Source organism: Pholcus phalangioides, unplaced genomic scaffold, assembly GCF_987345545.1.
Source record: "Pholcus phalangioides strain wild (caught in Gottingen) unplaced genomic scaffold, Ppha-v1.0 ptg000007l_1, whole genome shotgun sequence".
In the NCBI taxonomy this organism is placed as follows: Eukaryota; Metazoa; Arthropoda; class Arachnida; order Araneae; family Pholcidae; genus Pholcus; species Pholcus phalangioides.
The window spans coordinates 52,088,391-52,369,867 of record NW_028301600.1 but is presented as its reverse complement, the minus strand read 5'-3'; the positions used below and the strand labels follow the sequence as shown (position 1 = coordinate 52,369,867).

Genomic DNA, 281,477 nt, shown 5'->3' with positions numbered 1-281,477 from the left:
TTTGCATGCTGAAGTATTGGTAATCAATAATTGCTATATATAGTCAACACTTGTAACGACCCCCTTCGCTCCACGGAAAATGGACGTTACATTGGGAGGTTGTTATATCAAACTTTTAAAAAAATCAGAGTTTATATATATCTTCTGGAAAATTTTATATTGTATTGACGGAATTTTAAAAAAAAATTCAATCTGTTACAATAGTGCAATAAAAATATGCAAAAAAAACCACAATTTAAATGCATAATACAGTAAAAACATTTCCACTTATGAAAATACTATGTTATGGCTGAAACCAGGCCCGTCATTTAGGGAAGCAGGGTCTGTTCGTCCGTTCTTAAGCCCACGTCTTTTGAAAATACACTGAAAATGATGTGTATATGTATACATACATTGAGTACATGTGCTTTGCCCCCTCCCCCCGGAAAAAGTTGAAATGACGGCCCTGGGGCTGAAACCTGTATTTATTTTTTACTACAGACAGCAAAATAAGTTCACTTACACCTATATTCTCCCATGGGGAAAGTGAAGTTTATAGAATAAGAAAAAAAAGAAATGAATCGCATTTGAATTGGGAGTGGGCCATCATATGAGAAAATAAAACAGAATGCTAAGAGTTTCCAATGATAGTACTAGTTAACTATGTCTATGTTCCATACCCTTTCTTCTCCGAGCATCAGATGCCACGGTCACACTTACTCAATGACAGATTTTGTCCATTTCCGTGGAAAAAAACGAAGGGCTTGAGTTTGGTCGTTGTTATGGATTGAATGATATTTACCGTCGTTATATTGGATTAAAAATAGCATGGTGGAAATATTTGGGACCTGTCATTTTAATGGAATGGTAGTTATAACGAGCGTTGACTGTAGTATGAATTTTGTTTATTGTCAAATTACATGGGCCTATGATGGAAAAGTTGTTTGAGAGAGAAAGAGGCATATGGGCCCTCTACAAGGGTAGGGCTGATGGGGCTCCAGTCTGGGGACCTGTGACGATTCTTATATATTTATGTCGGATAGTTGCGGATCCAGGACGATGTGCAGGGAAGGGCTGATTGTTTAAGTTTGGTGGATCATTCCGTATTTTATGGGGCATACTAATTTTCCTGTATTATTTGGCTCTTGGGAGGGACGCTCACTGGATCCGTGCCTTAGCGAAGGCAGACATCTTCAACTGTGAATGGAGCAGAGACAGGTATCTTCGGCTGTGAATGAAGTGGAGGCAGACATCTTCAGCTTTGAATGGAGCAGTGGCAGACATCTTCAGCTGTGAATGAAGTGGAGGCAGACATCTTCAGCTTTGAATGGAGCAGTGGCAGACATCTTCAGCTGTGAATGAAGTGGAGGCAGACATCTTCAGCTTTGAATGGAGCAGTGGCAGACATCTTCAGCTTTGAATGGAGCAGTGGCAGACATCTTCAGCTTTGAATGGAGTAGTGGCAGACATCTTCAGCTTTGAATTGAAAAAGTGACTTATTGTGTATCATCAGATCATCCCATATATATGTTATGGGACAGAAAAATTTATCTAACTATATTATTTGGCTCTTGGGAGAGGCAATCGCTCCGGGATCCGCGCTTCATGTCGGAGGTAAAGGACACCCTGTCCATTTTCATTAATATTGTGATAATGCTATTAATTTGCAGTACTCTTGTTACACCACACATACGTATGATACATCTATAAGTCCTATTTTAATAAATAACACATTCACTTTATAAAACAAACGAGCTCCATAGAAAGACATACTATAAGAAATTTCCCTTTTGTTACTTGGTGCTCTTTACCTCTGGTGTACAGTGGCGTATTTACTGGAGGGCTTGGCCCAAAGCGGCAAGTTCGGGGAGGCGGAAAATTTGAAAAACATTGAGTTGCCAAGGCAATTATTATAATGGGAGAAGGGCCGCAAATTTTTGAAAGAACCAAAAATCCGCCTCTGCAAAGGCAGCGAGTGACCTAGAAAATTTGCAAGCATTGTGAGTGAACAAAAGAGTGCAAGCACGCGAGTGACCAAGAGACTACTTAATTATGTAAACGACCAAGAGAGTACACAAGCATGCAAGTGGCCAAAAAGAAACTGACGTATTTACAGGGGTGGGGGCCGAAGCGGGTTAAAATTCAAGGAATAAGTGGTCAAAAAATTGACAAGAGCGCAAAATCTGTGTTGCCCACAAGCAGCAAAACCCTAAATACGCCTCTGCGGATATTTAGTGAAACTTGGTTAATTCAAATTTCGGATAATCCGAACTTTTGCGAGCTTTTCTTGAGTTTTATATTTAATGTTAAATTTTTTTTTCTTGTTTAATTCAAATTTTTTTCTAATATCTTGGATAATTCGAAGTTAGAGAGGAAAAACTCATGGTTTTTGTACGAGCAAATTTAGTTTGGAAAAATTCTAATAGCAGTCAGAGTATTTGTTACTTTCGACCAAATTGTTCAACAAATCTGAAAATAATAGTACATAGTTTGAAAATTCGGACTCAGTTTCAGATACTAGGGATGCCGTTTTTTCGATCTTGACTTCTTGTTTGAACTGCCATGCTAACATTCTGTCTACTGAACAACGTGCAAAGAAATGTGAGCCAGTCTTGAAGATAAACCCAGGTTTTATGATGGACTTTTGAAATCGAGAAGCTATCCATACTTAGAATAAGACAACCATAAGTATTCTTTATGGGCATTGTATGATATTTAACACGTGTATATATTGTTTATAATTTTTGTTAATTGCATTTTTAATTGGGTTGCTGTATTTTTGAAATATATGACATCCATATTTTTATGGGCATCTTTTTCTCAGCCACCTCGTTGGGAATTTTGCTTGTTGTGGCATTGTATTTGTATAAAAAAAAAGAACTTCCTTTATTTTTCTTAGCAACTCGGTTTGACAAAAAAATTACCATTGTTGATCGGAAAAAAACTGGCAAAACTCCATGAACTGATTTCATAAAAAGCCTGTCCGTGCTGAATGCATAGCCCCCACAAGGGATGGGCTGACAAGGCTCCAGCTCTGGGGCCCGGGACAATTTTCACAATTTTTCTGCTTTTTCACGCTATAAATTCATCATAAAGGGGCCCTGCTCCAGGATGTGGGGGCCATGGCTGAATGAATCAAAAAAAAAAATACTTGAATGACGAGTGAGCTTTCAAATATGAATTGTTAGTATAGGAAAATACCAAAATGCTAATTTATAAGTGCTTTTCTTTGATAATTTAACGCCCGTTTTAACATTTTTCAGCTGAAGTGCATCGCGAATGTTCCCCACTTGATGCCAATTACGTTATTTTTTATCGTCATTTTAAGAGTAAAGAAAGTATCGGAAAATGTATGCGCACACACACAAATTACAGTTATCAATTACTAAAACTTGGGAAACAGTTCATAACCGATATGATCACTTTAATAATTGATATTTATTATCCTATGTTGGACATATTGATGCTTAAGTTGCAATTTGTAGTCACTTTACAGATTCATGGATTGATTGGATAATTTGAATTTTGGATAATCCAAACTTTTTTTCCAGTGATTTCGGGCTTTGAATTAACCAAGTTCAACTGTATATACAGTGAAAATTCGCAGCAACGATATTCAATACGATAAATTCCTCTACAAACGATATTTTTTCAAGTCTTGTTTGGAAATGTCTATACTCTAATGCTAAACTGTTGCTTCTGAATATAATGATAATCCCTCTATAGCGATATTTTCATTTGGTCCGCAGAGTACTGTTATGTACAGCAGTGGTCAGCTGGGGCAAGCAAGCATTTTGGCTCCCCCCTTGTAAGGAGAGGTGAAAGGATGAAATTTGTGCCCCCTCTGGTCCATGGCACCAAATCCACCTGCTCCCGCCCTAGTTGCTGCCCTGGCAGCGGTTCTTACCCTTTGGAAGTACGCGGCCAGTTAAATCTTTTTTTCTTTTTGAGTGGAAGGCCCAGTCATAAACACGACTAATGGAAAAATGAAACGATGAATTACTCACGGCCCGGTTTGAGTGATGCCAGAACTCGACCCAGTGGTTGGGAAACACCGATATAGAGGTTTCACTGTACATTTTCTTTTGGATTTTTCCACTCTATAAATTCACTATGAAGAATTTGATCTGGGGCTCGGCAAAAAGGCCGGAACCTGGGGCTGAAGCCATTTGAGATCCTACGCCCCCAATGAATTTTGCAACGGGGCTGAGCCCCCACCCCTTGATAATTTCTGAAAAATTTCAATGCATCCGCCCTCTTCTACGTACACGCTTGAGTCCCGTATATACGGGACGACCGGCAACTTTCAGCCCCCCCCCCCCCCCAATGTTTTCTGAATGTCTCTGCCCTAGTGGGCCCTGCCACAGGATGTGGGGATTATGGAAAGATGTAACGGTTGATTCTCATAAGTTTTCGGGTGTCAAATTCAGAAAAAAACATGGAATAAATACTATCTCAAACCAGTTTTTTTCTTTAGTCTTTTATTTTAATTTTTTGTAGTATTATTTTAACTAAAAATGTGCATTTTAGTGCAGTGGAACCCTGTTTACCCATCTCTCATTTATACAACATTAGCTTCGATCCAGATTTATTGCCCAACCATCATAATGTTAAAATATTTAATTTATTCGATATAAAACTTCAATTATTTAGTCTTTTTACGTTGACTCAAAACGCAAATCTTTGAAAAATATGATAAAATTTTCATCTATCGAGTCCCCGCAAAAACGCATAGCTGAAAGATTACCTTTTATGCATATTTTCACCACAAAAGCCATAAGTTCTAGGGTGATTGTTGACCGATACTAAAATAAGTATCAAGCCGGTTCTGATTACCATTTTTTCTTAATGTGATTAAAAAAAACAAATGCTGAGGTGTGTAATGTGATAGGCCTCCTCGGTACACCCTGGGTAAAACCCCTATATGCTATATGAAGGCGTCTTAACCTTGGGTAACGCTAAATCTATCACACGTCTCATTGTCTTCGCATATTTGTGCTCATATCCTTCACTTTCAATAGCCCGGATTACGTGTTTATTTCCACACATCGTACACAGTTATCTACTCTCTCATTTTTCTTTTTCACTCACCCGATACCGAGAAACAACTTGCCAAAGTATCACCATTCTTAATATATAAAGTTCTTTATGGCGCAGTGGGTACTTTGAAGCAGGTAGCCGCTGTGGTGGTCGAGTGGTTATAGTGCCGGACTCGTGATGCGAGGATCCGGGTTCGAACCGCACAGTGGTGGTCGGCTGAAGTTGGTTTTCTGTGGTTCCCAACTTCAAGGCGCAAATGCGAGCCGATCTCCCCGTTAAAAAGTCTCGCCACAGTAGAGCAACAGTCCTACAACGGTAAATCATTCAATCATAACACTTCACTCATAGTTAGAAAAACTGGGGGCAGATGACAGCACTACACATAACAAGCATTACACAGAAACAAACTTTACGTCAGGTTGCACTACACGTACACGCACATTCCCGCATGTACCGATTCGTTGGGGGGTTCATGTGTGGTGTAGCAGCAGTAGTAGGTAGGGGCTCGGGGATCCATGATGTTCTTAAGTCAGCCACCTCGTTGGGCATTTTGCCTGTTGTGGCGTTGTATTTGTAAATCAGTGAAGGCTCTTCGCTCAGGAAGCCTTCTCATTGAAACTAGCACACCCAAACAAGCCGAACTCATTCAAAAGTTTACATCTCTCGGGGACATTCCCATAACCGTGAAAATTGATCCCACGTTGAATTACTCACGTGGTGTCATTTCAGATCCTAACTTAATTAATATGGATGAAGAAGAACTAACACCAGAGCTGGCGTCTCAGGGCGTAACATATGCCAAGCATATCATGAGCCGCAAAAAGATCGCAATCCAGCTCCATCGCGTAACATAATCTTGACATTATTATCATCAACATTGCCGAAAGATATCAAGATCGGTTATTATAACCTCAAAATCCGACCATACATACCTATAGAGAGAAACGATGTCACTCTCAGCTGTTCTTCGTATGAACAGCGGAGAGTGACATCGTTTCTTTCTATATGTCGCCATCTGGGGGCTAACGTCGTAAGAGCTATTAGCTGAGCTAGGAGGCTGTTCATGCGCAGTCCCGTTCAGCAATCATACATATGCTCTAAGGAATGAAAATGTCTATCCTCTGTAGTTCAATGGTTAGAACACTCGCCCGGACAGTGAGAGATTGGTGGCTCGATTCTCCACAGAGGAATGCGAATTTCCTTCCCGAACTACATCTCGATCTCCGCTTGGTTATCCAGGCTTTCATACATACCTAACACTATTCGATGCTTCAACTGCCAGAAATTCGGTCACTCACGAATGGCGTGTCAAAGTCAACCTACCTGAGCTGAGAAGGACCACATTTCGGACAACTGCACTTCAACAACATTAAAGTGCATCAATTGCGTTGGCGATCACCCCGCATTTGATAGAAAATGTTCGAAATGGAACGAAGAAAAAGAGATCCAGAAAATCAAGGTCCTCAATTACATCGAAGTACGCCGTCGTATAACCTCTGACCAAGTTACAATACTTGGTAGATCATACGTTAATATGGCAACAACTCCATCATTAGCTAATAAGACCCACAATGTCACCAAAGTATCCATAACAACTCAGACCGAACCCACAGCTGACACATCAACTCAAACATCATCTAACCAACCATGCAATAGCTGTGGTTGCTGTTGCTCTGCTGGATTACGGAGGGAGTCCACTACCTCCGAAGAAGAGGCAGGAAAAGCAACAGCGTGAACACATTCAAAATATCTACAGGTACTAAACCAAAAATCAATTCTGTAAATAAATCAAAAAAGAAACAGTTCAAGACCGCATATTCTAAAAAAGCCATTCAAAGAGCATTGAAATATCCCACAATATTACAAATATGTCACGACTTGATGACAAATCAATTGGGGACGTGGATCTCGACAATGCTGCTGAATCTGGTGGTACTCGCCGAAAACTAGACCGGAATTAAATTCAGACCTTGAACCGTCCACTTCGATTTGAATTTTAAATTTATGGCCAACATAATTCAATAAAATATTCGTGATCTTAGATCCAATTACGAAGATTTCAAAGGTTTGATCAATCGCTATCATCCTGTTTGCGTGGCACTCCAGGAAAGTTTCACGAAGCCCTCGGAGACATGGAACATCAGGCGACACTCCCTGTTTCGTATTGATTACGACGACGGGAGTACAGCTTGCCGCGGTGTTGCTCTGCTGGTTCCACATCGAGTGTCGTCGCGCGTTTTAACGCTGCGCACAAACCTGCAAGCCATCACAGTAGAAATCTACACAGGCCTAAGAATTACCTCTGTTCTATTTATTTGCCACCAAATGACACCATATTACAGAGAGATCTAGATCTGATTGATCACACAGTTACCTCCACCATTTTTTCTTCTTGAATACTTCAATGCTCATAATATGATTTGGGGTTCTAACAGCAACACAGCCCTCGTGGGGAAATGGTAGAACGGCTGTTAGACAACATGGATCTCGCCATCATGAATGGAGTTTCACCCATTTCCATGCCCCAAACAATAGTTTCACTGCAATAGATCTATCGTTATGTTCACCTTCACTCTTACCCAACTGGTCCTGGTCGGTTGATCCGGACCTCCACGACAGCAATCATTTTCCTCTAGTCGTTAAGTGCCTTGATCGCCGCCATAGCATTCCTGAGGGGCCTCCTCGATGGAAGCTTGTTGCAGCCCGATGGGCTGACTTTACGGCCAAGGCAGAAATCACGGAGGATATGGTTTCGTTGACCATTCGTCGATCTCGTGACCAGTTGCATGATTTCGGCAGCTAATGAAACAATTCCTGAAGTCTCCTCGAAACTTCCTAAATTTCCTTAACCTTGGTGGAACCACGAATGTAATTTGACTATTAAAGCACAAAAGAAAGCATGGAGAAGGTTCCAGCGATACCCTACCCATGATAACAAGTTGGCATTTTTAAAAGCAAAGGCGATAGCAAGGAGAACCAGGCGCCGGGCTCAACGCGAGTCTTGGTAAAAGTTTACCACGGGAATCAATTCATCAACTTCATCAAAAATCATTTGGGACCGGATCCGAAAAATCAATGGTCATTATCAGTCTCATCCCATCACCATTTTAAATACCAATGGCGTATTAATACATATAAATATAAAAATAACATACGTATAAATACATCAGCGATGTGAGGGATAATACAATTGTATATTGTATCGTGAGGGATATTGCGGACACCATATCGCCGCTGTCTGAAGTGATGTGAACTATCCCCCATCTTTTCATTCCATTAAATCAACAGCCGAACGCACATCGTACACTTTCCGGCCTTTTACACCGGATGGGTACAATTCATGAACTGACGACGACCATACGGCGAAGTCCTGACTCCACTGAAGGGCCCGATGCCATTCATTATTCCATGATTCTGCATCTCTCATCAGAAAAATCACTCTCACATTTACTCATCGGATCTGGGTCAGTCATTCATTTACTGACAACTGGCGAGCAGTCATAGTTCTTGGATTTCCCGAAGCCTGGCAAAAATCCTGAGCAACCTAATAGTTATAGACCTATTGCTTCGACCAGTTGTCTATGTATGGTGCTACTTATGGAACGCATGGTCAACTATCGCCTTATGCACTACCTTGAGGTTAACAATATTTTATCTAAACATCAAAGCGGCTTTAGACGGTTCAGATCCACAACATGTAATTTGTTACGCCTTGAGACATCAATAAGACAAGCATTCGTGAAGAAGGAGCATATGATAGTGATATTTTTCGATATAGAAAAGGCCCACGACCTTTTGTAGGCACGGAATTCTTTCTGACCTCTATAATTGCAGCTTGCGGGGCAACTTGCCCATTTTTATTAAGAATTATCTAGCTCGTCGTATCTTCCAGGTACGGATCGGAAGCACATTATCAGCTCCCTAAATTCAGGAACAAGGTGTACCTCAAGGTAGAATTTTAAGCGTTACGCTTTTCATTTTGAGACTCAATGGGGTGTTGAACGAACTCCCGTTGTCCGTCACTGGAGCACCTACGCGGATGATCTGTTAATATCTTATCAATCAGTGAATATGAGGTCAGCCGAGAGACAATAACAAACCTCACTCAACAAGATCAGTAAGTAGGCTCATGATAACGGCTTCTCTTTCTCCGCTGACAAGACTGTCGCTGTGCACTTTTGTCGGCAATATAGAGACCTTCATGATGATCCGCAGATATTTCTCAATAACAATCTAATACCTATAGTAGAAAACACAAAATTCCTCGGCATCTCATTTGACAAGAAACTCACTTTCAAACCACATATTGCACAGTTAAGAGCTCGTTGCATGAAGACGATGAACCTCTTGAAGGTCATCACCTCTACATCATGGGGATCAAACAGTAAATTACTACTTCACTTATATAAAGCTCTAATAAGATCGAAGCTTGACTGCGGCTCCATTGTATACGGGTCAGCACCTCGGAGCTATCTGAGTGTGCTCGACCCAGTCCACCATCTCGCCCTCCGGATTTGCTCTGGAGTCTTCCGGACGTCTCCAATGGAAAGATTGTATGTCGAATGCAACGAGCCATCACTGATATCACGGCGCCAGCAACTTTCCTTAAAATAGTACATAAAAATTAAGCCTTTACCAGATCATACACTTCCTCGTGTCATTTTCAATCCCTCATTTCATAGAATTTTTCTTGCTCGTCCTTCATGTGTTCCATCTTACGGTCTTCGTATGAGGGCACTCGCAGAAGAACCACAAATAGTCATCAGTCGTCTGGCTCCAATTGCTCAACAACTATCACCATGGGAACAGTCTCCGCCAGATGTCTCTTTCATTATCATCGTACCCTAGAGCCACTACAGTAGATGTCATATATCGACAGATATTCTTCAGGCACGGGGGTAGGTACAACAGGTACTTCCCTATATATACCGACGGATCTAGGAGCCTTGGGCATGTCGGTTGTGCCTACATCTGCTGTGAGGAGACATCTTTCCAACTACCAGACACATTATCTATTTATTCGGTGGAACTGTACTCTATCCTTCAGTCTCTCTGTTATGTACGACGCAAACGCCACCGACGTTGTATCATTTATAGTAACTCTCTCAGCGCATTGCAAGCACTGTGTTCCTTCACTTATCACATTCATCCATTTATTCATGCCATTTGTCATGAACTTCATCACCTCATCCATCACGGTACCACAGTAAAGTTTTACTGGATACCAGGTCATGTCGGAATACCGGGCAATGAAAGAGCAGACGCCGCAGCTCGAACAGCATCTAACATTGACAATAGCCTTTTGTTCCCTGCCAGTGACCACTTCTCAATCCTCCGAGAAGTGATGCATCACCGCTGGCAGGATCATTGGAATAACAACTACATATGCCGTTAAGCCCACACTTGGCTATTGGCGTTCGAGCTGCAGGACTAACCGAAAGGAGGAAGTTCTGCTTGCCAAGTTACACATAGGACACAGTCGCCTCACGCAATCATACTTATTGTTACGAGAGAGCCAACCAGAGTACCCACATTGTCAAAGTCCATTGACCATTGCTCATGCTTTTACTTGTTCACATCATCCTCATCATTTTACGACCACTTTTGGTCAGAATCATTTTTCACTTAGTGACATTTTATCTGACCATTGCGATGCATCTCGCAATTTTAAATATGTCAAAGCCATTGGTTTATATGACAAATTATAGTTTTTACAATTTGTCATTGTTTTACGTTTCGTGCATACTTTTACCTTTTGACATGACAAGAACAAGTCTTCTACTCTTTTTATATGGACATTTGTTTTGGCGCAGTTTGACCTAGATGGTCCTTGCGCCAATAAAATCAAAATCCAATCCAATCTAAAAAAAAAAATTGGTGAATGCCTTAAAAAAAAGAATGAAATGAAGCCACAGCTGACATCATCACTCCTCAAGGCCTCGTTATACCTAATTCGATACCTAAGCTGCCCCTAGGGGTATGCGACAGGTACGGTCGCACTGGGTCCCTCACTTACGGTTATAATAATTTCTTTCATAAATTCAAAATTTTCATAAATTTTGGAATTATTTCTTTCATAAATTTTGGAATTATTTCTTTCATAAATTTTGGAATTATTTCTTTCATAAATTCTGAATATTCATCCATTCCAGAATTCTGAATTTTCAATTCTGGTTTTTTTCAGAAATTCTGAATTTTCAATTCTGGCTTTTTTTCAGAAATTCTGAATTTTCAAATCTTGTTTTTTTTCAGAAATTCTAAATTTTCATCTCTCTCAATTCTAGAAGTCTATATTTTTACCTAGAAAGAAATAATTCTGGAATTCTGCATTTTCATCTAGAAAGATATACTGTAATTCTGGAATTATTTTTTTCATAAACTCTGAATTTCTACCATTTCTAGGATTGTTTTTTTAATAAATTCTGAATTTTCATCAATTCTAGAAGTATTTCTTCATAGTAAGTATTTCTTTCATTTATTCATTTCGAATTTTCATGGATGCCAGAATTATCTCTGTCGCACACAATTATTTTTTTCATTTTCAATTCATGGAGGCTGAATTTTCATTAGTTCTCTCAGACAATTTTTTCATCAGGTCCAAATTTTAATTGATTTTGGAACTATTTCTTTCATCAATTCAAAATTTTCATGTAATTTTTTTTGTTAATTTACACTTACTTAATCGTGTCTATTTTTTTTGTATGGTTATTTTTCAACATTCCTGTATATTTTGTATAATGATTTGCTAATTTGTAATGCCCCTCTTCCACAGAATATGCAAAATTGGGGCTACGGGGTCCCGAAATTATTTAGACGACTCTGGACCTACTATTACAGTAGAACTTGGTTAATTCGAATTTTGGATAATTCGAACGAACTCTCCCCTTGAGTTTTCTCTATCTAATTTAATGTTAACATTTCTTGTTCTTAATTCAAAGTTTTTTGAATTTGTTTGGGTATTTCGAAGTTGGAGGGGAAAAAAATCATGATTTTTATGTAAGCAAATTTAGTTTGGAAAATTCTACAAGAAGCCAGACTTTTCTTTCCTCTAGTTGTTAAACTAAGTTGTTAAACAACAAATTTGTTGACTAATAAAAGTTAGAAAATTCTGTTTTCCTCTACTCTTTTTCTTTTCTTTGATAATTTAATGCCATTATAATATTGTTTAGTTGTAGTGTGCATCAAGACTGTGTATAGGATCAAGGTGTAACATTCAATATCTGAATCTTTTGTCGCCATTAGAAGTTCAGATGGTAATAGGTTAAACGTATACAATAACGTAATAAAAGTATATTTCGTTGATAGCATAAGAATGATAAGCAAAATTTGGGAATCAGTTTCATAAAGGATGATCATGAACTGTTTCTGTAAATCAGGCTTTGAACATGGTGAAGAAATTCTAGTCTTGTTGATTCCAGAACAGTGGAATAATTTATAGCATCTGAGATCAATTATTATATAATTATAAATTTAAATTTGGAAAACAGTTTCGCAACCGATAAAATTTTAATAATTTATAATTATTATCCTATGTGGATGTTGATGATTAATTTGCAGTTTGTAATCATTTTACAGGATAGATTAATTAAATAATTCGAACTGTTTTTAGTGACTTTGGACTTCGAATTGACCAAGTTCGACCGTGATTTCGCATCGGTGCCCCGCGTCTGGTAAGGGCGGCCCTGTTCGAGACCAGTAGCTTACGCTGGATTTTTCTCAAGGAGGGAAGGGGGGGGGTCTATCTTATATTGTTTCTTCCCAAGAAGTTTTTTTTGTTTGTTTTTTACTGAAGAAAAAACATTTTATAATTTTGGCTCGGGGGGATTCGAAACCCTCTTTTCCCCATTGCGTACGCCAGACTCGCGACAGCACAGTTTTCACAAATTTTAGTCACCAATTTTTCTCTCACACTCATAGACATATAAAATGGATATGGTATTATTTGAGCCCGGATTATATGCACTAAAAAAGTGGCGAAATATGCTCTAAAAATATGCAATGGTTAGAACCAAAATTATGGATTTGAAATGGTTCATGACTCTGATTATTTGCTCACTCTAGAAAAGTTTGAAATGTGTCTGTTTTACGAAAAAAAAGAAGAATAATTCAGACTTAATTAAAATCACGATGTCTTCCTCAACAGAGAAAAAGGTCACTCGGCTAGTGGGTCGGGCTTTAAAAAAATAAAGCATTTCTCTGTAAGAAAAATATTTCGGTGAGTAAAATCTTTTTAGTAGCTTTTTCTCCACCTCATTTTGCATATTTAGTCAGCTGATTACATCATATGTTTTTTTTACTCGTTTTAATAATATTGCTCCCTATTTATTTTGCCCTACTTTTGTTCCGCAAAATGTAATAGCAAAGTCTTGAAATATTTATCAAATATATTCATTTCAATGGTTGTCATTGATTTTAATATTGTAAATTAAATCTTTTTTAAACATTTGATAGACAATTTATATGATTGATAATATCAGTGAAATCTGTCCAAGAGGGCCGTCCTCCGTTACTTAGGAAAAACTGCCTTTTTGGAGAGATAGCCCTGATAGATGTGGATTATTAATTAATATAAAAAAAGATGAGAAATTTCACCCTGAAAAAAAATTGACTTAGTGAGAAAGCGGCCCTTCAAAGAAGTTTTATTCTATGCAGTGGAACTCCGATTTAATGATTTCATTGAGTTTACTAATAAAAGTGTCGTTCTCGTCAGCATCCGTTATTGAACATACAAGGTGGTTATAATTAAACTGACCCTACTTAGACCTGTGCAGAGCACGCATCGCGTAGAATTGCTGGACCCACAGCTTGAGTCTATTTTACCGGCCGGACCTGTTGTTACCCTGTGAGCAGCATTTTAAAATCTGCGTGAAATGACACACCCAAACATGCTTCTGCATGCAATACAGTGAATTTCTTCTGCGCGGAAGCAATTTGAGTCGTGCGAGGCACTGCACGTTCTGTTCTTAGAGGGAAAGTTGGACAGGAATGTGTTGGAGATACGTATTTAAAAAATTCTGCTCTCATTTCAAAAGTAAATAAACATAGAAATGTATTAAATATGTGATTTAATAAATGAAATATCTCTTGGAACTAAAAAAAGTTTTCAACAAAAGAAACTCTGTTTATTTGATGTGTTGTGGGTAGAGAAAAAGCATCTATTTCTACAACCAATTAACACGATATTTAGATGACAACTTAAGCACCTAGTTACTAAAAAACAGATTTTTTTGCATCTCGAATACGTACATGAAAACTACTTTCTATTAATGAAAATGTAGAGAGCTTAACCCCAACAGATTTACGAGAGGCAACTGCGAGATTCTAAAACAGGGGTCTTTAATCAAAGGCACCGGAACCTAGCGGCTGAGACTATTTGAGTTGTCGCTCCCCCCCCTCCCCCAATAAATTTTGTGATGGAGCTGAGCTTCCTAATAATTAATGAATACACAAAAAAAAAAAAAAAATGCAAGGCACTCTTCTCTCCTGCGTACGGGCTTGAGTCCTGTATGAAAGTCACCCCGGCGATTGACAACTTTCAGAACCCCAAAGATTTCTCCATGTCAGTGCCTCTGTCTTCAACCTTTTTCGACTAGATATGCTACATTATTTTATAACATCAGAAGAAGAGCACCCTTATGTCATTGACTATCCCGCTTGTTGCCTAGCTCAGGTTTTTCGGTGCCTGACACGGTTTGTCATTTTTGGACCTATACAAACATTTTCCTGTCGAAATGCCTATCTAGATTGCGGCAGAAACATCAATGGGGGCGCTCAGTTTTTGTTGAGTTAGATCTGATACTTATTTTTTACTAACTTTTCGGTTGTGAATCCAAATATACCCTCATTTTTTTTCTATCAAATCAACTTTTTTACCCATCGAAAAACATACAAATTTTACGTATAGAACGGGGAATAAAAAAGGAAGTATTTTATTTATAGCTATTTTGTTCATATAAAGAATATGTTGCTGCTGTTCCGTCAAATTGTGCGCAGGTCGTAGCAGTTAATATAAAAATTTGTGCTCATAACTTTTTCTGGGATGTTCCCAGTTTCAATCTGTAGCCAATCTTGCCGAATGCTCTAGCAATAGTCAGCCAGCATATGTTCATCTCATCTACCCTTCTGATATCACCCTCCCACGACCTTCAAGTCTTGGTGGAATCGTTCACCTTGTTCCTCACTGATGCCACCAAGATTTCCCGGCGACGTATGAAGATGTCTATGCAGAAAATGTCCCTTGATTATCAGGTTGCAACCAAGCATTTTGTAGGAGTCACAATTTCGATGCAATTCTTTCCTCGTATATTTCCAAGAAAGTCCTTGACAATGACCTTGAATGATAACCAAACATTCGTTTCCAGTTCTATTATTGTTCCGATGAAATATTGATCTTTGATGAGCTGTCGAATCTGTGGACCATCAAACACACCGTTTTTTATTTTTTCAAAAGAGGCTACGAAATGCAGTAAGGAGGTACTTGAAAGTCTCCTTCATTTGGCAGAGCTCTAACAAACTGCTTCATGAGACCCAGTTTCGTGTGCAGAGATGGGAATATTATGTTTTTTCTATACAAACAAGTGACTCTTGTACAATATTTGGATCACGAGGTTTGAGGACTGAGCTCGGAAGCCCATAGCTGATGGTGGACTCGGATACTTTATGTTGTATTTATTTTTCTTGTTATGTCCTATATACTGTTTTCACTATACAAAAATAACAGGAACTTTCGTGATTTGTTGGCTTGCGCCAATTCATAGGTATTCCAAATGACATCTTATCGCGTGTTCTCTTTGCCCGCATCTCTCCATACACTGCTTGCACATATACATAGAAGGGCCAATGATTTATCCTGACCACCAAACCTGTATACATTCGGGTGGGTCAGGGGTGCATCATTGAGATTATCCTGATCACCAAGATGAGCATTGAAATAGACAAAATAGGCTTGCTTTAGGCAGGGATTGCACTATACAAGTTTGATAAAATATCTTCTGCTAAACTTGAAAGAACAGCAATCAATAAACCTATTAGTTACTATTAGTTACATTCGATTCTATTAGTTACATTCGCTTCTATTAGTTACATTCGCTAGAATGTAACCGATACGCTTATATTGGTTGCATTTTTCAAGATTTGTAAAATAACTTTTTTAAAACTTTCATAGTGTAATCCGGGCTTCGCAAATTCGCTGATATTCGCCCTTCGATTGGGAATCATAAACTTCCACAGATGTAACAAAATGAATCAGGGAATATACCATTTGATAATAATCAGTATCTACGAAGATTCCTTGTTTATACGCGGTTAACATTTTGTTTTTTACCACATCAGTGACCAAAAATGAATACGTTTTTGGTGAAATGAAAAAAATGGACAAGAGAAAACAAGAAATAACCTGAAGAAAGGTGGTACCGACACTATCCAACTTTTTCTTGGATTTGGGCTTTTCCCAAACAGACCCGATTTCTATTCTTTTCCGTTTCGTGAATTTTGACAGGGGCTGTTTCTATTTTGTTCCGAACAGAATTTCAAATTGTTTCATTCGTAATCCTTTGTCAATGTTTCGGAGAAAATTTTATAAAACCCGATGTCCTTCAAAGCGGATTGAAACAAAATAGAACCTGTTTGTTGTCGTAGATAAAATTGCCTTTGCTTCGAGCGAAATTCAACGCTGCAATTTCTCTTCGATCAAAAATTTAATTTACCCTTTATCTTATAGTTATTGTTTTTTTTTCTCCATGGCCTGGCTTCTTTAAAGATCAATATCCCGGAAAGTCTCTCTCTCTCTTTTCTAGTCTAGCTTTTTTTTTTGTGACTCGAAAAAGCTTTTCCAGGAAACACTCTTTTCTATCCAGTTTTATAAAAGGAAAAAAAAACATTTTAGAAGCTTTTGACAGGGTTATACTCTCACATTTCTTTATAAAGTTATGGAAATTTAACATTTTTTAAAAAAAAGATAAAATTACTCTTTGTTGAATTAACAGATTTTCTGTCCCTTAGTGAATAAGTTACACAAACTTATAAATACAAGAAGTCTTTAATGTAGCAGGAGTAACGACGCCCGCTAACAAAAAATTTGAAGAAAACTTACCGTTGTCTAGTCAGAATATTTTTTCATGTATCAGCTACATTAATTCATAATGCCTGGAAAAGCCAATGCAAAGACGTCGTTTCTAAAACTGTAAAGTGTAAAGAAAACCCAGTTATGTGTTAAAAATACAGTAGACGTACATGAAAAAAGGTCCGAAGTCTCTAATCAAGGGATGCACAATCTTTTCAGTCCGAGGGTAAGATATGCGGTATTTCTGCCGCTCCCGGGCCAGTAAGGAGTTGGCTATATGAACTGTATCTTATTCATTCCCGTATAATTTTGGCCTTCCCAACTTTTTTTGTAAAAAAATATCCCACTTTTTACCCTTATTTTCAACAAGGCTTACTTGAATTTTTGAAATCAGGAATGAAGATTATTTTTATGACTTATCATTTCACATATTTGTCCATATGCGTTTTTTTTTTTTTGGTGAATTACATTTTTACCCACACACATTGCGACTTATGGTAGAACTCTATTTCCCGTCTTTGAAGATTTTCCAGCAATTTTAACGATAGATGACAATTTTACTTGCCTTTGACAATTTTTTTCTTGTTGTGACTGGCAGCCTTACTTGTCTTTAATAATTTTTCTGGAGGCAATTGGCAACTTTATTTGCATTTCACCATTTTCTGCGATAATTAGCGATATCTCGCTTAAATCCTGATTTCTCCCCGTATTTTAATGAAGGAAATGTGGTCAGCCTGGGCATTTACCATATTGAGTATATTGATACTGTACTGGGTACTTTTCTACCGGAACAACTTTCGCGGGCCGGATGAAACCCCTTGAGGGGCCGCATTTGGTCCGCGATCCGGAGGTTGTGCACCCCTGCTCTAATCTACCCAATCCATTCTAATGCACGGGTATCCAACACCATGACTCTCACCATGTTCACCGCGAAGTTGAAAATAATATGATTTAAACAATCGGAATTTAAGCTAAGGATGACTAACTTAAAAACTGATAAACCTATACAGTTTTCACATGCTTAAATCATCCATTGTCGATTACATGATTTTGATTAGACTTTCATTTTTTCGGTCTTTTGGGAAACTTATGTAGGCAAATAAGTGAAGGCGAGTATCATTGTTCAACAATATCACAACACTCGAAAACATGACTTCAATCAGGTTGCCTTATGAATAATTTTTTATTGGGCCAACCTATTAAGACCTTCTTGATACGGATTGTATCCGCCTTCTTCTCAAAAAGTTCAATGCATGTCACAATGCACGGGGAATTTTTCCTACCGAACACAAAAGCACACACACACACACACACTCTGGCTTTCTCACAGATTTCTGTGCTCACAATTTTGGTACCCTGTCAAGTATATCATATTTCGGTTTTATAAACTCAATCTAACTAATGTATTTTATTTATCGGCTTTAATCATTTCTCATGTGGATGTTAACGGGCCTCTGGTAAGATCTGCATCAAAACCCAACGAAGATTGTTAACGGTGATCTTAATTGTTTCTTAAGATCTTTAGTATGCGATTCGCAATTAAAAAATTCTCAATTTTAATAATGAACTATTTTTTTCATTGTGACACGCGACAGGTTAAATTGCTTGAATGGGACGCGCTCACAAAACAAAAAGTTTTAATGTAAAATATCTAATAGAAGTATATTTTAGGTGCACAGTCGGCCTTCGGTTTACGAACTCAATTCGTTCCTGAAGTCAGTTTGTAAACCGAAACACACACACATTTTTTTTCCAATAATAAATATAAAATTAATTAATTTGTTCTGGGACAAGGAAAATTTCTAGAGTTAATTTTTACAAAAGCACTTTAAGCTCATGTGCATATAACGTAAAACCACTGAAAATCATTAAACGAACACTGAAAAAATAACCGTAATACGAAAGAGACGAAATGAAAATGACACCACGAACATATCTGGTTTAGCTAATATCATTTATAACCTCAAATTCAAAGCCCTCTGCCTGTGAGCCACAATATCCCTCAAGCCAAGTTCTTGGCTCTGTAAATCCCTTGCTACCTTCAACAAGAACTTTGTCAACTTCACTGTAGGATATTAAAATTATGTTTCCAGAATTTACTAACTGAAACGTTCGGCGAACAACGGTCTATGTCGTTTTTTTTTCTTCAAACTTTAGAGGAGACCCAATAAAAGTTATCACTGAATTAGGAAACATCTTTTTTTCTATCAATTGCAGCTGTGTAAAGGTGCATAGCAACTATATCTGCTGGAACTTACTTTAGGAATGCGTAACGTAAGCTATATATGGAACGTTATTCACTCAAAACACCAATTTCGCAAAAAGGTAACATAGACCCCGTTATTCGGCCAAATACTCTTCAACTATTAGTTCTAAGTCCAAAACATTTTTGAAACATTCTTTGATTTGGAGCTCTTTCAAGTTTAAAATGAATTGCTGATCTATAGGCTGGATAAAAAGAACCGTATTTTGATATGGGAAATTTACTCTGACCTTCGGTGAAATCTAATTCTTCAACCAACATTAAAGCCGCAGGCTTCTAAAATATGCTGCCCTCGGGAGTTCGGTTCGTTTTGAGTGTTCAAGGTGCTTTTCGCGTGTTCGTAAAGCAAATAATTTTTTGTTATTCTTAAACCGAGGGTTGACTGTATTTGAAGAATCAAAGTTAGTTGGCCGAGTGGTTAGCTCGTCAATCAACGTAAATGAATCGGAAGAGAACTCCAGAGCAAATGTCTTTATCTAATCATTTGCAATCGGTGCTAGTCTGTAACAGGTCGGATCCGATTGCTCTAGCAGCGAAAGATGGCCGACTGGTGTGCCAATTATAGAAAAAAGACGTCGGTCAGATTTTTAACTAGATTTATCATACTCTAAATTTTTTTTTTTCCAGTTCTGTGGGACTTCTATCTGCGAAGAAAAAAAAAGTAGCAACAAAAGGAATCGCGGGGTAAATGTTACCGATTGCTTTTTTACACTCAATTTCTTGAAATTTATGAACGGCATATCGAATATTCGTCATAAAAATGTTAATATGACTTTTTTTCAAATAACTAAAAAAATAAAAATAGAAATCAATTTTAAAAAACCAGTATCAGCAGATTCTCATTGGATTCATTACAATCTAATTATTCTTTTAGAAATTTGACGTGTGTATCCATTTATTTATTCACTCGATTATCTGAAACCTTTCAAACTTGATTATAATGTTATTTCAATGGTATTTTTGTCAATTTTTTTTTTTTTTTGCTTACAAATACTGTTGCCCTAGTTATTTCTCATTACTCAAATTCATTTCCGAAAACAACAATAAATGGACTAAAGAAACACCTGTGAGAATCAGTAGCGAGGTTTTTTTTTTCTTATAGAATTATAAAATAGTGAAAGAATTAAGTGCTTTGAAGACCATATATGCTGTTAGGGAAAACTCTACGCAGTAGTTATATTAAAAGTAAAACTGAAGCAAGTGGACTGAAAAGCTCTTTAGAAGCAAACTAGGTTACACAGAAAACAATACATTGGATTCGTAATCGAGGTAAGCATCGCTGTGTTCTGCCTAGACGGACACTTCAGAATTCGCGCTCCCATCAGATATATCTAAACTCGATCGCAATTAATCAAAACAGCGATCTGAATCGACGTCGAGTGAATGAAGGGACCAACCGTGCTTCTATGAAAAGGCTGATTCTCGTAGATATTGTGCTCGTGTTTGGAGATAAAGAATCTTGCATTTAACCATTCGCGAACCTACCTATTGTCCGCGTTGCCGGTCTGAACTTGCAGCTGGGAAACGCGGACGAGTAAAACCTTTAGGAGAACACCTCCTGTTAATAATTTTACTGAGAATAAAAGAGTAGAGAGGTTGTTGGAGGTGAGTTTTCGATACGGTAAAGCACACATTATAGGTAGGTTTTCAATCTAGGCCAAACATGTCTCGAGAATCTTGCGTTCGATGAGATAAAACTATTGTTAAGGAACTGAAATCATCAGCATTGAGAGAATTTGCTTGGATGTGAGAATTTTTTTTTTTTTTAAGAAAATGCTCACGAATACGCTCTGATAGCGAATAGAGAGTATTGAAATTATTTCTGGTTTTTGTCTGCCTATGCATTTTCAAATTGAAACGTGTCGTATATGAGACATAAGATGTCGAATAATGAATAAAGAAGAATATCGCAGATGAATTTTCAGAGATATTCTAAACCCAAAGTATCATGCAGTGGAACCTCGATATAACGATATTCTGCGGACCAAGAAAAATATCGTTGTAGAGAGTTATCGTTATATCGAAAGGTAACATTATCATCAGACGTCACCAAATCTATGCTGTTGTTGGCTTCTTTTCTGAATTGGCGTTGTTAGTACCATCATGAAATGCATTAAAAAGAATTTATTCGCGACAAAAAATTTACTTAATTAGTTTATTAATGAAATTCAGATATTCAGTCCCTGTAAAGTAGTTTATGGTCCAACACTTGTGTGTACTCCACAAAAATCAGTTTCACCGCAACTTTATTAATAATTTCGGAGAGTTTTAGATAGTGAAAAATACTGATGCGCTGTTAGACGACTTCGAAAGAATAAAAACTGGTGAGGAATTTAAAAATATATTGAAAGGGATTTTGAGAACGAAATCTCTCAAAAATATTGTTGTAGCAGTTTCGAAATCTCAAAAATATCGTTGTAGAGGTATTTATTGTGGTAAAGAATATCGTAGTATCGAGAGAAGTTTAACATTAGACTATATTCAATTCCAAACAATTTTTCGAAAATATATCGTTGTAGAGGGATTCATCGTTATATCGAGTATCGCTGTAGCGAGGTTTCAGTGTAATTCGAAAGATTGTAGAAAGTGTTCGGCACACAATCAACCATCGCACAAAGTATTTCGACAGAATATAACGTATATTAATTCAGACGTGAGACTGATTTTTATTGATTTATCATTCAGAAAAGGATGTCTTTGGCAAACTGTTTTTTGAACCCAACAGACATTAATTATTGGGTTAAGCTAATAGTAAAACTAAATAAAGGAATAAATTGAATGGGGATGTTTTAAGTCATCTTTAACACGTCCAGTAACGTTTTTTGATGCATCTGTTACGGTAAATGGGATAAATCCGGTTATTATGCATAATCGTCATCTCGTATTGATAAATATCGCCGTGATTGATGAATCTTCATTGCCGTGATAAAATTTATCATGTAGATGAGCGCCCAACGAATTTTTCCGAACATCCCCGAAATTACTCCTATAATTTACTCCTATTTAAATAATTCTGTAACAGTATCTCGATATAACGAATTTCTTTTTTTACAAATTCTACGATCGTACGCCGATATAACGAACTATCATTTAGCAAATTCTAACACCCCCCCCCCCCTAATTCTACAATTTAACAAATTTGAAGAGTATTTTATTAAATTTACCAGATACACTTGGTTATTATGTATAACCACCGGCAAAAAAGTGCCAATTTATTTTAACATTTATCAAACTTACCACCGACACTTGGGTATTGTGCATAATCGCCGGTAAAAGTGATAATTTTTTAGTATTTATCAAATTTACCAATGACGCTTGTGTGGGTATTATTCATAATTGCTGGCAAAAGTGATAAATTTATTAAACTTACCGAAACGATTGGCGATTACACATAATAGCTGGTTATTATGCATTATAACTGATTTATCATTTACCGTAACGTAGGGGGCCTTCAGCGTTTTGTATCCGGGGGCACAGGAATAGTTCCATGAAGTTACGTGGGTCACATCAGGGTATGAATCATAGGGATTGGGCAGACCTCGCCCCTCCTTGTGAGTATACGATGAGTTATTATGGTAAAATTTGAATTTATTTTCCAAAAAATAAAAAAGATATAAATAAATTATTATTATATATATATGCTAGTGCCAAAGCCCAAAATCGGCCAACTCGCGACGGGACCGGCCTCTTCGCGAATTGACCAATTTCGTTAAATATTGACCTGGTCAATGTCCGAAATTCGGACATTAACCGGCCAGTTCGAGAAGTGGCCTGCTAAAGTCCGATAACAAGAGACATGATTCGTGATCATCGCCAAGTTAGCTTATTTTTTTCGTGATAATTATGTCCATGTTAGTAATGGCAACCCATCAAACCACAGCACGTGTGGTAATCAATTTTTTTTCTCTAAAATAAGGCAGAGAAAAACTATATTTTATATATAATTATTTTTATAGTTTTTCTTTCAGATTTGGCTTTTTTCTCTCTCGTCACATAGAGCTAATCCAATCCAGATACTACAGGGTGTTCAAAAAGTCCGTACAAACTTTAAAAATTCATAAAAACCGGAAAAATAACCGAAATAAAAAACGGTCTCCAGGGTTAGCATCGTTAGGTACGGGAATTTTTTTAAGACAGGAAAAAAACGCTGATAGGTAGCACTAGTACGAGCGACTTTGGTGGAAATATTCAAATGAGACAGTTATAAGAACTTGCGCTCCTAATCCACAATCAGTTCACCGTTGTAAACCGTGTATGTGGGCCCGCTGCACTCTGCCGTTGCTGGATTTGTGACTCGCCTGCAATGTGTTATCCTGTGTGATGGTGGTCATGTGGAACACATACTGCTGTAATAAACGATTTGGAAGCATTCTGTTCGTTATTTGCGTATCTTTTCTTTGACTTGTGTACGTCAACGCCACCTATCGGCCTTCTTTGAGTTTTTCCGTCTTGAAAAAATTCCCGTGACCTAGCGATACTAACCCTGGAAACCGTTTTTTATTTCGGTTATTTTTCCGGTTTTTATGAATTTTTAAAATTTCTACGGCTTTTTTGTCCACCCTGTAGACATAGCTATGTATCACACGTTGGCGATTAAAAAAATGGATTTTTTTTGGCTCCTACAGGGCTGTCTTACATCAGCATATCGAGCTTTGTCCAGGGATCTCTGACCACTTCACGAAATGGCCGGCCAAAGTCCGATTCATTTCTGCAATTCAGATAATTTGGTCAAAACTCTTGGCCAATGCGCGAAGTGGCCGGCCCCGTCGTGAATTCGCCGCACTTCGGGCTTTGGCAGTAACAAATACAAATACAAGGCCACAACAGGCAAAACGGCTAACGAGGTGGCTGAGAAAAAGATGCTCATAACAAATATGGATGTCATATATTTCTAAAATACAGCAACCCAATTAAAAATGCGAATATAATATCAATAATTAATTAGTAAACAATCAGTAGTTATTAAGTCATTTTTAATTAATTTGAAAAAATTAGTGCTCTCTCACTAATTAGTGTAAGAATTTGGTCAATAATTTGACATTACTGAATATGCATAACAACCCAAGCGTCATTGGTAAATTTGATAAATACTAAAAAAGTTATCACTTTTACCGGAAATTATGCATAATGACCAAGTGTGCATGGTAAATTTGATAATTGCTTGAAATTTATCGCCTTTATCTATGATTATGCATAGTACCCTATTGTAATTGATGAATTTAATAAGTATGAAAAAATTTCAAGTGAGTCTGGTATATACCATGAATATAGTCGACACCGATATAGTGGTAACAAATTTTACGATCGTACCCTGGTTATAATGACACAATACATGTATGAATAATTTATCATGGTTACCAACGACGCGACGCTTTGGGTGTTATGCATCATCGCCGGTAAAAGTGATAGTTTTTCAGTACTTATTAATTTTACCAACGACGGTTTTGTACTCTTTTTGTACATAATCGCCGGTAAATGTGATAAATTTAGGGAAATTTATCAAACTTCTCAAGATGCTTGGTAAGTATGCATAATAACCGCATTTTTCACCAAAGCCCGAAGTTGGCCACTTCGCGAAGTAGCCAGCCCAGTTGACCCGGCCAATGGGCAAAATTCGGACTTGAGCCGGGTCCCTATATATCGATCCCTATATCGGTCCCTATGATTCGGGGTCATTGCCGAGTTGGAGTATTTCTTGTGATAATTATGGCCATTTATAATTAGCCATACATAACCGTAATTATTATGGTTAGCTATGGCAACCCTAACTATCAAAGAAATTTGAATATCGATATCTTAGTAATACATATCATCAATCATCATCATCAATAACAACCATTTTCAATCCACTGCTGGATGAAGGTCTCTAAATGTTTCCATTCTGCTCTGTCTGATGCTTTAGCCATCCAGTTGACTCCAGCCACTTTCCTGATCTCATCAATCCATCTTGTGTGGGGACGCCTTCTCGGACGTTTAACACCACGGAGGTACCAATCCAGAATACTTGTGGTCCATCTGTTGTCCTGTCTTCTTGCGATATGTCCAACCCATTTCCATTTTAAACGTTTAATTCTTTCCATGATATCATATACCTTTGTGTGGTTCCTTATCCAGGTGATTGGTTTTCTATCTCTCCTTGTGATACATCTTTCCACGCTCCTTTGTGCATATTTCTTTTTAGAGGGTTTTTGGCCGTAATCCTCGACGCTGGCCAGTGCGGGTTGGAGGAAGCCCATCCGCGTCCGTTCACCACGTGTTAATCATGGCTACTTACAGGCTGCGCCACGAGAAGGTGCAGATTGGACTTTAAGCCTCTACTCCTAGTCGATTCCTTCAAGTGTTCGTAATGAAGCAATTAAAGGGTCTTCTCTCCTAGTTAACAAGTAAAGACTATTCTACAGCCCTAATACATATATAGGGATGTATATGTATCGACATGTAGGGGCCGGCCAAAGCCCGGCAGAGGTCAGAATTTCGAACATTTTCAGGGTCAACCAGGCTGGCCACTTTGCGAAGTGGCCAACTTCGTACTTTGACAGTATGGTTCGCATGATTAGAAAGATCGTCCAAAATGAGGATTGCGATCATAGTTTCGTGTAGTAAAATTCTGATTTCATTTCTCACTAATCAGTGGCACGAGGGCCTCGGGTTAAAGATCCCTACCGTAACACATCTACCGATTTACAGAAATCCAAGTATAGTATTTAAAAATGAGTTTTATCTAGCTCTTATGCGTTCGCATAACAATATGCAAAATAAAAATAATTTCGGGGGACGGGGGAAGGAAAATGAACGAACACAAAAAAGTAAAATGGATCGTATATTCGCTGCATGGGGCTTCGGCTAAACGAGAAGAAGCTAGGAATAAGATGCGGCTCGGTAGAGCGCATCACCGCTTTTCACACTCCCTTGAAAGTCTTCAGCTAAAAAGAATAATTTTTTCGATTGCATTCATCTTTGAAAAGCAATTGCGAGGTGTTGCGTTTTGCACAAAAGCACTTTCAATCAAAGACGTATCCTTAAAACAAAACAAAAGATGCGAAAATTATTCGTATTTTTCTTCAAAATGGCTTCTCACTATGGATTTTTTTTTTCTCTTTGTCTCTTTTCATTTTTTCTCGAAATTTGTAATTGAATTTTTCATTTTCACCTAAATTGGAGTACTCGAATTTAATATACTCTAATTACTTTTGACGGGGATCTCGTCGTCAGGCTGTTTGTGAATTGTGAAATAATCAAATTGTTTTCTTAGAGTCATTAAGAAAATTTCCGAACTAATTAACGAGTTGGAAGAATAAAATTAAAAAAAAAAGTGATTTTCCCCTCCCACCTCCGTGAAAATTAAGAGAATTAATAATAGCATAATATTGATGTAATGTAGTAGATAGTACTTTGCTCGAGAAAAAATACTGAAAGGAGGAGACTGGAGAGATGATACATACATATATAAATGTATTTATACATTGCATCCCAATTCAACGAATCGGAAGAAGCCAACAATTTTGTTAGTTAAATCGGGGTTCAAACTGATCAAGAGAATAAACACACTCGAAACGACAAATTTTGAAAGCGACTCACTTTATCGCTGCTGTTACAACGTATTTCTGGCACAATTGAAAAAAATTGTTTAGTTTTTCATAATATCGTGAGAATAAAATCAGGATGCGTGACAAAAAATCGCTCGACAGAAATTTGTTTGGTACGGTCGAAATTTTTATCGACTAGAAAAAAAAATTTAAGGATAGTTCGAAAAAATAAACCGTTCCATCGAGGATTTTTATTCGTTAAATAGAGGTTTGACCTATATTTTCGTATGAATTTCATAAAAAATGGTTAAATCGAGGAATTTGATAAGTCGGAGTTCGTTATATCGAGGCCCGACTGTATGCAGACGTGAATACTTTTACGCATGGTATGTCTCATAAATCTTCAACTGAACCACCTCTTGATATGATAATTAGGTTTTTATTTTCACCTCCATGCGTATTGATTGGTTTTTTTTTTTTATGTTTAAATTTCTTCTCTCGTACAGTATTTATTCTGTTTTACTCAGAAGTTTAAGAAACCCTCAAGGGTAAACGTCAATGGCCTGGGAATGAGCCGCCGGTAACTTCAGTGGCCTGGGAATGTGACGCGGTTAATTTAAGTGGTCCGTAAATGTGTTGCGTGTCACTTAAGTGATCTGGAAATGTGCCGCGAACCACTAATGTGATCTGGAACGTCGGTCCAGGTCACTTGAGTGATCGAGAACAGCGTCCCAGGGCACTTAAATGCTCTGTAAATGTACTGCGGGGCGGGTCACTTAATTGGTCTGGGAATGTTCCTGCAACAAGTAATCTAGAACAGTATCTCAGGTCACTTTAGCGATCTGGAAATGTGCCGCGGTCTGCTCAAGTGAAGTAAGAATGTGCCGCGAACCACTCAAGTGATCTATAACAGCGTCCTAGGAGGAAAACTGTGAAAAACTGCTTTATAAATGCTGATAAACCATTTCACCCACATTTATAAAGCTGTTTTTTTTTCCACCTTTCCTCCGTTTTTCGAATTCGAATATCTCAGTAAATATTGCACTTAAAAACGTGGAATTTTGTTTGTTGACATAACGAGAGACAGGGTAACAACTTTCTAGTAAGGTTTTGTTGCACAGGGTGCCCGTATACACAGTTAACATTTTTATTTTAATAACCATACAACCCCTTTCAACATGAATGAAATACCCGAGTAGGCTACTACACGTTATTTGAATACTTTTTCTAATTGGAAGTATGACCCTAGGATCAGTAAAATACCATATGCCCTGTTACCTATGAACCATGTATAAGAAAAATAAGTGAAAATTCAGTAAAAGTTGCTTTCATTGCAGAGATATCTTTTCATTCATCATCATCATCAACAACCATTTTCAATCCACTGCTGGATGAAGGTCTCCTCTAAATTTTTCCATTCTGCTCTGTCTGACGCTTTAGCCATCCAGTTGACTCCTGCCACTTTCCTGATCTCGTCAATCCATCTTGCGTGGGGACGCCTTCTCGGACGTTTAACACCACGGAGTTTCAAACCCAGAAGACTTGTGGTCCATCTGTTGTCCTCTCTTCTTGCAATATGTCCAACCCATTTCCATTTTAGACGTTTAATGATATCATATACCTTTGTGTGGTTCCTTATCCAGGTGATTCGTTTTCTGTCCCTTCTTGTGATGTCTAGCACACATCTCTCCATGCTTCTTTGTGTTGTCTGTAGCCTTTGTATTGTCTTGCTTGTGAGTGTCCATGTTTCAGCTCCATAAGCCAGTGCTGGGAGCACACCCTGGTTGAACACTTTTCTTTTCAGGCATAATGGCATGTGACTCTTCAGAATATCTGATTCTATATTTTCATTATGTGGTTATAAGTCTTCAGTTGTCTTTTGTAACAATGAAAACAATCCAACCTCATATTACGAATTAAAAAGATTCGCTCAAATCTCATGCTTGTCGATCTTAAATAACTCCTATGTTCTCTTTTTGGTTTTTTTTTTCATTCACAAGAGTGTTTTTAAGTAACGATGCGTAACCGAATTCACTTCAGAATGTGGTCGGTCATTGGAGAGTTTCCGTGATAGAAGATATCTTTTCTTAGTCACGGACCAAAGACGGCCACTGGTCGCGCAAAGACCGAAATGCGTATGCTATAAATTTGCTTCATTCATTATTTCCCAAATAAAAAAAATTCTGTTTTTTTTTCTATCCGTATATTCATTTTATGACCTAATAAGAGAAAAAAGGAATATATTTCTCAAAGAGTACGACGTGTGCTCAATACACAAATCAAAAAATATATGCCATACTAAAATGCGTAAATTTCCTTGACAAATTCAATGAATTGAAATCAGTTTATGCATGTACGGTATTTAATACACATTGGATGCCAAAAGAAATAGCCTTTATATTTTAACCGTAAGAATTCTAAGATAAATTTAAAATCGGGAGCGGATCTAGGGCGATGTGTTAGGATGGGCGATTTATTGTTCAGGTTTGTTGAATCGTCCCGTATTTTAAGGGACAGATAACTTTTCCCTTCATTTTTGGCCCTTCGGGGGGGGGGGGAGAGTGGTTGTTCTATCGCCCTCCCCCTCTGGATCCGCGTATGAGCCGAGGCAGGCATCTTTAGCTGCGAATAATGCCGATACAGATATCTCTAGCTGCGAATGGAACGGAGGCAGACATATTCAGCCGTGAATGAAGCCGAGGTAGACACTATCAGCTGCGAATATAGTGGAGGAAGACACCGTTAGGTTCGTTAAATCGTCCCGTATTTTACGGGACAAAGTTTTTTCCCTCATTTTTTTGGCTGTTTGGAGGGGTGATCGCCCTATCCCCCTCTATGGATCCACGCATGTGTCCAATGTGATCAATGAAGACTGCACGGGTGTTCGACATTTAGTCCACTGAAAGCGACAACATGCTGCAAGCTATGCGAACGGCAATAGTCGACATTGAGTCCGACGACAAAGGACGTCTGACGTCGTCCACTGAAAGCGATGTCACGTACTCAGTTCACGACTGCAGTCCGTGCAGATGAGTGTGTTCGTTAAAAAAAACTTGAGGAAATATTGAAAAACTAAAATTTTTTTTGAGAAAATTGATTGAGTCCATATTTAACGAGACATCTTACACAAACTCGGGGAAGGCGTTCTTGTTGCAAATAAATAAATAATAATATTTAATCGATTACTACTTAGCATCACAACCCATAAACGACAATTATCAAAGTTTTTGCTTCCATGTTCACGCGGGAAAGGAAGGGAGAGAGAAAGAGAGAACGCGTACTGTGCGCTTGCGCAGTACGATTGAAGTTCAAGATCCCATTCGATTCAGAAATCTTGGTCGTCTGCTGTTGAGCCGGAAATCACTAGCTCAAAGCTCAAAGTCGCTCCTACTCGACGAAGCTCTCACTCGCTTTCTGTGCAATGGGATCAGTCCTGCGAATACTGAGAACTGCGCGCGACATATTTATCGCTTCAAGTCACTGCCAGTGGACGACCAACCGTAATAGAGTGTGGGTCACTTTATTGATTTGAAAACCTCTTTCGGGCCACTTAATTAAATGATCTGCCGGTTACTAAAATATGAAGCTATAAATATGAAATTTGGTCAGCAATTTTATTTTATGATGTAAGTACTCTGAGAAGGTTTTTTTTTTTTCAAAATTTGACGTGGGTTCAAAGATTATATAGAGAAATTATACAGCCGAAACCACCGAAACTATGAATATAAATTTAGTCAATACCTTCATTTTATGAATATCATGTAAAAACTCAGTAAGAAGTGTTTTTTCGGAATTCGAACCCTAAGGGGGGGGGGGGGTTATAAGGGAGTCCAAATGCTATGCAGGCTGTTCGAAATTTTTTGCACAGCGGATATCTCAGTAACCGTTGACTTTCGAAATACACACTTTCAATTACAAAAAGTTTTCAAATGGCTTTACAAACTTTTGTCACTCACTGCTCCCTTACCCCATTCAGGGTCGGATTAATTCATATGAAGGCCCTAAGCACTCGAGTAATTTTGGTGCCCCTACCCTTTATCGCTAGCCCTGGGCCTCATGCATATTAGATCTGTTTACAATTTTCGAGACTAAGTATGTAAAGTGGTAAGCAGGTATTTTTAGGAAAGGTGGGAGTGTTCAGAAAAATAATTCAGCCCGGGGCTTACTGCTCGGTAGTCTCAAGGGCCAGCAGGAGGGTATCATGACAATTTGATCTGGTTATAATTTTGGAGAGAAAGAGTGAGTGCACATATTGGTAGGCAGATATTTATAGCTAGGTTAGGGGAATGGGGACTCAGAAAGATCTGTTTTGCTCGTGGAGCCTATGATGCTGTTGAGACGACTCTGGGCTCACTTTATGGGGGAAAAAAAATTGATTGAAATCTTAATCCAAAATTAAAACTGAGCATTAACATTAGTTCTTGTTCGCAATTAACTTAGATTCTCTGCTTTTGTGGCACTCTCAGTGCCGCAACTAAAAAGGAAAATTTACTTTGTCGCTTGGGGGGGGTGGCATCTATTTTTCCACCCCTTCCCCGTAATTTTTAATGAAAAAAGTGTAAAATCAGCACCCTCAGCGGGTTCAGCGCCAAGAATACCTCCCCTTCCCTACTCTCTTAGTTGTGGGTCCCCCGTCAACATTTTAGTATAAAGATCTTCAACTATACAATTAAGTGCTTTTAAAATTTTGGTATTTTCCACGAGATGGTGATGCTGGGAAAAAATATGCAATTAAAAAATATACAATTTGGTCATTTTTTGCGGTGCCCCTTGTCTCTTGCTAAGCACGTGCTTATTGTGTTTAATGATTAATCCGGCCCTAACCCCATTTGTGGTTTATCTGCGGCTCCCAGAATATAGTTTAGTAGATTTATGCATTCATAAAAGAATCACTTCAACGAATAAATATAATATTGCCAGCTCGTCGCGATGACCCTGACAAAATTTGGCGACGCACACTTTGAGAAACACTGCTGTACAGGCTGTCCCAAATTGTTTACACAGCGAATATCTCTGCAACCGTTGAATTTAGAAACATACTTTCAATTATAAAAATTTTTCAAATGACGCGTATTTACTCAAAATATTTCGAACTTCCCAAGGGGTTGTATAGGTTGAAAAATGAAGGTAAAATAACTTTTTATGTAGACTTTGTGTGCTAAAACTTCTCAGTCTTCTCAGTCTGAGAAGTCATTTTCAAAAAGTTGCACATTTTTAAATGTAATATTAACGGCGGTATTTGACCTTGAAATTTTCAGTGATTTGATTTTCAGTGCCAGTGATTGAGGGTGTGATTCAGAAATTGCAAAACGTAAATTAAATTCAAAGTTGTTAGTTGTCAGAATAATTGCCAAAAAATTTTATTGTAAATAAAAAAATAAAATGGTTGGGATTCTCTCTATTTGTGTACAGTTTCTACAAATAATAACTTTCGCGTCAATGAAAAATAGCCAACAGAGTGATAACTTGACAAAATATGCTGATTTTATACATTTAATTGTCTCGATAAATATTTTGTTAAAATAGATGAAATTGTTTTGCTAATGACTTTTCAGAGCGTGATCTACATTTCAATAATTTTAAGACTTAGCGCACGAGGACTGTACAAAAACTTGAATTTATTTATTTTTTATGTGCACGACCCCTCAAACAAATTTTTAAATTTTATGTAACTGCGCGTCATTTGAAAAATTTTGGTAATTGAAAGTATGTTTCTAAAGTCAACGAATTTTATAGAGATATCTGCTGCGCACACAATTTGGAAGAGCCTGTATATTGCCACAGGAGCTAACAGTTTCTGACGTTTCACTGACATTTCTGACTCTTATCATAAATCTCTCTTATTATAATGGGAAAATCTTCACCTTTTACCTAAATCTTATGCATATTCAATAGCGTAACAGCTTAAAGTCAATAGTAATTGATACAACGGAACCTCTTTTGTAAACAATAAACACTACTCGCGATTGAACCAATTCGGTAAAGTATTGCTGACTCGAAATTGATAAAACTAAAGTGATATTCTAGTGTTCTTTCCCCGTGAGTATTTCGGTTCCTCATTTACACTCAGAAATCGCGAAAGAATCACGCGCACACGTTTCCACTGTCGGTATTTCCGTTGATTTCTCCGAATTAATCACATTCGAGTAGTAACGGACATGAACTAAATTAAGCTCGAGATTGTTCTTGTATTCACTTGAAAATAATTATGAAATCGGAAGTTTCGCGAACGTTATTTAGTCACGTACAATGTACAATGTTATATTTTATAGAGACAGTCATGCAAATATGATATTTGCATAAAATTTAAATGGAACGTTAAACCAGAGAACATTATAACTACCGTATTTTAAGTAGTTCTAGGATTTTTAGGCCATGGCAAGTCCCTCCAAACCTACAGTGGAACTCGGCCATAACGTCAATAATTAGCGGTTGTAATTACTATCGCGAATTTTTACGAGCTTTGCTTATAACGTCAATAAAAGCGCAATGGCCACGTCACATTTTTTGTCGTTATTCGGTATTATGTTATACAGCCTGTTTCATAAGTTTAGGCACAGTTATGAAACTGCAACAAACAAAAAACTAAGTGACGCAGCAAAAAAAATCTGATTTTTCGATGACTTCGACATCTTGAGATTTATTTAACACTCATAAAAGGCTGCATATTCACAGTACCAAATTTCGAAAATACGTCTGACACGTAATCTCGATCGTAACCTTGTGTGGGTGTGTGTAAATGAAAAACTCAAGAAATTTTTTTGCTACGTCTCGTCTAGTTTTCTAGTTGTTGCAATTTAATTATTGTGACTAAACTTTCTAAACTACTGTAATATGGCATGTATACGGAACAATTTTCTTCCCTCTTTTGGAAATAAAATAATATTATTATATTGCCCTCTCTCAGAGCGCGTTAAAAAACAAGTTTTATTGATGGATAGCCAGTCCGTGGGCTACGTTCACGGAAGAACGGTATTGGGCATTAAACAGATGTGTCATATACAGTCTATTCACTTCTAATGGAACCCACCTCCTTCTACCAGAAGTACTTTCTTATTCACAGGGAACGTGAAGTTAGAATTTCGGATAAATCTTGAATGACATATATGCTTGAAATCACGTTTTATAGAACTGAATGGATTTATAAATAATACTGTTTCCATAAATTTTAAAGCTTATTTCTCTCTTTCTCTCTCTACGTGTCATACTCGATCTCAATCTATCTTTGGAAGCATGGAGAGAGTTACTGGAGAGAAAACTGAAGAAAACTGAATCCTATATTGAATCTACATGTACATGTATAGTGCACATGCAGTAAATGTTACTATTGTCCGTTATCTAAAAGTCTATCTAGTCTTCCTATCTCACAATTTTTGTTTCATATTACCAACAAAGTATGAAATCCGACATTCTACAGAATGCCCGATAGCTTTCACAGGCAAAGTATTAAATACGAGCGTTTGCACTTAGACTAAATAAAATATATGATATACATAATTAAAAATAAAAATTTAACACATATTAACATGTGAAATAATGTTTGTGTTTGCATAGTAGATTATATATTGTGCGTCAGCCTAGATTATGCCATAATAGATTATCGGGATAATCGATTCCGAGCTGCGCAAAAACCGGTTTTCGGGTACTGGCTACGAAAAACTGATCATTAAAATCGCCTGCACTGTGACAGCCACACCTCCGAAACAATTATTAAACACTCGCGTTAGTTTTTACGCAAGTCGGAGTGGCGTAGCACGGCGGTTGTGGAACCAGCTTAAGAGGAAGATGAGTATGAAAAAATCAACTGTCCCCTACAGAATGTTCAATATATTTGTTCACTCAAAACTACGGGAAGGGAAAGGATTGGTACTTAAATATATGTTTCCCCCTGAAAATAAAGTACAATTGTGAAGACATGAAAATCCAAGGGGTCTATGCAAAGCTGGTTAAAGAGTAGGTAGTTAGTAGGTAGGGCTCTCAAGCCGAGATTAGAATGTTATTTTGCATGAAAAACATATATTTTATGTAAAAGTGATTACCGCATCGTGACTGCGATAAGATGGGTTGCCATAGCTAACGTGGACATACTGGAAGTTGCAGTAACTGGGATACTACAGCTTCCATTCAAATACAGTCAAACTCGGTTATAACAACACCTCGGCATCTCGGTTATAACGTCAATAATTGGTGATCCCAGCTGATTCTCATAGAGAATAATGTTCATAAACTTTGTTTATAAAGTCGATGAAAACGCAATGACCTGTGATATAACGACACATTTTTGTCGCTCTCGCTTCTGTCTTTAGGGCGCTTTCCTAATTCCTTTAATTATATAGCTCATTACATAGAGTGAATGTTCGTCTAAATAATTTCGGTGCCCTTTAGCACCGATTTTATATATTCTGAGGGGAGGAGCATCAACAATTCAGAAAATGAAAGAATAAATGAAAAAAATAATTTCAGCACCCATGAAAATGCAGAATAAATGAAATAAATAATTTCAGAATTGATGAAAATTTTCAGAGTAATTTGTACAATTTAAATAATTCAGAATTCCAGAATTTGTGGAAATTAAGAATTTATGCAGAAATAATTCTGCATTCCACAGGTGGAAATGCAGAACTCTAGAATTTTTGAAAATTCAGAATTTATGAAGGAAATTAATATTACCGTAATTGCGCCCCCCCCCTCCACAAAACGCGGTGCACGGTGCGACCGCACCTGTCGCACACTCCTAAGGGCGGCTCTGCTCTGAAGTAGTTATTTTATAAATGAAAAGATCTCTACCAAACTATTTTAGAGAGCCACAGATGAACAATGAATTGGGCGGGCAAGAGAGCCGCGGGTGACAAACGTTTGAGAACCACTGCTCCTGTAACATATATGACTATAAAAATTCAACAGACATTTTTGTCGTGTTCAACTTTTCTTTGTCGTGAAATACATTTTAGTTCACCGCAGATTTGCTGTAGAAATTTATTTCCCGCCTAAGGAGATCTTTATACGTAATTTATACGCAATAATTGGCAGTTTCATCGAAAATTAGTAACGCTTTTTTTTGAAAATTTGCACTGTCCCGTATTTATGATCCCAATTTCCTCGTTTTTTCCCCACAGCTAAATAAGGTCACTTCCAAATCATAATGAAATAACTTCATGCATATTATTTGATTGCATGATTATATTTTTAATACTTAAGAAGTCTTAAAAACATCACCCATGAATGTAATGACACCTTGGTTGTAACGACAAAAATCGTAGAATCTTCGATGTCGTTATAACCAAGTTTTGACTGCGCTGATTCTGGTATGCGATAAATATCTCGATAAGAAAGAGCTCTAATTTATTTTATTCGTCTCTGATACCATTCTAAAGTCCCCGAGAAATGAATTTTATTACTCGCTGTCTCTTAACATTTGTATTCGAAAAATTTCATGTCCTCCATAACGTAATGATTGTGGTTTTTATCACCTTATCAAGGAAAAACCGTCTTCCTCACGTGGCGATGTTATGCTTTAAAAGACCTTATAACGCTCAACAATAAATCATGCTCCGATCTTCGTTAATGGACCACAGTGGCGCATCGTACACATCTCATTTTATACGCCACCAAGTCTGTTCTATATATACGGATTTAAGGTACCATAAAAACGCCGTTAAATGAGGCTTTTGTTGGTTTCCATTGTGGCAAGGAAACCACGAGGAAAAAATATTCAGAATTTTTCTGTTCCGATTAATGTCTCTGTTTACTGGACATCACAACGAGTGAATTAATTTGTTTAGGTCAGAACATCGGTGATGTCTACAGTGAATGACCTCCTTGAATGAAAGAGATTCGATAATGGACATCTGTGTGATAACATTAATGAGATAGGAATGTCTTTGTATCTCACGATAATGAACGCGAGCATTCGCGAATGCCGAATATTTCAAATAAAATGAAGTTATCCGTCTAGAAAAGAGCGCGAACGGAAATATTCGCGAATTCTTCTTCAAACTAACACCAAACACTTTATTGTATATACAGGGTGATTCAGAACTTATGAGCAAAGCTTTAAGAAGTGAAAAACATATACAAGCAATTTTCATCGTACAATGCATGCATGGGTGGTGATACGTGAGGGGGGGGGGGGCATTGTCCCCCCAGCGTCAAAGGTAGAGTCGACTGATCTAATTTATATATGTATACATGAATTGACATCATCATCATCATCATCGTGCCCCCCCCCCCCAGACTTCCAAGTCTGTCTCCACCTATGAATGCATGGTCCTAACGTAAGCTGTGAACAACTGGACGGCACTGCCATTGAACGCATAAAGTGCTGGTTTCCCACTTATCGTCATTTCTATTGTGGATTGAAGATTAGGTGGCTGATTTCACAAATCGGGGAAAGGCGGATATTCATTTTATGTAAGGTGCTACGGACGGGGATGCTCTGGAAGTTCAAAGACGGTACCAATAGTGTTTTCCGACAAGACACGCGTTTCAGATGAAAAAAACAAACTTTGAGGAATTGCACTGGTGCCAGTGCGAAACGTGCTCTCTTGTCAGCAGTATGCAGGAACAAGGCATCGAGTGTAAGAGTGCCACAATAAGCTCATTTTGCACAGACATCAGTGCCATTTCGCTCAAAGGTTTTTGATCTGGCAAGTGCTTCTTGTCGGGAAACATTCCCCGCGCAGTCTTTGGGCATCCAGAGCATTCCCTTCCGCAGCATCATACATAAAATCAATGTCCGCCTTTCTCTGATCACAGAAACCAACCATACCTTCTGCAATCCACGATAGAAATAAGTGGCAAAACTAGCGCTTTATGCGTTCAATGACAGTGTCGTCTAGTGGTTCATCGCTTGCATTGCATTGTACGACGAAAATTACTTGTTTAGGTCTGTTCCGAAATTGCCGTTTGAGACAAGGAAGACTTTGCTTTTATTAACGAAAGAGATGTACGCCTCATACCACAAAATTATGACAAATCTCAGCTGCACTGGTATCAAATGTACATCGGAAGCTAGTTAATGGTGTCCCGAATATGGCAAGAGACCTAAATACTGCACTTCGTCTTCTTTTCGCTTTTTCTCATCGCATGACTACCTCATTCAAACATTTGCAGACAAACTTAATAGAATAATAATAACCTGGTAGTGATGAAGATGAACCGAAATTCAGATTTCAACGAGCCAACTCATTGCGATAGAATTAGGATTCCACCGAATTTAATGTCTCGTCGCTGAAATGCCCTATATATTTCTAATCTTTGAATGAATTCTTTCAATAAATGAAATCCCAATTAGTCTTTATAATCAGAAGGTTTCCGGCTCTACTTCATTTTCATATAACTCAATAATCTCCATATTTTCTGTTTTATTTCGATAAATTTCGTAAATTTTTACTAAAAATGTTGTTTACTTGGATAATAAACATGTTTCATTGCATTCCCTTTCAGCTCTGTGCAACCACTACCCAGATGGTTACTTTTCGCAAAAATTTACTGTAATCGATTTATTCAATTTTGATGGATAAAATGCTTATGAATATATAAAAAAAATTTAATTATGTATTTATATCTCTCTGCTCTGCTAAGTGGTACTTGCACAAAAGTTGGATAGTCGCACTAGTGGATAATCGAACATGAGCTAGGAAGCTATAAAATATTTTTTTACACCTATCGAAAAAAACATGATTTTTAAATAAATGTGTACTTCTGAGAATACCTTTTTTAGAGAAACAAGTGAAAAATTAAACCGCATAATATCGAACTAAATAAAAGAAATTTGTTTTCAGTTCCAGTTACCATACGTAGCCAAGTATGTATGAATAGAAAATAAGTTCTTAATTTATTTTCGTGAGAAGTCAGATTAAAACTCATTAAAGAGTGAAAGAGAATTCTCAAAGGTCCTCGAACAATTTATCCAACAATATAATTTTTTTATCTGACATTAAAATATATTATTTGTCTAGTTTTTTTTTATTTGTTTTGTTTTCCGTCATAAATTTTTCAACAGTTGCTTACTTTCGAAATTGTAATCCGATTAGTTTCGTTCACTAAATAATCTTCGTTTTCACTGTCTAAAAGATTTATATTTGGAGTATCTTCACTATATATCAGTTGATTTAAATACGATTGTATTTCTATTTGAATTGTACAGTTTTTGCTCTACTTTATTTTTTACGACGAAACTCAAAAAGATTCTAACAACTTTTGGGAAATAAAACTTTTTCTCACGAGACAATATTTTGATATTGAAAAATTGCAAAAAAAATAATATTTCTAGAATTTGAAGAAGTTCGATTGCTTTCATTTCATCTAGTTTAACCTTAGTCTTATTGATAAAAATAAATGCTGAAATATTCGATAATACAATTAAGATCTTGGAAGAATTATTCCACTTTTGTTTTTTTTTTCGTGTTTTTCATTAATTTAATTCAAAAATCTCCGGTAATTGACTTTTCATGCCGTAAGTAATCGAAAAAAATAGCAATTGGAGTTTTAAAATAGTAATTCACAAAAACTGTTGTATATCTTACGAATATTTAATAGCGAGAAAAATGTTAGAACTATTTTCTTCGTACAGTATTATAAAAATTGATCAGAATCAATAAACTTGAATGAAAAAATGGAAGTAGTAGAATTTGTTTTCTTAATTTAGTTTTTTAATAATTTGAGTTTTTTTGGAAGTAAAAAATATAAAGATTTTTTCTGCAAAAGTTGTATAGCATACTGCAAATATTCTCAGTAAAAATTTATTTTTGAAAATCAATTAGTAATATATGATTAGTTTCGTTTAGTAAAAATAAGAGCAATTGATATTTTAGAGTCAATTAAAAGTTAAATTAATATTAGATATACGAGGATCGTTTGTATAAGTAAGGTAAAAAACAGTGGTAAAAAGGTAAAAACGGGGTTTTCTTTGGAAAAATTTTATTTTATTTTCTAACGTAGTCTTCCCCCCCCCCCCCTATCAAGCTACACACACTCTTTTTTTCTCTCAATGATATTCAAATTCCTTTATCCCGGCAGAAAATTATATTTTCGCTAACTCTTCAAAAAAGTAATTCACAATTCCTTCATTTGATGAACAATTTTTTGGCCAATTGCATTGGTGTACGTATCTGTTGGATGAGGCATTGGCTCGGTGAGATACGGGTTTTCTTGAGCGTCAGTCTTAGCTGTTTCATCTGCAGCTGTTCTTTCAAATTTTCTAGAAGTATGCCATAATTTTCTACAATTACTTTCTGACCCGTTTAGAAGCAGTTTATTTCAACAATGCCTTGAGGATTCCAGAAAATGTGACCATCACTTTTCCAGTTGATAAAACAGACTTTGCCTTTTTTGGTGCTGTTTCACCACGATCCGTCCACTGCTTTGACTTTTTTTTTTTTTTTTCGTCTGTAGTATACAGTGGTGAATCCGTGTTTCATCTACGGTCAAAATCGACGCCATAAGTCTTGAGTGTTATTAACCAGTGTCGACAAATTTTCTTTTGAAATGTCTTTTGCATTCACTTTTGATCAATCGTCAGCAATCGTGGCACCCATCTCACACAAAATTTTTTTTTTTTTTGCTATTTCTCATAAAGAACATTGTGAACCCGTTCAATTGAAATGCACATAATATCAGCTATCTCAAGCACCTTCAATCCATGACGATACCATGGCCATTTTCAATGATTTCCAGGGTGGTGGCCTAAACCTGCCCAGGGCACTCTTCTTTTTCGGTGGATGAGTGGCCCGTTTAAATTCGTTGATCCAAAAACAAATGGCCATTAATGATGGTACAGAGTTCCTATGAACTTATCCCAATTCAGCTTTTACCTGGGCAGCTATCAACGTTTTTTAGATAAAGATGGTTTTTTTTTTTACTGCAAGGCACTTATAATCATTCATTTCCAAAGTAACTGCTACAATTCGAACTTAAAACAGCACCAAAAAATAAGCCAGAAAGGTATTTGTGCTCAAACTTGTTGCGACTTGTTTTGAAGAGTGATACTTATAATTGTAATGATCTGAAAACAATCGAGCTGCTATCTCTAATAGAGATTTACCTTACTTATCAAAAAATACCCTCTCTCTTAGGGTTTTTCCTTTATTAAGAACCCCAATTTACTTAGATTTCATTAATTCAAAGACCTTCTAGTGAAGGATACGATAATATATTTATTTTAATTACATAAATGAGTTGCTATTCTAAGTTTGCACGAATTTAGTAGATTTCTTGGAAAATGTGGTTGTCATATTTTTTCTTTTTTACTCAAATTCGAAAATTATTCAGCTCATTAGTTTGAGCGCAATTAAATTCGTTAGCATTTGCAACCAGAGAAAGAAAACAATATTTACCCCATGGTCGATTAATTATTTCGCAAAATATCGGTCTACTGTAACAGCTGACAAAGAAACGCAACTAATCACAAAAGAGTCGTTATCGTGAATTTTAAAAAAAGCATGATAATTATACCCGATTTTGTTTATGTGATAATGGGAGGCAAGAAAATTGAAAACAATAACTTGAATCAGTTTAAAAATTAAAAAAGGAGCAATTCATATACTGATGTTCACTTATACGCTGCTCAAAACAGTTAGTGGAAATGTGATTTTTATTTAATTGTGGTTTTTAAACATTTTGATTGATGAAAGATTGACAAGGAACATTGTTAGATATTCACCAGGGCTGCGCAACCTTTTCGATCCACGAGTCGGATTTGTGGTATACTTGTATACTATATGTGTTGACCATATGACCGGTATTTTACGGGACATTCCCATAATTGTGGCAATCCTGACATTTTTTCTTAAAATACAAATACAAGGCTACGGCAGGCAAAATGCCCAACGAGGTGGCTGAGAAAAAGATGCCCATTAAAACAATTAGGGGATAATACATATCCCCTAATTGTTTTAAAAAGTATATAGCTTAGATTATTGAGTTGTCTAATAGAGGCAAAGGATAAAGGAATTTTTGATGAATAAAGCTATCAATGGAGAATAAGTAGTTAAAAGATTAACGTGTTCACTATTGCTATCAATTCTCGTTGTACCCTAAATCCTCGACATCTTAGTTTATGTTCAACATATAACCATTTGCTCGTAAATCAATCAGAAGTTCATAAGTCGAGTGCAGCTTAACAAATTTCTAGCTTAATAATAATAAGATAAAATTCAATAAACGGTTTTACCCGTATATTATTTTCTTAATATTCTTAAAGTGTTTGCTTGAGATCTTCTCTCCTCTGTAAAAATAAAATATGAATATGGAAACAGTAAGTTTTCTCTTGTTAAATTTTGATGTACTGATCTCACTATTTCCGCCTCAGATAAGATTAACGAGAGCCAGGGCCGGATTAAGCATTTAACAAAATAAGCACGCGCTTAGGGCATCAAGAGAAAAGGGGCACCATAAAAAATGATCAAAATGTATGTATTTAATTGCGTATTTTTCCCCATCATCACCATCCCGTAGAAAATACCAAAATTTTAAAAGCACTTCATTGTATAGTTGAAGATCTTTACCAAAATGTTGACGGGGACCCACAACTAAGGGAGTAGGGAAGGGGGTATAATGCACTGAACCCGCTGAGGGCGCTGATTTTACTCTTTTTTCATTAAAAATTACGGGGAAGGGGTGGAAAAATAGATGCAGAATTTTCCTTTTTAGGACAGTGCCATAAAAGCAGAGAAACTACGTTAATTGCGAACAAGAACTAACGTTAATGCTCAGTATATCACTCAATTTCCATAAAGTGAGCCCAGAGTCGTCTCAACAGCATCATAGGCTCCACGGGCAAAACAGATTTTTCTGAGCCCCCATTCCCCTAACCTAGCTCTTTAAATATCTGCCTACCAATTTGTGCACTCACTCTTACTCTCCAAAATTATAACCAGATCAAATTGTCATGATACCTTCCTGCTGGACCTTCAGACTACCGAGCCGTAGGCCCCGGGCTAAATTATTTTTCTGAACACTCCCCCCCGCTTTCCTATAAAAATACCTGCTTACCACTTCACATACTTACTCTCGAAAATTGTAAACGGATCTAATTGGCATGAGACCCAGAGCTAAGCGGTAAAGGGTAGGGGACCAAAGTTACTTGAGTGCTTAGGGCCTTCACATGAATTAATCCGACCCTGACGAGAGCAATACTATAATAATCAACTGAAATATCATAGTAATCCACGATGTTGCATTTTAACAACTTCAAGTTATATACTGAAAAACTGGCTAATTATGTAGAGATACTGATTTTCGGAAAATTTTCATCTCTGCCGCTACCGGACCCTCGATTGCCGGTCTAGTGCTCTACCAACTCAGCTATAGTGACAAACAGAATACTTCACCTTTGGAGCGGATATATTTGCTGAATGGTACCGTGCGATGGCCGGTGACAGCAATCAGCTAATAAAAAAATGTTATATCTTCTTCAATTAACGTCTCCTGTGCTCAAAAACCCAATTAGAAAGTTGTTGCCCTGTCTCTTCTGATGCTAACAAAAGAAATTGTATAATAGTAGCGCAATATTCGCCGAGATATTTGAATTCAGAAAAGGAAGAAAAGTTGAGGAAAAAACAGCATGAATGATGGTAAAAAGTATTTTCCGTTAGTTTATGCTGTTTTTTATCCTCAGCTTTTCTCCATTTTTTGATTTAAGCTATGTCAACGAATATTGCACTTGGAAATGTAGAATTTCTTTTGTTGGCCTCAAGACAGACAGGGAAACAACTTTGTAATGGGGTTTTTTGGACACCGTTGGGTTTGTGAGGTGTCCGTATCAAAAGGTATTTTTTTTAATTTTAATAACTATACAACCCCTTGCGATACGAAGGACGTATGACCCGTCATTAAGATCACTGAGGTCCACACGTTATTTGGATACTTTTTCCAATTGAAAGTATGCCTCTAAGATGAACGGTTCGCCAGTAAATGGCGGTGCCGGACGTTAGCTATGCACCCTGTATATTAAATCATTTCTCTCTTGAACCTACAGTATCACGCGTGTTAATTGAAAAATCATGAGGTAGTGCATCATAAATTTTAGATGCCAAATAGAAGAAATGTTTGTGGAATATTTTCTTCCGAAACCATATGAGATTCGTTGATGTAGTTTGTACCATAAAATATAAATTTCCCTTATTTATCAAGATTATTCTGTTACAGTGGGATTCGTGAAAGAGCAAATCAAATCACACTCCATGCTGTCAACATTTCTACTTTGATACTACTCATATTAGACTTCCACTCTCGGTTTAATGCAAATATTTAATTTACAAGCCTCAAGTGGCATTGGAAAATGAGGTAAGGTAAATAACATGCTCTGACATATTTAACTTGAGACTTTACTCCGAAAGATATTTCCTTAGTATTTAATTGACATAATCCCCGAAACTCGTTTGATACCAGACAATACTGTTTCTGAGAGATCAGATATCTTCGCCAACAAGAATCAAATGACTTGGTTTCTAAGCAACCACTGGACCCGGAATCCGAAAACTAACCATTTGATAGCAGGACATGTGACTAATGAACGTTACCAAAATACTTCTACATATCGATCTGCAACATCTTTGAAAATGTATTCCCTTTCTTACGAATAAATATATTCATAGTTCCACCCAATAACACTATAGGAAATGCAACAAAATAAATAAATACAAAAACAATGCAGGATGGATCTCAGTTTTGTTTTCTCTACTAATCATTTTAGGGTGTGGAGATATCGTCCGCATGCGGCTTTTGTTAGGATACGTGAGTCAAAATAAATCCTTTTTGGAATCACATCCGAAGATAAAACTCTCGGTATAGATACAATTTCGTAAGGAAAGTCCCTAGGCTACATTTTACTGGCAAACCGTTGATCCTAGAGGCATACTTCCTATTAGAAAAAGGATCTAAATAACGTGTACACCTTAGATATGTTATTCATATTGCAAGGGATTGTGTAGTTATTACAATAACGAAAATTAACTTTTTATACGGACACCTGTACGTGAAAGCCCAATTATAAAACTACTGCCCTGTCTCTTCTGAGGCCAACGAAAAAGAGTTATACGTTTCTAAGAAAAATATTCATGGAGATATTCCAATTCAAAAATTGGAGAGAAAGAACAGCTTAAATAAGGAACACTCGAGTGGCGTGGTGGTAAGACGGTTTTCTACCACAGTGAAGGTAACCGTCAGGTTCGAGCCGGAGAAAAATACAGATAACAAAATATTTTCCCTAATGAGCTTGAGGCGACCACAGGTAGATGGCGCCTTCACTTCAAACCCAACTCGTTAACGGTAGTAAATTGCGTATAGTGATATGACCGGAGTTTGTGTGGAGTGAAGTAGTAGCATAAATAAGAAAACAAGCGTTGTCGTCATTGTTGTTCTTAAGCAAAATTATTGAGATTATTATAGATATTTTTAAATTCAAATATTTCAACGCGAATTGCACTTACAAACGTGGAATTTTTTTTTCTTCAGTAGAGACGGGGCAACCACTTTTTAATCAGGTTTTTAAGCACAGAGTGTCCGCATGAGAAAAGTTAGTTTTTTATTCTACAATACCTTGCAATATGAATGACGTATCTAAGGTGTACATGTTATTCGGATACGTTTTCTAATTGGAAGTATGCCTCTAGGATCAACGGTTCGCCAGTAAAATGTGGTTCAGAAACTTTTTCCTTTTTACCCTGTATACCAGCGGTTCTCAACCGGTGCTCCGTGTGCACTCTCCAGGGGCTGCGCAACCACTCAAGGAAAATAAAAAAAATAGTAAATTAAAAAAATATTTTTATTATTGTATTTTCCTTCGTATAATCCGCGGATTATCTGTTAAAAAAGTGGTTAAACATAAAAAATTTGGATTATCTACCGCTGCGGATAATCTGTCGAAAATGATGTTATCAGCCGCTAAAATATGACTCTTCTAGATATGAATTCGATGAAAGCTCATGTTTAAGAAAACATAAAAGACTCCCCCCCCCCCCCTGTAAAAATTGTGGTGCTTGTCTTAGTTATACCTGGTGGTTTGACTACAGAAAAGGCGGAAATGTACGCCCAGCTTCATATGCTGAAGCTTCATATACCACTGGCAGCCCATGCTGAAGTATGCCAGTGGGTTAGTGATGCCTGGAAAGAGGTGATTCTAAAGAGTTCATTCACAAAATTTGGACTTGGAACTTCGGACTCCAGTGATTCTGACTCTCTGAAAATGAAAATTCTCTTGATGATTACCGACTCTTTCGAATTAGATGAAGAACTGTTGCACTTATTTAATTCCGAATTATATGAGTCTGAATTTGAAGATTTTTGATTGAACTGTAAATTTTGTTTTGTGTGTAAATAATTCTGTTGCTTCGTAAATAAGTTTAATTAGCATACCATTGTGGATTTTGATTATTAAAACACAAGGTATGTTTTTTTTTAATTCTGAGGATAATACGCCGCCGCGGATTATAATATACTGTATATGTTGTGTGTGTGTGATTTTTATTTTCTTTCTTCAAATTTCGCACGCGGATTATGCACCACTGCGGATTATACGCAGGAAAATACGGTATAAATATTTTTTAAATAATAAAAGCAAATCAGTAAATTTGATAAATAATTAAAAAATAGGCATACGGGGCTCCACGAGTCAAAAAAGGTTGAGAACCGCTGCTGTATACAACTGTGACATAGAAAGGATGAGATGTGAAGATTCGCCATACCAAAACATATTTCATAAGTTTCAGCTCGTAACAAAAAATTACGAAAGAATGCAGATAACAATGGATTATAGGTATCTTGCACGTATAAAAATAACCTATATTAATAGCTTTCCAAAAAAATATTTGAAATTGGGTGTAAGATTAATTAAAAAATCTGCGTTAGAATCTCGTGCGACAGAAGTGAAACTTATAGGTTTGATATGACTAGATTCACCTCAATTGAATTTAATTTTAATTATTAAAATTGAGTTTAGACATTTTCAATTTAATTAAATGCCGTAATAAAGCCATAGTAAATCTCACGTGTGGCAGATTTGTTAACTAAACATTTCTGGCGAGATAATCGTGGTTGGCTCTAAATCAGGAGGGGGAGGGCTTGTTATCGGGACTGAAGTCTAGTATAAGAGTGAAAAGTGAGGAAAAAGAAAAAATTAAAGATGAAAAAAAAACTTACAGTTGTGTGACGAGCCGGAATCGAACCCGTAACCTCTGGATACGCTCTATGGGGCCATTCAAGTATTACATGAGCAGATTTGTAGCCATTTTTGACCCCCCTCCCCTACTTGTCAACAAAACTCTGACCCCCCTCCCCACCAGTCAGCAAAATTTCGTCAGCTCTGCCCCCTACCTCCTAACGTACATTGAGATCAGAACGTACACGGGCCTTTCTCATGCATCCCCCCCCCCTGCCCAGACGATCAAAAATTTCTTTTTTTTATGCAAAAAATATTAAAAAATATGTTGATATGTTATTCTAATAAATTTCTGTTAATTTCAATGCTATTTGAAGGCGAAGAACTCAAAATTTCTCTTTAAGAAATTCATTGCGGCCGTTGAGCTCAACCCATGGCCCCCGGGGTTATCTGATGTGGCCAGCCACCTCAAACCTAATCTTTTAAAAATGAACTCAACGGCACATTTACAGATCGATCGCTTTAGTAGGCCCGCGATCGCTTGAGTGACAAGACAGATCACTTGAGTGACGCGCAGCACAGTTCCAGAACATTTAAGCGGCCCGTGGTACATTTAAAGATCCCTTAAGTGACAGGCACATTTAATTATCACAGTGAAGTTCTACATCACTCAAGTTACCCGCGGCACATTCTCAGATTACTTAAGTGATCCGCGACATATTTACGGATCATTTGAGTGACGCGCAGCACAGTTCCAAAGCACTTAATCGGCCCAAACACGAAAAAGCTCCCTGCGGAACATTTAGAGATCGTTAAAGTGGCTCTATAGAGGACTTATCAATAGGGGGAATATTAGTTCAGGTGCCCACAATCTAGGGAAAGGTTTTTCTTGTTTATGGGACACTCAGCAAAGATGTCATTAAGAATTATTTTTATGAAGGGTGGTTGATGACGTAAGCATCATTCAAAGTCCCCCGTCAGCAAAAGTCAATAAAATCCAAAAACCTCCTCCGACCCTATCGATGCTGGCATAATACTTGAATGACCCCTATATTGACTGCACCAGAACCGGTTGTCAATTTGCGTTCTTATTAGATATATTAATAGTGCGAGAGAGAATAAGTCGCAAGAGAGAGCAGCTTGTTCCACGCTTGCGCTTTAGGATATTCATTGCTCCTTGTCCCAATCCATAGCCAATACTACTCCCCTCACCTAACTTTATTTTCTTACATGGTCGAATGTCTGACGTCCTCCCACCACCATTACAACTTATCTGCTTCTCGGACTTCATCGCACAATCAGTTATTCTACGAAACGGGTTTTGAAGGGGAAAAGAAAACGTTTCACTTTTTCGTGCTGAATTTTCTCTCTCTCACCAATTTTAACTCGTATGTCCCTTTCACTGTTACGTTGCTATAGAAGTTTCACTTCAAAAAGGAAAGATACGGTGAAACCCCTCGCTACAACGATACCCGATTTTACGAGCAATTCTTCAACAAAGATATTTTTTCGAATCTTGTTTGGAATTGCGGTCCAAGGACTCCTGGGTGTTCGTGAGTACTCTGTAAGGGGCCCGTGGGATCATTTTCGTTCACTAACAATGCATGAATGACACATTTTGTGCTGTGAAATTGTAATTTATTACTTCAATTTTTATGATACGCAAATCATAAAAAACAATACATTTTTGGATTTTATGGGAGAGAAAGGCGACGAAATTAACCTTCTGACGCTACAGGGGGTTCGCGGAACATTGATCTTCGCTACAGGGGTCCGCGGTGCATTACTTTCCCTACACGGGGGTCCAAGACATCAAAACGGTTGGGAAACACTGCTATAGTATAATGCTAACCTCTTCCCGATATCCTCTACCCTCTGTAACAATATTTTTTTAGGATATTCCGAAACCACTACAAAAATACTTTTTATATATGACTCTCAAAATCACCTTCAATATGTTTTTAAATTCCTAAAAGTCCTAATAGAAAAATTCCTCGAAAGAATAAAAACAAGTTTTTGTTCTTTCGAGGGTTTTGAGAGATAACATCAATATTTTGCACTATCTACCCTCCGAAAGCGGTAACGAAGTTGCCATGAAGCTACTTCTGTTGTAGTGCACAAAAGTTTTATACTAGAAACTACTTTACACAGCGAAACAACCGACTGAATTTCATTCCTCCACTAATCAGTTACAATCTTTTGCTGCGAATAAATATTTATAAATGTGTATTTAATGTAAAATATAGGAATAAATATTTATAAATGTGTATTATCGTAGTACCAACAACGCCAATTCAGAAGAGGCCCCAACGATAGCATAAATTTGGTGGCACTTGATGATAATGCGTCCTCTCGATATAACGATAACCCCCCAGTACAACGATATTTTTTCTTGGTTCTCTGAGAGTCGTTATATCGAGGTTGTGTATATTATAACATCATAATGTATTAATGCATATTATAGTACTCAATTAAGGGTCGTTTTACAGATACTCGTTCGTTTTTATAGCATAGTCCTAATTAAAAAAACAGGATATTGAGCTATACAGTGATACCTCGGCTAACAAACGCCTCGACTTACGAATTTTTCGGCCAATGGAGATTTTTTTCGTGATTTTTTTGCCTCTGCTAACGAATACGGATTTGGATTGGGAACATTTTCTTTAATATGGATTACACGCGATCTCTTTCATCTCTTTCATCATTTCAAATACAAACACAAATACAAATACAAATTACAACACCACAACAGGCAAAATGCCCAACGAGGTGGCTGAGAAAAAGATGCCCATAACGAATATGGATGTCATATATTTCAAAAATAAAGCAACCCAATTAAAAATGTAATAGAAAACAATATATACACATGATAAAATACTATAGAATGCCCATAAAGAATACTTATGGTTGTCTTATACTAAGTATGGATAGCTTCTCGATTTACCCCAACATGTTTATCATACTTCTTTTTAAACAAAAAGTGTTATTTTCTTGAGGTGGGTGGGTTTGAACTAACGTACGCTGAACTCTTCCCATCTGTAATTCCCTGTCTTACCAACCCACCACAACAGCTCATCGAAAAGATCCAGCTAATATAAATTGCATTGAAAAAAAGGATGCGTTCTTTCAGTGCAATACTCTTAGCATCAAACTGAACAGACTGGACATTCTAGGAGCTTATCTTTTCCATCTGCATGTATCAGACACAGAAATGAGTTGATCAAATCACAAACGGATGGGAACGCTGGGTTGGGTCAACACCAGCTTTAGTCTACTGAAGCTAGGGGGAGTTGTTGGTTGTGTACATTAGTGTAAATATAAAAAAATCTTCCGGCAAATTCTCCTTCAACCAATTGAGAAGTTGTTCATCTCAGCCTTTGATCAGTATTTGTCTTTTTTACAGTGCTTCTTAGTGTTTTATAAAACTAATATTCACATTTTAGGCCGTTTCTAAAACGGTTTAAACTAACGTTCGTTAATCTCGTTTCGGCTAACGAAAGCGATTCCGGAACGAATAATCTTCCTCTTTGCCGAGATTTCACTGTATTTTATTTTACGAACTTGTATAAGCTCAATTGAATTCATTGTTTGAACTTATGAAAGATCTATAATATATTCGAGAAGCTGTCTTTCCTAACCATTACATTTCCTAGCAGCCTTTGTGTGTTTTGACTTGGAATGATCCAGTTCTAAAACGCAGCTATTAAAAGTGCTTCCTGATCGCGAACCCCCCTTTGCCCCGATTTTATATATTTTATAGGAGAGGGAAGTCGGCATCCATTATTTTAAAAATCAGGAATGCTGAGAAATATCCATATAAAAACATTTAAGACAATTGAATGCAGATTAACACGAAAAAATGATGAAAATTTAGCACTGAAGGTAATTTTAAACTAAAGGGAGAAACAATTCCAGAAATTAATGAAAATTTTAAAATTGATGAATTAAAATAATTGAAAAAAAATAATTCCAACATCAATGAAAATTTAGAATTAATAAGAAAAAATTCCAGAGTTGATAAAAATTAAGAATTAATGAAAGTAATAATTCCGCGATTGATGAAAATTCATAATTAACGGAAGGAAAAATTCCACAATCGATGAAAATTCAGAGAATTAATGCAAAAAATAATTTAAGAACTGATAAAAGCTTCCAACAATTTACCGTGAGTGCGGGGGGGGGGCACCTGACGCGCACCCCTAATGCCGGCTCTGCTATGAAAAAACTTTCAGCTAAAAGACAGTTCTACGCTTACGATAAAATGTGTAAAGCCGGACTAAATTTTTTTTGAAAAGATGGTTATCAAGTTTAGTCACTAAAATGGTCGGAAGTTTAGTCACTAAAAATGGTCGAAAAAAGCAGTCAAAAAGGCACTAAAAGTACATAAAATAAGCACTTAAAAAAGGTATTTATAATTTATGAAAAGAAGGATGAATGACAAAAAGCTAAGGTATTAAGGGTCCGAAAACTAGCTAAAAAATTGGATGCACTTACTCTATCTACTATTTACATATTAGATTATAATACTTGTAATATTCACAACTATATATCATTTTTAGCTGAAATTTACGCATAAACTTGAAAACAATGATGAAGCAGGCATTCATGGCAGGAAAAATTTAAAAAAAAAAAAAAAAAGTTTGAAAATTGGCAAAAAAAAGCATTTATGACATTTTTGCCTGAACTTCCGGGCTCTAGTAATCAAAGATCAGTTTCATGAAAAACTTGTCTATCACGAAACCACACGTCTGTCATGTACAACATGGATTTATTTATTCTATTTTTCTTACTAGTATGAATAATCTGCTTCTAGCGTCAATCGTGAAGATCGAGATGACCTTCGAAATCATATTTTTCTTTCGCTGACAGTCATTACACAGAACATCCACGTCAATAGATGATCATTAAGAGAAACGTTTTCGTTTTAGATGATATTGTAAGGCTTTGATTTTTTATTTTCTCTTTCTCTCCATCATCAAGTAGGAGGATCTGTTTCCTTCATTTAAACATACATTAATAAATGGTACTCTTTCATTTAGGAGTTGTTATGTTTAATGTTCAGATATTATATTCTAATACAGTTTAATGAAGTTTGAAAGCTATCGTAAGAGAGTATAGTGGTGTTCATCTATATTTTTCATTACGTCCATACCATATTAATTACCAGACATGATTTCAAAAAAGCAAAAGTAATTGTAAACAACGTTTTTCCTTCACCTTGAATTACTATTCCCATCATTTGAAAATGCACATATGAAACTGGAAAAATGAAAGAAAAACAAAGGCTTCAATCGAATTCGTCCTAATGATAGGATTATTTTGTTTTAGAAACACAAATATCGCCAAGTGTCGAACAATCATCGATTGCATATGTTGATCGCTATCTCCTTTTATCTATCGTTTACTCATGTCTAGACAATTAATAGACATATCATAGCATTCACATGTAAGGCTTATATGGTGTGTGTTCCTTTTGATATATCCATCAAGATAATCTATAAACAGACTTTCAGAGAATAGAACTATGGTTGTTTTCTTTGCCAAACTTTTTCCTCTTCCATTCACATTCGAAGCTTTTAGTTGAAATTCGATTTTCTACTTCACGATCGAAGAAAGATTCACGGAAAACATGATTTTATTTGTTTTTTCTGAACCCGATTTCTGAACTAAGCTTTTCTTTGTTTTTCTAGCCTTTTTCCCCTAAGGATTCGATATTATCGAATTTTATACCATCAGTAGTTTAGCGGTTTGCAGCTGCGAAATTCTAACAAAAAAATTTTTTAAAGCATTTATATACGTGTTACCTATAGAAGAGACATTTTTTTCACTAGAATAATAAAGAGTATAACATAAATTCCATACACATCCAAACACTTTTGAGAATAAGTTTTAGTGAAAAATATATTAATATGACGTGAGACAAGAATATAAGGCCATCAACTATTTTTGGTGTTAAAAACGTTGAGGCTGAAATATAATTTTTCCAATGCTTGGTAGATTCAACTAAGTTTGGCATGAATGCGAATATGTTGTTTGACACTGATGACATTTATAAAAAAAGTTTTACTTTATATTTTCTGTCATTCGGTTGCTGTTTTTATGTGATCAATGGTAAGGATTTGGCAAACACAAACTTCAATAGTCCCAGTGAATATCCTCCACAAATTTCCAGTTCGTTTCTACTTGGAGGAAGAGAACGTTTACATATACGAACTTTATGATCACCAGTTTTTCGCCGTTTAAACCAATTCTTAGGATAGCTCAATGAATGAAAAGAAAAATTATTTTGTTGAAAATGTTGAAACTTGTGTGATTTTTTGGCCTCTTATTTTCTCATCTTAAGTTTCTGCTGTTAAGTATAGCGTTATTATTACAATGGGCCTATAATTTATTTTTAAAGTATCTGACTGTGTGTGTGTGTGCAGTCGGGGGTGCCAGGACATATCCTTCGGGAAACCCTGCTCTATCGTTTTATTATACAGGGTGCATAGCTACCAGCATGAACCGCAAATTACTGACGAACCATTGATCTTAGAGGCATACTTCCAATTAGAAATAGTATCCAAATAACGTGTGGACCTCAGATACGTCATTAATATTGCAAAGGGTAGTATAGTTATTAAAATAAAAAAATTAACTTTTTATATAGACACCCTGTGCTCAAAAACCCGGTTAGAAAGTTGTTGCTCTGTCTCTCCTGATGCCAGCAAAAGAAATTCTACATTAATAGTTCAATATTCGCCGAGATATTTGAATTCAAAAAACGGAGAAAAGTTGATGTGTATAATAAAAAAAAAAAAACACAAAAAAAAAACCCGAGCATAAATGTGTTTTACTCCCATTACTAGTTCCCTAGTAATGTACGGTGCATGCCGTTAGCTATGCACCCTGTATATGCGAGAATAACAAAAGAAGCCGGTATTGCCCGGGAAAAGTGGTTTAAATTCACAAAGTGTGACAGAGAGTATATTGGCATGCATATTTCAGCATCTTCGTGCCCTCACTGTTTAGACCAGTAAAATAAAATAATAGGCACCCACTCCACAGTGAATTATGAGAAAGTGGGACTTTTACTGTTGATAGAAAAATGTTTTCCCGCATTCACTTCCTAGCATGGAACAAATATTTGAGATTAATTGATTATTTAAATAATGCGAATAATTTAAATGGTGGGCAAATATATTTATTTTTTAATTAATTAAATTCATGAATTAATCATTCTTGAAATTAGTGAATTAAAGTAGACTAATGATTCCTGAAATTAATAAATTCATAGTATATTACAAAAAGTATATAAATTATGAATAGACCTATATTCTATTTAATGTCATGTTTCTTAAGGCCTAGGATAATCTATATGGAGGTATGCATCTCTTAGATTCACGTCCCTGGGATCCCGTTTCCACATAGTCCCTGTTTTATTTTATTGAGGTTCTGTCCTCAAATTAAGTTATCAAGTTTTGTTCCCTGCACTCCAAGATAAAGCGGCTTTTCTTATCTTCCGTCACGAATAGGGATTCAATGGCTTGACGATTTTCGATGAATTTTGTAAAATTTTTAAAGTTTTAAAAAATATTCAAAGTGGGCGTGTCTCGTTTAGTATGAATACAAAATTTCATGAAGATCAGTGGAAACTTGTAGATTTGTGGTGAGAACATACACACACACAGAGCGATAATCCGAAATGTATCTATAAATCATGAAGCATAGCAGCGTAATTTGTTTCTATTCCAGTGGCAATTCTGTAATCAAATAAATTCGGAAACATACGACTAAGAGCGACGTACTTACGACCAAAAGCAACAGCTAAAAAAAAAAGAATCCTAAGCCGATGAGTAATCAGTAGCTATTTTTGCCCTTCAGGGGATTCTCGAGTCGTCGACCTTAACCACGTTTTTTACGTAACATCTCGAGCAAAGCGTAAAGTATAAGTAAAGATCCCTTCTATCGCTTCTGGAACCCCTCCATACCTTCCCCAATGGCAAAATGTCACGCAATTCAATGATACTTCCTTTTCTTTGCCACCTTTCTTCTCTTGCTGTATTCATTCATTTAATGATGGTACCTTCCTTTGCGTCCTTGCAGCACTTATTGAATATGTATTCCGTACGAAATGGAGACATACGTGCAATATTAATGAATTATGAAACTGTCTTTTCCACGATGAGACGGAACACGTACGCTCATTGCCTCGTGTATCGATGGCTTCCTATTCGTTTTGACACTTTCGATGGTCTAGGTTCTGTTGAATTCGAAATAGATGTTCGTTGGTCATCCAAGACTTATTAGTTGATACATTTAAAATAGTTGCAAAAAACGATCCACAATCAACGCTTCTAGCTATCCATCAGCGAAATCCTTTGAAGACGGAAATGATCATAAATTGTTTGTGGCAAAAATTGGAGGAGAATATCATTTTTATACGAAAAGATTCAAAATATTTTCTAAGAAATACACAGCCTTTCTAGAAAGTCCTTACCTAGGCCTTTTTCTACTCAATCATTTGTCTTAGGCCGGTATTACACTATAAAAGTTTGGTAAAAGTCCTTTTATAAAACTTGAAAAATGCAGCCAATAGGGACACCGGTTGCATTTTCTAGAATGTAACCAATAACCTTATTGGTTAGATTTTTCAAGTTTTATAAAAGGAATTTTATCAAAATTTTATAGTGTAATACCAGCCTTAGACAAAACTTTCAATTGCAAAAACTTCTTGGATAAGATATTCGTATTATGGTGCTTTCACATAAAATCTTTTTTTTCAAAGGTAATTTTTTTTACCTTTTTATATGTTCCTCCACTCTCCATGATTACAGTTAAGCCAGGGAAACACTCGTGTCCAGGCTGGCCCAATACGTTCTAAGGTTAGTCATGGACAAGTAGTGCGGCACCACCATTGGCAATGATCGCCAATGGTGGCTGGAAGGTATTGAAAGGCTGGTCGAGCAGAACGACCAGCCTCCTTACGAAGCTGAACCTTCTAGCCTCCAACCTAAGTCAAACAAGTTGCCTTCCTTTAACGATCTTCCAATTCGTCTGACCACACATTCATCGAAGAACGCCATCAGTCAAGCCAAGGAACATTGAGCTAAGCTGGGCCAGTATGTAGCCAGCCTATGCCTGCCTCTGCTGCTTCTTTCTTTCAGGGAAAGGCAAATATTTGTGAATGACTATTGGGCCAGGCTTGACACGAGTGTGGCCCTGGCTTTAGAAGAACTTTTCCCGTCTAGTAATATGGCAAACCAAACAAGTTTCATCACCGTACGACAAAAATTGAGCGAGATAAACTTCAAAGTTTGCAATTTTCCGATTTTTTTTTTTTTTCTTTTTTTGATGCTTGGAAGCCACCTTTTTCAGCTATCATTGAGGGATCGGTCGGTGCAAGAAATAAAAACATGAATAATATTGAACTCTGTTTTTTCTCCTTTAATGCCGCCGAGTGTTATTCGTTTGTGATTTACTTAGCACGTGAAACTCCCTAATAATTTTGCTACATATTTCGTATGCTGAAATTAACGAATAAATTTAATTAAAAACGTATTTGCAGCAAAAGTAATTCAAATTTTGTTGATAAAAATTTTCTAAAACAGTGGAATATCGATGACAGTCACTCCATATATAAACATTAGAGACCTTTTTGAAAAGATACCTCATTCTCATTATTTGGTGATGCATAAATTTAACTATTTTGCTGTTTGTGAACGACCCCTGAATCCCACTCTCAAAATTAAAAATTCAGTATCTCGATCAATATTTGCCGTATGGCAATGAAACTTGTCTTGTTTCACATGTCCCTGAAAGCATAAACTTTTTCTAATTTTTTTGCCTTTATATATGAAACGCTTGTGAGGCTACACATACGATTTGTGATCATGCTATCAATATATTATATATATATATATATACACGACATCAGATAAGTAAATAACTTCAAGAGAGAGTGAAAGTCTTGAACCTGATCGAACTTATTCTTAAAGATATTTTTTATTAACATTTTTGATATTTTGAAACCCACTATGAGAACAGTCGATGCTGTAGGTAAGAATCTCACGCCCTATCACGATATCTTTCACCCAAATGCATGAATAAATTTATGATGATTTTCGATTTTACATGTTATCAATTGGTTTTCTCTTTGCAGCTTTCGACTATTTTCATGTCACAGTTCCTTAGGTTGGTTTGTCATATTTTGCTCCATTTCGAAGATAAAAGTTTTTTATTGAGGCAAAACATTTTCTACCTGTTCCAAGTGTTGAGTTTTAGCTTCACTGAAAAATTAGGAATTGTGACACATTCCTCTGTTTCTCAATGCTTTTCCCATAAAAGTTAAAAACAAGGAATTTCGTACCGTGAGAAGTTACATGCGTGAAAAAATCGAGATTATGATTGATTTTTTTTTTTTCGAGAGTCATCAATCATGTACCGATATCGTGAGAGAATTATTTTTGTTCGAATTCACATGGTATTGGTGTTAAATAGCGGAATCTCATTACTATGATATACAATTAGCCGTCCCTGACGAAAAAAAAATCTGTGAAAAATGCCGAGTAATTGTAAATTATTGAATATATTATTTCTGACAACGATTTTTAACCCACTTTTGCATTTGTTTCTCTAAAAATTTTAAACAACAAAACTCTTGTACTTCTTATATTGACTGAAAAAATTTATTTTAAAACTTTTCATTTTAATATGAATCATGTTTCTCTTTTAAAATTTAAGATAAAACAGATGAAAGTGTGAAAATATTCAAGAAAAAAACAACATGATTCTGTCAGAATGTAGTTTTTTTTAACTTTTTTGTAAGATAAAAGAAATTTGAACCAAAATTGCTGAAGTTTTGTAGAAGTATTCATGTGACGAGTCAATAAAACGAATGCGATATGCTTGACTATTTATTAAAGTTATATGAATTTTAAAAGTTGAAAAAATTACTGAATTTCAAAAATTCCACTGCAACATTTAAACAGAAAATACTTCTCATCAGCAAATTTGCTACACTGTGAGTTATTTTTATTGAAACAATTACCTTAAGTCCTTTCGTGTCATAAAATTAGTTTTATTTGATTAATTTCTCCAGTAATTTACCAAATGGTGAGAAATCTCAAAGTTAAATTTCAGAAATATCTGATTTAATTTTTTTTTAGTCACAAGAAAAGAAAACAATTAACTACTTATGGAAAGTCACATTGTTATCGACAGTATTTGAAATATTTCAATTAATTGGAGTAGATTTACTAATGTGAGAGAAATATTCAAAATGAAGCTCTATTTTATTCGGTTTTTTTCAACATTTAAGGACGTGAAATCTTTAACACGATGCGCGTATCTTTTAATCACAAACTTGGAAGCAATCTCGTATAAAATTCGTTAATTGAAAAAGAGGTACACCGTGTTTTTTTTGCATTAATGTATCCTTGTTTCTCCTGCAGTAATAAAATGATTAAATTACGTACTTAAACTTCGCAAAAGAATTTTTCTTTTAATTTTAATTATTTTACAGTAATCTTTCAGAATTCTTTCTTTTAGCAATAGAAATAAGTGAAAGTTGCAAGTTTCATAACAAAATAATTCTCTCTTTTTGAATGCATACATATAAACTAGCATTTCGGCTGAAAAAAATATAGTAAATGCTATTATAAAAATTTTTTAAGGTTTGTATTCAAAAAACTGGATTTCATAACAGCATTATGAAGTGATTTCAATGATGAAAGATGAAATATGAAATCTTTTTAATGCTCGTTAAAACAGCTAAAAGCCAATTACAAAAACACAAAAAAATATACATACACATAAATAAAAATGAATAAAACACACACAAATTGGTTTAAAAAAAGATTAAAACATAAAAGCACGCACAGCATTAAAAAAAAATTAAAAACAAGACAGAATGCATTTTTTAATAAGTTCATATCATAAGAAAATATCCAATTAATGTCATCGCACTTTTCGAAAGATTCAAGAATCGACTGTTTCTTCAAATTATTTGGGGAATTTAAAATAGATGTTGATTTTAGGTGTTATAATTAGATACATGAAAGGTGATTTCACTAAATAATTTATTGCAATTGATATCGTTATACAAAATTTTGCAAAAAAATTTAAAAATTGGAAAATTATTTCTGAATTCTAACGAGGTAACAATACGAGTTAGACGAAAAATGGATAAAGAAATATTATTGAAATGAATATTTTTGATTTTAAAATTATAAATCCTATATATACATATGTATATATATATAGGGTGCTCTGTTAATGCACCGACAAACTCAGAGGATTGTTAGTAGACATCAAAAGGAACAAAATATGCAATGGAACATGGTGTCGCAAACCAAGTTGAGAGGGTGAAAATCGCGAAAAACGCATGCAGGTTTCGACGTCACGCTGGAACGACAAAAAATAGTAATAACTACAAAAATATTTATTTGATTAATTATTACAAGAGTTGTTGGAAGTGGAGGCCGCCGACATCATTGCACAGTCTACAACAACGTAAAAACGATTCCCGGACGCACTCGAAGATGTCAGGTATGCTTTTGATGTCTGCCACAGCGTAATCCGTGCTGTGAGATCCTCCGGTGTGTCCACAGGCGCCGCATAAACGAGTGATTTAAGGTGACCCCCCATAGGAAAAAGTCACGCGGATTGAGATCCGGCGAACGTGAAGGCCAAGCAACGGGTCCCGCTCGTTCAATCCACCTCCTTAACATCGGGGTGATTACGCATCTCGCGGGAAAAATGTGCAGGGCACCATCATGCATGAACCACGTGCCTCGCTGTACTGCGGCCGGCACGCTTTGCAGCAATTCCGGGAGGACATGTTGCAGGAAAACAAGGTACGTTGCCCTATTCAGGTGTTCGGGCAGCGAGTACGGCCCCAAGAAATAATAAACAAATAACCTCTGTTGAAATTTCCAGATATTTCGTCAGATATGATGAGCGAACCCACGAACGCATTCAGCGATCAACTGACATCCACCTTTCGTCTCCTCTGGACTCAGAGCATGCGACAACATGTTCCATTGCATGGAACCTGTTCCTTTTGATGCCTACTAATAGCCCTTTGAGTTTGTCGCTCCATTAACAGACCACCCTATATGGTTCACCTCCATAAAAACGTACTAAAAATTTTTTTTTACAAAAATTGTAAATTGGGGCTGCTAGCAAATTTTTGATTGAAACAACAAATTAACACAGCAATTTAATTAATTTGAGTGTTTTTTATTTATATCCCTAATGGTTAATTAAGGGTAAAATATACAATTTGCCTTGGTTTTAATGTTATTGATAAACAAATCAAATCTTGCTTAACAAAGCTTAACAGTTGTTTCCTGAAATTTTATTTCTGATTCCCTCAGTTGGGTGCGATTTTAAAAATGTCTGAACACGTAAATGTGCTGCAGGTTGCTCAAATTATCTATAAATATGTCGCGGTTCACTCAAGGGATTTGGGAATGTGCCGCTGGCAATTTAAGTGATTTGGAACTGCACCGCGGGTCACTTGAGTGCTTTGGGAATGCGCCATGGGCCGTTTGACTTATCTGTGAATGCGCCGAGGGCCACTCAAGTGATCTGGAAAATGTCACGGGCCACTCAAGCATAAGTGAATACAGACTCCCCGAACGGGGGGGGGGGGGTGAATCACCGAGTTTGTGTATTGTGAATGGGGGGGGGCGAATGTCCACCTCCGCTTTCACACCTATGAATATAATAAAAGTTCTTTATTGGAAGGGTGAAGATCATCCCCTTCGTCGTCGTCGTCCCCCGTATCCGCTTATGCACTCAAGTGATGTGAAACTGCAGCGATGGTCAATTGGTCTGGAAACATACCGATTAGTTCATTTTAACAAAATTATGCTTGAAGTCGCGAGCCTCGATGGCTATATTTGGGCCTCGAGTCATCGGTTGAGCATGCATGCCACTAAAAGATATACGTTCTAAAATACTAAAAAATTAAGAATAGATATTAGTATAATGGAGTTTTGGACCATGTATGTTCAAATATACACAGGATCATAGCCCTTTCAGACCCTGGTGCCATAAATGTGTATGTTGCTTTTTCTCACCGTAGAATTTTTTTCTTTTTACCTCAGGGAGTTAAGCCCTGACCTAACCCTTTCCCGCTCAGTGTGCCCAGTCTGGTCACACCTAAAAAATCCTTTTTGAAACATTGAAAATAAACGATAAATAAAATGAAAATTAGTTCAGGGATTACTTTGAACCTTCTTTATCAACACTAGATAACAGCACTACACAAGCCGATCCATACTTTTGACCTGTGTTTATTATTTTTTGAAAACCCTTATCTCGTTTTTTGCAAAGAAATAAATTTAAATTTCAAAGCTTATTTTTTTTTTTGGATATAAAAAAGATTTTTCGAAAAAAAATGTCTATGTTATTTTGATGGCTGTTCGCTAATCTCTTTATTCTGTATAAGTTTTAACTTTTTGCATCGAAAGCTTGCCTAAAATCGAGTACCGAATTCAAGTTGTGCCCTGTTTGGGCACACCCACAAAATTAAAACGGTAAGTGCAATCTTTAAAAAATTATACCTGCGTACCATTCTATAGGCCTGAATAGACTGCCTACAATTTTTTTTTTTTTTTTTGAAATTCCAACTTTAAATGATAGCGTGCCTTAAAGGGTTAAAAAAATTTCGTAAGTTTTGAATTAGAAATTTTGTGAATATGAACTTTCATCAGAGGACAGCATTTAAAGTTGAAATTTCAGTGGTTTTTTAAGATTGCTTCCAGCAGAAAGTGCTACCAGAAAAAAAAAGTGATTTATTACATAAAATTTAGCAATAAAATTCTGGGGAAAATTGTATGTGAAGATTGCATCTATTTGGCTGAAAAAAATTGAACGAAGTGAATTATTTCCTTACAATAAAAAATTCGAAAAAATAAAGATTTGCTGACATTTATGCTTTTAACTCTTTATTTGGCAATGTTGCTTTCAAAAGCAACACATGAGTTTCTTATATTTTCCAAGTAAAGGCATTTTGTATTTTGAGCACGTTTTGGCATGCTTCTAAGCAACTCCTAAACATTCGATTTTTTCTTGTGAGCTGTTCATGAAGTTTCTATAATTACCAGCAGAATGGCTTGAAGGTACACGTCTCTTATTTCTTGACAAGCCAAGCAAGAACGATTTTTGGCTTTTGCATTTCGGAGTGAAATACCATGCATGGAGATGAGATATTGCTCTTAATATTGCTTTAATAACGATAAAAAAAAGTAAGTTGGCAAGCAAGCAGCAAATGACATTTCTGTATTATTGTATTCTGTATTAGTGTTGCTTAAAATGTAACATCAAATATTTTTTTAAATACTGACACTAATTTTCTTTTGTCCTAAAATGACGTTCGGGTTATCTCATTCGCTTAATATAACCCCCTGAAAATTTTCTGTCCTGGATAATTTCTATGCTTGCCAATTAAAGAAAGGTTAATGCATTTTTTGTAGTATCAAAGATGCAAAAAAATTTTGAAAAATGGAAAAAAAATAAACGTTCGGGATAGAGGGTCAAGATATAATTATGACATCATTTTACATGTTTTACGTGATTTGCCTTTTATGTCTATTCACATATTCACAAAAGCACGAGCAAGTTATGACCTTCAAATCGTAACGCAATCATTTGGAAGTGTCAAACCAGTAGTAGACGAAACATCCGATTTCTTAAGAAGTATTCAGCAGTAGCATTTTGGTGAAAGCCATTTTTCATTTCAATCTTTCTTTTTCTATTATTATTTTTGCTCTCAGAGTTTTCTTTTCTAGAGGCCGTAAGGTCATCTAGAGTTTCTCTGGTGCATGCTTAAGAAATGAGTTACTGACCGACCCACTGCCGTATAAACGAACGATACTTTCCAGCAACAGAACTCTCTCTTCTCCTTATATGCATTTAGCTGATTAGCAAGGGGAAAAAATCGCAAAAGCACTTTTCTTTTCTAATCTTTCACTTTCTACTGTGACCTTTATTACTTATTCATTTTGCTTTTTACTTACTTTTCCTTCGAGTAATTCAAATCACAACCGACCATTCATTTCTATGCTGCAGAGGTTCCTAACTGTGCTCGGAAAGAGGTTTTTTTTTTGGTGCTCCGGGAAAATATTGGAAGAATAAATAAATAAAAGATCGCGGTTTTGTGAAATTGATAATTTTGTGCTATCAATGAATGATTTGTTGGTAATTGTAGAAGCAGTATGTACATTTTGTGGTAAAGGGTCCACAAGGACGTTACACGGGGGTGTTTATAATTGAAGTTCCCGTACTCTCTATACTCATCCGAATCTGCCAAATTTTCAGGATATCTCAATGAAACCATGAGAGAGAGAGAGAGAGAGAGAGAGAGAGATTTATGCAATAAAAATAATTAAATTTTTCATCACCAGGTGAAAAAGTAGTGCTATTTTATTGTATTTCCCTTCCCCCCCCCCCTTCCCATGGTCCATATAGCGTATATACCAAGTTTAAATGGAATACCTCCACCAGAATGGGAGCTATATAGGTCTGAGTAGTGTCAGTATACTGACAGGCGCTGCATAGGTCTGAATACGAAGTACAGATGACTGGATACCAAGCGAAAATAATTGGAAAGAAAAGTCATATTCCTCTGTGGGGAATCGAACCACCAACCTCGCACTTTCAATTCTGTGGTTCGATTTCCCACAGAGGAATGTGACTTTTCTTTCCAATAATTTTCGCTTGGTATCCAATCATTTGTATTCGTATAATTAGCGGAAAGGTTCATCGTTTCGTTCTAAGTCTCAATTTTCTGAGGCCCCTGGGCCGTGCCCGGGTGGGCCATGCGTTAAGATGGCACTGCAGGTCACTACTAGAGAAAAACGCGATATCACTCTCCGCTGTTCATACAAAGTACGGAAGACAGGATACCACGCGGAGATGAAGTTCGGAAGGAAAATTCACATTCTTCTGCGGAGAAACGAACCACCAACCCCTCGCAGTTCGGGTGAGTCAAGTCCTCTATACCTTAATTATAGAGAACATTTCCCTCCCCTCAGAGAAAAGGAAATTTTCTTTCGGAACTTCATCTCCGCTTTTGGTATAAATTTCATACTTCGTACAGTAGATCACTATTAGTCACACACACACATCACGCGTACAACTTTAAACGTTAGCATCTCAACGATAGGCTGCCGTTTACGTTACCCTTCATAGCACATCGAAGTCATTTTCTAACATGATAATGCCCTGCCTCATATATGGCTCGCTTAGTTCTAGACAACATCAGTGCTGTTGGTACTCTTCCTTGGCCAGCAAGGTCACCAGACCTTTTACCAGTTGAAAATGTATGGGACATGGTAAGCCACCATATTCTGGCACCCGCAAATGTCGCAGATTTGCAGAGAGTAGAAACCTTCATAATATGCATCGTCGCCAGGGGAGGTTTCACCAATTACTGATTTGAAAAATCCGTGTGCCTTGATAGGTCTTCTCAGCGGCCTTAAATTTAATTATTTCACTACCTGTGCATGAGCTTTACGCATATTTATAATTTCGATAAAAACAGTCACTTTCTTCATTTGTGTGTATTTGTGTGTGGTGTTTCGTTTTTTATTTATTTTTATTTATTTATTATTATTTATTTTTTTTGCAAAATACTATTCTTTATATGGAAAGCGTATAGGAAATTTCCGGTAAGTGACCATACTCTATATGAGTGATTTCACGAAAAAAGCATTCAAATGATTGGGTGACCTTATTTCATTGAGAAATATACAAAAAACTGGGATCTTAAATACAGTAAAATACGGGACATCGCCCTAAAAACGTTGCCATATATCGGCAAAATCATTAATTGTTCTTAATATTGCTGAAAATGTACCGATGGAGAGTATGGAGCTATGAATTAACGTAAATTTTCATCTTTTTTCCATGAATGGAAGGGAAATGAAGAGCTACTGAAATCGCAGTGAATTGAAATTTTGTTATGGGAAGAAACTTTGAACCTGACAAGTATGTGAAATGAAACATATAAATTTATATTTATAATTTATAAGTTATGAAAAAAGTCTCTTTATTCCCGATTTTAGTAAATATTACAAATTCGAATAAACATCGGTGAAAAAATGGGATAAATGCGTAAAAAAAAAAATCCGAACAACCAAAAATACAATAATGTCCCGTAATATGGTACATAAGGGGTCCGTTCAAGTTGTTTCCGACATTTTACTGGTCCTTGGGTCGGAAAGGTTGAGAAACGCTCTCTGATCTAGATAATCATGCTCCAACTTGAAGCTGACTGTCTTTTTACTCTGTGTTTACTTCACGTTTTATTAGTTAGTGTAGTTTGTTGGAGTTTTATTACATTGAATTTTCAAACCAGAACCTGGTTCAAAGTGGCGTCGAACCAAGACGGCATAAATAATAATATCCGATTTATCGAGAAATTTAGTCGTAAAAACAATGTCTTTTGCAAACAACTTTATACACGCTAGGAGTGAGAATTTCAGAACAGCAGAACTTACGTGAATTTTACGGAACACTGTATGTGTTGGAGGAAGTATTGAAAATTTGTTTCGGTTTCAGAACTGCCTCTCAAACTTTGAGTGTTGCACGAGAGCTTTCACGTTAGAATAGACAGCCGTTTTGAAAGATAATTCAATTTACACGATCATTCTTGCGAAGAGGTTCTGACTATCGGCGAAATTCTTAATTAAATTTTTTGTTGTAAAATAAAGTCCTAATTCATGGCGTGAGTTTTGCTGCAGCCCAAAAATGTGATAGTTTTTTATGAATTTTTAGAAAATCTTGTGACTTTTTGTTCGTCCTGCATGTACAGGGTGTCACATAAATTCATATATACACCCAGTGGACAAAAAATCAAGAACACCCTGCTACTCACCACTAATATCTTGTGGGAACTCCTTTGGCTTTGATGACAGCAGATATCCTTCTAGGCATGGACTCTACAAGTTGCTGAAACCGTTTACGAGGAATATTAGCCCATGCTAACGAAATAGCAGCTCTTAATTCTTAGATTAGAAGGTGGTGTTTCGGAGCTTTCAATAGACCTTTCAACCTCGTTCCACAAATGCTTGATTGGGTTGAGATCGGGTGACTGAAAGGGCCATTGAAGCAATTGAAACTCTGAATCATGTTCCTCAAACCAATATGAGAAAATTCCAGCGAGTGGGTGCATTGCATCTGCTGGAAATAGCCGTCATCATTATCAAGAAACATTATGGCCATAAACGGGTGCACGTAGTCAGCAACGATGTGGAGGTAGGCGATGGCATTGATGGATGTTTTCAATGGAAATCAAGGCACCAAGAGTATACCAGGAATATGCTCTCCTGACCGTAATTCTGCCGCCACCCGCTTGAACAGATGTCATGTGACATGACGGGTCCATGGCTTCGTGCTGCTTGCGCCACGCACGGATCCTGCTATCAACGTCATGGAGACGAAATCTTGACTCGTAAGACCAGACAACCTTCTTCCATTCATCAAGTGTTCAATTTCGGCGTTCTCTAGCCCACAAAATCCGTCTTCTGTTTTGCAGCGAAATCGAAGGGACTCTTGTTCGTCGCCGGCTATCAAAACCAATTCGTTTTAAGTTACGTCTAGTAGAGCGTATGTATATGCTTTGCGATGATCCTGAGTTGTATTGCGCTGCAATTTGTAGCGTTGTATCTCTTATGTTGCTGCACACAATGCGCGTCGGTCGCCTGGCACCTCTTTTGTTCAAAAGCGATTTCCGCCCACTATGCAGCTTTCTGCTCGAAGATTTTTGGCTTAGCTACCATTCCTTGAATACTTGAGAAAAGTACTCCTTGAATACTACGAGAAAAGCCAAGAAGGTAGCGGCTTCGGAGATACCGAAACCACCCCTTCTGGCGCCCACAATCATGCCACGTTCAAAGTCCCTCAAATCTCTTGTTTTCCCCATGAGCAGACAAATTCAACGTTAACTGGCGCTTCTGACCAGGAGAAAGCTTTTTTATCAGCAAATCTGGTTTATTACGTCAGCGCACGTGCTGCACGGACGAGTCGAAGTTTGAGTGACTCCCAATATTTTGGCCACTGAGTGTAGTTCAGAAGTTCATAAGAATTGAATAGGTATATTTGGATGTAGATTGCGAAAAAGTTATTCTCACGAAGAGTGATTTTTTTACAGAAAACAGTTAGTTCAAATTTTCATCGATAGAGGGTGCTTCACGAAAGCCAATCACTGGAAATATGCAAGCCAGAGTCATTTAAAATGCAAGGTGCATGAGTTCATTTCTAAATTTTTCCTGTTGCTGGCGAGTACATAAGGTTTTCATTGCGATGTTGACATTGGCGGCTAAATCACTGTTGATGAAGTTGTTTTACCTCACCCACGATCGTTCGCTGAAACTTTACGAATGTTCCGAACATTGAAGAGATGGAAGAACGTTTTTGTGCAGAAATTCTGTGATTTGCTTTCGTGCAGTTCCCTATATCGAAAAAAAAATTGAACGACATTTTGGTATAATTTAGAGCTAAAATTATGCAAAAAAATTTTTAAACACCAGAAAAAATATCCCTTTCGTGAAAATAACTTTTTGGCAAACAGGCATTCAAATATACCGATTTCTTCAATTTTTATTAATTTTTAAACTATTTACGAATTTATAGGAAACTGCATGTGTGTGTGTGTGTATTTCTTGAAATTTCTAGTTTATAACTTTCTCTTTCTCGTGAGTAGTTTCTATTTTTTCATTTTTTTCATTGCGGCAGTAGCCGTATCAACACTGCCGATTTTTCAGAAAATGAAAGATTGGAGCCAGGTTCAGACATTATACATTAAAAAATATATATATATAAACCAACAAAGAAAGAACGAGATCTTCGTTGAACTACTTTTCTTGGCCATCAGTTAAAACACTTCGTTGTTCCGTTTCAACAAGAAGCTGATTCATCTCAACGAACAAGAAAAACAAACGAAAGACCATGTTTTGCTTCCGATCGCAATAGATAAGTCAAAGTTTGACATGATGTGTGCATGATTATTCATCGAGAGAGAGAGAGAGAGAGAAAAAAAATAGTTCAAATCACAGCGTATACGAACAAAATTGATTAAATCTATTATATAACCACATACATGCATAGATTCTGTTACCTTCTACAACCCAAGATGGTGAATAATGCCTTTCCGAAAATAAACTTTTAGATAAGACATTAGTAAACCAGTGGCAGTATTTCGAAGAACTTCAAGAAATCGTCATATTTTTTATATTAAAAAAGAATAAAAAATATTTTCATGACTATTTGGAGAGTGATTTTTTTTCTTTTTTGTAAATGAAATATTCATGAGTTTAAATTAAGAAAAAAAAATGTCTTAAGCATACAATAAAGTCTTGAGAGTAGTAATTAGAGTCTGCGGAAGATTTGATTCCAACTTTTTGTGTGAAACTTCTCAGCAAACTCCACGGAAAAGATTTTTCCCGTTCTTTATAAGCGGTTTATACTTCTTTTTTTGTGTTTTTATTCAATTTTTCTTTGATTTCTGCGAGTGGAGTATTTTCTCACTTCCTTTAATTAACCTTAGCTACTGGTGGGAGCTCTATGAATAACTTAGAACAGGTTTTTTTATGCTTCAAGCATTTTATTGCGTTAGATTCTGTCTTTTAACACATGTCAGGCGATAAACCTCTCATCATAAAACTTTTCAAATTTCTAGCACTTTCCATGCATATCCGTCCTGTGTTTGGATGTCTTTTTACAACTTGCGACTTCAGTTATTAGCTGATAAAGAATAAGATAAGAATTGAGATAAGAATTTCGATATTCCTTTTAAAAAATCCAAAATACTTTCACTTGGTAGATATGTATTGCTTCTGATCGCAATAGATAAGTCAAGGTTTGACATGATGTGCGCTTGAGTATTCATCGAGAGAGAGAGAGAGAAAATTAGTTCAAATCACAGAGTGTGCGTGCAAAATTGATTAAATCTATTACACAACCACACACACGTGGAGTTCGTTATCTTTTCCAACCCAAGACGGTGAATAAAGCCTTTCCCAGAACAAACTTTTAGATAAGAGACATCAGTATAGGCTACCAGTGGCAATATTTCTGAGAATTTCAAGAAATCATCGTGTCTTTTTTTTTTAATATTGGAAGAATAAAATAAATATTTTAATGATTATTTAGAGAGTGATTTTTTTTTTCTTTGTAAATGAAATATGCATACGTTTTCAAAAGAAAAACATGTCTTAGGCCGGTATTACACTATAAAAGTTTGGTAAAAGTCCTTCTATAAAACTTGAAAAATACAGCCAATAAGGCCACCGGTTGCGTTTTCTAGAATGTAACCAATAACCTTATTGGTTAGATTTTTCAAGTTTTATAAAAGGGATTTTATCAAAGTTTTATAGTGTAATACCGGCCTTAAGCACACATAATCTTGAGAGTTGTAATAAGTGTCTGCGGAAAATTTGATTCCAACTTTTTGCGTGAAAACTTCTCAACAAACTCCACGGAAGAAAAAGATTTTTCTCGTTTTTTTATAAGCATTTTACACTTCTTTTTTGGGTTTTTATTTAATTTTTTTTTTATTTCAGTAAGTGGAGTATTTTCTCACTTCCTTTGATTAACCTTAGCTGCTGGTGGGAGCTTTATGCATAACTTAGAACAGGTTTCAACGCTTAAAGCATTTTATTGCTTTAGATTCTATCTTTTAACACTTATCAAACGATAAACCTCTCGTCGTAAAACTTTTCAAAGTTCTATTACTTTCTACGAGTATCCGTCCCGTGTATCGATATCTTTTTACAACTCTTTAGTTACAGCGACTTTAGTTATTAGCTGATAAAGAATCATTAAGATAAGAATTTCGATATTCCTTTAAAAAACCCAAAATACCTTCACTTGGTAGATTTAGTAATAAAGTCGACAATTGTTATAACGACCCCCCATCGTTCCAAGGAAATATTATATTGGAAGTTTTCGAAATAATAAAATTTAGCTTCTTGAGAGAATCCCATATTTGGACGGAATAAAGGATTGTACAGTATTATTTATTTCCAGGGGCGGATTAAGCGAGGTTGCAAGGGGTGAGGTGCACCCGGACGGTAGGTTGTTGACTTTAGTTAAGACTCCAAAAATTTTAAAAATCTCACACAGTGAAAATTCACATATGACATCACACTTTTGAGGCATACCTCGACAATGGAGATGTTGAGGAAACTTGAAGGAATAAATAGACAGAGCCTACGACCGTAATACCAGAAACAAGAATGTAAACTATCAGGGGCGGCTCGAGACTAAATCTCTATTTGGGATCTCGGATTTTTTCGGCTCCTGTCTATTCCCCCATAGCCCCTACATCCTGCGTCAGGGCTCCTAGGCTGGAATTTTTCACGGGCCCCAAGCCAGATTTTAAATGGGGGACACTTCTACAGTTAATTTATAGCGTGGAAGAAAATGGTAAGGATAGAGTCCCGGGCCCCCGGGCTGGAGCCCTGTCAGCCCTACCCTTGTGGATCATGCCCCTCCCTCATAACTTATCCCACCAATTCCTAACAAAAAACTTTTTAAAAAAAAAAAAATTTTTTTTTGCCCTTTCATCTCGGATTTAGCACTGCTCCAGAAAGGCAGAAATAATTTCCTTTGGCCAATAAAACTTTTTTCACCCATTCACCATGGACTTGTCACTCTCTTGAGTGGTGCCCCTTGCGGTGGCAATGAGTCGCGTGGCCCAAGAGCCTCCCCTGTACTCTATGAAAAAGATCAAGTATGCATTTTGGTTCCCTCACCCAGTATTTTTTCCAGAATGGTTCGGAAACAAAAGAAAAATTTGGCTTCTCTCTCTTGCCCGGTCCCTGGAGTACGAGAAACACTTTTGAAAAAAATTTCTTAATAAAAATAACCTCATTATGCATCATATTTACAGGATAAGTGGTGATGGCTTCCCAAATTAAATGCTGCTTCAAGGATTAAATTACCTGTTATTTGGCATTATTAAGAATGGTAGAATAATTCTGGATCAAATACAGAAAAATCTGCTTCAAAAGCGGAACGTATGGCCACGACCATTTTCCTCTGAAAAAATCAGGTTTAATCTAGAGGTCCCATCGTTCTGTATCCGCGCCTGGTTGTAATGAATGGAATGATATTTTCAGGTCATTATACTGGGTTGAAAATAACATAACAGGAATAGAATAAAATCTATGACTTATTTTATCTGTCGTTATAATAGTGCTGTCGCTATAGCGAGCGTCGAATGTATATGCATAACATAACATAGCATAATTTATGTATCCCGACAATACTATATAAATTAGAATACGAAAATTATCTGTTCAGATGTCGAGTTTTTCAGCATGACATTTTCAAAATGACCATTGAAACCATTTCAACTACGAGATCACGTAGTGAAACGCGCGAATCACGTGTCGATTCGTACCTTCTTATTGGATTATGATAACATGTTTTTTCTGTCATTTATGGGAAGGTTAAGTTTCATTATCGGATATTTTGTTCGTGTTGTGGGTTTATATGAGGAGAAAAAAAATATATTACCGATCATATGTATAATGGAATAGCCAATGAGAAAATTTTCAAATGACCTTTAACAGTTTTATATCTATCACTTTCCCGCGGGGGAAATTTGAACATCAAGAAATCATATTCTGAGCACAAATTGTTATTTAGTGTTTTATGCGTTGTAGCACAAAGTTGTCTTTTTGACTAATTAGACTACGTAATTAGGGAGCTAATTTAGAAGGACGTAATAGCTTCTCGGAGTGGGCATTCGCTGTTGTTCTGAGAAAAGCACTACATCTTGATAGCTTTAACGACTTCGCCAAAGAAAATCATTTCTCGATAAGTACACGCGATTCTTTTTTTATAACCATCATTCTTTCCCATTAACATCTCCCGCTATCACTATCTTTGGATACGATAGTTTTATACGGAAGCAAAACGCGATAAATGGACTTTACCATCATATTATTAGGCTCTTAGACTAAGTCTAGTAGCAACATGCCAAGAATAAATTTTCATCAACTTGCGTTCTGTTCGGCCGTTGCAAACCACTTTGTTTTTAGGTACCAATAAACTCCCCGTATACTTTTTTTCATTATTATAAGTATTACACTCTTTACAAAAGCAATAGCTCAGAACTCGATACAATCAAGAAAGTTTAGAGATAGACTGACCGTAATCAGCGTTGACGGAGCGTAAATCTACAGCAGTGTTAAAAATCGAATTTGTTCGTGTAAAGTGTTCCCTCTTTCTGTTCAAAACAAATTTTAGAGTTTGATCAAACTAAAAACAACTTGTAGGATAAGAGTTAAAGTTTGAAATTTGCATTTAAATAAGAAACTAATCACTATGTGGAATTATCGTTCTCACAAGTATAATTAACACTCGCGTTACTCGATAATGTTAGTTAATCCCTGCAAGTTCGTACATCAAATCAAATTTAAATCGACATCTTAAGTAATTTTTTTTCACGCGTCAAAATAACCCGTCACGTTGAAAAGAGTCTAAATCTATACGCATCAATTATTTTAAGTTTAACCTTCTATGTACCGTGTATATTTGAGTATACAGTGAAACGTAGATATACAACGATACTCTGCGAAACAAGAAAAAATATCGTTGTAAAGAGGTTGCCGTTACATCGAGTAGCAGCATTATGATCAGTTGTCAAGCTGTTGCAATCTCTTCCGAATTGACGTTGTTAGTACCTACTTAAGATGTATTTATAAGTATTCATTCCCAACAAGAAGTTATAAACGATTAATAAAATTCAGCTAGTTTTCCAGACAGTAAAGTGATGTACACACACTTTTGTGCACTGCACAGCACTCTTTGTGAATTACACAGAAAGTAGCTTCACGGCAACTTCATCTATACATTCGGTCGGTAGATAGTGTAAAATACCGATGCTATTAAACACTCTCGGTAGAACAAACTGATAAGGAATTTTGAAGTATATCGAAGATGATTTTCAGTGAATTATAAATAGCATCGTTGTAGTGGTTTCGGGTATCATCAAAATATATCGTTATAGAGCGATTTATCGTGGTAAAGGATATCGTTGTATCGAGAGTATGTCTATAGGCAATTCCAAACAAGAATTGAAAAAATATCGTTGTAGAGGGATTTATCATTATATCGCGTATCGCTGAAGTGAGGTTTCACTGTACATGAAAAATACATGGTAAAAAAACCCCACATTATACCAATTTCTTTTATCGGTTTTTGGTATTTTATAAAGCATATTTTTTTTAATGCCATTTTCAATACAAAATCCGGCTATTTAAATACAATACTTATATATTTAGAAAGAGTTGATTCCTTGTCAGTGTCATGGTTTTGAGAGCTGCTGAAATTTTACGTATTCGGAGATTTATAAAATCACACCAAATTGAGGACATGGGTAATAAAATTCAAGAAAACAATTACATTTTCCTAAGTAAGATTTTCATCTATTCATAGATAACAGTAAAATAAAGGAAAATTGTCTATTTCATTCTTAGTTAACCATCTTTAGCTAATAAGAAAAATAAAACTAATTAATTAAACTGCTGTGTTATGGTGTATTTTTCAATTAAAATCAAAAATTTGCTAACTGCTCTAATTTACATCCGTTTTTGTAAAAAAAAAGTTCAATACGTTTTTATGGAGGTGAACCATTGAAGGTTAAAGACTCATTCATAAAAATTTATTAAAACCTGCAATTACATTTTTAGTTTCTGATCCCACATAAATGCATCGCAATTATTTCACCTGATAGAGTCCCATTATAAAAAATAATACACCATGTTATTCGAGATAAACTATTGCTATAAATTGAAAATTTCAATTTAATGGAAACTGGAAAAGGATTATGTCAAAAAAATAATAATGCATATAACTCGAATAAAAGTTTTAAATGAAATCCCATCCATTTAAAATTTATTCCAAATAACATGAGAGAGAGAGAAAGAGAGATTAAAAAATATGATTCCATTTTCGATTAAATCCTGTCATAAAATTGGGTCTTATAATTTGTTTTCAGGTTAAAATCAAAAAAACGAAACATCCTTTTCGTTATTTTTCATTTCAAAATTTGCGTTTCGTCGCCAAATCCTAAGGATGCCATCAAATTTACAGTATCATCAAGAAAGTGATGATATCGAAAAAGAGAGAGAAAGAGAGAGAGGAATAAATTTTTGGCGAAATTTTGGCGAGATTGATGTTTTCTGTTGCAATAGCCCAAACAGCTAGGAGGTGTCTGTTTTCTTTCCACATCTAGTTTGACTTTAGTAAGGATCGGCTGTAGAGAGACGCAATGATTTTATACTGTTAGCCGCTGTGCTGTTTTTTAGCATCAAAATTCAACAATACTGACTGCCGTTTTCCCGCGAATTTTATCGATACTATATTTTTGATCGTGTCATCACGCGTCCGATTCAAAATAATTCCGTATTATGCATCAAAATTTGGCGGCTATGACCTAACTCTGCAATCTCGGTATTATTGTTTCTTTTAAAGGGACAAAACGGACCCTCCTGAATGGACATAAATATCATTCGAATAATTATAACAGTGATGGTTTTTAATAATGCTCTTGTGGACTAATCGGTGATGTTCAGGTATGTCTCGATAATTTTCGTAATAATTATTTTTCGCTTCGTATCTGAATATTGTGTTTCTCGTTGTGCAACGATTCCGAATGAATGCATTACAATACTGCGAATTAAATTTTTAAAAATGATTACATCAAAAAAAATCTCGATTTCGGTAAGCAGCATTTCAACGTGTTTATGCGAGTGTAGGTTCGAAAGAATTGTGTTTTCACGATGAAACATTTGCACCATATGCTGTTTTACTTGAAGTCTCTTGCACCAGCTGGGCCGGTGAAATGCGCGGGAAATTTGTTGTGCCGTCAGCGTGGAATTCGAAAATGAGCTTTCAAAATTATATCGAATTGCGAAACTATTTCACCGTAGGATTTTTTTTTCAAAGATGGAAACTTTTAGGATGGTTAATTTTTTTTAGTTTCATAATCTAGAACTCAATTGTTTTTTTAAGACGAGTGTTATGAATGAATATTTTAGGGAATATTCAAGTATGTTTTAAATGCAGATAAATTACAAATGCGTTTTTTATAACATAGCACCGGGCAGGTAAAATGATTTAAAAATATTTAGAAATTTTTTTATCTGAGTAAAGTATGAATAAATATTTTTGTTTTATTAATGGAATATCAATAGGTATTTCAAGGATTTTCAATGAATTCTTGTGTTTGATATAACAATACTAATTTTCCTCGGCCTATTTTGCGTTGGAAATAGAATTCGTAGAGTCTAAATATCCCGCCCACGACAAATTTTATTGAAACTAAAAATTCATTTTGTGTCAAAAACTACGAGGTATTTTACAGCTGAGTGTCTCGTAATACTTATGGTTAAAACCTCGTAATTTATTTTACTATAATCGTAAATTTATGGTTAAAACCTCGTAATTTATTTTACTATCTCGTAAATTTATGGTTAAAAACCTGAATTTAACCAATCCGTATCGATCTCTTATCAAAAAATTGTGACTGCAGTTTAAACCATGTCGGTGAATACGGCCCTAAGTGAAAATTTATGGATTTTGACTAGCTGTTACCCGCGGCTTCAGGACTTGAATTTTGAAAAATCCCTTCTTAGTTAATCTGACATTATAAAATATAACTGGCCAAATTTGATATTCACGACTTCAGAGTTTCTCCATATAAGCTTTTAACCCCTTATGACGCCTTTGGGGGGGGGGGTTGAGTTTTGGAAAATCTCTTCTGAGTCCCTACATTATTAAAGAGAAGTACTGATCCAAAATTCGTAACCGTTTATATTTATATTGGGTATTTTGATTATATTTCACATCCATATTTCTCATGGGTATAGTTTTTTCAGCCACCTCGTTGGGCAATTTGCCTGTTGTGGCGAAATAAATTTATAACATATTTGTGCACATTTTTTTAACTTTCTGACAGAAACACGATTAATGGCTGCATGCATTACGTATGTTTAATAGCTCGTCAAATCGAACGTTTCATACGTCGACAAGGTGCATGGGCAATTGTTGCAACTGATGTACCACTTGTTGATTGCGTCAGTTACGTGACTGACAGACCCGACAGTTCGAATAACGTTTCCAGGGAGTGGACGAATCATTTCCGGACACTTGATACTAACTGCTCACCAGACGGCCAAGATCTCGCCTATCCAATGTCATAGTAATAATGGCATCTATTCATCGACTAGGCAGCTGTCACTTTGGTTCCAAATTCCGTTATTTTGTGGCGGATTTCCTTTCCGTGAGTTGTTCGATGCCAAACAATATCTCCCTATATTCGGATTCTGTGTCCCCACTATTAAAAAAAATAATAAGACCACAAAGCTACAAAACAATGAAACTAACCGGAAAAGGGTCTTTAACCCGAAAAAAAATTTCATCACCATTATTGTCATTTTTTTTTAGTAGAACGTAAATTTTTAAACTGACATATGTGAAGCTAAAAAAATATAGGAATTTGCGTGATCTCTTCCAGGTTCAAATGAGGTTAAGGGCAAGCATCAGATTATAAAAAAAAGTAACACGCACCCTCACTTGTGTTGATAATGAAAGTTCTGTTTACTCACGCAATTTCATGAGCAGTGGTCACGAAAAGCATAACGCTAAATGATTAATTTCATGACGTAATTCTCATCAGATCTGCTCGACAAGTTGATTCTCACAGCTTTTGTTATTCACGTAATGCACGAAGTGTCTTGATGAAGCGGTAGTGTATGTGTCCAAGACAAATGGAGCTTATCTAAGGAGATATGATCGCTATAAAAAAATATATATATTTGATATTGGAATAGAAATGAGGAAAAATAACTCATATCGGCAGTTTCTTCTGGTTCGCATTTGGTAGTATAAAAAAAGGGCTTGGCTATGGAATAGCTTAAAGCTGGTCACTGACCTCCAGCAAGTCCATTATATAAGAAAAGGATCTACATAAATCTATTTCTCGAGAAAATAGCTGAAAAAGACATACTGTACGCACTACATATACTTTTTAATGATCCGATGTGCTTAGGCAATATTTTGCTCGGCGTCTGGTCATTTTTCCTCTTTCCTCGAATCAAACTCTCCGCTTGTCAGGTTGGATTTCTTAGAAAGTATCGGCGAAGAATATATGAATCTAATCATTGACCCTCGGTTGACGGCTTTCAGCTGGGATACTTATCTCATAAAGTACCCCATAGCACAAATATGTAACGAGAAGTCAGCTCGTTTCAAATGTCGGTGTTATTTCGTGTCACACATAAAAAGAATAAATAACGATAGTGAAGATTATGGCCTCGATCATAAACGAAGGTGCTGAGATATCTATAAAATTTTCATATAATTTGTTTTTTTGAACTTGTATTCATTTAGTCGAAGCTTTATAATGATAAACTACAGATAGTAAAATTTCTGACTTCAAGTATACAAATACAGTAATACTCCGAGTTGCATGATTTCACAGTTACGCGATTTTCTGCGGAAAATGCACATTTCTGATATTCAATCATTATTACAGGATTATTACTGAAATAGTAGATTATCCAGCGATAATTAAGTAAAGAATTGTTTTATTGGATTAGAACGTGATTTGTGATGAAATTACACCGATTTTTGAAAGACTGCAGTATATAAAGATGGAAACTTAGCCGGGATTTAGAAATGGAATCTGAAGGCTTGTTCGGCATCTGTCATTTTTATAGAGGTGGTCACTTTCATACCCTAATGTGTTTAATGTGATGCTCTTTAATGGCCATGCACACTTGGTCTGCAACTTTCAATGAATTTCAACTCGTTGCTGAAAGTTGTTTTCTTGCCTTCAAACACAAGCAGCTCATTTCTTTCGATGAGTCAAGATGTTATCAAACATTTAAAGCGTTTACTATATGACTTTCATTTGCACAGATTTTAAGGGAATATAATCTTAGGGGCAATACTAACTTTTTACTGGACCGGATTGCAGTCACAGCGAAAGTTAGGCCTAGATTTTATGAAGCCATATAAGAAAGAGTACCATCGCATTAGTCATAGTAAGAAACAAAAGATGGGTATTCTTCCAAAAATTTGGTTCTAATCAATTAATATGTATTTCTATGGAAAACTACCCCGTCTTGCGTGATTATCGTATCTGCCACTTATCACGTGGATTCGGGGTTCTCATATTCAATCTCTAGATTGAAGTACCTTTTGTTAGTAAAATCTCGTCCATGATTACTTCTGTGACAAAGTTCTTAGATTCACTGAACCTTTTCATTCGGTTTCTTTAACTACGTATACTTTCAATAATAGAGATCTTGCTTTATACTATATTTTATGTGTGCACACGTACATTTATTTCTCTCTACCTTCTTTGTGCATTACTTGAATTTGATGTTTATCATAGCGTAAAGGCCAAGAGAAGAATGAAGAGTTGGGTCAATGTGTATGAAAGAGACTGGCTCTCGAGACGGCCGGACGTATCTGTTCATATTTCATCGAACCGTAACAATGGCTTCCTTATAGTACTACAGTAAATACAGGGGCGTTAATCCTTATCTAGGGCACGATAATATCCGGACTTTATCGTTGTTGCCTGTTCAAGATAAGGTGACGTAAAACTACGACTCACAATTCAGATACCCTTTTCTTTTCATTATATTGCGAAAAGTATTGAACAAATCATTATTCTTCAAGAAAATCCGGGATCGAATGCAAACGTGAGTTAAATGCTACTTTAAAAACTTGAATAGTAAACCATAAAAATAAATAATATAATGACGGATATTTTTGTGTATTTCTTGACTCAAACGTTTTGTGAGCAAAAACCTCCATAAAATTAACCTTTATCCTATCGGAATGATAGACCAAAACAATATCAGTTTGATTAAATTGATTATTCAACCTCAAAAGGAAAACATAAACGAGCCCCGTGTAATTACATGAAATTCGTTAATTTTAATTTTCTGGAAAAATTTAAGTCACGGTCATTATTTTATGCCTAACGTATATAGAAATGTCAAAGAAAGTTAAGATTTCTGATCTTTTTTTTATGTTAAATTAACCTTCTATGGTTTCGTGCATATTTTGAATATACATGGCAAATATATGGTCAAAAAACCCATTATGCCTATTTCTTTTCTCAATTTTTTTTTGTTATTTCAGAAGGTACATGTTTTATAGTGGTCATGTAAATACGATATTATTTTTTTATCTCGAAAGAGTTTATTCCATGTTGGTGTTATTCTTACAGCTGCTAAAATTTTACGTGTTCAGAGATTTACAAAATTGCACAAAATTAAGGGTTGAAAATAAAATTCAAGTTCGAACTTTTCAACTTTGCTAAGCAAAATTTGATCTGTTCATAAATAACGTTAAAATCAAAGCAAACTATTTTAACCACAATTAACCATTTTAGCTAATCAAAGCATTCACTCTAATTAAACTGCCGTATTGTTTCAATTACAAATATGCCAACACCACCCATTTACACCCGTATTTTCTAAAAAACTTCAACACGTTTTCATAAAAGTGAACTATAGATGGTTAAAATAAGATTTATGAATTGCTAGGAAAATATTTATAAAAATTGTAAATAAATTTTTTTCTGTGTTTCCACCTTTTTTTTTCGAATATTTTCAAGGAAATATTCCCTTCTCAACAAAATCTTTCATCGTGCGAGTGATTCACTGACATGGTAAACATGGAGTAATGCTCATTAATAGTGGAATAGCATAGGAAATGGGCTTTTATAAGGCGCTTAGGTCTGTCCTAGCTTGGTCTGTTCATTAGTGAGCTGCTGTTTCTCAGAATGCAATTCGGGCGTAGGAGTGTTTTTTAGAGAATGACGTTATTTGCCATTTCTCGATAACCGTGGCCTGTTTCGTGACACGATTCTTTTTAGAAATATATATATTTTATCATTTTTGCGTATCTGTTTCAAAAGCCGGAAACATTTTGTGAAGCGTGTTTTCCTCCTATTTTTTTTTTTTAATATCTGACGAAAAAAAGATCATTGTACGAAACTAAAGACAAAGCGGCGATTTCGTGGATCGTCGTAAGAAAGAAAAACAAAATGCTGCTTTAATTTTCTTCCAAACCTTGGTTGGTAACATGATATTCTCGTGTTAGATGAGGGAGAAATTCTGCGATGGAAAAATGATTGTTTTTTTTTCCCCCCAGTATTTTTTGAACCAGCAACTAAATTGAAAGTTCAAAACTTGCAAGTGATTGAAAACGGAAATCTCTGATTTTAGATGGACCTGCCGGATCTAATTAACTAACGCTTTTCTTCACAATGTATTGTTGTGTCGTGTATTTTAATTTGTTCGAATGCGAAACATTCGCGAGTCTCGCTTTCTGTCTAGAAAAGGGCTTAAGTGACACGAAATTTCTGTAAATCTTGAAAAATTTTATTCGTTAATATCCTTAGTGCGCTGACCACTCGATCAGCGCACAAAATACTCGTTTATAAAGAAATTATATAGCATTATATAAATATTATTACGTGGACATGCAAATTTTTAATGGTGTTTTAAATGAATATAAATGTTTTTTTTAACTCGGATATCATAGTGCTATTCCCTAAATCTTTTTTCTTCTATGAGGTATGAATTATATTTGAAATACACATTTTAATATTTCTCTGTGGTTTAAAAATATTTTTATGCTAACAACAATAGCTGCTTATATTTTATCTTGAAAGCTAAAATTATATGCTTATATATTAACTCAAAATATGAGTTGTTTTTAGGAATTATTTTAAGAGGTATATCGGATGTTTTCACGTACCGGTACATTTTTTCCTCTAAGTCGTGCATCATTTATAAAGCAACGAACCTTCAAAGAAGAAAAACTTTTTTAAAGAAGAAACGTATGTTCAACATCAAATTACACACTTGAAAGTATTCCTTAAAAGCAGGTGACTTATGTTCATATAATTAACGTAGCGAGTTCTTTTTGAAATGAAAATGAACATAAAGCAAACGCGCGATATCAAATTGCATTTGTTATGCGCATATAATTTGCGTTATTATTCGCTGTGCATTAGAAAATTATACGAAAATAATTTTTTTTTTTCTGAAATGGCTGTTTCCATAAAATGTGAAAATGCCAAATTGAGATTTTCATTGCCATAGTAATTTACATTTATATATTAATTACAATTATTTCTCACTAAAACTTGGGGGGGAAACTATGTATTCGTGACCGGAGATCTTACTATCTGAGAGTATTGGATTCAATCGTTCATTTTGTCGCTCTATGGACATTCATGCTTGTTGATGGGCTGATGTGACCTGGTCTGAGGGCTATCAGTTTACAGCTGACTCCAAACGATGAGACAAAGACGCCCATATCCGAATCAAGGCCTCGTGAACTATAGGTCGAGCATTAACTACTCGACTGCCATCTGCTTTAAGCTAAATCCTTTCATGTTTGTATTCAAAATTACTTTTAAGTAACTGCGTGATATTTTCATAAAATAAACATTTCAGCAAGGAAGAATCACTCGCGATCTTCGCGTTTCTTAACCGGAAAGTAATCCATCTTGTGGTCTGTTATGTCTATCCGAAGTCTTTCAGAAGTGTAACGTTTACACAAAAGTGTAGATTACGTAAAAGCGAGTAACAAGAATAAAAATCCTTCGTGTATGTATCTATCCATCGCATCGTTTGGATGATGAACGAGAGTTTCATATTTTATGAACATCATATAGCAAGGTTATCAAGAAACTCGAATTTCCGGCCATCTAGGCTTGGAGCAGAACCCTTTTATCCCTAACGAACATCAGTCTTGTATATTTTGTTTATCTCTAAGCAAATCTGTCATTCGACAAGATGAGAGCCGTGTGATATCCGAGAAGTCAGGGAATTCTGTATCGCTGTGGAAACACGTTACGGAGGACGTTCCATAAGATACGCACACATATACCAGTAAGCATTTTATGCATGCACACATATTATTTGAGTTACTTGGAAGATATGTTATGGAAAAAAAATATCTTCAGAGCCTCTTTTGTGTTTCCTGCCTCGTATGGTGTCTGGTTAAAGTCGGGAAATGACGTTGTATCTACAGTAGTAACAAGTTGAGATGATGGTCTTGCGGGCTGCTTGATAAATCGGGAGCTGGTATTCGGAAAGCGAGGAAGAGAGAGTATAGTTTCTACGCCAGACACATACTAATGAGAAGAAATAATATAGAATCATGGCCTACGCGATTCGAATGTCCAACGAGGAAGTTCCCGAGTCTCTTCGCTGTCAATGATTGGAATATGTTCTTGGCAATTATCCCTGTGATGAATTGTCCGGCCACAAGTATCTAGACGCCAAAATAGTCGGAAATTCGCTCTGCTTCCATCTCTACGTGAAATTAGATGGGAAAGAATAAAAAAAAAAAGTAAGAGAGGGGACAAGTAATTAGTCTGAGTTCGTGTGTGATAAACACACAGTATACTACAACGGAACGGTTATAACGTACGATGTGTGCGAATTGTCTGTCAAAATACTCGCCGTGAGAGTAATGAACGAACCGAACAATACTCTTTTTAGCGAGAGAATACTTAAATTCCCACATCAACCTGTTGCTTAACACATCTTTTCAACGTAATTAAGAGTCTATGCAATTACGCAAGTTAGTTTTTAAATTTTTGTCCCCCCTCCCCCTCCCCCCATGAAAAATAAGGAATCTTATACCTTTTAACATGGTGCAAAACTATGCTCTAGTACAGTTTTTCAGGTATTTTACCCTTTCTGAACCCAGTGACGAATAAAATGTCTAAAACAATCAACGATTTTACCGATGACGATTGAATAATTTTTCAGTCAGTGAGAATAAAATTATGGAGTCTGCCTGCGGACCACAAGTTGAGAAACGCTGCTCTAGTAGAAATATGATTGAAAATATTGTTTAACCATTGATTTGTTTCAAATTTTAGTACATATAAGTTATATTTGATTGTGTATGCTATCATATTTGCTAGTACAAAATTTTACTAACCTCCAATACTCAAGTTTTTGAAAATATTCAAACAATGCATTATTAACACCTTTGCGCGCCTGATAAAATAGTATGACATTAATCTAATTGAATAAAAATTGATTCAAAATAAATAAAATTATTCAGTTCATAAAAAGATGAAAAATATTTGAGATTTCACTGATTCAATGTTATTTAAAATTAAATTTTAAAACTAAAAAAATTAAATATATTTTTATGACCCAAGTACTTATCAATGGATCTCAAATCTTTTTCGTCATTTTATGAACTGAACAGTTTCCTTTATTTTTAATCAATTTCTATTCAGTTACATTGATGTCATGTTGTTTTATCGTGCACACGATCTGTTTTTAATGCACGTTTTTTTTGTAATTTGAAAAAAAATAAGTACAATATTAGAGATATGTAAAACATTCCATTGTGTAACATAGATAGCATATACGATCAAAAATATGTGTACTAAACTTTTTAAGTAAATCAATGGTTAATATTTTTATTGATATTTCTACTAGAGGCTAGTTTCCCCCCCCCCCCATGTTAAAAGGTAGGAAACCCCTTAATTACCAATTTCTTTCAATCTTAATTCCCATGAAAGTTCAATGCTTTTCATAAATAATCAAATACAATTGAAGGTTTGTTGACTACATTATGAAAATATAACTTGTATTTAAATGTGTGTATACTAAAATATCATGCAGGAACATTGACATTTAATAATCATTAACAAAATTCAATTCATCGCGCAAAAATAGTCTTATTTTTACCGTTTTAAATATTTTTAATGAGCGATAAAATAATCCTGTCATAAAACATTCACGTTTTTTTACAGAATTCTTGAACACAAATGAAGTTATATATTGTAAGGATAAAAATTTTTAGTTTTAGAAGACGAAAGACATCTATGACCTCATAGTTGGTTTGATTTGATAATTTCAAGGGTTGAAATTTTTACCATTGTTTCATTTGTGTCTGTCTTGGATTATTTTGTGTTTATTTGCACTCGTTAACGTTTGTATTATACCTTACGAAATTCTTGCTGGAAAAACGATAGCACTTGGAGAAAAAAAAAGAATATTCATCCTTTTATCTCTAGTTTTCTTTAACTTAAATTTCCGTAAATATGATTTAACCGCACGATTCACTATCTCTTTGGTAACATTAGCAACGTAATCTTAAGACATATTCCTTGTTTTATTGTCTTCTATATAGCCAGTTTTTTTTTTTTTTTTTGTGTGTAATAATCTCAGGACTCTTACGTTAACTGGCTTTTTTGTTTTCCATTTATCTGTTTACATTTAAACTAATTTTTTTTCGTCATATTTATTTCTATGAAAGGCTTAATACTAAAGGGTATAGTAAGAAAGGCTTAAATAAATTTCGTCCGATGTGACGCGATTCAAGTTTTGCATGTCGCTTCGAAATAATCCCATTTTTGCTTTTCTTAAGAAACCAGTGTAATAACGAGATTTTACTCTACGTATTTAGGAATTACTTTTACTTAAATAAGATTTAGCCTTTGCTCCCGTTTGTTTTGTTTTCGTGTATCCGTTTGAACATAACTTTTGGGAAATGTTTTTTGATTATTTTTATTTCTGTCTATATGTGCAGGTAACATATATAATTTAAATCAATCTTAAAATTTTATTTCAAAAAAAGTGTTTCTCTCACATTTAATATTTAATACAGAGAAATACACGATTTCTCTCAATTAGTTTCCGTATGACTAAAAATTATTGATTATTTGCAGAATTGAACAAACTCGAAAATATTTCTCTAAAATAAAACAAAAAAAGCAATGTCCGAGAGAATTTTCAAAAACTATTTTTATGATTATTGAAGCATATTTACTAATGGTTTCACCACGGAAATAGCTCTATAATAGATTATGAACGAAACTTCAAAATTTGTTTCTTTTCCCTTTTGTAGAAATGTTAAATCGTTGGTTTTTTCCCCTTAAGGAATACTTAATATCTCTATTTTGCGTTACAATATTTCAATAGATACTTATAATAAAACTCATGGTCTTATTTCAGCCTGAAGGGGTATTAGGAACTTCGTATCGAGATATTTTAATTGATATTTTCTCATGATTGCTATGTACACCTCATTACTGCTCTTTCGGGTAAAAATCTGTAGAGCTTTATGATAACCTTGTGTATATCAATTTTTGGTTCTTTAAATATTTAAATAGTCTAAAAATATCAGGTTCACATCTTCTCTTTAAATTAAGTTTTTAATTGTTATAGTGGGAATCGTACTGTTTCACAGATTTTTCGGCAGTACGATAGCGTGAACTTCGACTCTAAGCATTCGATTTGTAAAGTGACTTTCATATTATTTCCAGATTAAAAAAAAAATGGGTAAAACCATCAAGATAAGCCATGCTCGTGTACGGACACTTATATAGTTTTTTTTTCTTCATAATACATTACTATATTTCATCGGGAAAAATTATAAGGATCGACGGAAGCTTCTTTAACTGTCATGATTATCCATTTGGGATCATGAATTCATAAAATCTTGTTTTTTCTCATGCATTTGTTTGTGAACAAGTAAAACCAATCAGTTAAATTTCTAAAAAGGTATTGTTAAAAGATTAACGGGTTAATTAACTATTGTTAAAAGATTAACGGGTTAATTAACTATTGTTAAAAGATTAAAGGTTAACCTCCAATCCTAAGTGGTCTCGTCACCCTTAAAGTCGATTTTTCGTAAATGTCTTTAAAAATATTTCATTCAATTGCAAATAAAATACTAAAAATTTCGTGTTAACCGGTTGATTTGTTCTTTCATAATAAAAGAAATGAACAATAAATTATAGTGTAAACGTATACAAGAAAAAACACTTTGAACGCGATTTTCTCAGATTGCAGTTTTTAGGCTCATCCGTAAGATTTAAAAAACTACTGCCCCAAAAATTCTTAAATTTTCAGAAATGTTTATTCGACACATGTTAGTAAAATAGACCTCGAACTTAGATATCTAGCCATTTTTTTCGTTAGAATTTTATGAATTTTTAAAGTTTGAAAAATCTAAATTCAACATTTTTTAATAATACTTTCCATTTGTCAATTACTAAATCCAAGGTCTATTGTACTAACACATGTTGAATAAACATTTTTGCAAAATTTCATAATTTTTGGGGCAGTATATAGTTTTTTTTTTATCTTAAACATATAAGCCCAAAAACTGCAATCTAAGAAAATCGCGTTCAAAGTGTTTTTTCTTGTATACGTTGACAATATAATTCATTGTCTTTCATTATGAAAGAACAAATTAACCAATTGACACGAAATTTTTAATATTTTATTTGCTATTGAATGAAGTATTTTTAAAGACATTTTCGAAAAATCGAGGGTGGCGAAACCCCTTAAACTCATTGAGAAACAATTGTAAAGGGAATTTTCACTCGAATTCATTAGCTTCAAGTATTTCACAGAAACAAATACTTCCTGAATTATTTAATATAAGATGTCATAAAACTAAAACGAATCAAAGAAAATAATATTCACTCAAAATGAAAGAACGCCATAATATTTAGGACTGAAAAAAATTCAAGTATGCTTTGTTAGTGGTAAGTCATTAGTCTGGTTTGGGTGACCGACCACATGAGAACTCACGATTCGGTTCAGAAAAATTTCCACTTTTATTCATTTAGATCATGAAAAATTGCTGGAATATATGGCTTTTCTACTTCCATATCAGTCTGGTATATATTTTCATTGCAATAAGAAATGCTTTGAAGCTCTAGGAATATTCCCATAACCATATTACTTTGATTCATCGAAAAACTTTTGCCTCGAGCATCAATAATAAATCGCAAAATTTGTATGTTTTCTTATCTTATAATGTAAGGGTTGATCATACAATACGGTTATGGTTCAGAAATTCGTATACAAAAAATCTCATCTCGGAGTATGGATCACCATATTTCAACGATGTTCCTACGATTTGTTACAACATGAAACAGTGAAGTTAATGATACGATTATTATATATAAATTCCGGTAACGTTTTTCTTTTCTAGAATATTTTTCGAGAAAAAGAAAGTTAATGTTCATCTCCACTTTTGGTAGTCATATTCAATTTCCGCATCTTCGTCCAATTTTCCCAAATGCTATTCAATATTCATTTTGGGAATACGCGATCTCAGAGCGGATATTATTTCCGGATAACGCTATGACTTTTTTCCCCCTAGAAATGATGATTTTATTTCGAAATTGATCGTCATTTTTCCAAATTTATATCAAGGATGTTTTTCTGTGGTTCTTATGAATAGAGGTATTCTGTATTAAAAAATATATTCCATACAAAATTCATAACGACGCGCTTGTTTACTTATCAAGCTTATCTAGAATAATATTTTTAGATTTTTCTGATCATATGTATCTGCTTGAGGTGTTATTTCAATGTCTTAGATTTTTGGAATATGGTTACCGTTTTTAAGATATTTTTGGAATATATCCGATGAAACATTGATGTCATTCTATCGATTGTATGCTATCAGGTATATAAAATTTGTGCAAATGAAAAAAAAAGCCCTTATAAACGTATTAGAAAAAATTATTTTAGCTTTCTTAGTCTAAAAATACGTGAATTTTCTCTTTAGAAATATGTGGTTTTTCATGTTTATTGCGTATCTCATTAATAGTTGACGGATAATTAAATTAAGATCATAATTAATATTACATATTCTTACTTTTCTCGGGTAGTTTCGAGAATTTCTCAGAAGCCATTTTCAACCTGTTCAGTTGTTAACTCCTCGCCCATTAATATTCAATTCATTTACATGAAAAAGAACGCGTGAATTTTAATTCTGAATTAAATTGGCACTTGCTCATATCTTAAACTTTCTCTTACGGCGTAATTAAAAGTGATTAAAATCATATAAATCCTTTTGTATCCAGCTTAGTTGGAAACTAAAAATAGATTTACAAAACTCGTACTAATTAGATTATTAATATGCTAATGAATAATACCGGAGAATTTGTATCTACTTAGAAAATGTGCAAAATGAAATTACACGTAAAAAGGTGGTTTAATCACTATGTACATGCAAAATGCTGAATGCAATAGAAAATTCCCAAATTGAAATTTTGATAAATTTTAATATTTATTTTGAAGAGAGCAAAACGTGCGATGCTTTAATAATCACAGAAAATATAAGCATTTTTCAGCGTATTTTTTTTTACCAGTGTGAACAAATCTAGATTAAATTACCCTTTTTTTACAAGTCATCTTAAAACCAAAATACATTAAAGGATTTAAATCTTTCAGACTTTTTTAACACCTTTCGAACAGATAATTGAAAGCCTGGAGGGGATTTGTTTTTTGATTTTCACGTTTGAGTTTCTTATGCAATAGCGAATATTACGGAAGAACTCTGCTTGTTAAAAATTACCTTCTTTCGAAAAAAACTGTTGATTGCTGTCGGATTCACTGTATCTCATTATTGTAAGAATTACCAACTTTGCATATCGGAAGAGAAAATTGAAGCAGCTATGCGTCCAACCTAAAGTACTTCTGGTGGAAGTCGTTTAAAATATTCTGCTGATTATGTGACTCGTACGAAACTGGTAAATAGTGGGTTTTCTCTCTTCTCGCAGTCCCCTTTCCGATTTCCTTCCGGGACTTCCCTTACGGCAGCTCAAAGAAATTACCCAAGTAAAATCTCTTTCGCTATCGCAGCAGTTTTAAATTGAACAACCAACTTGAGCTGCTTTCCATGAAGTAGTCTTGTCGAGTAGAAGATCTGCGCCTCTTAGTATCATCCCCTTACCCGGCATGTCTTTCTCAGTGGTTAGTGATCCGCATCACTTTTGCAGGTAAGTAACGTTAAAGAAAAGCTCTTAACCTGCCGCCACTTCCTCTATAAGCTCCATACCTGTCGAGTATCCAATTTCGCTTCGGCAAGCTGTCGAAGAGATCTAAGGGGCGGATAAATAACAAAAAATGTATAAGAGGATCGTCTTGATATGGATTTTTTTTTTTTTTTTTGCGTTCACAAGCATGCTGATTTGTTCGAAAGGGATACATTCAAATCTGATCTTGAAGGTTTTAATTGGTTATCTACTTCTATCAAGTAGCGGATATGCCACATAACTCAGTTTTTCCTTAAATACGTAAGGTTAAAAATGCTCATTCTTTTTGCGATTTGATAATTCTTTTAATAGTTAATGACATGTATTGAAAGCCGGAAAAATCATTTAAAAAAAAATCTATTTCGAATTGTACTTATACAGGGCCTTATATTGAAGACATGCTAATCCTCTAAAATCGCACACAAAATAAATGTATTGAAGTAATATATATTACTTTCGAAGTATTTATAACTACGTTTTCTGTGATTCAAACTATAGCAAGAAAAAAATTCGGATTGCAAATTTCGAGGTAAAAAAAATTCAAACAAAACATTTTAACAAATTATGGAAGAGCCACACATGCTCTGCAACAAAGAGTTATTAATTGGGACATATACCAGCAAATTAAAAATATAAAATGGAAAGAATATAGCCTCAAATTATGTGCAAAGGCGATTCTGAATTTTTATCTTCAAACTGGCTACAGTTTTAAACATTTCAAAGACCCCTTTGCACATATGAATTTAAGGGTTAAAAGAAATTGTACGTAGTTCCTAGGAACTTTTGTATTTGTCTGCAAATAAATAGGGCTGGGTATCGATTAAAATTTTTAACTAGTTTTTTTTATCGATTTATCTACTGATTGAATTTTAATCGAATATTTTCATTGCTTACCATTAGTAACAAACATAACATTGGCAGCTATATAATATTAATTGATGGTATAAAAAAAATATTTTATTTCACGCACCTATTCGCTAGATATAAGTAAATAAAGAGATAGAATAAGAAATTAAGGAACAATTTAAGATGCCAAACATTTTTCGAATCTTATACTGGGATCTATACTGGAACTTAAGAAAGTCAGTTATTTTAGGTTAGTCACTCATTTCCAAATGTTTTTTGATTTTCACACTAGGAAATATCTAAAAGCATGTTTGACTCCTAAGTGGTACACTCAGGGGAGATAAAAAAAAAAAATAGCTATCAAGGGAAATACAAAAATTAACATTTTCATGCAAACCCCAGTAAAAAAATTGTGATTTGTAAAATTTTGTTCTTTACCATACCGAAAGAAATTTAACTTCGAATAAAAATACGGCGAAATATTCGCGATTTACTTTGTTTTTTCTTTATTTTCAACACTTTTTGCATCTTTTTTAAGCCATAAAAATTATGATACTTGGTCATTTTAGCACGAGAAAGTGTCAAAAATAAATTTCAGTCGTCTATACACCAGTAAGTTTTTTCAATTGTTGCGGAATGATTTTTTAATGAAATAGAGAAGTGTCAATTTTTTCTCATTAAATGAATTTTTCTTTTGATTGAAAGCCGTGAAAATTTTTTTATATTTTCCCAATAAGCATTTTTGGGGGTTCAATTATCAGACCAATTTTACTCTTTTCACCGATCATTTTTCATATTTTACTTGAATTTTAAAATAAACCCTTGAATTCATATTACTTTTGGGCACTTCTAGTGAAACACCCCGTTTGGACATGATGTAAAATGTTGTTGAGCTACATTGATATTCCAAAAAAAATGAACGATGTTGCGAGAAAGGCACGAATGTCTAAAACATTTTCACCGAACAAGTGACTGGAATTATGGCACTCCAGCTTTTAACAATTCCTTTTGTAGAGAACTTGATTACCGTACGCACTTTCATATTTTGCAGGTGCTAATGAAAGGCATCCAAAATCTGGTAAAACTTCAGCATCACGACAGCAAGACAAAAACCAGTGTGTATAAAATGTAGAATAGGTAATAAATCATAAGCAGTGTTAATTATCACTTCTTGCTGGGAGCGGCAGCAAAAATACATTTTATATTTAGATTTTGTTGATTGTAATTTTTTTGTAATATTGACTACATGTTATATTCTGGAAAATATCAGTAAACCGCGGAATAAAGGAAAGGATGACTGAAAGTCAAGAGAATTTGGTGGGAATTCTGAGAAATGACATTTTTTCACTAGACGTATCTGAATCAAACTACGAATTATATCCAAGACATTAAGGGGGAAGTTCGAATTAAACAGGTAATTTCAATATTAAATTAAATGGAAAACTCGAGGGAATTACGAAAATTCGAATTATTCAAATTCCACTGTATATGTAGATTTTTATGGAATTTTTTCAGAGAGAGAAAACAAAAACTAATTTAAAACAAATTAAGTTTTTTAAACTATACTTTTTACTCAAGAAATGTTGTAACTTCATTCGCAGAATAAGAAAATATCTTTCCAAGGCACGCGTTCTCATTAAAATATCAAAGCTTGTGAGCTTCACGCATATAAAACGTGACCCACAACGCGTGTTGAATTATTCACTATCTTTCGAGGCATATGAATGAATAAAACTGAGTAAACATAACACTTGATTGAAGGCTTGTGTATGAATCCAAAGGGTTAAGTAAAATCATTTGTATCAGTAATTTGAACGATGAAACAAAGCATGAACAAGCTAAGCTGAGAACCAGGTGATGTGTGTGTCTTATCTCGTTTGGATATCACGATGTAAACGCACCCACAAATCTGTTGTAACGCATTTTCAATTTCTTTTTCATACGGAACGTACATTCTCAAGACAGTGCCAGACTTGTCCCAGTCCATAGGTTCAGATAATGATACACTCGGTATCATGAACTTATTTACTCACCCTTATCCAAATAAATAAGCAGCTCTTTTCGTTTGGGAATTTTATCATTATTATTATTGTTTTGTTACGTTGTACCATCGTCTCCGGACAAATTTCTAACAAAACTGAATACATAACAAGAATAACGAGTTATTTAAATATTTTTCTAGGTCAGAGATGAAATGGGTTAATGAGAAGTACATTGAAACCTCGATATAACGGTACTGTGTTGACCGAGAAAAAATATCGTTGTAGAGGAGTTATCGTTATATCGAAAGGTAGCATTATTAGTCGCATAAATAATGCTTATAATTTATGCTGTTGCTGGCATGTCTTCTGAATTGGCGTAGTACCATCATAAATTGCTTTTATAAGCATTTATTCGCAGAAAAAAATTCTAATTTATAGTTAATAAAATTCAGTTTCGAACTGTGAAGTAGTTTACCGCACAAATATTTTTGTGTACTACACAGAAAGTAGTTTCACAGGAAGTACCCTCGAAAGAACAGAAACTGGCGAGGAATTTAAAACTGTATTGAAATTCATTTTGAGTGAAACATAAATATCGTAGTAACGATTTCAAAATCGTCCAAAAAAATATCGGTATAGAGAGATTTTTCATAGTAAAGGATATCGTTGTATTGAGAGGAGTTAAACTTGGTTATTTTAGCACGGAAGGAATTTAGACCACGTGTGCTTAACCTTTGAGAGAGAGTGCCCACTTCATTCGTTTGGAAACGTGTCCTGGGCCACTTATGTGTATCTCTAAGGGCCGTATTCACTGACATGGTTTAAACTGTAGTCACATTTTTTGGATAAGAGATCAACATAGATTGGTTAAAAACTTGAATTTAACCAATCCGTGTGGATCTCTTATCAAAAAAATTGTGACTAATTTAAACCATGTCGGTGAATACCGCCCTAAATGTGCCGCAGGCCACCCAAGTGATCTGAAACACTACCACAAGTCACTCAAGTGATCTGTGAATGTGCCGCGGGCCACTTAGTGATGTGGAACTGCATCGCGGGTCACTTGAGTGATCTGAAAATGTGTCGCGGGCCGCTGAAGTGCTCTGGAACTGCGCCGCGAATAACTCAAGTGATCTGGTAAATATACTGTGCGTGTACTTATTAATAAACAAATAAATGTGGAACTGCATCGCGGGTGAGAGATTTGTAAATGAGTGGTTTAGTTACCATTTTTACAAAATTGGGTTTAAGGTTGTGGGCAACATCAGATGACTTCGAGGGCCATGGGTTGAGCACGTATGCATTAGGCTATAGGTATGCATAATGCCAAACAAGATTTGAAAAGCATATCGTTGTAGACTAACTTATTGTTACATTGAGTATCGTTGTAGCGAGAAGTTTCGCTGTAATTTCGTTTAATTCATGCAAGAAGTATACAATAGCCGAAACAGACTAAGTTTGAAACATTTTTTTTTTCAATTGAACTATATAAGCGCCGACATAGAATGACGCCTTAGTGACAGCGAATGTTTCGCATTCTTAACATTCACGCGTTTTTTGTTCTTTAATGCCTGAAATGATTTATTATTGTATTGTTATGAGGGAGTTATAGTTAAAAGCTATATAAAAAGGGCGGAAACCTCCAGGTTATATAAAATGAAGAATCAACAGTAGTCGAGAAGACAAAAACTCGTACTTTTGATAAAAGAAAGAGAAGGAAGCGTATATTGATGCCTAGGGCTATAACTAGTTTTCTTTATCATAACCATTGGCACTGATCGCCACACCCGGGGAACGAACATAGGACAAACATTACATGTATGTTTCACTGTGCTAACTGTGCCGCGCCCTCGTGCGTTCGCTCGTGTATTCCGAGTTGGAGGCATAAGGGAGGGCCATCGTATCAAAATAAAGTTGAAGGCGTTTTTTTTTTTCCTTTTCATTACGATTCTTGACAGTTGTGGCCAAAGCAGAAAATTTTTTATGTCCCCTGGGGGTCTCTGTTGTTTGATTAGATATCATATTTTCTGATCATGTTACGTGAATTAATATGGAAATGAGGTTGGCTTTAAAAAATAAATTCTCATGTCTTCTGGTCTGGAAATAAAACGTGTAAACATACAAAATTTTGAAGCTATCGGCCAACTACCCCGTATATCCTTCTATATTGAAAGCTGAGGTGAGAGGTATTTATTAGGGATTTACGTTCCCCAGGTTTTTTTCGATCCCGGGAATTTTCCGGGATTCGGTTATCGTAAACATATAAGTAAATTTAAAGGCTTTTATTAAATTTACATTTTTGGCAAAGTATTAAAAATAAAAATTTATTAAAACAAATATAATAATTATGTGTTAATTAATTTGCCATTAATTTTTTTTTTTGATTTACTAATACATTGATTTGTAGAAATAATTCTCTTCTCACCGAAGATTCGACTACAGTACAGGTCAATGTGTCTGAGAGGGGGTGAATGTATCTCGTGGATTTGCAACAGCGCTTTAAGCGTAAAATACTATTAGTAATAGGGTGCGGTTAATAAATAATAATTAAACTATTACACTATAATTTCATTAATTACAAGATTTATCGCAGCATAAACTATATTACTACGCTATTGTTGGAAATGATGTAATTATAAAATGAGTAATTTCAATATTTGTAGAACAATCCTTCAAACAATTTGAGCTAGGTAATTTTTTATTTTTACAAAAAAATAATTCCATTTAATTAGTTTTGAAATAAAAAGGTTTCACGTTCTTCAGCAATGTTTTAGTGGTGGGCTTGTTAACCCTTTAGCAGCACAGCAGAAATCACTAAACCTCATTCAAAATCCTATATCTTTTTTAATGAAGTAGGTTTTTTTTTTATTTTCAGCGGGTGCAAACTAAGGGGTGTAGGGAAAACTGTTTTATATTGAAAAATCAAATTTACAAAATATCTTTGCTTGTCAATACTAAAATGAGAAGCTTTCAAACTGGCGAGATATCTCGTCAATTCCACTTACAGGATGAATAAATGAATTCAAATGAATGAAAAAGAAAAATCCGCATTCAAGTGACTTATTTATTCCATAACCCCACTGCCCAAAAAATTACTAGGAATTTAATTGGCATTTCAAAATGTGCGAGTTTGTCAATGCTAAAATAAGAGGCGAGAGATAATGCCACCTAGGTTAAATATACTGTGTAATTCTTTAAGTTTATCTATTAATATATGATTGATTTTATTCTAAATTTATAGGAGTATCGAAATTAACTACAGTGGCAGGTGAGTGAATACACATTAAATATCATCATTTTGGACAAACTTTTTCAAGACCGACTATAACGTTTGACTGAATATAAAATTAATTACTCAAATTAATTTCCAAAATCTTAGGCAAAGTTAACATCTTCAACTGTTTCCCCGCTTTCTACGTTTAACGTCTTAAAAATCAGCTCAGCTTGGCTACATCTGGTGTTCCGATTGAATTGACAACATATTATTACCTGATTATAACACATCACAATTTAAATATTTTTTTCTATCGCAGCTATAACCCCATAACGCTTACGCGTTGTGCTGAATTCAAGAACCAGGCATTTTCCGCACAAAATCGCTCTGAAATCGTTTAAATCAGGATTGCGTAAGTCGGGGATATGACTGGATTTTTTCAATTATTTAATTAACGTAAAATAAACCTAACGTATGGAAATTTCAAATTTTTTCAAGTGAAGAATTTTCTATGATATGGCATAAAAAACTGAAGGGGTTTTCCTGAATTTGAAATTTTTATCTTTCCGGTGGTTGGGCGCGCTGTTGAATAAATGAGATAAATTCGTTTTTATGCTAATAATTAAAAAAATATATTTTTTATTAAAAACACTATCTCGATTTTAAAGCGTCCCCCTTTCTTCCTTTTTACCACTTGAATATTGTGGAGGTAGAGAAAAATTTTTTTTTTTGATTCGTATTCCATTCGCATAGCTTCATATTTTCATTTATATGTATATTTTCTCTTTTGATGACTCGAATGAGTTAATTGCAGGCAGTGGCCAAAATAGGCGTAGGTAGAAAAACCTGAGATTTTTCGTAGATAAGCAAACAGGTCGATCAACGGAAGATAGTTATCTCTTTCCTTTCGAAACGCCTCAAATCGATGCTTGAAACGACAAGGCTGTAACCGCATGATGGTGTCAACACATATATGGAATTGATAACTAAAATCATCTATACCTTGGCCTCATTATGTTATTGAAGAGTGATCATCTAAACCGCAAATGATGAGCTTGATTATAAGGATGGTTAATTTTCGATAACTTCTGTTATAAACAGTTGAATGTAACGATACATTTACACATAGTTGATTATGCTTTGATATCAATAATCTCGTGATATTATTAACGTGTGTTATACGTATATTATCGCTTTTCACCGCTTATAGTGTGAGTCACGATTATATAAATGCTCGATTTTCACCGGATGTTGCCGTATACCATTTGAAGTAAAAGGTTTTTGACTATACTCGCGTTAACCTATAGAATCTATAGTCTGTGTATGCGCGTCTATAGAATTAAATTGATTGCAGCTTTTCCTGGGCTGAAAAAATAAACATCTTAAAAGCCTAAAATTTCAATTTCTCCGAAAAAAAGTTCTTCAAAAATTGGAGAAAAAATTGTGTGACGTGTTTTTTGAGCATTAATGTTCTTTAAAGGAAACTTCGAGTTTGCTGGATTTGCATTCTCATCGCATATTTAAAAAAATTACGATTACAATGCTTCTTCATTCTGATTAAAAGACATTTCACAAGCTATTTTATTGAAAAATTGTAGCTATATATATCACTCAGTTTTCGAGAGAATTTTTTTATTCTTTATTTGAATTCACCAACAGTGCTAAATACTTCGATTCAGTTAATACGTTATACAATACTGTATAACAGATAAATGTATGATTACACAGGAGGGTTCCAATCTCTACTTAAGAACTTTGACGGCAAATATAACCACGTTCACATAGGAAAGCAAACCTCTTTTCAAGAATCGCCATCGCTGCTGATGGAGCATTTTTAAGAGGTTGCGGACATTAGCTTTGGCTTTTCACTATGGCTTTAGAGATCAATAATATGTAAGATTATATTATAGTAAATTTGTGTAATATGGAATACCCCGAGTTTTCTCTTCAGGTATCGCCTCCAAGTGGAACAGTGATAACTTCTAAATGCCCCGTGGTAGAGACCGGATCTACTAGAATACTGCAAACTACGCGGTTGCAGAAGGCATCAACTGAAGGGATTTTTTAGTGTGCCAGCAGAAGGGGGCGGTTATTTATTACGTCAACTTTAAGGGGAGGGGCGATTTTTTTTTTTATCACCAAAATATTTGCTTACACTTGAAAAATGTCGAGAACCGACACTTCCCATGATGCTATAGAGCAGTCTTTCCCAAAGTCAGCAATATCGTCCCCTGGGAGGAATGGAATGGTCCGGGGGGTGATAGAAGCTACGGGTCTAACATAGGATCCTATAATGAGTTGTGGGGCGAAGAGAGAAATTCTGAAGAAGGGGGTGATGGAGAACAAATAGTTTGTTAAACTATGCTATAGAGTCAGAGAGTGTCACTTGGTTGCCTCCATCATCACAGGGTCTATAGGAGAATATTTGTTCTTCCAGAAATTTATTCAGACAAGTATTTCAAAAGTGTTTATTAATTATTGGAAATGTGCCCAATAATTTGAAACTAAGCACAATGTACATTTCAAGTTCTGTATTTTATATTGTGCTGTGTTCAATTTTAGCTTGCCATTCGCTCCGATTAGATAGACAGCTATTTTTTAACCGATGGTGTCGGGTAATATGGAATACAATAAGTATTATCTAAGTTGGGCTAGAATATCTCTTCAAGATGAAAAACTTTAGTAAGATAGAAGAGGAAAAGTGTCTCTCCCCTACAAATATAATGTGTCCTATATTGTGTGTGGGCTCACTTTGACTGTTTTGGGGCAGAATATGACGATTGCACTTGTGACGCTTGTAAATAGACTGACACCACCACATCATCAACTACACAAACGATTAAATTTTCATTTTTCACTGTCATGCACTCATTAAATCTTGTTTTTGACCAATTCGAATTAGTTTTCTTTATTTGAACCCCATATTACTCCTCGAAAATAATTTTTTTCAATGCTTTCACAGTTATATTTATTTTCAAATACGATACTTTCTAATACAAAGACAAGGAAACAAATTTTATATAAATATAGGTTTCAGTTTTATACCATGTTTCGAACTGTAATAATCGAAAAAATATAAGTGGTATTCCATATTACCTGAATGCACTATGCAATGAGTAGTTTAATAAAATTTTGAAAAAAACCTATACAAATATATGACACCAGTTCTTTTTAAACTTAAGTTGAAGGTTAAGGGAGTTGGTGCACGATCTTGGCTTCCCATGCTTTCCTATGGGAAAAATCTTCTTCCTTTAAAGAACATTTACAAATTTTGTATTTACTTTTAGGTACTCAATTATTATCCTCAAATACTATGGATATTTTTATACAATTTAACGTATTTGAGATTTTAATTGTTGGTTAGTTTTTCTCGAATTTTAACTTCAACAATATGCAACTTTTTCAAAACACACTCTCACCAAAATTTACCCATACTTAGTACAATAAAAAAAAATGTTAATTTTAATTAAAAAAATCCTCGTGTTAAAGTATGTAACACCATAGTGTTAAGAGAGACGCAAAGTTTCAAGACATTTGAATGATTGGCGTTCGAAAAAAATGTTCCTTATCTAACAAAAACTTAGCTTTGAGGAAAAGAGCATTTTAGTGGAAAGCAGCATATATCCTGCCAGCAATTTATATTAAAATATTTAAAAAAATTTTTTTTTAGTACAAGTAGAAAAAAAAACGAACACAAATGCAGAAAATTTCATAGCATTTGAAATCTGAAAAGTTCAAAAATGTGTTTTTTAGAAAATTTGTGTGAATCAATCCCCCTAAACTTCTCTATAAAATAGAGATTGCATGCGTAATTTATGCTCGAAATACAGTACATCATCATTATACGTATATAATTTTGCAATTTAGTGCCTATTATAATACAAAGTATTTTATCCTATTTAATATGAAACAATTATGTGCCTCGAAATACTATCTGAATTAATCGTAAATATCTGACAATTCTATAATTGATCGGTTGCGAAAATAATCTCGAAAAAGCGCAGTCGTCATCCTCCGTATATTCTTTTTTTAGTGTCCTATTGGTACATTTATTGCTGTTTTCAACGTTCCACGGCTATGATTTCATGGAATTCATAACCGTAGGGCGTGCAAAAGCGAATCACAATACGCAACTGTTTTGAAGCCACTTTTCCATCGTTGTCGATAAAAGAAATAGCGACTTTGAAACTCAGTATTTTCATACATGAATGTAAAATAAAACATGCAGAGTGAATACGGTATTCAAAGTACAAAATTGAGACCCATTTTCGCATGTTGCAACTAGTTATTCACCGATGCGTTAGAAAGGAAAATAATCGAGTTTCAGATGTCATTTTGCATATCATTCGGCTGTATGATCAAACGCTTCGTCTCTCTCTTACTTCGCAACATCACCTCGTTTCAATTCCATATGCACTGCTGATGCTGAAAAGATGACACTCAAGCAAGGTCATTTAAATAAACAGTGTAGGTTTATACTGATGAGAATCAGCTGCGATGTAACGGAATGACTTATGGCTGGCTGCGAATACTTTTCCCCTAGACCTTCTTCAGGGTTATATTACTCGCTTTATAAGCATTAAGAAAGAAAAGAAACCCCATGGAATGATAAGAAAATATTCGATTCTGCAAAGTCAATGTTTTGATAAGAGGTTCCTGTAGGACAAATAAAAATATCACTTTTATTAGTATTGGGGTTAATGAAAGAACTCTGACGCGTAACTATACGTTTTCTCTAATAATTCTTCTCGCCCCCGAATATGGTAAAATCCAACGGGTGATCCAAAAATGAGTTACTCGTTGAGATGATGTTGGGAGCTTGTTACACGAAAGATTTCTTCAAATATAGCCTCCCATTATTTAGAGAGTTCTTGATTCTCGATAGAGATCCATCAAATTTTTTGAATATGTTTACATTGGATGAACGCAGGTGTCGAGGAGATATGATCGAAGTGTTCAAAATTTTCAGTGGGATGGATAGGATGGACCATGAACTTTTAGTACACCGCCAATCGACTGCTTTTACAAGGGGACACCAGTATCGATTGGTGAGGGACAATGCAAGGTTATGGTGTCGCAGGGAATTTTTCTCCAATAGGGTTGTTAATAAATGGAATAGCTTACCCCCGGAGGTAGTAAATTGTAACACAATTGACACGTTTAAAAAGAAATACGATAAACATGTTGGGGTAAATCGAGAAGCTATCCATTCTTAGAATAAGACAACCATAAGTATTCTTTATGGGCATTGTATAATATTTTATCATGTGTATATATTGTTTGTAATTTGTGTTAATTGCATTTTTAATTGGGTTGCTGTATTTTTGAAACGTATGACAACCATATTTTTATGGGCATCTTTTTATCAGCCACCTCGTTGGGCATTTTGCCTGTTGTGGCGTTGTATTTGTATTTGTATAAATCTCATTAGGCAATTTGTCTGGTGGCCTTTGTATTTGTAAATAAATGCTTTATATCTTATGTTCTTTTCTAGAAAATTTTACGCGAAGCTACTTGCAGATATATCTCTTCACATAGGTGAAATATAACTTGTTAGCTATTATGTACTTTGACATAAAACCAAAATAATATTTTAATAAAAATCATACAAATTCATCGGAAAAGTTTCTTTTCTCACAAATACAAATTTATTATATATGGATTCATATAGAAACTATGAACACATGTATCTAAGTGTGGTAATAAAAAAAAATCCGATTGGTAACTTATGAATCCGTATTTTAATGTCATGTCCATCACAAATAAAAGTTTTGATTAACCGTTGAATGTGTAGCTTTGCATATGTACAAAGTGTTCCTAAAACGTTCATTACTGCAGCCAGTTTGAAGACACATTCAAAATTGCTTTTGCACATAAGCTGAGGTCATATTCTTCCCATTTTATTTTTTAATTGGCTGGTAGAGGTTCCAATTAACGACAAAAACTCTGTTGCAGAGCATGTGTGGCTGTGATTTCGCTAATTTGTTAAAATGTTTTGTTTGCATTTTTTTTATCTTGAAGTTTGCAATCCGGATTTTTTCTTACTATAGTTTCGAATCACAAAGAAGATAGTTATATATTTGAAAAGTAATATTACTTTAATGCATTTTCATTTTATAAGAAATTTTTTGAGGCTTTGCACGTCTCTAATAAGACCTTGTATAAAAGCAGTAGAATTTAAAATATATTTCTTAAAATTATTTTTCCGGCTTTCAATACGTGTCTTTAAATGTGAAAAAAATTACGAGCTCAAAAAAATGAACACTTAAGGGTTAAATTAAAACGATGGAAATCAAGAAACAATTTTCATTAAAAAAAATTCTTCAGGTAACCAAACTGCTCAAGTTGAGACGCATACTCTCTTTCAAGGTTTAGTATCGTTTCGTAGCATAATATCCTGTAAGAATGTTGCTTTAATGCTTACTCATCGCCGCAGGTCAGTCTGAAATACAACAAAATGTGTGAGGGGAAGACATGCAACGTGCAAGTCATGGGCTCATTGGAGCACAAACCTATTTGTTCCGTTCCGCTAAGCACGTGGTCCAGAAAAGATGCATTTAGTGTTGCAGCTTAAAATGCGAACAGAAAGAGAAAAAAACATATCTGCCAAAGACCTTTAATTTCAGAAGATGGTCTTCAAGGACATACTGGTTGTTCCAGGCCACTAGAGTTGAACCACTGCCACAGTGTTAGAGAACCATTTCCATTCCTGTTGGACGTTAAGCTGATTGTGTTCACATCATTCATAACTTTCTCTTGTAAGCCAATATTAATCGCCAACGTCATGGCAAGTGTTTTGAACTATCAGAGATATCATTATCGGGGGTGATATCAACTTCGAAGTGTTGTACCCCGGTGGTAGTTAGATTTATTTTATCTCTTCATCTACCATGTTATGAAAAGTAGAGCGAGAAGAAAAATGGTAATAAAAATATATAAATCATAATAATAAATAATTACACTTCTCAACGCTGATTATTTTCTCAGATATTTTGGTTATATTAGGGAGCTGATTATGAATCTGGCATTGGTTTTGTGAAATTGGTTCTAATTTTGGAGATAAAGTGAAAATATTAAGTTTCAATAGTAATACACACATAAGCAGCGTACAAATCTCATTGAAACTGAGCGAAATGTAAATCAATAAGTATACTAAATACATATAAGACCACTGATTGTCTAATGATACAAATGTAATAATATAGTGAATAAATTAGGAAAATTAGTAAAAAATTAAAAGTGAAAATTCAACGCAAAAAAATTAGTTGTCGCTGACTATATCGAAATGTTGAGAGTATGCGCATTGTCTCGAACACTAAAGCCGATTCGGCAAAACTAACACCAGTTTTGAAATCGGCAGCCATAATATGCCCTTAAAACGGTTGGCTTTCTTCGGAATTCGATTTTTTTTCTCTTTAACAGTATTATCATGCAAATTATTTGGCAAGTCAGTTTAGTTGTAATTATAGAGAAAAAAAAATTGTTTTAAAAACAATTAGTAATAATATAACATTATCTAAAAGCTGGTACTTTAATCGTTTCAGACCTTGTACGCACAAATGTGGGGAATTACTTTTTCTCATGGACTCACAGTTCGATACCCGTTCGTCCTTGTCACCGTTTGTGTTGCCGGGAAAGTTTCTGACATGACCACAGAAAATGATTGCTACCCCAATCGTCGATGTGGACCCCTCGATTGAGGAGTTACCGCACCAACCTCTCTGTGAGAATAAAAAAGGCAAAATTTTGAACTCTGCCGTTCGGAATCGGCAATAAATTGCAGGTCCCAGTCTAACTAGTCAGCAGAAAACGACCGTGGTGCGACAAAAATCATCAATGATCAACTTTTTCTCACTGTAGATAATTTTTTTTTACCTTGGCGAGTTAAGCCCTGACTGTGGATTGTGAGTGTTTTGAGTTTGAAACATGGTGAATATGAACTTCGGATCACATTCATCAGAGGGAAGCCCTTGAATTGAACTTGCTGTTTTTTTCAAGATGGCTTCCAGGAGTAGGTGTTTCCACGTTAAGTGTGATTTATAACATAAATATCAGGAATAAAATTCTGGAAAAAATTGTATGTAAATGAAAATATGCCTTGCATCGTTTTAGCTGAAAATTTGAACGAGATGAATTATTTTAAAACTTATGAAGCTCAAAGCTTCCACATGCGCAATTTTGCTTGTCAAGTCCGTTTTTTATGACAAACGTGTTTGAACTATTTTTGAACTTTCTGATAACTTTTAAGCAGTTTTTGATGCTGATACAATTTTTTTTCTTAATCAAGGAACAGTTTTTGCATCCTAAGATCGGAAACAGTTTATTTTCTTTGTAGTTTTTCAGATGGATAGCATTTGATTCGAAAAAATGTGTGCTTGAACAATGGAAACTGCATGAAATATAAATAATTTCTTTAAAAAAACTGTTTGGAATCCACAAATCCACATAGTGATGAGCTGTATGAAATATCCCAGAATAACAATGTATCGGCAGAAAAAGGTCAATCAATTTGCTAGGTGTTGTAGACAGATAAACTGTAATAGAAGGATGAAGACGGTATGCCAAAAAATGCGACATATATTAGGAGGGCCCAGAAACCAGAGTAGGTCAACTTTCTAAACATGACACTCATATTACCTCCCTCTGCAGTTTTAAAACTTTCAGTTGCCAAAGCATTCCAGTCGCTATCTTTATACTGTAATAGCAAATAGCGCCAGTTATTCCGACACGGAATAAAAAGATCCTTTTATCTCATTTTTAATGTTTATTGACTTGCACCGATTGGCTTCTCTGAGCCCTTCACTCGTGTCTGAGCAAAGAATCAAACTGCTTTTATAAATATCATTATGCCAAATTTCACGAGCTGAAACCCCAAACCATACATTTGTGTGGGTTCAGTATTTTCGATAAAATTTGAAAAAAGAAAGTTAAAATTTGCTGAAATTTATGTTTGTATTGTATTTTTGAACATCAGTAATGCAAAAACATCTTAAGAATTTCAAAAAATGAATGCTTGCTTACGTCTGAAAAGGCCGAAGTATCGTCAGTAGATAAAGCGTCGAAGTCGAATTTTGAAACTTAGTTACTATTTTTTTTAATTCTTTTCTATACTCTCTGTGAATTCCGATATTTCTATAAAATCTTAAATCTTTTCAACGTTGTATTTTTCCTGCGATAGCCTTGGGCAGTAGAAATTGTTCATGGAGCAAGCAATTCTGAACGTGGCCATATTATATCAAGCCTTTTCCGTTTTCTCTCTTAAACCAAAAAAAAGAAGATTTATTTTCCATTTCAATGTGAGAGACATTTCTCTCTTGGATATATTATTCTGAATCCCTTGCGAAGTATTTCGAGATGTTATACGGAATTTATATTTGAAATAAAACTGCTGAGATTCAGAAAAACAAAACTTTTGAAAAAATCTTTATAATTTCTTCGCTAAATTTAAGAATAAATTTCGAGTATCCATATGCGCTAAGTAAAACTGCATAACTGAAAAAAGTCAATTGTGGATTTTATTTAATACGATGAGTGAAATTGTTCGTAATAATTGCTGACAATTTACTAATTGTACTACAATCTACCGTATTTTCCTGCGTATAATCCGTATACATAAATTTAGCTGCTTTGAGAAAAAATATCGTATAATCATGTGTGAAAACTTCATCCATCAATAATGAATATTATAAGTTATGGAAGAGGTTTTTTTGTCATGTTTTTGTAAAAACAAGTCTTTCTACTCGCATCATACACCATCTATTAAATCTTTGAGAAATTATTTTTAAAATTTAAATTCAATTTCAAAAAAATATTTATTTCTATTAAAACCTGTTAGAAAACAAAGCTGCAAACAAGACGTAGTGGTGTACAATCCGCGCTAGCAAATTCCGATGTTTTCTCGACGTATAATCCTTCTGGATAATACGGTAATAAATTTTTAAAAAGTAAGCTTGCTTATTCATGGGTCGGATCAATTCACTAATTTTAAGTTAAATCTCTTCGTTATACATTATAGAAAAAAAACGTTTCTATGTTTTTATATAAACTTTATTTCGTACTATAAATAGAAATAACCACCAGTTGCGAAATTTGCTTCGAATTTACGTATTACGATAGTAATTTAGGTTTTAAAATGGTTTTTGATATATCGTTATTATTATATGTTATAAGGCCAAAGCCTGAAATTGGCCAATTCCCGACGGGGCCGGTCACTTCACGAATCGGCTAATTTCGTTAAATATTGACCCGGCCAATGTTCGAATTTCGGACATTGTCCAGCCAGTTCGCGAAGTCCGATAACTAAAGACATGATTCGGGATCATCGTCAAGTTGGCGTATGTTTTCGTGATGATTATGTCCACGTTAGTTATGGCAACCCATCATACCGCAGCCACGATGCGTTAATTATTTTTTCTCAAATTTGGCAGAAAAGAAAACTGCCTATATAATTATTTTTATAGTTTTTCTCTCAAATTTTGCTTTTTTTTCTCTCCTCACATGGAGCTAATCCAATACAGCTGCTATATATAGACATGTATCACACGTTGGCGATTAAAAAATTATATTTGGCTCCTACCGGGCAATCAGCACATCGCGCTTTGGCCGGGGATCTCTGGCCACTTCAGCAAATGGCCGGCCCCGTCGCGAATTGACCGCACTTCGGGCTTTGGCAGTAACATATATATATATATTTGCGATCTTGAAAATAGCTGTCATGTGGTTTCGAAATAACCGGGCATTTCAATTAAATTTCTTTTTCTGACTCGTTACCAAAGAACACGTAGCAACATTACGTAATCTCGATCTTAAATGTGATCTCGTGAGTTCTTTTTTGCCGCGTGACTGGATTATATCATCCCTGATATCTCAGAGTTTGTGATTGAACCGACTCTTCTCTCGAATTTGATATTTTTGTGTTCCTTGATCTGATTCTTAAATTGAAACGGAATAAAGTTTGATAAAGATGCAAATATTTTGTATAAAATGTCAGTAGTTTCAACTTTCCATTTTAAGATTTTATTTGACTGTAGTATGCATATTTTTAATGCGATGTAAAATTTGTATTAAAATTTACTACCATCTTTCGCCGAATATGAGACTTAACCAGAAAATAAGCCCTAGCTTGGTTTTCAGGATAACGCGGTATATTAGTTATGTTTTGATCAATAAATTAAGAAAAATATTTACCTTTTTTTAATAATTTTCATACATTGTAAGTAATTTGCATATACAGAATGCATATGTAACGGGCGCATGGCGAACCGTTGGTCCTAAAGGCATATTTCCAATTAGAAAATCTAAATAACGTGTAGTATACCAAAGCCTCCTAGATACTACTAGAAGGCTTTGGTAGTACTCAAATAATTATCATTCATGTTGCAAGAGTTTGTAAAGTTATTAAAATTTAAAAAAAATAACTTTTTATACGGACATCCTCTGCTTAAAAACTCAATTGGGAAGTTGTTGCCCTCTCTCTCTCTTGCGGCCAACAAAAGAAATTCGACATTTCTCTGAAATATTTAAATTCAAAAAATAGATAAAAATTTGTGAAAATAGCTAAAACTAACAAATTCGTTTTCCCCTCATTTATGCTGTTTTTCCAATTTTTTAATTCAAATATCTCAGTGAATATTGCACTTGGAAATGTTGAATTTCTTTTGTTGATCTCATGAGAGAGACAGGGCAACAACTTTCTTGTTGGGTTTTCAGTACAGGGTGTCCATATAAGAAGTTTCTTATTTTATTTTGATAACTACACAACCAACCTTGCAACATGAATGACGTATCTGAGGTCCACACGTTATTTGAATAATTGGAAGTATGTCTCTCTACAATCAACGGTTCGCCAATAAAATGCCTTGCGCTCTTTTACCTATGCACCCTGTATGTTTTTAGTGTTATTATCTTGTCCAAGTTATAAAAAATTGAGATAAATATCCATATATTTGATTGTTTTATAAACGAACTGGCTATACTACCCAGCGCTGCCCGGGTTTTTCAATTACTGGGAGGATTGAAAAAGTGACAAATCATTGTAAAAGCATATGCATTGCTAGGGAACCACGGTAACCAAAGTAAACGTCCGAAAGTGATTGTTGACGCCCAGGAACCATTGTTGCCAGACAGTTTTTTGCCCATTTCGGGCATTTTCCCAGCTCTGAAAAACTTTTGAAGTATCCTATCGTTCAAGTCGGGCCTCGTTTGGTATATAAGCAAGATTTGGCGACGATCAGTCTAAAATCGTAGATTTGTATAGAGAGAATACACACACAGACAGAAAATTTATTTTATACAAGCTATAATACCGCGCGCTGCACGGGTTTTCTTCAATTACTGACAAACCATTATGAAGGAATGAATACATAATACCAGCCTATCGTTCAATCCGGGCCCTGTTTGGTATATATGCAAAATTTGGCGACGCTCCGTCTGAAATTGTAGATTTGTATAGAGGAACACCCACACACAGAAAATCAATTTTATATATGGATTTCTAACTTCAGTGGTTTATTGAAAATTAATTTCCAATAAAACGAGGAGTCTGCGGCTGCGAGTCTCATCATATATATATATATATATATATATGAATATACACACACACGCCTTAATTTTTTTTTGTTTCACTTTATTTTTGATATCGTTTTTTCTGTTCGTTTTATTGCATTGGTACTTGAATACTCGTATATTTCTTATCACCATCACATCGTGTAGTTCCATTTTTGTTTTTTTCGTATCATTTTGCGCATTCACTTTTATATATTAGAATATCTCGCAAGCAATTTTGCTTCAAACTTCCGTAAATTGGTAAAACTAACCGTTGAAATATTTTTCTTTTCGTATAAAAATCGGTGTGAACGGTGGTAAAATTATTTGAATTAGTATTCATGGAAATTTTTTATTTTGGAAAAGTTCGCGGTTTGTGGAATGGATGAGCCGTAATGTATACTACTAATGGAAACTTTAAGAAAGAAAATTCTCATTAGATTTAGAGGCACTTTTGTCGAAGAAAACATTATACTGTTCTTTAGAAAATTAAAACGAATTATAATCAAAGGTTTAATCTCTGGAATAGCCTTTTCTAACCCAGAGAGAGAAATTGAAAATATAGTTTTTTCCCCCGTTGAATGCTAAATAATTTTGTAGGTTTGACTGAATGTTTCTTTACTCTTCTCTGCAGAAACTTGCCAGAAGTGTAATCTTTGGAGTCTACTATTAAAATCTTTACTCCAGGAAAAAAAAAAAAATTCCTTTCATACTTAATGCAGCATCGGGACGAGTACAACCACCTAACAATGAATACAAATAACTACTGCTATATAACTTGCTAGTTTATTGTTGAGTATCGTAAAGTGGTTCTCATTCAGTTGATCTATTTTATAACTTTATTTTTGATAAAACATTAAATTGCAGAGTAAATTTTTGTCATTTAAGCGGCATTAAGGAGATATCTCGCCTTTTTAAAGGCCTCTGATTTTAGCATTGGCAAGCCTAGATATTTTGTAAAGTTTGATTTCTCAATGGAATACTTTTCCCTATAGTCCTCACTTTGCGCCTGCTAAAAATCGGAAAAAAGCCTACTTTATGAAAAAGGATATGACATTTTATTTATAGGGTTAGTGATTTATTTGAAGGTTTAGTGATTTCTGCTGCACCGCTCAAAAGGTTAACTAATGACTTTATTAGAAAAAATCTAATTGTTTCTATTTAATAACGCTGAGAATCGATTAAAAATTGGTTAATCAAAATTTTTGTTGATTAATCCAAGAGGAAATCGATTAACCGACTGATCAATCGAATTTATTCGGATAACTAACCATTTATAACAAACGTAAAATTGGTAGCTATATAATATTAAACTGATGCCTAAAAATATATTTTATTCATTTCACGTGCCTATTCGCTAGATGTAAGCAAATATAGGAATAGATTAAGAAATTAAGGAAATTTAACCCTTACAGCGGCAATTCCGAGATATCTCGTCAAACTCTATCTGCTTTATTTCAGTCACCCGAAATAACTCGTGCTCTCAATGCGCTTTTATTTTCCAAGTGGAAATTATAATGGGAATCAGGAAAATTTTAAAAACCACGTATAAAGGGTTAATGTTTAACACACACATCCTTGAATCTTTTCATTTTTCGAAAAATTAGTTATTTGAGGGTATGACATAGTGCATGCTTTTTTCCGATTCTCGGAATCGGCACCGTTGCTGATTGGTTAAAAACCTGAATTTCAAGTTTGTTAACCAATGCTTAACGGCGGTGACTCCCAGAATCAGAAACCAGCGTGCACTATGTTCGTACCCTTAGGGTTGGTCACTGATTTTGAAACGGCTTGCGAAATTGAAAGGTACGTAAAAACGCTAGATTTGACTACGAACTATCCTGGCTGATAATAAAATGAAAAATGCACAAAAACTGAAAATACGCATCTTTTTATGCGCTATATTTTCTAAGAAATCCCCTTCTTATCCTGTTCACATCATTATTTTGTTACGCTTGCGGGTAGTGTAGAATGCATGTAGAAACTTGCAATTACGTACGTTCTATGATTATGACGGTACGTACGTGGATCGATCGTTATGAATATATTATCACTTACCTAACACTTTATTCATAGTGAATAACTTTATTTTAACACGTTAATCACATGAAACCGATCAGATGCCTTAAATTGTCATATAAATCAAGTTAGGTTACAAATTTTAATCAGATTATAATATTATAATTCATTAATTCAACCAAAATTTTTAACGGTGAGTAAAAATCGATCGATAATTACATACCAGCCATTCATACATTTTGTAATCAGTTGATACAGTAGAAACTCGACTATCCGGATAACGAAAGTCACAGATATATCCGAAATTTTTGAGCGAGAGATGGTTGAATAAGCTAAAAATTAGTTTTTTTAGAATGCGAAATTTTCATGCATAAAAAAATGAATGTTTTCCTAACTTTCGGCAATCGCACTGCTCATTCGCAAATAAATATTTCGATACACTTATGCCTTTTTCCACCACAATTCGATATTCTTCGGAAAATTTTTAGTAGAAAATTACAAATAATTATTTTTGTTAATTTATAGATGATGGAATGCAATTGTTCAACTACGTATAAGTACATGTATATGACGTAAATTATGTTTAAAAATTGGTTCAAAAATTTGCAGAAGTTATACGAAAGAGTTCAAGTAGATAATTTGCGATGACACTGCCACATTTACTTTTCCTCGTCAAAAACAAATCTTTCTAAATCTTGAAGTATTTGACGAAATTTCTTGTCAAATTCAGCTCTTGTCATCCATGATGCAGGCAGTAATTAAGATCTCAAGATTAGAGAGTCATCACATTCTTTACTTATTCGAGTCGTGTAACGTTGCAAATAAACCTACTAGAAATTGTTCTCATTCCTCATTATACAGTGGACGATGATGCTGACCTGCTTGATGTAAGTGGGCAGCACACATCTTTCAAGAGCTTTTCTCGTCGATATTAATTCAAAGTTTAGTATATCTACTCACGGGGGTGTGCGAACTGAACCTTCTGGCGCCTTTCAACCTCCTCGATTTTTACGTTCTGACGTTGCCAATTTTCTGTTACACGTGTATTCATTACTGTTCCGGCCGCTGGCTGTTTGTGTGACGTCTGGTAAACAAAATGATTAATGAACATCGAACACTAATTCAAGATGATTTTCCTCTGAATATAGTTATTTTGATGACATTTGGACACGTGTTTCTCTATAAAAAGTTTCAACGCACTAGGTCAATGTATATTACACATCAAAATCTTTGAATGATTTTTAAATTTATTTTATTGTAGGATGTATGTGTATCATCCAAAAGATGTACATGTTACAGTTATTGTATGTGATACCTCGGTGATTATCCATAATCGCCAATCGTCTTAGTAAGTTTGATAAATTTTCCCATATTTATCACTTTTACCGGTGATTGTACATAATTTCCGATCGAAGTTGGCAAGTATGATAAATATGGAAGAAATATATATATATATCACTTAAATTCAACCACTTATCAGTTCCTTCCTACGTGATGGGTGCACTACACATATTTTGCAATAAAAATTAAATTGAATGAAAATAACTTTTGTAAGGTCCGGATGGATCTGATCTAAAATATCCTGAAAAATGACCATGAGAATGGCCCAAAAACTCGTAAAAAATGCCCTGAAAATTAAAAAAAATGCTTTAAAACTTAAAGAAAAATTTCCCAAAAATGCTATTAAAATAACAAAACAAATTTTTTTACAAATTAAACCAGTCATTATTGACTGAAGGTAAGAAAAAAAAATTCGTAGTGTCTATCAAAATACTCATTCGCTACATTAGATTTAATCAAAAATTGCCAATGGAATTTTTCAAATAAACGATTCATAATTTATGAATGGGATAATAAATCTAAAGACAAAATAGTGAAATTTCTCAAAAGAAAGATTCCCTTCAACAACTACTATCAATATCAACAGATGTTATTGGAGATATTTTGAGAAGGGGAATCTGACCTGCTCAGTGTTAATTTCTCTTCAATTTCAAAACTTTTAGACGTTCCCTGAAGACATCAAAATTTTTTCTACGGGTAAAAAGTGCGCTTTTTATATTTTTTTTCCAATTTCACGATAGCAAATTTTCCTACCCCTTTTTTAGCACACTGAATTTATCGATAGCATCAATAAGTTCCATACTTTTCGGGAAGGACTGAATAGGGTAAACCAGAATGCTGAAGATTGATCTTATATATGACACCACCACTTCAATATTCCCATGGCAAAACAAAACTTACGAAATCTTACTGTATGCAGCTTTCTTACTGCTCAAAATCATTTATCATGAATTTGTAGATTTCAAAATTCCCCTGTAAACTCATGAAAGTACTATACCATGTTCACACACTCTTTTATATAACGAAAACTCTTAACATCACATGAAATCAGAAAAAAAATTTTGAATTCATTTTCATTTTATGTTTGGTTAAGCGGGGGCCAATTACTGGAATTCTTACTAAATACTATATTTACCTGATATTGATTCTAAACTTTGCTTGTCGTCTATAATGGCAAATACAGGGTGGACAAAAAGTCCGTAGAAATTTTAAAAATTCATAAAAAACCGGAAAAACAACCGAAATAAAAGACGGTTTGCAGGGTTAGCATCGCTATGTCACGAGAATTTTTTTAAGACAGGAAAAAAATAACTCAAAACAGCCGATGGGTGGTGCTGACGCACATAAGTCAAAGAAAAGATAGGCAAATAACGAACAGAATGCCTCCAAATCGTTTTTAACAGCAGTATGTATTCCACATGACCACCACCAGAAGGGGGACAACACATTGCATGCGAGTCACAAATCCAGCAACGGCAGAGTGCACCAGGTCCGGATATATACATGACACATCTCGGTGGATAGCATCTTTGATGTAAGATGGAGCAACTAGTCACACTGCTACTCCGGTCAAGGCATTCCTGATACAGACGTTCGGAAAAGACAAAATCATTAGCAGGCGTTACAGGTTCCCATGGCTTCCTCGGTCTCCAGATTTGACACTGGCAGACTTCTGGTTATGGGAATATTTGAAATCTCGGATGTATCGATCCAGTCTGTCGCAACTGAAAGATGCGATCCGCCGAGAGGTGTCATGTATACATCCGGACTTGCTATACTCTGTCGTTGCTAGATTTGTGACTCGCCTCCAATGTGTTATCCCTTGTGATGGTGGTCATGTGGGACACACACTGCGGTAATAAACGATTTGGAGGCATTCTGTTCGTTTTTTGTGTAACTTTTCTTTGACTTGTGTACGTCAGCGCCACGTATCGGCTGTTGTTTTTTTCCTGCCTTAAAATATTCCCGTGACCTTTTAGCGATGCTAACCCTGCGCAAACCGTTTTTTATTTCGATTATTTTTCTGGTTTTTATGAATTTTCAAAGTTTCTACGGACTTTTTGCCCACCCTGTACAAATGAAGTGATGAAAGTAATGCACATTTGTTTTTGTGTTTAAAAAATTCTTATCCTGCTTTTTGTTTTGAAAAAAATTTCACGAGACAAAAAAATATCCTAAAAATGCCAAAAAATTCCCTAAAACATGAAAAAATGCCTTAAATGGGAAAAAGTATTGAAAAATGTGTGTGTGTCTCATCAACATCCGAGCCCACAGGTTATAAGGATAAAAATGTCAGTCTCTTTTTTTTTTGTACTGTTAGCTTTCTTCACACACATTTATCAACAAATCAACATCAATCGAATCCATCGATCCTAGACAGAATTTTGAGTAAAATGTCCAGCAAGTTTGTTATTCATTGACGATTTATCATATTTACCAATACGAGCTGTGGATTATACATAATCACCAGTAAATTTGATAAATTCGCAAAATTTATCTAACTTACCAAAATTTATTTTACATCGACCTTTTTTTTTTGTCACAACGTAACACATACACATTCTCCATTCATTTTTTACTTCAATCATTGAAAATAATTTGAATTCTTGTTGAACTTCCATATATACTGTATATATAATTATACTTTTCAAAAATATTTTCTAGCTATTGTTAAATAACATTATAATGTTTATGTATTTAAAGAAGTATTTATCTTATAAAAAATTTTAGTATATAGAAATAAAGTAGTATTCACACAGAGAGAGGGCGCGCTTTCATTTAAAATAATCTATGCTATCTCGTGTTCTAGAAATAAACTATACACGCTGCTTAATTGCTTACTAGAACGCTGCCTAATTGCTTACTAGAACGCTGCCTAATCCAAAAGACACAAAAAATGCCTGAGACCACGGACCCAAATGACCCATTCTATGCGCGTGACCATCTCAAACATTATGGGGTATCGGGGCCCCTACAAGCTTGCCAGAAATTGTATAAACTGAAATTAACATTAAATGTGTTATGTGGTTTCCCTATAAACCAACAGCACCTAATGCCGTGTTACTGTGTCGAATGGCGATCGCCCTGCTATACTTGTTTAGCTCGCCTACTAGCTAATCAGTACACGTAATCATTTCTTAAAAGAAAGATCGTCTGGGCTCTATAGAATCTATTAAATGCAATAGTATCTAAAACAGAAGCCCCAAAATAATCGATTTTATTCATTATAAATTTTTATTTCGAATTTCATTTCATTATTAGCAATTTTATTCCGTGTTTAACCCTCAAATGCATGGTTAATTAGCAAAATTACAATTTCAGCTTCAAAAATTTTTCCAAAATGTTACAACCCAAACTTGTTATAATAAATTTAAAACAAGTCACTATTATACGCATTTTAATAAAAGGATAAACGTTCTAGACCCAATAGTTCACACACACCTGTAGTATCTGTTTTTGTTGACATTGGCAAAAAACCAATATGGCTGGCTGACTTTTTCAAAATAACGGAAAACCCGCAACAGGATTTTGTGGGATTTTTATGTGAGACCGCCGTAAACAAATCCCATTCGGTCCGGTCCCGGCTTGTTACTTTGAACGGCTACCTCAAATCATAATTTGACTGTACTATACCGATTAAACGGAATTATTAGGTCTGTAATGCAACTCTTGCCTAATACATTAAGATTACGCACTGTTATTAGAAGTTTTAAAGTCAAGTTTAACAGATGAGCACCGGTGATCCGAATTTTTATCTAATTCGTACGGGTTCCAATCAGATTAGCGTGTTATACCATACTTTGACATATTTTTCTTTTCAATGGTTTCTAGTATTAATTTATCAAGTTCAGACATTTTTTCGAGAAAATATGTTGCAATTAAATTAATTCGTAAGTTCTTTACGATATTTCACAATATGACAAGACTAACTTGTTCCTAACTAAATCCAACATTTGGAATTATTACGTTTTTGACTTTCCAAGAACAAGTTGGGTATGATCTCATTTGTTGACTACGTACATACGCACCGTCCATTATTTTTAATTTGATAGCATAATTATTAAATGAAAAATGTCCTCAACGGTTAAAATTGGGCTTGGAAAATCATCGAGGTTCCATTCATTTCTCAAATGCTGAGCCATCCGTCTTAATGTATTCCTGATCAGATATAAGTACACAAACACACAAAGACGGTGAAATCTTCGTTTCTTAATCTCAAAGTACTTAGTGGATGTGATGTGAACAGTTCAAAGCAACTTCGTGATTAAGCTTTACACACTCATCACCATACGCTTTTATCATAAAACTTTAATTTTGCGCGCTTCTATTTCCGTAGCACAACAAACATGGGGTAGGTGGGATTAACTATAGTTTGCCAAACACTACAAAGCCAAATATTACGTCCAGTCTATTGTGATGCGAAGTTTTCCCGGTTCCTTTAAGTAATCAAATAGCTCATTGTGTTATATTTTCCTCAGGTAGGTATTTATGGGATATTTGATAAATTTTTTTCAGCTTCTTTATTTGAAGAAATCTATTCTTCAAGGAAAGCTTTTTTTATGTATTTATTTTTTCCCCCTATGGAAAATGACATTAAAATACGAACAATTATTCACAGAAATACTTTTGTTTCAAACTTTACGGGAAAAAAATTCTTGATAATTGGATAATAACACTGTCACGGACATTGAAAGGGGTACAATTTATAATATATGAAACCGTATTTGTTTCTTCTGGATGGACGATATATCGTTTCCTGATTTCTATACTAAACTGTAAAAACTTTAATACCGAAACTTCAATTTTATTGCCCTCTAGTTATGTCTGTAAACTGGGCATAATAAATGAGGGGTTGTTCTATTTTCTCTTCCTTTTTTTTTGATATTTTCATAACGAGGTCAAACAGTAAATTAATCTTGTTTTTCATATTGATATGCTAATTTGGTTGCTGCACGTCCTTATTTTCGTATTTCATGATTTAAATTCTGACATCAAAACTCAACGGGAACGTAACATATTTTTTTGACTATAGGTACAATAATATATTGTGGGTATTTAAGAACATTTTTGATAATCTCTCTTGAAATAATTTTCCTCGAACAGCAAAAAATAAAAACAAAACTTCAGTGTTCCAAATGGTATTTTACATCATTTTTGTTGCCTCAAGCTATTTCTTTCCGTATCTCGTTATAGATTAGATAACATTTGTCTTCTAAGTAAGTCATGTGGGAAAAGTCTCACGTTAATAACATGATATAACTTTTCAAAATTCTAAGTGATGTATTTTTTTTTTAAATTATGATCCTGAAAGAGAAGCTTTAAAGCATTTCTATAGAAAAATTGTCGATTTTTTTCCCCTATTGAAAGTAATCTCAAATGTTCCTCTTAAAAAAAATGAATGTGAGGTGGATTCTATTGAAAATATGACATATGCTTCAAATCGGAAACTAATTATGGCAGCGTCTCACGTTTTTTTTTTACACGTATTGTCGTATCAACAAGGATTCGGAAGCTTGAGTTATTGTGTTTTGAAGGGAAAAACTGCATTATGCTGTTGATCGGCGATGTTAATATTTCACCAGACAAGTTTCCTATCTATTGTGTTCGTCTGAATGAACATGCCATGTGTGTGTCCTTTTTATTATTTTTTTACATTATATTATATAAAAGAAACCTCACAGCTGCTTCTGTCACATTGATCCGACACTCATTTTCAAGCCTTACTTTACGGCTCGTAAATCAGAATGTACTGAGTTCCAGATACGTCGCTTTGATATCGAAACAAAGACTTTGTTCATTTTGCAGTGCGTACTAAATTTTATACGCGATGGATCGGGAATTTTCGTACCTCAACTGAGTTTTAAATCGCTCAAAACTATATACTGCACTGGTTTTTTTTTCATTTATTTCAATAAAATTAAAAACAGAACAACTAAATATATAAGTAACGAGTTTATTATCAAACTAAATATATAGAAAAACACATTTTTTTATATACACAGTGATTCATAATTTCCCCTTCCCGCATTGTACTGGGGAACTGTTAATTCTAGAGGCATACTTCTAAAAAAAATATCCAAATAAGCTCCTAATAAGTATTCTAATAAAATTGCAAGGGGTTGTACAGTTATTAAAATATAAAATTAACTTTATACGAACACCCTGTTTTCAAAAATTCAATTAGAAAGTTGTTGCCCTTTCTTACCTAAGGTCAACAAAAAAGTAAAACGTTCCAAGTGCAATATTAGCTGAAATATTTTAATTCAAAAATCAGAAAAGTTGGGAAATGACAGCATAAACGAGGGGAAAAGCGTTGTCTTTTATGCTGTTCTTTCCCAACTTATTTATATATTCGCCTACCTATTTGAATTCTTTCTCAGATATTTGAATTCAAAAATATGAGAAAGAATTCGAATATATAGGCGAATATTGCGTTGAGAATCGTGAATTTTTTTTTGTTGGCTTCAACCAAGAGATACAAGGCAACACACGCGCAAACTTTCCAATTGGATTTTTTAGGACAGGGTGTCATTATAAAAAGCTAATTTTTTATATTTCAATAACTATACAACATTTTGCAACATGAATGGTGTATCTCAGTTTTACATGTTATTTGGAAACCTTTCCTAATTGGAAGTGTGCCTCTAGGACCAACGGTTCACCAGTAAAATGCAGGCAGGGGAATTATGGAATCTTCTGTATAATTTCAACGAATTAAGTACCGCTGTCTTGTAATAACCCGTACGTGAATGTAAATAGTATACAAAGGCAGCTTAAGATAAACTTTTGCTAAATTAAGATCACAGCTAGAAATTGGATTTTTATTTCACCAAACAACTCTGGCCATATCGCTATATTGCAATTTACTGCCAATAATGAGATGTGTTGGAAAGGAAGGAGCTATCTATCGGTGGTCGCCTCATGCTCGTTAGGGAAAATATCTTCTCTATATCCTCTCTCGGGTTTGAATCTGGGGCCGTGACAGCAACCTTCACGGTGGTAGACGAACATCTTGCCACTCGGGAACCAAATTGGATTTCTGATGTATTTCATTTTTTTTTTTTGCAACTGACTCGCAGAGTGACCTCTGATCGTGTGTATATTATTTATTCGGCCAATGCACACAAATATTCGGCGAGTAGATACGTTCTTGGATATGCTTTTGGTCTTCCGATGCTGTTCTGCCCGGATCGAGCTAGAATTTCAGTTGATTGAAGTATCAAAAATTCATGACTTTATTTTTTTCTTCATACGATGTGATGTTTTTTCTTTCTTTTCAAATATTTTCTACATGCATGATGATGATGCTTTCCTAAAACGCATGTCCGTCACGCGGCATAAAACCAACTCCTGCTTTCGAGATACTCTTTTTAAAATCTCGCGGGCCATGAAAATATAGTATCACTAGATCATTTATGACTTTTTTATGGTATTTGGGGAGGAGGGGCTGGTGTGATATTTTCTCTGTAAAAAATTCACTATTCAAAATTCCTAGAAATGTTCCGAATGTCGTATGTATTCATTTATACCGCTTCCGCCGCTAGAAGTGAAACTATTCAGAGACACAATCCTTTGTGACAAAGCTCATTACTTCTTCATCCAAAGAATATTAATTTTTTTTAATGCAAAAAACACACACACACTGGACAAACACACACACAAAAAGGAATACAGAAAAAAAGACATTCATATAACGAATATACACTATGTGGCCCCAAGGGACCCTAACTCCTTCCAGGACGACAAAAGGATTCGTATTGCATTGTTTCACCGCCATTGAGCCGCCAAGTACGCAGTATAATTATAAAAAGAAAATTCATAACATATTGTATAATAAAGTAAAATGACATCGGGTTTAGTGAAATTTAAACAATATGATGCGAGTATATATTCTGGGATTGCTTACAATATTATTACACATAATATATAATTTTAGGTAGTAATGTTATTTTTATACTTATCTAGCTTTTCGATGAACAGTTTCAGAACGTGATTTTATAGTTCTGCACTTCGCATATTTGTAAATTTCATATTTGTGGTTAGTATTATTAGTAGTTGTTGGTTTTTTTTGACTGAAATGAATTCATTAAATTAGTAGCAGTGAATGGGAAACTTTTGAGATATGTTTCCTATTTTTCGCACTTTAAAATCATGTTTGAATCGCGTTGCGGTTCAGTTTTTCTCTGAGAAGCCAATCTTTATTTTCTTCGCAAAGTTTATCGTTTTGTAAATATAGAGTGAATATAATTAAAGTTCCCGTACTCTGAGTAGTTTTCTCAAAAACTGCTTATCCGAATGCATTCAAATTTTTAGGATATCTTAATGAGACCATAGGAGAGATTTATGAATTAAATAAAAGTTCAGTTTTCAAGCAACAGGTGAAAAAATTTCACTTTTTTATTGCATGCTATATTTTCCCATGGTCCATATAGCTTTTATACAAAGTTTTAATGGAATACGTCTACCAGAACGGGCGCTACATAGGTCCGAGTAGTTTCAGTATACTGACACTATATACGCTATATGGTTCACGAGAAAAAGAAAAATTCAATTAAAAAAGTGCCACTTTTTCACCTGGTGTTCGAAAATTTAACTTTGGTTTTTTAATTTCATAAATCTCTTCCCCCATGGTCTCACTAAGATATCCTAAACATTTGGCTGTATTCGGATAAGCAGTTTTTAAGAAAAAAATAGAGTACGGGAACTTTGATTATAATCACCCTGCATATAATTATAATACAAATACAACGCCACAACAGGCAAAATGCCCAACGAGGTGGCTGAGAAAAAGATGCCCATAAAAATATGGACGTCATATATTTCAAAAATACAGCAACCCAATTAAAAATGCAATTAATAAAAATTATAAACAATATATACACGTGATAAAATATTATACAATGCCTAGTATGATGTCTAGCATGTGACGGTTTATTTTTCTATTGTTTTCAGTATAGGTTTGTGTTGACATAGTTCTTGCCTTGTTATATGTATTAGTTATAGTTTCACGATATTACAATGGTATGCTCCAACCCAGTCAACAATCGTTTTCAAAAATATACTCCAGAAAAGAAACGGGATATGATCAGTGAAAAGATGGCATTTTGTATATTTGGATGTGGCACCAACAGCTGGAGATGTGAGCACACAACTGCATAAGTTCCTTCATACCACTCTGGCATATGATGATAATGATGCGATATTGACAGCTAAATTGGTTCAAATGAATCAGTACATGAGTGTGCATGTGATGATGAATATTTTAACATTTAATTCCGTAGTGAAGAAAATTTTACCGAAGCTAGGAAAACCGATCGAGATAATCATTAAAACTTTTTTGTAAGATTGAGAGAGTAATTTTTTACCCAAAAAAATTCAACTAGAAATAATCAGATATTTAAACCTATTTTGTGCTTTTATGGAAATATCTCATTTAAATTGAATAATAACTATTTTTTCATCTGTATTAAATACGATGACAAATATATAAACTCAAAAGAAATATTTCGAAACCTAACTCGAAACATGTTGGGAATACAAGGCATCCATGATTAAAAGACCCCATTTTGTCCAGTGCATTTTTTCCCCAGTGTATATATTGTTTGTAATTTGTGTTAATTGCATTTTTAATTGGGTTGCTGTATTTTTGAAACATATGACATCCATATTTTTATGGGCATCTTTTTATCAGCCACCTCGTTGGGCATTTTGCCTGTTGTGGCGTTGTATTTGTATTTGTGTATTTAAAGCAGCCTACAGGCGAAACCAGTCATCAGAAAATTCTGAAATTTTGTGCCCTTCATGAAGTGGATTAGTTGCACATGTCGCCGCCAGAGGACGTTTTATTAAGAAATGATACATTTAGGCAAACGTTTACAATTTTAACAATTGTTAAACACTTTTACAATTGTTACTGCAACAAAACATGTTCCACATGATGGCCATTATTTTTATATACCATCTGAAATCTCAAGATGGCATGTTCCCGAACTGACCGAAATGTGTGTGGGGAAATGTTCAGTACGTGGCGTGAAATGCTGCCTTTAAGGTCAGGTAAAGTTCTTGGATTGTCACAACTTAACAACTTACCAGACGTTTCAAATGTCCCCAAAGCCAAAAATCGCATGTATTAAAGTCCGGGATCGAGGAGGCCATAGATTAGTGAAGTGCCGGCTCATGCCACGTTCTTCTGTAAAATGTGTTTTAAGAACATTCTTAAAACACACTGCAATGTGTGGAAGACCTCCGTCTTGGATTAAGATTGTGTCTGCAAGGCAGTGACGTGCTTGCAGAGCCGGAACAATTCTGTTCTGTAACAGCAATGCATATTGTTTCCCGTTGATCGAACATGTCACTGGACCTGTAGAACGTAACTCCTCGTAGAAGTAGGGACCGAGAATAAATGATGCAGTAAATCCATACCGTCACTTTTGGTGAATACAACGGAACCTCTAAGATAGCGTGCGGATTTTCTGGTTCCCAAATTTGGCAGTTGTGAGTATTGACTGCACCATCAAAGTGAAAATGCGCTTCGTCTGTCCAGAGGATATTCCAAGTCCATTCTGAATCGACCTCAACGCGAGCTAGAAACTGCAGTGAGAACCGGAGTCGAGCGTCATAATCATGTGGAAGCAACCGCAGCACAAGTGAAAGTTTGTAAGGAAAATATCGGAGGATATTCCGCATGATCTTATGGACAGTTGAACGTGGCCTATCCAACGCCTGTGCTACACGCCTGACACCACGAGAATTTGAAGCTGTCCTCTTCCACCTGAAGCGAAACTCTTGTACTGCGTCTATAGAAACAGGTTTTTTCCTCTTCCAGGACGAACAGCCAACGATCCTATGGTTTCAAATGTCGTTAGCATACTCTTAAGGTTTTTAACATTCATTGGACCTTTTCGAATCCTCTTCCAAGTCCGATATTTCCGTAGAGCAGTTACTGCGGAATTGCTGTTTTTATAAAACAATTTGACCAAGAAAGCGCGATCTCGTAAACTTATCGTTATTGTGAGCAGCAAACATATTGAGAAACAAGATCTCCAACCAGACCAGAATTGAATGTCTGCGCTGGTTCCTTGCCCCGTCGGGGCAAACCGCCAGCTTAAGGGCTACCCTTCTGGGCATATGAAGAAAGAAACAGACAAGGCTGTGCATGTATGTGTATCTGTGTGAGTGCATGGAAGTGACCAGAAGGAAAAATTTTGACTATTTTGGCACCAGGACGAATTCAACAAGTCTGAGACGAACTCAATCATGGGAGGTTTTTTCAGTTTCTATGAGCCTCTTTGCTCGAGCAAGACAAGCACGTGCCATCGTCACTAGGCAGTCCCGCCTGCACACACCATCCGCACCATAGCATCACAATGAGCATTTATCATTACTTAAAATTAACAGGGCCAAAGCCACCATAACTTAAAATTAAAATTTAAAAATTTCTTACAGATTAAAACCGATCCATACCATGACTCCCTCCTCAAAAAGGCCCTCACCAGAACCAACAATAAAACCAAAATAACATTAAAAATTAAAATTAAAATAAACCCAAGCTATCCAGCTCCAAGAGAGTTTAGAAAAATCCTTTGAGCTGTCGTTAAAAATTTATCGATAAAAATTTTAAACTTCTCCGCATTTGTATTAACTTTCTGGATCTCAAATAACGTATCCACCATTAGCTTAAATATTTCCCTAATTGGTATAGCTATTTCATCATTATTTAATTCATCTATTTTTAGTTCTTCTCTATTTATCTAGTAACTTCTAGTTTAGTAACTACTTTGTTTAGTAACTACTTTGTTTAGTAACTTCTCTATTTATCTGTCCTATCCTATTTGTACCCCCGGCCCACCCCAAACAAGATCTCTGCGAATTTTTCTAGCTTTTATAACAGCTGCTGCGTGACATCACATAAATTTGCGTTTGTACCACAGTTATTCAAAGTGAAACGCCCTCTGGTGGTGACATATGCAACAAATTTTTCCCCCAAAACACACGAATTCCCATCACTTCATGAAGTCCTCCACAAAATTTCACACTTTTCTGATGATTGGTTTTGCCTGTATAGGCTACTTTAAAATAAGTTCTTTTAATTATGGACGCCCTGTATATTGTAAATTTAATTAAATTTTCAAAGTACACTGTTGTAAAATTTCGCATGCATAGTTTATGAATCCAAATAAAGTAAAAAAAATTGTTTTCATATGTTTCATATGTATTTTCGAAGAATATTTGAATAATGCAAATTTTCATAAATGTTTGCAAAGTATTGCACAAAAAAAACTTTCTTTGAATCATTTTTCCGAAATAAAAAATGCAGATAAATTATAAAAATGGAAATCTCAAGAGACAAAAAAAGAAAAAAAGATTCGAATTTTTTTTTTCAAAATAAACTCGTTTTCTTGGAATCTAAAGCATATCACACAGAGATTCTGAATCCTTTTTTTCCCCTCTTTTTTTTCAATTTAGATGGTTTGTAACGGTGATGAATGTTTTCTGGAGGCGTAGCCTCGGTTCTAGGATTTCTAAGTGTTGTCTGGAGCAACAACAAAGCGAAAAGAAAATCCATGGAATATTCTTGTCAACGGAGAAAATTCTTTTGTCGAACAAAAAAAGTGACGGTGACGTGAAGATGTCGTTGTGAAATGGCGAGAAACGTGAGAGAAAAATCCTACAGCCATGGAAACACGTACTCTAAACTATTCTTTTACGACACATATTATATAAAGAGAAATAATGAAAAAAATTACTGTGGAATTTTTCGCCTTTTACAATGGATAAATTTTGAAAAACTAACCAGTTTCTTTTGATTTGATTATTTTTTCCCCCGTTTCGATACCCACAAAGTAAAGTTCTCTAAACATTCTTAAATATTTTAATTAAAAACACTAGCTCAAGTCTGGAAAATCCCCATGATTTATTTAATGAATGTATACAGCGTGAATAGTAAAGTCCTTGTACACACTCTTTAAACTTTTTTTGAACCAATGATTTCAGAAACAAAAATGTAACAAAAAGAGATAGATAAAGCAAAGTATGATTGCTGGTTACAAAAGAATAATCAACACTACTATCTCCATCTCTAAACTCTTTTTGTTTTTTTTTTCCTTATTTCCAAAACTTAAAATTTTAACCCTCTATTGTATGGAGTTTATTTGAATAGGCCTATAGTATCATTTCAGCTCAAAAAGCAGTTACGTAAATATACAAATACAACGCCACAACTGGCAAAATGCCCAACGAGGTGGCTGAGAAAATGATGCCAATAAAAATATGGATGTCATATATTTCAAAAATATAGCAACCCAATTAAAAATGCAATTAACTAAAATTGTAAACAATATATACACATGATAAAATAAAATATTATACAATGCCCGTAATGTATTTATGGTTGTCTTATTCTAAGTATGGATAGCTTCTCGATTTACCCCAACATGTTTATCGTATTTCTTTTTAAACGTGTCAGTTGTGTTACAATTTACTACCTCCGGGGGTAGTAAATTGTATATTCTATTGCTATTCCATTTATTAACAACCCTATTAGAGAAAAATTCCCTGCGACACCATAGCCTTGCATTGTCCCTCACCAATCAATACTGGTGTCCCCTTGTAAAAGCAGTCGATTGGCGGTGTACTAAAAGTTCATGGTCCATCCTATCCATCCCATTGAAAATTTTGAACACTTCGATCATTGTAAGATCATCGTAATATCGATCATCGTAAATAGAATACTATTTTATCTACAAAGTTTTGATTCCTTGTTGATGTCATTTTTTGAGTTTCTGAAATTTTGTGTGTTCAGAGATTTTTATAAAATTTCACAAAATTGGGAGGCTTCAAAATAAAATTGAAAACAACTATTCATTTTATCTGCACACATAAATAACATTAAAATCAAGGCAAACTGTATATTTTACCCTTAATTAACTATTTTAGCTGATTAAAAAAAACCACTCTAAATTTCTGTGCCGATGTATTGTTTCAATTGAATTGAAAATATGTTAACGACACTCAGAATCTAACGCATCTTAGATTTAAGAAAGGTTTTGTCTCGAAACAGAGAAGGGAACAACGCTTTTTAAATGGTTAAACATTGATGATAGAAACACTTTTTTTCAATTCGAAAAAGTAACCAAAAAACATGCCTATTTTAGATATACGGCCCCTAGTAGAAATGAATGTGCACCGAAATGCAAAATTTAGTTTTTACACGATCTTGCGTGTCCTCTAACTCAGTGTTTCTTAACCTTTTTCAGCTCATGGCCCCCTATGGATCACATTTTTTTTTCGTGGCCCCCTGTCCTATCCAGGGCCCCCCCCCCCATCCAAGAGCGAGTTCCAGGAGTCAAATTATATGGTAAAAAATGGTGTGTGTAAAATACGGGACGATCCAACGAACTTGCCCTACAACTCGACCCACCCAACACATCAACCGTTGCTCTGGTGGCCCTCCATACTGCGGCCCTCGTTGCTGGAAATAACAGCTTACATATGAAAATCATAGTACCAGATCCCATATCCCCTCCCTCCATTATAGACATGAAGACCCGGGTCATGCCCACATAGACCCAAGGGTTAAGATGCCCCTGGTTCTATGGACGGATTTGATGGATTCTGAATGTAGTAATATTTTTCAGCCATGTTTCACTTTTAAAGCTTTTCTCTTCGCAGCTCTCTACGACTCCCTTCACCACCTGTCGTGGATCACCTTACTTCTGATTTTCTCCCGTGGCCCCCTTAGAACAGCCCAAGACCACAAGGGGGCCATATGGCCCCAGGTTGAGAACCACTGGTCTAACTGACAATTGAAAAGTTGTTGCCCTGTCTCTTCTGAGCTCAACAGAAAAAATCCCATGTTTCTAAGTGCAACATTGGCTTAGATATTTTTTTGAGTTCAAAAATCTGAAAATGAGGGAAAGAATAGCATATATTAAGGGACAAACGCGACAAAACATTCTTTTGCGGTTGCACTTTCTATTAGAATTTCTCTAAATTCTGAAATGCTCTCTTAACTTTCAAACAGCAATAACTCGGCGAATATTGCACTTGAAAACATGGAATCCTTTTTCGTTTGGCTCAGGAAACACAAGGCAAAAACTTTTTAACTAAAGGAAGACAAGAAAACTATGTAAAGAATTAAATTTTTTATCTCAATACAAATATGGCCCCTAGTAAAATGACATATCTAAAAAAAGCACGTTATTTTGATAGTTTTTTTAAATTGAAAGCCGTCTCTCTCTAAAATCATTGATTCAAAATTTATAGGGGTGTGCATAAGGACTTTAATATGAACCCTGTATACATTGCTTAATAAATCGTGGGGAATTTTCCAGACTCGAGCTATTAACTGGGTGAGAGTGCCATGGAAATTTCCCGTATTTCTTCCGGTTTCCTGCGTAACATACACCATCCTGTTACGAGATTTTTTTTTTGTCTATACGGTAATGAGAGAGAGATTCTTCCACCCATTCAATCACTCAATGAGCTCTTTTAGAGTAGGATGATTTTGGAAATCATCGATTAAGGGTGGCTCCGCCACTTGTGGTCAGTAGGTTAACGTTCAGGTTCAGAAAGCGGAAATTAATAAATACTAATAACTTCATTTCCTCTCACGTTCTGATGTGTGTTCACTGGCGTGAACAACGATTGTTCAAGAACGTGCCCGAAATTACATAGTGATTCTTGACTAATGTGATTCGTGAGTGATTGATGATTTGTTTCTTTTCTGCTTCTTTTTCCTCTGGTAAACCAAAAAAAAATTTTTTTTTCTTTTTTGGAATAGAAGAATATGGTTCTTTCCTACGCACTGACAATAATTAAACTAACATTTCGCAGTTTGGAATGAAAAGTATTTTTTTTTTAATTTGTTTGTTTAAATAATCGAGGGCAAAACTTCCTCTGAAAAATAGCGTTAGAAGATAGAGATGATTTTATTATTCAATAATGGCAATTGAAAGATGTATATGACACTCACAGGAAAATATTTTCCTGAAGTCGTTCTGCCCTGTATAGGAATATGATAAATAGCTTATGGTGAGACTGGTTTTATGCTTTTCCTTCAATGTAATAAAATCATGATGACCTAATGTTTAAAATTATATTTTGTTTTGCAAAATACCTTTCAAAAAATTGACTGGTTGAATATTTTAACTTATTCTTCAAAGAAACATTACAGTTTTTCAAGTTGTTCTTCCCAGATAGATTCACCTTTAAGCAGTCCCATATTTAGATCTCTATACAATTGACCCTCAAATGCTCAAATTTTTTTTCGAGCTGATAATTTTTTCACAGTTAATGACACGTATTGAAAGCCGGAAAAATCATTTAAATAATTTTACTTCGAGTTTTGTACTGCTTATACAGGGCCTTATTTAAGACATGCAAAGCCTCACGAATCGCGCATGAAATGTATTTTAGTAAATACTTTATAAATATATTACCACATTCTTTTTGATTCGAAATATAGTAAGAAAAAAATTCGGATTTCAAACTTAAAAATAAAAAAAAATGCAAACAAAACATTTTAACAAATTAGCGAAATCGCAACCCCGCATGCTCTGCAACAAACAAAGACTTGTTGCCGTTAATTGAGACATCTGCCAACAAGTTTAAAACATAAAACGGAAAGACCTCAAAATATGACCTCGCCTTATTTGCAGAGATAATTCGGAATTTTTATCTTCAAACTGGCTGCAGAAAGAACTTTTAAAGAACCCTTTCCATATATGCAAAACTACGCATTTAAGGGTTACATATTTTACGCTATCGGAATTTCTTCAGTAATGTCATTCTTCAATTTTCAAACTTTCGTTGTCCGATTAACCTCAAAATGCATAACCACTATAAATTTACTCCAGTCGTAGTATCTTGAGACCCCCATACACGACGTCACTAGATGTAAGCAATTCATAAAGAGAATGTTGCAGATCGAAGTTTATGGTATATACAAGGTGCGGTTGAATTCATGGGCCAAACTTTAAAAGAAGGTGAAATACTCATAAAGAGCATTTTCTGTATAGCAATGTGGGATCGGAAATGAAAAGTTTCGGCGGAAAAACTCATTGCAAAACTTTCAGTCGCTGCTGCAACTGTTCGTGAAACACCTGGCGTCTTTGAAAGGGTACGCCAATCACTTGCTAGAGGCTGCCAGGCCTGCATCGATGTTGGTGGTGGCACATTTGAGCATTCGCTGTAATTATTAATGTAAATAAAATGCTTTATTTAATTTCCTCAGCATTTTTCGGGTTTTTCTGCCAACACACACTTTTCATTTCCGACCCCACAAATTGCTATGGGGTCATTCAAGTATTACGTCATCATCGATGTTGGGGGGGGGGGGGTTCCGATTTGCTGACTTTTCATGACAATGGGGGAGGGGAGTTTGGATAATGCTTATATGACATTTTATGTCATATCTTTTTTAATGAAGCAAGCTTCCTTCCAATTTTCAGCAGGTGCAAACTAAGGGGTAAAAGTTTTCCATTGAGGAATCAACTTTACAAAATATCTGGACTTGTCAGTGCTAAAATAAGAGGCTTTTACGAAGACGAGATATATCTCTAATGCCGCTTAAAAAGTTAACAGTATTGGTATTTTTCTCTGTCTACCTCCAAAAGTGTTGAAAAAATTTCCGTGAACATGTTTTTTTGTGTAAGCACACAAAGGTGTTGTGCGGTAAACCACTTTAGTCTAGAACAACTTACTGAACTTTATTAATCAATTTTTCACTTATAATTTTTTGTTGCGAATAAATACTTATAAATGAATTTTTTTATGGTAGTACTTACAATGTCATTTCATTGGCGACGTCCGCTGATAATGCTACCTCTCGATATAACGATAACTCTTTTAAAAACAACGATATTTTTTCTTGGTCCATAGGGTATCGTTATATCGAGGTTTCACTGTATTCTCAAAATTGAACTGTCCACGATGCTTTCACAGCATAAACCTGTAATTCTAAAGGCAGTATAATATTTTTCTTTTACGTAAAAGCACTGACGAATTTGCCAAGAACTCAAACGGAAGCTAAAGAAAAAAAATTTCCTACTTCTCTTGGAGGGCGGGGGGGTTCTTTTTCACGCTTCCCTCGGTGATTTATCAGTGTTCTTTGAATCGGAGCGCATCAACGAACTTCAATGCATTTCAGACGCATATACATCTTAGAAATGATGAATGATGCGAAGCTGTCGAAACGATCGCGAACCATCGCGTTTCAAGTCAAAATTTATTCGAACGTCTTTAGTTCACGTGCTTTCCTCAAATATCTCGTTTTTCCAACTGCTTTTTTTTTTTTTTTCCAAGTATTGAATTAGTCGATCAAATAAAATCACTAGGAATAAAATATCGGTAATAGAAATATTTGAAAAGGCAAAAGAAAACTTGTAAATCGTCAAGGAAAAAAATGCATATGGGACTTCGATTTGACTATTACACGCCTGTTTGATATCATATCGTTTATAATTTCTGCCTGAGTAAAAACTATTCAGTGTAATTTATCTTTGTTTCTCAGAAATGTTCTAAGCTGTTTTTATGTGTTGTGTGGTTTGTTCGAACATAATTTTTTTTTTTTTGAGTATTTAATGAACTTACGTAAACTTTTTTTCTTTTTTTAATTCAGAATTTCTATTTTCAGGCGTCGATCTATGGATAAGAGCTGGCAGGGTAATGGTCATGAGAGCATTCCCTCTGCTGAAGACGAACTCAGCAAGGTGAGACTTAATATACAGGGTGATTATACATAATTCCCCTTGCCGCATTTTACTGATGAGCCGTTGATCCTCGAGGCATACTTCCAATTAGAAAATAATCCAAATGACGTGTAAAACTCAGATACGTCATTCATGTTGGAAGCAGTTATCAGAATAAAAAAAAATCAATTTTTTATATAGAACATCCTGTCATAAACCCCATTAGAAAGTTGTTGCCCCCTCTCTCCTGAGGACAACAAAAATTCCACGTTTCTAAGTGCAATATTCACTTAGATATTAGAATTAGAATATTAGAATTCCAAAATCGGAGAAAATTTGCGAAAGAACAGCGTAAACTAACGGACAACACTTCTTTCCCTGATTTATGATGTTCTTTCCCCACTTTCCTCGGTTTTTGAATTCAAATATCGCAGTGAATAATTGGACTTGGAAACGGGGATTTTTTTTGGTCTTCAGGAGAAACGGGGCAACAACTTCCTAATTTTGTTTTTGACCACAAGGTGTCCGTATAAAAAGTTAGTTTTTGTATTTTAATAACTATATAACCCTCTTGCAATATGAATGACTTATCTGAGGTCTACACGATATTTGGATACTTTTTCTGATTGGAAGTATGCCTCTAGGATCAACGGTTCGCCAGAAAAATGCGGCAAGGAGAATTATTTAATTACTCTGCATATGCATCTAATATTATACTCAAAATTCCTAGAAGATCCATTTCCTCTATCACAGTGGCTCCGAAACTTTGCGACGGAAGTGTATGTTTAATTTTTGGTGAGTGGTGAGCGTAGATGTCCAAATTTTATTGCCAAAAACTGAAATCTACTTGCTACACACCATAGTGGCATAGCAACTTGTTAGCTGTTCCCGTGCACTTTGGAAAAGCCTGGTGGTGACAGGTTGGAACTACTATTCTGACCTATTAACCACGCGTAGAAAAATAATAAAATGTTACATTTAATTTCAATAACAATTAGCTGAAACTACAACAATCCTAAAAATTTATTAACCAAAATATCTACCTCTTTTTAAGTTTTCTTTTAGAATGTGTGTTAAACTCATTGCTAAGACTTTAATTGGAAAATTTTTGTTTTTATACAGGGTAAGGAAAGTGCGTAGGCCACATTTTACTGGCGACCCGTTGATCCTGCAGGTATACTTTCAATTAGAAAAAGTACCCAAACAACGTATAGACTTCAGATAAGTAATTTATATTGCAAGGGGTTCTATAGTTATTAAAATGAAAAAAAACGTACTTTTTATACGGATACCCTGTCCTTAAAAACCCAATTAGAAAGTTGTTGCCCTGTCTTTTCTGAAGCCAACAAACAAAGAATTCCACGTTTCTAAGTGGCTATTGGGCTATCCGCTGAGATCATTTTGATCATTTTTGTCGCACCACGGTCATTTTCTGCACACGAGGGCTAATTAGACCGGGACCTACAATTTATTGCCGATTCCGAACGGCAGGCTTGTTTTTATACTCATCGAGAGGTTGGCGCGCTAACCCCTCGATGGGGGACTCCCTGCGGTAGCAATTTTTTGCTGCGGTCAAGTCGCCGTTTTTTGTTGTACCCCTGTGTCAGGAAAGTTTTCTGACAAGGACGAACTGGGTATCGAACTCGCGACACCTCTAAACATCCTTTGGTACTTTAGGCGAGCATCTTATCGACCGGGCTACCACGCCCCTTATCCACTGAGATATTTGAATTAAAAAAAACTGAAAAAATTGGGAAAGAACGGCATGAATCAGGGGAAGAAACGTTCGTTCTTCAGAAATTTAAAACAGAAAATTATGCTGTACTTTCCAAAATTTGCTCCAATTTTTGAATTCGAATATCTCGGTGAATATTGCACTTAGAAACATGGATTTTTTTTTAACTTATTTTTTTGCTTCAAAAAAAGAGGGCAACAACTTTGTCCGTATTAAAAGTTAGTTTTTGTACTTTAATAAATAATACAACCTCTTGCGATATGAATGACTTATCTGAGGGGTCTATAAGTTATTTGAATATTTTTTTTCTAATTGGAAGTATGGCTCTAGGGTCAACGGAACACCAGTAAACTGTGACTTAGAGACTTTCCGTACTACCCTGTATAATGATTAGATTAAAATAGAAATTGGTTTGTTTACGGGGTCTCTTAAGTGCAAGTGAGTCAATAACAAGATATAATGCATGAAACTCGAACTATCCAGGAAGATCGTCTATATTTCACGTTGTACTACTAGACTGCCTTAAACTATCCGTCCAAGAAGAAAAAAGGTGTTCGTTCAAGCTCTTTCGCTCTCTGTGGCTTCTCCACACTTCAATATTCATTATAGATGTAATCCGAGATTAGGTGACATGTTGCTTTCCATTAGGTACTCTAATAATAACTTCTTTCGGTGAAAGGAGCTATATGAGAAGGGCTCTTTGTGATACTATTCAGTTACAGATAATGTTGTCGACAATGACAATTTCTCATGTACGCAAGTATGTGCCGATTTGTACTCGGCAAATAAAAGAATTCTCATATACGCTGCATTCGGGATCACTTTTAATGGGAAAATCTACCGGGGGGGGGGGAATTATTGCATAGTCCACACACACACACGTGTTTATGAGAAGCAGAAATCGAACACAACTTCTTAAGGGTCTCGTACCCTTTAACGTGGTGGAAAAACTATGCTCCAATAGAAATACGCATCATTAAAAATACTATATACAGGGTGATTCAGAAAAGGTGGGGAAAACTTTAAGAGGTGATAGTACACACTAATACAAACAATTGTCAAAGAATGCATGGCCTAACATGAAACGCAAACATTAAAACGACATTCCTGTTGAAATTTATCGGGAGTGAAAGAACACCATGCATGCAAATGTAACTTGGGAAAGAATAAAACTTATGCAAATCTGCATCACAGTTAATAAGTCTTTTTTGGTGAAAATCTTTTTTTTTTATGAGTTTTTGTGTGTACTACCACCCCTTAAAGTTTTCCCATCTTTTCTGAATCACCCTGTATATATTTAACCATCGATTTACTTCAAATTTTTTTCACATTTTTGATTGTATATGCTATTCAGTACTACAGTATAAAATTGTATATATCTCTAATACAGGACTGGATGAAAACCAGGCACCAGGTCGACTAAAGCATTAATATTGGCGTCCAAAAAAACTTTCTCTTTGTGTAGTTGCTAAATTGCTTGCTGAGAGCAGCACAAAATGTTTGAAATTTATCTGCCAACATGAAAGAGGGTCACTATGCCCTGAAAAAGTCGAAAGAAGCATTATGTGGACCCTTTTCTTCGGTTAAAAATTGTTTGGCTCCTAAATATTTTTTTGGAGTCTAGATTTTTTGCGATAATGTCCAGCCCTGCTCTAATATTTACGTTTTTACACATTTTCAAAAGAATACATTAAAAACATCAAAATATACAGAGTGCCCTGTGAGTGCTGATGCGGTCTTTATCTCGCCCACCGTCCGTCATGGAAGTATGATTCCAATTTGAAATATGCTCAAAAGGCGTTTAAAAATTACCCTGTGCTGGTTTTGAGAATGAAAATACAATCTCCCAAAATAAAACAAATCTAAATTTTTATACGGTTCACAGTCCTTTAACTTCCGATTCGAAAGTTGTGGCCCTGTATCTTCTGAGGCCAACAGAAAAAAAAAAACCCACTTTTCTAAATGCTGATGAGAGTGCTGATCGAATTAAAAAATCGGAGAAAAATTATGAAGGAACAGCAAGAACTCAACGGCAACGCTCCTTTTCCTCATTTATGCTATCCTTTCCCAATTTTTCTCCGATTTTCGAATTCGAATATATCAGCTAATATTTCGCTTAGAAACTTGGATTTTTTTTTTGTTGGCCTCAGGCGGGACAGGGCAACAACTTTGTAACTGGAAGTTAGAGGATAGGGGGAACCGTATAAAAATTTGAACTGTCTTTTTTGTTTTGTAACACTATATTTTTAATACTCTCAAAACTGGTACAGCGTTATTTTTAAACAATTTTGTAGCATTTTTTAGACTGAAATTATGCCTTAACTCTACACAATGGACGGTTGATGAGATAAAGGCCACATTAACACTTACAGGACACCGTGTATAATGGAAACTATTCAGTTCATGAAATGAAACAAAAGATTGAGATTTCACTGACTCCCAATCTTTTTTAAAATAAAATCTCAAATTTCAAAGAATTTAAAATTTAATTATATCTACTCCTTTATAATACAGTACTTTAAATCCCGATCAAAGACCCTCTCAGTGATTGAACTGCAGAACGAACTCGCTCAATGTTGAAGTTGCTTTCATTAGAAATATAGCAGAACTACACTCATGTCCATAAATTAAGGATAATTCAGAATCACGGAAATCGAAATCTAAAGTAAAAATTTCACCTGTAGAATTATCACATACATCTGCAAGAATGATATGCAAATTTCAGGAAGCCACCAGATGATGCCGATAGTACGTCACAATGACGAGAGTGTAAGAGGGGGGTATATAAGGAATGGTGGCAAAGAAGTGAAATTGTTCACAAGAGTTCTGTAAGGCGCTCAGTACCATAAGCGAATAGTTATGAGACAGAGGACGCATGTGGATGATTTTTTACGTGGTAGAATTATCGGCCGCCTAGAATGTGGACGTACTCAGATGGAAGTATCCGAGGAACTTGGAATTGCCCAAAGTGTCATCTCTAGGCTTTGGCAACGATTCCATGATAACGGAAATGTCAGTAGACGTTACAGTACAGGTCGCCCCCGAGTTACAACGCCGAATGAAGACCGGTATTTGGCAGTAACTGCCAAAAGAAGCAGACGGAGCACAGCATCCGACCTGTCTCGTCAGCTTTCTGCAGCCACGGGTACCACAGTTTCAAGGCAAACCGTGTACAGACGTTTGGGAGATATTGGTCTATATGCTCGCAGGCCTGTCAGATGTGTTCCGCTCACGGCAACTCACTGTCGGCAACGATTAGCCTGGGGGAGAGAACATGCAACGTGGACATCGTCACAGTGGGCTTGTGTGATGTTTTCCGACGAGTCCAGGTTTAGCTTGCAGTCTGATTCACGTTGAACTTTCATATGGAGAACGCCAGGTACCCGTTACCACCAAGGCAACATCATTGAACGACACCGTTACGGTGGTGCAGCATTGCTCGTTTGGGGTGGAATTATACTGGGTTCCAGAACAGATCTGCCTGTTCAAACCGGAACCATGAAAGCCCAAATTTATCGTAACATCATTCTGGAACAACATGTACGTTTGTTTAGGGGGTGCCATGAGCGCAGAATTTGTGTTTATGGATGACAACGCCCGTCCTCACCGAGCAAACATCGTAAACGAATGCCTTGAATCTGAGGATATAACCCGTATGGAATGGCCAGCATTCTCACCTGACTCGAATCCGATAGAGCATGTGTGGGACATGCTTGGCCGACGAGTTGCAGCCCGTCAACCACCTCCTACATGTGTACCGGAACTTCGGAGAGCATTGCTTGCTGAATGGAGTGATCTTCCCCAAGATCAGATCGATAATTTGATACTCAGCATGCCTAGGCGTTGCACGGACTGTATTTCATCGCATGGGAGACATGCAATGTATTAACCATCATACCAACCATGTAATAGAAAGTTTTTGTAAAGGAGATATTTTTTGCAATTGCTCCAGGGAGCAAAAATCGTAGTTTTTCTGAATGGTATCATACATACACCATCGTTTTTGTTCTTTGTCTTTTGTTTAATAAATGGGCTTTATGAATAAGTAACGTTTGTTTTGTTTCTGAACCTTTATTTTCCGGAGCTGGCATTATCCTCAATTTATGGACATGAGTGTAATTCAGGCCCTGAATATGATATAAAAAATAAATTCCTGCCACTTCTGAATATATATTTTTATCTCCCAGTGCCGTCTTAACGCATGGGCCCACCCGGGCCTCAAGAGAACAGGGGCCTCACAAAAATGAGAACCTGTTCAAATTTTCGAGAATTTGCCAGGTAGGGCCTCAGAAAAATCACTTGGCCCGGGGGCCCATGATGCTCTTAAGACGGCCCTGTTATCTCCCTCTTAGTTTTAAGCTGACCTAGAACAACGATTTTCCGTGACGTATGGCTTTATACGCTTTCCGTCTTCTGGAAGAATAAAATCGTAGGAGAGGAGAAAGGAATAATCGTGATAAGTTTTTATTCTTTGAATAACAGATAAGTAAACACTTATTTGAATTCTGGTGCAGATTAATGTCTTTCCCTCAGTCATTTCGTGTTGTATTTCATCTGATTTTGTTTCCTTCGTTACAGGGGGCTCAGGATTTGTTTGAACTGCTGGAGAAACTGCAAAATAGCAGGCTTGATGACCAACGTTGCCTACTTCCGTCGTCATTACAGGTAATTGTATTTTGCTTACCTGACCTGCACGCATGGTTCCACGATGGCATAATTTTGTACCCGATTGAAAGATCTCGTCGCAATAGCCCGCTTAACAATCGTCATCTGCTTAAAGTTACATCTGTTGAATCTGCTTTCTGTAAAAATTTGCACTGTTCGAATTGGTTATATAGTAGACTCTCGATTATCCAGCCTTGCGCTAATAAAGCCCGTCCAGTAATCCGATGTTTTTCTTTTCAATGTCCCATAGAGGAGGAAAACATGTCACTGCATGTCTGTGCCCAGAAGTTTATACAGTGCACGCCGCTTAATGTGATCACATCGAGACTCGGTGATAACAATAACCAATTGATAACTACTGTATATCCGGCAGAAATCCAAAAGCAAATGCGATGACCATACCTGCAGTTTAATTGAACGGGTGCTGCTGTGGTCCATTTCGGTGATATAACTTCAAGTACAAGAATCACTTTTTCATACTATAAAAGCTAAAAAGTGTCTTTATTTCTCCAATGTTGGTATTTTTCCTCTCTGTCAAGGGAATTCTCCACGCTATACGCAGTCGTTTCTGGTTTTGTTTCTACATATACTCGATGTAGCTTACATGTAATCCATGCATTTGCTTGAAGAAAAATACTATCTAATAAGTAACTTCACCGTGTTTTCCCATTAAATTATGGTCGTTCTCCTTTGTCCAAATCAAATAAAAAACGAAATTGAAGTTTGTTTGCGCAGTATAACTGAGAATAAGAGAACATCTTATCTCCAAAAAAATAATTTAAGTAAATCTCGGTATCAGAGAGAAAGAAAAACGTAGTAGAAAAAGGGATATTTTCCAGTCATAATTAATGTTAGTAATACTCGAACAATGTGACATTTTAATTGCGAAATAAACATCTTATAGGGCAATTTTTCCATTCCATTTCTTTTTTTCCATGTGGTCAGTGTTTAGGAAATTTAATGAATGTTGTACAGACTACGTGATTTGCTCGCATTGCATCGAGTTTGTTTTGGAAAACCAGCTCGAATTTGGTTTACTATTTCCAGATTTTCATGATATGGATACAGAGGCAGATTTATGGGTTTTTTTTTAAACCTTTTCCGCCCTTTTACCCATTCTAGACTACGGATAACTCAAATTTGCCACCCTAAACTATAGCCCCCACTCCGAAGATTTCGGCAGCTGGCTGATACGAAGAGAAATCCAGGAAAGAAAATTCAACTGCCTTTGCGGGGAATCGAACCCACTTCCTCTCGTTAGGTCTGGCTGTTCATGTAAAGTCCCGTTCAGTGCACACGAGTTCTAAGGAGAGAGGATTCGTTGCCTCTGAAGCGTAGTGCGCTCACCTAGTAAGTGAGAGGACGTGGGTTCGATTCCCCGCAAACGCGGTTGAATTTTCTTTCCTGGATTTACCTTCGCATCAGGCAGCTGTTGAAACCTTAGTATTGGATCTTCGAGTGACATCTTCGGATATAGCCCCCCTCCTCGTAAATATGCCTCTGTCTCCATGTTTGTTGATCGTTCACATGCTTTCAAATCCTCTAGATCAATCTTTTCGTCACTCGCTCACTGGATCACTCTTTTTGGTCATTCCCATGCAATTCCATTCTCTCTCTACGTTACTCTTGTGGTCGCTCACCTGCTTGCGCACTCTTTAGGTCATTTACTGACCTGGCTCCTCACTCTACAGGCAGAAGCGTATTTGATTTCGCCGCCCTTTCTCGCATTCTTTATTTATCATTCCAACGACAGAAAAATCCAGTTACAGTTGGAGAGGGGGAAAAAATGAACACATTTGCGTCAGACAATAAATAGTAACAAATAAAGCTGAAAATGCATGAATTACGTGAATAAAAAATAAACAGGAGTCTACGCCCCGGTAGTCTTAAAAATGTAATATCTAAAATTCATTAAAGGGGAATCAAAAATATCTAGATTCCCTGTTCGACAATTATATAGCTGGCTGAATCTATAAATAGGATCAAAATTACATAAATTTATTCTGTATCTCTTAATTGCGAATAAATTATAAGATCTCGTTCGGTACATTGGAACATTAATATTAACTTCCTGTAATATTTGCATACAAATCAATCTTATTATGGAAAAATTATATCCAAAAAAAAAAATCTCTACGATCACTTAGACCAACAGCATGAAATAACGAGCGTAAAAATGTACCAGTAAGAATATCATGATTAACACCGAACTTTTTGAAAAACAAATGTTTAAAAAATCTATTGTACTGACTCCATAATTTTATTTGGTAATCATGAACTGGGTTCCAAATAATGCAAGCATATTCAAGTTTAGATCGAATAAAAGAGTTAAAGAGCACAGTTAAAACTTTAGTATCTTTAAAATCTTTGGTAATTCTCATAATGTAGCTCATTTTTTGTATAAGATCCAAACACAATATCATTAATGTGTTTTGAGAAAGTAAAATCCGAAGAATATAGGACACCAAGATCAGTCGTCGAGTCAGTTCTTGACAAAAGAATATTATTTACACACACACGGTATAAATTGGGGTAAATCGAGAAGCTATTCATACTTAGAATAAGACAACCATAAGTATTCTTTATGGGCATTGTATAATATTTTATCTTATAACAATTTTATCTTATTATAAACAATGTTTCTAATTACATTTTTAATTGGGGTGCTTTATTTTTGAAATATATGACATCCATATTTGTTATGGGCATCTTTTTCTCAGCCACCTCACTGGGCATTTTGCCTGTTGTGGTGTTGTATTTGTATTTGAATGAATTATAGGTGAAACTTTGCGACCATAAGTGATTACAAAACACATCAATATTCAGATACAAATTATTTCGATCACACCATTGGGATAGAAGACTTAAATCTTGTTGTAGTCTATTGCACGATTCTACACTGGTGAAATAAATTAAGAGAATTTGCATATTTTATCGAATTTCATGAAAAGAACTGAACTGAATGTAAAACCACTGCTTCTAGACAAAAATGCAAATCTTGTACGTCAAATACGTAAGCGTACACGTGTGTGTAGGCGGAGCCAGTAGAGAAACAGGCTTTATAAGCGCGCGTAAGTTAAGACTCATTTCGTTCACTATCACACCTCGGCGAATTTCTTGGTGTTATTTTGCAGCAATCGGTTAATTTCAAATTGTAACAGTAAAAATGAGTAACCACCAACGTTTAGATGATGGAATGAGGTGGCGAATTGTGGGGAGGCTAGAAGCAGGCCAATCTCAAGTCCAGATTTGTAGAGAGTTCAATTTAATGCCCAGCGTCGTGTGTAACTTATGGAAACAGTTCCAGGATACCGGATCCATCGAGAGAAAGCCTGGGCAAGGTCGTCCAAGAGCCACGACGGCAAGAGAAGATCACCATGTGTCGATTATAGCGAGGCGTAACAGGAGTGCTACAGCTTCTCAGCTCTCTCGTGACTTGTATGCAGTCACAGGAACCCGTGTATCAAGGGTGACTGTTTCCAAAAGACTTCATGAGAGGGTTGTTTGCAAGAAGACCTGCTGTTTGCGTCCCGCTCACTTCTACGGACAGGAGAATCCGTTTATCATGGTGCAGAGAGCATAGAGATTGGAGTATGGATCAATGGGCGACCGTTCTCTTCACTGATGAGTCCCGGTTCAGCCTAAGCACCGATTCTCGCCGTACGTTCATATGGAGAGAACCAGGGACCCGCTACCTACCCTCCAATGTCCGCGAAATCGACCATTATGGCGGAGGAGGTTTAATGGTCTGGGCAGGCATCATGTTGGATGACCGCACACCTCTCCATGTCTTTGAAAGAGGCACTGTGACTGGTGTGAGGTATAGGGATGAGGTCTTGGAGCCCTATGTTCGCCTTTTCAGGGGTGCAGTTGGCCCTGAGTTCATTTTAATGGACGATAACGCGAGGCCACATAGAGCTCTTCTGCTCGACGATTTTCTAGAGAGTGAGGATATTCGCCGGATGGATTGGCCAGCCAGATCTCCAGACCTTAACCCTATAGAGCCTGTCTGGGACGCTCTGGGGAGGGCAATTGCAACTCGCAACCCCCCTCCGGGAACCATCCAGGGAATGAAAACAGCGTTGCTGAACGTGTGGGACCAATTGCCGCAGGAAATGATAAACTGCCTTATTTCAAGTATGAAATTACGCTGCGAGACCTGTATATCTGTAAGAGGGGACCATACCCCCTATTAACCCATCTATTAACCCATTTTTTTTTGTTTATTCTGCAACCGCTATTTCATACCTTCCGACTCCAACGAGCGTTACGCAGGATCATGGGTGTGTATTACAAGTATTGAATATTTATTTGTTTTGTATTGTATCAATGTATGTACATATCAAGTTTCATTAAAATCGGTACAGTAGTTCTAGAGATAATCGGTCAAGTCTGCAAATTCTCAATTTCTTACACCAGTGTACATTGTCAATAATTCTGAAAATTTTTAAATCATCAGCCAACATTACACACTTTTCAAAGATTTCAGCAAGGTCATTGATGAAAATTAAAAAACATAATGATCCAAGAAGCGATCCCTGAGGGACCCCAGATGTTACATTAACACTTTTGCTTACTGCAGAACAATACAATACATTGCAAATTCTGCCTTGGAAATAGCTACTGAACCAAACCACAAGATAACAATTAAAACCAAATGTTCTTAATTTTTCTAATAAAGTAGTATGCTGAATTTTATCGAATGCCTTACCCAATGGCATGTCATCTATACTGATTTTGCTATCTCTATTAATTGCTTCAATTATGCTGACTTTAAGATTCATCAAATTGGTCACAGTAGATATTTTGGACATGAACCCATGTTGATTGACTATGAGCTTATTAATTTGCGGATATATTCTTGCATGCATAACGGATTCAAAAATTTTTGAAAAACAAGAAATAATTGCCACCGGTCTATAGTTCGTTAGACAGGCCTTATCCCCTTTCTTATAGATTGGAATTATTTTGAGGATTTTTTCCCATTCAAGAAGTGGACTTTATAGACAGGTTAAAAATTATCAATAATGGATACACAAAAAGATCAACACAAGCTTTAACAATGTAAACAGGAATCCCATCAAGACCTAAAGAATTTGTATTCTTGAGTTCCTTGATACATTTCTTAATTTTATCAGCCGTAATGTTATTCACGCTCACTGTAATTATCATTTGAACATCAAATTGATGATCTGAGATTGACGTTATCAAGATTATTGGTGGAAAAAATCGATCCAAAATATTCTGCGAATGAATCAGCAATATCAGAATCAGTGGATAAAATATTGTTTTGATACTTCATACATTGGGTTTTTTTCTTATTTTTAATGTTACAAAATGACCAAAAAACGTTCTGGATTTTTTTTTGAGTGACGCTTCGATGTTTCTGATATATTGATTGTAGTCATTCTTTACTTCACATTTAATTCTATTTCTATAAGACTGGTATTGCATAAGATTAACGCTTTTCTTATATTTCAAATATCTACGGCAAAATTTCACTTTGTTTGATTTTGAAAATCGTGGATTTACTAAACCGTGGTGGAAATTTCCTTACAATAGAGATTCGCTTAGGTACACATCAAAAATCATAAAAATATATCGATAAAAAATACTGACAACTTCATCGACATTGTCATACATATTTAAAATATTCCAATTAAAATCATAAAAATGCTGGTAAAGAGAATAAAAATCAGCTTTTGAAAAATCATAACTAGCAACATCATTATTACTAAACCTATGCTTATACACAACAAATTTATTTATAGTAATTAAAAGACATGGATGATCATCTTCAATGATCAGCGGGAAATAATCTCTTGAGATTTCGATAAAAAAAAACGTTGAGATTAACAAGAATCAAATCGAGTATGCTATCCAAACTGTTTGTAACATTATTGCACTAAACAAGGTCATTAAACTGGATGAACTTTAGTAGTTCAATATTAAATTATGATTTGTACATACATTTTAGAAATTCTGAATCGAGCCAATTTATATCTGCTAAATTGAAATCGCCACAAATCAAATTTCCTTGACCAATCATTCCTTGAATTTGCCGCCACTCTGATACATAGCCCGCTTATAGCTCTCTGTAAATAAGACTCTGTATAGACATGATACAATCAAAAAAGTCGGATATTGCTTAGGTCCATTGGTGTAGATATTCCTAAAGAGCTTTTGGATATGAATACTTTGACAACATTCTGCAGTACAGAATGTTTTCCTTAAATAAGTGTAACATGCACTGCGTTCATTTGAGAATCGGTGATTCTCGCTAAGCAAACACCTATTTCCTGACCACACGGTATCTGTAGATATTTTTTTTAGGTTGAGACTATATGAATCAATATGTTTTCAGTTGATGTATGTGTCTCTGAAATGATCTGAAGGATGCGCTGCCTACGCATCCGTTGCGGCACTCTTACATCCGTTGTGTAAATATACCGCTTTCGTTTCCCTTATATTTTATATTACCTTTTTTTTTTCACCGCAATCATTTTTTTCTCCTCGGTTTGCTTTCGAAACGTACTTTGAGTGGTCAGAGATATGCTATCTTTCCATTTCAATATGAAGCCCGTGTCTTTCCCACCTCACTCCTAAGCAACATAAACACGTGTTACTGCAAGGCTATAGATACCAATCTTTTTTCCTGTGCCATTTCCCTAAGTCTTATCAACAAATTTTGCTGATTTGGATGCACTGTTAGAACCCATCATGCTTCTGTCATGGGCCCGAAGATATCTAAATTACGCCCTCATGTTAGGGCTACCGGGTTCTTCAGCTGGTTGAATTGCTGTTACCGTTTTGGAAGACGACGGAAAAATGAAAGAACACACCGGAATGCGGTGAGCTAAATTTCTAATGCAATGATTCTCAAACTGTGCTTAGAGATCCGTCAGAGATATTTTGACAAAAAAATTGTTGAAAGTAATTACAAGACTGATTCCCAGCCACTACGGCGGCACTTGAGGATGCCACCAAGGAATTTTTAAATTCTAATCTCACTCCCAAAGGCAAGGTGCCACAAACATAAAACATTATATGTGCTTTCTAATTATCTTCGGCGTCGTTTCGGTTTCTGTCATGCATACGATTGATGTTTTTTGTTGCTTTTTGCTCGATTCATACTACTTTATTCATAATGTACCAGGGTTGGTGAGTTTTTCCGTTCGCCGGAAGAAACTAGTTTTCTTTGAATAATTTATCAAGTTGGAATTTATGCTTTAGATGTAGCAAATGTATATTTTTTGACATTAAGTAAATTTAATTTCACTAATTTCATTTATGTATGCAAATTAATAACTGCGTCACTTGGTCAGTTTCTTCCACTTGGAAAAACTGCCGACCCTGCTTCTTCCAAGCGGAACAAACCAGTCTGCCTTCCGTATTCATAATTTGCACCACAATGTAAGATATGGTGAATATATTTTAACACCTCTAATAAATTTGAATTAAGCCTATAACAATTTAATTAACTTAGCTATGCACTTGTAAAATGAATTATAAAAATTGTGCCGTCATTTGACCAAGGTCACATATCTAGCTGAGGGTTTTCATTACACCTGGAAAAATTTCATTATAGAACTTTAAAATCCATTCAACCAATTTCCATCTAATTGACAAAATTATTTTTAATTTTTTTAAGTAACAAAACAACTAAGCATTATTCATTTATTAAATGACACCGATCTCTTTCGTACTATTGGGAAATGAAAAATTTCATCTTATTTTTAAAGATCATTATCAAACGGATTATAATAAATAATAATTACAATATCAGAAATTATCAAAATCCTTATTTTCCTCACTGTAGTGCAACATTGAAAAACAGAACAAAAAAAAAAGTTTTTTTTTAGCAGTTGTATGCTATAATCAATTTCTCAGCTTAGAATGAATGAATATAAAAGACAAGAAAATTCTTTCGAGTCCTGCAGAACTTGGACTGCTTGAAAACATTTCGATTGACGTATCTAAAGTTCTTCAGGTATATTATTGCCAGGGTTAGGAAGCTTCTTCCAAATTGGAAAAACTGCAAAAAACCATGGGGGAAAAAAGCAAGAAGAAATAGATTTCTTCTGAGTGCGCAAGAAATGAAACTAATCTTTATGTAAAAAATTGCTTTATTCCATACTCATGCAATCATAAGCTTGATTTACTGCTGTTACAAGATAATTTTATCAACTGCAATGTTAATATAGTATCTCTATTTTGAAAGGTTTTATTAGTTGTGTATTTAAGTAAAAAGTCCTTTATTTATGGATTTATATTTTTTAGTCTTATTAAACTTCCAATTATATTTATTGACAAGAGATGCTACAATTTTAAAATTCACTTTTATCAGTTCAGTGCAACATAGTGTAACAAAACCTTTTTTGTTAAGCCAGTCATTAGGTTGTTCTAAAGCTGAGTGGGTATAAGTCCAAAAATATACATATAAAATACTTTTTAAACCTGCTGAATTTATAGAAAAAAGAAGCATTTCAACACAATCACAGCTTTTTGAAAATTTCAGATATTTAAACATTCTTCCTCATATTACTATACTAAGGGTACTTTGAACGGTATGACTGAAATAAGTTTTGCACTTGCAGTTAAAAAAAATTACAAGTTACTATACTTTGCCACAGTTCTTGATGAGAATCTATTCTTTCACCCTAATATTCAGAATCGATAAGACATGCGAACAAATGATGGGGAGAGAAGAATGGTCTCTTCATATCTTAACTTTGACTTAGAAATAAGGCATCAAGTCAGCATTTTGTAAAAAGCCCCATTCATTTCCGACAAGAATCAGCACTGTTTGCACAATCTCTCTGTAGCTGATATATCGAGTGCTATAGAAATGGGTTATAGTTTCTACATCAAATCTTTGAACTGTTTATGCAATTTATAAAATTTCTAGTTATGTCCTATCCATTTCATGGAGGTAGTCACTCGCAATGATGAAAAACATTACGATTAAAAATGTTTCTAAGCATTTCAATTGGCTGTTATATCTGACGTCTCCCAGCAGCTTTGGTCTTATTGCATAGGGAACGTCTGTCTACCATACACCAGTCCTATGTAATTCCTAAAATACTTTTACACTTTTGTTACATGTGACATAATACTCCTTATAGTTAAATATTGCCATGTAATTAGAAAAATGTGCTGAACATATATGAAACTAACTCGTGGAGAAAGAAAAGGATTAGCTTTTTCAAGTTCTTAACGCGTTTTTACCATAAAATATTTATGAAATACAATTATTTTCTACACAACCATGTATTAATTATACTTTAAATTGTAAAATATTTTCCATACTCAGATTAACATTTTGTGCGACAATCGAAATAATGTTTTAATATGTGTGCCTTATTGGAAAATTAAATATTGCACATCTTGTAGATATATTTATAATCAAATATTGAAAAAATATTGTTTTTAAAACATATTTGATATTATTTCACAACCAATGAGGGGAAATAACAAGCATTGATTATGTGTACTTTAACTATAATTAACAATAATTAGTGCGCATTCTTTCAGTTTCTGCCACTGTCTCGGAAGAAATGGTTTCTTCCGTAAGAAATCCAACCCCGTAATGTACTCTATGTAACATACAGTAGAATCCGGACTATCTGGTGGAAGGGCGGGCGGGATAACACAAGAGCCGATAGGTGGCCAGGGTTCTATAAATGCTAACTTTCTACCCCCACCATACCATCAAAAACACCATTTTAATACCAAAAACCACTCCTATTCACATTTTGTGACTTGGTGGTACAGGTCAGGACTTTATATATAAATGTACATGTTTATTCTGTACTGTACGATTTTAAAATTAATTATAGAAAAAGCAAGTCCAAGAGTATAAATATTATGAAAATTATGTAAACAGTTCTTATCATTTATTGTTATTTTTCGCCTGTAAGTAGTCATTATCTTATCTAAAAATGAAAACTCATTCCTCTGTAAATATCGTCAAATTGACAACAAACTTAGCGAAGTTTAGCTAAAGCTCCGATGATTTGGTGGCGTCATGGCACCCAGAGACTAGGGAGGATAGTCAAGATTTTACTGTACCTATATCAATAAATTCTATTCAATACACAATGTATCGAATAAAAATAAGGATTTGGAAGTATATTACCAACTAATGAGGCAAAATGATAGGACCCTGACTTCCTTATGAAGTAAAAGTGTCTCCAGTGGTGTATATGGTAGCGCACTTGCCGGTTTGCAAGAGGACCTGCGCTCGGTTTGCGGTGGAGACCAGATGACTTTTCTTCCCTAGTTCATTTTGGACTAATATCCAGAAAAAGTCTATTTCCTTGATGTGTTGATCTGAGAAAAACCCGCCTCACTTTCTCTACTGTCCCACCTGGGGGGAAACATTTTCTGAAGTTGAGGGAGGCTACTAATCACTCTCTTTAGCTCTTCATGCCACAGTGCTTGAAATAAGGAGGCAGGTTCGTGTCTCCAGTCGTGTATATCAACGTCGGAGTGGTGTGGTGGTAAGATGCTCGTCTACCACCGTGAAGGCTACAGTCACGGTCCTGTGCTCGAACCCGAGAGGATATAGATAAGATATTTTTCCTAACGAACTTGTGTGTGAGGCGATCACCAATAAACAGCGCCTTCATTTCCAACCCATCTCATTAATGGCAGTAAATTGCAATATAACGATATGTCCGGAGTTGGTGCTTGGTGAAGTAGTAGTCGTGTACATCGTAGTGCACTTACCCTTGTTTGCAAGAGGATCTGGGTTCGATTCGCGGTGAAGGCCAGATGACTTCTGTTTTTAAGTTCACTTCAGCATAATATCCAGAAAAGGTCTCTTTTCTTCAATGATACATTTCGTTATTTATAGAAATTTGCTATATTCTGGTTTAGTAACCGGTTCCATTTCAGTATTCGACCAAACATTTTATTCTCGTATTTTTATTTGATAGATTCAAGTTGTTATGATATCTTATTTTTCTTTATATGGTTGGGGGAGAGGGGAAACAGTTTGCTTGGAAGCATCAATTTTTAACCAGTCGTAAAACATTCAAACGTCAAATTTATATGAAAAACCAAATTTAAATTTTGTTTACCGTTTCAGTAGCGCACCGTTAGCTCGGGGGCAGAATAACAACCGAGTCTCGTATGTCAATCTTTCTACGTATAATTAACTAAAACTCGGGAAGGGCCCACTTAAGCCCTAGATATGGTCTAGCTTGATTTCAATCACAGACTGATCATGCAATTGTATCATTAGTTTATCTAGTTTAGATCTATTGATGCATCAGAATAAGCAGGACTGAATCCCAAAAATTTAATATTTCATCCTTTTTTCAGTAAGCGTTGGATGTACCTGTATCATTACATTTTTGGCATGACTATATACAGTAGGACCCCTTTTATACGATTTTTAGACCACGGTGACACGTCGAGCAAATCAAATAATCGAAGTTAATTTAAATCAAAATCATATCAGCATGGAGGTGTGTTACTATCACAAAAAATCAACTTTTTTTCCAATTTAATTTTATATTCGGTCTAAAAATTCCCTGAATATACGAAAATGTGAAACTAGATTTCATTAAATTCACTTTAAGACATCGTTATTGAAATAGCATTAACCAGGGTTCGTGGATATACAGCAGTGGTTTTTAACCTCTTTTTGCCCATAACCCCCTTTCAACCATTTCTCATTCCTATGACTCCCCCTTGCGACCATGATTAATTTCCAACATCTCCCTTACCCCCGTTTTCCCGTTGTAAATTCGAATATTGTTCGGAGTATAAATATGTTGGAATTTAATTTTTAATTTATGAAAATAATGAAAAAAAATCAATATAATACAATACAGTAAAAATGCATAATAAATTTAAAATTTGAGATTTACATCGTGAAAAATCTGATGTCTCGTGTTGGATGACAAGCTACCTCGAAGTGGCTTTTTGTTTCATAATGTCGCCTCTCTCTCGCAGGCGAACTAAGCAACGTAAGAGTTGGCTCAAACACAACATAATATTTCACATAACCGTCTATACACGTAATAATATATTAATATATACACGTAATAAAAAGTGAGATGAAATGTTTAGAGAAAAATTTACGTTTTTGCCAAGTTGAACTTTAATAATTTGATGTGAAAATAGTTCTTTTTATAACTTTAGGAAGGAAATGAAAGAAAGAAATGGTAGGGAAAAAATAATGACCAGGAGGGGGGTCCGGTTGTGCGTAAATGCCTCCAAATTCCATTTGTTCGCAAGGGAATTTGCGACTCAGTGAGACCCTATTTACAAGTCTCTTAGTTACATGACACACATTTATGAGACGTTTGACTTCGGTCACGATTCATCCCTCTACCTTTCAACGTCAACATATTTCATTTATGCGATGCACAATTTTAATTATTTGACATTTTCACTTCCACTCTAACTCCAAATCTTTGGAATCTATGGACATAATTTCCAAATATCAAATCCGCGCAATTTTCGCGGATTGTGAAAACGCGTCGCTGAACTAGTTTTTCGCACATATGTAATGATATACATGTTTTGCGTAGCAGAGCATTTCGCATATAAGTATAGAGATGAATAGAGTTCTCGGAATATTGTCAAGCTCTACATTCCATACCGTTTTACCCGCATTTAATGCTGTTTTTTCCCCAAATTTTCTCCGTTGTTCCAATTCAAATATTTTAATAAATATTGCACTTTAGAAACACGGAATTTTATTTTTATTTTATTTATTTTTTTGGCATCGGGAAACACAGGATAACAACTCTCCAATTGGGTTTTGGGACACACGGGGGAGTGTATAAAATGTTTTTATTTTTATTTTGATAACTATACAACCCCCTCGAATTATGAATATCTTGAGTACTACGTTATTTGGAAACTTTTCCTAACTGGAAGTATACCTCTAGGATCAACGGTTCACCAATAAAATGTCATACCCCCTGTTTGCTATGTACTCTGTATATATCATTCGTCTCGACACCTTATAAGGGGGTGCGGTCGTCCAGGTCGATAAGATACTCGCCTAAAGTACCAAAGGATGTTTAGAGGTGTCGCGAGTTCGATACCCGGTTCGTCCTTTTCAGAAAAATTTTCTGGCACGGGTACAACAGAAACGACGACGTGACCACAGAAAAGATTGCTACCGCAGGGAGTCCCACATCGAGGGGTTAGCGCACCAACCTCTCGTTGAGTGTAAAAAAACAAGCCTGTGTGTGCCGTTCGGAATCGGCAATAAATTGTAGGTCCCTGTCTAATTACCCCTCGTGTGAAGAAAATGACCGTGGTGTGACAAAAATGATCAAACGAAACCTTATGATGTAACGCGAGCTTATATGATAAATTGAATGAGAACACAAAAAAATAATTATACGCTTGTTTTCGTGAAACACAATTTCTGATACTTAAAGTGCTAAATTTCATCTTTTAACTATTCAGGCCCTATGATAGGCATCGAAATATCCAGCCAGCCAATCAAAGGTTCAAATTATTATTTTTTCATTTATTTGTATTTAAGACCCAGTCTTAAGGACCATATTGGCTAGACTCAGCATGATGTGGCAGTGGGAGAGGTTAACAAACATCCTTAAAAATGGTGTCATTCTCCCTTTTATTTTTCTAGCAGTACAACAAAAAATATTCTATGCATTTTGTTTGAAAATAAATATTTTGGTCACTCTTTTTACAAATTTTTTCATGGTCCCCCCTTATCAGCACCTGTGGCTCCCCTTTTGCAAGATTTTTATCCGTGCACCCCCCCCCCCCCCGATTGAAAGCCACTGATATACAGGGCGTTGCTTTGACGTAGCGACAAACTCAGAGGGATGATATTAGGCATCGAGAGGAACAAAAATTGCCATAGAACATGGTACCGCACACAACGTTTAGTCGGTGAACAAAAAGGCCAATAATAGAAGAAGAAAAAAATTATTTGACAGCATGACTACAACAGTCTGTGGTGTACAATAATAAGTACAAAAAAAAGTAAAATGAGTACACAAAAACCATTAACTTGACTGCATGATTACAATACAGCCTGAGCAGCACAGTTCAGTGTCAGAAAGTAGACGAAAAGAAATGATTGTAGGAGTTGTTCGAAGTTGCGGCCGCGAGAAGGTCATTGCACAGCCGACGGCGACGGAGTAACTAATGATTATCGGACGCGTCAAAGATATCGGGTGTACTGACGATGTCTTTCCCTGTCCTCTCGACGTCTACATATTTTTACTATTTTCACCTACTGAACGTGGTTTGCGATACCATGTTCAATGGAAATGTTTGCTTCTCTTGATGCCTAATATCCACCCCTCTGAGTTTGTCGCCACTTCAAAGCAACACCCTGTATAGCAATCGATATATATCGGCATTTCTGAACCCATGGTCCGCGGACCACGCGATGGCGTAGGTTGTCCGCGGGTAGACTTGATAATTCAATTCTAACTGGGTGGAAAATTATTTTAATTAATATTATAGTAATATCCATTATTGATTCACAAATAAAAATTGTGCCTTCATACTTAGTTTCATGATGCCTTGTCAAGGAAAAAGCAGGAAATTTTGATCCTAAAGATGGGATATCACTAGTTTGCAGCCAAAAAATACAATTTACGACAAATTTGCTAATTACTGAAAAAAGGGATGAAGGGTGGGGAAATGAACGGTTGCTACAAATCGCAGTAAACAAAACTTTGACGGAAAAAAACATTCAAATGACCTGATTACTGTAAAATACTGGACGTCGCCAATTGTCTTTAAAAACCGTTTCGATAAGTCAGTAAAATCCCCAGTTCTAGTTAAAATTGCTGAAAAATTGAGGGAAAAAAAAAAGTTTAACTTGACAATGTGAGATGAATATTTTTATTTATACCCAAAATTATAAGTTATAAAAACGCTGTTTATCAATGATTTTAGTGAACATTGTAATTTAAATAAACATCATTGACAAAATGGGACAAATGTACAAAAGAAATTCAGAACCACTAAAAATACAGAAATGTTCCGTAATACGGGACATAAGTGGTCCGTCGACTTGTTTCAGACATTTTACTGGTCCTTGGGTTCAGAAATGTTGAGGAACACTGATATATATATCATGATACAGTCGTTTCTCGTTTTAACGAATACCGCTATAGTGAATCTCGTTTTAACGAAAACTTTTCTCATCCCCAAGATAAGTTTACATAGGAATAACGTGAAGATCTGGAATTCATTTATAACGAAATTTCATTATTACGAAGTGATTTCTCTGGTCTCTTCGAGTTCGTTATAACGGGATTAGACTATATATCCGAAATTTTGGTTCAGACCAAAGTGGTTCCTTTATAAAACCGCGGCCCGGTTAATTAAAATTAAGACATAGATTGCTATATTAATTACAAACTATTTATGATATAATTAAATAACATTAGCCTGCATTAATTAACTAATTAAAAATAGCTAATTATTACAGACACCTTGGTGAACAAGATTTGTTATCGTATGGACCATTATCATGCGGTATGGTTGATGTCACGGCCCGATGGTTGAGAAACACAGTATCTACACCACAGAGACCTGTGAAAAAAACCATGGCCCTCCTATTAAGAGCATCCTAGGCCCCCCTAGCAAAGTGATTTTTCTGAGGCTAACCTGACGAGATATGTTCACTTTCGAAAATTTTAACCAAATCTAATTTTCACGTGGTACTTTCTACACTTGAGCCGCCCCCCCCCCCCTCCCGGCCTTGACCAGGTGGGTCCATGCATTGGATCCAGCCCAGGGACAAATTTTTTTTTTTGTGTTTTCTTGCACTCTTAATTCCCTTTACCGGAGCCCACCAAAGATCCCAGACGGGGCCCTGCTGCAGGATCTGCGGGAAACAAGCATTTGAGCTAAAAAAAATGTGGGAAATCGTGAGTGTGCTCTTTAGAATGTAAATTGTAAATGGGGCCCTCGTCAACATTACTTTACCCCTACCTCAGAACAGAAGCTTATGGAAACTCCACGGGGGGGGGGGGGGGGGGGGGAGGAAAGCGACGAGAATATTCCCCCTTCCACCTATGCCTATAATACAAATTTTTCACTGAACGGGGTGATCGCCTCCTTTGCTCTCCCCTTGTGTCCACCTATGCCTTGCCTAGCCTGAAGATGCTTGCCTACCAATTCATATTATTAATCTTTAAAAAAATCATTGTATAAAATTTCATTATCACGACGAGGTTCCCCTGTGCATAGAGCGCTTGAGGCCTTGCCGGGTGGGTCCTTATGGTAACGGCCCACGAGAGAATATCAAATTTTCTAACCGAACTTCCACAACTTTTCCCAAAAATAAATTTATTTAATGTCTTTTTTCCTGTGTAGTGTGCGCGAGGTTCTGACTAAGCTGACCATATTGACTCGAGGATTGACGGGATATTGGGCTTCGAAATGGGGAAAATACGGGACATTGTCAATTATCGCCAAAAGTGATGCCAAAAATAAGCAAAGTTGCCAACTCATGCTAAAATCACAGAAAAGTCGCTAAACGTGGGAAATGAAGTGCTGCAAATTGCAGTGAATCAAAAAAAAAACATATTTGAGATAAATACAGTAAAACCCCTCTTAAAGGACACCCCTCGGATGCGATTACCTTTTTCACGGCCAAATAATAATTTACCCTTGTATAATAAAATTATGCATTTGACCTGATTGACGGTCACTTCTTGTACGGACGAATTTTTTGTCCTGCCAGTGTCCGCAAAAGATGTTTTTCTGTATTCTCATTTGTAGTCGTGATTATCGTAATGTAATTTCAGAGTTGGGAAAATAATTTTAACCGTTCATATGAAGAATAAAATGAAGAAAAAATCAAGTTGGCTTCGTTGAAAATACGTGAAAAACCAGGATGTATGGTCACCTTAATATTGAACAAGCTTTTCTTATATGGGGGGTCATTCAAGTATTACATCAACGATGGGGGGGGTGTCCCGATTTGCTGACTTTTGATGACAAGGGGGGGGGTTGTTTTGGATAATGCTTACGTCATCGACCACCCTTTATGAAAATATGAGTTAGGATTCGGAGGGGCATAGCTGATGACGAAATTTTGCTGACAAGGAGGGGAGGGCGTCAAAAATGGCTACAAATTTGCTTACGTGATACTTGAACGGCCCCTATGTCGTTTAAATTTTTCACAAAATTCATCTTGATTCATTGTGATTTGCAATGTTGCTTTATTTCTTGTCATTTGCGGTTTTTGGCAATTTAATACATTTTTTTTTCGCAAATTCGCTTACCTTTCACATCTTTTTTAGTGAAAATAATCAATATTTAGGCTGACCATATTTCTTCGAGAGAAATGCGGGGAAATTAGGATTCTAAATACGGGACATCGCCAAAACACAAAGTTCCCGAATATTGCTGAAATTACGGAAAAATCACAATGGTGAGAAGTGAAGCAGTTCTGCAAATTGCAGTGGATTAAAATGAATTCCACGAAAAAAAAACGTTCACTAAGACAAATGTGTGATTTATATTTGTAATTACCATAGTATGATGGGTTGAAAAGCAATTTCGATCTTTGATTTCAATGAGAAATAAAAATTCAAGTAGGCTTTTTGTAAAAAACGGGAAAAACCGGGATGGCCAGAGAAACAAAAAATACCGGGACTGTTCCGGAAAATACGGGACGTATGGTCACATACGAAATTCCATATTCGTTATCCCTACTTTCTCAAGATCACCATAATTTGAAGTGACCATACATCCCGTATTTCTCTGGATAGTTCTGGTTTTTCTCCGTTTTTTGCACGAAGCCTACTTGGATTTTTATTCTTTCTTGAAAAATCCTTGAAGTTATTTTTCAACTAGTAAATTATATTACGATGATCACAACTATAAGAATATTGTGTGATTTCATATATTTGTCTTGATGGTTTTAATTCGTGGAGTGTCATTCGAATCCACTGCAACTTGCAGTAATGCTTCCTTTCTCGCCATTGTGATTTTTCCGTGATTTTCAACAATACAGTCGGATCCCGTTATAACGAATACCGTTATAGCGAAAATCTCGTTGCAACTAAATCTTTTCCAATCAATTTCATAGTAACAATGTATTGCGCAATTCCGGAATAACGAACTCGGAAACAAGTGTCCGAAAAACAACAGAATCAATCCCCATCTAGTCTTTCAATGTTTTTGAAAAAATCGGACGAAATTACAAATTCAAACAGTAGTTATAGGATCTCCTAGGAAAAAGATCTAACTTTGGAATTTACAAGATGTGGATGCAGCTGTCTTTACCTGGTTTCAGGACATTCGTTCCCGAAATGTGTGCCAGTTACCGCTCCACTCATAGGAGAAAAGGTTTTGGAATTCACGCCAGCTCGCTCTCTGTTGGATGCGATAACTTTCAAGCAAGTGTCGGCTGATTGAATCGTTTCAAAAAAACTATGGTGTGGTAGCAAAACAAATTTGCGGGGAAGAAAATTCAGTTGATATGAAAAATGTGAATGAATGGAAAGCTGGTGAAATAGCGAAAGTGATAAATCAAAAATATACCTACAGGGCTCTACCACAGAAATTATATACCAGAAACGGCTCCGCGAGTCAAAAAAAGGGCTGAGAACCGCTGCGCTAGAGTATGCTTTGCTACCTACTGCATCTGAAGCCTTAGCTAGTTTGGAACTCTATACGATATCAGATCAAGAGAACTTTCCAGACCATTTGTTTGAGCATCCGTATACTTTAAAAGGATTAGTTGTTTCCTTGGCTTCCACAATACGTGTACAAAAAGTAATAATTACGGATTATTTGCCTCTAAAATGTTAATTAAGTAAAACTTATGCAAAAAACCCCAATGCTTAATTTATTTGAGTTGCTTTGTGTTATTTTTAAAATTAAATTTCATTCATTTTATTATCAGAACGTAAATAAGTATTTTTTCTCCTTGAATCAAATTCGGCTACGATTTTTTTGCACATGTTAAAAATTGGAAATTCCTTTATAACGAAGTGATTTCTTCGGTCTCTTGGAGTTCGTTATAACGGGATTCGACTGTATTTGTTTGATTTTGGCATTTTCAGCAATGTCCCGTATTTGGAATCCCAATTTCCCGTATTTTTTCTAGGAAATATGGTAAATTTAAGCATAATATAACAAGCATGCGAGATGAAAAAATGACATGTCCCGGTTTTCCCGCATTTTCAACGAAGTTTGCTTTAATTTTTGTTTTTGACAACTTTGGTCATCTTCAGCAACTTTTTTCGTGCAATTGGCTGTGTCCCGTATTTTCTCGAATTTGGAATCGTGATTTTCCCGTATTTTTCTCGAAGAAATACGGTCAGTCTCGAGCGAGACGCCTCTTTTAACCTTTGATAAAGGCTATAGATAGGGGGAAGGACCCGTTAGTCTGATTTCCACTCTCCACGAAATGTTGGAAAATGCCCAAGGCTGGGATTACATTGTAGAAGTTTAATAAAAGATCTTTTACAAAACGTGAAAAAAACAAACCAATAAGCCAAGGGTTACTAGATTCGAAAACTCAGAAAGGAGGACACTTTGCGCGCGTATGCTTGCTAATGTCACTTTTCCCAAATTCCACAATAGACAGCGATTTACTTCACCGACAAAAACAACCACCAACACAATTTTTCCTAATTAAAAGAGACGCTAAAGAAAAGCAAATAGCAATCCTTCTCCCTTAGCTATTTATGAATTGATCCCACCGTCTGGTCAGTTTTATCGCTTTGCCTGGGTCAAAGCGAAAGGTTTTCTTTGGCACAGAACCTTGTTTTATTACGTTCATTGGTATTTCTGAAAGTTTCCGCAGCCTTAGGCTGACCATATTTCCTCAAGAGAAATACGGGAAAATACGTGACATCGCCAATTATTGTAAAAAATGTCACCAAAACTGAACAAAGCTGCCAAATATTGCTGAAATTACGGGAAAAACAATTTGGCTGGAAATGAAGCATTACTACAAATTGCAGTGGATTAAAATGATTTCCCCGAGAAAAAAAGTTCAAGACAAATGTGGGAGATTAATATTCTTATTTATAGTTGTAATTATCATAATTTATGAGTTTAAAAATAATTTCAATCTTTGACTTCAATAAAGAATAAAAATTCAAGTAGGCTTTGCGTAAAAAACGGGAAAAACCGGGACTGTCCCGAGACGTATTCTGCCCTGCTTGGAGGCAACTTGGTTCTTGTATTCTGGGAATTTCGACGGCGATTGGTCAAAGCGTATAAACATGTGTGGTAAACAACACACACTCATATCAATGAAGAAACGTGTTTCAGAGTAAAAAAGAAAATCCCCCAAAGAAAAATAATGCCGGAAACCTGAAAAGAAGGGCAAATTTTCTAAAATTCAGCAGGACTCATGTAACATCAAAAACGACGCAATCTGGTTACATTTGCTTCGGCTGACCACATTTGATCGAGAAAAATATGTGAAATTGAGCTTCAAAATACGAGAAAATACGGGCCATTGTCAATAATAAAACTTGAGTTAACGAATTTTCTTACAGTTGGTGCGATTATTCGCAATGTCCCGTATTTTCGATTTCACGTATTTTTCTCGAGCAAATATGGTCAGCCCATGGATCTGCTTATTGGTTGCGTATTTTCAATTTTTATATAAAAGAACTTACATAATGTTATCCCACCTTATAGAAACATACTTCTAATTACAATAGTTTTTTTTTAAGAGATGCCCTAACTCCAGGTACCATAAATTTTTTAAGGAAGTTTCTTCTGTGTTTTTAAGTATACAATTTTTCTTCCAGACCCTATATGTTAAAATTTCCAATTAGTGAAATGAAGAACCTGCTTTAAAAAATTGCGAAATTTGCAAAATTCCATGTTTTTAAATGCAAAATTAAATGTTCATAGAGATAAAAATGGAAAAATTACTGTTTTGGTGAGTTATCGCTGTGTTGGCAAGTTTTCATTGGCTTGAAAAATCTCTTAGAGACTGTCCACAATAGAATGACTTGCTTCATTAGTAACCTGTTGATTATTTTATTGTATATTGGAAATAAAAATGATTTTCATTGCTCAACTGTGTCAGATATTACTCATTTCTCTTGGACAAAATTATTTTGAATTTAAAAAAGTCGTATTCAATTCTTTTCAGGACCAAGAAGTAAAATGAAATAGAAAAAAAAAAAAAGCCAATAAGTCTTTTCAGAAAATACTAAATGTAGGAAACATTTTGGGGTTTCAATTTCTATGCTTTGTCTCATAAAAGCTAATTGAAGGGATGAATCAGTATTTTCCAAAGTGGACAATATCCCTCCCTGGGGACAGTAAATAGAATCACATGGTTGAGTCTATTGTTATGCCAGTTTGTTCCCACTCCAAAAGAAAATTCACATCAATTGTTTCTGGGGAGTTTTTTATAAACAACACAGGGAGGGGCACAATGCTGCCTCTCTTGCTACTTGATATCAATATCAGCAAATCAAATGAAAATTATTCAAAACAGCATAAATATAAAAAAAAAAAAACCAAGATTAATTGCACTATAAAAGTTTGATAAAACTTGAAAACTGCAACCAATTACGTTCGAGCGAATGTAACCAATAGGCTTATTGGTGGTTTTTAAAGTTTTATAAAAGATCTTGTATCTAACTTTTAAAGTGTAATCCTGGCCAAACAGTATTTTTGCTTAAAAATAGATTTAGAAATGCTGTAAGTAATTTTGAAAAAGAATGCTTCATTACTGACTTCTATACTTTACTTTTATACAGTAGAACCTCTCAATAATGGGCACCCACATGGGACCAAAAGTTTTGTCCACTATTGAGTAGGTATGATATACAGTTGAACCTCGTTTATATACGAATTCTGTATTTATAAGGCGTTTGAGTTCGGTTAAAATTGGTTCCTATGTGTTACTGCATGTAAAAATGGTACACCAGTGATTATGCATAGTCATCAATCATCTCGATCAAGAAAGTTTCATTAAATTTCGCTGCAGTTATCACTTTTACTACGATTATGCATAATTTCCAAATAAAGTTGGAAAGTTTGGTAAATATAGAAAAATTTATACCCTTTCTTCTCTTCATTAAACCAATTATTTTTCCTGTATATGATACGCGCACTACACATATTTTGCAATAAAAATTAAATTAAAATAAGTGGAAGAGAAATAAACATACATTCATAACAGCATTATCAGACACGTATCAACATGTGCAAACAAAACAGACATTACCATCCTGGACCATATTATATTCAGTTAATCAAGGAATTAATTGGCGGAATATTATATTTACCAATATGAGCTTGGGATTATTCATATAATCACCATTGAATATCATAAATTCCCGATTTATGAACAAAACATTCACAAAATAAGGGTTGGAAAAAATTCGATTTCTCCTGATTTTGCTGTCCGCTAACGGGGAGTGAAATACATTAAAGCCCTATTCCACAGGACCCGGGATCAGAAAAGTATCCGCTAACAGGGAGTGTCTGTTAAGGGAGGTTCCACTGTTCCTACTTTTTTACTTTACCTGCTATACATACTTTTGATATAATTTAAGATTAATTTTGTACTTCAGTGGCAACTTTATGTACAATCACGTTTTAGTACTGAAAACACTGGCATTGTTGCTTGGCCACCATACCCATGAATATTACCTTCACTCAAGATGCTCAGTATAATCTATTTTCGACTCATCAGTTCCTTTTTAAATTTTTCATGATTTCTCTTTATAACTCAGATATTTCAATTTTCTTTTTTTAAAAACTATGTGTGATGAATACAAATGTATGCAGCAAAGCATACATACCATATTAAAGTAAAATGATTTATTTTAGCAAGCTTTCTGATAGTTTCTTGTACTATTTGAAGTTCAGGTTTTAAAAGTCACTAAAATGCAGGGCTGCAACTAGATACTTTGCCACCTGGGGCAAGCCGAAATTTCAGCACCCCTTGCATGCATGTGGAAGGAGTTGAAGGATGAATTTGGTCCAGCGTCTGGGACACCAAAAGCGCCTACTCCCCTCTAGTTGACTAAATGTGAAGAATATTCTTACTGAGAGAAACAGTTTGAGTCTAAGTGAATCCATTTTTTTTATTGCAAATTTTTTTTTCTCAGATAATATTAACAGTAATACATTTCTTTTCAGCAACCATCTCCAGAGTTTAGAAAATCAAAAACAGATCATGATCGATTAGAAGAGGTAAATTTTTTCGAAATACATCTCAAATCAGTTCAAGTCGTGCAAAAGTTGCACACTTAATTGTATTTTTTCAATAACTTTGTGGTATCAATTGTTTTTTTTTGCTGTTACTGAAGTTTTATAATGAAAAATAGTGGTTTATGGTAAAATATGTAGGCCTATATAGAGAGAGGGCTCAAAGAAGCCATGTAAGTCAATAAACAGTAAAAATTACAAAAATACCTTTTAAGGGATTTTTTTTATTATGTGGTCAGTATAAGTGGCACTATCTGTTGTTGCAATATAAAAATAGTGACTTGAATGCTTTGGCAACTGAAAGTTTTAATAATAAAGGTGTTGTGTTTGCTTTAACACTTTGTTAGCCGAGTGGATAACACATGGGTATTTATTTTGATGAGTATTTATTATTACGTTTGACTTAGATTACATATATATAGATAGGAAGAATTTATAAAGCGGAAAGAGCAGAACATTTAGACATTTTGTCTACTTGATGTCCGAGGTGGAACTCACTAGTTCCCCTTACACAACACTAGGTGGCGTTGTATGTTCTTATCACTTTAGTTCTTTTAGTCATTTCTTATAAGGACACCACAAAAGGCACTTGTAACATGAAAGTTGTTTTCAAAAAATTGACGCACTGATTGGTTTCTGAGCCCTCAATATATATATATATATATATATATATATATATATATATTTATGTAGGTTTATATTCTGAGTAGTATAATGATCTGAATAAAAACGTTTCTGGTACTAAGGACGGCATTGCACAATAAAAGTTTGATAAAATTTCTTTTATAAAACTTGAAAAATGTGACCAATAAGTGGTTACATTCGCTTATTGGTTGTTTTTGCACGTTTTATTGAAGAGCTTTATAAAACTTTTATAGTGTAATGCTGGCCTAAGTCATTTGTCTCCAAATTGATGTGGTAAAAATGGTCATTATGCTCACTTTGAAAACATAACATTAAACATAACCACTTTAAAAATAAACTGGACACTAAAAAATTACCATTTACCATATGCTAATACTCTAACTATTGGAAAGTAGACGGCATCATTCGAGGAGAAATAAAAAAAATATGACTACGTAACGGCAGTTAGGATTTGAACCCTGACTCTGAGTGACACCCATGGCCCCTAGGCCAGCTTTTTCACAGGTCCCTTTACAGTTAATTTACAGTGTGAAAAACAAATATTTTTCAAGAAGCCCCACCCTTGTGGGCAGGGCCATCATTTCAACTTTTTCCAGGGGGGCCTGCTTGTGGGGCCCATGCTAACACCTTTGCCACACAAGCTACCACAGTATTACCCATATAGTGCTATGAGTGCATGCTATCTATTATGATAAGAGTTCACAAGTAATGGTGTATTACTTCATTTAATTCATTGTTGAATAATGCCAATTGTGATTAATTTTAGTCTCTTTATGGTTGGAGGAATATACCTTTTGTGAGATTTATTTAACACTAAAATGGCGGAAGGGTCATTTTGATGGCAAAAAGCTATTTTAACATGCAATTATGACTGAAGAGTTTTTATTCAGGTGGTTAAAATTTCACGACTTTTCCTCATCATTTTAAGGCTTTTGAAATTCTAAAATAAAAATGTTCTAGGTTTCTTATAGCAAATTATTATTAATTTATTTTCATTCTAGGTTTTCACCTAGAATGAAAAAATCAAAATTACCGCTACCCTCATTCTAGGTAGAAATTTGTTTTCACATAGAGTTATTGCACTAATATGATTGTAAAAGATGTTAAAATAGACTTTTCCTGCCAACATTAATATTGAGAAAACAGATGTTTTATCATGTTTGCATTTTTCTGAGAGCTGCTTAAGCGAGGGTGCAAGAGGTGCAGTGCACCCAGGTGGCAGGTTGTGAGGGGAAGCAGCCTAAGCCTTTGTTTAGATACACAAATTTTTGAAAATTTGGAATAATGAAAATTGTGTGTGAAAGACATCACACGCAGTCACTTTTTTGAGCCATACCTTGACAACAGAAATGTTGAGAAAACTTGGGGGAACACACAGAACCCAGGACCATAATACCAGAAACAAGAATGGACTCTATGCACTTCTCTCGAACATGGAGCAGGAAAGTCTGCATTTTGGTTCGCCATGGCCCCCCACATCCTGCAGCAGGGCCCCCTATGCCCGGATCTTTTGCGGGTCGCAGATAGGATTTTTCATGGGGCTCTTTATAGTATGGAAAAAAGGATGAAAATTGTCCCGGGCTGGAGCTCTGTCAGCCTCATAGGCGTGCGCAGAATTTTCTCAAGGGGGTTTTCAATTTTTTTTCTTCTCAAGGGGGAGTTTTACGTTTTATCCTGTAAAATAACACTATAATCTTGGCTTGGGGGGGGGGGGTAGAACTCCAAAACCCTCGTTTGTGTACGCCAATGGTCAGCCCCACCCATTAATTTTCCAGGAGCAGTCAAAGGCAAAGAAAAAATTAAGGTTCTCACTTGTCTGGGGTCTAGCATCAGAATCCCCCCACATTTCCTTAATTTCCACCTTGGAAAGCTTGGAGTAAGTATTTTGGAGTTAATAAGGTTCAACTGTATTAAAAAAAATTTAGAATAATTAAAAAATTCAATTCTAAAAGGAAGGGAAAATATAAGGGTTCATCAATAAGAGCTTAATGTGGAAAAATTTATCTGGCATAATTAAGAACAGTAAAATAACTTTGGACGAAAAAAAACAAGACAGTTTCTTCAAAAGTGGGACGTATGGTCAAGCATATTTTGGTTAAACGTTGGTGTGCATCTTGATGAGTAAAAAATCAGGTTTATCTCAGAGTTCCTTTGACTAAAGCCCTTTCAGCCTTCTACAACAGATGTCCTCAGGGGCAGCACATGAGGTTGTGTACCCGGGTGGCAGGTGAGCTAGAGCCTCCCGGCATTTTCCAGTACGTATTTTGTATCATTCAAAGGTACACTTTTGAAGAGAAGCTCACTGTCATACATTATTTTATCTAATTATTGTTTCTATGGAACTTTATACTTTTACTGCATTGCATTTACTGAAACAATTTCACACAATGAAAAGCATCTTTATTTTTCAAGATTTTACCCAAGGCCCCACAAGGATGGGGGCTGACATTGCCTCAGCCTGGGGCCCTCGAGACAATTCTTATTTTTTTTTCTTCACATAATAAATTCACTATAGAGGGGTTTCAGGGCCCACCACAGATCCCAGCTTACGGGATCCCTGTTGTGACTTTACCACATTTCACACCTTTGACTGCACAAAAAAATAATATATTTACCCTCACTTCCCAAGCTACTACCCTCTTTTTTTGAAAATTGTCTGTTTATTCTTCAACTGATGATTGATTGATTCTTCATCAAAAATGATTGACTTTTTTACCATGTTGGAAAAAAATTTTCTCATTCAGTATTATAGTGGAAAATTTAGGGGGAAACACTGAAATTCTTCTTCCAAAGAAATAGTGAATGGAAAAGGGTTTATCTCAACAATATGACAAACTGAATACAGTGAAACCTGAATATAACAATACCAAGAGAAAATATTGTTGTAGAAAGGTTATTGTTATATCGAGAGGTAGCATCATCAGGTACTGCCCAAATTTATGCTGTTTTTGGCATTTTTCTTGAATTGGTGTTAGTAGCCATTATGAAATGCATTTTAAGTTTTATTCACAGCAAAAAAATTCCACTTGATTAGTTGATGAATAAAATTCAATTAGTTGTTGCACCCTGCAAATTAATTTACAGCATAACACTTGTGTGTAATACACAGAAAGTAGCCTCACTGCAATTTAATTACCAATTTCGGAGAGTAGATAATGCAAAATACCAATGTTATTAAACACCCGCAAAAGAACAAAATCTTGAGGAATTTAAAAGTATATCAAACATGATTTTGAGTGAAATATAAAAAGATATTGTTATATAGAGCGTGCGCCGCGCGCTGTTTAGAAATATCTTTGAAAAATAGATATATCTCTGAAAAATATAAATATAATATTCTAGGGGTTTATCATAGTAAAGGGTATTATCACACATTAACATTATACTAAAGACAGTTCCAAACAATATTTAACAAAATATCGTTATGGGGGGTTTATCATTATATTGAGTATTGCTGTAGTGAGGTAATCACTGTATAGGGCTATGCAAAAATATTGAATTTTTTCCTATTGTGGTCAAAATGACCACTATCCATCATTCTTGGTAGTTTAAAATTCAAAAGAATTTTTTAGAAACTTTACTATAAACATAAAACTAAAATTAATAAAATAACTTCAGTTTGTGCATCTTTGAGATACATTTTGTGTGCGCCAATATGCTCTAATCTTTCTATTTCATCCTGGCTGAAAATTTTCACGACATCCTAATTTTAGAACTTTAGTAGTCTGGTAATTTTTTATAAAGTGAATGGTATGCCAAAAAAATTACCTTCACATTGGATCAGGCTCAGAGAGTAAGGTGTATTAACTGGTATTTTTTTAAATGAATATATCTTTTGAACTGTTTTTTTTTTTGTGTTCATTGATTAATTTTAGGTTCTGAACAGTGAGGGTCCATATCCAAACATTGTTTTACCTGCATCAGGCGGCTATTGGATTGAAGGCAGCTATACATCACACAATGATGTGGGAAACCTTGCCGATCTCCATGAAGCAACAAAATTTGAAATTGATCAATGTGCCATCTTATACAGGTCATATTTCTATCAACAGGTATAAAAATGTTTGTTATATGCATATTTTCTGGTAACGTTTTATCTATGGTTTATTGCAAATGTATATAATAGGTAAAGAAATTAAATAAATATGATTTTTATGCTTTCTCTGAATATGAAATTGAAAAATATCTTAAACTCAACTACAGTAGAGCAGGCCTCTCTCGGCAACCTGACCTGTTCATTATTTCAAGTAACCTACTCGAGTTCCAAAAATAAAGTATAATTATATCACACCTTGATTCAATAAACTTTTTTCTCAAATCAGCATGGCTTTCGACCATCTTCATCAGTAACTACCCAATTAGCTCTTTTCGTAGATGATTTATCAAGCAGTATTGACAAAAACATCCAAATGGATGTAATTTTCTTGGATTTCTCTAAACTCCAAAACCTTGCCCTATGTGTTCAATTGCTTAAATGGATTGAAGCCTTCCTTATCAACAGCAGTCAGTTTGTCTCCTTCAAGGGCCAGAACTCCTCATTTCTCCAAGTTGAGTCTGGCACCCCCATGGTTCGGTCCTCTCGCCTTTATTGTTCTTGATTTATATTAACGATCTTCCAATTTTCATCAATTGTCATATTAGACTCTTTGCGGATGATTGCGTCATCTACCACACAGTACACAAAGAATCTGACCAAGCATTTCTCCAAAATAACCTCAGCATTGTCTCTGACTGGTGCTTGTCCTGGCAACAACCCCTTAACTCTTCAAAAACAGTTTTTATGAGAATTACTTGCTAAATACTTCCCCTTGTTTCTTCTTACACTATCAATAACTCCTTGACCACCGAAGTTTCTAATTATAAATATCTGGGTATAATTATTTCTGCCGACCTACGTTGGAATCTCCATGTTGATTACCTCTTTCATAAGTGTCTCCAAAAACTTTTTTCTTCGTCGGAACCTAAAAACTCCACCTGTCATTTCAGACATCCCTGCTTCCAAACCTACATCCTTCCTGTACTCTCATACGCCTGTGAAATCTGGGACACTCATACTCCCTCCAATATAGGCAAATTAGAATCTATTAAAATAAATCCGCCCATTTCATTCTTAACTGCTGGTCATCCTCTGCCTTCGTCACGAAACTTAAGGGCCAACTCAATATGCAACCGCTTTTTACCCGTAGATATATCTCTCGACTATCTTTCCTTTTTAAAATTCTCCACGGCCACTTTCATATTGACACCTCGAATTTTCTAATTCCAGCTTCATACCAGAGTATATAATAACATACCATATATAGTAATAATTAACAATTAAATTTAAAAAACCATTTCAAAAAGAATTAACCATTCACAAAAATTGAAACCCATCTTTACATCCACAGATTGTTTCAAATTAAGTATCTTTCCTCGTACAATAACCGACTGGAACAACCTCCCGCCAAACGTTATTGATTGTACAACAGTATCCAATTTTCTTTGCAACATCAATCGTCTCTAATTTCACCTCCGCATTCCCTTGTATAGGCCTCTGCCAACCAATATTGTATAAATAAATAAATATAATTGTTATTTGGGTATATAAAGTGTATATACCCAAAACGTCGTCTTAATACAAAACACATTTTGGTTGATTTTGACCAGCAGCCATAAAAAGGTGGCCGACCCTTGCATTGATTATCCAAATACCGATCAAATGAAACAGCAGTTAACTGAAAGCATTCCAGTCAACAAATTAAAATTTGTGTGCCATGTAGAAGTTCTGCTAGCGGCTGATAGAGCATTTCCCCCAAATGATATAAAGGATACATTCTCCGAAGTGATACAAAATATATACAGTTTTTTGTTTAATATCCCAGTTTCTTTGTTTCACATTGCTCCTATGATACTGGCACAATTTTTTTCCATGAATGATCACAGTTATCCGAACACCCCAGTCCCCAACTGCTTTGGATAATCAATGCTCTACTATACTATGGGGGAAAAAAATGCATTGTCTTTTCTCTGTCAAAAACTGGTCTGGTTTGATTTGTTTTATTCTTTTGCAGGAACATTTTAATTTCATCACAGCAGAGGAAGCTAATGGGCATATAGTGGGATCTATAAAATTAGAGAAAGATGATTCTCAGGAGTATTTTCGAGTAATAATCAGGTAAATTGAATGTTTGACTAGACATGATCTTGATAACCATCATTTTCAAAGTATTTTATTTAAAGTGGACCAGCACATTTCTATTTATAGTTTTAATCTGTTTCATATAGTACATAAATGCTCTTTATTTTTCTTTTAAGATTTTAAACCCTTCTCTTGATCACTCTGAAAAAATTATAAATTTTCTGGAATTCTCAGTTGGAAAAAAATTAGAATAAAAATAACTTTTCTCTAACAAATATTTATTAATATAATTCATTTCAAACAACAATTATACAATGACTTAATTCTGACTGTACTTGCCTCTTTGACTGATGTGGTTGACTGCTTTGCTCACAAGCGACTGGCGAGAAATTCGGATGATTTCTGCTTGATGCATCGACGATAAATATAATATAAGTTTTGATAACCTTGTTTTAACGTAATGGCATGTAAGGGGAAAAAGTAAGAAAAAAAAAACAGGTGAAAGGGAACAGTATATTACTATACTCTTATCTATAATACTTACAGATAAGATATAGAAGGAATGAAGTATATATTTCTTTTTCCACCCTCACCTACCTGTTTTCTTTTCCTCTTAGGTTTACTATATATATATATATATATATGTACATATTTCACATTAGAATAGAAGTTTTTTTCCCCCTCATCACGGAGATGAAAAGAACTACATTTTTTATAGGGTTGCAACAAAGTTTTGTGGTGATGAGGAGAGAGGAAAGAAAACAGATTTGTTTGAATTTATTCTATTGGTGTTTGGACGCAATATTACATCCTTGATTGTAAATGTTAATGTTTAGATGCAGCTGTTTTTTAAGGCAATATATTTAACTACCACATTTTCTTAGTTAATTTTATAATTTTTATTAAACTGATACTTTTCAAAGCACTTACCTGGTTGGATTTGGAATAACCATTGGCTCATCAGAATTACTTCCAGAGGAAATGTAATTTTTAAACATTTTAGCCCATTTTGTTCTGCTACAATATGTTCAATGTATATCAATGGCATGAATTGATAATAATTCATTCCTTCAACTATTTAATTTATTTTCAAGGACTAGCACTGGACTCTATCATGATCTGATCCCTGCAAACCTAGAAAATGAGTCGGCAAATTTAATTCAGATTGTAAAGGTATGTTATGATGTTAAAGGTTATTGTTATGATGCCTGCTTCTGAAAGTTTATTATTGATTCATTTTAGTAATATTGAACTATGCAGATGATCATAGCAAAAGGGGGAAACTATTAGTGCTACCCTTCTTTTGTAACTGTTTTGCATCAGTTTTCAATAGAGAAGGCAATATCCAAAGTGTGGGTCCGTTGTGGGGTGATAACGTTCTCAATGATATTCAAGTGAAAGATGTGGAAGTTCTGAAACTTAAAAATGTATGTAAGAAAGCACAGATGATATTTATCCTAGGGTCCTTAGGGAATGCGGTAATGAATTATTGGTGCTAGTGGCACAGATTTACAGGAGTAGTGTTGCTAAGGGCAGGGCTATAACTAGATACTTGATCAGCTGGGACAAGCACACATTTTGGCGCCCCTTTGTAATGTTGAAGGAGGTGTTAAAGGGTGAAATTTGTGCCGCCTCTTGTCCGGCACCCAGAGCACCAGAACCACCTGCTCCCCACCCAGTTGTAGTCCTGACTGAGGATGTCATCCCTGGAGATTTCATTCATTAGGAACAACATTAGCAAGCTTGCATAGAATCAACTGTGTTCATCAGGATAAACTAGCAAGCAATTCTCTCATATCAAGGATCTCATATCTTGGGCCCCCGGGTGGGACGGTTTAGAGAGCTCTCTAAACCGTCCCACCCGGGGGCCATTTCCTGAAGTTAAGAGAGGCTACTAATGCCTCTACTTCAGCGCCTCACGACACAGTGCGTGAAATTAGGAAGGCAGATTCATGTGTCTCCAGTGGTGTAGATGGTAGCATGCTTGCCCGGTATGCAAGAGGGCCTGGGTTCGAGTCCCGGCGGAGACGTGATGACTTTTCTTTCCGAGCTCACCTCAGCATAATATCCGGAAAATAACTGTTTCCTTGATATCTCTGGCTGAGAGAAAAGCCATCTATATCTCTGTAAACCGTCCCACCCGGGGGCCATTTCCTGAAGTTAAGAGAGGCTACTAATGCCTCTACTTCAGCGCCTCATGACACAGTGCGTGAAATTAGGAAGGCAGATTCATGTGTCTCCAGTGGTGTAGATGGTAGCATGCTTGCCCGGTATGCAAGAGGGCCTGGGTTCGAGTCCCGGCGGAGACGTGATGACTTTTCTTTCCGAGCTCACCTCAGCATAATATCCGGAAAATAACTGTTTCCTTGATATCTCTGGCTGAGAGAAAAGCCATCTATATCTCTCTAATTCTCTCATAACTTCAGAATACTGGATATTCCAGTATAATGTTGCTCTTCATAATGCAAAATCAGCTAAATTTTACTTGAAAGTCAATAACAATCCATTGAAAGGCCATCTTACAGCATCCATCTTAAGAAATCCATGGAGAATTCAGCCTGAAAAATGTATAATAAAAAAAAGAAATATATAGCAGAAATTGTGAAAAAAGGTCATGATTGTCTTTGTGCAATGCAACAAGTTCTAGATCAGTTTCCCAAACCTTTCATTCCATCGTGCCCTTCAGAAATTTTTTCTTATCGCCTCCCCACAACTCAAGTGAACCCATAGGATCCTTTGTTAAATCAATAGCTTCTGTCGGCCCCTTGGACCATTCCATCGCCCACCAGGAGGCGATATTGCCCACTTTGGGAAACACTGTTCTAGATTGATCTGGATTATTAAAATTGGCTTGTAGATTAGTCTGCATATTTTTATGTTAATGATTAATCAATTATTTCCTACTTTTCAAACTGTACAATCATACGAGGTGACATTTACAGTGAAACCTTCATATAAGAATACTCTGCAGACCAAGGAAAAATTTTGTTGTAGAGGGACTATCATTATATCATGAGGCAGCAGTATAACATTAGCATATAGACATTTCCAAACAAGACTTCAAAAAATAACTTTGTAGACAGATTTATCATTATATCGAGTATCATTGTAGCAAGGTTTCACTGTATATGATTACATACTGTATCAGCTTATTAAATACCTTAGTTTTTGATTCATACAGGGTATTTCAAGAAGGACTCCTAACTTTGAAAATAAATAACTCGGAAACAGTGATAGATAGAAGCATGAAACCAGTGGTATATTTATTAAAAAAACCGTAAGAATCTGATACAGAAACCTCAAGATTTTAGTTACAAATTGTGTCGATAGATGGCGCCACATGCGACATTAAGACTCCTGTAAAGAGAGCTCGGACGCTGATAGCGATCAGTCGTCGAAGATTTCGCCGTTGAAACATGACCGCTATTAACGTATAGTGAAAGAAATTTCAGAAGTGATGTATTCCATGGAAGAACATGTGTTTATCGTGTTCAAGTACCACCAATTAAATCACAGCCCTACTGCCACAAGGAGAAGTTTTCAAACGCGATTTCAAGTTGCAAAAGGCCCAGATGGGAAAACAGTTCGTGAGCTATTCAAGAAATTTCAACAGACAGGCAACGTCGCCGATGCATTAGTCGGAAATGTGGGTCCCACCCACTCTGTTATTACGCCTGAAAATGCAACGGTACTTGCTGCAGTTATTGAGCGTCATCCGAATAAATCTGTCCGCAGACTTGCAGCTGAATCTGGAATCACGCCATCCAGCACGTACAGAATCGTGCAGAAAACATTACACGTTTCAGTACAAGATTCAATACCAGCACGCCATACCAGTTCGAACTGAATGACAATGAGAGGATTTCGCTAACAAGATACTCAACATGATTGATGGTTCTGGTTTCGATGTCGCCCACATATGGTGATACGCTTTTGATGTGAATGCAACGAGGTCTGCTTGCATTATCCACTATGTACAGCCTACTTATGGTAATGCCGCCTGTGGCGCCATCTATCGGCGCAATTTGTAACCAAATTTTTGAGGTTTCTGTATCAGATTCTTAGTTTTTTTTAATAAACATACCACTGGTTTCATGCTTCTATCTATCACCGTTTCAGATTTATTTATTTTCAAAGTCAGGAGTCCTTCGTGAAACACCCTGTATTTGTTCCCATTATGTACCTAAAAAATTCATATTCATGAAAGTGTCCTTTCTTAGATAATTTTTTGTAATGATCTTTTAATTGTTTCTAAAATTTACAAAATATTTTAACCACTAAATCTACCATAACTGAGAATATAAATTTAATTAGTAGGCTTCATATTTTGTGTAAATAAAAGAAAAAAGTGCATGTTTTTTGATTAAGGAATAAAAAAATAAAAGTTATCTTGAATTTATATTCTAGTATCATTTGCTAGAGTAGTCTATAAATATAAACATTTTCGATCTTTTTTTGTTCAAAGCTTGTTTGTGAAGACATACCAATATGCCGTTTGATACCAATTATATTTCCCAAGGTATGATTTTATATTTAAATATCAAGAAAATGTGCAAAAGAATATTCAATAAATTTTTAATGAAAAAAAGTAACCTTTCACATCAATAATAACATTGCCTGCACATATAGTTTATTTATTAAATATTGACAATTTTCTGCAAATATTACACTGTAAATGTTTCTCTGTTCACACACTTTGCACTGTGATATTACATTTAGATAAAATTGAAGCATTGCTTAAACTTTACCAATCCCTTGTGGGGAAAAACATAGTTGAGTGCTTTCTGTTATATTGAAACTTTGCCGTACACAACTTGGTCTACAGCCATAGGGGCAATTTACTAGCATTTTTATTACTATTAAAGGGTGTCAAATGTGTCAGAAACATACATTACCATAATTCTTAGCCTGTCCACCATGGTGCTTACATTTTTACAAACAAAATTTTGGAGATTTGTTGTATTGATGCGGCACCTACCATATTCTTGCAAATTTTCTGGCATGCTGCTCAACTTTGTCATTTTGCGGCATGCCAGAAAAACTGAATAATTTCTTCAGAACTTGATCCTCTTTGGTTCGGATTGTTTTCACTTTTTAGAAAGATCTGTTTAATAACCATTTTTAATTCATAATGTAAAATCTGGCACTTATTTACATAGCCAATCTTCTCAATAAAAATTAACCTTGACCGGTTTTCATAGAATAACATTCAAAAGAAAAATACTTGGGTTCATGGTGAGAATATCCAGTGTCCTTTAAAACCATGTGTCAACCTTCAGCAATTTCAAAACATCTTTTAAGGTGATCTGTATAGCTTCATAAATAGTATTCAATTTGTGTATCTCACATACATTCAATTTCTAGCTACAACTACAACGCCACAACAGGCAAACTGCCCAACGAGGTGGCTGACTTAAGAACATCATGGATCCCCCGAGCCATTTTTTGGAGGCCCTACCTACTACTGCTACACCACACATGCACACCCGCCCACACCCCCCCCCCCCGCGGAACCCCCAACGAATCGGTACATGCGGGAATGTGCGTGTACGTGTAGTGAAACCTGACGAAAGTTTTTTGTTTCTCTGTAATGCTTGTTATGTGTAGTGCTGCCATCCGCCACCAGTTTTTCTAACTATGAGTGAAGTGTTATGATTGAATGATTTATCGTTAAAGGACTGTTGCTCTCTGTGGCGAGACTTTTTAACGGGGAGATTAGCTCGCATTTGTGCCTTGAAGTTGGGAACCACAGAAAACCAACTTCAGCCGACCACCACTGTGGGGTTCGAACCTGGATCCTCGGGTTCGAACCCCTAGGCTTATAGCTGAAAATTATTCATGTAAACTGGGATGTGGATATACGATTCAGTTTGGATTGAATGTTCATTCAAAATTTCATGATGTTAATGGAAGTATTCATGGCACATCTAAGTACCTGAGTATACTATGGATAAGTGCTCAAGATTTGTCGAAACAGAACAATTTGAAAAATGCTTGGAGGATAGAAAAAAGACAGACCTCAGATGGCCAGAAAGAGACATTCCACTCAGTCTTCAACAGTTAATCAAAAGAGAAGACCAAAATTGTCTGAACTGGAAAAATAATTATCTGAATTTATCTTCTTTTTTTTTTAAATTAAAAAAAATGTTTTTCAACTGGAGTAAATGTTGAAATTTATTTAATGCGACTGATTAAAATTCACATGATTTAAATTTTTCTCAAATGGATAGTTTCTTTATAAAAGAAATTTAACTGTTGCAAGCATTGGCATACGCAAGGGGGTTTTGGGGTTCTAACTCCCCCCCAAAGCAGAGATTATAGTGTTATTTTACAGGAAAAACGTAAACCACCCTCCCCCCCTTGAGAGGGAAAAAAAATTAACCCCCTTGAGAAAATTCTGTGTATGCCTATGGTTGCCAGTACTTGACAAAAAATGAAACAATTTTTGCTGAACATTTCCAATGTTATTAAAAATTATTTCCAGTAAAGGAATCAAAATACATCTTTACTTTCTTTGAAAGTTGTCCGTAATGGGAAGCTGATAAATTAAAAAAAATGAGTTAAGTAATATTGAAACTTTTCTTATCCAACATACTGGCAATTGACTATTTCAAATTGGAGAAACTGATGTTGCTCAATTTTTTCTGAATGCTGGATTATACATGGGAATACCGTAAGTTAATTTTCGTTACAAAAAAAATATATCTCTAAGAAACTGACTATGGACATTATCATATAACATTCAAATATCAATTCACTGAATTGCATTTCAACTATTCAGAACTTGTTCTAAACATTTTCTAACAAATATTACTTTTTAGAATACGAAGGAACACTATTTGCATGGAAGTTTTTACTCTGAAAAGTGGCAGATATAAAGACGTGAAGCTTATGTTAAGATCATGAATATTTTTTTCACACTATGTTGCATATGGCGATGTGCTTTGATCTGAGAAATACTGTAATTATTGAGGAACCTTATTTCTGCATTTATGGAAGTGTGTAGCACACATTATGCATTGAATTGCTGTCATTTACCTTCTGAATTGGAAGTGAGAAACTAGTATGAATGATTATTTTTCTGAATGAAATTTAAATGTTGGAAGGGCTGTTACTCACTGTGACCAGAGTTTTTCGAAGGGAAGACTGCCTCATATTTGTGTAATGAAGTTTGGAATCCATAGAAAACCAACTTCAGCTGCCACTGTAACTAGAACAGATAAATTCAATGTTTCCAATAGGGCTAATAACTGTTGAAATCACCTGTGATAAGATTTTGAACGAATTGGGAAAAAATATTTAAAAGGAAAAAATATTTGAATTACAGGGGAAACTTGATATAATGGTACTCTGCAGATAAAAAAAAATTGTCGTAGGGGTATTATCATTATATCAAGAAGCAGCAGTTTAGCATAAGAGTATAGGCATTTCCAAACAAGACTTGAGTATACTAATCTAAAAACATAGTGTTGGAAAGAGATTTATAGTTATATCAAATATTGTTGTAACAAGGTTTTACTGTCTCACATGCAAGTAATGTTGCTTTTGAAGATGCCAAAGGAAAGTGATTAAGAACATATTAACAGCATCCCAACTATCCAAATTTACACATCAAGCTATAAAGTGTGAAATGTTTTTGAGTATAATATGTTGTATGTTGCTAGTTCATAAACTGTTTAGACAATGATAAACAGAAAGTTTGTCTCAAGATCTGTGTTCCTATAGAATTTGAATTTGTCACCTGGCAGTTTAGTGGTTAGTGTGCAGGTCTAGGTTCAAATTTTAATTTAGGCATAGATGTGTTCAAACTATAAATATATGTACATATTTCTCTGGAAAAATCACACATCTCTTGAAAAAAGAAAAAAAAATATGAGATTACGTTATTTCATCTGCAGCAGACATCATTAGTGGATATTTTTACATCAACAAACTATCTACTGATGTCTGCTACAGGTGAAATATCTGGGAATTCAAATTCCATTTGTTCACAGCTCCTTGGACTACAAGTATCCTGCCTTCATGTGAAATAATAGTCTGAAAAATTTCAGTCATTCCAGAAAAAAAACCCATTGATTTTTACAAAGCATTCACTTGTTTCAGGGCTCTGATCTTATTTTGGCATTTGATGAACATAGTCTAGTCAGCACTTTCAAATTTGGTGTCATTTATCAAAAATTTGGTCAGGTAAATTTATATACTTATTTTTATATACTTTTGGGGGAACTTTGTTCTTCAAATTTGTGCAAATCAGTACAAAAATTAATTGATTAAAATATAATTTTTATTCAGAATAACCAAGAATGATTGGAAGCTTTGATATAAGCTCAGTTTTTAATAAGTTTTTTAAGTTATTGAAATTGTTGCAAGAGAACAGAACTTAACATTTTAACAGCGAAATGTTCCCAATTGGGAACATCGCTTTTATTAATTAGAAAAAAAAAATTTCATTCATAAAATAATATTTTTTTCTGAATGTATGAGATTTTCTAAACTTAATTTACGAAATTTCATTTATTTAAGCACATTTTTTACAAGTTTGTTTTTTAAATTACCTAATTTTAAGGAAGAATAAAATTTCATCTTTTTTTGTTTTTAATTTTAATGTTTCTATGGACATAAGCAACTCTAAAACCATATAAATTTTTTTTATTGATATCTTTAAACCAGATATCTTTAATCAGGGGTGTTTGGATCCCCATGGGTTCATGTCCTTTTTGCTTGGGGTCCTCTGCCCAGTTGTAGAATTATAAAAAAAAATTACAGCTAGTTGAAAAAATGAATAACATTTTACATAAGTTTTAATTAAATTAATGTGAAAAAACACTGCACAACATTGGTAAACTGCAGTAGTAATATTATGATTTTGACAAAAATTGAACTTGATGACATCTCTTGATAGGAGTAGGAGACATTGTTTTAGTTCATGCAGTCCAGGTATTGCTGTTACATCACATTTGCTAGTACTGGATAGAATGTCCTCTGATAGATGGCTGTAGTTTCTTCTGCTATAAATTGGGGGTCCATTGCAGACACCAAGATTTTAGGGGGTACACAATTACAAAATATTTGAGAACCACACTGCTCTAAACTAAATGATCATAAGGGGAAATAAAAGGGATAAATTACAAAAATCCATTCAAATCTGAATTTGACCCGTAAAAGGTTAATGCAAAATGAAATTTACTTTTATACATACTTTTACTTTTGAACATATACTTTTCAGATAACAGAAGAAGAAATGTTTGGAAATATGTCTCACAGTCCTGCAATGGATGAATTCCTGGACATTTTGGGTGAAAGAGTTGAACTTAAAAATTTCCAAGGGTTAGTGATGCATAAATGTTGTAAATATATATTATCCATAATAAATTTATTGTTAAATGATTAATAAAAATGTGAACAAGTTTTATTACATAAAAATTTATGCTTACCATTATTCTTTCAGATGCAGAAATTCAACTACACTGCTCAAAACAATTAGGGGAGCAAGCAAAAAAGTGAAGAAAACCGTGCGAGACAGCCACGTATTGGCATACAATGGATAGTACACGCGTATCAATGCGCAATACAGAAAAAAGACGGAAAAAAATTTGGAATTAAGCTTTAATTCTTTGAAAATATGGAAAAAAAATGAAAAGATGATTTAGGGCAACAATTTGGTTACATGTAAACGATAAAAAAAAGTACTGTTTAGACATGGTGCATGAGTTTTAATAGGGCGTGTGGTCTCCTTGAACAGCTAAGACTGCTGCACACCTGTTTGCCATGGATGCGATGAGGTTATCGATCAGACTTTGGGAATACTGTTCCACTCCTCAAGAAGTGTAATCTGCAAGTCTCGGACAGTAACAGGTGGCCTTGGTCATGCAGCAATGTGTCGTCCGAGCATATCCCAAACATGCTCGATTGAATTCAGGTCAGGAGAGCACGCTGGCCATTCCATACGCTGTATTGTTTCAGCTTCAAGCATGTTCTCCACCAGATGAGCTCTATGCGGTCGGGCATTATCATCCTGGAAAACAAAGGAATCTCCAATGGCTCCAGCATAAGGGATGACATGAGGTCGCAGTATCTCATCTGCATACCTTCGGGCCGTCAAAGTGCCATTCCGAATGATATGCAGGTCCGTACATCTGCCTATGCTGATTCCACCCGATACCATCCAACCAGCTCGTCTGTATTGTGACCTTTCACGAACGAATTCGGGGTTATTTCGAGTGCCCCTGTCCCTCCATACCAGAACACGTCGGGTGTCACACTCCAGACTGAATCGGGACTCGTCTGTAAACAGCACTTGGCTCCAATCATGTTGCTCCCAATCTCGATGTTCAGCAGCCCATCTTCTTCGGGCCGCACGTTGGCGTGGGGTCAACAGAATGCAGACCATTGGCCTACATGCATAGAGCCCTCCCTCATGAAGCTGATTGCGTACTGTTTGGCTGGACACCCTTCGTCCTGTTGCCAAGAGCAACCGTCTTTGCAGCTGCGTAGCATTCTCTGTTCTGTTTCGACGGGCTGTTAACCGTATATACCGGTCATCAGTTGCTGTAGTGGCGCGTGGCCGACCTTGCTCTGGTCGACGTCTAACATTTCCTGTTTCTTGGAATCGATTCCACAGCCTTACAACAACAATTCTGGCGACTCCAACAGCGTCCGCGACACTACGTTGTGTTTGCCCGGATTCCAGTCTGCCTATAACACGCCATGCCATGGATTCCGGTAAATCACGTTGTTGAGACATCCTCAAGTCACCTTGTCTCAAAAAAAAAATACTGCGCAATCGAATTTCACAGTTACGGCAGTAAAACAGACGTTTCTGCAACATCCCGATTTCTGCCCTTATCTCCTTTTTCTGGTTTTTGACGTCATGAACTTTGATTTGCATATGAAGTTTTCTTCTTCCGTTTCCTGCTAGGCTTTAAATTATGGACGATTCATTTTGTTATTTATCGGTATACATCTTTGCGTAATTTTGTTAAAACCTTGTGCTCCCCTAATTGTTTTGAGCAGTGTATATAGAGGGGAGAAGTGTAGTTTCAAATATTACCATACTATGAATCCAATAAAATAATCTCAAACAATGAATCTGTTTCTCAACAGTGTGTCATCCTCATAACTTACAGAACTTAGTTTTCAATTATCTTTAAATTGCAGGTTATGTTTTAAGCAGCCTTTGAGTGCACATTTATAAAACATAGGCTAATATTTAATAAAATATTAAACATGATGTAACAAAATGAATATAAATATTATAATGCAATAACCATAAACTCACAATATATCAACTAAAATTAGTTTTCTATCCTGTGTGACACGGGTTTTATATAATAACCTATTTCTTTCAGTTTCAGAGGAGGCCTTGACACACAATGGGGACAAACTGGCACCGATTCTGTATATACAAGATATGAAGGTGCAGAAATGATGTTTCATGTTTCCACTCTTTTGCCCTTCTCAAAGGCAGACACACAGCAAGTAAGAATAATGAGCTGAATAGAAATTAATTTTCTAATTTTTTTAAGTTATACTCTAAGTGACCCTAGTTTCTTCAAAGGTCTAGCTGATTAAGGTTCTAATCGATGAATCAAGCTTTTTCTCAAAATTGCACTGTTCAAGATTTCCACTGTAAAAACATTTACTAGTTTAAAAAATATCTTGTCGTCCAATGTAATTACCTTGAAAAAAAATGCTATTCAAAAAAATAAAAATTACGGATCTCTGAATTATTATCTGCAACTGTCTCATATGTTAAATCAACCCTGTAAAGATTTATAAAATTTGTATAGTCCTACTACATGCATAGTTTCATGAAACCTTGATATAGTATATAGGCCTGAATTGTGCTTTACAGACTTTTTACATGCATTTGTAATTGCTAGGTTTTTTTCAGTTGCAAAGGAAACGTCACATTGGAAATGACATAGTTACAGTTGTTTTTCAAGAAGCTAACACGCCATTTATGCCAAGCATGATTGCATCACACTTTTTGCATAGCTTCATTGTTGTTCAGGCTGTAGATCCATTAACAGAAAATACAAGGTAAGAAATCAAAACTATGGTTTCATACGAATTTCTTTGAATTTACAATGTATATACTTCTATAAATAGGTTAGCCTATTTATAACCTTTTGAGAATAAGTTATTTTTCAGAATAAATTTATAAAATTTAATTTAGAGGAATGATATTAAGGGAGAATGTTTTCTTCTAGGAATGAATGCCATTATTGAAAAGCATTATAGGCCAAACACCTTGTTCTCATGATGAGATAGAGCCATACACACAACATAAATATATTGATTATATTGATATTAATAATAAATTGAGCACTCAAATGCCAGAGAACAATCATAAGTTTTAGTATTAAAGTTTTATTTTTTATTTGGAATTGAACATTTTTGAAAATGTATTGCCAATTAATGAGAATGTAATAGACTATATAATGAACTAACTATATATATTCTTTTTTTGGCTTAAACTCATTTCATTCAGCATAAAATGGAGATTTAGCCACAATGATATATTAGAATTTAAAAGTGTTCAAAGAGTATAGCTATAGTAGGAATCAATGAATTATTTTGAGTAGAAATGGTAGCAATAAACTCAAGAACATATATTTTGAATTAAGAACATCTAAAGCAGATTTAACAATGTAAATGGCGTAGTCAAATGGAAAGAAGACAAACTACAGAGAAAATACCCAGCACATTATGCAAAAGCCAAGTGTGATGTTTCACACAGCATAATGTGATTAATGTTAAGTATGCATTACATCATTTACACAATTACTTTTACAGAATTTGCTGTAGTATCGCTAGTATCCAAAAGTTAGAACAGGATGAAAATCATAACTGCCATGTTAACCATCATCTTTGATAATGAAAGACAACAGCTCCTTGAACACAGAGCCACTGACAACAGTCAGGTCTTGCAGCCAGACATTGTTCTTTATGGCCTGATGTTAATATAGCAAACACCCTGTAACTTGTTAAGCGGGAGTGTTGGAGTATTGCAGAATAATTTCTGCTCACATATGTTCTAGCAAACAACTAACCTTCTCACTAAATTTTTCTGGGAAGTACTCGAACATCTGCCCTACAATGTGAACCTGTCACCTTGTGCCTTTCACTTATTTGGCCCCTTTGAAAAGTAACTAAAAGGGCAAAGATTTGTCTCAAATGCCGCAGTCAAAGACTGATTACTCTTACAGACCAAGGCTGCATTTGAGAAGGACGTACATCAGTTTGCTAAACTGGAAAAGCTAACAACCAGTTGCAAAACAATGTGATTTATGCCTTAAAGCCAAAGCAGTCACTTCTAACTGGCACATATACAGTCAGTCATAAAAGTCTACATACAACTTTAATGAATGCATTTAAAAAATTAAAAAGATTTGAGATCTTTATTATTTTTTACTCTAACACATAGATGTTTCTGAAAGAAACAAAAAAAAATTATACACATAAAGTCACAAATACTTTCATTTAAAATAAAGACACTGAAAAATTTTATGCACACAAAAAAGAAAAAGTTAAATTCAAGATTTATACATCATAAATAATTTAATATTTTGTGGACTTGTCATTAAAATCAATTACTGCCTGTAAAGTATTGGGCATTGACTGAACCAAATTTTCTGTAATATGGTCTGAATGGATCTAAAATAACGTTATTTCAGACCCATGCTTGCATCAGTTCTATCAAGCAATTTCTATTTATGATATTGTATTTTTTTTTACCGAAATCTTCTCTTGAGTTCATCCCATAAGTGCTTAATGGCATTCAAGTCTGATGACTGAACAGGTGAACAAAGCTGATTAGTTACCTTGTACAGGAGCCATTCCTCTACAATCTGTGCATTGTGCTTTGGAACATCCATCAGTTTCCAATTAACCTTCAAGGAAGATTAATTTTCCCACACCAGCTGAGACATGGATCCCCAATCTAATGTTTCTTCCACAATGCTTGACTGTGGTAGTCAGATTTTTACATTTCATTTTTTGCTGCCAAAAATTTTTCCATGACCATCACTTCTAATGATATTATATTTACTTTCATTGGTTACTATGACAGTTTTTAAAAACTCAATTATTTTGAACAGAACTGCTAAGAACAAATCGCAAAGTCAAGTCTTTTTTTATTTTCTGTAGTAGATATCAAAGGCTTTTTCTTTTGGACTTTCCCATGAAATCCTTCAGATCAGAAAAGTTTTCTTATAGATTCAGAATATACAGTTTTGCTGGTTGTTGCTGATGTTCTGTGTAATCTAAGAGCTGATAATTTTGCATTTAATTTTACAACCAATCATGCATTATGGTCATTCAGAACCCCAACACAATCACTATGAGGTCTATCAACCATATGTGACTGGATGACTCGGTTTCTAATGACATTAGAGCAATTTTCCCAAAAATTTTGATAATGTTTCCATAATATTTATTTGTTTTCATAATTTTATTATCAAATTTCTGATTTCAATTGAAATATCCATGAAATGACTTTCTGTGAAGCTATTTCAACATTTGAATTAATTAAATTACAAACACTGACAAACCATAACCAATAAAAAAAGGTTCAATATAAGTTTTGGTTCTTCCTCCTTGCTTATATATTCATGAACACGCGTGATGAAACAAAAAAAGTGACCACTACATGTAGATTTTTGTGATGTGGTTGTTTGAAACATATGCATACTCCACAAAATTAAAAAAATATATAATATGGTGTTGTACTCTTTAAAAATGTAATTTTTCTAACACATTATTTTTTACCCAGCATTCATAATGGCTGCAGGATTTTGTAGGGCATATGTACACTTTTGTAACTGAACATTTTATCAGAGACTCTTGTCGCCTGTTCATTTTAACAACCTTAGTATCCACCTCAAAATATTTTCACATGAAATTGTGTAGATCTCACATATGTATTATGTATTTAATGCATTATATTTAATGCATATTGCTATGCATTAAATATACATTATATAGTTGTTATTGAATTGAAAACTGTACATTTTTTCTCAAGAGATGATCTTGCTCGTCATTCTAAAGGTATAAAGTTTCCGTAACATCAAGAGATGATGTTCCCTCATTTGGGCCAAAGCTTCCATCGCCACCTATTTTCAAGAAATGCGAGCTTAGAAGTTTTTTGTTGACAAAGTTAGTGAACGCAGAAATTGCATGTTACAAATCTGAGAAATTTTCTCAGCTAGAGGTATGCATGATCCGATATTTCTTTCTACTCATATATATGTATATTGAGATTGATAGATAATATATTTGATATATATATATCAAATCCAAGGCTGTTGTTGGGGGGGGGGGGTTTGGTCCTCCCCTGAAATATGAGAAAAAGACTGAAAAAAGGGGAAAATGATGGCCAAATCTATTGGTCTATCACTTTAGTCTCCTCCCTAAATAAAATTTCTGGCAACGGGCCTGATCAAACCAATATCAGCGCCAAAAAGGCAGCTGGAATAGAGAATATATATATATATATAAAGGCAAAAGGACTGAATGAATGAACGTCAGGGTCTCTGCCACCGGACTTATCCCGTTGCCGAGATCTCTTCCAGCCCAGCTTCGTCGCAGAGTCTGGAACAAAGTGAGTGTGCACACCTAACAGTCTGAGCGTGTAGCTGGTGTTGTGTATGATATTTCAGTGCTGCCATCTACACTTCAAATTGTGAATGAAGTGTAATGATTGAATATTTGTAACGTTTTAGACCTGTTGCTCTCTGTGGTGAGACTTTTTACCGGGGAGATCGGCTCGCATTCGCACCTTGAAGTTGGGAACCACAGAAAACCAACTTCAGCCGACCACCACTGTGGGGTTCGAACCCGGATCCTCGCATCGCGAGTCCGTCACTATAACCACTCGACCACCACAGCGGAAGGCAAAAGGACTAATATATATATAAAGGTTGAAAACTTTAGTCCCTTTGCCACAAATTACTGGTGGATTGTTGATCCTAGAGGTATACTTCCAATTGGAAAAAGTATAAAAGTATCCAAATAACATGTAGACTTCAGTTGTGTCATTCATATTTCGAGGGGTTGTACAGTTATCAAAATAAAAAAAAATTAACTTTTTATATGATTACCCTGTCTTAAACACCCAATTAGAAATTTGTTGCATTATCTCTTCTACTCTTGAGGCCCACAAAAGAAATTCCACGATTCCAAGTGCAATATTTGCTGAGATATTTGAATTCGAACATTGCTGGAAATGAGGGGAAAAACCACTTAAACTAACAGGCAAGCTCATTCTACGCTTCTTTCCTCTCATTTTCAGTGATTTTTGAATTCAGATATCTCAAACATTGCACTTCTAAATGTGGAATTTCTGTTATTGGCCTCCTCAGGAGAGACAGGTCAAAAACTTTTTCTAATTGGGTTTTTTAAGATGAGCTGCCTAAATAAAACATGATTTTTTTTTTAAATTTTATTTTAATAACTATACAAATCCTTGCATGAGGTCTATACCTTATTTGGATACATTTTCTAATTGGAAGTATGCTTCTAGGATCAATGGTTTGCCAGTAATTTGCTGCAAAAGGCACTAAATCATTCACCCTATATATATACACTTTTGAATTCATTCAATAAAATGGGAAAAATTAATTTGTTCTTAATTTTGATAGTAACCACGTATAATTCATTGTTGCTTCCAATGTTCTGCTGTGGTTGTGAAAATTTGATGTTGTAATTTTCATTCAGATTATCAGTTTTATCTTCCTATTTCATATTAATTTGTATTTAAATACAAATTTCATAAACTATATATACCATCATATAGCTTCATGTTGATTTAAGCTTTTGTTCAAGAGTTTTATTTCCTGCATTAATTTTTTTTTCCACGCAGTGTCGTACGAGGTGTTCTTTGTTGCAATCCCTTCATGACAAATTACGTCAAAGCTCCTTTGATTTTTGCGGTATACCAGTATCAGAAGATAGTAAGCATGATGCTAATGGTACAAGTGGTGGCTTTCTGGATTCAGTTCGTAAAGTTCTTACTGGGCGGAATCGAAGTCACTCAGTAGAATCAAATTTAGCCCACTCTACTCCAAAGCGTTCATCTTCAAGCAACAGTAACAGTAGTTTAACCAGTACTATAACACCTACAGGAGATACAACACCAAAAGTAAAATTTTCATTTTTTTCAATGATTTTTTTCATTAATGAAAATTTCATTTTTCATCTAAATAAAAAAAAAGTAAAAAATTCATCAAAAACATGAAAATATTTAGAGATGACCAAGAACCAAAATGCAAATATTTTAACAATTATCATAATATATTTGAAAGTCATAGCATATATGAAATTATTATTTTTTGCTCTATCAATTACAATCTTATGGAGCAGGATGCACTTCACTCCACTTTTATCATGACTTGAAATATGAAATTTGAGAACTATAATACAAAAATTTAAGTTTTTTTTTACTTTTATCTTGCATAATGAATATTTTAAAGACTGTCAGTTTAGCTACGAAATAGCTATGGGCTGACACAGTTGAAAAAAAAATTATGTGCATTAATCCTCTGTAGATTAAATTTTGAATTCAAAGAGTTGATTTCATGAAGTAAAAATAGCTAGAACCTTTCACATTTCATCTCAGAGGCTCATGACAGTGTGACAAAAAAGGCAATAGGGAGCAGGAGAAAGGTGGTATCTGGGAAGGTTATTTTAGTGCATATATGAAGAAATGACTTTAGTAGGTGCTGTATGTTGTCAAATGATTGAATTTGTTTTTACCACTTTAGTCACCCCCATTCCTGAAAATAAATCTTGGCTGAAGTAGTGATAAGGATTTGTTTTATTGTTGTAATACAACAATTTTCTTCACAATGCATCTATAGTTACACCTCTGAACTTGTTGCTAAACATTACAGCGCAACTTGAAATTTCTTAAATTTCCTTGAATAGATTATGCAAATCTATTGGGAAAAATGTTTTTTTCTCAAACTATAAATATATGTAGCATAGATGGACCCTGGAGGCTGAGGCTATTTGAGGGCCCCCATATAATAGATTTTGTGAGAGGGGCTGAGTTCCCCCTCCCAATAATTAATGAAAGAACAATGCAACACATCATTCCACCTCCTACATACAGGCTTGAGTCCTGCATGTGCGGGACAAATAGTGATTTTCAGTCCCCCTCAATGTTTTCATGTATATGTTGCCATACATATGATAAATCTGTGATTATACATAATTGCTAGTTATTATACATAATCACTGATTGTCTCGGTGAGTTTGATAAATTTTCCTACATGTATTACTTTTACCACTGATTATGTATAGTTCCCAAATGAAGTTTGCAAATATGATAGATATGGGGTCATTCAAGTATTATGTCAGCATCGAGGGGCAAGGGTTTCGGATTTGCTGACTTTTGATGACAAGGGAGCAGGGCCAGTCTTAGACCAAGTGGCGCCCGGTGCAAAAGCAGTAGTCAGCGCACCCCCCCCCCAGGCGCAAATCGTGTCGGAGGAGGAAATTTTTGCTAGTCATTACTTGTCCCGTAGGAAAAACAACTGACAATGTGCAAACAGCCTATGATTGATCCTATCCATAATGTAAAGAAAATAATGGACTTTTTGTATAAATAATTTTATTTTTGATATTTCATTTTGTTATACTTTCAGACTCAAAGAGATCAGAACTTCAAACATTCTTGTCAGCGGTCTCCTTCCCAAAGTTCAAACAGCAGGTCAGTTTTGTTCAAAAATCTCATATAAACTACAGTTTGATTCTGATAAAACCCCAGGAGGTCAACTAAAATTTGTTACAATCGTGGGCGGAGATACGGGGGGGGGGAGGCGTGGTGGGGGCCATTGCCCCCCCCCTAGTGTCACAGGTGGAGTCGACTGATCTAATGTATATATGAGCTGACATCATCATCATCATCGTGCCCCCCCCCCAGACTTCCAAGTCAATCTCCGCCTATGGTTACAATCATGTTCATTCAGTCAATTTTGAATAATATGTAGTAGAATCTCTATCAACTGAGGCATATGACCATGCCAAGATAAGTCACATATTTTTTTCACTGTTGAAGTATGGTGAGTTCCAGTAAAAATGAAGAGTTGTGGTATCATTGGGAAAAGTGTTGGTCAATGAAGTCAATCAAGAAAATTTGTGTGGAATATGATAAAACTACAGCCAGAAATTGGAAATGACATAATGCAGAAATTTAAGCTCTGTGCCACGATTGACTTTTACTATCTTTCCAAAGTCTTTTCATATTGAAAAGATAGCCAGATTTCATGAGTCTGATTAAGCAGTTTTTAATCTAGGTCAGACAGCAACCTGCCCAAGGATTTCCTATTTCTGGTTGCTTTTTCCTTGTATGATTAGCCATTGCCAATGAAAAATGTCAATTTTCATTGGTTGGTGAAATGCTCACATCAACTCAAGGATAGCTCAACACAAATTCAATAAGTGGCAAGTATAGAATTAGGGAACTGGCCAGGGTTTAAGCTACGGTCACATTTTCGCAAAATGTGAAAGAAAATCTTAGAATGTGAGAGAAGTAGTAGCCACTTTCGCAAAAATGCGTACAGGAGGTACGACACGAGTAAACATCCAACCATCAATCATTACATTAGCATTGTAGCATTTTGCTAAAGCTTTCCCCCCCCCCCCCATTTTCGATTTTTTTGCTAAAGGAATTTTTTATCTAGCTTAAACTCTGGAACTGGCTATGTATGGAGAAGAGACACATTAGACAAAATTAATCTACAGGTGATCAGCAAGCTGATTTTTTTTTTCAGAGTTCATCTCCATTAATTGATGTTTTCCATATTTTAGGTAACTCAGAACCCACTATTCCAAGGTTAATCCGGGTTCTTTAAATACTTGAAAATTTATTGAAATATTTCATGAATAAAAGTGGTATGATTGTATCCAAATGAAACATATGAGAGTTTATTTATAATTTTTGCTTCATCCAGAATGTTAAAAATACCAAACTTGGAAGGGGCTGCTTGAGACAGAATTTTTACCCATGTAAGACATCTTTACGATGCTCTCATGTGTATAAGCAGCTCCAGAAAAATGACCCAGATAACCTTCAGATTTCTCTGTGCTATGCATAGTAGTGCAAAGGATAACATAGGCAGTTTACGAAGGATTTAACAACCGGCTGTTGCGAAGATATATTTTGGAGAAAGAGAAAATTCAACTGCCCCTGCAGGGAATCGAACCCACGTTCTTTCACTTTCCAGGTGAACGCCCTAGACCACTAGACTACAGAGGCACCGAATCTCTCAATCTTTCCTTGGAGCTCGTGTACACTGAAAGGGACCGTACATGACGGCCGGACCAGACTCAGGCCAAGCTCACAACTGCTGACGCTGCCACCAGATGGCGGAAAGATTGAGAGATTCGGTGCCTCTGTAGTCTAGTGGTCTAAGGCGTTCACCCGGAAAGTGAAAGGATGTGGGTTCAATTCCCCACAGGGGCAGTTGAATTTTCTCTCTTTCCAAAATATATCTTTGCAACAGCCAGTTGTTAAATCCTTTGTATGGTAGCGGAGAGTGACGTCATCCTTGCATAGGCAATTTAGTCATTAAAGCTTTTATCTGGGCTTATATCCCTTCATATATTATACTGTCATATTTATATCTGGTTAGCCATCTGTGTTCTCAGCTAGATGCAATGCATCTAGTTATTGGTTATTTTCCTCTGCAAATAATGGCATTTAATGTATTGATAGTTTGAATTTCAAAGACAAGATTTTTCCACAAATTTTTATCAAATATTTTTTCTTTAATCCAGATTTGGCCTTTCTCACTTAGCAGTGGTAAGCCACCCTATAGTAACACTTTGTGGGGCTGCCCCTGATGTTTGGTATTTTTTATGTTGCTGAAACCGTATTTGATCATCAAATAACCTTAAATGACACCCTTAATGATGGTAGAAAAATCATCAAAAATTACTTACTGTAAAAAGACTTGTTTATGTACAAAAAAGAAATTGCATTCTGAAATTGCTAGTTTTCTTATTTTTTGTTACTATGGAAACAAATATATGCAAAGTGATCTTATGCATTTAAATGAATTAAATAAAATGATTTTTTTTAATTAAAGTGCAAAGAGCTCCAAATTAGAAGATGTGAAAAAGAGTTATAACAATGGCAATAGTCATTCATTTGAGAGTAAAGCAAACAACAGTGATCCAGGAACTCCTGTTTCAAGTCCAAGTACCCCTCCTTTCATGCCATCAAAGGTGTCTGAATCTGATTCCTCGAGTATTAGTAGCTTAGAGATAGATAAAATCAGTGCTGTTGAAGATTGTGACAAAAATTTAGCTGAGATATGCATTTTAAGAAACATGAATAGTGCAACTGACAGCGATCTGCTCAAATGTAAGTACTTTACCAATGCCATGCAACATATTTGAATTTCTGACACTTTTTTCATCAGATAACGTCTATACATATGGAGATAAATGCAAAGTGGATGAGCCCTAAACCACCTTAGTTTTTATATAATGTTCAGAAATGATATACTTATATACCATATTTTGGGTGGAATTTTTCTTATGGATTATGGTACCACTATGTGTTACCTGCAGATTTTTCTTGAGAGGTTGGAATATTGAAATAAATATTTTTATAAATTGATTTGTAGAAATTTTTTTTTCAAAAATTCATAAATGGGCTACGATTGAGTAGGGGAAAAATGTTTTTTTTGTACAAAAACATGAACAATCTCTTCCATTCTTTAATTTTATTTTTTGTGAATGAAATTTAAAAAGCAGATTATACGGCACTGCGTGCAATTATACAATATTTTTTCACTAAGTAGTGAAATTTGTATCTATAGATTATAAGCAGGAAATTACAGCATTACAGAGATGTTTGTTTCCTTTTCTTTATTAATGTTCCCTTTACTAAGTAAAGAAGTGAAAATTTAATTAACAAATGTTTTGCATAAAAAGAACAAAGGTATATTAATACTTAAAACAATGTTTATTTAGGAAGAACACTTAACCCTTTTGCAACCACCAGGACATATATGTCCCACAGGCATTTTCAATCAGTATTACAAAACCATTGGGGCATATGTCCCACTGATCCCTCCTCCCACTCACGATTTATTTTTTCAGTATATTATTAATATTTGTATTCTAGTTATTTACTATCTCCACCTATGAATATGGGGGGACCTCCAAGATACGAAAAAATGAATTTCTTATAAAGTACAGGGCTGCAGTAATACTTAATACACAATAAGTCACCTCCCTTCAATACATCACCCTGGATCCATGCCTCATTGCATAAAAAAAAAACCCATATTTCAAGCCTAGCACCACAAAGTTGCATTAAACTTCAAATATGAATGAACCTCCCCCCCCCCATTGAAATAAGATAAAGCATAGAGACAAACATGAAAAGTGGGAAGAAATATGTGAGCATTAAAAGAAATATGAAAATGCTAAGACAATGCAAGAGGAACCTTTCCTTAATGAACATTTTTCCTAGTGTTCATCATATAAAAGCCACACTTTTTCATTTGATTGCTTTGTTTTCTCTATTTAACAACTTCATTTGCTATTCATTTCATTCATATTTAAATATACAGGGTGTTTCATGATAAATGTCCAAATAAAAATTTAAGGTTCATTCTGAAGTCAAAATAAAATAATCAGTAAAAAGAGGGAAATTCTGCAGAGGCACTTTCAGAGTATAATAGTTCATTAATTCCTCCAGAATTGCAGTACGTGAAAAAAATGAGGAAAATCTATAAATTAGAACTTTTATACAGTCCTTTTATATAAAAAAATAATAAAATTTAAAACTTTCTTAATGGTACCAAAAGAATTTACTCCCCAATATCATTTCGATGAAATTTTGTCAAGATATTGGTGATTGAAATTTCAGAGCTTGCCATGTTTTGAATATTTTTCATGGGGTGCCCCCCCCCCCCAAGCATCAAAAGTAAAGCCGACTGATCTAATGTATTTGCGTATATATGAATTAACAACATCATCATGCCCCCAGACTTTCAAGTCTATCTCTGTCTATGATCATTTTGAAGTCTCAAGTATTGAGACTTATTTGTAGCACGTGAAAGGTAGCAATTTCATATTGCTCCAATTGTCATTTGTGTCACTATCAAGGACGTAGCGGGGGGACTTGGGGCCCGAAATGTGAGAAAATGACCAAAAAAAGGGAAAAAGATGGCCAAATCTATTGTTCTATCACTTCGGTCCCCCCCGAAAATAAGGAAGGGCTGAAATTTCTGGTTACTCCCCTGATCACTATCATAGCTGAACATCTTTTTTTGCTCAGGTTTTGTATTTTATTTTAATTTTATAATCATTCATAGGATTATTATTTCTTTTAGACACTCAATTATGAAACACCCTATATATATGTATGAAGAATAACAATAAAGGATTCTTAAAAATCTGATTTTCAACCAAGTGTTTTAAAATATTTGGAAAATTTATTTTTTTCTATGTCAGCTATGGACAGGCAATTTGAATTATTGACAGCTGAAATTAGTAAGCTAAAGAATGAAAAATCAGAGCTTCAGAACCAAAACTTGGTAAGTTTTAGCATTGAAGATTTAAAAAGAAAGGTGATTTAAAAAAGAATCATTTTTCTTGCATAATTTTATTAAACATACTAAAATTTAAAACTTTGGTCAGAATGTTTTACTGGTAATATGAGCGGAAACTTTTAATGAGGATTGAATTGATCTTGTTTATTAGTTTCTGTAAAGGTGAGATAGGTAAGAAATATTTGAAAAAAGATCAGAATTGATTATAAATGATTGAAATACAGATCAATGAAGTGATATTTAAAAGTAATCGAAATGATTCCTAACATTTTCTCTCTCATAGTCTCAAATTGCCTTGGAGCTACCTGAAACTAATGTACAGGCCAAATTGCCATAAGTGTCGCAAGCTCTAAATTAGGTTTTTAATTTTGTAAACCTAAAAAGTTTATGAAAATTTCCAAACATGTCACTATGCTTATACCAAAGTATTTGATATTAAATGTTCTTACACATAATATTTTATAGCATCATATAAAGCATTAAGATTTGTGAGTATAAGCAACAGAGTATGTGATCAGCTAATAACTGGAGACGACTACTGTTTATCTACTTCTATTTCCTATCTTTCCCAGCTATTTATAACAAACACTATAAGGGGCCTATATACACATATTGAAAATTTACATCTTTTAAGTAACCAACATGGGCAGAGATATGGGAGGTCCCAATGTCAAAGGTGAGCTGACTGATCTGATGTACATGCGTTTATATGAACTGACATTATCATCATGCCTTCCCAGCAATCATCATCATTCCTCCCAGACTTTCATGTCTGTCTCCACGTATGTGAACCAACCCTTTGACTGTGCAAATAGCTGGAGTTTTTCTCCTCTCTGTGCGAGCAAAAGAAAAAAAAAAAACCAGCCTTTTTGTTTTATTTTGTGAAAAATAGATGGCAATTAAACTGAAATTTAATAAAGATTGAATAAAGTCATCAGATGATGTGATTGAACAGGCTACTACCTTCATTTTTAAAAGAAATTTTTCAACACGTTTTAAAGACAAATATGTATATTTTCACTTAACCATAAAATGGAGACCCTACAATGGAGAGCCATTGAAAATTTGTCTTTAAAATACTTAAAAATATTCTTTGCATTAAAACCTGCTAAAGTTTCTTTTTGTGTCATAAACTCCTTTTGATCATTTAAAAATATATCTTGAGCTTGAAAAAATTCAAGATAAGTCTAAAAAATTTTCACATCATTTGTAAAAAGTAATAACTTCAGCTGTTGATAAAATATACATTTTTTTACATTGAAAACTAGTAATTCATTCATGGAATAACTTATGCTATATATATTTTCTTTGGTCAAAAAATAAAGATATTAGATCATTTTACTCCATGGTGGATTTCTAAGTAAGAATTGAAATTTTTCTGAATTTAACTGTTTTTATTAGGCATTTCAAGCAGAAATAAAGAAGTTGCGAAGTAAAGAATCAAAATTGACTGCTGAGTTATCTCTGTCTCGGAGGGAACTAAACCGTATTCATTCTCACTTGTGTAAAACGTCCCAAGATGACTTGGCCACCATATAATGTGTTTAGTTTCCTTTCCACTCATTGTAAAGCAGTATGTATGTTTGCACAGTCAGCAAATCGGCCAATTCATTTTGTGTATGTGTTTTTGTGCATATGTGCACCAAGTCAGTGAAATATATTTCTGTGATGGATGAACAAGAGCTTCAAAAAAAAACTATCATTTTATCATCAGTCGCATCTTATAAACTATCATGTTTCCTGTATGATAAACTCAGCTATTCATGTTTCTTGTGAATGTTTTATTGTTCATGTTTGACCTGAAATTTCATTATATAAATTACAAATTTTATAATATAGTTCAAGGTGTAACCCTGTATATTTAGATGCTAATAAAAAGCTAACTTGATAATATCCATCAATTATTTTATCCAAATTTGCTGAAAATAAAGTAGGCTATATTCACTTTTTTACTGTATTAAACATTTTGGATTGTTTTTTTTTAAATTACTGGTGTGAGATATGGCAGTATATCAAAGATCTTGCAGTATTTTATCTTCGTTGTTAACTTTTACAAATCAACTCTATTAATATATAAATTTCCAGTGGAAGCTCTTCAACATAATGCCAATGAATATTAATTTAAAATATATCTAAATTCATATTTTTTCGCCTTGCATAGCAAAGTATTATAGTGTGTATTTGCATCAGGCAGAGTTAACTTTATTTTTGTAGTGGAAATAGATACATATTACTTGTGTTAAAATATTTCATTGCACCTTTGTTAAATAGTGCTGTGATTAATTTGATTTTTTGCAGCATCCAAAATATTTTTTGTTTTGACAATATTTTGATTTCACAAAAGAATTCCTTTTATCTTCCATTATTTGGCCTGGTGTTTCCAGACACTTCCAGATTGTGTTTACTTATAGGGCATCAAGCATTGTTTTTCCCTTTAAAATTAAGGAATATCTTATTCTGACAAGAAAAATATATGTAAAAGAAAACTTGAACTCCATATTGTACCAGAATTTTCCAAAACTCAATTTGGATATAATGTCTGCTGACTTTCATTCAATAAACATTTAGAAGACATTTGTTGGAAAATCAGTATTAATTATGATTTCACAAACTGCAGTTCAATTAACTTATAACAAGCTACATCAATATTTTTTGGTTTTTTACAAAGTCATGGGTTTTCAAAATGAAAACTAATATATAAGTCAGAAACTCCACAACTAAAAATTGTGTTGCAGTGCTAATCCTCCACACACACAAGAAATACAGTACATTAAAAACTTTATTAAATAAATTCTCAAGGAAAATTAGGGACAATCAGAAATAAGTAATTTTATGAAAATTTTTTGAAGAGCTCTTGTATTTGACATTAACCTGAACTTTTGATACTAGTTGTACACTATGAAAGACCAATAACTACATAAAAGCTTCAACAATACAAAACTTTTGCATTCAAATAAAATTCAGTTTTATACGTCTCATATTTTATTTAATATATTCTGTGTGAATGCAAATAAGAGTGGTCCAATAAACTAATATATAATTGTATTTTCCAGTTTATTCTTACTGTACATCAATTTTTTTTTGCAGAGTACTTTCTCGTAACTGATCCCAAGTACAGTTGTGTCAAATCATCAATTTTTGATAATTAGAACAAACCCCTATAGACATGTACATCCATGCTCAATTCATCATATTTGCTCAATAGATATGGGTAAATGCAACATTTATCAGCAGTTTTCTGAAACCCATCAGATGTACTTCTATGTTTTAAAAATATTAACTAATTATATACTAGTTTTTGAAAATACTTTGCTTTTCATTGCAATTATACAAAGTTGAAAAAAGTATTAATGATATTTATGCAGGAAAAAACAAAGATTGATGAACTTTGAGACATGCATCTGAAAATGTTAAGTGATACAAAAAAAAAAATTATGGAATTCTCAATGGATATAATTTTTTCGTACAAACTGAGATTTTATCTAGGGGCTAATGCAAATTACTATAGAAAACTATTAACATGAAAAAAAAGAATACAACATTTTGTAGAAATTCTTTCGGATATATCTTTTTGGGAAGCTTTTTTAGATGGAATATATTTTTGTGTATTTGAAATTCATATTTTCTAAACGAGCAATTTTAAGTTTTTATTAAATATTTCTAATGGTGATAAACCTGAGAAAAATTCAAATTGATTTACTCATAATAAACTCTAAAATAATGTTGAGATATTGGTATCAGTGTAATGATACCAGAATAATCTGATTTCTATGAGAGAATGAAAAGATTAAAGGAAAAATTGCATCTTTGTAACACTTGAATTATTCAACCTAGCTTTGCTATTTCATTTTTTTTTCAAATTTTAAAAATTAGTAAAGTACCATAATTGGATGTAAAATTAGTTGCAAATTAACTTAAAATCTTTGGGAATATATTTTATACAGCTGTGTGTGTGTTGTATATACATGTGCATAACTATTGACACGCAAAGACTTTCACACCCAACCCTCTGCAATAACATTGCATGTTTCTAGTATGTTTAAGTTTCCAATATTTATTATTTGCAGATAAAATACTTATTTTTCTTTCTAAAGATGAATTTAAATTGGTAATATTACTTTTTATAAAATGAAGTGAAAAAAATTGTAAAATATTTATATTTGTATATAGAATATATTCATATTTTTGGCATAGGGAAATAAAATTTATTGAATAACAGTATTAAGAAATAAATTTAAGAGTGCCTCTGGTGCAGGAATCCAAAGATATATTTAGAGAATCTCAATTGACTATGTATGTGCCTTCCAGGTTTCAAAATCTTTAACATCTGCATAATTATCCTGCTGTATATTTTTACATCTTACCAATTCATAAACTTTATAAAAATGTTGCAATAGCTGTTCGACCAAAATCAGTCTGATATGAAAATATTTCTGGTCGTTATGTGTGAACTGTACTTTATGCCAGGTTGAAATGTCAAAATTTTTAGCTTATAAAAAAGATATTGATTATTGGTTAAACATTCTTTTATTGCAAAGTTTTTGATTGAGATTTATAACTTATGTTATTTTTCATAAAATTATGTTGAACAATGTCTGTGATTTTTGCAGTCTTTCACATGATTGTTTTTATCGATAAAATTTATTTTTTGGAATAGCCTGTTTCTTCGTATAAGGAAAAGTCAGTGTACCACATTTTGTTAACGATGCAATAGATCAAAAGTTCAGAAAAAAAATCTTTGAAAATTTCCATGCTCTGTTTTAAAGAGTCAAGTTTTTTTTGATTGGATGTAATGATTTGAAGGATGTATAAAAGATGAATTTTTATATATCCGCTGAATTTTAAAAGCTTGTGTGAATTTCATATTATTGAAAAGCATTACATTCTAATGAGTCATGATGTTTTATTGAAATCACTGAAAAACCAATACTGTTTTTAAATATATAAATGGTTGAAAAAATATTCATGTGTTAGCAGTCATACATAGGAGGTCAAGAATTTAAAGTTGAAAAGAAAAATTGATATTTTTGTACTTCCTTATATATATTGCTTTAAACATTTAAAAATATCTCATTCATTTTTTGCCAAGACTTGTAAAGAATGCTTACAAGAGAGAGCAAGCTTGTTTTCATTATCCCCTATTCAGTAATTTTTCTTTTTTTTCTGTATTTCTATATGAACTACATCAATTTCATAACTTATAGATATGTTAAAAAGTGACAAAGTTCAATGGGAAAATTTTAAAAGCTTTCATATTTCTTTTTTGATACAATTCATTATCATAGAATATTGAGTTTTTTGCAGATTTCAAATTGAAGATATTTGTGATGTACAGTTCAAAGTGTTAAATCTCTCAAATTAAAAAAATTTAACAAATACAAATCTTTTTTAACCCTATATTGTACACTATATTTTCTAATCATGTATTCAAAAATATATATATTGAAGCATGAAATGGTAAAAACTCTGCTTGTTTAAATCGTTTCTGGAAGCAATTTTGTATTTCCCAAGTTTGTAATCCCAATTATGTATTACTCATAAAAACTTTTAATTATGACCGAATAATTATAAAGAATTTTTTTCGTGCAAGGCCTATATGCATGAGAGGCAAATTTTGGTTCAAAGCTAATTGAAAATATGGTCTGTTTGTTAAAATTTTGATAACTTTATACAAATATCACAACTTCCCGAATAATAGTTTTATTAAAAATTCAAATCCATGATGTTTAAAGATGTATTTCCAGCTTCAAAAATGTGTATATTCTTTGCAATTTGAGTTCAAACATATTTGTTGTGAGCGTGATTTACCAAAGTTTTACTGTACTTCAAAGGGCAGTTACATTTCATGTTTTTGTGATAGAATAGTTTTTATATTGAAGTGTTGTTGGTGCTTAGTGTGTAAACTGTTAGACAGTTATCCAAAGTCCAGTTGTTTTGTGACATAATTTATTGAAAGCAGCTGTGCAAGAAACACAGGCTTATCACTGCTGTATTTTTCAATGTGGTATAGTTGATTGTAAAATTGTTCATGATGGTAATAAATTGTTTGTTGATCTCTTAGACTCTCAATGTGTTTATTAAATTTTAAATACATAGAAATAAAAAGCTTTTTAGTTTTTTTAAATTTATTTTACTTTATCATGTAGCTTTTAAGTTATCCTAATTAAAAATAGTTTGAATTCAAACAGGAGATACCAAGACAATGCTTGGTGCAATTTAGTAAAAAGTTAAGACACTTACAGTTGTATGCAGTATGATTAAAAGAAACTGTATCAATTACAAATATATATACACACACACACAGATTCAGAATAGATCATTCACATTTGGTGTGAGTAGGTAGGGAATATCAAAGATTCCTTCTAAATAACATTAGAATCCCTCATCACCCCCTTGGGTGTTGCAATTCCAGAAATCCTGTCTTGGCAAGTCTCTTATAAAATATAATACTGACAGAATTTCATATTTATAGCTGGTAGCAGTTTGGGCTTAGCGATGACTCTCCCCCCCCCCCAACCTTACAGTATGAATTTTGAAAAATCCATTGTTAGTGAGTTTTCACATTATAAAATAAAACTAACAAAATTTCATAAATATTGCTCCAGCGGTTTCGACTTGGCATGATTTTTCTATATAACTTTTGAACCCCCCCCCCCTTAGGGATCAAATTTTGAAAAACCCTTTCTTAGTGGGTCTTTACTTCATAAAATGAAACTACTGACCAAATTTCGCATTCATAACTTCAGTGGTTTCAGCTTGGTGATGGTGAATCAGGACATGTCATTATATATATATATATACAGGGTGTTCTCTGTTAATGGACCAACAAACTCTGAGGGTTGTTAGTATGCATCAAGAGGAACAAAAATTGCAATGGAACATGGTGTCGCAAACCATGTTGAGAGGGTGTAAATTGCGAAAAAAGCACAACCCTCTGAGTTTGTCGGTCCATTAACAAAACACCCTGTATAACGCTGAATTTTTTATTTTGTGATAACATATACAGTATATTGACATAGCATCCAGAAAAAACAGGTCTGTATTAGTTTAGATCATATATGGAGGGAAAAACAAACAATATTAACAATAGCTGCAACTTTATATTCATGTATGCACTCAAATAGATCGCTGCTATATAAATTGTTACACTTTTAAATTTAATTATAGTCCACCCTCAGTTTGCAAACAATTTAGTTTACAAACACAAACTAAATTCAGAGGGAAGTATATATTTCAGAGGTCTACGGCCACACAGAGCAATTTTTTTTTTCAAAAAGTTATATTTCATCAAAGTATATATAAAAAAGTTACTGTTCTCAAAATCACCCCTCACCTACAGCCAATGGCTCAGAATGTCATTTCAAAGTTTGAAAAAGTTTTCCAGTATAGAGCTTCTTAAAGACGTTTGGCAATTAACTCTAACATAGAATTAAGACCCAGTGACTTTTGAAAACATTATTTTACATATCCTACAATTGCCAAATTGTAGGATATGTATGGATGTCAATAAATCCTATATTGACAAACTTTGGCAGCAAGAGATTTACTGAATAATAAATGGAGCAACTGTGGCCAGATTGTGAGGGCTTTCACACTGACATTATAGATATCAAAGAAATCAGACATGAACCCTACTCTGTTTTAATATGGAATATAAGCTTGTAACCTTCAGATTGTCTATTTCTAGGAAAAAAAAGGTGGGCTCGTATGTGTAAATTGAAAATGAAGACATGAAGGAGTTAATGCAAGAGGACCATTGAAATAAGTTCAGCTGAGTAAAAGGGAAGGATTCATCTTCGATTTGTGTGCGAAATACGGTGATGTGAAAAGTTTCATAATACATGGATACAACCCCAAATAAAACGATTGAAAGTTACAGCAAAAATATTTTAAATGGAAATGCCATGCAAAAAACATTTTGAAATGCCAGGAGAAACAAATCACATTTGGCTGATTTTTACTGATACACATACCCAGAGTGTTTCAAGATTTGTGTTTAGTGGTGCAGAAACAGAAAAGACAATTATCACCCGATGTGCCATGGAAGGGTACTATCATCTTTTAATGTTTATCATTCACAGAATTAATAACACTACATACAGGCATAGTATGACAATAATATGATATGTATGATTAAATCAAGTTTATGTTCACATTTCAATGCTTTCATATTTTTCAGCATTAATTCAATGAGTTTTTTTCATTAGTTTTATGCTATGTATGAGAGAGCTTAAAATTTTGTTGCAGAAGTTCAGACGGGAAATCTTCGGGGTCCGAGAAACTGATTTATGTTACATTGATTCCTATGAGAGAAATCATTTCTGGTTGCGAACAATTTGGTTTATGGATGGACATCAGGAACGAATTAGGTTCATAAACTGAGGGTCAACGGTGTTACCATCTAGAGTTGTAAGCAACAGTATTCAGTCCCCCATAAAATATAATTCTAGATTCCATCAAGAGCAATTTGAGATTTCTCTTAATTCCTGAATAGTAATTTGAGATTTTGTAAATTTTTTTTAAAATCCATTGACATAAAAACGACAGAATTCGTGTTCATCCTTTGTGGTGATTGATGGAAATCACTAGATGCTTAAGAATACATGGTCGAGTTCACGTATAACATACCCCATTCATAGGCGTAAAGTTATTCAAAATGTTGGGAGGGACTAAGGCTCAATATATAATGGAACCTTGTTTATATGACTCAATGCATAAACAAGGTTCTTGGGCGTTGCAATGCTCAAAACAAGTCAAAACACAGTGTAAATGCAAAAATCGTATAACAAACTTTTTGCAAATAAACCCCCTTTTTGCCATAGAGCTTTTTAAAGATTTTTTAAACAAATTCAATGGTTTTGATTCAAAATCATTGATCATTGGTTTCTATTTCTGAGCAGAAAAGCAGATACACTGAGTAGTCTTTTTATAATGACCACCGTACAGGCTTCAATTTCTGTATTTTTGGCGAAGCAGCATATAGTGAACAGTGTGTTCAAATATTCTTTGAGACAAGCCTTGATTAAGATTTGCTGCACTATTAACTGATGGTGTCTTTTAAGAGCTCGAAGACTTTCTGTTCTGCACGAGCATTCACGAGTCGGTGACTGCCAGTTTTTGTCTGACAGTCCACTCTTCAAAAACTGAAACTACAGCCACTGTCGAACATTTCACAAATGCTACAGTTTTGCTGATACTCGCTCTATGGCGCGAAGCTCTTACAATCATCCTATGTTTAAAGTTCATCAAATCAGGTATTTCCTCATATCTTCACAAACATACCAGTGGTTCTCAACCTGTTTTGACTCATGGAGCCCTTTTCAAAATAAATTTTTGAAGCAGAGCACCTAACTCTTACCCCTTGTCTCAAAAGCTAATGGTGTTTAGGAATGGTCTTACTGGAGGGGACATAGTATTGAAATGCAAATTAAAAATAAAAGATTTTCACAGTTTTGAAAAGTCTATGCTCTTTAAATTGTGGTAGTCGAGGCCGCTGTAGTGGTTGAGTGGTTATAGTGACGGACTCGCGATGCGAGGATCCGGGTTCGAACCCCACAGTGGTGGTCGGCTGAAGTTGGTTTTCTGTGGTTCCCAACTTCAAGGTGCAAATGCGAGCCCATCTCCCCGTTAAAAAGTCTCGCCACAGAGAGCAACAGTGCTACAACGATAAATCATTCAATCATAACACTTCACTCATAGTTAGAAAAACTGGTGGCAGATGGTGGCACTACACATAACAAGCATTACAGAGAAACAAAAAAAACCTTCACGTCAGGTTTCACTACATGTACACGCACATTCCCGCATGTGCCGATTCATGGGGGGGGGGGTGCATGTGTGGTGTAGCAGTAGTAGGTAGGGCCTCCAAAAAATGGCTCGGGGATCCATGATGTTCTTAAGTCAGCCACCTCGTTGGGCAATTTGCCTGTTGTCGCGTTGTATTTGTATATTTGATGAAAACTTTTGAAATTTACCATAATACCTCAATTTATATTCTCACATACAACCAGTACACACATTATTACCAAAATTTATCCATCTGTGTAAAAGCTCTTCCAAAGTTCAATAAATAAAATCACTGCATTGCAACAGTTTTTATGTTATAGGTGAGAGCAATGATCCATACAATTGAACTCAACTTAGAGTCTACTGCAGAGGTCTTCAACCTTTTTCTAGTCGTGAGCACTGTCTGTACCCATCATCAAAAGAGCACCCTTACAGCAAGTTTGGCATATGTATGCTTGAAATCAGGATAATTTCAATCCCTAAATGCAATTTGTACAAGGTATTTAATTGCAACGTTGATTAATGTGCTCACGAGTATAAAATCGGACATGAGCATCGAGCACTCTGGGTGCTTCAGGGAGCACCACGGTGCTCGCGAGTTATGGGTTGAAGATGCCTGGTGTACTGTATATACACTGGTGAAATAAATTAAGAGAGTTTGCATATTGCATCGAATTTCATGAAAAGAACTGAACTGAATGTAAAACCACTGCTTCTAGACAAAAATGCAAATCTTGTACGTCAAATACGTAAGCGTACACGTGTGTGTAGGCGGAGCCAGTAGAGAAACAGGCTTTATAAGCGCGCGTAAGTTAAGACGCATTTCGTTCGCTAGCACACCTCGGCAAATTTCTTGGGGTTATTTTGCAGCAATCGATTAATTTCAAATTGTAACAGTAAAAATGAGTAACCGCCAACGTTTAGATGATGAAATGAGGTGGCGAATTGTGGGGAGGCTAGAAGCAGGCCAATCTCAAGTCCAGATTTGTAGAGAGTTCAATTTAATGCCCAGCGTCGTGTGTAACTTATGAAAACAGTTCCAGGATACCGGATCCATAGAGAGAAAGCCTGGGTAAGGTCATCCAAGAGCCACGACGGCCAGAGAAGATCGCCATTTGTCTATTATAGCGAGGCGTAACAGGAGTGCTACAGCCTCTCAGCTCTCTCGTGACTTGTATGCGGCCACAGGAACCCGTGTATCAAGGGTGACTGTTTTCAAACTACTTCATGAGAGAGGGTTGTTTGCAAGAAGACCTGCTGTTTGTGTCCCGCTCACTTCTACGGACAGGAGAATCCGTTTATCATGGTGCAGAGAGCATAAAGATTGGAGTATGGATCAATGGGCGACCGTTCTCTTCACTGATGAGTCCCGGTTCAGCCTAAGCACAGATTCTCGCCGTACGTTCATATGGAGAGAAACAGGGATCCGCTACCTACCCTCCAATGTCAGCGAAATCGACCATTATGGCGGAGGAAGTGTAATGGTCTGGGCAGGCATCATGTTGGATGACCGCACACCTCTCCATGTCTTTGAAAGAGGCACTGTGACTGGTGTGAGGTATAGGGATGAGGTCTTGGAGCCCTATGTTTGCCTTTTCAGGGGTGCAGTTGGCCCTGAGTTCATTTTAATGGACGATAACGCGAGGTCACATAGAGCTCTTCTGCTCGACGATTTTCTAGAGAGTGAGGATATTCGCCGGATGGATTGACCAGCCAGATCTCCAGACCTTAACCCTATAGAGCATGTCTGGGTTGCTCTAGGGAGGGCAATTGCAACTCACAACCCCCCTCCGGGAACCATCCAGGGAATGAAAACAGCGTTGCTGAATGAGTGGGACCAATTGAAACAGGAAATGATAAACTGCCTTATTTCAAGTACGAAATCATGCTGCAAGACCTGTATATGTGTAAGAGGGGACCATACCCCCTATTAACCCATTTTTTTGTTTATTCTGCAACCGCTGTTTCATACGTTCCGACTCCAATGAGTGTTACGCACGATCATGCGTGTGTATTACAATTATTGAATGGTTATTTGTTTTGTATTGTATCAATGTATGTACATATCAAATTTCATTAAAATCGGTACAGTAGTTCTAGAGATAATCGACCAAGTCTGCAAATTCTCTTAATTTCTTACACCAGTGTATGTTTACTATATTGAATCTAATTAATGAAAGAACTTCATTTGAACCAAATTTAATTAGATCAAATAAATTGAGATAGTGACTCACTTTAAGTCATAATATTCAAGAAAGTTTAATTCAACTAGTTATTATTATACTTGAATTGTTACCATTTCATACCATGGCAAAATCTATAACAAAATAGACATGGATAACATTAGGTCCTTATTCTAAAGTATACCAACAGTTTGATATGGTCTTTATGCGTTCATCCTGTTAAAACCAGTTATGACATACTGCACATGTGGAAGAGTTGAAATGAGTTAGCAACAATTTTTTTTATAAAAGTAAAAAGGATATTAAAAAAAAAATACTTCTTAAATTTCTTGAATAATTTCAGTATAGATGAAATCAAAAAACAATTCATTGCATACAAAAAATCTTTTAGTAAATGGTGAATGCTTCAAAGTTTGCATATTACTTTTTTTTCTTTTAAAGTATCTGCCATTGCTTCTACTAGCAACTTTATTTTTTCTTCTGAACAATTATATCCCATGAGGCCAATTCTCCAAATAAGCCCTACTGTAGGACCTAATCCTCCAGCAATGTCAATATTATATCTAAAACAAGATTTTAAATAATCAGATATATGCACATTACATACATTTATGAAATGAATGGTCACATATTTGACAGTTATATTGCTTTTTATCAGCATAACGCATATATATACAGCAATACACAGAAAAAATACGTAATCGATGGGGACCGACGATAACTGCTTAAGTTGAATCCGTGTAAATCAGGGTACAATTTTTCATACAAAAACATGTAAACATAAGTTAATTGGGACCAAAATTTAGGAAAAACACTTATTTTTTGATAAAAATCACAATAAAAAGAGGTTATTCCCACATATTATACTAAATGGAAGTGAAAACATAGTTTTAAAATGAGGGTTTCATAAAATCTAGGTTGCCTCGTAGTTGCAATCAGGTTCTTAAAAATGTCTATTCTTTGAAATTAGGGCAAACGAACGTCAAGTGTAATATGCTTTGAATTTCTTCATCAAACCTTGGTTTTAGATGCAAGAAAACAGCTGTCACTCATGGGTTTAAATTTGTTAAAAGTTGACCCAGTTTATAATGTGGCAGAGCCGGACTTAGAGGGGTGCAGTTGCACTGGGTTGGCAGCTAGTGTTGTTAATATTCAACAACCTATACCAGGGCGTCTTTCTGAATTCCGAATTTGAATATTCATCTATTGAGATTGTAATCTTTAATTTTATTTGTGACAAGAAACTCTTGGTTTTAAACAAGTAAAATAACATTGAAAAGCTCATATACAGTGAATCCCACTAATAGCATTTTCAAGAACTTGTCATGAAAAACAATGTAGGCATGGGAAAACACTACTGAACACAATTTCGAAAATGTTAGTGAAGGTTAGGACTATGAAAATAAGTCGTACTAAGCGAGAAAACTTTCTAAGTGGGAATGTTAAACGGAATATACTGTAGAAATTTTAAATTAATCGACATTTTTAAATACAGTTCTAACATGTTTCAGCATGTTTTTCTTTATTTTTGGGAATCCCAGTATTTGATTCCTTTACTTCTGTTATTTACATTAAGCAAAAACAGCAATAAAAGATTCAAAAAATGATCACAGTTATCAAATTGCAACATATATTTGATAGTGATGATGAAACACTTCAAAAGTGTATGCGAAAAATGTATGTTCAATATGATTCAAACCACAATGAAGTGTAAGCAGGTAGACTGTATGCTAATTATTATTAATCATTTGTAAATTTTGTCAAATTAATTAATGCTAGTACTAAATGCTTCTTTTTTGCCTATTTTCAAGCTTTTTTGTAAAAATGCCTTTTTTGAAATTTTTCTGATACAAATACCTATTTTAACATAGTTTTGAGTTTATGGTGCATTTCAGCGGCCACAATATGCAAAAATTGGATATTTGAGCATTGAAAACAAAAGAAATGCTTTTTAAAGAATTTTCCAACTCTGAGCGTTCATTTTCATCAGAAAGTTTCTCTTTCCTCCTTCCAGCTCCATTTAAACACAAATAATTTGGCGAGATGATGATCTGAAGGTTGGGAACTTCGTGTTGCAATGAGTTAACTTTACCTTGACCGGATGGTGCTAGCATATGGCCATGGCCAGGGGCGGTCTTAGGGCAGTGCGACCGGTGCAGTTGCACCAGGCACGAAATGAGAAGGGGCGCTGAAACTTGTTAAATATACATTACTAGAAAAATATCTTTGAGATACTTATTTAAAAAAGTAACAATAAAATATACATGAAAAATGAGAGAGATGAGAAAAAATTGGAGGTTTGCGTGTATATGATATTACGGTTATTTTTCAAAAAGGAAAGAATCGATGGGCAGTGCACCTATATACGTACAGTACATAGTGATTTTGGTCAGATAAAAATACACGCTCTCTCTCGACCGAGATCTTTTTGTTTACCCCTGCAGGAGATTTTGGGGGGGGGGGAGACACAATTTTTTTCTCTTGTTGTGCAGTAAAAAATAAAATTAATGTAGGGATCAACCCTTGGTCACCCAATTTTTTTACTAACAAGAGCCAAAGTGTTTTCGTGTGTTGTGAGGAGTATTACAAGAATTGGAAGGTGTCTTCTGACGTGGGAAATATTTTGAGCCAGAGGCCTTTCATGTCTCTTTTTTCCCGACTTGTATTACTTTTATTAAAAACGCAGAATTGAATCACCAATACAGTACAGTATTTCGAAAAAATATTGAATAAATATTTTAAAAAAACCAATGAATGAATTAAAACCTGTGATTTGCTGACCATTTTAAATAGGGATCCTGCACTTGGGTCTCGTTCCTATCTGTCACACGAGGAGAATGAAAAATGTGCTGATACGAGAAAACCCATGCACTTCGGTGCCCCCAATCACTGGCCAGTCTCCTGACTCGCCTGACTTTCCTATTAGTTCAACCAGGGGCAGCTCAGTGGACTGGGTGTGCTCTAGAAGGGCGTCTAATCTGAAGTGAAAGGGCAAAAAAAAAAAGATTAGGAAAAATTATTTGTGCCCGCTGTAAGAGGGGCACCAAGCCTGAGGTAGACAGGGCGAAAAAAAAGTTAGGAGAAATGATTTCTGCCCCCTCTAGTAGGAGCACCAAATCCGGCATAAAAGGGTGAAAGAAAGTACAGAAAATGATTTCTGCTCGCTTTAGGGGGGTCTTATCCAAAGTGGAAACGCAAAAAAAAAAAAAAATAATAATTAGGAAAACTTATTTGTGCCCTCTCTAAGAGGGGCGTTAAGTCCGAAGTAAAAGGGTGAAAAAATGGGAAATTATTTCTGCCCACTCTAGAAGGAGCACCAAGGTAAAAGGGCCAAAAAACATTCGACATGATGTGTTATGACATAAAATATCGCTGTTCCTTTGAACACATCAAAACGAAGCGATTGAAACAAAAGGTTTTTTTTCTAATTGTGGAGGTCAGGGGACCCAATAATAGGTCCTGCTCGGGTAGAGATTTTGCGAGCCGCCCCTGAGTGCAACATATGTGTGTATCGAAAATCGTAACAAACCGTACATACACAACTGAACATTTTTCCAGAGTTTCATGGATCTTGTTCCAAATACCCGGTAAGTAACGGTAAAGCCTCCTATGAGGCTGGAGCCTTAAAGGAGGCTTGACTCCTTGGAAATATGTATTGCTTTATATAAAGCAATATGGAATATTCCATTGGTATCGTTATCCCTAACATATGCTTCACAGCATTGTTTTGCACCTTGGTAAGGTATTAGGTGTAAGAGCGATGATATGTCTCACCAAATAGATTTATTAATTAAATAGTGTGCCAGTTCATTAAAACATGCAATTTTTCCACTATGTATATTATTTGGGAATACGAATCATAGTGTGAACTTAATCGAGCTGCCTGCAACTGTAAGGTAAACTTATATATTAATTATGATTTGAGGCACAGTGGAAAACATTTGGGAAACATATTGGATACAAAACATATTGGAAAACATTTGGATTGACGCCGCGAAACAAGAAGAAAAGAAGTTCTGTAACTAAAAGTTCTTGGGAAATGGAAAGATAACATCTGAAAGAGAGAAATGCGAGATTTTTCAGAAGCAGATTGAGTGGTCTTTTGTTGCCATTAAAAGATGTAGGAAAAGAACAGTTGGAAGTTATGCTTAGCTGAGCAAATTCGAAATAATAGAACCATAGATCAAACTTATTCAGAACAGTTCGCTCTGTACAAGTCTCACAAACATCAATCGTCTCGGTAAGTTTGATAAATTTCGCAACATTTATCACTTTTACCGGTGATTATGCATAATCCTTATAGATCCAGTATGCACAAATGTGCAGGATGCTTCTTTTCACTTTAGATATTACTTTTTTAACATCAGGGAATGTTCAGCCCAAACTTCAAGAATTGTGCGTTATCGTTGAAATTAAAGTTGAAGTCCCTGAGTTTAAAAAAATCTACAGAGAGAAAAAAACAACCCCTTCCCAGTGCCGTCTTCACGCATGTGGCCACCCGGGAGCGGCCTGGAATCCTCATGAGTAGAGAGGCCTCACGAAAATGAGATCTAGTTAAAATTTTCTAGAATTTACTAGGTAGGGCCTCAGAAAAACCTCTTGGCCTGGGGGGGTCCATAATGCTCTTAGGACGCAGGGCCCGTAGCATGCTTTCTCTGGAGCAGTCTTTTCTTGGAGTCTCCTTGAAATAGTTATGCTCAGAAAAAGGAGGAGTTACAAGCGTACCCCCTCCCATTCGGCTCGGGGCACCACCCAAGTTGCCTCAGAATAGTTACGGGCCTGCCCAAGTTGCAGGGCTCGGTGCTTTAGCTGGTGTTTGCTGGTGGTGCTTCTGTTTCTTAGAACTGTGTCTGAAAGGGATAATTTCAAATGAATTTCATGAGTCATAAGGGGCCGTTCAAGTATTACATAAGCAAATTTTTAGCCATTTTTGACTTCCCCCCCCCGTCAGCAAAATGCTGACCCGCTCCCCCCCTTGTCAGCAAAATTTCGTCATCAGCTCTGCCCCTCTGAACCCTAACTTATATTTTCATAAAGGGGGGTTGATGACGTAAGCATTATCCAAATCCCCCTCCCCCCCTTGTCATCAAAAGTCAGCAAATCGGAACCCCCCCCCCCCATCGATGATGACGTAATACTTCAACGACCCCTAAATATGAAAGAAATCATACGTAATTTCACTTTAATTTAACCACTTTATTATCAGCTTCGTCCGTACGTGATGCGTGCACTACATGAATTTTACCATAAAATTCAATTAAAATAAGTATGAAGAAGATAGATCCTTCGTGATAAGTATCCTGCATAAATGTGTGACGTTTTGCTTTTTTAATGTTTTTAAATCTCATAATTAAATCAAACAAGTTGGGGTTTTATGCTTGTTTACTAGTTAAATAGCAGTAATTCCATTCTAGAAGAAGATTTTCCGACTTCTTCGTCCCTTAATATCCAACCAAGAGGTGGGGGGGGGGTGATGGGGAGGATCGCCACACCTAGAGTCTGATAATATGGTAGAATGAATCTGACACATCACTCTGGATTCGCGCCTGGGGGAGGGGGAGTGCTGACTACTGTTTTTGCACCGACTTCCGGCACAACTCAATCGGTAGTAAATTGCCTATGGCGATAGACCGGAGTTGTGCTCGGTTTGAATGAATGAATGTTTTTGCACCGAGCGCCACTAGGTCTAAGACCGCCCCTGGCCATGGCCCCCCACGAGGGTGGGGCTGACAGGGCTCCAGTCCTGGGACAATTACCATATTTTTTGTTTGTTTTTATGCTATATATTCACTATGGAAAGGCCCGCGAAAGTCTGGCTTAGGGGGCTCCAGGCTGGGATTTTTGGCGGGCCTCCTTGTCAGATGTTTCATGGGCCCCAAAGAAGTGAATTTATTGCATGAAAACAAAATAGTTAGAATCGTCCCAGGTCCCTTCCGGCTGGAACCTTGTCAGCCCCACCCGTGTGGGGGCCAAGGGTGTTAGTCATGGTATTTCAAGTGAATGCAGCTCATACTAGAAAAGCAGAGGAAAATTAGAAATTTTTGCTTCTCCACATCCTTCAGATCATATGTCTTGCTCAGGCATTTGACTACATTGAATATGTATAGCTGACCGATGACTGTTCCCAGACGTCATCAGTTAATGTCATGACTCACCCAAGGTGGAGTAGGAAAAGACAGCTCCTGGGACCTATGTTGTTTTGGTTTTGTTTTTACACCTCACCGGAATATAAAAAAAGAATTTTTTTTTATTATAATAGAACAAGGTAGCTATGTTTCAACTACAGAAAGGATAGTGATTATTCCAAGTAATACATCAGATAAAAGAGAATTATTCTCAACTTGAAGGAGTACTACAGATCATTTTCTCTCCAGGCCCGCGTCTGGTAATGGTGGCCCTGAGGGACCTCAAATACTTTATTTTGGGCTTGAAATCGATTTAACCTCGATAATAATGCAGTTATTATAAACTGTAATGGAAACAGTAGACAGATTAAGTGCAACCAATTTTTCAGCTTGTTTTTGGACCCTTAACAACCTTAAATTATAAATGCCTTTTTTATTGCTTATTTTGGGTATTCTTAGTGTTTCTTTGCCTGCTTATTTCGGCAATTTTTAGTGCTTAAACTTTCAGGCCTTTTTGATTATGATCCTAACTATCAACACGTTTCTAAAATAATAAAAAAATGAGTTCTTCCTGAATGTTCTCCCCCTTCAAGATTTATGTTCGTAACTGGAAAAGTTTATTAGTTGAAGAGAGAGAGACTATATGTAGAAATTTTTTGCACTGGGCTGTGAAATTCCTAAGCCCGGCCCTGAATGTAGCATCTTAAAAATCAGTGTTGTTTATCACATATCATCCCCCCTCATGCAAGCACAAATGTGAAATGTACTTGGAAAAAAGAATGTGGGAAACATTTGAAATGGTTACGCTATCCATGTTACTCTATAGAAATTATTTTTATAAAATGTTTTGCTACATATGTTTCAATAGGTGTTTCATTCACACATTCATGTTTCAGGAAAAACTTAGTTAGCAAAACAAGGTATCCAATCAGCTGATTAAAAAAGTGAAAATTTGCACATTCATGCTTCTAAAATGAGGGCGAATGATATACTGTTCTGATAGATGAAGCAATTCTGATTTGATCATAACTTAATAATCACTACCAATTCAGCAATTATCCTATGATAATGTTTGAATTTGAAAAATGTGCATATTTCACAAAAAAATGTGTAACTTGCAATAGCGTACACATTAAGGTATTACTGTAGAATGAAAACTGTCTTGAATGGAGTCAAAAGATAATCCTATCAAAGATTAGTGCTTTGATGAGCACTTTTACAAAACAGAAGCCTGTCTAAAACAGAATATTACCGTATATACTTGTGTATAAGCCAAGTTTTTTTTGTTGAAAATTTTTTCTTAATTTTTTTTTTTGGGGGGGGGGGGGGGTCAGCTTATACATTGGTCAGTTTTTGAGGAGAAACATCGACCCCCCCCCCACTTTACCAAATCATATAGTTACATGGAATACGCATGGCTAGCTTGAAGATCTACAATGTCATTGGACTTTAGATGGCATGACTAATCAGTAAATTAATTTTTGTAGCTATAGATTCATTACTAATCAGAAGAGTGATTTTTGTAGCATGTTCAAACCCCACAGAACCGAGGATGAGAAAGCCAAAGCAAAAAAATCAAAAACGTTATTGGCTTTGATACACGTTGGATTTACATCAATTTTACAGAGCATCAATAAGCTTTTTAAATATTATTTAAGGAATTTATGGACCGAATGAATGAGTTCCAAAGATAAATAACAAGAAGTGGTGCTTTAAGAATCCTAACATTGGCCTAGTGTGCCACCCAAGGTTTGCTATATCTAATCTAATTTAGTAAACATCATGAGACCGACCAAAAATTTTGTTCATTATATCTGGAGGTATGTTATAACATGGGTTTGCGATAGTGAGGTTTGACTATATTCTGGCTTCAAAAAACAAGTTATGCAATAAACCATGAAACTTGCTGCAATATTTATATTTTTTCATATACAAACCTTTCTCTCAGCAATTGTATAACTTTGAGCATACTGGCATGATCAGGAACTTTCACCGCAGTAACTGTTGGCAAACGATTTTGCTGAAATTGAGAAGAAAACTTAGCCATGAAGTTTATGGATTAAATAAACTTAATTATTAACATAATTATATAGAACCATTATACAGCATAGGTAATCTATGCTTCATCAATGTTGTTATGCATAGAATCCAGAGGTTTGCCACCTGTGGGTATACAAATATTGACACCCTCCTCCATGGCCCCCACATCCTGAAGCAGGGCCCCTAGGCTGGGATCTTTTATGGGCCCTCCGACCAGACTTTCATGGGGCCCCCTTTATGATGAATTTATAGCATGAAAAAACAAAAAAATGATTAAAATCCTCCCAGGCCTGGAGCCTTGTCAGCTCACCCTTTGTGGGGGCCATGCCCTCCTCACATTCCAGTCAAATTTTCTTATAATTTTTTAAATAAACATGTAAATCAGTGGTCTCTTGGGCTTTGTGTGACTAGAGGCACATGTGTAATTTTTAAAGGTGGCAAGTGCAAATGTCAGACTTTGTCAAAAATGGCTACTTTGTTTACTGTAACATACTTGTAACCATTGTTACATAGCAACTTGTTAGTCATTCTGGAGAGAAAAGGCAAGTGAGTATCCAGATGCGCCTGGCAAGTCAATGGCACGTCTGGATACCACCAGTATCAATTAATGCACATAGATAAATAATCTCCAAACCATATATAAAAATCTCTATTAACCAAAATAAGTCTGTTATAGAAAACATTTTTACCTTTTCAGCAACCAACAGCTCTAGATTAATATTTTCTAACTGATTGTGCAACATTTCAGAGTGTCTTCTATGTTTTTCCCAAGATTTTTCTAAAGTTTCTTGAGCAAGTATTGAAAGAGCTTCTCTAAGAGCATAAACCAAACTAATAGGCCCAGTGTGATGATAGCTTGAATGAGCAAGAAAATTGTACTTAAAATAAGGAACGTCAAATAACAATAACAGAAAAAGAAGCACATATGTGTACACATAAAACAAAATTAATGGCCTTAATTTTTCATCATGCTTGTTCATTATAATAGTGCTCAAAAGTCTTTCACCAACTATAAATTTGCCAGCAAAATTCATATTTGAATTATAATCCGGGCTCTAATGAGACTCTGTGTTTGTGTGTTTCATGGGATAGAATTTTTTTAATGAATTCTATCCCATGAAACACACAAACACTGAGTCTCATTATTAAAGCCCGGATTATATGCAAATGCATATTTGTATATTTTGGCCTTTTTAGCATTAATGCATGTAAATGCATAAAATCGAAGAATTTTCAGAATAAGTGCATATTTTTGAAAGTTTATTTAAGTGTAATACCTTTTTTTTATAATCTTTCAAATAAACATTGCTAATAATGCAGTAAAACCTCTCTTTTGCGGTCACCAGCGGGACATAAAAATTTGTTCGTAAAAGAGGGGTGACCTTTGATCAGGGATTTGAAATGCATATCTCTATTATACAAGAGGAAAATATTATTTGGCCGTAAAAGAAGGGTGACTGCATCTGAGGGGGTGCTCGTTAAAAGGGGGTCTCACTGTATTTTTATAACATAGGTTTTTCTGCCACAGGTGGAATTTAGTGAATTAATAGAGATACTTGTATTTTCCAAATATCAAGTGTTTTATTACTAAGGCGATTTCTAGGGATATATCAAAAGCGTTAAATTTTTTTAGAAATGGTGTTGAAATTCTTTTGTTACTGGTATTTTGTTACTGAGCAGCTACAACAAACTAGAAATTAAAAATGCCTAAATAAAAATATGTAGAAGTTTTTTGCATATGCAGGTATATGTGCAGGGATATTTTTTGTAAATGAATATCCACTAAGAAATAGAAAATATTCATTTTAAAAGCATATCTTGCTTTTTTTGCATGGTGATTTTTTTAAATGCATATTTTCTCATTTTTAATAATTTTTAACTTTTTCATGATTTTTTAGTGCATATTTTGGATTTTAATTCATATTTGCATATTTTTAGACCATATTTTGCCACTTTTTTAGTGCATATAATCCGGGCTATACTCATTTATGGAAAAAAAACTAAAGTATTTTAAAATCAGAAAAAAAATTACTTTTTATGGGTCAAAAATTTTGTGAAAACAAACAAGGAAGCAAACTAGGCTTACTAAATAATTAAATCAGTCATGCAATGGACGAAAGTAGAAAAATAATCAAAGGTTTGTTGGTGCAATTTAGATTGTAAAACTACTTCCCATGTTTTGGCATGGACTCGATCAGCTCAATGCATGACCAGCGAGTACTTTTTACCATTCTTCTTTCACACAACTGAAAAACCCATCAAATTCATGAAAATTTCTGTCTCCGATGTAGCTATCAAGCTAAATCCAGAAATGCTTGATAGGATTCCAGTCTGGACTCAGACTTGATCACCCATAAAACTCTCACTTTGTTGCGTTTCAAGTAATTTCCAACAACTTTTGAGCTATACTTGTGGCCATTGACATACTGAAATATCGCATAGTAAATGACAACATGTGATTATTGAATGTAATTTTTGCAACAGAACCAGTTTCTAGTGTTTTTCAGAAGGTATAAAGGACAGACATTGTAAGCAAAAGAAGCACCCTATACCATAACACTAACGCTTTCATGTTAGACAGTAATAACCTATAATACTTTAATTCTTTCTACTGACAAAAGGTTTTTTGTTTGGTTGAGGACCAAACAACTCCACAATGTTTAAGCAATGTTTACAAGGACTAATATACACTCACAATTAGTCTGTTTCCAATTAAATTCCTCAGTTTTATTGCCTAGTGGATTTCACAGTATTTATTCTTACTTTCATTATTTATCATTTTTTTTGGTCCATACTTAAAGAAAATGACTTTTTACATGTTCTCAAGCTTGTTGAACATGGTTTCATCCACAAAATAACTGTCTTGAATAACGAAATCACCTATCATTTGAGTTTCACTTCATCCCTTCCTGAAAGCCTTAATTAGGCTTTGAAGAAATGCACAGAATATTCCTTATATTTTACAGTGTCATATGTGTTCTTTATAACCCTACCATAAATTCATTAAAAAATAAGAATTACTTCTATATTTTATTAAATTATGTTTGTTAAAACACTTTTGATCCATCCGCAAACAAAAATTAGGCAATGAAATTTCACTAATCCCAAACAAAATTCAGCTACAGGTGTCAAGGAATATCTTCCTTCTGCTTCACGTCATAGTCAGGGCATTGCATGTAAATGAGCTGTTGCTGCAAGCATTATTGCATTTGTCAAAAGACTTGAGTGCTAATGTAAATAACAAGTTGTGTTTATTTATTGATTTTTTATAAGATAATTACCATATATGCACTCGTGTATAAGCCAAGTTTTTTTCGTTCAAAAATTCATTCCTATACTGGGAAGGGTGACTTATACACAAGTATATATGGTAACTATAGGGATATAAATCATGCGTAATCAAAAATATTTCTTAATGCTTTATGTTTGAATGCTGCATTGCTCATAAGGGACTATTGCAGTAGAATCTGGACTCGCATACCTCAACTTGCAAATAATCCAAATAAATTAAAAATATTTGACAAAAATGTTCTGACTTATTTGACTTAAGTCATGAAACAACAGGAAAAAAACCTCATCCTTTAATGAATTATCATGCAAACAATATTATTCAATAATCAATTATTCTAAAAATGACATCAGAAAAGTTTTTTGGTTATCTTCTTGTGTTCTAATCCCTGATACTAATGGTAACTTGTAAGCACAATACAAATACAGTGTATAGAGAATACACATAATTTGCTATGCTAATACATTTTTATATAAGTGTATTACTATTATTTTTATGTCTGCACTTCTGTAAAAAGACAATTTTTAAGAAATTGACTATGAACATTATTGCATAAAATTCAAATATTAACTAACATTTCAACTATTCAGAAACGATTTTGAGCATTTAGCAACCATTTTTCCATAAATATCTCTATCTATAACTTAGGCAAAAAAATATTGTGTGACTTAACATTTTTTGGAACAGCTAAACTCTTATGCCAACGCAGCACATATATTGAATAAATTGTTTTTTGCTGACACCTATTTTAGACTGTGGCGTGTACGTTCATGTGGCAGATAGGACAAGAAATATAGCAATATTTTGCGAAAAAAAAATTAATGGAACTGTTTTTATTTTGTACAAGGAAAATTTGCTTATATATAAATGCAAGATTTTTTAAGAAGCAAGGAACTTTCAGAAATGAACTAAAATGATAAACGGAGGTAACACTCAAAATTTTAAGGGGAAAATATCTGCAAAGAGAAATAATATACTCCATACCTGATGCTATTATCATCACAGTTCCAGTAGTTTCCAATGAGCAAGATATCCATATAAAAAGACTTTTTCTTTGACTTTTTAACTTTTTCTCTGAAAGAAAAATAAATGAACAGAATGCCAACTAATCATTAGGGCTTTAATCTTTATGACCTATAACTTTCAAAAATGTGCAAGCACTTTATGACCTAAAAAAACAAAAATATGATCTCAGAATTTTTCTCATTACTTCATCTTCAGTTGTTGCTCCTTTTATCTTATTCAATCAAAAGAATAACAGCCAATGCATCAATTTACCCAATTAAAAAAGTCTCAAATGATTTTTAATTAAAATGATTTCACAAAATGCAAATAGAAGCCATGGCTATCTTATGCACAGCTACTATTCTTCCAGTATGTCGCAAAATTACACTGAAATGCATTTTCAAATGTTTAAAAAAAGGAACCACTGTTATTCAATTTTTTCAAAAAACCATTTTATACAAATACAAATACAATGCCACAGCAGGCCAAATGTCCAAGGTGGCTGAGAAATGAAAATTATAAATATTTTAAAAATTCGAAAAAATATAAATATTTTAAAAATTCGAAAAAATATAAATATTTTAAAAATTCGAAAAAATATAAATATTTTAAAAGTTCAAAAAATATTACCAGATGGAGCAATATTTGAAGAAGCTTTGTCATGAGACAGATGTTGCTGGTTTTTATTCATGCTAATTTCCATCATTTCCTATGAGGAAGTTTGATTCGATATACGAGTGCTTCGGATATTACGAGCACATTCACAGAATGAATTATGCTCATAAACCGAAATTCTACAGTATATATATATATAACCAGAGGACCCAGGTTTCAACCACATTGTGATCAGCCACAATGGTGATCAGCTGAAGTTGGCTTTCTGTGGTTCCCAACTTCGAGATGAAATGCGGGCTGATCTCCCCATTAAAAGCCTCACCCCAGAGAGCAACAGGCCTACAATGATACAATTATTTAATCATTACACGTCACTCATAGTTAGAAAATGATGAACGATGTAACCAAATTAAAAACATGAGCAATGGTGAATACAATTTTACAAAATGTGCATCCAGGTTCACTGCGGTAAACAGAAAGTGAGAAGGATTGATACGTGAGAGGCATCTGTATCCTATGTGTAACTGGGAAAGTAGGACTTTGGCTTCATGATTGGTCCTAAAGCTCAAATGCCAATGGCGATTGTGGGCTTCATAGAAAATATTTAATTTGACACTAGCTGTTACCTATGACTGCTCGCTCGATTTGATAATCTGAAAATTGCTTGGTGATGATTCCTTCCAATAACATTTGAATCTCTCATGACCCCCTTGGGTGTTGCAATTCCATAAATCCTGTCTTGGCGGGTCTCTATATTATAAAATATAATACTAACCAAATTTCATATTTATATCTTCCAGCAGTTTGCCCTGATTGCCCCATATAACTTTTGACTCTCCCCATGTCCCCCTAACAGTATGAATTTTGAAAAACCATCATGTTAGTGAGTTTTAACATTACAAAATAAAACTACTGACCAAATTTCATATTTATAGCTTTGGTGATTTCGGCTCAGTGTGATGAGATTGTCCCATATAACCTTTGAGCCCCTATCATGACCATTTTGCAGGCTGAATTTCAAAAACCCCTTTTAGCAAGTCTTTACGTCATGAAATAAAACTACTGACAAAACTTCATAAATATAGATAGCTCCAGCAGTTTCAGCGCTCTGCATGATTTCTCTGTATAACCTTTGAACCCCCTTAGGGGTTGAATTTCGGAAAAATCCCTTCTTGATGAGTCTTTACGTTATGAAATAAAACTACTGACCGAATTTCATAAATATTGCTCCAGTAGTTTTGGCTTGGCATGATTTCTTTATGTAACTTTTGAACCCCCTTAAGGGTCAAATTTCGAAAAAATTCTTTCTTAGTGGTCTTTATTTCACGAAATGAAACTACTGACCAAATTTCATACTCATAACTTTAGTGGTTTTGGCTCAGTGATGGTGAATCAGTCAGTGAATCAGGACATGTCATTATATTAGGGGGACCAGAAAGTAATGTAATTTTTTTACATTAAATTCAAACAGATAAATTTTTAACAAGTTTTTATTTTTAATCAATGATGTAATCACCCTTGTTATCAACAACCTTTTGCCATCTAGTGTGCAAATTTCCAATGCCAGATCGATAAAAATCAATTGGTTTTTGAGCAAAATATCTGGAGATGGCATTTTGGACATTATCCAAATTTTCAAATTTTTTGCCACTTAGAAAATGTTGTAGCGATCAGAATAAATGGAAATCTGATGGCGCAATATTGGGCGAGTATGTTGGGTGAGACAATACCTCCCACCCCAATTCATTAATTTTTTCCAGGGTTCGTTTTGTGCAGAGCGGTCTTGCATTATCATGTTGCAGAATAACGCTCTTTCTGTTGACAATTGCTGGGCACTTTTCAATTAGATTGATTTAATCGGTCCAATTGTTCACAGTAAAGGTCTGCATTCACAGTTTGTCCAGGTTTCAGCACTTCAAAATGAACTACCCCGCGAATACCCCACCAAACACACAAAAGCGCCTTTTTGGGGGTGCATGGCGATTCATTCGGAGAGAGCCACTGCCTTTTGCAGTTTTGGATTATCATACAGGACCCATTTTTCATCTCCAGTGATCAAGCGATCAAAAACGTTTCTATATTGTGCCGCTGACGCAATAAGTTGCATGTGATGGACCGGTTAGCTTTGTTTTCTTCGGACAGATTATACGGGACCCAAACACCTGCTCTGCTTACTTTACCCATCTGCTGCAAATGTTCTTGGATGGTCGACCAAGGTTGGTTAAGAGTGTTTGACAGTTCCTCGATTGTCTGACATGGATTTGTTTCCACTTCCGCCCTTGACATATCATTGACTAAAGTTGTTGGTCTTCCTGAACCCGCTTGAACAGTTGTCATGTAGCATGCCAGATCCATGGCTTCGTGCTGTTTGTGCTACACACGCATCCTGCCATCAACGTTATAGAGAAGAAATCTTGAGACCAGACAACCTTCTTCCATTCATCAAGTGTCCAATTTCAGCATTTTCTAGCCCACAAAAGCTGTTTTCTTCAGTTCTGCAGAGAAATCAAAGGGATTCTTGTTGGTCACTGGCTATTAAAGCAAATTCATTTTAAGATGCATACCGATATGCCTTGAGATGATCCTGAGCTGTATTGAGCTGTAATTTATAGTGTTGCTGCTCACAATGCGTGCCAGTCGCCTGGCACCTCTTTCGTTCACAAGTGATTTCTGCCCACTATTCTGCTTTCCACTCAAAGTTTTTTAGCTTAGCTGCCATTCTTTGAACACTTGAGATACTGTACTTGAGAAAAGTCAAGAATGTTAGCTGCTTTGGAGATACTGGAACTGTCACTTCTCCACAACCATGCCACGTTCAAAGTCACTCAAATCTCTTGTTTTCCCATGAACAGGAAAATTGCAACAATGGTGCTTCTGACCAGGAGAAAGCTTTTTATCAGCAAATCCGGTTTATTATGTCAGCGCACGTGCTGCATGGATGAGTGAAAGTTTGAGTGAGGGGTGTTCCTAATTTTTGGCCACTGAGTATATATATAATATATAAAGTACAAATACATTAATGTTAAAAATGTGCTATCAGCTATATCAAATTCATATCAGCTTTCAAATCTAAAATTTCAGCAAAAATTATAATATATACGCATTGTATATATTTATATAGGCCTATATACACACAAGTAAACGATGCACAAGTCCTAGAACTAGAATAAAAAATGTAGGTGAGAGCAAAGTCTCAGGACCAGATGATATTTATCTTAGGGTCCTTAGGGAATGTGCTAATAAACTGTCTGTGCTAGTTGCACAGATTTACAAGCATAGTGTTGCTGAGGGTATCATCCCAGGGGATTGGAAGCTTGCTAATGTGGTTCGAATATTTAAGAAGTGTGGTAGAGAAAGTCTGTTGAATTATACCATTCAATGAGTTTAGTGAGCTCTCTGTTGGAAATTATTATCAAAAGACAATTATCAAAGGCAGGTGAAATGGATAGACAAGAATAATGTAAAGTCGAAAAACCAGCATGGGTTCAGGAAGATAAAATCATTTGTAACCAACCTCTTTTGCTTCTATGATCGTGTGACTACGGCTTTGGGAAAAGGCAAAAACATCTACACTGTTTATCTTGATTTCCAGAGGGCATTCAATTGGGTCCATCATACTAAACTCTTGAAGCATTTACATGAGATTGGGATCAACTTATTGTGAAGTGGATAGAATCGTGGTTATGAGATAAGTCACAGCAGTTATGGTGAATAGGGAATTTTCTGATTGGACAAGTGTTAGACATGAGTCCCTCACGGAAGTGTCATTAGTCCCATTATCTTTTCACTTTTCATTGATAAGCTTGATCAGGGTATCGATGGGATTGTAAACAAATTTGCAGGTGATATGAAGCTTGGGGGGGGGGGGGGTGTTGGGAATAAAAGTAATAGGGAGAGGTTCCAGACAAACTTGAATATGATTGAGCATGGGCCAATGATGAGCATGACCTTCAATGTTGACAAGTCCATAGTCGCTCATTTTGGTTTGAACCATGGGCAGAGATACAGGGGTGGGGGGCATTGCGCCTCCAGTGTAAAAGGTGGAGTCAACTGATCTAATGTATATACATAGATATGAATTGACATCATCATCATCGTGCCCCCCCAGACTTCCAAGTCTATCTCCACCTATGGTTCGAACAACCCATGTTTCACTTACAAGTTGAAAGTATTACTATCCCAGATGCAATTACGGTTATCAATTTTCGAATTCTCATTGGCGAGCGGCTTAGGTTTTCTGAACATTGTTCAGCAGTGGTCAAAAAAGCAAATAGAATGTTCAGTTTTATCCTCAAAGAGGTCTCTTTGCATTCTCTTAAAGTGATCCTTCTACTTTTCTGGGGCATAGTTTGTCCTGGATTGGAGTATTGCTGCAAGGTTTAAAAGACCATACCTACAGAGGGAACTAGACTTGGTCGAGGGGGTGCAGAGAAGAGCATTTGATGGCAAACTGAGCTTAATCCTTTCTGACACACGACCCTTTAAAGTAGAATTTCACAAAAAAAAATTATTAGGCAGTCTATTCAAGCCTAGAGGAGTACATAGGTATAATTTTGTTAAGATTGCAATTACTGTTTTAATTTTGTGGGTGTGCCCAACCTTGAATTCAGAACTCAATTTTAGGCAAACTTTGAAAGTAAAAAGTTAAAACTTATGCAGAATAAAGAGATTGGTGTTCAGCCAACAAAATAACATAGAATGTTTTTCCAAAAATCCTTCTTATATCCAAAGAAAACAACTTTGCAATTTGAATAGATTTCTTTGAAAAATAAGGGTTTTCACAAAATAAACAGGCCAAAAGTACAGATTGGCTTGTGTGGTGCTGTTATCTAGTGTTGATAAAGAAGGTTCAAAGTAATCCGTAAACTAATTTTCATTTTATTTATCATTTATTTTCAGTGTTTGAAAAGGGAGTTTTTAGGTGTGCCCAGACTGAATCAGAAAGGGTTATGCTATGAAGAGAGACTTGATTTTTTGAAAATGTTTGCATTGGAAGAGTGCAGGTGTCGGGGATATGATTGAAATGTTTAAAATTTTCAAAGTGATAGATAGGATGGACCACGAGTTATCAATGCACAGTCAATCAACAGCCTCAACAAGGGTATGACAATATTGATTGGTAAGGGAAAATTCCAAGTTGTTCCAAATTCCACACACACAAAAATAAAAGACTGGTTATCAAGCAGAGATGAAGTTCGAAAAGAAAATTCACAATGCTTCTGTGAGGAATCTAACCGCCAACTTCTCATAGTACAGGCGAGTGTTTTACCATTAAGCTACGGAGGACTGACATTTTCTTTCCTTAGAACGTATGAGTGCTGAATGAAACTGTGCAGCCTTTGGACTCAGCTAATAGGTCTTACAACAATAGCCTAAAGATGGTGACGTACAGAGAGAAACAAAGGTTTCTCCCAGATGCTGAGAGTAAGCACAATAGAAAATAAGACAAATGAATATCATTATATATCATATATATATGCAAACATTTTATAAAAAATACAAGTTATACTTACATAGGTGGGGAAAAGTAAAAACAAAATATTTTTATTGAATATACCGTCCACGGCAAATGATAACTACAGTAAAACCTTGTTAATTCGTCACCCTGATAAAAAAAAAGTCATAATTTTTCTTCAGGCCCGTCTAGCTTTCATAGACGACAATGTTAATAAACCCTCGTTTACTCGTCGCAAATTTTGGTTGACTCGCCACTATGAAAAAGTTTTGAGAGTGGAACTGATTAATTTTATGGTTCCTTTAAAAAAATGAGCTTGTAAACAGCATTGCCATATGCTTAACAGTCACCATAAAAGCCTTATGTATCAAAAGAAAACAGCTGAAGTAATGAAAGTTAGCTGGGGAAGCCTGTTTGCCAACTGAAGTTTTTGATACATTATGGGACTGTTCGAGCTAGACCCGATTTTTGCATGGGCTCCACTAATTTAGGGGCTTCAAATTTAAACAATATCTTTATTGAAAAACCAGACATTTTTTCCAGAGTTGAGGTCTTCTATACTGTGCTTTTCCCCACCCAAGGCCCCCCACAAGTGAAAAGTGGAATTAGTCAAAATTTAAAATTACTAGTATAGATCAAAGTATACTAGTTTATTTTACCATAATGAGTTAAGAAATAAAAGCTCAAAAAAGTAAAAATTTCTATTTTTTCTTTTGCAGTCCATAAATTTTATTAATATTATAATTTTAATTCATATTTTAATAAATGTTATATTACTTAAAATTTATATGATTTTTACAGTATTGCGTATTGAAACTAAAGGCACTTCGGTTAAGTCGTCACTTCGCTTAATCCATCACAATTTTTCTATAACATGAGGTGATGACTTATCGAGGTTTTACTGTATATCCGAAAAAAGTCCTGTTTACAAGTACGGTGATCATACATCCTGTCTGGTCAAACGGTATGTGTAGTAAATGATAATTGGTAAAATGGGACTTCTCTTTCCCATATAATTAGTTACAAAATGTTCAACCGTTTCCCATTTTTTAAAATTTTATTCTAAAACAGAACTTTTCCCCCTTTTATCTAAAATCCTGCATTTTTTTTGTTATTCAGACATTGTGGGGCATTAGAATGAAACTAATTTATATATCCCTAATTAAGATTTTTTTTGCACACAATATGTTTTAACTAGTTCCCTTGAGAAAGTCTCATGGAAAAAGAAATTTAAATCTAGTCCAGTAAAAGAAACTGATCAAGAACTGAAAGAAAGGGTTTTTCTGTCATACATTTGTCTTCACCATAGGAAGGCCATTGAAAAAGCAGCTCCACAAGTACATGAATCACAGTCAATACTATGGACTGATAACAAAATTAAGAACGGAAATGTTGCTAACAAGGGGGCAGGAGAGAGAACACCTTCTAGTCTCTTACATAGTCATGCAGTTTGGTAACAATAACTTAGAGTGAAAAAATTAAGTTTGGCTAAACCTTAGCTCTAGAATGCACCAAAAAAATTTCGATGGGGGAAAAAATTGGTAACATTATAAGAAGTCCTGGTAACAAAAAAACAAATTTTTTCCCATGCTATGATATTCGTCTGTTCTGTTCTTTGCAAAAGTGATAAAAATACCTAAATGATAACATTATGTATGTTTCTAATACACAATGTCAACTATACCATATTTTAACGTATTTAAGGAACCCCTTTTTGCCAAAAATTGGGTCCTGAAAATGGGGGAGGGGTTCTTATACATATGGATAGTGTTACAGGTATTAATAAATTACTGAATTCCTTGCAATTTACAAGGACAGTAACTCTGATGACAATGAAATAGCTGATGCAGCTGATTATGATGTATCAGATGTGAGTGATGAGAAAGTTAATGGTTTTTGTAATGAATAAAAAAATACCTTTTCTTTATATCTTAAAATAAAAAATATCTTTGATGAAAACTTTTTTTAAATTTTAAGCCCCAAAAAATCAGGGGGTTCCTTATACACATTAAAATATGGTATATATATATATCAGCATAATTACAAATTCTATCTGAAACATGAAATATATGAATAATCTATTTTAAAAATAACTTACATAGCTTTTTCACTTAAGCTAATTGGTGATATTCCAGGAGGAGCATTCAAAACTTTCTGTGAAGTAGTATACAAAACATCTATTTCTAAAAAAATTGAGTGAAATTCTCTATAAAAGTTCTCTATGAAAATCTGTTGCTTCATATATGTTCAAAATTGAAGTCTTCAGGTCATTTTGAACAAAGAAAAAAAGACACTATCATTATGAATAATGTATGTAAGCAAAGATGTAAATTTATCTCAGCAATAAATTCTGATGCATTGATGAAAACGCTTATAATTTATACATACAGTAAAATCTAAAATTTCTGCTAAATTTAATATGTATCAGTTTAAATGACCAGTGTCATCTATACTGGTATTGAATGCACATTCAACAGACATGGAAAAAATTGGACAAAATTTACTTTGCGGTCACATTACTGCATTTGATACTAGCCACGGCAACCATTGACATGATTTAGAATACCTTTGATGGTAGAATGGCATTCCTATTCATGCTTTTGTAAATAAGTGGTAACCTTACTGTCAAAACACTCCTACATTTGGCTTGGCTAGTTTTTTCATCTCTAATTGAAGGTGATCCTGATAATCCACCAGTGCCCTAAATTTTCTAGCAACATTAGTTCCAATTAGTTGAGGTGCATATGTTAGTTGACTATTTTTTTAAAAAGTCCTTCTTACTATTTCCTGAATCTGCCTTCGGCAGTCACAAAATAAGAATGCATTTGTTATGTATGCAGTCATTGCATGTTTACAACTTCCAATTTAGAAGTTGGATAGAAGCACCTACTCAACAAGCACATTAGACATACTATGAACATTGCCTTGAATTTTAGAAACTAAATTCAAACACAGCTCACATTTTTAGGGATGAAATGTAAATAAATTACCTGAATGAAAATTGACAAGGTTGAGGTGAGTTAAGTTCAAACTTCCCAAAATATCTTGTAGCATCCCTAACTAAGCTACCCAACCAACTTCTCACAGTGACCTAGGGTGTCACAGCATGCTTTTTACAAAAATCTGAGAATCAGCTTTTTTACCCATGAGGATTATCATACTGCTTTTCTAACATATGAAATTTTGTTTGGCACCCTAAGGAACAATTTTTGATTGAAGCTTACAAAGAGAACAAGTGAGGGTGGAGCAAGAAAAAAATTGCCCACAGAAGTTTATATATAGCATATATTATTAGGTTTTATTAAAATTAATTAAGCAAAGGTTATTGAATTACAGAATATGTTTTCATATGTAAATGAAGAATTATTTTTACCATATGCATCCATATAAAGAGGACTGGCACCAAGGGATGCAACAGCATCAACAAGAAAAATGCACTGGTGTCTAGAAACAAAATGAAGATCAGTTAGCTTGAAATATATATGATATAAATTTTATATGGAAAATGAAAGAACTATATTGGCATTAGAGAGAATAATTAAAACTTTAAATGAAAATATGCATTACTGTATACTGGTGAAAGGTTAATCCATTTGTTGATTGGTCACAATGGATTGCAACAAAACGTTTTACAAAACTACAAAATTCAGTGATTCATAAAGCAAACTAGAAAGCCTAAAGCAAAATTGAAATATCTGAATATTCAACTCATCTATTAAATAAGTTTAAACAAAGTGAGGGTCAATGAGCAAGACCCGATTTTGACATGAGGTCAAAATCAAGGTCTTAAAAACATTTGCATTGGCCTTTTATGTTTTGAATTTTTATAAATATTGTTTTGTTATAATCATGCAGTTTATATTTCAAGCTGATTTCAGCACTGACATGCCCATGAAACTACATTTATGCTTCTGTGGTTTTGTGATAGCTTATTATGGTATCTGCTGACAATCCTGTTCAGTGCTTGTGGTGTCATACTTCAAAAAAAAAAGAAGCTATCAATAGGCAAGCCAGCTACCATCCCTTTACATCAGCGACTATGGAAGCCATGGTTGAGAGATTTAATCCACATACGCTCCAGAAACTTATCAATACAATGTTTTTATGCATAAAATTTGTGATCAAAGTCAAAGATTGACATAGTGCAAGGCATTATTACATTATTAGCATATGCTTTCACATACTGTGAAAGCTAATACACACATAATTTTAGATTTGTAGAAATGTCCTTCTTTTGCTCTCTTAACCCATTAAAGATGACTTTGATTCTTAAAAAAAAAACCACTGAGTGGAACCACTCCCAACATTTATTGGCAAAGAAAAAAAATTAATATGTCGAATGGAAAATTTTCTTACCAACGGGCAAAAATGGGTTAATACTAAAATTGATTTACAGCATCATACGTAGAAAAAATAATACTAATAAGGAAAAAGAAAACACGACAAACTATGAACTCTTGAGAAACTCACTCATGACAAATTCGACCTATGCCTTCAAGAGGTTGTAAAACTCCAGTGCTGCTTTCACCGTGGCAAACAAACAATACAGATGGCTTGATTGTTGCAATAACCTGAGTTAGTTGACAAAATTATTGTAGATACAAAGTCACAAAATCATTGAAATGAAAATTGAATGTTTTAATCCACATGCATATTATGTATTCTAGCCCTTTCAGACCCTGTACGTACAAATGAGGTTGTTTTTCTTGCTATAAAATATTCTTTTTTCAACCTCAGAATTTTCAGCAGACTCTAAGGATTATGGGTGTGTTATTGTCAAAGTCATGGCTAAATTCCCTGAGGTTAGAAAAAAAAAGAAAAGATGACAAACTATAAACTCTTGAGAAACTAACCCATGACAAATTTGACCTATGTCTTCAAGAGGTTGTAAAACTCCAGTGCTGCTTTCAGCATGGGGACATTGCCCCCCTGGCATCAAAGGTGGAGCTGACCGATCTAATGTATGTGCATATATATGAACAGTTCCAGAGTACTCAATTGACCCAGACACATTTATTGGTCATCTTATAAGTGACCCACGGTTCTGTTACAGATCACTCAATCAAGTGGCTTGTGACACATTTAAAAATCAATGAAATAACCCACACTCTACTGGATGTTGAACACCCTTGATGTAACACCCCCGGAGTTACATTACACTCAAAGGATACAGTGATTAGAATGTCCTGCATATGTTCATAAATGTCTGTTTTTTCCAAAGATGACGGCAGACATCAATATCATAAAAACAAACCTGGTATGCCTTAAAACACATATGCCAACCCATGGCCCCAGAGTTATCTGATCTGGCCCAGGATGAATAACAAAACCACACAAGTGACGTATGAACAATCATCAAATAATTTAAGTGGTGGTGCATTTCTCGATTATTTAAGCTGCCAATGGTGCATTTCCAGATCATTTAAGCTGCCAACGGCACATTTTCAGGTCATTTAAGCTGCCAACAGCATATATCCAGATCACTTAAGTGACCCCAAGCTCACCCCCACTTCACTTAAGTGGCATATAGTCCAGTTGCAGATTTACTTTAAGTGGCTGGAGGCACATTTACAGATCATTTGAGTGGCCAGGGGCACACTTCAAGATCACTTGTGTGGCTCACAGCACATAGATCACCTAATGGCCTGCGATATATTAACAGTTTACTTAAGTGGCCAGAAGCATTTTTTATAGACCATTTTAGTGGCGCTCTGGACGCATTTCCATACCACTCGAGTGACCCGCGGCACACTTTCAAACCACCTGAATGATTCGCGGAATATATATATTTCCAGTTAACTCAACCTTTTCAAGAGTGTTTGGCCACTTCATTGATTTGAAAACGTGTCACGGGCCACTTAAGTGATCTAGAACAATGCCGCAGGTTATTTGTGTGATCTGTAAATGTGCCGCGGGTCACTTGGGTGGTCTGGGAATGCGCCGTGGGTCACTCAAGTAATCTGGGAATGTGCCACGGGCCATTTAATTGAAGTAAATGCGCTGCGAACTACTTGAGTGATATGAAAATGTGCCACAAGCCACTTATCTGTAAGTGCACTTGGGCCACATTGGGGCTATGGGTTGAGCACATGTATGCTTTAAAATAACATAAAGGCACCCAAAAGTTATTTTCTGAAGGTTGAAAAAATTAGGTTCAGCTACCAACTAATCAGCTCGTCTTCCCCTCTTGTAAAACCAGACGTGGCTGGGCTCTGTCTCGTTAGGGATGAATGCTCATTACGGGATCACGGGAGAGAAAACGTCTCTCTCTCTCTTTCCTTTTGCCTTCCTTATTTTACGGCAAATGATCTGTGAAACAGATTCACTTTCCCCACTGGACTTCAAGCATATTTTTAGCTCTTTGATAACGCGATGGTGAAAGGCTATATTTGGCGTCGTCCCCAACTCCAGTGGAACTGAATTTTTTTCTCTTCTTTTTCAATAGCTAGTCGCGATGTGAATAAAATGCGTCAAAAAGGGAGGGAGTAAAACAAAGATATTTTGCGGTTTCTCAAAATTTTCATAGTGAGATGTTGGCTGCAGGGCCAGGCTTAGGCATTTCACCGCACGGTGAATAAAAAATGTTTGCACCCCCTCCAAAAAAATCGTATGCAGTCGCTCCCAAACTTATAAACTTTGAGTTACGAACATAAATCTTCATGGAGGAAAAAAAATTGTTCAGAAAGAACTCGTCTTGTGTTACACTCATTTTTTCATTATTTCAGGAATGCGCTGATAGTTGAGATCATAATCAATGGAGCCCGAACGTTTAAGCACTAAAAATGGTTGCAATAGGCATGAAAAAAAGACATATACAATTTATGGGAGGAAAAATAACTAAAAACTAAGGTATTAAGGGTCCAAAAAGTAGCTGAAAAATTGGTTGCACTTAATCCATATACTGTTTCAATTGGAGTTTATAATAACTGCATATTATTATCCGAGTTAAACTGATTTCAAGCCCAAAATAAAGTATCTGAGGTCCCTCAGGTGAATTCCATTAACAGCTGTGGAGCCTGAAGAGCAAATGACCTGTGCGGCTCTTTCAAGTTGGGAATAATTCTGATTTATTTGATGCATTATGTGTTACAATCACTATTCTTTCTATAGTTGAAATGCGGCTACCTTGTTCTATTGTTGTAAAAAAATTTACTTTTTTTATATTCCCACATATGCGACACATTTGTCGCACATCCCTGTAGACGATTCTGGTCAATTTAATTGAATACCAAAAATATATATGTAAAATAAACAGGGTTGTTTGGTTTAAATCACCATGGTTTTAACCAAGTGGTTTTTTTCACAAAATCACATAAAAGTGACCTAAATATAATTTTTTCCTTGAAAAATATCATATTGGCTCATTATTAGCCAAAACGTTTAATTCTTATCACATTTTCTATTCTTGGGTACATTCTGATGGTATATCTTTAAATGGTGTAAGATGATATAAGTGGTTTTTTCAAAAAAATCTCTCAAAAGTGGCCTGAATATAAACTTTTTTACATATTAAGTATCTTAGTTGCTCAAAGTAATATATAGTACTGAAATTTCTCATTCTTACCGCATTTTCTAACTTTGCACTACATTCTGATGCTGTCTTGAGCAAATCCATGAATGAGGATTTATCTCACAGGCATTTTTTCCCCTTCACAAAGCAGCAGCAACAATAGTGACTTCATTGCCATGCTAAGGGCAGCTGCCCTTAAAGGGCAATGTCCAGTGTGCTAGTAGCTACATTTACCTCACAGACATTCTCATTTTCTTTCCATAGGGAGCAGCACATTTCATACTGTATATCACCACCAGGCTTAATATCAAATTTTTTTTTACATATGTTCAGCATTACTTAATGCTGAGTCTTAATGCCTGTATTATCGACACCATACATAAAAAACGACAACTTGATGTAATATATACCGATTTTTCAAAAACTTTTGATAATATCGATCATGGAATTCTTATCAGCAAAATTAGTAAAATCGGTTTTAACTCTGACTTAGTGAATTGGTTCATTTCCTACTTATCCAACAGAATGTTGTATGTTTCCTATAAATCCAATTTAAGCCAAGGTTTTGTTGCTAGTTCTGGTGTCCCTCAGGGATCTGTGCTAGGCCCGTTGTTATTTATCATTTTTATCAATGATCTATCCGTACTTTTCAAAAATTGTCTACTCTTTGCTGATGATTTGAAGATTTTTAAAAGTATTGATTGTATTGATGTATGTTATAGCCTTCAAAATGAGCTGTCTTTACTTCACGAATGATGTTTACTTAATAGACTTAATCTCAATATTGATAAATGTTTTGTTCACAAAAAGAATCCAATCTTTTTTACGTATAACATTAATAATAGCCAATTGCTTAGAAGAACCTCTGCGACCGATTTGGGAGTTATTTATAGTACCAATTTTAACTTTGCTGATCACATTAAAAATCTTTGCTCTGTGTCATATAAAAAACTTGGTTTGCTTAAAAGAATGTCGAGAGATTTCAAGGATAGTAATACGTTAATATCCCTTTTTAATACGCTTATAAGATCTAAACTTGAATATGCTTCAATTATCTGGAACCCATTTCATGCTCGCCATATTATGAGTCTTGAAATTATTCAAAACAATTTTCTAAGGTATTTATATTTCAAAAAATATGGTCCTTATAACAATATTCTATCTGCCACTCATCTACGAAACAGTTTCAATGTCAATAGCTTCCAAAAATGCAGAGAGTACTTGCTCGTTATTTTTTTCAAGAAACTGTTGACTAACCAAATTGATTGTATACCAATTCTTAATGAAATCTGTTTCAATATTAAGTGTCACAATACAAGATCTAATTGTTTATTTGCCATCAAATCATATAATACTAATATTGGTAATTTCTGTGCTGTAAACAGATTTTCCGAATTTTATAATGCGCTTCCTCAACATCTGGATATTTTTCATTCATCTGTTACCGACTTCAGAAGATTTTTGCTGTGATTGCGTTGTACAGGGTGATTATAAAAAAACTATCCCGACATATGGGCCCCTAACTATCATACCATTCACAGAAACTGAATGAAATTTTGGCATAAGGTATTTTGATGTATGCGCTCAAGAATGATATGGAAAACAACAGTGTCACTCTAACCGTTACAGTTAGAAAATTTCGAAAATATCAAATGGCAACACCAAGTTTTTTGTATTGGAATGTGATCTCCATTGTGAAAAACCCTAAATAGCATTTGAACGGCAACTGTAGCATGAAAATCACCGGCGGTAGATTAAGCTAAAAGTGAGGACAACCAATAAGGACAGAGAAACAGCATAAAATAAAGCATTTTATTGTGTTTCACAAATTTTCCACATGACCTTGTGGAGGACTAATCAGGCTGGGATCTCAGCCGAAGAAACGGTGTGACGAATGAAACGAACATTAATGCTCTGGTGCACGGCAAAGTCCTTTTTACTTTGAAAATTTCATTCAGTTTCTGTGAATGGTATGATAGTTAGGGGCCCATACGTCGGGATAGTTTTTTTATAATCACCCCGTATATATCTTTGTATAGAATTTTTGTATTTTGCGTAATTCTTTGTTACTTTTTATTTGTCTTTTGTGTACTTTATCATGTCGTTTTTTCTATTCTGTGCAAATTTTTATTTTTACTGCAAGCTGTAATTGGGTATAAACCTGTAGCTTTGTTTTATAAAAAATAAATAAAAATAAATAAATTACCCCCAGTTAATCAAGGTTCTACTGTACAGTAGCAAAAGCCCAAAATTGCCCAGTTCACGAAGTGGCCGGTGATCCCTATCCAAATCATTTTCAGTAAGAAAGTCCTTGGAATATATGGACTGGGTGGCCATTTGGTTTGATTTATGAAAAATAATCAGCTATATGCAGGGTGATTATAAAGTTCTGATTCCAAAACACGAATAACTGCTGGTCAGAATGGCTTGAAAATTTGCATGTATCCATTGCATGAAGCGATGGAATTTTCTTTGGTGAAAGAAAAAAAACCTTTAAAATGTACAAGTAGATGTACAGTGGTATAATCTATTTTGCTCAACCACATTATTTTGGCACTTCAACAGCATCAGTGTGTGAATAGCAGGGCTGGACGAATCCCAGATGCCAGGGCAACTAAAAAATCCATTTCGGCACCTAAAATTTTACATGCATCATTGCTAAAATGAATTGTATGTTTTTTTGATTTCGTAATACAGTAAACTCTTGGTAACTCGACACCCTAAAAGTATCGACAAACATGTCGACTTAAGCAGATGGCGAGTTAGCTGGGTTTCACTCTAAATTTTTGTCCAATCGCTTTTGTGTACGTAATTATACACATTCAAACAATTTCATTAAATAAAATGCTAATTCTCATTAGTTTTGATTCAGGGTCGTTTCATAATAGAATCAAAACGTATAAAAAAATTTACCTCATGAAAAATAATAAAGTATATTTTTGGACGAGCGGGCCAGTTATCCAAAATAAAACTCCCTTTTCTCACTTGAAAATTTTCTATCTAGCTGCTTCAACCATTATTCGAAAATCTCTGATGTTATCCATGCCTTTTTTGTTGCCATCATAGTCCACAGGAGAAGTTCCAACACTTTAAAAAGCACTGTGATTTTTTTGATTTTCTGATAACTAAATGGTTTCAATTTTTCCGACCCGTCTGAGAGTTTTCTGCCAAAAGAACTGTTTAATGATCTCTGTGTTTTTTACATCCTTCACATTTTTCTCCTTTGAAGGCAAGAGTTTGGTTAGGCAAAAACCGAAAAAATAAACCTTTCTCATTACAATTAAACATATTTGCATCTTTATACTCTTCTATCATTGGTTTCAGAATATCATTCTTAAAATTTTCAACAGTTTCTTGAGATGCAGATACGCTCTCTCCACAAACTTCCCTAAAAACAATCCCATGGCGTTCTTTGAATCGGGTCAACCACCCACTGCTTGTAGTGAAATCCCCTTGATTGAAACTTTTTGCGAAATTTTTCGCTTTCTCTTGAATTATTGGTCCTGATAATGGGATTGGATGAGCTTGAACGGATTTGAATCACAAAAGAGTCGTTTCTTCTACATCCCTGAAGTCTGATTTTTTATGCGTTTTCTATTTGGTTCATAAGAAGATTCAAATGCTGACAAAATTTCCTTATTTTCACCAAATGTTGAAATGGTGTTCCGTGCAACTCCATATTCTTTGGCAAGTTCAGTCTGAGTTTTTCCCTAATTCTAGTTTTTTTCAAAATTTCAACTTTTGATTTTGAAGTTAAAGTATGAATTCCGCGTGGAGCCATTGCATTCACGGCCGTCGATACTCATGATGAAAACCAAATGATATATTTAGTGTCTAACCACAGGCTTTAGCTCTTTTTCTTTTACTCCTTTTCCATGAAATCATTCCAAGAGAGAACACAACTTTCTAAAACTGAGTTCTGCCAAAAACATTCTCCACAATGGACAATATCAAAACTCCCAATAGATGAGATTTTTATCCCTATTGGATGTTGACAATATCCACACTTTTTTTGACCATGAAAAGAATGAAAGACATTTCCTATAAATGCCACTAAAATGATAAGCTGGCCAAGAGGTTTCAAACATTCATTCTTCACAAGCATGCACCCCCCCCCCCCCAAAACACATAAAAGGGACCCATCATAGAGAACAAAGAAACAAAATATTATCGAAATACCCACGAACAATGTCAAAAAATTCTTATAACTGGTAACACACGAGCAATTGTAAAAACCAGTTGTGGTAAAGGGACAAAAATTATAGTCGACTTAAGCCAAACATGTGTCGACCGAGTTTCCCCTACATTGAAATTAGTATTATGCCAACAGAGGCAATAATAGATGTCGAGTTATCGAGATTCCACTGTAATGTCTTTAACATGAGAATGGGTCATGAAGTCCTAGAAAAGTAAAAACAAAAACCCCAGGATTGTTTTTCTTAGGGAAAAACATGGTTTGCTTCTAACAAATTTGGTTGGCCCTAAATTTTTTTTTATTTGTCCAGCCCTGGTGGATAGCACAACGTTTATCAAGATGCTCATTGCAAGACCAGCAAAGCAGCTGCTGAAGAACCATTTTGACAATAACAAGATGACACAACACCTGGCGGCCATGTTCACCTGACAGGTGAACAGGTGAACATGCATAACCCTTGCAATTTTTGGCTTTGTGGGCACTCCAAAACGTTATGTGCAGTGGTCGGATTGCAAACATTGGTGAATTGAAAGCACATCCAAATCATTACCATGACATACTTTAGTCTGTTGTTGAACAAGCATTTTTGTGCTTCCACCTCACATCCAGAACACTATGGACCACATATTAAACATTTCTCGGTAAGTTGTAGTTGTTTGTATAAATGACTTCATTTTTGTGGTTTCGATGAATTATGAAATTGTGCGATGCTAATTAAGTTATCATTTTGCCGACTGGCTATCATTTACATTCTGTGAGTGAATTTCTCATGTGCTGGATGAGTACAGCATCTCTTCTATATTTTACATTTTAAAGTATTTTTTCCCCTTCTCCATAGAAAATTCCATTGCTGCAGGAATATTCATGCAAATTTCCAAGTCATTCTAACCAGTGGTTATTATTTTACAGTGTTTTGAAATAGGAACTTATAATAGGAACTTTGAAATAGTTATAATCACCCTGTATATCATAAACCATCACTAATTAATGTGCATTAATTATGCTTTATTAAAAACATTGTATTTGACGAGTTTTTATCAGTTTTTGTAAAATAGCCTTCCTAATTATGCATATCAAAAAAGTAATGGGAGAGAACATCTTTATCATAGGGTTAATAACATTAAGAATTTTCAAATGCAAAATAATTCCTTGAGTTAAGATATAAAATAATTAAATTGCAAAAGTTGGTTTTTATTAAAATTTAAAAATATTTATAGATTAATTAAAATGGGAATTGTGTTATTTACATAACTAAATTTTATTTTAATTAATTATTATTAAAAGTTTGAATGGTTTTTCGGAAATTTTATTGGTTTTGATGTACATGCTATTAAAACCAAAAAACCCGTTTTTTTACCAACCCTGAAAATAAATAGCCATGATTGTTTGCAGTGCATCTATGGTGTAAAAAAAACAAGATCAAAACATCATGGACTCCCAGAGCTCTGCCTTCTCTTACTCTATCTTGGGTGAGTCATGATGCCAACTGGTGACCTCTTGGAAGAGTCATCTGTCAGCTACAACATATACAATGCAGTCCAATGCCTGAGCGAGACATATAATGTGAAGCATGTGGAGAAGCAAATATTTCTCATTTTCCTCTGCTTTTCTAGCATGGCTGCATTCATCTGAAACACCACATCTAACACCCATGGCCTCCTCAAGGGTGGAGCTGACAAGACTTCAGCTGGGGTGCCTAGGATGATTCTTAAAATTTTTCTTGTTTGTTTTTTCGTGAAATAAATTCACTACTTTGGGACCTGTGAAATATCGGACAAAGAGGCCTGCCAAAGATACCAGCCTGAGGTCCTGCTGCACGATGTGGGAGGACATGCAAACACAATCCGGTCAAAGTGGTTAACACATGGCAACACAAAGTTCCCTATCTCTCAGAACATTTTCGCATTTAAATGGAGCAGGAAGGGGGAAGGAACTTTCTGATGAAAATTAATACTGAGAATTGGAAATTTTTTTAAATATTTCTTTTGTTCTCGATGCTCAAAATATCCAAGTTTTGCATATTATAGTCTCTGAAATGCACCAATAAACTTAAAACTATGTTAAAATAAGCACATTTATGGCCGAATTTTATTTATTTAGTCAATATTGTTTGGCCGAGGCCTATACAAGAGGATGCGGAAGTTATGTATGACAAAAATGACGATTGATGATACAGGAATATTTGGAAATCGAAGTACAATCTACAATATTTAGTGGTAGGTTGTTCCAGTTGGTAATAGTTCTTAAGAGGAAGCTAAATTTGTGACAATCTGAAGAAGCAAAGATGGGCTGTAATTTTTGGGAATGGTTGAGTCTAACAGAGAAATGTGAGGGTTATGGAAAAAGTTCAAAAAAGGCATTTTTACAGAAAAGTTTAAAAATAAGGAAAAAAAAACATTTTGCTCGAACTTCCAGGTTCTAGTAATCAAAGATGATATATTGAAAGGGAATTGCACTTTAATTAATTTGACAAAATTTATAAATGATTAATAATAATTAGTGTGGTTCACTTGCTTACACTTCATCGTGGCTCGATTCACATTGAACAGACATACAATTCTGACATATTTGTAAAGCGTTTTACCATATTCATAAAATATATGTTGCAAATTCGATAACTTCGATCATTTTTGAATCTTTTATTGCTGTTTTTGTTTAATTAATGTAAATTAATAGAAGTAAAAGAATCAAGTACTGGAATTCACAAAAATAAAGAAAAACATTCGGAAAAACACTAGAACTGTATTTGAAAATGTACATTAAATTTAAATTACTAGAGTATATTCCGCTTAACGTTCCCACTTAGAAAGTTTTCTTGCTTATTATGACTTATTTTGGTAATCCTAATTTTACTAACACTTGTTGTTAACAACCTTTAAACTTCCTGTTTAAAGCATTTCCCTACCTACGTTTTTCATGACGAGTTTTTGGAAAATGCTATAAGTGGGATTCACTGTATATGAGCTTCTCAATGTTATTATTTGTTTAAAAACAAGAGTTTCTTGCCACAAATAAAATCAAAGTTTGCAATCTCGATATATGAATATTCAAATTCAGAAATTCAAAAAAACGCCCTGGTATAAGTTGTCAAATATTAACAACACTAGCTGCAATCAGCCTATATAAACCTTAGATATAATTTATTTAAAAAAAAGCATTATTTATTTATTTATTTAAGCAAAAATACATTATCTTATCAGAGAATGAACTACTGGGGCTTCAAGCAATATAGCCTGCATCTTACATTTTTGGACCTTTGTGCTCTTAAATGTTTTTATGCATGAACTCTCTATTCATGAAACAAAATATCTCTAATGTTGGTACTGTACTAGGTGCCTAATTTAGATTGAGAAAAAAACTTGAGAGACGTGTTTTACTTTTTTTTCAGAAGTTCAGTAGTAAAAATTGTCAAAATTTAGAATTTATACATTGTATATCCGTCTTCCAGAATATATGAGTGAATAATTCAGATGATGGTGTTTATGACTGAAAATTTCTAAGTTCTCAAGCCTCCTTAGGGAATGGCATGACAGTTCAGAGATTCCCAGTAAGTCATGCAATTAACACTCTGAAGGACAGTCGAAGTTGCCTCTATGTTGTCCATGCTACAGGCTACTATGGAACATCGATAGTGGAAACACTGCCGGATGAAACCAGAAACATTCACCTTGTGTGCAATATTGGTACAACTCAGATTCTCAAAAAATTAGAATAACGCAAAAAGTCATCGTTTTCTTTTCTTCAACAGAGGATCACTAGATAAACAAACAATGGAAGTAAATGAAAAAATAGGAGTAGTAGTAAATGAATTGAACTTACCTGTGATGTTTGTTACATGTCAAAAATTACAACAACATATTTTTAAAAAACATTTAAGATATTCAAAAAATCAGAATAATCAGAAGAGATGGTTGACAATACTAGAATAATGGGGGAATTTCTGATTGGATAAGCGTCAGTGCCAAAATTTACATAAATCACGCTATCACAAAGCCATTAGACATATAAAGGCAGGCTTGCAAGCCGGTTTTATTCAGTTGTGTGTTAAAAATGGGTCGAAAGAAAGATTGAACAGAAGGTCTAAAATCTCTGGTAGTGAATCTCCACAAAGAAGGATTTACTCAAATGATCACCTAGAAAGCAAAGTGCTCTCAAGCAAGTGTGAGTAAACTTTTAATACATCATTTGAATGGTACCAATTTTCAGAGAAAACAAGCAAATAGTGACTGTAAGCCAATTACTACTGCGAGACCGGACATACTATTAAAAATATAGAAATGTCCTCTCCACTTGTCAATACAAGATTCATCGAAAGACTGGTTATTTGTGGAGATGAAGATCACAAGGAAGAAAATTCATCACCAGAATGAATATGCATGTGGCCATCTGGTTGGCCTATGTCATTCACGAGCTATTAGTTGATTGTTGATGCCATCCAGGTACGGTGCCTTCCAACATACATATATGTAATCTTCATCTCCACAAATAACCAGTCTTTGGATGAATCTTGTCTTGACAAGTGGAGAGGACATTTCTATATGCATGTGGCCATCTGGTTGGCCTATGTCATTCACGAGCTATTAGTTGATTGTTGACACCATCCATGTACGGTGCCTTTCAACATATATATATATATGCTCCAAGGTTGAAATATTCTATCTGATTCCATAGCTTAGATGGTAGAGCACTCGTCCGGCAAGTGAGAGACCGGGGGTCGAGTCCCCATGGGGGCAGTGATGAATTTTCTTCCCTGTAATCTTCATCTTCACAAATAACCAGTCTTTCCATGAATCTTGTATACTCTTAAAAAGCATAACAAGATTTCACAGCCTTTGTAGCGTCGGGTTCACACGTAAAAAGTGGAAAAGACTTGGTGTCAATACGTCGTCCTCCACCATACTGAGACAACTCAGTCATTATGGATATAAATGCTGTGTGCCCAAAAGGAAGCTGCTCCTTACACGCAAACAACTGAATGCTAGAGTACAATGGTGCAAACAAAGACAGTTATGGGGTGACTGGAATAGGGTTCTTTTCAGTGATGAATCATTATTTTGTGTGTTCCACCATGGTCAAGGTATCTGTTTGCATATCAACCATGTAGCATTCACTAAGCAGTGCATGAAGCGGTCAGTGAAATTTGCTACTTCTGTCATGGTATGGGGTTGTATGAGTGCTGAGGGCCCAGGGAGGCTTTGTATTTTGACCAGAAGAGTCAAGTCTGATGTACATCGAGAAATTATAGAATACTGCATGATATCATCTTCTGAAGATTTATTGGATGTTGATTTCATCTTCCAACAAGACTATGGGCATCTTCTCACACTTTGAAATTGACTACTGCTTGGTTCGAAGAAAAAACTAATTAAATTGCTTCCATGACCATCGAATTCACCACATTTGAGTTCCATGGAGTATTTACGAGGTGTTGTGAAGAAATGCCTTCAAAAGTTTGTTCCAAAAGATAAAAATGAGCGTTTAATGAGTTTGAAGTCACATGGGACAACATTTTTTTGCAAAATTGTTTGCGAGAGGTTATCAAAGCTAAGAGAGATGGCACAAAATATTCAACATTCATATAAATTCATTTGAGTGATTTATCATAAGTTTTGTAACATTATCATAATTTTTTGAATCAAGTTAAAAATTGAAATTTTGTAATTTTTCAGAAATGCCAATTTTTTCTAAATTTGTAAAGTTTGTTTTTATTTATACGTAACATTTTTCTGCAAAGTATGTAGAATCAGTCGACATAGTTTGGAAAGTGTGGATATTTTCATTCCGGTGAAATAAAATCAATTTGTAAATCAAGTAATGAATTTCACATTATTCTAATTTTTTAAATTGGAGTTGTACTTCCAGACTAGATGGCAACTCTAGTGATAGGGGAGATTTTCAAAGGTAAAAAATTACTAGATTACTTTTGTGGCTTCCCTTTTCGTTTGATGCTGAAAGCATGTTTTTTCCCTCTGGTTAATATTGCTGTTATTCTTTAATAGCAGAAAGAAAGGCCACTTTTTTCAGGAGTAAAGAATATGACCCCACCAGCATACACTCTTTTCCTCTTTGAAATAAGCTAATGCCATACATAATAACACTAAAAATATTTTAGGGGCTTTAAACTGAAAGGCTCCTTTCACAATCAATAATAGTTTAATGGGAAAAAAATAAATTTCAATCAAAAATTTCCAAAACATCTGCTGAGAAAGGAAAGGGTTTCTTTTGGAAAAATTTAAGCCCCTGAAATTTTGCTGCCTGGTTCGACCATGTTTTTCATACCCTCTTAAGTCCGGCCCTGGTAGGCTGTAAACAAAAAAAGGGAGCAATAAAATTAGAATAAGAGGATGGAATTGGGGTAAAAAAGGACCATTGTGGCCAAAGTAAGAAAATAGGAGAACATTTCTAAAAAATAGGAGTGTTACAAGGCCTGTAAGTATGAAGCTCCCTGAACATCACTTTTCCTGGGACCCATGATGTTGCCATGACTGCCATGCACAAAACCCCCACAAGAAGGAAGCGCACTGAACTGTAGCCCAGGGTAGGTGTGGACACAGGGTGATGTGTTAGGAGTATGGGCATCACAAGGGTAGGGCTGACAGGACTTCAGACCGGGGAATCAGGACTGTTCTTATAATTTTTGCTTTTTTCACACTATAAATGGACTAGGAGGGGGCCAGCAAAAGATCCCAGCCCAGAGGCTCTAATGCAAAATGTGGGGGCCCTGATTGGGAGGTTTGATTTATTGTGTAGGTTTGTTGAATCGTTCCATATTTCACACAGCACACAGACCTGTTTCCCCCACCCATATAATTTGGCTCTTGGAAGGTATGATCACCCAACTTCTGAATCTGTGCTTGGCCTAGGGTTCCACATATCAAATTTATAAGATGTTTATTATAAATTCAATTTGTTTAAGTATAAAGTTTCTCACTCTTGGATGAGGGTGAAAAGCCTTGGATAAAAGAAGGGGGCATAAAAAAAAAAAAAATTATCCAAAAAGGGCCATGGGCTGGAAAAGGTTGAGAAACACTGATATAGGGTACTTTCTCTTGAAATAAACAGATTGTGTGTTCTCCTCTATTTCAACCATAAAAATTTTATAAAAAATGTTCAATGATTCTCTTTCAAACAAACAGTTTTTGCAGAGAAAGATGTCCTCTCCACTTATTAATACAAGACGTATGAAAAACTGACTATATGTATAGAGATGTTAATTTTTTGAAAAGAAAAATTTATTGCTGCCTCCATGGGGACTCAGACCCCGGTATCTCTTATGCCAGACAAGTGCTCTACCACTAAGGTATGAAGACAGAATATTTCTTCTATCAACAAGTGGAGAGATTTTTCTATGCATATGTGTTGCAGTCCGGTGGCCTCAATGTCATTTACTAATTGTTGTCACTGTCCATTGAACAGCGCCATTCAGCATATATATATGCTCCAAAGAAATATTCAATGACTTCATAGCTTAGTGGTAGAGCGCTTGCCCACCATACAAGAGAGTTTGAGTCTGAGTGGAGGCAAAGATGAATTTTTTTCCAAAAAAAACTGTAATCTGTTTCCTGTAAATCTTTAAACTGTTTTTGCTTAAATCATAATTTTCTGAAGAACAGAAACTTTGATTCGAAAAACATAATAAATTGGAATTTTTTTAAATATATTAACACATTTGCATCAGACTATATTTCCTAAAACTTAGGTATTTTAGTGATATACAGATATGTGCATTAAACCTGTGATAATTATTTGTGTAATTATCACAGTTATTATTATTATTTTGTAATATATTTATCGAAATTTTCACTCGTATATAATGTAAATATATGCACTAACAAAGCCAAGAATGTACTACTGGAAATATATAATCCTGTTATCTAATAATTTATCAGGAAAGCACAAACATGCCCCAAAATGACAATTTTTGTTTCCAAATTACAACACTTATTTTTTAAAAATTAAAATTTTTGTTTCCTGATGGGAATGTGTTAATAATGTTTGCAGAAGTTTATGAAAATTTAAACTTCCTGAAAGTTATGAAATCATCTTTAGCTACATTACTTATAACTATTTTGCAAGACATAGTCAGTACTAAGATATTACAGTTTGCAACTCTTTCAGTGATGCGACAGATCCAAGTGGTACGGTGAAAGCAAAACAATGAGCACCTGCAGATAAAAAATGAAAAGTTATAAATATATATATAATGTGTTTGTATTTTATGTATATATATAAAATGTGTGCTAATAAATGCCAGGAGCGCTTGGGTAATAAAGATTTTTTAGAAACTATGATAGCTGTGGAGGACCCAGACCTTGTAGCCATTACAGAATCTTGGGTAAATGATGAGGATGAATCTTTCTTACACATCTCAGGATACGATACTTTTTTAGAAAATAGATAGGAAAAGGGGTGAAGTCTTGATTTAAGTGAAATCATGTTTGAAGGCTAGAGATTGTAGTGTATAGAGAAGTGTGACATTGAAACTACATGGATTGAGCTTGAGAACAAAAAGTATCATAAGCTTATTGTAGGTGTTTGCTACAACCCACAGAATCAGGCTCCAAACTATATCTTCAATCTTCATAAAGAAATTTGGAACATGTGTAAACAAAAGAAGGCAGTAATATTAGGGAATTTTTAAATTATCTGGGTATTGATTGGGAGAACCTATCCGCTAGGGATCAATACGAGTGAATTTTCTTAGGTTAGTGCTTGATAATTTTTTGCATCAGCAGGTATCAGAAGCTACTATGGGTACTTCTATTTTGGACTTTATCCTCACTAGTTCCGAGGATCTTCTTGAACAAGTTTTGGTTGGAGACACCTTTTCTTTTAGTGATCATAGGATTATTAACTTTTTTTGTTGCTTCTTCACGAATAAACCAAACAATAAAAGAATGGTTCCTTGTTTTCGAAGAATCAACTTTGAACTTTGAAGAAAACATTAGGGTTAATTTTCAAAGACTTGTTGTATGAGTGGGTGTGGTAAGTCAGTGGGAAGACTTTGGGACCAAACTCTCTTCAGTTTTGCATGATGTAATACCCTTTGTTTGTGAAAAGCAGGTTTGTTCATTGCAACCCCTCTGGTTCACGGATGTTGTGCATAATCTTTATCTTGAAAAGAGAAGGCATTCAGAGAATATAAAAATGGAAGAGGTGACCCGTCATCATTTACTGAAAAAAGGAGGGCGTTGAAGAAAGTGTTAAGGAATAGTGAAAAGGAAGTTGAATATAGGTTGGCAGATAACATTCATTCTGACCCAAAATCATTTTTCAAGTACGTCAATAAAAGGGGACGGTTGGCCCTTCTCGATAGAACGGTCTAGGGTAGAGAGCAATGTAGGTATATGTAGTGCTTTTAATGACTTTTTTGCATCAGTCTTCAATAGTAAAGGCGATAGACAAAATACTGGTGTGGCATCGGGTAACAAAATCTTCAACAAAATTCAAGTGGAAATCCTAAAACTTCTAAAAAATGAATGAGCAAAGCACCAGGACCAGATGATATTTATCCTAGGGTCCTCAGGGAATGTGCTAATTGTTGGGGCCAGTCACACACATTTACAAGAGTAGTGTTGCTGAGGGTATCGTCCCAAGGGATTGGAAACTTGCTAATGTGGTTCCGATATTTAAAGAGGGTATTAGAGCGGCTGTGTCCAAGTATCGTCCAGTGAATTCAACAAGCTCCCTCTCACAAATTTTGGAAATTATCATAAAAGGCAATTGGTGCAGTGGATAGATGAGAATAATGTATTGTTGGATAATCAGAGAGCTTGTTGAACTCACTGGACGATACTTGGACACAGCCGCTCTCACAATTTTGGAAATTATCATAAAAGGCAATTGGTGCAGTGGATAGATGAGAATAATGTATTGTTGGATAATCAGCATGGGTTCAGAAAAAAAAAGTTACGTGTAACCAACCTCCTTTGCTTCAATGATCACATGAAAGGCTTTGGGCAAGGAGGGTGCAGAGAAGAGCCACACATGCTCTTAATGGCACACTGGGCTTAAGCTATGAAGAGAGACTTGATTTTTTGAAAATGTTTATACTGGAAAAGCACAGGTGTTAGAGATATGATTGAAGTGTTTTTAAAATTTTGACTGGGATGGATAAAATGGACTACAAGATATTAATACATCACCAATCAACTGCTTCAACAAGAGGACCCCAGTATTGACTGGTAAGGGATACTTCTAGGTTGCAGTGTTTCAGGGAGTTTTTCACTAATAGGGTTGTGAAAAAATTGAATAGCTTACCTCCGAGGGTTATGATCATAACCAATCATGTTAGAATTCAAATTCTAACACGATTGACACGCTTAAAAAAATATGATAAATATATTGGGATAAATCGAGAAGCTATCCATATTAGATGAGACAACCATAATTTTTTTATGGGCAGTACATTATATTTATTATAATTATTGGTTTTTTATTGCTCTTATTGAATTGCTGTATTTTTGATATAATTTAGATATGTATATTCAACATATATATTTTTATGGGCATGTTTTTTCAGCTCCCTCATTGAACATTTTGTCTATTTGTATCAATCCTTATAGAAATAAATATGGTCACCTACATATAATAAAAGTTTTCAAATGCGGAGACTTTAAAACTCAGTATTTTTCTATGAATAATTTTTGGATTATAAAACATAAGAATTTCTTAGTGCAAACTACATACTGCTTCATAGGCCTATATGTGCAGCTTATTTTTTGAGAGGTTGAAATGAAGATATATATTTTGCAAATTTTTTTATGAAAAATAATTTTTGAATATGATAGTGATACGATTAATTTAATAGATGACATATAGATACAAGCAGAAAAATTGAATTTTTTTTCACAAAAACATGACAAACAGCCCTTTTTATTCCATATGAATTTAATTTTTTCATTCCTTCATTATTAACAAATGAAATTCCCGCACATGGATTACACATTGTTGCGGGTTAAACAATGTTATTTTTTTCAGTGTGGTGAAGTTTGTATCTGCAGATCATACATAGGAAATTATGGTAAACATATATTAGCTATTTGCAAAAGAAAACAATAGAAAATCATGAGTTTTTTTCCTCATAGAACATGATGCTCATATATTTTAATTAATATTTAGATATATAAATTTTGAAGAATTTACTGCTGCACATGAAAGGGCAATGCGATTTTAGACAGACATTGGATATAACGTATCAAAACTTCATTGGAAGAAAATCAGAACATTGAACTCTCGGGGAAAATCAGGAAGATAGAAAATTACCTATTCTTTTCCCAATTTCCATTGCTCGTTCTCCCCAAATTCCATTAATAACACATAAGAATTTTTCACCTTCGTCTAGAAGGTTGATTATGGCTGTTTCCATGGCACAATGTCCAGTACCACTTATAGCAAATGTGTAATCATTTTTTGTTTGGAATGCATATTTTATTCCATCCTTGGTGCTTTCCATAATCTGTGTTTAAGAAAAATGAAAAACAAAAATAAAATTTTCAGCATTAAACAAAATTATGAATGAAAATTCTTATTAATATCAGTTAATTTTGGACAGATTTACCTGCAAGAAATCTTCATCCATATGACCTAACATCTGTTGATTTGAAGCATTAATTATTCGTTGAGGGCAGTTTGAAGGTCCTGGTCCCATGAGAAGTCTTTGGGGAACATACAATTTATCCATCAAACTACGTGGAGGTGGGATTTTCGCAACAGTTTCCATATTTGTTCTACAATTATTACTGAATAAATATATTTTTTTAGAAAAATGAATAACTTAAAAACAGAATTTATAAAAAAATTACTATACATTTTGTTATTTTCACATGAGAAAGAAAACAGTTTTTTTTTAAGATATTGCAAGTAATGATATAGTGGTAGTTCAATTTTTTTTAGGCGAGTTATTTAGAATTAAAAACTGCTACGATAATAAATGCAGTGAAACCTTGATATAAGAATACTCTCAGACAAAGAAAAAAATAGTTATAGAGGGATTATTGTTACATCAAGAGGCAGCAGTTTAACAGAGTATCGACATTTCCAAACAAGACTTGAAAAAATATCTTTGTAGAGGGATTTATTGTTATATTGAGTATCGTTGTAGGAAGGTTTCACTGTACTGGAAATAGCCAAATCAAAAAAAAAAAAACATTTATTTTTTTTTAATTAGATGTAATCAGTAGAGGGGAAAAAATTTAAATTTTTCACGCTTTGTAGTGGAATTTTCACAAAATATATCAACAAATTCACAATCACCAGATACACTTAAAAGAACTTAAGTCCAACAAAAACAATTCAAAACCATTTTTCTTTGAGAAAGAAAAATATTTTCTTTTATTGCTTGCTCATGCTTGAAAAAAGTATAAACAATTTTAGTTTTTTTTCTACAATATTTTATAATATTTATAGTCATGTATATCTTAAATATACTCTTTCAAGTACAAAATTTTAAACCTGGAATTTTTCATATTGCCATTATACATATTAACATAGGCATAAATTTGTATCCCGCCCATGATCAAAAGCCCGTTTTTTTTGTTTTTTTTTGCCCCTATCTCCATAATACCTATAACAATATTGGGTTTGAGGCATTTCCAAAAACTTCACGCTTATGCATATTAGTTGATTAATTTTTCAATTAAGAGAAAATAAATCTATCTACTCAAAAGGCAGATATAAATGATAAAACAAAACATGGGATATTTATAGTCATGCATATCTTAAGTGTAACTTCCTTTCAAGTACGAAATTGAGTGACGTGGGATCTTCGTGTTACCCCCTTACCCCCATACTATCAGTTGATTAATTTTTCAATAAATAGGAAATAAATCTACATAAAATCATCACATCTACACAAATTGTGGGTATAAAAATATAATTTAAAAAATATAACATGGGATATAGCGAACTTTCCCTGCAGTGAGATACGACTTACACATAAACTAAGTTTAATCAGTTTCAGGAGTCAACTTCGAAAAGTCATCCTTATCAAATCTGTCGTCTGCTATTTTTCTCCCGAGGAAAGGAGAAAGTCGAATTTTCAAACTGACCGGTGAGAGCTGTTGAAGAACAGCCAATCAAAATCTTTCTATTATTTTCTTTAGCTCAAAAATTAAATTAAAGTCCTCTACTATTGATCGATACAATTGATTTGATTCAATTGACTTTACCTTAGAGTAGGCTAACTATATTTCCTCGAGAGAAATACGGGACATCGAGATTCCAAATACGGGAAAATACGGGACATCGCCAATTATCGCCAAAAGCAATGCCAAAACCAAACAAAGTTGCCAAATATTGTTGAAATTACGAAAAATCACAATGGCGGGAAATGATGCATTACTGCAAATTGCAGTGGATTAAAATGTATTCCACGAAAAAAAACGTTTACCAAGGCAAATGTGGGAGATTAATATCCCATATATAATTGTAACTATCATAAAATAATTTATGAGTTGAAAAATAATTTCAATCTTCGACTTCAATAAAGAATAAAAATTCAAGTAGGCGTCGCATGAAATACGGGAAAAACCGGGGCACTTTTGCCAAAAAGTCGAGACGGCCAAAAAAAGAGAAAATACCGGGACTGTCCCGAGAAATACGGGACGTATGGTCACCCTACCTTAGAGGAGAAATAAAGACTTTATTTCTCCTCGATGAACTTATCTGAAAAGTTAGAACATAACAGTATTTCATGAAAAAGATAAATATTTATATTTGTTCTTATATTGCGCAAGCAAATTCTCTGCGCCTACGATTACCGTGAAGAAGAGAAAAAATCGTATTCATCCCTACTGCTGCCATCTGGGGTCCATTCATTGAAGTTCAGAGAAACTGGAATGTTTCTACACAGCAAGTCTATTACTGTGCGTGTTAAACCTTTCATGGGCAATCCCGAGATATCTCGTCAAACAACTGCAGTGGGCGGAGTCAGCCCTTGTTCAACGTTAGATAAGAAGGAGCCAGAAAAATAGAAAAAGAAATACTCGCTCAGTATAAATGATACAAAATATTTTTCCTCCAAAAAAGTATTTCTCTTCTAGAAAGTCACAACACATGGCAGGTGCTTCTGTACCATATAGTCAGGGAAATAAAAGTGATGGGGAAGTAAATTTTCTCGTTGGGCAGAAAAGCAGTTATCTGTCGCCATCGGAATTCTTAAAATACGTGGCTGGCACTTTGGGAAGGTTTCATAATTTCAAATGTGGAAGTTATGAGCAGGGCCGTCTTAAGAGTATTAGGGGCCCCCGGGCCAAGTGGTTTTTCGGAGGCCCTACCTGGTAAATCCTAGAAAATTTCAACCTGATCTCATTTTTGTGAGGCCCCTCTTCTCTTGAGGCCCCCGGGCCGTGCCCGGGTGAGCCCATGCGTTAAGACGGCACTGGTTATGAGGATCATGAAAATTTTAAAAACCGCTTGAAGGATTAAGGGGGTAAAAGGGCTCGTGTATATCGGAATTAGTTCATTTATGGTGATTCGAGAATTATAAATATTTTGTTTCCCATTAATGGATCTAAATTGATTTTTTCCATCCCCCTTCAACCTTTCCCCCAATTGCAGGAAAAAACTGCTGCCAAGACATTTTCACATATTTGTTTTCTGTTTCACTTTGTGCTGTGAACGTGCTTATTCTTCAAAATATACAATAAAAAACGGATGTCCATGTTCACGTTTTATTAAAATAAATGCTACTCTCAACGCACGCGATGTTGAATAAAATATATTAAAATCAATTAACTTATTCACACAGCTGCCTGTCAAAAGCGAAAATCAGCGGGCATCTGAAAAAAATATGTTAATAAGCATATTACTGTGTACTCTGCATGGTTTATATATGTTGAGAATACTCCCTCACTATTTCAAAATCCTTCAACTTACTTTTGACAATTCAAATGTTGCCAATAAGGAGCTCTATAGAGGACTTTTCGATCGATGGGTACAGAATGTTAGTTCATATGAGACCACAAACTAAGGAAGGTTTTTCTCGTTTTCAGCATTCCCAGTAAAAATGCCAAAATATTTCATATTTTAATAAAGGGTGGTTGAGATGACATAAGCAACATTCTACCCCCCCCCCCCGTCATCAAAAGTCAGCAAATCGGAAACCTCCTCCACCATCGATGCTGACGTAATTCTTGAATGACCCCTACGGAATAAAAATTCCGTGGAATATGGGCAGGGTCGGATTAACCATTAAGCAAAATAAGCACGTGCTTAGGGCATCAAGAGAATAGGGGCGCCACAAAAAATGACCCAAATAGTACTTTTTTAAATTTAAATTTTTTTCCCAGCATCAACCGTCCGGTAGAAAATCCTAAAATTTTTAGAGCACTTGATTGTACAAATACAAATACAACGCCACAACAGGCAAATTGCCCAACGAGGTGGCTGACTTAAGAACATCATGGATCCCCGAGCCATTTTTTGGAGTCCCTACCTACCACTGCTACACCACACATGCACCCCCCCCCCGCGGAACCCCCCAACGAACCCCCAACGAATCGGTACATGCGGGAATGTGAGTGTACGTGTAGTGCAACCTGACGTAAAGTTTGTTTCGGTGTAATGCTTGTTATGTGTAGTGCTGTCATCTGCCCCCAGTTTTTCTAACTATGAGTGAAGTGTTATGGTTGAATGATTTATCGTTGTAGGACTGTTGCTCTCTGTGGCGAGACTTTTTAACGGGGAGATCGGCTCGCATTTGCGCCTTGAAGTTGGGAACCACAGAAAACCAACTTCAGCCGACCACCACTGTGGGGTTCGAACCCGGATCCTCGCATCACGAGTCCGGCATTGTAAAAGTGAAGATCTTTAACAGTGAAGATCTTTAACACAAGATTGACCGGGGCTGAAAGCGGAGGGGGGGGGGGGGTGGAACTCTGATGTCCTGGTTCTGGACCAGAGAGGAAGGATGCTGAGTTTATACTTTTTCAATAAAAATTGTGGGGAGGGAGTGCGAAAGTGGATACAGATCCCCCAAGTAACAGGGTAAATTTTAGTTTCTAGTTGCGGTTCTGAGGGTGACACAAAAGCAAATAAACTAAGTTAATTGCGAACAAGAACTCGTGTCGATGCCCAGTTTTTGGATTGAAATTTTGCTCTATTTCCATGAAGTAAGCCCAGCGCCGTCTAAACAGCATTAGGCCCCCCCGGGTTTTTTCTGAGCCCCATCCCCCTAGCTATAAATACCTGCCTATCAATTTGCAGGGCCGCAACTAAATGCTTGGTCACCCGGGGCAAGCGCGCATTTTTACTCTCCCCTTGTAATGTTCAAAGGCAGGTTTCAGAATGAAATTTGCGCCCCCTCTGGTCCAGCGCCCGGGCACAAGACCCGCCTGTCCCCCCCCTAGTTGCGGCCCTACCAATTGGCATACTTAGGTTACTCTTTCGAAAACTTTAACCAGATCAAATTGTCATGAGGCCTCTCGAGCATTCGAGGCTCCCGAACCGTGGGATCATAGGCCTCGAGTGAAATGATTTTTTCTGAATCTCCCCCACTTATAAATCTACCTGCTTACCAATATACATACTTATAATCGTGAACATATCTAATTTTCATGAGGTCCCGTGTCATGCGTTGAGGTTAAAAGTAAAAGGGACGGGGGGGGGTGCACCAAAATCAACTGCTTGCTTAGGGTCTTCATATATAGGCTAATCCGGCCCTGAATACGGGTCATATCCTCATCCAAGGGATAGTTTGAGAAACTCTAAAGTTAGGGTGACCATATATCCTCGAGAAAAATACGGGAGCTTGCAAATTGTTGCTAAACAGTCGCCAAATTAGAGACCGGGCAGCTAATTTCGCAAATGCACCGCTATTCCGCGATTACACGATTTCAGTCAATCACGTCTCTTCTCGGTTTACGATAATTCCCACTACCATAATATCGTACGATCGGTTCTGCTTTCGGTCACAAGGTGGCTCCGTTATGTAATTAATGTCCCGCGGAACATCTGTGGAAATATTATCTACCTTATTTACATCGCTGTTCGGCGATCCGATACGAAAAGAAGATATCGTAGAGTTACGCGAATTATCGTAGAGACTGAAGACTGACGTGATTGGCTGTATGGAAAAAAATTACGAAAAAAAATCGTGTAATCGCGGAATGGTGGTGCACTTACGAATTATGCTCTCCGATTTGGTGCCCCGTGCGGCCGCAACTTTGTCAAACAGTGTAATTTGCGGGCAGCGTACAATGCTTTTTAGTTTTCTCGGTAACAGCCACATCGACATTATATGGCGTGGCTTGTTCCAGTAATTTTTAATAATAAATCATAACATTAGCAACTTCAGTGATACTGTTTTTGGAAGAATGGAAGGGTAGGTGCAAAGTACTTGTTTGTTGCCCTCGGAAGAACAATCGTCGAACAAGACGTATTGAGTATTGTTGTAGTGAGTTTTAACCAAAGCCGGCAGCTTTGGTTTTTAACTGTAGTTACTAGTTACTTCTTGAACGAACTTTTTGGCGCGTTCATCGTGAGAAAGAAGTGAAAATATCAAAATAAACAAAAAGTTGTCTTGAGAAAACAAATATTAAGAGATATAACCAGGACACTCTCTCTCTGTGTAAAGTGTTTGGAGTTCGAAATTGATTAAATATAACGAATCACCAGGAACATGATATAAAAGAGAACTATATATTTTTTCTAAACTAGAATGACTGGGAACAAAAACAATGAAGAAAATATTGATGTCGTCAACTCAGATGTTTTGAATCATTATTTCATTTTAGGTAACCACTTTTGAGGTTTGAATAAATTTAACTTAACGCAATGCCATCAATTTTTTATTTTTCATTTTGGTTAACGATAATAACATTTTTCTTGCAAAAATACGGAATCGTATGTCATATTATATATACATATAGTCTGGTATTAAATTTTAATCTACCATTTGTTCGGAAAAGCACTTTTAATCCTTAAATTCTTAATTTTTTCTTCGAACTGATAATTTTTTCATTGTTAATGAAGCATACATAGAAGGCCGGGAAAAATATTTGAAAAAATATATTTCGAATTGTACTGCTAATATATACAGGGTCTTATTTCAGGCGCAAGCCTCAAAAATCGTATATAAAAATGTATTGAACTAATACTGTATTAGTTTCCAAATATAGGAAGCTCAGGTATTATATGGAATATAGTATTGTTTTTTGATTATCCTAATTGAAAGACGATAGAAACCTGAAACCTGTATTTTTAGAAAATTTTAATGTCTTTGCATTGATAAATGTGTATTACATACATATGTATTTAAACACATACATATATAGGACATACATATATCCCTATAATGTATGATTTTTTATTTTCAGCTGATAATTTTTTCCATAATTAATAAATCCTATAGAAAGCCGGGAAAAATATTTAACAAAAATCTATTCCGAATTGTATTCCTTGTACAAGATCTCAAAGGAGACGTACAGACGACGTAAAATCGCATATAAAATAAATGTATTGAACTATTATTACTTTCCAAATACATAACTATCTTCTTTGTGATTATAGACAAAAAAAAAAAAAAAAAAAAAAAAAAAAAAAAAAAATGGGCCGAAAACTTCAACGTAAAAAAAAAAGAAATGCAAATAAATCACACTTCGACCCTAAAGTGTATGATTTTTTTTTTGACTGGTTACAGAAGATATACATTTCTTTTTTTTAATTGAGGAGTTTTACTGCCGTCTATCAATGGTTTTCGAATGAAAATGAAAAATGCGAATAATGGATGTCTCAAACATCAAGTTGTCAATTGGCAACGGGAAAAGAAACATATTTAAAGTAGATGTTGCCAATCGGCAAACAGTATGCACTGTAGGGCCTGAGACATTATGCCTGAGAAAAAAAGTATTTATAAAAAAAGATACTTGGCATGATCATATGAGACAGTCGTGTTATATTGAATGTGGGGGGGGGGGCGGAGGTTCAAAATGAAGAAAATACATTCTAATTGATCAGAAACATAATTTAATGAGTTTACAACAATGGGAAATGAAAATTTCATAGTTTGTTTTTGTAGTTGATGATATGGTGGTGTTATTGTCGTCTACAAGAGTCACATATAAAATCTTCCTTCTTAGTCCCAAAACTGTCAAGGTAACCCCGTAGAGAACAGAACATACAATTATTCCCAAACCTTTTCTCTTCTATCTTCCTACACTTTCCGTCTTGGAAAGATATTCTAGCACATCTCAGAGAATACTCAGAGAATAAAATCAAGTGGAATTATTATGGGTCACTCAAAAAAAAAAAAAAAAAAAAAAAAGTAAATATTAATATTTTGAATGCTAATAGAGGCCAAAAATAAATTTAAACATCCCGCAAACCTAGAGTCTTAGAGTCACGCCATCCAAACAATACATGATTAGGTACAGCCACAGAGTAAGAATAATATATAAATTTATATCTTTAGTCTATGGGTACAGCCACGACCACCTAGATAAGGTTATATAGGAGGTCGTGGTACAGCACACATAGAGAAAGAAGGAAAAAAAAAGAAATACAGTGGCACCTCGTTTATACGTCTCTCGGTTACACGACTTACACGTTTATACGACGTTTGGTTTCCGTCGCAATTGGTTCCTATACATCTCAATGTTAAATTAATTCATTAATTCGACGCAAAACCTCACTTATTCGACGTTTTCACTTCGACTCCGACTCGAACTCTGAGTATTTTGAAAAAACGTCCACCAAACGAGCACAATTTTTGCATGCAGTGAAAACGCGTTGCTGCAACAGTTCTTGTTGAATATTGTCACCTCGAAAAAAAAAAAAAAAAAATGGGATGATTGCTGACGTATACGAAAATAGCTAGCTGATGGTCATTTAGAGTGGACTCTAAATGACGTGTTGTTTCTGAGAATACGCAGATGCAGTGAGCTCCAAAAGAAATGGATTTCATTTGTTTTGACAGCCATGTGTGAAAGCATGTTTTGACGGCCATGTGGGCTTTTAAAAATTTTTCCCTAATGTTTTCAGCGTTATCCTCAAAGTGTAAGAAAGTCCACACAATGGGGTCCACACAAACATTTGGAGGGTGAAGGTCTGCCGATAAGAGACACATACAGTATACCATATACATAGTAAGTTCTCCCGATTATATATTTAATGTAGAATTTTCTTTTGTTGTGGTGCTTTCTTTGCTTGCTGGTTTTATGAAATCCGCCTTTCGTAATGTCGACAAAACGAAAAGTGCTTTCTCTAAAAAAATAACTGGAAATTTTGGAAGAATTCGATAATAATTTGAAATTAATGACAAAAAATTGATCTTGCAAAACAGTTGAGTATCCCTGTGTAAACTTTGAAAAAGACTATGAAGAAGAAAAACAAAATCTCAAAGACTAAGCTGCTGGTTGCAAATCATCTACTGGTAGAAAAATGAGAGTCCAAGATGGGAAATTTTCTCAAGTCGAGAAGATTTTGTTTCAATTTTTTACATAATTTTACATTTTTTGCATAACTTTGTTTGCAATGTTTATTGGTCGCATCTTACAGTCTTGATAGAAGTGCTTTTTTTTTTTTTGGTTAAGTATACTCACTGTTTTAACTGTGGATGATAATTAAGGATGTGAAAAGAAGAATACATTTTATATTCATTACAGGCACACACAGTTATGCAGGCGTCACGAACATACAAAGAAAATGTTTTAGGCTCCAAGCCCAACGGGAATTACACAGACGATAAAATTAACCTTTTAATTAATTTGAGAAATTAACACCAAATTTATTAAAATCAAAGCAGGCATTTTCGACAAGGCGGATTTACAATGCAGACAAAAAGAATAATTCCCTCTATTTTTATTTGTAATAAAAAAAATTATGTAGGCTATTTATACATTTTTCTTATTTGTCCCTAATTATTTCCAGTTGTGTGAGATAGAAACACACGCTTCGAAAAGCAAAATAACAAGGCAGTAGAGTAGCCACCCCTTCAGGTGTGTTGACTTAAGTACATTGCCCTATTACTCTGTACCTAAGTCCCACCCCACCTAAGGGGTTACTTGAATACGACTTTGCATTTATTTTTCTCCATTATAATTAGTTATAAAACAATTATCCTTGCATAAAACTAATAACTAAAAAATTCTTTCTCCAGGGGTACAACTTTTAGTGAAAAATGTTGATTAAAACCCGGTATTCAATATTACCGAGTATTCCATGATCCCCGTCGTTCTTCCTGTGTATGGATACCTTCCTTGAAATTTATTAAGGAAGAAATTTAAATTGCAAACCTCAAGGAAGAACCAAAAAAAAAAAAAATAAATCAAATGAAGAGAGTGTGACTTCACCTTATCCAACAAAAGTATTTTTCAATTTTTAATATTCAGGCTGGCTGCAGCTACGCATTTAAGGATCAAAGGGAGCAGACACTTACATAACATTTACCAATTTCTCTCACAGTTAAAAATGTATAATATATATCTTGAAATTTTTGTTATAAAAAATTCTGAAAAAATATCGCAATACTTGTTTTCAAAATTGGCGTCAATCAGAAAAGGATAACACCAACCTAAAAGCAGAATATGCCAAAATCTGCGACGTACGTCGCAGAATAATCAGTGCTACAGCAGAACAATCTGGAAGGATTTTAAGAAATATGTAGAAAACTCGATTATGGGAATTTTTATTGCAGAACATTCCCAGTCAGCCAAGGGTTCGTTGCAGAACAATATAAAACATTCTGCTTTGGGGAATACCACCTCATAATATTAAAGTTCGACCATTAAATAAAGTTAATATTGCCTACCTCGAATTTTTTTTATTGTATAAATTTAACGTTCTTGACTAATGATTTGATGATTTTTTCTTTACGGGGAGAGTGATGATTAGCGTTACTTTCCCTTTGTGAACGTAAAGTTATCAGCAGCTGCCTAAATAAACACAAAAAGACGAAATTTAACATTTTAGCTACTTACACTAAACACTTATAATTTCTACCTAATGAAAAAGAAAAAGGTTTCTAAAATGTTGAACACTCACGGAGCTGTCAACTATGTACTTGAAAAGTTATAAGTAGGAATATGAAAAGATGCGACTTTTCTTCAAAGTGCACTCTCATCCTTTGTGATATTCTAAAAGAAAATCAAGCCTGGAGAAATGACTGCTTCCTTATTAAACTCTTGAATCCGCGAGCTCTAATGCAATTATATCGAAGTCAAAATCCGAATAGATCGAAACTTGCTCGGGGCTTACAGCTAATCAGATATTACTACTTCTTTTAATTAGCTACCGACAGTGACGGCAAAGATTTCACACGGAGTTTCCGTGAAATGTCATTTGCGATAGAAAAATGTATATCAAGGGTTTTTCGTATTTTATTGCACACTCTAAGAAAACTGTTGTCGACAAAATGACAAAATCACAACTGACAAGATATGAGCAGAAAGAAACCAAACAAAAAAAAAGCACTGATCTCTAGTGATCTTTTGGTTGAAGGTTGTATATGTGTGCAGTGTACATATCCTAATGAAACTTCTATGGTTATAACGTGGAACTCGAATCAGTTCATTTTTAATCTCTTGAGTAGGCAACGCTTGATACTATTGGAACGCCTGAATTAATTTGTCGTTTCCCTGAGACACACTCTTTCAAACTACTTTTTTCCAAAAGCACTCTACCTTCTTTTTCTGTGACTCCGTTTCCCGCTCTTCATTTCTAATCCCATTTTTAGGTCCTCTTATCACGAAAGAAATCGCATTGAAGTCGGTCTTTAAGGAGACTCGAGAGCTCTGTTGAAACGCCAGAAAGGTATTGGAGAATGGTAAGAGAAAAAGTTGAAAAACGGATTTTCCCTAATGAGACTGAATTCTGATGCTTTGCGTAAGCGGATTAAATATCTGAAGGCGAAAACCGTTCCTTTTTTTTCTTTTCACCTTCGTCTTTCTTTCATTCTGTTCTTTCTATATCTCTCTTTTTCAACCGTTTCCTTTCAAATTTTTTTTTACTTCATCATACTTACACTATAGAAAATGCACCTACTTCCATCAAACGAGATGCCAAAACGTATTCTTATTTTTATACAGCTTGCTAATACGTGCCTGGTAACAGCTCGTTTGAAAAGGCACTTAATCATTTTCCCCTTAGCAACAACTTGAAAAAAAAAATTGTACACGAAACTACTACGCTATCGTATCATCGGCATCCTCATTCGTTTAGAAGTAGCAACTTGAAAATTTTCTATGGAGTTGCAGATACCTAAGAAACGAAAGCGGATGAAAAACCTTCGAAACATTCGATGTCTTCCAAGAAATATTCCAGATGGAAAGATTTTATTTACTTTTTAAAGTAATGATCTTCAGCGTATGCCATGGAATGTTTTTTCTGACTTCATAACTGGAATTTGAATTTTTCAGTTGGGAATTTAAAAAAAAAAGTGAAGAATAAGAATCCATCCTTTTTTTTAAAACGTTACATGTTGTAGGAATAAAGGTTTTGTATGTATATATATACGCGTATATAGTACATTATTTCAGCCAAGAAAGGTTTTTTGATAAGTTTTAAAAAATTATAATGCATTTGGAATTCGATATCTCCATGGAAGTTTGTTGCAAATTTTCGAAAATACGCAAAAAAAAAAAAAAAAAAAAAAAAAAAATTAAATCACCTAAACATTTAGAATACCACTTGTTCTACATTTTATGAAAGTATTTCGAAAAATGCATACATTTTATAATCATGTATGCTCGACACCTATCATATTAATGACTCGGATTACAGTAAATAGTCGATATATGTTTATGATTTAAAGATAGCAATAATAATCCTAGGTGTAGATTGTCGATAAACAAAATAAAACACGTTCAGAATCGGAATAAATTGTAGGTCCCAGTTTAATTAGCAATCGTGGGCAGAAAATGATCATGGGGTGACAAAAATGATCAAATGTTCAAAATAAAACATTGATCCAAAATGTAATAGAAAAAGGTTTTGCGTGAATTTAGTTTCGATCAAATTGACTTCCAAAAGATATAGTTTACTAAAATGAGGAACACATGTCTCATGAATTGTGAATTGAGAAAAAAAATTCATAAATAGTGTTTTAGTAACGACTTTGAGTAATCGTGAGAAACACACAAATGAATTGGGCCAATCTACAGATGTTCGCATTGTTTCAACTGATAGCGTGAAAGAAAGAAAAAGCACCACAAACGACGTAATTATCGGAACAAATGACTTTCTTCAGAACAAGGATTTCCACAAAACTAATATAACTTCGCAAAGACAGGCTAAAAACTCCATCAATCATCCGAGAGGAAAAACTCCACAGCATATTGCCTGAGATGCGAGATTTTTCTCAGATACGTCAGATTTTCAGTACCTTATTCTTATTTGCTCCGCAACAGCTGTACGAACTATAAATCATATAATAACTGTGTATCCGGAATCAGTTTAGTATTAAATATATCATATCCTAGACGCGCATATCATTACTGGACAAAATATCTTGAAATTGAGTGAGGAAATTTTAGATAACTGAAAGACTATCTAAATGAATCAATCGTGTATAATTCAGCCTTGTGTTACGTCTTCGGTCTTTTATTGTGAAAGGGGTTCTTAAACAAGGGATTAACTTTTCCTAGGTTTTTTTTAATCCCGGTTGATCATTTTTGTTGCACCACGGTCATTTTTTTGCACACGATGGCTAACTAGACCCGGACCTACAATTTATTGCCGATTTCGAACGGCAGCCTTATTTATACTCACAGAGAGGTTGGTGATCTAACCCCTCGGTGTGGGACTCCCGGCGGTAGCAATCTTTTTCTGTGGTCATGTTGCTGTTTCTGTTGTACCCTGATGTCAGGAAAGTTTCTGATAAGGAGCGCTCTCTAATTTGTACTCAATCCCAGGAAAGCAGGAATTAGAGTGCTCAATCCTGGGATTCGGTATCGTAAACATATGAGCAATTTAAGTAAATTTAGAGGTATTTAATAACATAAAATATCAACATTAAAAAGTATTTAAAGTTTATTGACTAATATTATTTATAATCATGTATTTAATTAAATTTGTTATTAAAATTAAATAAATTTGTTATTAAAATTAAATAAATTTGTTATTAAAATTAAATAAATTTGTTATTAAAATTAAATAAATTTGTTATTAAAATTAATTAAATTTGTTATTAACTAACACATTGATTTGTAGAAATAATTTATTCCCTTCTCACCGAAGGTTCGACTCCAAAACAGGTCAGTGTGTCTGGGAGTGGGTTGAATGTATCTTGTGGATTGCGCCAATAGTGCTTCAAGCCTAAAATACTATTTAGTAATGGGTGAGGTTAGTAAATTATTAATGTAATGAGAGGTTAGTAAAAATATTATATATATATATATATATATATATATATATATATATATATATATATATATATATATATATATGAATATATATATGGTGCATATATATATATATATATGCACCATGACATTCTTAGAAGAATTATCGCAGCGTAAACTATTCTAACATATTGTTGGAAATACAATATAATTATAATGCAATTTTATAAAAAAATTTACTAAACTTCAGAAAAATCGAGTTTTCGCCTTTTCGGAGAAATTTCAATATTTGTAGAACCAATCCTTCAAACAAATAGAGCTAGGTACTTTTTATTTTTCAAAAAACAAAACAAAACAAAAACATTTCATTGAATTAGTTTTTGAAACAAAGGAATTTGCTGTTTGAAAAGGCTTCACGTTCTGCACTTACAGCCAGTGCCGTCTGCCGCTGTGGTGGTAGTGACTCGCGATGCGAGTCCGTCACACGAATGGGTGAAAAAGAGACCGTATTCAAGTGACTTATTTATTCCAGGTTCCACTGTACGTCAAATTACTGGAATGTTTTTAAACACATTACAAGTGTGGGATTGTCAATGTTGAAATCACGTTTGTTTGTTGTTGTGTTAAACATTTCATGATAGTTTCAGTAGTGTAGAACGTGTTACGGTTGAGAAATTTTTTTTTATATGTTTCCCCGAAAATGGATAGGCTTTTTAGTGAACTACCAAGGTTTGCACCACAAACCTTTGAAGTTACGTTTGGACATGGGGGTTCCTATGATTTAGGCCAATGTTAGGTAAAGTATCCACTATAGAATTCCAGCTCAATCTTTTTTTTTATTTTATCGCCGTTATTGTTAAATAGACAGCCCAGCTTGAGTAGAAAAAAATCAAGTTTGCCGTAACTTGGGACACTGTCCCATGTTACGCACTGTTTGTCCCAAGTTAGAAAATGCATTGTCATTGTTATGTTTCGGATTTTTACATGTGGTATATATCTTGTATAATCCAATCCGATCAAAAACATTTCATGTAAAAAATGAAGCCAAGCCTCGAGATTCTTTACCCGTAAAAAGTTGTGATATCTGATGTAGAGCCAAGTCAAATGTGACACTTGGAACTTTGACAAGTGTCACACTTGTGACAATTTGATTCCCAATTTGATTCATAAATCAGTCCCAAGCAACGCACCTTTAGTTGAAGAACATTTTGGGACTTGGCAAGTACGCAATACATATTACACTTTACCATATTATGCAAAATTAAGTCAACGCTGTAAATACAGATATCCTTACGTAAACAATATTTGATGGAATTTGATTAATGGTGTGAATAATAAAACTTAACCACGACTGACACATTCTCGTGCTGCGTAATTGTCAAGTCCCAAAATGTTCTTCAACTAAAGGTGTGTAGCTTGGGAGTAATTTATGAATCAAAGTAGTGCCACAGTTAATAACAGCATTTGACTTGGCTCTACATCAGATATCACAACTTTTTACGGGTAAAGAATCTCAAGACTTGGCTTCATTTTTTACATGAAATGTTTTTGATCGGAAGTTCCGTAGTCCTCTTTTTTGACGTTGCGTACTCTTCGACACACCGTTTTATTTATTTTTTAAATTATATTCTGTACATTGTTTCACCATACAATGGCAAGTACACGAGTTGTAAGGGCTTTTTACTATGGTGACCGCATAATCCGCATTTTAAAGGATATATTCGAGTGATTTTTCTGCCCCTATCCTACTTGTAAAAATGCGTTCAGGTTTTTCCAGAGGCGCATTTATGGCTTTGCCTCCTGTGGGCTAAACGAATTTTGTCGCCTTTCTTCCATTCTAGTCTAATTCCAGATAGTCCCTCGAACTTGCCACCCTGTCCAATAATCCGTTTAGCCTCCCCCCTCTCCTGCAAGTACAACTGTATCTCTAAGTCATTCTTTTGGTCACTCGCATGCTCATACACTCTCTTAGTCATTTACATACTTGTACATTGTTTTGGTCATTCACATACTTGCACACACTTTAGGTCACTCGCTGACCTGGTCCTTCGCTCTGTAAGTTATTTTTTTTGTCATTCAACATGCTTGCTGAAGCTGTAAGTCATTCTTTTGCTCACTCCCGTTCTTGCAAACTCTCTAGGTCACTTATTGGTCACTCACTGATCTATTTCCTAGCTGTCTGGGCAGATGTCGAACAATTTCAACTATAGTTGAAAACTTGCAATCATTTGGCATTGTTTTTTGGTGACAATTGGTAATATCCCGAATTTTCCCGTATTTCCGATCCTGGGAAGAATTTTCAGGATTTTTCAATTTTTCCTTGCTTTGTATCCTATAAACACTATCTTCATACCAAATTTCATGCTTCTAGGGCTACTAGAAGTTCCTGGGATTTCTGATGATCGGTGAGTGAGTCAGTCAGTGTCAAAATAACGAACCTTTGAGTTCAAATTTCTCAAGAACTACGAGTGATAAAAAGTGAAATTCAGAGGTTTGATTGAATTTGCAAAATACTCTAGATATGCCCAGTTTCAAGTCTCTGAGCAACTTTAATACGGCGATATGAGGATCTCAAAAGTACCTAAGTTGCTTCCAGAAAAGAATGTTACGGACGTGCTTGTTTTGTTCGACTTGGAGGGGGCACTACTGTGCCCCTCAGATTACTGGATGCTAGTTAAGATGGGCAGCTGTTCACAATCAGTTTTATGAGAACTTACATTGATAAAACAGACGTGTTCTTATTTCCGTTGATGAGGTTTCAAAAAGTGAGATAGAGAACTGTGAGACCTCTTAGCGTTCGCCGAGATCCTTTAGTTTTTCACAACATTTCAATGTTTTCTTTTTTTGTTCGTTCGTGTCAGCTGAAGTCGCTACACACTTTAACGGTTTTCAAGTTTGTTCAAGTTCTCCGAGTTCAGGTTTTTCTAGTTTTAAGTTTTCTAGTTCCTAAGTTCATTTGTTCCTTTTCTGAATGTGTGCTGTGATGCGTGATATTTTCTCACCATAGAACTTACTCTGTGATTTTTTGTTATAGAGGTTGTAACGTTATTTTTGATGAATGAAATGGGCTACTGAACTGTTTTTTGTCAGTTATTGTCCTAGGACTCTTTTTAGAAAGATTCCAAGTTAAAACTAGACACTTAAAAATTCATAAACTACACTGTTCCAAATTGGGGTACTCACGCCTAACTTGGGACAAACGCTGTTTTATTTTTTGGGCACTAAATGTGCACATAAAATTTTCAAATTATCAGTACTGAGAGCCTAAACACCCTTCAGAATGTGAGTATTTTTTTGAATTTTAATGTTTCATTGAGGGGTTGATTTTTCAATGCAAAGTTCAAAATTGCCCCAAGTATGTGCTCTTGACTGTAGTAGTTTGTCAACCCTTAAAGCAGCAATGACGAGATATCTCGCCTCCATAAAGCGTCTTATTTAAAGCCCAGATAGTTTGTAAAACAAAAATTCTCAATGAGAAACTTTTCCTTATATCCCTTAGATCTCATCTGCTGAGCATCGGAGGAAAGCTTACTTCATTAAAAAAGATATGATATTTTGAAGGGGGGGGGGATTTACTGATTTCTAATTGCCGCTACATGAGGTTTATTGTAGACCTAATCATTTTATTTATGAATGGTACAATAAAAAAAAAAAAAGAAATACACATTTGTGACGATTTACGGTTTAGGTGACTTCCATAACACTTTTGTTTGCTTATCTTTCTGTTAACCAACACTTTGACGAAGAAATGCAGTTCACACAAATATAGATGATTATATATATAAAAGAAATTGACATTTTTTACTTATTGCTGTTAAATGCAAATGAATGCATTTATTTGCCAGTAAATGTATCATGCATCTATGAAATTGTTTTGACTCTTTAAGTAAAATAAATTATGAAATTGTTTTAGTTATATTTATTCATGAAATGCACAAATACATGCGTGTAAATATGCACTCACAATTCTTTACAAAAGCAAAAATTTGCATTTAGGGGTAGTAAAGAAAAGAAATTTGAATATATTTTGAATACAATGTGTACTTCCTGTCTCAATTATCTTTTTTTTTTAAAAAAGAAATGTTCTCCCTACTATCTACGTCAAAAGAAAATTTGAGCTGAGATTTTTTTAAATTTTTTTTTCGATGCAAGATATAAAAACAACTTCACTTGAAAGCTATGAATCACTATACTTGTACATATGTTCTGCATTAAATGGAAGAGAGGAAGAAAAATTTATACTTCGAATAATTTATTTGAAAATATTTTTTTCGTAACACGCTTCAGTCAAGGAAAGCGAGTTTTTGTTGTTATACAAATCAATGAGATATGAAGATTTTACTGGACGTGCGAAATATTGGTGTGTTTTCCATATCAATTGAATATTCACCGAGGTACATTTCCTATAAAACTTTTCTATCGAAAAGAGGATTAATTCCTTAAAATGACGTAAATTCATTCTGTCAGTTGAAAAGAAAGATTTACTTCTTTGCTAATTTATTTCACACAGCAGGAAATTTTGGTACGGGATTTTATATTTTTCATTGAAGTGGTTAAAAATATATAAAAATCTCGAAATGTAATATTTTTTAAATTCAGCATTTGCTTGTCGTTTTTAAGAAATAAATAAATTCCGGAAAACATAGTTTATACTGATTCAGATGCATGAAAATTAAAAATGAAATTTCGAATATGAAGTAAGCTCAGGGCCGTAACTATCTGGGGCAACCGGGGCACTGCCCCGGGGCTCCGAGCAGAATAGGGGGCCCCAAAAAATTTACACTTATTTTGTATAATAACAATTCTTTCAAGCATGACCTCAAGGAAAAGTCTTCGGGGACCCGAAAAGGCGCACTACGTCCCTGAGTGAGCTATAATTTGATGAATAAATATATTGATATAAAAGCATTTTTTATATGGACCATAGTTTCCCAAACTTTTTGTTCTATATCGCCCCCTTCTTCAAAAAAATTTTTTCTTCTCATCACCTACCAACTCAAGACAGTCCATAGTACCCCCATACTATATCCAAAATTTCTACAGCCCCCGTGGATTATTCCATCGCTCCCTAGAGGGTAACATTGCTCACTTTGGGAAACACTGTTTTATACAGTAAGAGTATATTTCTAATTCCTGTCAATAGATGGCAGTAAAAGACAAACTGGCGATTTCTGTTAGATCTGTCTTCATGTTTAGGTTATTTCAATTTTTTAAGAGAAAAAGTGTTCTGGTTATCTGAAACATTTTTGATGAGGATTATAGAATTAAAATTGATGGTTCCTTTTTACACCACCAGTAACAACTGGTTTTTAAAATCAGCGAAATCTTAGAGAAATAAATTCTTATAAGAATTAATAGGAAATCATGATTAATTTGTAAATTTTCATATTTCAATCACAATGTTCAGGTGAGCATGAACTTTGCATGATCAGCGAAATTAAGTCTCAATTTACAGAGATTTGATGCACTTGATGATGACATATTGGCGTGAGCTATAGATTAAAATTTTTTACATGTGTAATCCTACTCTGTATGTACCGTATTCATAAGAGGAAATGCACTTATATATACATTTTTAAAATAATAACCTCAGGAAAATATTTAGTCTAGTATTCAAAATAATTTTGCGAGCGTAAATTACTTTTCTGGACGAGTAATTCCGACCCTCAGGGACTTCTCTTCTCAGTACGGAGCATTTCATAAAACACGACATTGTTTAGAACAGCATTTGTCATGAAATTAATTGTTCAGAGTACTTGTCTAATCAAGAAAATATCGGATTAAATTTTTTCATTCCTAAATAGGGTTTCATCATCAACAACGGTTTTCCCTGAAGACCACCGGCATCGGGTAATTCATCGCATTTTCTTTCCCTGCCTTGACACGGTTTATCAATAACATCAATTATACTTTGTTACAGGATAAGTACATTATACTCCGAATTTTAATTATCAGTCTCGGCGGAGTCGCTATTATAAGGGATGTTAGGGCGAAGAAACTTTTACTCTGTAACATAATATACTTTCGGTTAAAAAAAGTATTAATTTGAAATTATTTGCTATTTTATTTGCATTGGAAACTGAGGTGAACTAATGTAGCGTATTTAAATAACTATAATGAAGATAATATTATGAACATTTTCAATTAAAATGTAATGAATAGTATGATATGTTCATTTTCAAATAGTTGACAAAGAAAACATTGATTCGCATGTTGTATGGACAATGCTGTGATTAACAAATGAATATTTTTTCGAGTGCTGTGAAGATTTCATGAATGAAATACTATTAAATATAAAAAAATGCTGCAATTTGAAACAAAAACGTGGTTTTTAGCGTGATATACCAATAAGTAACATCCTTAAAAAGAAAAAACAATATACAGCTGATTCAAAAAAAAAAATTAGAATAACGTGAAAAATACATTATATGATTTTCAAATCGAATCTTTTGATTGGAATGAAATGTCCATAATTTTCAAACTACGTCGACTGATTCTACGTGCTTTGCAGAAAAAATGTATCATATAAATAAAAATAGAAATTTTACAAATTTAGAAAAAAATCGGCATTTCGGAAAATTTTATAAAATTACAATAATTTTTAACTTGATTCAAAAAATTACGATAATAGTACAAAACTTACGATAAACAACTCAAAATTAATTCAATTAAATGTTCTATATTTTGTGACATCTCTCTTAGCCCCAATAACCTCTCGTAAACGATTTTGTATGTTATTCACTAGATTTTAGAATTAATTTTTGTACTGATATTTGCCCACGTGGTCTTCAAGCTCATTAAAAGTTCATTTTTGTGTTTTGGTGCAAATTTTTGAAGGCGCTTCTTTATGACACCCCATAAATTTTCAATAGGGATCGAATCTGGTGAATTTGAAGGCCAGAAAAAGCAAATCATTTTTTTTCCTTCAGCCAAGCAGTGGTGTGAACACATTTCGAAGTGTGAGAAGATGCACAGTGTTATTGGAAGATGAAATCATCATCCGATAGATCTTCAGTCGATGGTATAGTGTAGTATTCTAGAATTTCTCGATATGCATTGGAATTCACTCTTCCGGTCAAAATACAAAACCTCCCTGGGCTCCCAACAAAAAGTCTAAAGATTTTAGACCTTTTGTTAAATCGTTCTTTCGACTCATTTTCAACGCACAACTGAATAAAACCGGTTTGCAAGCCTGCCTTTATGTGTCTAACTGCTTCGCGATAGCGTGATTTATGCAAATTTGTGAACTGGCGCTTATCCAATCAGACACTCCTCCATTATTTTAATATTCTGAACCACCTCTTCTGATTATTCTAGTTTTTTGAATACCTTAAATATTAAAAAATATATATTATTGCAATTCTGAACACGTTATAAATGTCACATGTAACTTCAATTTATTTTAAACGACTTCTATTTTTTCATTCACTTCTTTTGTTTATTTTTTCGGCGATCCTCTGTTGAAGAAAAGAAAACGACGACTTTTTGCCTTATTCTAATTTTTTGAATCGGAGTTGTATATGGTAGGTATCCAAAAGTAATGGCTCATACTAAGAGAATCACTTGTTTAGTTATGAAAGTGCTGTGTATCGTCGATACGGGGATTTCTCTAAGGCCATGTAGTAAAGGCAGTCGCATGACGCGTCGGAATCGGTACAAGCCAAAGTTGCATTAAGAGTTTAAAGCGGCTCTGGTACCAGCTAACGTCATCGCCCTGACAGAACCAGTCAATTGTCATTAGCTACCTTGGCATTAGTTAAAAGTATTACAGCAGTGACATCCACCTGATCTGACACCACGCTCACTGATTCTTCAAGGCGGCAAGAGCAACTTCAAATGGATGATACAGTCCTCACTATATAGCCCTAGATTTCTCCGTTTTTATCTGAGGTCATGCATGCCACTGTCGACAGCTTCTTTGAGACGTTTTTTGACACAGTTGCGCTAACTGCCAGCATTGGGTCAGCTGAAGTAGATTTTCTGTGATTTTTCAACTTTGAAGTGCGAAGGTGCGTCGATTTCATATTAAAAAAAGTCTCTCCACAGAGAGCACACAAGTAATCAAGGAAACAACATTTAAAATTCACTCATAGTATCTGATTCAGGCAAAATCAATTGACGAGTTGTTTGCTTCCGAATTAGAAGACAGATGGCAAATTTTCTGGAACATATGGCCAGTGCCGTAACTACCCATTACTGTGTCCTGTGCTAGAATTTGTATTTAAGCCCCTTCTGGCCCATTCTTGGGCCCAGAATCGCTCATTTAGCCCCCCCCCTTCCAAGTGGGCCCTGTGTGGGTGAACCTGTTGCACCTGCCTAGTTACGGCACAGCATATGGCAGTCATTCCTCAGAAATAAACTTGATGACGGTACACAAAACACACACGGTACAGTCCGACATGCCGTAATTCCTTAAAATTTTCCCAGAAGAATGCTTACGAGGTGCATGTTTGGTTGTTGTACAGTAGTAATACTAGCATATGAATGCCACAACTTAAGATTCAGTGTGTGCTTAGGTTAGCAGAATTTAAAAAAGTGACACGTGTTAAACCCACGTGATCTGCAGCAGCTGATTTTATTAACACCTCAAACGCTATTAAACACTTGGCAAGGGATCGAATACCGTTTGGATATATGCGGAGCTACTAATTGTCGTCATACTGAGCTTTATTAACCCGCGAATAAACTGGAGGAGTTGTCCTCTTTGATGTGAATAAAATTTATAACTAATTATAGGTGGTTCTCTCAATATATAAGCTGTTACATTTCGGCATCTTTACCCGGAAATCTGTATTTCATAGATTTTGAACGTTTATTTTATTGTAATTTTTTCAAGAAATACCGCGTGTTTAGTATTGTTTCCATAAAAATGTATTGAAAAGCTAATATTCATTTATATCTCAGATTTAAAAAAATGCAGAGCTCCAAAACTTGTTCAAAACTTTCATAACATTACTACTATAGTGAACCAACGCAATACTTTGTCCCAGAGAACGACTAAATTCGAAAAATCATGGCTTTCTCTCTCTCAGACAGAGAAGAATAGCAAAATCTATCTATATATATATATAATCGAAAATGTGTTTGCTTCTATTGCCTAGTCGCATAGAGGGACAGGTCAAATTTCTTAAATCTTCAGATTTCACGAGTTATTTTGAACTGCAAAGAAAAACACGTATATAAAAAAAATGAAAAAGAACGTTCTTGGTTTTGTATCCTATTTCGAGAGCCAGAACTGCCAAGTTTGACTCAGGTGACCCGAACCGCTTGCTCCAGTGGACTTGTGTTAGCTAGAGAAACTTTAAGTGGCTTCGCAGTTTCACTTTGCAACCTCGACAGTTCCATCTCAACTTACTGTTTTTTATTTTATTTTTGTCGAAGGCCTCGGTGAGTTTGAAATTTCATGTTTCGCTTCTTTCTCAGTTTCTTACGTAGACCATTCTCTCTATATTTTTTCCATTTCATGTACCGTGAAAGCGAATGAAAGCTTTTGAAGTTTCGTTTTTAGTCGAAACATTTTCAAGAAACAGATACGTTTCCTTTTTTTTGAGGAGCGGTTTTTTTTTTCAGAATATTCGGGCATGGTAAAAATCACTGTTCTACTTTCACGAGAAGACAAACCTAAAAGACATCTGAAACCCCACAATGAGTGCGGTCGCAATACAATTAATATATAATTTAATTATAAAAAAATACAAATTTTTTGAATTAAATATGCAAAGACTCGATATTTTTGATAACAATTGGAAATTTCTGAAAAATAAACAGACAGAAATAATCATAAACTTTATAGAAGAAGCTAATTTTATGTGGAAAAATTGTATTGTATAATAAAACTTTATGCCCTTTGGTCTTTCAAATACAAATATAATAATAACGCAGCCAAAGTTACAATGTTTCATCAATTCGATCATTTTTGTCACACCACGGTCATTTTCTGCACACGAGGGCTAATTAGACCGGGACCTACAATTTATTGCCGATTCCGAACGGCAGGCTTGTTTTTTATACTCGTCGAGGGGTTGGTGCGCTAACCCCTCGATGGGGGACTCCCTGCGGTAGCAATTTTTGCTGCGGTCAAGTCGCCGTTTTTTTGTTGTACCCCTGTGTCAGGAAAGTTTTCTGACAAGGACGAACTGGGTATCGAACTCGCGACACCTCTAAACATCCTTTGGTACTTTAGGCGAGCATCTTATCGACCGGGCTACCGCGCCCTGTTTCATCAATACGCGAACAGTCATTTTCAAAGAAAATAGAAAATAATTTTTGTATGAAATTTGGTTTTTCTAAAATTTTTGATAAATGATCATGGAATGCTGCATGGATAGTGATAGTTTTAAATTTTCAACGTGTTTCTATTAAATAAAGTGTTTAAAAAAAAGGTTTCTATGAAATATTTTCGAACTTGAATAACAAAAAATAAATTCATTCTTCAATTTTGAAACGCAACAATAAATATAAAACTATTTTTCATATTAGATGACTAAGTCTCTACTTCGAGTGAAATCCTTGTTATTAAAATTATTCTAACATATATCAGAGGAAACGTTTAAAAATGAAAGTCTTCAAAGATGAAAGAAATCATCATAGGGAAAGAAGAACATTGCAGAGAATATGGACATATGAGTCATATAAAAAGACATGGTGGAAAAATTGAAATAATTTCCTGAAAAATCGCGAATTTCCTGAAAAAAAAAAGAAAAATCAGAAAAAATCATCAAACGCTTCTTAAAGAACTTCTTATCAACTCGAAGCAAAGGCTTCAGGGTTTAGTAAAAGGAAGAATATAGTGCATTCATGTGACGGTGAGAAGGGATTAACGTGAGATTTATCTTCGATTAAGATAGCGCTTCTGGTTTTAATTATGTATTCAACATTTTATATTCTGGTGATGAAAAGAATGAACAAAAAAAAATATTTTCATAGCTAGTCGTGCTCCTTAATTACTTACCGTTGAAAGTTCACTTTCCTCTCTTTTCCCGAATGATTAAAATATCGTAGCATATTTTCTGAAGCGGCGAATTCTGGAATTTCGTCTTTAGGGCGAGACACAGAAAGATAGGAAGAGTTCAGAAAAAGGCTGGCATTCAATTTTTCTTCGCTTTTATTAAAAACTGACGCCCGTTGCCCGAGCCTTCCTCTTAATGAAAGACTGAATATTGTCACTTCATTAAGATGCTTCTGCAAGAACTCTTTTACTCCGTCCACCTCCTTTAATGGCTTCAACTGGAAAGTTCAGCCCTCTGCTTTATTTTAATATTTTTATCACCTTCTTGTTGTTCACTGAATGAAAAAGAACGGCATGGAAATTTCCATCACAATGGGGAAAAAAATTCATGTCTATGATGTAAAGTTTGAAGAGTTTGCATTGGTCACCTATGAATTAAAGATATGCTATGTAGATGAATAGAAGACAGCAATATCGCACGACGGGAATGTATAGCATGTTTTATTGGCCAGGAAATCTAAGGTGTTCATACTATGAATAATTCGGCTAGTGACCTAAGTTCCATTTAGTTCTCACGAAGCATGGCAAAAATGGAAGTTATCATGGGCTGAACAAGCTTGTGTATGATAAATAAAGTGGCATTTAAGACAGTCAAAAAGAAGTGAGCTCAATTTTTATAGGAGGATGAGTTCTTTCTTCTAGGAGAAATAATTCTGGCTTGTCATTAACAGCACGTAAAAATAAACTTGCAATAATCTTCAATTAACAAATTTTACACAAAACTGTTGCTATTAAAGAAAGATTAAATTTCAAAAAATTCAGTATTATTACAGATTACTAACGAGTTTAGTTTTACACATATGCGTAAATGATATGATACAAGATGAACGTACCTTGATTTACCAAGAGAATTTGTGATTGGAAAAACCATTTTTTTAAAACTATTTTTTCTTATACATACTAGTTTTTTTAAAATTCCATTTTAGCCTTTGCTGCAAGCATACTTTGTATACAGTGGAACACGTTATGTTAAAACAAAGATTTGCAAATAAAAATCCAAATGATGATCAATATAAATATAATTACAATATTATGACAGCCAATTGCATTCAGGGAATGTAAAAAGTATCAAAAGAATTTCAAATATTTTCATGTAAATAACGCTTTGAATTATTTAACATGTTCTATTTCTACATTATTTAACATGTGCCTCATGTTTTATTATAAAAACTTAATACATGATTAACATCACTATATTATTGCTTTATAAATTTATGGTAAATATGACAATTATTTCTTAAGTGAAAACACTTTCAAGTTTTTTTATATTAACATTTCCGTAGCCGCCAAATTTATCGTACAGTTGCTGTTTTGTAAAACTTCGCAGATATTTGAGAGAAAGAAAGCAAATCTTCTAATCTTTAATCTAAAGTCATCTAAGGTTCGGTTTTCGAATGTGATCAATGTTTTTTTAGACTTGGCATCATGTTGTTCTTCTCTGGACGCTAGCCAGATCAAGTACGACAATACATTCCTACATTCTACTGTTAGAAGACTCGATCGTTTCACGCAAACATGGACCACCGTTACTAAAACTAAGTCTTTCCTTTTGCCATCCTCTTGCTTCATGGAAAAAAGTTCTGTAGCAGATCCACACCTGTGCTATTTCCCACGGAACCAACTTTTTCTTCTTACTATCTTACTTACCTACTCCCACGTCAGATGATGTCCGACACTGTAATATTTCCTCACAAGGTATGATAACTGGAGTCATGAAGCGTTTAAAGCACATCAGTATACCTACTGGAACTAAAAAATATGTTTTATGCTGAGCAAAACTTTATCAACTAGAGAAGAGTCCACGTCCAAAACATCTGATGCTAGCAAGTTCAACTTGAATATATATAGATAAAAAGGAAATTCTTCCAAGACGTTGCACAAAGCGAATGCTCCAGAGAAGAAAGATTCATGAGGATAGAAACTTTTTTATTCTTTCTTGAGCATTTATGTTTTCTACTTTGGTGTTGGCTTTACGCTTGCTTTAACAGCTGTATTGATTTATTCAATCTTTATCGGATTCTAAAGCAATGCAGTAGCAGAAACAGCATTGAATTCAATTCCCGAGTAGGCATTGAAAAGACTAAAAGAAAGTTTGACCTTAAGTTGACTGCTTACGAGAACTGAGACTTGAAAGACGTTTTCTAGCTCATTTAAAACATTCGTTGTATCTCTTCAAACCAGTTCAGTTCACAGTTTAAAACCATCGTTTCATTAAAAACTGAGTCATCAACCAGTAAATACATCACAAAGACTTCACGACCGAGTTTCCCAGGGTTTCCTTACTGTATCTCGCATATATCAAGAACAAATTGATCAAAGTAAGAATAAAAAAATAGTCCTATAGCTTAATTTAGGTAATATTAACAACTTTTATTATCAATACCGTAAACGCTCGTTATAATGATCCCAATCCATCGAAAACGGACGTAATATCGGGTGGTCATTATATTGAAATAAAAAAATATAGGATAGTCGTTATGTATATGAAAGCTTGTAACTTGAACGTTGCAATGGAATGGTAGCGAAAACGTGGGATCGTTATAGCAAGCGTCGACTGTATAATACTTTACTTATTTTTACTCCCTTATATTTTACTTACTATTACTGTTTCTTGAACTCGAAAAGCGAACTAAATGTTTGCGTCGATCAACATATCCAAAATAATGCCAAGCGAATCTATTCCTTATGCGCGACACATAAAGCTTATTCGTTATTTCACGATGAATCTTTTGAAATGAGAAAAATATTTAATTTAATGAAAAAAAACCAATCGTCCAATGATTAAATATGGCTTGGTCAAAAGTAGTTCCCAGTGATTGCATTTTGAAATTTAATAAATATAATTCAATAAAAAAGTTATCCGTTTAAATTTGCATATTTTTTTAGAAATAGCAGAGTATAAAAACTACGTGTGACATAGAATATGGAATTTTTTATTTTCTATGATGTTCCATAGAACATATAAAATGACATTAAGTTTAATAATTACATACTATTACATAATCATTTATAAATTTATACAGGGTGTCCTGTAAACTCTAATCTGGTCTTTATCGCATCAATCGCTCGTCGTAGAAGTTTATGGTTCTAATTAAAAAAAAATGTGTTCAAAAATCACTCTGCACCAGTTTCAAGAGTGAAAATACAGTTTGTCATAAAATAAAGAAATCTAAATTTTTATATGGTTTCCCTGTCTTCTAACTTTCAATTAAGAACTTGTTACCCTGTCTCTCTCTTGAGGTGGGCAAAAAATTCCGTGTTCCCAAGTACAATAGCGCTGAGATATTTGAATTCAATAATCGGAGAAAAGTTGGGAAAGAACAGCATAAATGCGGGAAAGAAGCGTTGTCTCTGTTAGTTTATACTGTTCTTTAACAACTTCTCCCTTATTTTTGAATTCAAATATCTTGGTGAATATTGCACTTGGAAACGTGAACATTTTTTTGTTGGACTCAAGAGATACAGGATAACCACCTTCTAATTGGGTTTTTAAGTCAGGGTGTCCATACAAAAATTATATTTTTATTTTAAAATTTTTTATTTTGCGACACACTGTATTTTCACTGCTGAAACTGGTAGAAATAAAATTCTTGAACAAATTTTGAGCATTTTTTTTTAAAATTGGAACCATACTTCTACGATGAACACTACTGAGATAAAGGCCGAAAAAGTACTTACAGGACACCCTGCAGGCATATTACATGCGGCACATACGAGCGCTTGGCGTTTCTTTAGAAAAACAAGCGAGAAAACATGAAAATTACAGGAAAGTCACGTCACGAGTAATAAACATTCAGTTTTTTATGCGTACAAAAAAGTGGAATCGATTGCGATTTACACCACATCGAATGTACCTAATTTATATTCCTTGAATAAAATACCAGGCGAAAGATTAGTATCTAAATCTAAGTACAGAAATTAATTTAAAAAAAATTTAGGTACATAAAAAAAAAAAAAAAAATTAAAAGGTTTTGTGATTTCAGAATTGCAGCAATCTTACGAGCAACTTCTAAAAAGCGAAAGGTTTTCGAAGCAATAGAATGACAAATTGCAGTTGAGCACATAACCAATAGAATTTCCCTTTCCGATAAGAAAGGGGGGGATTTCGTTTGAAACTTTCGTTGTTTTCGACATAGAACTAACAAAAAATAAGAGGGCAAACGCTAACAGAAGACAAGTTTACGTTACCTAAGTTTACAGTTTGAAAAATTATTCCCTATTTGTTTGTTTTCTCCCTCCCTCTCTCTCTGTCTGCTCTTCTATTTGGTATATATGTAGTACTTTTCTTTATTTCGTATAGTGGATGTCGCCATCAAAGCGAATGTCTGTAATTTTCCAGTCAAAATGTTTTGTTTTAGGAATAAATGGCCAGAACGAAAGCTAGCAAAAATAAATTATATAAATAAATAGACAAGAGTTCGATGCTGACGGGCGCATCTCAGAGTGAAATTCGCGAATGACAGCCCGGGATATGTAACGCGAGATCAGTAGAGTGAGCAAGTCGAAGATTGAACTAAGATTAGTTTCCTCTGACGTATACACATATAAGAAGAGACTGTTATACCTTGGAATATTATTTTTCAAACTTTTTTTCAAGTCTGTTTTTACCGTAAAACTTCACTAAATTCATTTTCAGTATCTTACTGTATGAAACAGCGGGGGATATTCACCGAGTAATCTAAGTACAATATTCGCTGAGATATTTGAATCCAAAATTAGAGAAAAATTAGGGAAAAACAGCAAAAAACTAACGGACAACACTTTTTCCCATTATTTATGCTATCCCTTCCCAATTTTTCCCCAATTTTTGAATTAAAATATCTCAGTGAATATTTCATTTAGAAACGTGGAATTTTTTTTCCTCAGAAAAGACAGGGCAACAATTTTTTAATTGGGTTTTTTCCGCATAAAAAGTTAATTTTTTTATTTTAATAACTAAACAACCCCCTGCAATATGAATAACGTATGTAAGGTCTACATGTTATTTGGGTACTTTTTCCTAATTGCAAGTATACCTCGAGGATGAATGGTTCACCAGTAAAATGTGGCCTAAGGACTTTCCTTATTATTCTGTATACATATAAGGAAGACTGTTATATTGCTTGAAACATTATTTTTCAAACTTTTTTTCCAAATCAGTTCTTACCGTGGAATTTCACTAAATTCATTTTTAATATTCGTATACTGTATGCAACATCGGCTGATATTTAAATTACCTTTCTGTTCTACTGTGTATAACCATCAGATATGGATTTACGAGCGGGCGAATTTATGTATGGTTGAATGAAATTCGAAATATTTAAAAAAAATTTAGTTTCCCCACGTCTTGAAAAGATTATTTACTTTGTGTGAACAGTAAATATGAACAATATTTTTTAAATACTGTGCGTGTGAAATATATTATATAGGGTGTGTTCTATAGGAAACTTCTAGTCATATTTTTTCCCTTTCAAATGTTGTTTTCTATCATCCTAGACACCGTTCAAGTCAAAAAATTATCTCAGAAATTACAATTTTTTTGTGCGGTCCTCGGGCCCTATTAGTCGTATTTAATAAAAAAAATTTCATTCACTGACATATTAAAAAAAGTAAATCTATAGTTTTATGATCAAAATTCACCGAGTTATACATAATTAAAGTTGAAGCATTTTTTTTATAAGAAATAGGGATCATACATAAAATTATTCCCACGACAAACAATTTCTACTAATTAAAAAATATTGATCACCAGGAGCATTTTAACAATTCCTAATGTTATGTCACTGAATGAAATCTCAAGAAAATCTTAATGGCTATTATATGCAATTTTTACACGGTTCCTTAAAGCTTGGGTGAAATGATGCATTTTCTTGCAATGAAGTGTGATCGTAATAAAAGCGATAGAAGTAATTTACTGAAGTGATTACGGAGATCTTACTTGAAACTAACCTAAAACTGACAATATGAAAGCATAGGTGCTGGAGCTGGGGGGGGGGGAAGAGTTCGGCTTCCCCAATTGAATTTAAAATCCATGATACGACCAAAAGAATTCTTGCCCGAATATTTATAAAAATACAGTCATAAATGTCAACAGAACCAATTATAACCACAAGAAAGTAAGAAATTATTTTTACGACAATCTCGTAGCTAATAATAGCACGACGACATGTGATTAAGATGGTGTTATAAAACAAATCCATAAAACGTAATTCATCATTTTATTTATTGACTCTTCGACAAGCTACCACACCGACACACTAATATACACTTTTATAGAAAGAAAAAAAATCAGCAGTTGTTGGAAATTCATCAAAATTGAAAAAAAAAAAATTTAATCAATTCTGACTAGTCAAAAAGCATTAAAAAAGGCTCTTTGGCTGTTTTTCTCCCATCGTAATTCAGTGAGCGGAGCAATTCACAAATTAATTATTGCTTGCTAAGTAAGAAAATGCTAATGTGCAAACATTAGCATATTTTGCGTAATTAGATCCTACAACGACATTCACAGAAGTAGACTGGGAGAAAAAAAGACTATGTCTAGACTGAGTTGTTTGTTCATTAACTTAGGCAAAGATATAATATGGTCTATTAGCAATGAGAGAAATGTTTGTTTTTCTAAAGAAATGTTTAACGGAAAATTAGCACGTATTTCTGCATTAGAAACAAGTACATTTTGCATAAAATCGAATAACATATTCATTTAGAAAATGTATTTACGAGGTAGTTTTCACTTTAAAGAGCTTTTCGTTCTGAACTAATTTTTGCAAACTGATATTTTCATCAAAAATGATATCATTTATATCCATAAGAATAAAATTAATTATCTAATTTTCGATCAATTCTAATTTAAACGATAATTATAATCGAAAGATTTACTTTTCGAAAATGTAATGCTATAAATCTTTTTTATCAATAGCGAGAAAACTAGAAAAAATGATAGCTAATGAAAAATATTACCTTTCTTTTATTACATTATTCTTTCACTTGAATGAGCAGTTGCATAATTTATTTTTCAGATGTTTATTTTTCCCTGCCTTTCAAGTGTTTAATACCCGTTTGAGATAGTTAATGCGCGAGAATTTGAAAAAAAAAAAAAAAATTGAAATATTTATCTCATAATTACTCAGAGAGAGAAATTCATTATTTATTTCTTTTTACTTAAAAATATAAACGATTTTCATGTGTATATTTCTTTGTCTTTTTAATGTGACACAGCGAAACTGCGAAAAGTATCAATTCTTTGTATAGATTATAGCAGTGGTTCCCAAACTTTTTGAAACGCGATCCCTCTTTTGACCAAGAACTTAATCGTCGAATCCTTTACACAGTCTGACCATATGCACCAGTTTCCCGGGACATTCGAATTTTTTGTCAGTAAATGTGCTGTCCCGAAAGCACTTTTCGGAACGCTTGCTCCGGTTTTAATTAGGCGATACACTGAGTTTTAACGACTTTCAATATTTTTTTTATATCATATTATTATTTATTTTGTTTTTTGTGTTACTTAGTGTTCCTTATGCAAGATGGAAGTGTAGCGAGGTGTAAGCTTCTTGATTTTCGTATACAGGGTGATTAAGAAAGAATCATTAGATTTCAAAATGATTCTACACTTGAAATCGACCATTCACAAAAATTGTTCATGAAACGTAGACATTTCCCACACACCCCCATATATTAAATTCCCATATATATATATTTTATTAATTATTATATTACTTATCGCATTACTTATTACATTACTTATACCAAAAATTACTTATCGCATTCTGTGTTTTTAATTTTTAAGAAATACAAAATTTTGAAATCGAGTGATTTTCTCTGAGTCACCCTGTATAAGTATTCATTTAATATATTGATTATTGCATATAAGTAGAATTTGATAAAATTACATTGTGAGATACATGGTAGTCAGCTCAGCTGAGTAGACATTTTTAGGTTTGACATATTTTTAAAATAAAAATGAATTTCTTATTTGGATGTTTTTATTCAAGAGAAACTTTCGGTACCCACCAGGGGGTCATGACCTACATTTTGGGAACCACTGGATTATAGTATCTCAATCATCAAAGTTGATTCCGTATGAATACAATGTATAATTATTTTTACTGATAACTTGAAGATTGATGAGGAAACTATTCGAGTGGCAGGTTAGTTGAGTATGATGGACAAAATTCAATTCATACTAATGTTTTTTCATTTGTTTGTGATGTTCAATAGAGGTTCTTTTGTTTGGATGTGCACATGTGAGTTAGGGGAAAAAAATAACATTTAACCAATTTACTAGTGCTTGCATAACTTGTTCATTTCAATTTGTAGTGACATTTCTTTAGCTGTCTTATGTACGATAAAAGAATTTCGGAAAAAGAAGATTAGCGAGATTTTTAAAAGGCAAAAGTTGAGAAATAATCAAGTTTATTTAAGTTTATACGCTAATTATCGCAAACTAGTTTTAAATTATCGTAGAAAAAAATAAAGCAATACAGGTAAGTGAAATGTGTGTGTGTGTGCGTGCGTGCGAAAACAAATAATTTAGCAAACGATTAAAACAAAAAAAAGTCTCGTGTCTTTGATCACTGTTTTTCTGCATTTAACACTTAAAAAAAGCCAGCCTTAACAATAAAAAAGTATTTCTAAACCATTGTTTTTTTATTGTTCTGAATTAATCTGTACATTTAGTAGCAATGAAAAAAAATTTAAAAGCTAATGTTAAGTAGAATTTTTTATCAGATTTGCGTGGTAAAATAAAGTAGATATACCGTAACACGGGGCTATGTTGCACCGTTTTTGAGAGTTTATGTATATCGATTATTTCTCAGTAGGCAATGTTTTGGAGTACTGTCAACCCACTTGATATTTATTATGTTACCACACAGTACTACGGGAAACTGACAGGAAATGGATTTTTTGGGTCCTTTAATTTAAAAAAATGATCGAAATTCACAAAAGTGCAAGTCATCTTATTTAACATGTAAAAAAAGCAACTAATATGAATGAAATTTGGTATTATTTTATCAAAAAGTAAGACAAGCAATATTCATTTTGAACGTAATAGGATTGATACTGAGCTGAATTAAGTTTCATCTAAGTAAACAAAAACTACTTTGGCGTTGCTTTACATGACTTTTTGGGCGGTGCAAAATAACACCAGTTTGGCTCAGAACATTATCATCAAATTACTATCGAGAAGGATAATGATTAAATAATATAATCAGTGAATTACAATTTTATAAATATGATTTGAAAGACTACATATAAATAAACAGCATTTCATTTACTTTGTAATTAAGTCGTTTTTGATAGCAAAATGCAATTTTTTCTTGAAAAAAATTCCTAGTGAAATTAACTAGCACAGAAATGTTCAGCAAAAGATATCCAAAATTGCAGAGACATCAGTAACTCAAATATATGAGTTGACCGATAATGTCTCCTGTCGGGAAAAATTAAAACCGTTTGGAAAGTTTCATTGGAATAGCCACTATAGGCAATGACGAATCTTTATTCAGGACTAGTGCAAAGTTACCCCTCTAGGTGCAAAGTAGCCTCGGATTATGGTACCGAGCAGTAATTGATTGAACCTTCACTGGAAACATTTTTGGAACTTTTTTTCTTTTTCTATCGATAACGTGCTTTGTTGTAGGTTGATAGGGCTACACATCTCAAGTTTCTTGGTTCTAATGCAGATCATACCCAGTTTTTCTTTCTTGCCTTCGTGTTTCCTTCTTATATTTCTCACGCCTAAAGGATATCTTGTCGTTATTAAGATCGAGTATCTGCAGCATAGGTGAGTGATATCTCGGCTGGAGAATTTTCTATTAAGACTCATTCATCATCCTATTATGGATGGATACCTGTCCATCCCAAAAAGTGCAACAAACACTCACAAGGAGATCACTCATGTCATTAGAAATAACGTGTTCTTTTATACATCACCCACGTAAGGTACATATGATAGACGCTAAAGATAGAATATTTAACAGAAATGATGCGAATTTTCTGAATATTTTTTTCACGAGTGGAAGCTGCGGAGAGTGCATAGTAATCTACAAATAATCAAATACCGACAAAATGCCAAACGAGGTGGCTGAAAAAAAAGATGGCCATAAAAATATGGATGTCGAATATATATCTAAACTATATCAAAAATACAGCAACCCGATAAGAGCAATAAAAAACCAATAATTATGAAAAAATATAAAGATACTGCCCATGAGAATTTATGGTTGTCTCATCTGAGTATGGATAGCTTCTCGAGAGATTTATCCCATTATGTTTATCGTATTTCTTTTCTAAACGTGTCAATTGTGTTAGAATTCGTGACTCCCGGAGGTAAGATATTCCATTTATCCACAACCCTACTAGAAAAAAACTCCCTGCGACACCACAACGTAGAATTGTCTCTTACCAATTGATACTGGTGTTCCCTTGTCGAAGCAGTTGATTGACGGTGATAAATATTTCATCATCCATTTTATCCATCCCATTGAAAATTTTAAACACTTCAATCATATCCCCGAACACCTGCGTTTTTCCAATGTAAACATATTGAAAAAGTCAAGTCTCTCTTCATAGTTATTAAGCCCAGTGTGGCACCAAGAGCACGTGTGGCTCTTCTCTGCACCCCTCTCGACCAAGTCTGTGTCTCTTTGTAGGTATGTTCTCCAAAACCTGACGGCAGACTTTAGTCCAGGATAAACTAAGTCTCGGAAAATATTTATCCATAGAAAGGATCACTTTAGGAGAAATGATTGTTAACCTATTATATGCCAAAACTCTATTATTTAACTTTTTCACAAAAAAAGTACATAAAAATTATAACTTGAATGAAATATGAAAGAAAAACTATTTGTGTGTGGGGGAAAAAGTTTTATTAAATTCAAATTATTAGTTAATCATTATTTATTAAAATTTTATAATATTTCTATTGAGTTTGTAACGTTTATAGCAGCCAGTTCAAAATTTATGTATTACAATCAAAACAAAAATTCCACGGCTTAATTAGAAATGAAAACTAGCGTTCTGGAAAAGGGACAATGGTAAATAATGGGTTAATTGAGAGTATATCTAAAAAGAAATCGTATTCTGATGTTTTTTAAAGAGAACTTTGATATTCTTGTAAAAAGCGATCTCATCTCTAGTCACTTTTTCTTCAATGGCGCTTTTACAAATCTGGTAACTTCTTGGGCTTCATTATATGCAAAATGATACAGAGCCATGTTTCTCAGCATTTCTGAATCTATGGACAAATAAAGTGGGAAACAATTCGACAGACCACAAACTTACAACATGATAGTGTCCCGTATTTTACAGGATTGTCAGAATGGCCAGATTTTTGGCTAATCCAACTATTTTATACACATGTCCCGGTTTTTTTCAACGAATCTTATTTAAATTTGTAATGCTTACTAAACTCGTGAACAATGATAATTTTTATACCTTATATAAATCATATTATGATAGTTATGGCTACATTTAAAGTAACAGTGATTTCCAGTAGTCCTTCACTTTTTACGAACTTGTAATTTTTCAGCAATTTTAGCAGCTATCGTTGAATTATAGCCACGTTTTGGCAACACTTATGACAACGTATTTGGTGACAATCGATGATGTATTATGCCGTATTTAAGATTCTAGCTTCCCGTATTTAACGTAATGAAATATGTTTACCAAAAGAATGTTTTTTTCTGCTAGAAATACATCTTTGCTTACTGTGTGATTTGCAGCAGCCCTTCATTTCAAAAAATTTTGCAATATTTTTCAGATTTGTCGCAAATTGCATTTTTTGGCTAATATTAGTGGTATCCCGTATTTAGGGTCGCACTTTCCAGCATTTTCCTCAATGAGATATGGTGACGCCAAGTATGAAGCTGTAATTTTTATTTGAACCCAAAAGAATGTTACTAATATCAATTACACACCGATCTTTTCTGTTCGAAACAACAACAAGAAGGGGGCGCCAAAATATTTGGTGATTATTAAATGATACCGAAACATTATACTGGCCCTGGGGTGGAGGACGAAGTAAATTTTTGTTTTTGGTTTTCGGCCCTGCTCCGAGTGGCTTGCATCACATTTATAGATCACTTGAGCGGCCCCTGACAGCTTTACAATTCACTTAAGTGGCCAGCGGCATTTTTATAGATCACTTTTGGTGGCTCTCGGCAAATTTTCAGATCATTTAAGTTACTCAAAATGCATTTACAGATCATTTAAGTTAGTCAAAGTGCATTTGCAGATCATTAAAGTTTCACACGGCACATTTTCAGATCATGAAAGCGGCCCGTGAAATACTTTCAGATCACCTTGGTGACTCACGGAACATTTCCAGATAACTCAAGTGGCCCGCGGCACATTTTCGGATCACCTGAGTGGCTCGAGGCACATTTTTAAGTAACTCAAGTGACCGGTGACACGTTTACAAATGAATGAAGCGGCCCACATTTTCCAAAAGGTTGAGCACACTTTATAGAGAGATTTACGAGTTCCTTTGTTGGCACCTTTTATTTCCTATCGAAAGAATCGACATCTTATAAAAAATATAAAATAATGGCACACAAAAGTAATAAATGTCAATTTTTTTTCTGGAACTTGAAATTGAAAAAATGATGGTTCAGTAAAGTACAGAACATACATTGAAGTATATCCTCACGATATATATAGGTAGTTCACTGATACAACACTTTTTTTTTCTTAGACAGGCGTCCCTCGTTACACGCTATTACTTGGTTCCACAAAATGATTGCTTAAGACGAAATCTCGTCAACTGAGTTAAATTTAATAGGGGTAATATAGGGATAGGGGGTTTTGTTCAGAAGGATAAGAAAAAATAAATAAACCCAACTCTCATCAGCAAAATATAATTTTTTGAACAATTAATTATTCAAAGTCTCAATTCATCAATTTAGACTATATGAATAAATTTAATTAAAACTCTTTACGTCTCTCTGTCTTCATTATTTCTGATTGATTCTAGTGAATGTGGATGTTTTCTTTCCCGAAGAGCCTGGTATCATATACGCTGATAAATTTTGATTGAAAGCAGTCGAAACTCAGCTGAAAACAGTATATTCTTCGTGTCTTTATATAAATTTTGGGAGCAAAGCTAGAGAATTCTGAATATCCCTCGCAATATGACAATTTAAAATTGATTAAGATAATTTTCTTTAATTAAAATTCTGATGGCATTGCCAATGTTCATGAAAAGAGGCTCATTATTGAGATCTGGTGAGATGGGTTTGAGCATTTCTTCCATATTTGTCTCATGTACATCAACAAATCCAAAGGGTTTTGTCATTTTAATTACATCATATTCTAATTTACAAGCTCATTTTCAGGACTAAAATCAAACTACATATCAAATTTTACAGGTCGCAATTCCTAAAATCAGCCTTTCAAAATCGTGTTGTAGCGAAACCGCGTAAAGCAAGGAGTACTGTATTTCAATAATAAACTTTTAATTAGTTTTTGAAAAATAAAAATTCGATCAGATCACCTAGGAAACAGACTGGTGCCTCAAATACAGAGTACGCATTTGTAATACAAAAACTCTCTCCATATAGAATTGTATTCATATTTAGAACTGATCAAAAGGGAGCAAGTACCGGAAATCCTGGAGATTTCTGTAAGGATTTCGGTAATCTTCTTTCT

At 34.9% G+C, this 281,477-nt stretch overlaps 2 protein-coding genes and 3 non-coding genes across 9 annotated transcripts; 3 read left to right on the top strand and 2 right to left on the bottom strand.

The window, feature by feature from the left end:
- Positions 1 to 74,197: 74,197 nt before the first annotated feature.
- Positions 74,198 to 191,266, top strand: LOC149085467 (rap1 GTPase-activating protein 1-like). Of its 2 annotated transcripts, XM_089233486.1 has the most exons (18): positions 74,198 to 74,545; positions 129,401 to 129,476; positions 135,769 to 135,855; positions 158,959 to 159,012; positions 163,548 to 163,724; positions 165,723 to 165,826; positions 166,885 to 166,963; positions 170,256 to 170,309; positions 173,894 to 173,977; positions 175,017 to 175,117; positions 177,139 to 177,268; positions 177,684 to 177,832; positions 180,842 to 181,004; positions 182,655 to 182,933; positions 184,441 to 184,505; positions 186,886 to 187,163; positions 189,269 to 189,351; positions 190,768 to 191,266. In XM_089233486.1, the coding sequence occupies exons 1-18, from the start codon at positions 74,538 to 74,540 to the stop codon at positions 190,903 to 190,905; spliced, it is 2,109 nt and encodes a 702-aa protein (XP_089089612.1). In that variant the 5' UTR covers positions 74,198 to 74,537; the 3' UTR covers positions 190,906 to 191,266. The 2 variants fall into 2 exon arrangements, with proteins under 2 accessions (XP_089089612.1, XP_089089613.1); XM_089233487.1 differs by lacking the exons at positions 74,198 to 74,545; positions 129,401 to 129,476; positions 135,769 to 135,855 and adding an exon at positions 142,539 to 142,706 and having other exon boundaries at positions 190,768 to 191,260.
- Positions 167,747 to 167,820, top strand: TRNAT-GGU (transfer RNA threonine (anticodon GGU)). Its single transcript has one exon. It is a non-coding gene; the product is annotated as a tRNA-Thr (tRNA).
- TRNAT-GGU (transfer RNA threonine (anticodon GGU)) lies at positions 168,026 to 168,099 on the top strand. The gene has a single exon. It is a non-coding gene; the product is annotated as a tRNA-Thr (tRNA).
- TRNAS-GGA (transfer RNA serine (anticodon GGA)) lies at positions 185,980 to 186,053 on the bottom strand. The gene has a single exon. It is a non-coding gene; the product is annotated as a tRNA-Ser (tRNA).
- Positions 191,267 to 201,395: 10,129 nt separating the features above from the next.
- Agxt (Alanine-glyoxylate aminotransferase) lies at positions 201,396 to 244,617 on the bottom strand. 4 transcript variants are annotated; one of them, XM_089233482.1, is made up of 11 exons: positions 244,504 to 244,617; positions 243,130 to 243,310; positions 242,835 to 243,027; positions 239,670 to 239,734; positions 224,335 to 224,435; positions 223,238 to 223,308; positions 221,963 to 222,047; positions 213,774 to 213,863; positions 210,190 to 210,355; positions 209,398 to 209,480; positions 201,396 to 201,898 (listed from the first exon to the last, which is right to left on the bottom strand). In XM_089233482.1, exons 2-11 carry the CDS (start codon positions 243,289 to 243,291, stop codon positions 201,742 to 201,744), a joined length of 1,173 nt encoding a protein of 390 aa, XP_089089608.1. In that variant the 5' UTR covers positions 243,292 to 243,310; positions 244,504 to 244,617; the 3' UTR covers positions 201,396 to 201,741. The 4 variants fall into 4 exon arrangements, with proteins under 4 accessions (XP_089089608.1, XP_089089611.1, XP_089089609.1 ...); XM_089233485.1 differs by having other exon boundaries at positions 243,130 to 243,298; XM_089233483.1 differs by lacking the exon at positions 244,504 to 244,617 and adding an exon at positions 244,462 to 244,478.
- Between the last annotated feature and the right edge of the window lie 36,860 nt (positions 244,618 to 281,477).

Excerpts from the sequence above, each read along its gene's own strand:
- LOC149085467 (XM_089233486.1), top strand. Across the intron at positions 163,725-165,722 it reads GGTCATATTTCTATCAACAG|GAACATTTTAATTTCATCAC; the intron begins GTATAAAAATGT and ends ATTCTTTTGCAG. Across the intron at positions 189,352-190,767 it reads AGCTTCAGAACCAAAACTTG|GCATTTCAAGCAGAAATAAA; the intron begins GTAAGTTTTAGC and ends TGTTTTTATTAG.
- Agxt (XM_089233481.1), bottom strand. The coding sequence starts at position 244,129 with ATGGAGATAGGGGCAAAAAAAAACAAAAAAAACGGGCTTTTGATCATG. Across the intron at positions 213,864-221,962 it reads AGCTTAAGTGAAAAAGCTAT|AGAAAAAGTTAAAAAGTCAA; the intron begins GTAAGTTATTTT and ends TTTTTCTTTCAG. Across the intron at positions 209,481-210,189 it reads AGCTGTTGGTTGCTGAAAAG|CAAAATCGTTTGCCAACAGT; the intron begins GTAAAAATGTTT and ends TCTCAATTTCAG.